At 44.0% G+C, this 288358-nt stretch overlaps 1 protein-coding gene and 1 long non-coding RNA gene across 2 annotated transcripts; both read right to left on the bottom strand.

Annotated features, from left to right (window-relative positions):
- Positions 1 to 236153: 236153 nt before the first annotated feature.
- On the bottom strand, positions 236154 to 237126 carry LOC308326947. Its single transcript, XR_013965145.1, has 3 exons — positions 237069 to 237126; positions 236757 to 236877; positions 236154 to 236412 (listed from the first exon to the last, which is right to left on the bottom strand). It is a non-coding gene; the product is annotated as an uncharacterized lncRNA (long non-coding RNA).
- Positions 237127 to 239769: 2643 nt separating this feature from the next.
- Positions 239770 to 242910, bottom strand: LOC308327475 (ubiquitin carboxyl-terminal hydrolase 48-like; the record flags this gene model as incomplete). The annotated part of the gene is made up of 1 exon (XM_080780996.1): positions 239770 to 242910. One exon carries the CDS (start codon positions 242908 to 242910, stop codon positions 239770 to 239772), a length of 3141 nt encoding a protein of 1046 aa, XP_080637122.1.
- Positions 242911 to 288358: the final 45448 nt, after the last annotated feature.

Here is a 288358-nt window from a genome sequence, read left to right as displayed (position 1 = left end):
AATGATGTACCTTGGAATGACGCAGAACAATCAAAGACTACACGAAGTTTGTGCTTCTTTGGGTGGCGTACACCATGGTGAGGCAAGTACCATGTTCTTCCTTCCTCAGGTTTTAACCGTCTTTGAGGTACAGCTTCAGCGTGTCCCTTTTGAATGACACTTTCAAGAAACTCAGTGTATTCTTTGTGGAATTCAGGATCTTTCTTGAACTTCCTCTTTAGCGACATGACACGCTGCTCTGCCAGATGGCGGTTGTTGGGCATTGCAACATCTTTCTGTTTGAAGGGAAGGTTTATTTGGTAATGACCATCTTTCATTTGAGTGGAGTCAGACATGATTTGCATGAATCTTTTATCTTCTATAGACATTTCTGCCTTCTCTTCGTAACCCTTTTCTGGAAAATCATAATTGAACTGTTGGATCATGAGGTCATTCAAATTTACTATAGATATGCGGTTACTGAAAATATGGGTTGGCTGCTTACAGCTCCTTGTGGGTTCGTTTAGTAGCCCATTAACCACCCATCCAAGTCTTGTCTTTACTGCATAGGGCCCATTACCCTTACTATTAATTACTGCCCAAGGTTCCATAAACTTAGCTGCATCATTACCAATCAGGAGTCCAATATCTGCATCAATATATGGTAACTTGACCTCTTTTAGGTAGTTCCATTCTTGCACATCAACCTGAGTGGGAATTTGCTTGTTGGTTACAGGAATTTCTTTTTGAGTGTAAAGTGGTGGCAGTTTTAGGAAATCTTTTCCTTCAAGACTTGACAGTTCCAGTCCATTGATTCTGTTGATATTTATGACCTTTTCTTGTCCTAGGGTTCGAAGTAGGATTCGAGTTGGTGTTGCTTTGGCATTCAGTTGCTTCCTTAAAGCTTCTGTACAAAAGGTTCCAGTGCTTCCTGGATCAAGGAAAGCATACGTTTTGAGAATTTGGTTGGAATTAGTTAATTTAACTTGCACAGGGACAATTGACAATTTTTGCTGGTCACCGGCCCCGGTATGGATGGGCCTTTCCATGGTGACTAATGCACTGCTTACTGACATGCTATCAGTGTGGCTTGCTTGACCTTTAACTGAGTCTTTCTTAAATTCAATGTGCAACACAGAAGGATGCTTTTTTGTGCAAATTTTACAACTTAGTCTTTTCGTACAAGATTTACTCAAGTGGCCTTGAGTTACACACCCGAAACATAGGCCATTTGCTTTAAAGAATTCAACCTTATCTTTGTGCATCTTTTTATCAAAATCTTTGCACAGATCTGTGCTGTGGTTGCCTTTACAAAAGAAACACGATTTCTGTGAGGTGGATGTAGAGTTGTTTGACTGAGACTTAGGTTCTTGTGATTCTGTTACTGTGGCAAAACTGCTTTTAGGGTGTGATGAAACGGGAATGGATTTCAAGTTTGGTTTCTTGTCTTTCTGTTTTGTATCTTGGATTTCTCCAAAGAGAGGATCTACAGCAATGTTTGCTTGTCTTTCAATGAAGTTGACGAGTTGTGGAAACTTGGCTCTTCTGTGTGTGCGTTCATGATAATCATATGCCACGGTTCTCCACCTCTCTCTGTGCCTGAATGGTAGCTTTGATAAGACTGATTTCAGGTGTGTTGGATTGTTCATGTCTTGTAGAATTTCGTTATTGCTCATAGCATTACAGCATGTTCTCAAGAAGAGTGAGAATTTGTGTAGGGCTTTGCTATCCTCTGAACGGATTACATCCCAATTCAGAATCTTTTCCTGATAGGCAGCAGCAATAAGCACCTCATTCCCAAAGTGTTTGCGTAGCAGACGTTTTGCTTTTACATAGCCTCTTTGGGAATCCATGTGGAGGCAGCTCCTCACAATTGCCTTTGGTTGCCCATCGGTGAACTGTTCTAGGAAGAGAAGTCTATCTCTGTCATTGCTTGTCTTGCTTTCTATACAGTGTTCAAACGTTCTAATGAAAGAAATGTAGCTCAAGGGGTCACCTCTAAAGACAGGAATTTCTCTAGATGGCAAGAGTGAGAACCTCTGTTCTTGAATTAACATTTCTGTGATTTCATTTTGTTTTCTCATAATTTCTAACATGCCTACACCTGCTTGTACATTAACCCGAGCACCATCTTGCAAGCCAATGTTTGGGTTAGGCTTCGGGGGTTGTTGGTGAGAAACAGGTAAGCGTGTCCTTGAACGCTGCTGAGACATTTTTTTTTGTGGCTGCCGTGATTGGCTACTAGGGGCATGCTGAGACCTTTGTCTCTGTGGGGGATGTGAAGTAGCTCCTTGCTCTTCATCATAGTCATCAATGTCATCATCGTCATCTTCACCATCATCATCATCTTCATCTTCACCATCATCATCACCATCATCTTCCTCTTCATCATCCAATCTATAATACTTATCAACCTTCTGGCTGTCTACTGGTAAAGATTGCATTGAGGCAAAATATTCATTGATGTGGATTAATGGGTTAATTACTTTAGTGTCTACATGTTTACTGACATCTAACAATTTCAATTTGGCATCAGCGGCTGCGAGTTCAACTTCCAATTCAAAGGCTTCTCTTTTGTCTTTGAGCTGTGCCTCCTGTAATTCAAATACTCGTCTTTGCTTAAGAGCAGCAGCACGTGCAACTAGGGCTGCCCTTTCAGCCTCTGCCTCCCTCAATACAGAGGAGCTTGTTGCTGTTTTCTTTCTGCTTATCATGCCAATTGAAACATTATCGATTGATTTTGACAATGATTTCACACTAATTGCTTGTGTCACTTGAACATCCGGTGTCACTTCTGGTGGCACTTGCGCCATAATAGCAGGGGCATTGTTCATCCATGATATGACTTTGTCCTGAAATTGACATATGCTTTGAAGTTTAGGCTTATACCACTGCTCATGATCCTCTAAGGCCTCTTCTTCTAATATCCAATGCTGTACAGAATTGTGAAGTGATTTGAAATCATTTGTTTTACTACTAAATTCATCGTACTCTTGTTTAACTAATGCAATGTTTTTGTAATCAACCATAAGTGCTAGTAACACATTTTTGTTGTTTGTGAGCTGTCCAAGTTTATTTTTTCTTGCATTGCATTGTTTTGTATAATTAGCTTCAAGTGCCTTTGGTGTAGGCTTCACTTGCCTTTTACCCTCAATTTCTGGCACACTTTTATCAGAAGCATGAACAACATCCTCTTGCGCTGTCACCGCAGCAGCTTCGGACAGGCATCTTTCATACCGGAGTAATTCATCCGCTCCATTTACAGACATTATTAAAACGTGACGTGACGTCCGTTTTTTAGAATACAACAGCAGCGCTTATTTTTCAGATCCAAACTTATAGCGTTGAACAAAGCTTGCTTACTAGCGACATCAATTCATTATGGTTAGATGATCCTTCCAATCGATCCATTTCAATACAATTGTGTCCGCATCAGAGTAGATTTTCAACTTAATTGTAGGGCCAAAATGCCTTTCTTTCTATAATTCACCAGAGATATACGGTTTTAACGTGCTCACACTTGGACTTGGGCGTCTTGTTGTTGTTTACTCACTTGTATAGTTGTTTGTCGATGGCGACTGATGACTGCAAGGTTGGTATTATTGGTTTGCGTTGTGTGAGTGTATGGTTCAAAATAAACGGGGGGAAAACAAAACAAGAACAGGCTCCAGACATAAACTAAATAAAGGTCTCAAAACAGACGAGCGCAGCCAGGGTGCGATAACAAATAATAAGTAGGCTACTTTTCTTTCTTTCTTTCTTTCTTTCTTTCTTTCTTTCTTTCCTTTCTTTCTTTCTATAACTGCGCTGTTTGTGCGTTGCGTGCAAGCTGTTGAAAATCTGTGTCTCCACTGGCGTCTTTTTTCTCACAGCTGTGGGCCTGTAGCTTAATTAAAGGGAACCATGGTGCCATTTCTCAAGGCAACCAGGGGGGCGCCATTTGGTCATGAATATGTCAAATCAAATAAGATGGCTCCTACAGTGACATTGTTGCAATGTTTACATTAAATTAATCCAAGTCTTCTTCTTCTGCTATTGGAAACAGGAAGCCGTTTCAGCATGTTCCTTTGTTATGATTCACCAGTGCCCCTTATGGAACATTAGCTTTAGGCGGACCGAAAATAAACACACTTTTTACAAAATACGATGGTTAATACTTCTCTCTCTGCTATTTCTGTTAGCCAGTTAGTAAAAGACTAGTATTATCTTCAAAAACGATTGTGTACAAAAGGCGGATTTTAGCGGAATTTGCATACTTTAGCAGGAAAGCTGTATTTTCTGGTTAGCATTGGTTAACCCAATGGTTATAACATTAGACATAGTGACATGTTTAAGCAATTACAACGACTTAATGACACTAAAACGACTTTCTGATGGAATAAAAACATTCTTTAACATTCCAACTGTGTTAATGTGGCTAAAAACGAAAACCACCAAAAAAAGAAATAAATTGTATTTTGGTCATTTGTACAGTTTCAATACTGCCGACTTGTGGTTGAAAATACTGGCACTGGTCACATATGGGTGGGTGACGTGACATGGTGTCCCTGGCTGTCCTCAGTGTCACTCATGTATAAATAAAACATATATTTGTCAAAAACCTTCTGAATATTGTGCAGGACATTATGCTCCATGTGAACATACTCAAGATTAAAACATTTCATTCCTCATTTCTTCAGAATTTTCAACCAAACACAGCAAAAATCATATGGTGCGACTGTCCCGGCCTTGTTTCTCAAAGTAGGAACTTAAATAAAACTAAGGAAAAAAATGCTAAAATTATTTTAAAAATTCCATAAATATAATATAGATGTCTATTTGTGAGCCTAATCTTTTCAAAGTCCAAGCATAATGTTTTCAGTCATTTCTGATCAAAAAGATTTTGTCCCCCAAACCAAAATCATATTGTGTGACACCATTTTGGGACATTTCAACAGGCAATTGTTTGGACACCCATTGGGATAGAGAGGTACTTCTTCAGTAAGGCTGTTCAGCACTTGCATTACAATAGCATGACAGGTGTCTGTGGTGAATTATCATTTTAACCTTTTCATGAAATACGATCTTGTTGGAACGCTGACCAATGCGACTCTTCCAAGTGTCTGTGGGTGTGACACCTTTTTCATTAAAAAAGCTAAAGGTATTAGATTTTTTGGTCATAATTACATGTAAATCTATGTTGCTTTGTTATAGCTAGCATGTTGTTAGCATGCTAATGTGTAGCTAGTAGCCTCAATGTTATGTTAAGTGCAGAAAACGTAATATGGTGTGACACTTTATCATAATGGTGTGACTGTTTTCCTGTCACGCCATATGAGTTTTTTGTCACACCATATGGTACAAACTGTATTTTCCTACAGATATAACAATAAATAACAAAGTCCCATGCTTCTTTTGTCCATTTAAACATTTGTTTTAAACATTTTCACCTAAAATCTGCAACTATCCACAATAAATTGTGTTTAATTTCGTTTTATTCAGTCATTGCCATGTTATTCAATGTTAAAGCAATTTTCCTGTTGCTGTTTTTCCTGAGTAATTGTTAAATCAATCTGTAAAGTTCAGTACTCACTAATAAGTAGGTTAAAACACAGTTTGCTTTGAAAAATGAAGATATGATCATACGGTGTGACACTAAATCATTTGGTGTGACGTTCCAAATAGTGACAAAAATCATACCTTTATTAATGATGAAACCATTAATGTTCATGGATTACATAGCAAATAGTCTAAGGAAGAGTCACAAATATTTGTGTAATTTTAGAGAAAGTTTTGTCACAATGAATACAAAATATATTGAAAGACCGATAACATGGGCCTCACATTGAGTGTTGATTACGGAAATAATATACAGATTTAATACATTTTCACAAAACTATAGTGGATTACAGGTTAGTTATGATAAAGGACTTTGATAAAGTGAGCAACTTAAGAAAGGTGTACTCCATTTTCATTTTATAAACAATTATTGTCATGTCACACCATATGACGATTTTAGGCACAAGTACAACAAAATGCTGAATAAACTCTGATTCCAATAAAATATCTAAAAACAAAATATGTTTCCATAAAGATGAGAGTGAGTAGAACAAAAGTAAATCATTTTTATTCCTGTTATTTAAAGGTTTTTAAAAAACACTTTTTTTGGGGTGTCACGTCACTGACCCATATACAGTAAGCGGGACAGAAAGCGGGACAGACACACACACACACACACACACACACATAGACAGACAGACAGACAGACAGACGTGATCTGCTAGGTCTCATAGTAAGTGCTCACTGCGTTCGCAATTACAGTATTAGTTTTTTTTCTTATGAAAGCAGAGAGTCTTGATGCACATATCTGATCATAAAACGGACTTGGAAACTTTCTTCTGCCTGCATCGTGGTCAGTCTCTCTCCTAAGTTGTTAGAAAATATACATCAGCCTCAATCGTAGCCCCATATGTGCCCTCTCCCTACGCTCATTCTGTGATTCGAGCTACAATCGCAGTAACAGGGGGGGGGGGCAACTAGGCTTTGAGGAAATTATCTTGCATAATCAACATTGTTGTTGATCGGGTGCTGCTCCAAACATGTCCAGACATACCACTACTAACCTCACCGATCCAGTCTCGCGTCTCTATAAGGTGAGACGCGAGACTGGATCGGTGATTATGTCTGGACATGTTTGGGCAAAGGACAATGATGTTCGGGGTAAAGAAGCAGGAGCACGTCAACAATTATGCTGCGAGTTGATCATGGCGGTCCCTCGATAATGTGCAATCTGTCCATGACTGACTCCATGTGTGTTGCAAACGTTATGAAATCAAATGCCGATCGTTGCAGGTTTATATACGGGCAGAGAGCAAATCGCGTTATATCTTTTTCCGAGAATGAGATAAGTGCAAGGCAAGCATATGCAGTTGAAAGCAGTGGGGACTGGGAGTCGGGGGGGAACTGCCAATGCGATCCAAGACGACGAGACCCCCCCCCCACAATTCTCCCTCGGGAGAAACCATGTAGAAACAGGAGGGGAGTGGGAATCGAGTGTATTCACACACACTAGAGCATGGACACATCCATTTTAGATCCCCTGACATCTGCGTTGGTCTATGCCGGACGGCCGTCTCCATTACGTCGTAATGGAGGGCTGCCTCCTCGCATAGACCAACCAATAGGCGGTGCCAGACGCTTCTCAGACCAACACCTCTTTTCAGCAGGGGGGGGGGTTTAACTCTTTGTAGAGCCGATCGGTGTTACATTATGAGTTGTCCGGGCGCGTATATAGTTGAACTACAGAAATCAATAAAAATACGTATTTCGGACCATAAGACGTATAGAAACGGTATGCGCATAGTGTGTTTGCGTATGATAAAGCGTACGGGTACGGGGAATCAGTCAGAATCGGTATCGTCAGATATGACCCTGCAGATAATCAGAGGTGGGCTAACGGTCATAATTTCATAATCGTGCCACCCCTACGATAAAGTAGTGGTACCGGCAGTGTTGTTTTTGTCGACTAAAACTAAGACAAAATTTTTTATTCACTATGTATTCTTCCGGTCATGACCCACAGCTTCCGAAACGTATAAAAGGTTAACCCATGTTGACCTGACCTAATTGGCCGCCGACCCCCATCTGAAAATAACAACAATCACACTGAAAGAATATATATTCAAAGATTTGCGCCACATTTTCACGATTAAAAACAAAATAGCAGACCTACAAGCTCGCTATGAGCTTGTAGATCTGCTATTTTTCAATGGCTAAAGTATAATATAATGCTTAAAACATTAAACGGGGTTCCCGCCCCAAGATGGGTTAATGTCTGAAACATCAGACGGAATAATTAAACAGTTACAATAGAGAAATAATCTACCAAAGACAACAACTTTTTGTGCCATGTGTATATAGGTTTTATATTGGTGGTCATGTTGATAGTGTCAGATTATGTGATTCCACGACTTTAGTATCTACCACTTGTCATTGTCATCCTGGAATAGAATGAATGATCATTCGATTGTATGTTATATTATGTGTCAACTCAAATGGGGAAAATGTGGATTTATTACTATTACAACTAACCACTTCTTCCCTGTATGATTCCTCCTCATTATCCTCAGATGTGCATTTTGACCCAAGCATTTGCCACTAACAGGAACTAAAGGGTTCCTCCCCTGTATGAGTCCTCATTCATCTACGGGCTTTTCCCCTGTATGAGTCCTCATGTGTGATTTTAGATTAAAACTGTGAGCAAAGCCTTTAGCACACACAATACAAGTAAAGGGCTTTTCCCCTGTATGAGTCAGCATGTGTATTTTTAGATGACTGTTTTGTGTACAGCCTTTACCACAGACGTTACAAGTAAAGGGCTTTTCCCCTGTATGAGTCCTCATGTGTGATTTTAGATGACTGTTTTGTGTACAGCCTTTACCACAGACGTTACAAGTAAAGGGCTTTTCCCCTGTATGAGTCCTCATGTGTGTTTTTTGTTCATCACTCCGAATATAGCCTTTACCACAAACTGTACAAGTGAAGGGCTTTTCCCCTGTATGAGTTATCATGTGTGATTTTAGACTACCGCTTTGAGCAAAGCCTTTACCACACAAGTTACAAGTAAAGGGTTTTTCCCCTGTATGATTTCTCATGTGTAATTTTAGATTACCACTGTGAGCAAAGCCTTTACCACAGACGTTACAAGTGAAGGGCTTTTCCCCTGTATGAATCCTCATGTGTGTTTGTAGTTCACCACGCTGAGTAAAGCCTTTACCACACACGTTACAAGTAAAGGGCTTTTCTCCTGTATGAGTCCTTGTGTGCGTTGTCAGATGATACTTCTGATTAAAACATTTGCCACAGTCTGTACAACTAAAGCGTTTCTTCCCTGTGTGGCTCCTCATGGAGTGAGTTTGTTTTGATGATTTCAGGTCCTTGGACAGCTTGCTGCTCAAAGACAATCTTTGTCCTTCCACATTTGTCTTGTGTGATTTCAGTGTGTTTAAAGTTGACTGACCTTCACTGGGCTCCTGCCACTCATCACTGTCTTCGGTGTCAGATTCAGAACAGTGTGAAGAGAGGAGCTGGTCGTCACCAGTTGGTTGTGATGTTCCACAGTCCTCTACATCATGCAGCTTGTGTTTTCATGTGTTGAGTTGAGGTGCCGGCTACAGGCTCTGTCTCTCTGTTTTCATCATCATGAACATCTTCACTTTTCACTGCTAGTAATGTCATTGTTGACCCATCAGCCTCAGTTGGTCTTTGAAGTATCTCCTCTTGTTCCTCTTTAATCTGTGGTGGTTGTGGTTCCTCCTGGACCAGACTGGAGCTCCTCTCCTGTTGTTCAGTAAAAACCTCCTCTTTACACACAGGGAGGTGTTCAGTAAAAACCTCCTCTTTACACACAGGGAGGTGCGGGGCGGCTAGAAAAAAAAGACACAAAGAGAGAGAAAACATTTAATGTTTGAACTTTGCATTTTTCCAACGTAGTGTTTCCTGTTTCATAGCTTTGGTTTCGAAATCAAAGGGCTTGACATTCCATTTTTGAGCCTCTTGTCCAAGAACATTTACTCAAATTCATGTACTTTTGTTTGTATTGTATTGAATATAATGTTGCATTTCAATAGTTACTAGAGCGGACGTAGAGGCATTTGAATAGTTACAGATAAGTATTAAGTGTTCAACAGAAGGTTATGACCCGGCCCGAACGCAATACTCGGCCACGGTGTTCCGATGAAAACTCAGCAGAATTACCGCGGAATTTGAACACGTTCATCTTGTAGTTTACTTTACCGGCCAGCGTGATTTATTTGGGTTAAGCTGCAGTGGACACACCCTGCCCCTACCCTCATTGCTGACTAATATGTTGTGAGCTGGTCTGATAATGAATCAATAATTGACACAAACACTCAAACAGGTTGTTGGAAGTTTCAACAAAGGTGATCCAATACTCCAGGTCTTAAAATGACACTATGTTTAGTTGATGATTTGCATAAATGCAATAATGTCAAACACGGGTTTAAGATTACAATTTCTCAAAAAATACAGTTTGTATTAGGACTCCCACCCGTGGGTTCTGGGACCCACTGCAGACCTAACAACAATCACTGGGGTACCTTCTGTTTCCTAGACGGGCTCTCTACCCATTCAGCTGTCCCTCTCTAAAGGCCACTGGAACAACTAGAATAATAAACATGTGAGTGAATAACGAGCGTGACAACAGCCCCCTTCATTGTATTTTTCCCACAAAATATATTACAAATAAATAAACACGTATTCAGAAGGACAATATCAGTCACAAGAACCAAGGATGGGTGTTTTCTGTGTATCTACGATGGTTAAAATGGAGTTTGAAGTTACAATGGGGTTGTATATAATAGGAAGGGAACTTGTCTGATAAAAATGAATATAAAATATCTAAATACTGAATGGAGCAGATTAAAAACTGTCCAGGTTATTCACAAAAGCCTGAGTAGACGATAACATTACCCACAATTATTTTGAAAGTGAAATATCCCTTTATGTAAGTAGGTAAACAAAACAGCACATACCTATACGGTACAACTTTACTACAGGTTGCATCTTCGCATCAAACAGTCCACGTCTCTGGTCCACCTCTGGCTGTTCCTCTGACAACGTTGAATGTCTTTTGGAGGCCATCTCTCTAGATACTGTAGACCTCTCCCTGTGGTGCTCTATGTGGAAATCACCAGTAGAAACAACTTGTACTTATCATTCAATAAGGGTTTACTGAACAACCAGGAGTAGTCTGGTGACCACCGGAGAGACGCATGACAGCCGGAATGTAGACGGCACCCGGGAGCAGTATGTTGGTTGGCGCCCCAGCCTGTGTCTTCCGTGAGGAGGAAGCCCAACAACCCCACGGTGAGGCCTTTAGGAGGGCCATTCAGGCTGCAAGAGGAGCCTGCAGCACCACCGTTGCCCAGGTGGAGCCTGCAGCACCACTGTTGTCCAGGTGGAGCCTGCAGCACCACCGTTGCCCAGGTGGAGCCTGCAGCACCACCGTTGTCCAGGTGGAGCCTGCAGCACCACCGTTGCCCAGGTGGAGCCTGCAGCACCACCGTTGCCCAGGTGGAGCCTGCAGCACCATTGTGGCTCAAGAATCCACCACTCCTGAATGAAGTGTCTGGTGCTGATTGATGACCATTTATGCTAAAAACCTTAATCGCTATACATGATTATGGGTTCAGACCTGTTGGGCTATACTGTCGTAGCGGCACGAGCACCAAAATGCTGTGTGTCTGTCTGTCTTTTGGGGGAACATGAGTTACCAAACTATATATTTATCGTTAGTTGCTGAATGACCCTTTAGTCTCGTTAGAATGAAAGAACGGAAATACATCACATAGACACACCTGGTATCCTCAGTGATGTATCCCAAGGTCTTCGGTGTTCAGGGTCTCGCGAACATCATACCCCTCACTCGGGTGACCCAGCCGAGTGATCAAGTCCCGACTTATGTCCCAGTAGCTACCCTCGATCTAGACTGGAACTCAGCTATGCTTTCTATGGCATAGAAAGCTTTCTATGGCAGTATCCGCCGGGAGAAACTAGACTGCAGGACATGATTAATTAGAGCGACAGACAGGAGAGTGTGTGTGTGTACGTGTCTGCGTCAATTTAACAAAGGTGCAGACGATCAGAAATCAGCAGAGAGAGACCGTCGTTTGCGCTACTGTATGCCGAATTGAAGTGGACTCTGCCCAAGACTTTTTTCTCTCCCTGGAAATAAAAACGTCTGGGTTTCCGAGGCTACTCTCGATCAGACCCACTAGGGAAAGACCAGGTGGAGGGACTAGGCTCTGTGGGTTGCCTCCAGTCCGGGACCCTCCTACGTCTCACCAGGTCCCCTCCTGCTCTCACCACGAGTACAGCCAGGACCTGTGCGTTGGACCAGACTCCCAGCACCAGACACTTCATTCAGGAGTAGTGGATTCTGAGAATAATACTAATACAAATATAAATTTGTTTTACCTGAGAGAGTATCGCACCACATCTTCCTACGTAGTAATGTTAAAGTTGACTCACCAGTCTCCTCTTCCTCTTTAATCTGTGGAGGGTGTGGTTCCTCCAGGACCAGACTGGATCTCCTCTCCTCATATTCAGATGAAACCTCTTTACACACAGACAGGAGGAGGGGAGAGAAGGTAGCATCAGCAGAGCAACTCAAAGATGATATTTATTCTCCCATTCGTTTTGTCAGGATAACCCTTGTTTCAAAAAATAAGAGTCACGCCTTGCTCTGTGAGAGCAAGGCGTTTCGAATAGAGCCACAATCCGTCATTTTAGGCGCCGATGCCCGATATCTGACATTATTTCACTGATGTGGCCGAAGTCTTTTTTTATCATCATTAATGTAACCTACACATGTAAAATGACGCACCCTTATGAAACACGCTCTTTTGGTTTGATAATAATTCATTTCTAACAGCTGCCTGTGACTCTGGAGCCTAGGCTGCAGCAGAAAATCTGCCCTGCGAGTGACTGTCATAAATGGAAGTCCAGCTGTCATTCCAGACCCCTCGCCCTCAGAAAATGTCGTTTGTGTACAGGCCCGTGAAAATATATGAGAGATGTTTGAAAAGATGAGACATATATTTTAATAAACAAGCGTTTTCTGCCAGAACTTTTACATGGATAACTAGAGGTCAATATCTCACTCCACGTCTTTGGAGGACTTAGGATTTATTGAGTACAAACGTTTTTATCTTTTCAATACATTTCAATACATTTTATTGAAATGTATTGAAAAGATTTCATGCACAGGATGAAATCCTCTACGCCAGACTCATAAACAGACATAATATACATCAATTGATATAAATCAAACAGCTGATCCTTCCTTCATTTCGTTCAGACTTTAATATATGTGACGGCTGAAATCTATCTGGCTATGAAATCAAGCCTCGCCCTCATTTTTGCGACATGAACAACTGCAATCCGACCTGGAAACCATGGTTACAGGGGGGAAAAGTGTCCTTACTGCCCGCCTCAACCCTCTCTCATACACACACAGGCACGCATGCACACGCAACTTGCAAGCCCAACTTTGTATCTTAAATAAATAAAGAACGAACACCTGCATGAATTAAATAAAGCTGTAGGCCTACCCTGTCTGTTTCCCTCTCACCTCGCTTGCCTTGCTGTCATGTCCACGCACACATGCACGCACGCACGCACCTCAAGGCTACATGACACATCGCATCGCCATGAAGTGAATACGTTTTTAGGCTAGGCCTATATTAATTTTACCCATTCGTGCACAGTGCACGGCAAAGGCGATCAGTGAGACTGCGCACTGCTGTGATAAGTGTTGTGGGTGAGTGATGCCTGCATGAGAGATAGGCTACTACTATGTCGTCAAGGCAGTCATAATCAACGTTTATGGAGTGATTTGATCATTGATGAACGAATCATAAACATATGGATGGAGGCTTGCATGTGTGCTGGTATGTGCTGGCGACGCACGCCGCGGTCCCGACCTCCCGACTCCCGCTTTTAAAGTGTCAAAGCACTTATTTAAATGGTGAATGATTAAGCCCTTAGTTTACACTTATAGCCTACAATTGCAAATAGGCAAGCTGTATGCTTGTCATTGTCACTTGGAAATAAAGGCGTGCAGTCCATTTATGCCTAAATATTTATTTTTAGGTATCTGATGTCACACTCATGCGCTCCCAAATCATCTCACCAGTGCGCTCGCATAACAAGGCCAGTAAAGCACTGTCTGATTAAGCACAAACTAATACATTGTAAACAATAAACATGTTATATTGTTTTTAATTATTGATGTATCTGTCATTTTAGGCGCCAATGATCGGACATTATTTCACTGATGTGGCCGAAGTCTTTTTTTATCATCATTAATGTAACCTACACTTGTCTTTTAGAATGTAATACGCCCTTATGAAACACGCTCTTCTACATCCTGACAGTTTTCTGAAAAAGCTGTTTCTATCTCAGTCGTTCTTCGATTTTTCAAAAATAGCAGATCTACAAGCTCGTAGATCTGCTATTTTTCAATGGCTAAAGCATGACATAATGCTAACACCAAAAGGGGATCCCGCCCAAAATGGGTTAAGCACAAACTAATACATTGTAAACATGTTATATTGTTTTTAATTATTGCGTGCTATGAATTGCTTGTAAAGTTAAATCTATATTTTTCTTTCTTTTTTACATGCAGTTTTATTTATTATTTATTTTAGGAGTGAATACATGCTTAGATGCCTGTGACAGCATGTCAGCAGTTCAGACAATGCTGCTCCGCTTGTGTACGACAGAAAAACAGGTGAGGACAAAGTGTACGACAGCTCCCGACCCAACATGATTTTTGTCCTGGCACACGTTCAAGTTAAAGGTTTTGCGGAAATGGTAAATGCCTGAGAGAGTATTGCACCACATCTTCCTACGTAGTAATGTCAAAGTTGACTCACCAGTCTCCTCTTCCTGTTCCTCTTTAATCTGTGGAGGTTGTGGTTCCTCCAGGACCAGACTGGATCTCCTCTCCTCATATTCAGATGAAACCTCTTTACACACAGACAGGAGGAGGAGAGAGAAGGTAGCATCAGCAGAGCAACTCAAAGTGCTTTTGTCAACTCAAAGATTATTCTCCTATTCGTTTTGTCAGGATAATCATCGTTTAAAAAATGAGTGTCTCGAGTCTCTTCTCAACGCCTCGCAGAGCACGGTGTTGAGTAGAGCCCGACATCGGTCTCACCGATGTATCCGTCATTTTTGGCGCCGAAGCCCGACATTATTTCCCTGATGTGGCGGAAGTATTTTTTTTTAATCGTCATTATTGTAATCTATACCATTCCCCACCCAACCACCCCTTCCCCCCTCACTGTATATTTCCCTTTTTACTTCCTTTATGATGAATTCCTGTTCTGAAAAATAGAAGTGTATATTTGTACGTCTCCAAATGTTTTGATGAATTGAACAAGGTGGACCCTCTTGTAAACAAGTGTAATGCTTTTAATTGGGTCGTCCACTCACAGTTAACAGTTTTTGTATTGAGTTGTGCTTGAAATGTACTGTAATTCTGTAAACAGTTAATAAATACTTAAATAAAAAAAATAATGTAATACGCCCTTATGAAACGCGCTCTTTCAGTTTGATAATTATCAATATCTTACAGCTGCGGAGAATGGATTTAAAAGGCACTGCACGCGCCTTGCCTGTGATTCTGACCATTTATGCCAAATATCTTCATAGCTAAACATGATTATGGGTTCAAACTTGTTGTGCTATACTTATGTAGCGGCACAAGCAGAAACAACATGCTGTGTGTCTGTCTGTCTTTTGGGGGACCATGAGTTACCAAACTATATTTTTATCGTTACAGTTTGCTGAATGACCCTTTAGTCTTGTTAGAATAATACTAATAAAATATGAATTTGTTTTACCTGAGAGAGTATTGCACCACATCTTCCTACGTAGTAATGTCAAAGTTGACTTAGCCTGGAACTCACCTATGCTATCTATGGCATAGGCAGCTCCCGGCAGGATCCGCCGGGAGAAACTGTGCAGAAATTGATCAGAAATCAGCAGAGAGTGATCAACGTTTGCGCTACTCTATGCCGAATTGAAGTGGACTCTGCCCCAGACTTTTTTTTCCTCCATGGAAATAAAAACGTCTGGGTTTCCGAGGCTAAAGTTGACTCACCACTAGTCTCCTCTGCCTGTTCATCTTTAATCTGTGGAGGTTGTGGTTCCTCCAGGACCAGACTGGATCTCCTCTCCTCATATTCAGATGAAACCTCTTTACACACAGACAGGAGGAGGGGAGAGAAGGTAGCATCAGCAGAGCAACTCATAGTGCTTTTGTCAACTCAAAGATGACGTTTATTCTCCTATTCGTTTTGTCAGCATAACCATCGTTTAAAAGATGCCTCGAGTCTCTTCACAACGCCTCACAGAGCAAGGTGTTGAACTTGTGAGTAGAGCCTGACATCGGTCTCACCGATGTATCCGTCATTTTTGGCACAGATGCAGACATTATTTCACCGATGTGTTTTTCATTAATGTAACCTACACTTTTAGAATGTAATACGCCCTTATGAAATGCGCTCTTTCGGTTTGATATTAATTAATGTATTACAGCTGCAGAGAATGGATTTAAAAAGGCTCTGCGCACCGTGCCTGTGACTCTGGAGCCTAGGCTGCAGCAGAAAACCCTGCCCTGCGAGTAACTGTCATAAATGGAAGTCCAGCTGTCATTCCGGACCCCTTGCCCTGAGAACTTTTACATGGATGTGAAACTAGAGGACAATATCTCACTCCACGTCTTTGGAATTATTCATTGGGTGAGTACAAACTGAGCACATTTATGCTGCCCATGTCTCCTTGCTCACTGGGAGCGGAGGCATCCGATCTATGGCTGTGTATACAGGAATATATGTAATTTATGTATGATCACAGACATTCTAGGGCTAGTACAACTACTGGGAGATGTACCCAGCTAGCAAGTCATGGCGCGCCGCCTGCGTGAGGCGGTCCCCGCGCGCCGCCGATCGTGTCCTCCGCCGGGCGCGCCGCACGATGTGGCCGCGTCGTTCTTGATCAGCGTGTGCCGTGCGCGCCGACGCGCGTGTAGCCGGCGCCCCGCTTCTCTGCCGCGACTCGAACGTCAGCTACCGAAGGCAGCAGCAGGACAGCGTGGAGCTGTCTTATGACACCCCCCCCCCCCCCCCCTCCATATATATTGCGACCCCGCACCCCTCCTCCCCCATGCTCACCTCCCTCCCACATATTTATAGAAACAAAATAAAGCAGCAAATGTATACTTAATTTTGTTTCTTTATTAGGAAAAAAAAAAGTTACAATGAAATCATTTAGGCACATAGACAAAATATGTAAACAACCAAGTTTAGAATACAAGTGGTTGATTTTTATGTCATTTTGCTGAGAATGCACTTTAAGACCACTCTTTGAGAACCACTGGCTTCTAAAATCTATAAAACACCAACTTTCCTGAAACCACCAGAACACGTTGGATAAGATTGTGTCCACATTTCCACAGTTTTCTGAGAGACCTATGTTTCTGTATTAGTGGTTCTCAAATTATGTTATGTCAAGGACCCCAGAAATATTATGAAATTGGCCGCAGACACCTACAGTATCTGAAAATATGTTGTTCCAGGGACTACCCAGAAGCAAAGATGAGTTTAAAAACGTTTGCTCTGAAACAATATATATTCAAAGATTTGCACATTTTCAGGATAAAACTAAATAGCAGACCTACAAGCTCGTAGCGCGGTCCCTGGAACAACATATTTTCAGATTGGAGTAAATCGTTTGAACACCAATGATACAGAAACATCTAGGCTTTTCAGAAAACAGTCATACCATTCAAACACTTTAACCATAATTTTAAAAGCTGTTGGATTGTTGGCAGATTTACAAGCTCACGAGCTTGTAGATTTGCTATTTTTGAAAAATCGTGAAAATGTGGCCCAAACACAGTGAACGTTTTAACTAAAATCTGCGAGGATTTAGAAGACATTTTGTGGAATCAGTTCTCAAGTTTAATTTCTATAAAACACCAAGTCTATTCTGTGTGGAGTTAGTTATGTAGGCCCAGTAATGTTGCAATAACAGTTACACAGCAATAAACAGAACACACAATCGAGATTCACCTTTTGAGCAAGAAATCGTGCAGCATACATTCAAGAGTCCATTTGGAAACCCCTATAGCGGTGGGTTTGAACCCTTTTCATGCCAAAGTTACTCAGCATTTGAGCCACGGACCACCATTTGATGAGCTGCCTGCCGTGCCTGTCCGTTTCCTTCCTTTATGAAGCCTGACTGGTGGTGGCCGCCAGCAGAAGTTCCAAAATGCACCCTGTCCAACGTCTCCGGCTCTCAGACCCCAGGTCCCTGTCACTGAAGTCCAAGATCCCCTGGTTTTAGCCACTTTAACCATTATTTAAAAAGCTGTAAGCTGTTGAAAACGAGTTTGTAGATTTGCTAATTTTGAAACATCGTGAAAATGTGGCACAAATCTGTAAATATATATTCTTTTGCAGCAAATGTTTTAACTAAAATCTGTGAGGATTTAGAAGACATATCAGTTCTCAAGTTTAAGTGCTTATGTCTTTAAAACACCAATTCTCTTCTGAGTGGAGTCAGGAGTTTCTGAGCGTAGCAATGTGTGTATGTCCCCGTGTCTGTATGTCCGAGCACGGAAAGTTGGGTGCGTTCCTTGAGGTCTGGATGTTGCGTATAGTAGAGGGTCAGGGAAACCCGACTGATGGTAGCCTTTCCAGCAGAGGTTGCATTTGAAGTCGATAGGTCTTCCTCCAGCGACAGTTCGTCTGAAATCACAGAATTAATTAAATAAATTATTTTCACCTTAATAATTTCTCTGGCTTGTGATCCATGACTTAACAGTTGCCCTGTGGGTAAAACCCAGCCATTTTCTATTCCTGTGCTAAAATGTGAAAATGTTCTTACCATTTTATTTATCCATCACCATCATCTCCACTTCCTCCATGTGAGCTCCTCATCTGTAATTTGAACAAAATCAAATACAAAATTGATATGGATTGCATTTGTATAGGGCTCACAACACGTGAGCTTGTAGATCGACTATTTTCACCATGCAACCAAGTGTAATTTCAGGCATTCTGAAATAGGCCTACCTTAACAAATTAACAATGGTACACAGTTACACATTGCAAACTTGAGGCAAGAGAGCTTGTAGATCGGCTATTTTCAGCAGGATCCAAAGGCCAATATATACAGAAGTTACACAAAATATATGGCTTAACCTTGTTATGTAGCTGCTGTTGTTGTTGCCATGATGTAACTGGAGTAGAAACCAGGTCAGGGTGGTAGAGAACGCAGGGTTCCAGTCCTGAGAAGTTTAGACAAAGACAAAGATACAAAATTGAAATTTGTTTTCAGTAAAAAAAACGTTCAGTTGTTTCAAAAAGTAATTACTTAATTTAGTGGTTCCCACCAAATAACTGTTCAGACAGAGCAGAGACAGGGCATTTTTTGTGAGACAAGAACAGAGAGAAGAGTAAAATAAATGGCTCAGAACGTACCCCCAGCCTCCACCGTCTGGGTCTTGGAACGTCATCTTGTTTGTCTGTAAAATTAAATAATATAAAACACCGTCCATAACGCTTAAGCTGCAGTAGCTTTATCTTTCTTTCCAACGGAGCTAGATGTTTTTAAGCCTGTTAAAATAGCATGAATTATACGTTTGCAAACCCCCGTCCAAACAATAGATTAGCTAGCTAGCTAGTGCTAATCTATTCCCTCTGCTAGCGTTATAGGGTTACGTGCAGTTGTGCACAGATATAGAATAGATCTAACACGTGCAATTACACTACACATAGTATATATCAGATATAAAAATACACTGACCTTTCAACTGAATTTCTCCGGAGAAAACGGCGAAATATAAGCCTTTGTTGTGGAGTCTTGTCTTCCTAGCTAAGCTCATAACAACAGACGGAGTCACGGAGAAGACGGAGAAGCCTGCAATTCTGCAATGCATGCCGGGTGAAATCTCGGTCCCATGCCGAACCCACCATAGAGGGGGGGGGGCTTCACGGGTACCACAGTAAAGCGTTACAATTACTATAGTCTGCAGGTACACATTATTAATAAAAATGAAAAATAAATATAGCTGCAAGAAGAAGTAGAAGAAGAATCCACTTAATTATATTCAATAATAGTTAAAAAAGAAGAAAAAAATCATAATAATCCTACAAAATATAATATTATTATTATTATTGAGAGAGAGAGAGAGAGAGAGAGAGAGAGAGAGAGAGAGAGAGAGAGAGAGAGAGAGAGAGAGAGAAGAGAGGGGCGGGGGGGGAAAGCCTCAGGACAGCGCCACGAGGGCTGTAAATGCACACTGTTGCGCAGAGGAATGAAAATCTAACTGATTCGCGATCGTTTGTCGCGGGGACAGCGGGGGGAAGTCCAAGCCAGCCCGGGCGTGCTACGCTGTGAAGGCGACAGCGGGAGGCGGTAGCTAGCGGGGAAATGTTAGCTGGGTAGTTCCGTTCAGCTAGCTTAATGATACTTGTAGCTAAGCTGATGTTGTTCAGAATCTACTAACCTGCAGTGTGTAGCTCGATGTCCATATCAAAATCATTGTACAGCAGTTTGTTTTGTGTCTCCATCTCTCTCTGGAAGAGGTTGACCATGAACTCTCCCACCGCGCTGAGGCGCTCCAACACAAACACTCTGACGCTAAGCTCCACACTACAAACATCAGCAGCGCCACGCTGCTGTTTGTCCACAACAAACAATATCTCCTCTCCCACCGACGCTAGCTGTTCATTTATCTTCAGCCGTACAGACTCCATTTGACGCTTTTCGCCTCCTTTAGGAGACATTTCCACCAAGCTTAAGCCCCATTCAGACCGAAGAAGCAGAAGCTAGCTTCTGCTTCTTCGTCCCATGTTATCTCTATGCTGAACAGCTTCTGCGTTTAAAAGCTGGAAGAATAGCTTTTTTTTGTTTTTGCTTTTTTTTTTTCTCACCGGACCTTAACTTTAAAGCAGCTTTTAAAAGCTGGAGCTTTAAAAATCTGCGTGTAGCCAATCAGAGCACAGCGTGGTTTGAGGAGGCGGAGTTGAGCTCATTTTACAAAACCGAAAACCCTCTGGAAAGCTGTCCGACCCAATTGTCCGCATTAAAAAATAAACCTTTTGAATATGGGCTGTATATGAAATATGAATGGATATTTGGCAAGACCATAGCATATTTTGTGATAGAAATTAAAGTTTATATGAGAAACAAGTTGTCGAAGCGGTGAAAACAGGTTGTGTTCCGTGTGCCGTCGCGAGTGTCACGTTTCTGGGGACAAGTCATCGTGCATTCACCCCCCCCTCCGGTTCTCATCGAAGCTATGGATGGACTACTGAACTGAACTCTCCGGAACGCTATCCGTCGCTGACGCTGATTGTGGACTAAACAGTGCACACACACACGGTTGATAAATTAGCAGATATAGATAGATAGACAAACAACTAAACAATAGTTGTGTCGGGAGTTTTCGCCAAAACCTTCCCCGAGAAGAGGGAAGCAGCAGCCCGCTCTCAGCGCGTTTCTGTGCCGATCCTCGTGTGTCTCTCGGTAGTATGTTGAAGCTTTTGCGCCGTCAATCAATACCTTTAAAATAAATAATTAATAGCCTTTATATCAGTTGTATGTACCCCCCCCCCCCCACACACACACACACACACACACACACACACACACACACACACACACACACACACAGTACACAGTACAGTAGTCCCCAGTACTGGAACGCCGAGGAGAGCTGTGCTCGGAGACGATTTGCGGGACGTTTCCTCGCACTAAAATTAATTGCCCTTGTCGCGGGACCTCGCCCTGAGCACAGGGCGTTGACCACTGGTGTACGCTCCTCGACACCCAGTCTCAACTTAGGGGGTCCTCCGCGGGCCGGGCCACAGGGTCCAGAAGTCGGTCCACTTTCGTGTGTGTGTGTGTGTGTGTGTGTCGCTGCATTGTATGTTGATTGTTGAAACGTGGGCACCGTGAATCATACCTTTAAAAAATAATTAATAGCCTTTATATCAGTTGTATGTACCCCCTCTATTTATGCAATATGTTGCCCATGTTTTGTGATTGGTTTGCTGCGTTCTGAATCGATAAACCAATCGCATATATTTATTTGAGGGAATCATTTCAGACAGCGCCGAGATAGGAGCTCCCTTCCACGGGAGACTTGGGACTGAATGTCCGGAAATCGCACGTAAACATAAGCTGTTTTAATTGCTTTTACGACGTGCTGGATACATACAATTGTATTTCTACGGTATGCTCTTTCTAAATCAACATTAACATTACATACAGAGCCGCCATTTAAAACAATGCCCGGAGTGTTTCGCTCGTGGCCTAGGGGGGAGAGGAGAGCGGAGTGTGGGGGGGAGACATGAACACTGAAGACGGGGAGGATTGAGATCCGGTCCGTTCGGTTATTTACAAACAAGTTTACCAAGATTATATTATTTATTCATCCATACATAGGTTATGATGTAACTAAATATATCATTATTTCTCCTCTACAGTCGCTATTTTACATTTTAGACTTTCAAATGCGCATCTGCTCAAACTGCCCGTCTCTCGTCTCAAAGCCAGACAGCCAGTCCAGGCAGCTTGAGTGACAGGTACCTTGTACACGCCCACTTTCTCAAAAAAAAGCTGCGTCTTTCTGAGTTCTGCTTTTGCTTTTTAAAGCAGCTTCTTCAATGTGAACGGAGCTTTACTGTTCCTACTGTAATATAGAATGTGTAATAAAGGCACAAACATCAACAATTCCCGAGAGACACGACAACATGTTTGACTTGTTCAACAGCGGCCATCGCCGTAATGGAAAACTAGACGCAGTCACGTGACGTGATGGCATCACGTGATGCAAACAAGCACTTCAGGGTCAAAGGTTTTCCACGCATGCGCAACAAAATAATCCAGGCACTGTTGCCTTAATGCCTTCCGCCCTCTGGTGGTGGAGGTGTGTAACTGTCACAGATAGATAGATAGATAGATAGATAGATAGATAGATAGATAGATAGATAGATAGATAGATAGATAGATATTTTTTTAAACTGCTTCGAATCTTAAAATATCTACAACCCTGTGTTGCGGTGTGACACGCGTTGAGCTTGTAGATCAGCTTTTTGCACATTTGACAATTTAAATCCATGATTCATTGATATTAATAGGAAAAGGTACTTTGCAATTTTTTCATTTTGAATACTTGAGTATGCGTAGGCTACTTTGTCCACCACTGATGACTGGAATCCAACATCAGGGACTCAGGGAGTCTAAATTAGTAGCCTACCTATATGTAATAGACAGTAATTACCTAGTAATTATTACTGGTGGTTCATAAGCTGGCAGTTCATGATCTATGCCTATTGTTCAATTGAGTGCTATAGCGCCACCCTTTGGCCAATGGTTGTGGTCTTTGTCTCTAAGCAGGGTGACATAGCCATATTGCCACATTTGGTGAAAAACAACTGCATGGTTTGACCTGGAGCGCTGTGTATGTATAATTCAACATAATGGGTGATCTTCACTGATATAATGCATTCACCATTCACATGGAATCAGGCAAGCGGTAGATGGCAAACAGCAAAACCTGCTGGACGGCACGGTAAAAAGATTTAATATTTTAACATCCGTCCTGTTCCGTTTACCGTCCTGCTCCCGTCCACTAAAATGACTTCCGGTTTGCCATCTACTGCTATAGCCAGGGTCAGAGGTCAAAAGGCAAAACACGAAAGTTGTTCGACATGAGGAGACGCATAATGTCTATCAATGTTTTATTGTTGACGTTCAAACGGAAACTGTTCAAAGTTTGCATTTTCGATTGAGTGCTATAGCGCCACCCTTTGGCCAATGGCCGTGGGCTTTGTGTTCTCACCATTTCACATACCTGTCTACCATTGCCAAGTTTCACAAAAACCGACTGCACATCTCATAATATTATTTTTATCAGGCACGTGCATAGGCTTCAGCCCATCCTTCAGCCCATCCTTGCATCCTACATCTGCAAAGGTGAGTGAGTGAACAATTGTTCAATAAAAATGTCTTTTATAATATTCTTGCCAAGTTTTATTAGCCTTTAGTCTTGAACTTAAATGAATAAATTAACTTTTTATTATACGTGAGAAAAGGATATCCTACAGATTGCTAAATTATTAACCAGTGGATCCATCGGACAGGGGCTTGCTTGCCAAAATAAGATTATCTACATCATCACGTTAGATTAAATGGGCGTGTATGTTCTACGCGAGGCGGAACCTACATGGTGGAAACGCTTGGTAAAGAGGGAGTCCGCTGACTGTCAGGTTCATGAGCCATTCCTTTTTTATATACTGTATATATTTAACTTGAGTGCTATAGCGCCACCCTTTGGCCAATGGTCGTGGGCTTCATGTCTTCATCGTTTGGCATAGCCCTCTATACCATGATACCAAGATCCGCGAAAACCGACCGGTTCAGCCAGAACTGCTATTTTTGGCTAAAGGAGAAGAAGAAGAAGAAGATGATGAGGAAGAAAATATAGATGCAAGCAGCGATAAGACGGGGTCAAGCAATATATGTGATCGGCCCCCGATTTTCGATCACGCTGACCGGTATGAACTTCAGCTGCAAGCCTACAAAGATATAAATGCACCGTGTAGCTTTGCATCTTCATTTAATTATTTTGTATCTTTTGCATCTGCCAATGTGAACGCAGCATTCTTTGTTATATATTTCTTATCCCACGATTTTGTAACCCATTTTTCACCCATGTGTCAATGATCTAATGTGATCCTGGACTCTACACACCCTCCGCCAACCTGGGGAGAGCAAGGACTTGAACTCATGCTTCCTTCATGCCTGAGTGTCCAAGTTGCTTACACCTTGACAGGTGGAAGTTTCCCCTGGTTGGACGTAGCGCGTGGAAGGAACACGTTATTCAAACCAGTTCCTTTCCCCTCCATCAGGCGCCCGGGCTGCCCAGGGGGAGGTAGTTTAGACCAGGATTACTGCATGTTTTTTGTGAGGGTACCTACCCTAGGGACACAGGGAGAAGATGTGAGGGTACCTACCCTAGGGGACAAGGGGAGAACATGTGAGGGTACCTACCCTAGGGGACACGGGGAGAACAAACTCCACACAGAAAGGCCCTTTTGCCAACCCCGCCTCGGGTATGGGCACTGATGATGTGGAGGAGGGAACACGCCCCCAGCACCCACAGCGTCCCCAGCGGGAATCGAACCCAGGACCTTCTAGCTGTCAGGCGACAGCACTACCAACTGTGTCATCATGCCCCGAACGCAGCATTTTTGTGGACAGCTATTTCTTATCACACCGTTTATGGTGTTTAAGTTTCCCCCAGGTGTGGTGGAGAAAAGTGTTGTTTTTGGCAGCAAATTTAGATTTTAGTTTTACTCAGTCACCTGGAATGTCTTAGTGTTAGTCTAGTTTTAGTCGACTAAATCTACAGTTGATTTAGTCGAACATGACTGTAATTATTGTATTTTAGTTACACTTGCTGAAAATAGCCGATCTACAAGCCCACAACGTGTCGCGCTTGAGCTTGTAGATTGTCTATTTTCAGCATGCAACTAATTGTAAAATGACTTATACTGGATATATATTGGCATATTTAGTCTTAGTTTTAGTCACCATAGCTTAGTTTTCCTTTAGTTTCCATTTAGTTTTCATCAGTGAAAAAAGGTAGTCAACGAACATTTTTCGTCTTAGTCGACGAAATCAACACTGGTGGAGACGACGCTGGTGTGCCTGCAGAGTACCTGACTGACTGAAACTCTTGTCACAATGTTAGCAGTGGTAAGGTTTTTCTCCAGTGTGGATACGCAGGTGTGTCCGTAAACAACATATGTCAATGAAACTCTTGTCACAATGTTTGCACTGGTAAGGTTTTTCTCCAGTGTGGATACGCAGGTGTGTCCGTAAACAACATATGTCAATGAAACTCTTGTCACAATGTTTGCAGTGGTAAGGTTTTTCTCCAGTGTGGATAAGCAGGCGTGTCCGTAAACAACATGTCAATGAAACTCTTGTCACAATGTTTGCAGTGGTAAGGTTTTTCTCCAGTGTGGATACGCAGGTGTGTCCGCAAACAATATGTCAATGAAAGCCTTGTCACAATGTTTGCAGTGGTAAGGTTTTTCTCCAGTGTGGATACGCATGTGTGTCCGTAAACAACATATGTCAATGAAACTCTTGTCACAATGTTTGCAGTGGTAAGGTTTTTCTCCAGTGTGGATACGCAGGTGTGTCCGTAAACAACATATGCCAATGAAATCTTGTCACAATGTTTGCAGTGGTAAGGTTTTTCTCCAGTGTGGATACGCAGGTGTTTCTGCAAACAACAAATGTCAATGAAACTCTTGTCACAATGTTTGCAGTGGTAAGGTTTTTCTCCAGTGTGGATACGCAGTTGTGTCCGTAAACAACATATATCAATGAGACTCTTGTCACAATGTTTGCAGTGGTAAGGTTTTTCTCCAGTGTGGATACGCAGGTGTGTCCGCAAACAACCTATATCAATTAAACTCTTTTAACACTGTTTACAGCAATAAGGTCTTTCTCCGGTGTGTAGACGCTGGTGTCTTGTCAGCGTAGCATCTGGGAGAAGCTCTTGTCACATTGTTCACAATGGAAAGGTTTTTCAGAATCATAGGTGTTGTATATATGGTCGTGATTCACCAGGATCTTAAATGGTTGGATTCTATAGGCTTAAAATAATGTATATCAATATTTCTTTTGTAAATCTCTATGGGGAAAGAATGGTAGATTTTTCAGTGGGTCCATAAAACCAAGCCCACTGTCCATCCATAGGGTTGAAGCGGTTCATTTTGAAGTGCTTCTGCACAAGACTTGTTTCAGCGTTATTTGGCATGACCCTCTACACCAGTGGTAACCAACCTTTTCAAGCCCAAGAGCCCATTTTATTCCCAATTGTAAGCCAAGATCTACCACTAATACGTGTACACTTGTTTTTTTGCTATTTCTGATAGGCTCAATGACTAAAGCTTAAATTAGAATAAATTCTTATAGTAAGTTATATTATCAATGTCAAATAATATTAAGACAAATGTATTAGAAATAAAAAATATTAGGACAGGAAATAAAAAAAAATATATTAGGACAGGAAATACAAATAAACTTCTTTGTTGAGTTTTTTTTAAATAAAACAAAATGCAAAGGACATGAATTGCTTTTACAGCACAATATTTTGTTTCTCATTTCAATGAATATTCACATTGGCAGATGTTCAAATGACAGGCATAACATGACCATATATATTTGCACAGATATGGTGACATACTCTCAGGGTCAGCCCACCTTTAATGAGACTGCTGTGACTCAGTGACTGCACTTTATCTGCAAGCGTTTTGAAATCTGGTTCATATTTAGTGATTGCCAGTCTGAGGGTGTCATTAAGATGCGAGTCAGTCATACGAGTTCTTCATGATAGCGTCCCAGACACGTTGAATACTAAACTTATTTGTAAAGTTCAAACGCCAACTTTTAACCAAACGTGGAAGAAACACTGCACGGCTGCACACAAATAAAGAGTGCACTCGCGCACACACATGACGGATTATTATCGATCAAAACAATCCTTAGCGTCGCTTACAAAAGCATGTGTTGCACACAGTTGCACAGCATGAATGATAAGTAATCACCGACCTGGCTGGATAAATATCAGTGGTCCATATCCATTGTGTGACCTGCTTAACGAGCAACGGTAGGCAGCCGAGTAAGTTACCAGCTTAGTAAATTAATAGTCTACTGTAGCTGTGTGTCAGATGTTCTGTCTGAAGTAGTCAAAGCCAAGGAGAATGTTACAATTTAATTCACAATCGAGCATCTTGCCCTGTATCGAATATCCCATGATAGAACAGCAGGATAAAAAAAACTGTGGCTTTTTGTGTCATGTTTTGACAGCGGCACTAAACATTTTGACACTTTGTCATAGTGATATTTATCCAGCCAGGTCGGTGATTAAACTGATTACGTATCATTCATGCTGTGCAACACATGTTTTTGTAAGCGACGCTAAGGATTGTTTTGATCGATAATAATCCGTCAGTGCACAGTGTTTCTCCCACGTTTGGTTAAAAGTTGGCGTTCGAACTTTACAAATAAGTTTAGTATTCAACGTGTCGGGGACGCTATCATACTGCGTTCACTCTGACGCTGTGTGCTGACTGCGAGGGAACAACAGACACACAGGACACAGCAGCACATGAGCACATAGTGCTAAAAGGGGGAGGGCCGAGGGCGGTGCGGTGGAAGCAAGGGGAACAGATCTTCAAGCTAAAATGCATCGAGCCTCTACACGTTGTTAGCTTGTAGATCTGCTCTTTTTTGCGTACGACATTCTGCTGTGTATTGGCAGTGATGGCTGGCTGCCCGTCACTTCGCGATCGACGTGAAACGTTCCCGCGAGCTACCGGTAGCTCGCGAACCCCAGGTTGGTCACCCCTGCTCTACACCATATACTGCAACATTTCATAAACACTTGACTCTGCATGGATGTTTTAGGGGCAGAAGAATAATTTTCATAAAACTGCAATTTGCATTGACTCAATTAACCTTCATTTTTTCACAAAAAAAAGTACTCCCAATGTTTTACTTTGACTTTATTTGTTTATTTGGACAGGACAATGCATATTAATGGCCGTAAATACACCGGATATAGCACAGTTGCTAATTTTCATCCGCAGTCCTCACAAGAATCACAAAACGGAAAACAGACAGGCAAACAGTGGAATACATTTACATAACATTACATAGGGAACACAGCATAAAAACAGGAATACACCCAAAATAATCACGAATGGTTGCAGCTTTGGTTTTCAAGCAACCATTTTTTCAGATTGAATTTAAAAGATGGAAATGTAGCAAAGTCCCTAATACGCAGAGGAAGGCCATTCCATGCTACACGACCCGGTACTGAGAGGACATTTTGGCACTAGCGCCTCCTATAGGAGACACAAGGGTTTAATGTTTGTCTTTAGTTTGTTTTGTAAACGCCTTTGACAATGAAGGGAAAATGTACGTCACGTTTGTTTTACATCACCATTACATCACCTAATCAACATGAGTTAGACTTTAATATGTTAGCGCCCCTCACTTCACATGGGTGTGATATTTTTGTCTATATAAGCTCATGTGTAGAATCTTTGAAGCAAATAGAAAATAGCAGATCTACCAGCTCACAATACGTCGCGATGCAACGCATTGTGAGCTTGTAGATCGGCTATTTTGTACACATTCCATACATGGGCCAACAACTTGTTGTGCCATGTGTATATTATAGGTTTTACATACAAAAGATACTTAAGAAACTAAACTGTGGTGGTCATGTTGATAGTGTCAGATTATGTGATTCCACGGCTTTAGTATCTACCACTTGTCATTGTCATCCTGGAATAGAATGAATGATCATTCGATTGTATGTTATATCATGTGTCAACTCAAATGGGGAAAATGTGCATTTATTACTATTACAACTAACCACTTCTTCCCTGTATGATTCCTCCTCATTATCCTCAGATGTGCATTTTGACCCAAGCATTTGCCACTAACAGGAACTAAAGGGTTCCTCCCCTGTATGAGTCCTCATTCATCTATGGGCTTTTCCCCTGTATGAGTCCTCATGTGTGATTTTAGATGTTCATTCCGAGCAAAGCCTTTACCACACACGTTACAAGTACAGGGCTTTTCCCCTGTATGAGTCCTCATGTGTTGTTTTAGATCACAACTCTGTGTACAGCCTTTACCACACACGTTACAAGTAAAGGGCTTTTCCCCTGTATGAGTCCTCATGTGTCTTTTTAGTTCACCACTCTGAGTAAAGCCTTTACCACACACGTTACAAGTAAAGGGCTTTTCCCCTGTATGAGTTCTCATGTGTAATTTTAGATTACCACTGACAGCAAAGCCTTTACCACATACATTACAAGTAAAGGGCTTTTCCCCTGTATGAGTCCTCATGTGTGATTTTAGATGAACACTCTGAGCAAAGCCTTTACCACAGACGTTACAAGTAAAGGGTTTTTCCCCTGTATGAGTCCTCATGTGTGTTTTAAGATCACCACTCCGTATACAGCCTTTACCACACACGTTACAAGTAAAGGGTTTTTCCGCTGTATGAATCCTTGTGTGCACCGTCAGTTTAGACGTCTGATTAAAACATTTTCCACAGTCTGTACAACTAAAGCGTTTCTTCCCTGTGTGGCGCCTCATGGAGTGAGTTTGTTTTGATGATTTCAGGTCCTTGGACAGCTTGCTGCTCAAAGACAATCTTTGTCCTTCCACATTTGTCTTGTGTGATTTCAGTGTGTTTAAAGTTGACTGACCTTCACTGGGCTCCTGCCACTCATCACTGTCTTCAGTGTCAGATTCAGAACAGTGTGAAGAGAGGAGCTGGTCGTCACTAGTTGGTTGTGATGTTCCACAGTCCTCTAGATTAGCTTGTGTTTTCATGTGTTGAGTTGAGGTGCCGGCTACAGGCTCTGTCTCTCCGTTTTCATCATCATGAACATCTTCAGCCTCCATTGGTCTTTGAAGTATCTCCTCTTGTTCCTCTTTAGTCTGTGGTGGATGTGGTTCCTCCTGGACCAGACTGGAGCTCCTCTCCTGTTGTTCAGTAAAAACCTCCTCTTTACACACAGGGAGGGGTTCAGTGAAAACCTCCTCTTTACACACAGGGAGGTGTTCAGTAAAAACCTCCTCTTTACACACAGGGAGGTGCGGGACGGCTAGAAAAAAAAGACACAAAGAGAGAGAAAACATTTAATGTTTGAACTGCATTTTCTGCATTTTCCCCACGCAGTGTTTCCCGTTTTATAGCTTTGGTAGTGTTGGAGGAAAGTCCTCTTTTCCATTTCTAAATCAAAAACAGTTTTCAGGGCTTTAATTACATTTTTGAGCCACTAAAATATTGAACATTAGACATGTACTTGTCTTGCATCTTTTGTTTGTATTTATATATATTATATATATTTACAAATACGTAGCAAGTGTTCAACAGAACGTTATTACAAAATAACAATTCTTTTGAAAGTGAAATATGTTTTGTTTTTACAGTAAATGGTGCTCTTGCTAACCTATGGTCGCACACCAGATCGTTGGTAATGAGACGTTCGTTGGGCATCCGTTAAAGAAAATATGTTTCAATACATCCAACTGAAGATTGCATGGTGATCGCGCCCAAAGTGGAATAATAATGCCATTTTTATTAGGAAGAAAACTCGGACTCAATCCGTGGATCCGGATCTTCAAATAGTAAAATCATTGGGAAGTAAACATTTTTATTAAAATAATTAAACGGTACGAGTTTTGGTGATGCTCTATATTGTCTGAATCAACTTTGTTTGTGTTTGGTTAAGGTGTTCATTTATCTCGGGTCTTGTTCCTGAGTGAGGGGAGGACGGAGGAGGAGATCAGCCGGAGAAACGGAGCGGCAGGGGGCGGTATTGCAGTCACTGTACCGCAATGTTGTGACGAAAAGAGAGTTGAGCCAGAAGGCAAAGCTCTCTGTCTACTGAGTAATCTTCACTCATTCTCTCACCTATGGTCATGAAGGTGTGGGTCATGACCGAAAAAATAAGGTCACGAATTCACGGGGCCAAAATGAGTTTTCTTCAACGGGTGGCTGGCATCTCCCTTAGAGATAGGGTGAGAAGTTCAGTCACACGAGAGAGACTCGGAGTAGAGTCGCTGCTTATTTGCCTGGAAAGGAGCCAGCTTAGGTGGTTCGGGCATCTAGTTAGGATGCCTCTCGGGCGTCTCCCTAGGGAGGTCCTCGAGGCACGTCCCACTGGGAGGAGACCCCGGGGCAGACCAAGACCAGACCCTTGGAACGTCTCGGGATCCCCCAGGAGGAAGTCACTAATGTTGCTCTGGAGAGGGAAGTCTGGAACACTCCGGTGGAGCTGTTGCGCCCACAACCCGACTACGGATAAGAATATGTTATGTAAGTAAGTAAACAAAACAGCACATACCTATACGGTACAACTTTACTACAGGTTGCATCTTCGCATCAAACTGTACACGTCTCTGGTCCACCTCTGGCTGTTCCTCTGACACCGTTGAATGTCTTTTGGAGGCCATCTCTATAGATATGGGAGACCTCTCCCTGTTGTGCTCTGTGGAAATCACCAGTAGAAACAATTCAGTAAGGGTGTGTGTGAGAGAGAGAGACTGAGATATATATATATATATCAAAAAAGAGAAAAACCTTCCAAGGAAGGGACTGCACACTCCAGGGAACAGAGACGGACAACTTACTGCATCAAACTTATTTATTAGCACGACGCGTTTCGCCGTGAGCTTCGTCAGGTGCTAGGACCTGACGAAGCTCACGGCTAACGGCTCACGGCTAACGGAGATTTGCACCTCCTACGGGTCTTTTTGGATGTGCAGGAGTCCCTTTTTTGTCTCATATATATATATATATATATATATTAGGGATGTTGAAAGTTGCCTCCCGCGACTCAAAACGTATGAGTCGAAAAATCGTTTTTATTTGTATTATTATTTTTTTGTAATGTAAAACGTTATAAACGTTTCTGTTTCAAATGTTTTCCAAATGGGAGAGGTACGTGTTTGTGCTGTGCTGCTGCACCTGTCAGTGCAGCGCTGTGGACCCCATCGTCCAAGGGTGTGTGTGTGTGGTGGGGGGTGGTATCTTAGCAACACTGAATGATCTGTCCCATTGGTCGTGTGCTCGTATCATGAGCCAATGGCTGCAGCTCTGAGCTTCCCAGACCCAGGTTCACATCTCATCTACAAATGCCGTAAAGTGAGCTGACAGCCAAAGGTCTGCTCTGTTCTGAGCGGTGAGCGCTCTTCTCTTCTCGTGAAGAAAGCAGGACAGAGTTGTCAAATAAATCGCGCCGTCATTCATACTGTATTTATTCTCCGACCAGACATTAAAATACAGAACAACGTGCGTCCCGTATCAGTTCATTACGGGGCTCGTGAGAGACACTTGAGAGTTGGGACTACTAGCCGATAGCGCCGCTGCTCCTTCAGTTTCGTCGTTTACAAAATAAAGTTTATTTTTTATTTTATTTGATCATTGATGCAAATTCTAAACATATGGATGCAGCTGCAGAGGTTGTGTTGCTTAAAGGAATGCATAGTTGCGTTCTCCTCAACTGCTGCGCAGCAACAAAAATATAAAGATAATGAAAAAAGGAAAAAAGTCGTTTGACACGTCGATTTTCGGCCTCGATTCGTCGATTGGCCAAATATGAGTCGTTTGGCATCCCTAATATATATAGACATACATACATACACACATACATATCTCCATGCTAAACCCCTTATTATTATTATTGTGCTTTGACAATGTGAAATATATTTTATTATATATATTATTTATTTGACAGAGACAGACTGACAGACATATTATGATGGACACAAATACATCACCTGGTTCAAAATATAAGATCTGTAAAGACGTGCGTGCGCACACACACAGATACACAAACACGTTGGCTGCACTGTTTAAAAGAAATGGCTTTAGGGTGAATCACAGACAGACAGACGTTATTTCTAGCCAGGGAAGTGTTTAGTTATCGAAATGGGGACGATTTCATACCTCAGCATTTATGCCAAATATCTTAAATAGCTATACTATATAAATGAATTAATGATTATGGGTTCAAACTTGCTCTGCTATATTTTTGTAGCATCACTAGTGGAAACAACATGGTGTGTGTGTGTGTGTGTGTGTGTGGGGGGGGGGGGGGGGGGGGGGGGGGCGTGCGTGTCTGTCTGTGGGAGGCACATAAGCTGCGCTTGAATGGCCCTTTAGTCTTGTTAGAATAATACTAATAAAAACATAATTGTTTTACCTGAGAGAGTATCGCAACACATCTTCCTACGTAGTAATGTTAAAGTTGACTCACCAGTCTCCTCTTCCTGTTCCTCTTTAATCTGTGGAGGGTGTGGTTCCTCCAGGACAACACTGGATCTCCTCTCCTCATATTCAGATGAAACCTCTTTACACACAGACAGGAGGAGGGGAGAGAAGGTAGCATCAGCAGAGCAACTCAAAGTGCTTTTGTCAACTCAAAGATTATTCTCCAAATTTGTTTTGTCAGGATAACCATCGTTTAAAAAATGAGTGTCTCGAGTCTCTTCTCAACGCCTCGCAGAGCACGGTGTTGAGTAGAGCCCGACATCGGTCTCACTAATTCGCCATTATTCGGCGAATAATGTCGCCGAAGCCCGACATTATTTCACCGATGTGGCGGAAGTTTTTTTTTTTATCGTCATTATTGTAATCTATACCCTTCCCCACCCAACCACCCCTTTTCCCCCTCACTGTATATTTCCCTTTTTACTTCCTTTATGATGAATTCCTGTTCTGAAAAATAGAAGTGTATATTTGTACGTCTCCAAATGTTTTGATGAATTGAACAAGGTGGACCCTCTTGTAAACAAGTGTAATGCTTTTAATTGGGTCGTCCACTCACAGTTAACAGTTTTTGTATTGAGTTGTGCTTGAAATGTACTGTAATTCTGTAAACAGTTAATAAATACTTAAATAAAAATAAAAAAAATGAATACGCCCTTATGAAACGCGCTCTTTCAGTTTGATAATTATCAATGTCTTACAGCTGCGGAGAATGGATTTAAAGGGCACTGCGCGCGCCTTGCCTGTGATTCTGACCATTTATGCCAAATATCTTCATAGCTAAACATGATTATGGGTTCAAACTTATTGTGCTATACTTATGTAGCGGCACAAGCAGAAAGAACATGCTGTGTGTCTGTCTGTCTTTTGGGGGACCATGAGTTACCAAACTATATTTTTATCGTTACAGTTGCTGAATGATCCTTTAGTCTTGTTAGAATAATACTAATAAAATATTAATTTGTTTTACCTGAGAGAGTATTGCACCACATCTTACTACGTAGTAATGTCAAAGTTGACTTAGCCTGGAACTCACCTATGCTATCTATGGCATAGGCAGCTCCCGGCAGAATCCGCCGGGAGAAACTGTGCGCAGCTGCTGGACATGAGACTAATTAATTCGAGCGACAGAGAGAGAGAGGAGTGTGTGTGTGTGTGTGTGTGTGTGTGTGTGTGTGTGTGTGTGCGTCAATTTAACAAAGGTGCAGACGATCAGAAATCAGCAGAGAGTGATCGACGTTTGCGCTACTCTATGCCGAATTGAAGTGGACTCTGCCCCAGACTTTTTTTTTTCTCCATGGAAATAAAAACGTCTGGGTTTCCGAGGCTAAAGTTGACTCACCAGTCTCCTCTTCCTGTTCATCTTTAATCTGTGGAGGGTGTGGTTCCTCCTGGACCAGACTGGATCTCCTCTCCTCATATTCAGATGAAACCTCTTTACACACAGACAGGAGGAGGGGAGAGAAGGTAGCATCAGCAGAGCAACTCAAAGTGCTTTTGTCAACTCAAAGATGACATTTATTCTCCCATTCGTTTTGTCAGCATAACCATCGTTTAAAAGATGTCTCGAGTCTCTTCACACCGATGGTACTCACCGCGAGTTAGCTGGTGTGTATTTTTATTTTAGAACAACTGATCTCAGATTTGGGCAGTAAGTCTTACACTGGCAGCCTAGAGCCATGTGCTGTCATCTCCACTGCCTGCTTTTTCAAATGAATGTAATTTATTCTCCAAACGACTTGAAAAGTACTTCCAGTCCTACCTTTACATGTGCCAAAACTGACCCACTAGGCATTGACATTAACTGGTATGTGCCAAATTTGACCCAGTTGTCCAAAAGGGGTTAGCATTGCTGCATCCCGAGTTGTGTAAAAAATGGCATTTTTATCCGAGCAGTTTTTTTGTGGCACTGGGTGTGTTCGATATAGGCACGCACTGTCCGTACTGCCAATACAGCCAAATAGCCTGGCGAGAGCGCTCTCGGTGTGCAACTGTGAATTTCCCAAACGAACCCCGTTTGAGAAAAGTAGTCGGGGTGCTCGGATACAAATGCTTTTTATTAAACAACGCGGGATGCAGCAATGCTAATCGCTGTCCCAGCAAATACCCATGACACATGTGGTGAGGACTTTATATTTGAAATCTGAATGTTTATGTACACGTTTTCCATGTAAATGTAGAGATTGTGTAAAACTGGCTTCAGTTGCGTCATGACAAATGTTGGAGCCAGTTTTGTTTCATTTGTGTTCACCTCTTTCACTTTCGTTTTCATTTTCATATACCGCCGGTATATCAAATATTGTTTTGGAAAAGTTATAATTTGGATTAATAGTAGCCCCCACCTTTAATTAGAAACTTAAGTAGGCCTATGTCATGCCAATTTAGTGAGCCTCTTTGCACTTCCTTTACAATGTATCCCCTTCAAAGTAAAACCTCCTCTGCAGTGATTCTGGAACAGTGAATTGTAACTTGTATTTTATTTTGAAAGGCTCAGTGGGGGAGGAAGTGGGGTAGCCTGAATAAGGGCTCTTGACATGCCTTTTGAGAACAATGGAAAATGTTTGGTGAGGCTGGGAAGGCATACAGTCTTTGATCTTATTTCATACCTTACTAGCATACTAATTTATTTCTTATTTATTTTGGAGCTATTCATTTGACCTTTTCAGTTTGATTATTCAAGTAGACTTTTGTGGAACATAATAAATAGCTTAATGCTACTTAAGCTAAGCTAGTGTTGTTCAGAGTCTACTAACCTGCAGTGTGTAGCTCGATGTCCATATCAAAATCAATGTCCAGCAGTTTGTTTTGTGTCTCCAGCAGAGTTTGTAGTGTCTCCATCTCTCTCTGGAAGAGGTTGACCATGAACTCTCCCACCGCGCTGAGGCGCTCCAACACAAACACTCTGACAAGCTCCACACTACAAACATCAGCAGCGCCACGCTGCTGTTTGTCCACAACAAACAATATCTCCTCTCCCACCGACGCTAGCTGTTCATTTATCTTCAGCCGTACAGACTCCATTTGACGCTTTTCACCTCCTTTAGGAGACATTTCCACCAAGCTTTCTGTTCCTACTGTAATATAGAATGTGTAATAAAGGCACAAACATCAACAATTCCCGAGAGACACGACAACATTCTTGACTTGTTCAACGGCCATCGCCGTAATGGAAAGACTAGACGCAGTCACGTGACGTGATGGCATCACGTGATGCAAACAAGCACTTCAGGGTCAAAGGTTTTCCACGCATGCGCAACAAAATAATGCAGGCACTGTTGCCTTAATGCCTTTCGCCCTCTGGTGGTGGAGGTGTGTAACTGTGATAGATAGATATTTTTTTAAACTGCCTTCGAATCTTAAAATATCTACAACCTCGTGTTTCCGTGTGACACGCTTTGAGCTTGTAGATCAGCTTTTTGCACATTTGACAATTTAAACCCATGATTCATTGATGTTATTAGGAAAGGGTACTTTGCAATTTTTCATTTTGAATAAATGAGTATGCGTAGGCTACTTTGTCCACCACTGATGACTGGAATCCAACATCAGGGACTCAGGGAGTCTAAATTAGTACCTATTTGTAATAGACAGTAATTACCTAGTAATTATTACTGGTGGTTCATAAGCTGGCAGTTCATGATCTATGCCTGTTTTTCAATTGAGTGCTATAGCGCCACCCTTTGGCCAATGGTTGTGGTCTTTGTCTCTAAGCAGGGTGACAGCCATATTGCCAAATTTGGTGAAAAACAACTGCATGGTTTGACCTGGAGCGCTGTGTTTGTATAATTCAACATAATGGGTGATCTTCACTGATATAATGCATTCACCATTCACATGGAATCAGGCAAGCGGTAGATGGCAAACAGCAAAACCTGCTGGACGGCACGGTAAAAAGATTTCATATTTTAACATCCGTCCTGTTCCGTTTACCCTCCTGCTCCCGTCCACTAAAAGGACTTCCGGTTTGCCATCAACTGCTAGCCAGGGTCAGAGGTCAAAAGGCAGAACACGAAAGTTGTTCGACATGAGGAGACGCATATGTCTATCCAAGTTTTATTGTTGACGGTCAAACGGAGCTATACCTGTTCAAAGTTAGCATTTTCGATTGAGTGCTATAGCGCCACCCTTTGGCCAATGGCCGTGGGCTTTGGGGACACCCCGCCCCCCTGCCAAGCAGTAGGATTTGAGTCATTACATTTAATTTCTAATCCTTTCTTAGATAGCTGACAATTTTGAATATTGTATATTTTCTGTAAAATTATACTTTTTTGAATTACATTTGACGCAGTGATGGTCTCATATTATTTCTATCAGGCACGTGCATAGGCTTCAGCCAATCCTTGCTACTTGCGAAACACTACATCTGCAAAGGTGAGTAAGAAATTGTTAAAAAAAATGGCTTTTATAATATTCTTGTCAAGTTTTATTAGCCTTTAGTCTTGAACTTAAATTAATAAATTAACTTTCTCATTATACGTGAGAAAAGGATATCCTACAGATTGCTACTTTATTAACCAGTGGATCCATCGGACAGGGGCTAGCTTGCCAGAATAAGCTGATCTACAAGTTGTAATGCGATGCGCTACAGACACATTGTTATCTTGTAGATCTGTCCATTTGAAACATGTTAGTAACGTTTCCCGATAGCGACAATAAACATCATCACGTTAGATTAAATGGGCGTGTATGTTCTACGCGAGGTGGAACCTACATGGTGGAAACGCTTGGTAAAGAGGGAGTCCGCTGACTGTCAGGTTCATGAGCTATTCCTTTTTTATACATATTTCACTTGAGTGCTATTGCGCCACCCTTTGGCCAATGGTTGTGGGCCTCACCTTTGAAAGTAGCATAGCCCTCTACCATATTGCCAAGTTTTGCAAAAATCGACCACAGTTAAGCCAGTCAGTGTAGAAACGTGTTTAAGAAGGTATGAAAAGGTCAATTGAGTGCTATAGCGCCACCCTTTGGCCAATGGTCGTGGGCTTCATGTCTTCACCGTTTGGCATAGCCCTCTATACCATAATGCCAAGTTTCACGAAAACCGACTGCACGGTTAAGCCAGAAATGCAATTTAGTTTTTAAGGGACCAGGGACTTCGGGCGTGGCCCCTTAAAAACTAAATTGCATTTATGGAAAACCTTTGCATTTCTTAAAAACAAACAGACAACTACAAAAAGGGACCATAGGCAAACAAAAAAAAAACGAACGGTTCAGCCAGAACTGCTATTTTTGGCTAAAGGAGAAGAAGAAGAAGATGAAGAAGAAAATATAGCTGCAAGCAACGATAAGACGGGGTCAAGCAATATATGTGATCGGTCCCCTATTTTCGATCACGTTGACCGGTATGAACTTCAGCTGCAAAGATATAAATGCACCGTGTAGCTTTGCATCTTCATTTAATCTTGTATCTTTTGCATCTGCCAATGTGAACGCAGCATTCTTTTTTATATCTTTTTCATCCTACGATTTTTGTAACCCATTTTTCACCTCTATGTTAATGATCCTGGACTCTACACACCCTCCACCAACCTGGGGAGAGCAAGGACTTGAACTCATGCTTCCTTCATGCCTGAGTATCCAAGTTGCTCCTGACAGGGGGGAGTTTCCCTGGTTGGACGTAGCGCATGGAAGGAACACGTTATTCCAACCAGTTCCTTTCCCCTCCATCAGGCGACCGGGCAGGCCAGGGGGAGGCAGTTTAGACCAGGATTACTGCATGTGTTTTGTCAGGGTACCTACCCTAGGGGACACAAGGAGAACATGTGAGGGTACCTACCCTATAGGGGACAAGGGGAGAACATGTGAGGGTACTTACCCTAGGGGACACGGGGAGAACATGTGAGGGTACCTACCCTATAGGGGACAAGGGGAGAACATGTGAGGGTAGGCGAGAGCCGCCACGGATGTAACGCTTCACGGTTGTAACATGGACGTTATCTCTTGATTGGTCAACGCCACCATGACGCCATCGCGTCAGTATGTGTACAGCAACGTACTCTACGTGCCCAGGAAGTTTGAAGTGTTTACCTTCATCCTGCGGGGAGCTATTGGCGAAAAACTGACTTTTTTCAAAATGCGTATAATTTTACACCTGGAGTATTTGTGTGCTACAATTTCTTTCTTTGGTGTTGAATAAAAATCCACATGGATGTCTTCATGCTTATGTTCTTCATTAGTTTGCATCGTGTTTAGACGGAATTCACGTTCATTCTGGTCTGTAAGCAACGGCAAAGAAAACTTGCAAAGGAGGGTCAATTGTAACATGTGTTACAAATGGTCCGCTTCCATTCAATGCCATTATATGTAATATTTACATATTTGACATATTGGCCAATATTATATGTTCTAAAATTGTATTGTATTGTGTATTCTAAAATTAGTTTAGGGTTGTATAACATTGTACAACTCAATCAATCAAACGTTTGTTTAATCAATGTATTTCCCCATTGAACTGAAAAAAAAAGCCCAAACTGGTACACCCGATACTATTTAATAGACAGCAGAGAATACACTGAATGTTCAAATTTCGTATTTTTTGGTGAAATTGATGTCAAGAAAAGCCAAAAAACACAAAATATCTACAAAAATGTGTTTTAAATGTCACAATCCCTTTAAAACTAAATTGCATTTCTGGAAAACCTTTGCATTTCTTAAAAACAAACAGACAACTACAAAAAGGGACCATAGGCAAACAAAAAAAACGACCGGTTCAGCCAGAACTGCTATTTTTGGCTAAAGGAGAAGAAGAAGAAGATGAAGAAGAAAATATAGCTGCAAGCAACGATAAGACGGGGTCAAGCAATATATGTGATCGGCCCCTGGACTCTACACACCCTCCGCCAACCTGGGGAGAGCAAGGACTTGAACTCATGGTTCCTTCATGCCTAAGTGTCCAAGTTGCTCCTGACAGGGGGGAGTTTCCCTGGTTGGACGTAGCGCATGGAAGGAACACGTTATTCCAACCAGTTCCTTTCCCCTCCATCAGGCGCCCCGGCTGGCCAGGGGGAGGCAGTTTAGACCAGGATTACTGCATGTTTTTTGTCAGGGTACCTACCCTAGGGGACACAGGGAGAACATGTGAGGGTACCTACCCTAGGGGACACGGGGAGAACATGTAAACTCCACACAGAAAGGCCCTTTCGCCAACCCCGCCTCGGGTATGGGCACTGATGACGTGGAGGAGGGAACACGCCCCCAGCACCCACAGCGTCCCCAGTGGGAATCGAACCCAGGACCTTCTAGCTGTCAGGCGACAGCACTACCAACTGTGCCACAATAACCCGAACGCAGCATTTTTGAGGACAGCTATTTCTTATCACACCGTTTATGGTGCTTAGGTTTCCCCCAGGTGTGGTGGAGAACAGTGTTGTTTTTGGCAGCAAATTTAGATTTTAGTTTTACTCAGTCTCTTGAATAGTTTATTTAGTTTGAGTCACATTTTAGTCACCTGGAATGTCTTAGTGTTAGTCTAGTTTTAGTCGACTAAATCTACTGTTGATTTAGTCGAACAAATTTTATTTTGTCGGGCCGTCGTTATTATTGTTTTTTACACTTGAAAATAGCCGATCTACAAGCCCACAACGCGTCGTGCTTGAGCTTGTAGATTGTCTATTTTCAGCATGCAACTTTGTAAAATGACTTATACTGGATATATATTGGTATATTTAGTCTTAGTTTTAGTCATCATAGCTTAGTTTTCCTTTAGTTTCCATTTAGTTTTCATCAGTGAAAAAAGGTAGTCAACGAACATTTTTCGTCTTAGTCGACGAAATCAACACTGGTGGAGACGACGCTGGTGTGCCTCCAGAGTACCTTTCTGTCTGAAACTCTTGTCACAATGTTTGCAGTGGTAAGGTTTTTCTCCAGTGTGGATACGCAGGTGTGTCCGTAAACAACATATGTCAATGAAACTCTTGTCACAATGTTAGCAGTGGTAAGGTTTTTCTCCAGTGTGGATACGCAGGTGTGTCCGTAAACAACATATGTCAATGAAACTCTTGTCACAATGTTAGCAGTGGTAAGGTTCTTCTCCAGTGTGGATACGCAGGTGTGTCCGTAAACAACACATATCAATGAAACTCTTGTCACAATGTTTGCAGTGGTAAGGTTTTTCTCCAGTGTGGATACGCAGGTGTGTCCGCAAACAACCTATATCAATGAAACTCTTGTAACACTGTTTACAGCAATAAGGTCTTTCTCCGGTGTGTAGACGCTGGCGTCTTGTCAGCGTAGCATCTGGGAGAAGCTCTAGTCACATTGTTCACAATGGAAAGGTTTTTCAGAATCATAGGCCCAATCCCAATTCGTTTTTTAACCCTACCCCTCAGCCCTTGCCCCTTCCCCTTGTCCCTACATAATGAGTGTCAAGGGGTAGGGAGATAAATCATCCCCCTAGGAATTGGAACGTCCCTAAATATTGAAGGTCCCTTGTAGATATTGATATACAACCTGTTCTCAGAAAATAGCTGATCTGCAAGCTCACTACCAGTACTCTGATGGCATTTCTGTCTCTAGGACCCCCAATTTATATTGTAATATCAATGTCAATTAACTCTGAGTGTACAAACTATCATTTAGCCCATAACCCACTTTGGAAACTGCTTTCCATTTGATTTAAGCTGTAGAGATCGAACGTAAATATAACATTGCTGTGGTTATGATGAAATAAATATATTGTAATTTTGTCTCATGTTGGTAGCCCACCATGCAGAATGTAATTCAGCTAGATATAGCTCATTCTGACACCTGCTCAACAGTTGTACCTGATTAATTGATTATTGTATTAACAGTTTGTATAGCATGGGTACAGATATAGGGTTAGAAAAAGGAAAAACAATTTACAGTATATAAAGAAGGGGCTGTGGTCACTGGTCATTGTTTTTAATATCATTAAGAACAGAGTAACTTTCTATCAATGAAAATGCCATCGTGATTCATCTCCATTCAATGTACAGTCTGCACAGCAGCTTGCAATCTGTTCCATAGCTGGTTTGCCTGGAAAAAACAACAAGCATTGCTAATTAGTTATGTAAGTTTTGCAACTTGTGGGGATTAGCTTAACATTGGTCATGATAAAACCATAGCTATCACTGCAGCGAGTAGCCAACGTTATGCAGCGTCAGCGTTATGTAGGTACAGTAGGCTATTTCACGGCCTTTAAGAGCTGAAAATGTTAACATATCGTGGTCTGGGGGGTCGGACTGATGCCTGCTAATAAGCTAGCTTGCATCCGAGTTGTATCACCGGCGCACCGGCGATAAATAAAAAAGAATAAAGCGCTGATGCGGTGCCAAATGGGTAACGTTGTATGAATGCAACGCTGTATCATATCGTTAGTTCACGTGAGGTAACGTTAACCTTTGCTAGAGATTGCGATATTTTTGGCGATGCAGATTGTTAATACATTCAAATAATATTGGTTGTTAATACATTCAAATAATATTGGTTATTATAATATTTTTCCATAATAAAGGACATAAAAGCCTTCTTACCTCGTCCGCCTTTCAGCCCTCAGTGATGTTGCTCCGTTTTAAGTCCCGTCGAGACATCCCTTCAAACGAAGGGGATTCTACCCCTCGCCCTCGGCCCTACCCCTCCATCCAAAGACAATTGAGATAACACTTCCCCCTCACGTGAACGCGCATAAGCAAGGGCTAAGGGCCAGGACGAAGGGAGGAATTGGGATTGGGCCATAGAGTGTTATATATATGGTCGTGATTCACCAGGATCTTAAATGGTTGGATTCTATAGGCTTAAAATAATGTATATCAATATTTCTTTTGTAAATCTCTATGGGGAAAAATGGCAGATTTTTCAGTGTGTCCATAAAACCAAGCCCACTGTCCATCCATAGGGTTGAAGCGGTTCATTTTGAAGTGCTTCTGGACAAGAAGCACTATTTGGCATGACCCTCTACACCATATACTGCAACGTTTCATAAACACTTGACTCTGCATGGATGGATTAGGGACAGAAGAAGAATTTTCATAAAACTGCAATTTTCATTGGCTCATAAAACTAATAATTTTTTTCAACAAAAAAAAAGTACTCCCAATGTTTTACTTTGACTTTATTTGTTTATTTGGACAGGACAATGCATATTAATGGACGTCACATGGACGTAAATACACGGGATATAGCACAGTTGCTAATTTTCATCCACAGTCCTCACAAGAAACACAAAACTAAGACAAAAAAAATGTATTCGCGACCTTATTCTTCCGGTCATCACCCACAGCTTCCCGAAACGTATAAAAGGTTAACCCATGTTGACCTGGTTAACCCGTGTTGACCTGGTTAACCCATGTTGACCCCATGTTGACCTGGTTAACCCATGTTGAGCTGGTTAACCCATGTTGACCTGGTTAACCCGTGTTGACCTGGTTAACCCATGTTGACCTGGTTAACCCGTTGACCTGGGAACGATTCTACAAAATGTTTTCTAAATCCTGACAGTAATCTGAAAAACCCGATGTTTCAAACATTTTCACGTTAAGGACCCCCAAGATTATATGTAATTGGCCGCCGTAGCTGCAGGGACCCCCCCCCCCCCCAGAAGCAAAGATTTGAGTTAAAAACATTCACTCTGAAAGAATATATATTCAAAAATTTGCGCCACATTTTCACGATTAAATACAAAATAGCAGACCTACAAGCTCGTAGCGCGGCACTTATGAGCTTGTAGATCTGCTATTTGTCAATGGCTAAAGTATAATATAATGCTTAAAAGACCAAACGGGGTTCCCACCCGATGATGGGTTAATGTCTGAAACATCCGACGGTATAATTAAACAGAGTTACAATAGAGAAAAAATCTACCAAAGACAACAACTTTTTGTGCCATGTGTATATAGGTTTTACATACAAAAGATACTTAAGAAACTAAACTGTGGTGGTCATGTTGATAGTGTCAGATTATGTGATTCCACGACTTTAATATCTACCACTTGTCATTGTCATCCTGGAATAGAATTAATGATCATTCGATTGTATGTTATATCATGTGTCAACTCAAATGGGGAAAATGTGGATTTATTACTATTACAACTAATCACTTCTTCCCTGTATGATTCCTCCTCATTATCTTCAGTTGTGCATTTTGACCCAAGCATTTGCCACTAACAGGAACTAAAGGGTTCCTCCCCTGTATGAGTCTTCATGTGTGATTTTAGATTAAAACTGTGAGCAAAGCCTTTACCACACACGTTACAAGTACAGGGCTTTTCCCCTGTATGAGTCATCATGTGTGATTTTAGATTAAAACTGTGAGCAAAGCCTTTACCACACACGTTACAAGTACAGGGCTTTTCCCCTGTATGAGTCATCATGTGTGATTTTAGACCACCACATTGAGCAAAGCCTTTACCACAGACGTTACAAGTAAAGGGCTTTTCCCCTGTATGAGTCATCATGTGTGATTTTAGACCACCACATTGAGCAAAGCCTTTACCACAGACGTTACAAGTAAAGGGCTTTTCCCCTGTATGAGTCCTCATGTGTGATTTTAGACCACCACTATGAGTAAAGCCTTTACCACACATGTTACAAGTAAAGGGCTTTTCCCCTGTATGAGTCATCATGTGTGGTTTTAGATGAACACTCTGAGCAAAGCCTTTACCACACACGTTACAAGTAAAGGGTTTTTCCCCTGTATGAGTCCTCATGTGTGTTTTCAGTTCACTACTGTGTGTACAGCCTTTACCACAGACCTTACAAGTAAAGGGCTTTTCCCCTGTATGAGTCCTCATGTGTGATTTTAGATGAACACTCTGAGCAAAGCCTTTACCACAGACGTTACAAGTAAAGGGTTTTTCCCCTGTATGAGTCCTCATGTGTGTTTTTAGTTGACCACTCTTAATAAAGCCTTTACCACAAACTGTACAAGTAAAGGGTTTTTCCCCTGTATGAGTCCTCATGTGTGTTTTAAGATCACCACTCTGTGTACAGCCTTTACCACAGACATTACAAGTAAAGGGCTTTTCCCCTGTATGAATCCTTTTGTGCTTCTTCATATTTGCCTTAAGATTAAAACATTTGCCACTCTCTGTGCAACTAAAGCGTTTCTTCCCCGTGTGGCTCCTCATGGAGTGAGTTTGTTTTGATGATTTCAGGTCCTTGGACAGCTTGCTGCTCAAAGACAATATTTGTCCTTCCACATTTCTCTTGTGTGATTTCAGTGTGTTTAAAGTTGACTGACCTTCACTGGGCTCCTGCCACTCATCACTGTCTTCAGTGTCAGATTCAGAACAGTGTGAAGAGAGGAGCTGGTCGTCACTAGTTGGTTGTGATGTTCCACAGTCCTCTACATCAGCTTGTGTTTTCATGTGTTGAGTTGAGGTGCCGGCTACAGGCTCTGTCTCTCTGTTTTCATCATCATGAACATCTTCAGCCTCCATTGGTCTTTCAAGTATCTCCTCTTGTTCATCTTTAATCTGTGGTGGTTGTGGTTCCTCCTGGACCAGACTGGAGCTCCTCTCCCGTTGTTCAGTAAAAACCTCCTCTTTACACACAGGGAGGTGTTCAGTAAAAACCTCCTCTTTACACACAGGGAGGTGTTCAGTAAAAACCTCCTCTTTACACACAGGGAGGTGTTCAGTGAAAACCTCCTCTTTACACACAGGGAGGTGTTCAGTAAAAACCTCCTCTTTACACACAGGGAGGTGTTCAGTAAAAACCTCCTCTTTACACACAGGGAGGTGTTCAGTAAAAACCTCCTCTTTACACATAGGGAGGAGCGGGACGGCTAGAAAAAAAAAGACACAAAGAGTGAAAAACCTTTAATTAACCTTTGCATTTTTGGAGGAACATCATCTTCTCCATTTCTAATCTAAGACAGTTTTCAGGGCTTGACATTACATTTTTGAGACAAGAACATTTACTTACTTGTCCAAGTAAAGCTTTTATAAGACATCTTGTGTTTGTATTGATTATAATGTTGCCGTTGAATAATGTTCAACAGAAGGTTATGACAAAATGACACTACAAGAAAAAATCACACCTGTGTGAACTGAGTGGTGCAATCTTAATCTTTAGTTGATGCATGATTTGTATAAATGCAATAATATCAAACAATTACAATTTCTAAAAAATATATAATTTTTATTAAGACTCCCACCCGTGGGTCCAGGGACCCACTGCAGACCTAACAACACTGTTGTACATTCTGTTTCCTAGACGGGCTCTCTACCCACTCAGCTATGGCTGTCCCTCTCTAAGGAAGGACAATAATCAGTCACTAGAACCAGATATGGGTTTTTTCTGTGTATCTACGATGGTTAAAATGAAGTTTGAAGTTGCAATGGGCTGGTCTGATATATTCACAAAAAGCCAGAGTAGACGATAACATTACCCACAATTATTTTGAAAGTGAAATATCCCTTTATGTAAGTAGGTAAACAAAACAGCACATACCTATACGGTACAACTTTACTACAGGTTGCATCTTCGCATCAAACAGTCCAGGTCTCTGGTCCACCTCTGGCTGTTCCTCTGACAACGTTGAATGTCTTTTGGAGACCATCTCTCTAGATACTGTAGACCTCTCCCTGTGGTGCTCTGTGGAAATCACCAGTAGAAACAACTTGTACTTATCATTCAATAAGGGTTTACTGAACAACCAGGAGTAGTCTGGTGACCACCGGAGAGACCTGTGACAGCCGGAATGTAGACGGCACCCGGGAGCAGTATGTTGGTTGGCGCCCCAGCCTGTGTCTTCCGTGAGGAGGAAGCCCAACAACCCCACGGTGACGCCTTTAGGAGGGCCATTCAGGCTGCAAGAGGAGCCTGCAGCACCACCGTTGCTCAGGTGCAGTTACTGCAGTTGAATCGATATATAACTTTAGGATCGAACCAATACAGACCGATACAGACAGTCTGCAGTACCACCGTTGCCCAGGTGGAGCCTGCAGCACCACCGTTGCCCAGGTGGAGCCTGCAGCACCACCGTTGCCCAGGTGGAGCCTGCAGCACCACCGTTGCCCAGGTGGAGCCTGCAGCACCATTGTGGCTCAAGAATCCACCACTCCTGAATGAAGTGTCTGGTGCTGATTGATGACCATTTATGCCAAAAATCTTAATCGCTATACATGATTATGGGTTCAAACCTGTTGGGCTATACTGTCGTAGCGGCACGAGCACCAGCATGCTGTGTGTCTGTCTGTCTTTTGGGGGAACATGAGTTACCAAACTATATATTTATCGTTAGTTGCTGAATGACCCTTTAGTCTCGTTAGAATGAAAGAACGGAAATACATCACATAGATGCACCTGGTATCCTCAGTGATGTATCCCAAGGTTAGTTAGTTAGTTAGTTTATTTAGGTCATCGGGGTTCAGGGTCTCGCGAACATCATACGCCTCACTCGGGTGACCCAGCCGAGTGATCAAGTCCCGACTCACGTCACAGTAGCTACCCTCGATCTAGACTGGAACTCAGCTATATGCTTTCTATGGCATAGAAAGCTTTCTATGGCAGTATCCGCCGGGAGAAACTAGACTGCAGGACATGAGACTAATTAATTAGAGCGACAGACAGGAGAGTGTGTGTGTGTACGTGTGTACGTGTCTGCGTCAATGTAACAAAGGTGCAGACGATCAGAAATCAGCAGAGAGAGACCGACGTTTGCGCTACTGTATGCCGAATTGAAGTGGACTCTGACTTTTTTTTCTCCCTGGAAATAAAAACGTCTGGGTTTCCGAGGCTACCCTCGATCAGACCCACTAGGGAAAGACCAGGTGGAGGGAATAGGCTCTGTGGGTTGCCTCCAGTCCGGGCCCCTCCTACGTCTCACCAGGTCCACTCCTGCTCTCACCACGTGTACAGCCAGGACCTGTGCGTTGGACCAGACTCCCAGCACCAGACACTTCATTCAGGAGTAGTGGATTCTGCGAATAATACTAATATACAAATATACATTCGTTTTACCTGAGAGAGTATCGCACCACATCTTCCTACGTAGTAATGTTAAAGTTGACTCACCAGTCTCCTCTTCCTGTTCATCTTTAATCTGTGGAGGGTGTGGTTCCTCCAGGACCAGACTGGATCTCCTCTCCTCATATTCAGATGAAACCTCTTTACACACAGACAGGAGGAGGGGAGAGAAGGTAGCATCAGCAGAGCAACTCAAAGATGACATTTATTCTCCTATTTGTTTTGTCAGGATAACCCTCGTTTCAAAAAATAAGTGTCTCGATTCACTTCACAACGCTTGGCAGAGCAAGGCGTAAAATCTGCCCCAAAATAGATTGTTGGTTTTGTAGTAGGCCTACACTCACGTCGCCACGGAATTTATAAAGTGATCGCAAGCAGCTGATCCTTCCTTAATTTTGTTGCCTTGCTGTCATGTCCACGCACACATGCACACACGCACGCACCTCAAGGCTACATGACACATCGCCATGAATGGAATACGTTTGTAGGCTAGGCCTATATTAATTTTACCCATTCGTGCGCAGTGCACGGCGAAAGCGATCAGTGATGTGTATCACTGCTGTGATAAGTGTTGTGGGTGAGTGATGCCTGCATGAGAGATAGGCTACTACAATGTCGTCAAGGCAGTCATAATCAACGTTTATGGAGTGATGAACGAATCATAAACATATGGATGAAGGCTTGCATGTGTGTTGGTATGTGCTTGTTACGACTCACCGAGTCTAGGACGGTTAAGAAGGCAAGGTGGTAAAATGCCAAAGTTGTTTTATTGCTTATTTCAGTGGCATACAAAATATGGTGAACCAATATATACAAATATTCAATATGAATTACAGTACATTTTCAAACATAAATGACACACGGAGCAACTAAGGGAAATAATCAAAAGCATACTAAAACTAACCTCTTAAGTTTTAGACACGCTAACCTAACAACCGAAAATAAAGTGACAACAGTGCCCTACCATTGCCTACTCTACTCTAATCTAACAAACTGTACAAAAAGCAGGTTTCCGTGGCCTGGTGCTCAGAACATATAAATACTACTGGTGACACAATAACCTCACGCATAGCAACTCTTGCTATGCGATGGTTCCATAAGATTACTCCGTGCGTTCTCTCGCTGCACGGAGGGCGCGCTGCCTCTAGCCTGCTCCACTCTGGAGACTGGCTGTTTGGACAGCGGCCGGGAATGATGCCTTCAGGACGCCTTTATGCCGTCAGGTGGGCACAGGTGAGATGCGGGTTGGAGGAGCGAGGTGCGGAGCGGGCGACCAACAGCGGAGCGGCGGTAATGCTCCCCACCAATGGCTGCGCTGGCGGAGCTACATGCAGGGAGGGGTTAGGCAAAGGGACGCGCACTGTGCGCACCACGCAGGCAAGGACATACCTATAGGCCTGCGGCCGTAACAGTGCTGGCGACGCACGCTGCGGTCCCGACCTCCCGACTCCCGCTTTTATCTGAACTGTCAAAGCACTTATTTAAATGGTGAATGATTAAGCCCTTAGTTTACACCTATAGCCTATAATTGCAAATAGGCAAGCTGTATGCTTGTCATTGTCACATGGAAATAAAGGTATGCAGTCCATTTATGCCTAAATATTTTTTTTATAACATCAGTGATTATATAGGCATCTGATGTCACACTCATGTGCTCCCAAATCATCTCACCAGTGCGCTCGCATAACAAGGCCAGTAAAGCACTGTTTGATTAAGCACAAACTAATACATTGTAAACATGTTATATTGTTTTTAATTATTGATGTATCTGTCACTTTAGGTGCCAAGGCCCGATATCGGACATTATTTCACTGATGTGGCCGAAGTCTTTTTTTATCATCATTAATGTAACCTACACTTGTCTTTTAGAATGTAATACGCCCTTATGAAACACGCTCTTCTACATCCTGACAGTTTTCTGAAAAAGCTCTTTCTATGTCAGTCGTTCTTCGATTTTTCAAAAATAGCAGATCAACAAGCTCGCCACTCGGTGGCGTGCTACGAGCTTGTAGATCTGCTATTTTTCAATAGCTAAAGAATAACATAATGCTAACACCAAAAGGGGTTCCCGCCCAAAATGGGTTAAGCACAAACTAATACATTGTAAACATGTTATATTGTTTTAAATTACTGCGTGATTTTATTTGCTTGTAAAGTTGGAAATCTACCTTTTTTCTCACATGCATATACATACAGTTTTATATTAACATTTTAGGAGAGAATACATATGCTTAGATGCCTGTGACAGCATGTCAGCAGTTCAGACAATGCTGCTCCGCTTGTGTACGACAGATGAACAGGTGAGGACAAAGCGTACGACAGCTCCCGACCCAACAAGAACATTTTGTCCTGGCACACGTTCAAGTTAAAGGTTTTGCGGAGAAGGTAAATGCCTGAGAGAGTATTGCACCACATCTTTCTACGTAGTAATGTCAAAGTTGACTCACCAGTCTCCTCTTCCTGTTCCTCTTTAATCTGTGGAGGGTGTGGTTCCTCCAGGACCAGACTGGATCTCCTCTCCTCATATTCAGATGAAACCTCTTTACACACAGACAGGAGGAGGGGAGAGAAGGTAGCATCAGCAGAGCAACTCAAAGTGCTTTAGTCAACTCTAAGATTATTCTCCTATTCGTTTTGTCAGGATAACCATCGTTTAAAAAATGAGTGTCTCGAGTCTCTTCTCAACGCCTCGCAGAGCACGGTGTTGAGTAGAGCCCGACATCGGTCTCACCGATGTATCCGTCATTTTTGGCGCCGAAGCCCGACATTATTTCACCGATGTGGCCGAAGTTTTTTTTTTATCATCATTATTGTTCCCCACCCAAACACCCCTTCCCCCCCCTCACTGTATATTTCCCTTTTTACTTCCTTTATGATGAATTCCTGTTCTGTTCTTTGGAAAAATAGAAGTGTATATTTGTACGTCTCCAAATGTTTTGATGAATTGTACAAGGTGGACCCCCTTGTAAACAAGTGTAATGCTTTTAATTGCGTCGTCCACTCACAGTTAACAGTTTTTGTATTGAGTTGTGCTTGAAATGTACTGTAATTCTGTAAACAGTTAATAAATACTTCAATAAAAAAATAATGTAATACAGCCTCATGAAACGCGCTCTTTCAGTTTGATAATTATCAATTTCTTACAGCTGCGGAGAATGGATTTAAAAGGCACTGCGCGCGCCGTGCCTGTGACTCTGACCATTTATGACAAATATCTTCATAGCTAAACATGATTATGGGTTCAAACTTGTTGTGCTATACTTATGTAGCGGCACAAGCAGAAACAACATGCTGTGTGTCTGTCTGTCTTTTGGGGGACCATGAGTTACCAAACTATATTTTTATCGTTACAGTTGCTGAATGACCCTTTAAGTCTTGTTAGAATAATACTAATAAAATATGAATTTGTTTTACCTGAGAGAGTATTGCACTACATCTTCCTACGTAGTAATGTCAAAGTTGACTTAGCCTGGAACTCACCTATGCTATCTATGGCATAGGCAGCTCCCGGCAGGATCCGCCGGGAGAAACTGTGCGCAGCTGCTGGACATGAGACTAATTAATTAGAGCGACAGAGAGAGAGAGGAGTGTGTGTGTGTGTGTGTGTGTGTGTGTGTGTGTGCATCAATTTAACAAAGGTGCAGACGATCAGAAGTCAGCAGAGAGTGATCAACGTTTGCGCTACTGTATGCCGAATTGAAGTGGACTCTGCCCCAGACTTTTTTTTTCTCCATGGAAATAAAAACGTCTGGGTTTCCGAGGCTAAAGTTGACTCACCAGTCTCCTCTTCCTGTTCATCTTTAATCTGTGGAGGGTGTGGTTCCTCCAGGACCAGACTGGATCTCCTCTCCTCATATTCAGATGAAACCTCTTTACACACAGACAGGAGGAGGGGAGAGAAGGTAGCATCAGCAGAGCAACTCAAAGTGCTTTTGTCAACTCAAAGATGACATTTATTCTCCTATTCGTTTTGTCAGCATAACCATCGTTTAAAAGATGTCTCGAGTCTCTTCACACCGCCTCGCAGAGCAAGGTGTTGTGAGTAGAGCCCGACATCGGTCTCACCGATGTATCCGTCATTTTTGGCACAGATGCAGACATTATTTCACCGATGCGTTTATCATTAATGTAACCTACACTTGTCTTTTAGAATGTAATACTTTCTTATGAAACGCACTCTTTCGGTTTGATATTAATGAATGTCTTACAGCTGCAGAGAATGGATTTAAAAAGGCTCTGCGCACCGTGCCTCTGACTCTGGAGCTTAGGCTGCAGCAGAAAACACAGCCCTGCGAGTGACTGTCATAAATAAATAAATGGAAGTCCAGCTGTCATTCCATAACCCCTCGCCCTGAGAACTTTTACATGGATGTGAAACTAGAGGACAATATCTCACTGACCACGTCTTTGGAATTATTTATTGGGCGAGTACAAACTGAGTGAGGAACACATTTATGCTGCCCATGTCTCCTTGCTCACTGGGAGCGGAGGCATCCGATCTATGGCTGTGTATACAGGAATATATGTAATTGATGTATGATCAGACATTCTAGGGCTAGTACAACTACTGGGAGATGTAGTTCCGTTCAGCTAGCTTAATGATACTTGTAGCTAAGCTGGTGTTGTTCAGAATCTACTAACCTGCAGTGTGTAGATCGATGTCCATATCAAAATCAATGTCCAGCAGTTTGTTTTGTGTCTCCAGTTGAGTTTGTAGTGTCTCCATCTCTCTCTGGAAGAGGTTGACCATGAACTCAACCACCGCGCTGAGGCGCTCAAACACAAACGCTCTGACGCTAAGCTCCACACTACAAACATCAGCGGCGCCACGCTGCTGTTTGTCCACAACAAACAATATCTCCTCTCCCACCGACGCTAGCTGTTCATTTATCTTCAGCCGTACAGACTCCATTTGACGCTTTTCACCTCCTTTAGGAGACATTTCCACCAAGCTTTCTGTTCCTACTGTAATATAGAATGTGTAATATAGGCACAATTTGCACCAAACATCAACAATTCCCGAGAGACACGACAACATGCTTGACTTGTTCAACAGCGGCCATCGCCGTAATGGAAAAACTAGACGCAGTCACGTGACGTGATGGCATCACGTGACGCAAACAAGCACTTCACGGTCAAAGGTTTTCCACGCATGCGCAACAAAATAATCCAGGCACTGTTGCCTTAATGCCTTTCGCCCTCTGGTGGTGGAGGTGTGTAACTGTCACAGATAGAGAGAGATAGAGATAGAGATAGAGATAGAGATAGAGATAGAGAGAGATAGAGATAGAGATAGAGATAGAGATAGAGATAGAGATAGAGATAGAGATAGAGATAGAGATAGAGATAGAGATAGAGATAGAGAGAGAGAGAGAGAGAGAGATAGATAGATAGATAGATAGATAGATAGATACTTTTTGAAATTGCCTTCGAATCTTAAAATATCTACAACCTTGTGTTGCGGTGTGACAGCTTTGAGCTTGTAGATCAGCTTTTTGCACATTTGACAATTTAAATCCATGATTCATTGATATTAATAGGAAAAGGTACTTTGCAAATTTTCATTTTGAATACTTGAGTATGCATAGGCTACTTTGTCCACCACTGATGACTGGAATCCAACATCAGGGACTCAGGGAGTCTAAATTAGTACCTATGTAATAGACAGTATTACCTAGTAATTATTACTGGTGGTTCATGAGCTGGCAGTTCATGATCCATGCCTGTTTTTCAATTGAGTGCTATAGCGCCACCCTTTGGCCAATGGTTGTGGTCTTTGTCTCTAAGCAGGGTGACATAGCCATATTGCCACATTTGGTGAAAAACAACTGCATGGTTTGACCTGGAGCGCTGTGTATGTATAATTCAACATAATGGGTGATCTTCACTGATATAATGCATTCACCATTCACATGGAATCAGGCAAGCGGTAGATGGCAAACAGCAAAACCTGCTGGACGGCACGGTAAAAAGATTTAATATTTTAACATCCGTCCTGTTCCGTTTACCGTCCTGCTCCAGTCCACTAAAATGACTTCCGGTTTTCCATCTACCGCTAGCCAGGGTCAGAGGTCAAAAGGCAGAACACAAAAGTTGTTCGACATGAGGAGACGCATATGTCTATCCAAGTTTTATTGTTGACGGTCAAACGGAGCTATACCTGTTCAAAGTTTTCAATTTCGATTGAGTGCTATAGCGCCACCCTTTGGCCAATGGCCGTGGGCTTTGCATTCTCACCGTTTCGCATACCTGTCTACCATTGCCAAGTTTCACGAAAACCGACTGCACGGTTAAGCCAGAAATGCTATTTAGTTTTAAAAACTAAATTGCAATTCTGGAAAACAGACAACTACAAGGATATATATATATATATATATATATATATATATATATATATATATATATATATATATATATAAATAATGGGGACACCCCCCCCCCCCTGCCAAGCAGTAGGATTTGAGTCATTACATTCATTTTGACACTGTTGCATATTGTGAATATTAATTTCTAATCCTTTCTTAGATATATTTTCTGTAAAATTATATATTTTTGAATTACATATGACGCAGTGATGGTCTCATAATATTATTTTTATCAGGCACGTGCATAGGCTTCAGCCAATCCTTGCTACTTGCGAAACACTACATCTGCAAAGGTGAGTGAACAATTGTTCAATAAAAATGTCTTTTATAATATTCTTGCCAAGTTTTATTAGCCTTTAGTCTTGAACTTAAATTAATGAATTAACTTTTTATTATACGTGAGAAAAGGATGTCCTACAGATTGCTAAATTATTAACCAGTGGATCCATCGGACAGGGGCTTGCTTGCCAAAATAAGATTATCTACATCATCACTTTAGATTAAATGGGCGTGTATGTTCTACGCGAGGCGGAACCTACATGGTGCAAACGCTTGGTAAAGAGGGAGTCCGCTGACTGTCAGGTTCTTGAGCCATTCCTTTTATATATATATCACTTGAGTGCTATAGCGCCACCCTTTGGCCAATGGTCGTGGGCTTCATGTCTTCACCGTTTGGCATAGCCCTCTATACCATAATGCCAAGACCCGCGAAAACCGACCGGTTCAGCCAGAACTGCTATTTTTGGCTAAAGGAGAAGAAGAAGAAGATGAAGAAGAAAATATAGCTGCAAGCAGCGATAAGACGGGGTCAAGCAATATATGTGACCGGTCCCCGATTTTCGATCACGCTGACCGGTATGAACTTCAGCTACAAAGAAATAAATGCACCGTGTAGCTTTGCATCTTTATTTAATCTTTGTATCTTTTGAATCTGCCAATGTGAACGCAGCATTATTTTTATATATTTTTTATCCCACGATTTTTGTAACCCATTTTGTGTCAATGATCTAATGTGATCCTGGACTCTACACACCCTCCGCCAACCTGGGGAGAGCAAGGACTTGAACTCATGCTTCCTTCATGCCTGAGTGTCCAAGTTGCTCCTGACAGGGGGGAGTTTCCCCTGGTTGGACGTAGCGCATGGAAGGAACACGTTATTCCAACCAGTTCCTTTCCCCTCCATCAGGCGACCCGGCTGGCCAGGGGGAGGCAGTTTATAGACCAGGATTACTGCATGTGTTTTGTCAGGGTACCTACCCTAGGGGACACAAGGAGAACATGTGAGGGTACCTACCCTAGGGGACACAGGGAGAACATGTGAGGGTACCTACCCTAGGGGACACGAGGAGAACATGTGAGGGTACCTACCCTAGGGGACACAGGGAGAACATGTGAGGTACCTACGCTAGGGGACACAAGGAGAACATGTGAGGGTACCTACCCTAGGGGACACGGGGAGAACATGTGAGGGTACCTACCCTAGGGTTCAAGGGGAGAAAATGTAAACTCCACAAAGAAAGGCCCTTTCGCCAACCCCGCCTCGGGTATGGGCACTGATGACGTGGAGGAGGGAACACGCCCCCAGCACCCACAGCGTCCCCAGCGGGAATCGAACCCAGGACCTTCTAGCTGTCAGGCGACAGCACTACCAACTGTGCCACCGTGCCCCAAACGCAGCATTTTTGTGGACAGCTATTTCTTATCACACCGTTTATAATGGTTAGGTTTCCCCCAGGTGTGGTGGAGAACAGTGTTGTTTTTGTTTTACTCAGTCTCTTGAATAGTTTTAGTTTTAGTCACATTTTAGTCACCTGGAATGTCTTATAGTGTTAGTCTAGTTTTAGTCGACTAAATCTACAGTTGCTTTAGTTGATTTAGTCGAACAAAATTTATTTTGGCGGGCCGTCGTAATCATTGTTTTTTACACTTTGTTTTTGAAAATAGCCGATCTACAAGCCAACAACGCGTCACGCTTGAGCTTGTAGATTGTCTATTTTCAGCATGCAACTAATTGTAAAATGACTTATACTGGATATATATTGGTATATTTAGTCTTAGTTTTAGTCATCATAGCTTAGTTTTCCTTTAGTTTTCATCAGTGAAAAAAGGAAATGTTTTCGTCTTAGTCGACTAAATCAACACTGGTGGAGACGACGCTGGTGTGCCTGCAGAGTACCTGACTGACTGAAACTCTTGTCACAATGTTAGCAGTGGTAAGGTTTTTCTCCAGTGTGGATACGCAGGTGTGTCCGTAAACAACATATGTCAATGAATCTCTTGTCACAATGTTTGCAGTGGTAAGGTTTTTCTCCAGTGTGGATACGCAGGTGTGTCCGCAAACAACCTATATCAATGAAACTCTTGTAACACTTTTTACAGCAATAAGGTCTTTCTCCGGTGTGTAGACGCTGGTGTCTTGTCAGTGTAGCATCTGGGAAATCAATATTTCTTTTGTAAATCTCTATGGGGAAAAATGGCAGATTTTTCAGTGGGTCCATAAAACCAAGCCCACTGTCCATTTATAGGGTTGAAGCGGTTCATTTTGAAGTGCTTCTGGACAAGACTTGTTTCAGCGTTATTTGGCATGACCCTCTACACCATATACTGCAACGTTTCTCTGCATGGATGTATTAGGGGCAGAAGAAGAATTTTCATAAAACTGCAATTTTCATTGGCTCATAAAACTAAAGTACTCCCAATGTTTTACTTTTACTTTATTTGTTTATTTGGACAGGACAATGCATATTAATGGACGTCACATGGACGTAAATACACGGGATATAGCACAGTTGCTAATTTTCATCCACAGTCCTCACAAAAAACACAAAACTAAGACAAAAAATATATATTCGCAACCTTATTCTTCCGGTCATCACCCACAGCTTCCCGAAACGTATAAAAGGTTAACCCATGTTGACCTGGTTAACCCATGTTGACCTGGGAACGATTCTACTAAATGTTTTCTAAATCCTGACAGTAATCTGAAAAACCCGATGTTTCAAACATTTTCACGTCAAGGACCCCCAAGATTATATGTAATTGGCCGCCGACCCCCATCTGAAAATAACAACAATCACACTGAAAGAATACATATCCAAAAATGTGCGCCACATTTTCACGATTAAAAACAAAATAGCAGACCTACAAGCTCGTAGCGCGGCACTTATGAGCTTGTAGATCTGCTATTTGTCAATGGCTAAAGTATAATATAATGCTTAAAAGACCAAACGGGGTTCCCGCCCCAAGATGGGTTAATGTCTGAAACATCCGACGGTATAATTAAACAGTTACAATAGAGAAATAATCTACCAAAGACAACTTTTTGTGCCATGTGTATATAGGTTTTACATACAAAAGATACTTAAGAAACTAAATTGTGGTGGTCATGTTGATAGTGTCAGGTGATGTGATTCCACGGCTTTAGTATCTTCCACTTGTCATTGTCATCCTGGAATAGAATGAATGATCATTCGATTGTATGTTATATCATGTGTCAACTCAAATGGGGAAAATGTGGATTTATTACTATTACAACTAACCACTTCTTCCCTGTATGATTCCTCCTCATTATCCTCAGATGTGCATTTTGACCCAAGCATTTGCCACTAACAGGAACTAAAGGGTTTTTCCCCTGTATGAGTCCTCATTCATCTATGGGCTTTTCCCCTGTATGAGTCCTCATGTGTGATTTTAGATTACTACTCTGAGCAAAGCCTTTGCCACAGACGTTACAAGTAAAGGGCTTTTCCCCTGTATGAGTCCTCATGTGTATTTTTAGAACGTCACTCCGAGCAAAGCCTTTACCGCAGACGTTACAAGTAAAGGGTTTTTCCCCTGTATGAGTCTCCATGTGGGATTCTAGACCACCTCTCTGTGTACAGCCTTTACCACACACGTTAATAGTGAAGGGTTTTTCCCCTGTATGAGTCCTCATGTGTATTTTTAGTGTAGCACTCTGAGCAAAGCCTTTACCACAGACGTTACAAGTAAAGGGCTTTTCCCCTGTATGAGTCATCATGTGTGATTTTAGTTCACTACTCTGAGCAAAGCCTTTACCACAGACATTACAAGTAAAGGGCTTTTCCCCTGTATGAGTCCTCATGTGTGATTTTAGATTACCACTGTGAGCAAAGCCTTTACCACATACATTACAAGTAAATGGCTTTTCCCCTGTATGAGTCCTCATGTGTGTTTTTAGTTCACTACTCTGTGTACAGCCTTTACCACAGACGTTACAAGTAAAGGGCTTTTCCCCTGTATGAGTCCTCATGTGTGATTTTAGATCACCACTCCGTATACAGCCTTTACCACACACGTTACAAGTAAAGGGCTTTTCCCCTGTATGAGTCCTCATGTGTGTTTTTAGTTCACTACTCTGAGCAAAGCCTTTACCACAGACGTTACAAGTAAAGGGCTTTTCCCCTGTATGAGTCCTCATGTGTGATTTTAGATCACCACTCCGTATACAGCCTTTACCACAAACTGTACAAGTAAAGGGTTTTTCCCCTGTATGAGTCCTCATGTGTGTTTTAAGATCATCACTCTTAATAAAGCCTTTACCACACACGTTACAAGTAAAGGGCTTTTCCCCTGTATGAGTCCTCATGTGTGATTTTAGATCACTACTCTGTGTACAGCCTTTACCACAGACGTTACAAGTAAAGGGCTTTTCCCCTGTATGAATCCTTGTGTGCATCGTCAAACTAGACGTCTGATTAAAACATTTGCCACAGTCTGTACAACTAAAGCGTTTCTTCCCTGTGTGGCGCCTCATGGAGTGAGTTTGTTTTGATGATTTCAGGTCCTTGGACAGCTTGCTGCTCAAAGACAATCTTTGTCCTTCCACATTTGTCTTGTGTGATTTCAGTGTGTTTAAAGTGGACTGACCTTCACTGGGCTCCTGCCACTCATCACTGTCTTCAGTGTAAGATTCAGAACAGTGTGAAGAGAGGAGCTGGTCGTCACCAGTTGGTTGTGATGTTCCACAGTCCTCTACATCAGCTTGTGTTTTCATGTGTTGAGTTGAGGTGCCACCTACAGGCTCTGTCTCTCCGTTTTCATCATCATGAACATCTTCACTTTTCACTGCTAGTAATGTCAATGTTGACCCATCAGCCTCAGTTGGTCTTTGAAGTAGCTCCTCTTGTTCCTCTTTACTCTGTGGTGGTTGTGGTTCCTCCTGGACCAGACTGGAGCTCCTCTCCTGTTGTTCAGTGAAAACCTCCTCTTTACACACAGGAAGGTGTTCTGTGAAAACCTCCTCTTTACACACAGGGAGGTGTTCAGTAAAAACCTCCTCTTTACACACAGGGAGGTGTTCAGTAAAAACCTCCTCTTTACACACAGGGAGGTGTTCAGTAAAAACCTCCTCTTTACACACAGGGAGGTGCGGGACGGCTAGAAAAAAAAGACACAAAGAGAGAAAAACATTTAATGTTTGAACTTTGCATTTTTGGAGGAACATCATCTTCTCCATTTCTAATCAAAGACAGTTTTCAGGGCTTGACATTACATTTTTGAGACACAAGAACATTTACTTACTTGTCCAAGTAAAGCTTTTATAAGACATCTTGTGTTTGTATTGATTATAATGTTGCCTTTGAATAATGTTCAACAGAAGGTTATGACAAAATGACACTACAAGAAAAAATCACACCTGTGTGAACTGAGTGGTGCAATCTCCCCCCCCCCCTCTCTCTCATTAGCAGGCAACAGAGCAGCCACTATCCATCTCTGTGTCTGGCGCCCCCTACTGGTACGAATAAGTCATATATTCGTGCTCACACATGAGACATAGGTAGACACATAGGTAAACACGGACATTGCTGGTTGTAGGAGTGGTTGCACCACTCAAAAAATAAAAGGAAAACTGTAAACAATTGACACAAACTCAAACTGGTTGTTGGAAGTTTCAACAAACATGTTCCAATAATACAATGATGTTTGAGTGTGTCATACATAGTGTGTAGTGGTGACTCCAGGTCTTAATCTTTAATTGATGCATGATTTGTATAAATGCAATAATATCAAACAATTACAATTTCTAAAAGAAAATACCATTTTTATTAGGACTCCCACCCGTGGGTCCTGGAGGCTGGGACCCATTGCAGACCTAACAACATCACTGTTGTACATTCCGTTTCCTAGACGGGCTCTCTACCCACTCAGCTATGTCTGTCCCTCTCTAAGGAAGGACAATATCAGTCACTAGAACCAGGGATGGGTGTTTTCTGTGTATCTACGATGGTTAAAATGGAGTTTGAAGTTACAATGGGCTGGTCTGATATATTCACAAAAAGTTAGAGTAGACGATAACATTACCCACAATTATTTTGAAAGTGAAATATCCCTTTATGTAAGTAGGTAAACAAAACAGCACATACCTATACGGTACAACTTTACTACAGGTTGCATCTTCGCATCAAACTGTCCACGTCTCTGGGCCACCTCTGGCTGTTCCTCTGACAACGTTGAATGTATTTTGGAGGCCATCTCTCTAGATACTGTAGACCTCTCCCTGTGGTGCTCTGTGGAAATCACCAGTAGAAACAACTTGTACTTATCATTCAATAAGGGTTTACTGAACAACCAGGAGTAGTCTGGTGACCACCGGAGAGACGCGTGACAGCCGGAATGTAGACGGCACCCGGGAGCAGTATGTTGGTTGGCGCCCCAGCCTGTGTCTTCCGTGAGGAGGAAGCCCAACATCCCACGGTGAGGCCTTTAGGAGGGCCATTCAAGCTGCAAGAGGAGCCTGCAGCACCACCATTGCTCAGGTGCAGTTACTGCAGTTGAATCGATATATAACTTTAGGATCGAACCAATACAGACCGATACAGACAGTCTGCAGAACCACCGTTGCCCAGGTGGAGCCTGCAGCACCACCGTTGCCCAGGTGGAGCCTGCAGCACCACCGTTGCCCAGGTGGAGCCTGCAGCACCACCGTTGCCCAGGTGGAGCCTGCAGCACCATTGTGGCTCAAGAATCCACCACTCCTGAATGAAGTGTCTGGTGCTGATTGATGACCATTTATGCCAAAAATCTTAATCACTATACATGATTATGGGTTCAAACCTGTTGGGCTATACTGTCGTAGCGGCACGAGCACCAACATGCTGTGTGTCTGTCTGTCTTTTGGGGGAACATGAGTTACCAAACTATATATTTATCGTTAGTTGCTGAATGACCCTTTAGTCTCGTTAGAATGAAAGAACGTAAATACATCACATAGATGCACCTGGTATCATCAGTGATGTATCCCAAGGTCATCGGGGTTCAGGGTCTCGCGAACATCATACCCCTCACTCGGGTGACCCAGCCGAGTGATCAAGTCCAGACTCACGTCACAGTAGCTACCCTCGATCTAAGCTGGAACTCAGCTATGCTTTCTATGCCATAGAAAGCTTTCTATGGCAGTATCCGCCGGGAGAAACTAGACTGCAGGACATGAGACTAATTAATTAGAGCGACAGACAGGAGAGTGTGTGTGTGTACGTGTGTACGTGTCTGCGTCAATTTAACAAAGGTGCAGACGATCAGAAATCAGCAGAGAGACCGTCGTTTGCGCTACTGTATGCCGAATTGAAGTGGACTCTGCCCCAGACTTTTTTCTGTCCCTGGAAATAAAAACGTCTGGGTTTCCGATGCTACTCTCGATCAGACCCACTAGGGAAAGACCAGGTGGAGGGACTAGGCTCTGTGGGTTGCCTCCAGTCTGGGCCCATCCTACGTCTCACCAGGTCCACTCCTGCTCTCACTACGAGTACAGCCAGGTCCTGTGCGTTGGACCAGACTCCCAGCACCAGAAACTTCATTCAGGAGTAGTGGATTCTGAGAATAATACTAATACAAATATACATTCGTTTTACCTGAGAGAGTATCGCACCACATCTTCCTACGTAGTAATGTTAAAGTTGACTCACCAGTCTCCTCTTCCTGTTCCTCTTTAATCTGTGGAGGGTGTGGTTCTTCCAGGACCAGACTGGATCTCCTCTCCTCATATTCAGATGAAACCTCTTTACACACAGACAGGAGGAGAGAGAAGGTAGCATCAGCAGAGCAACTCAAAGATGACATTTATTCTCCTATTTGTTTCGTCAGGATAACCCTTGTTTCAAAAAATAAGTGTCACGCCTTGCTCTGTGAGAGCAAGGCGTTTCGAATAGAGCCTGACATCGGTCTCACGATGTATCCGTCATTTTAGGCGCCGATGCCCGATATCGGACATTATTTCACTGATGTGGCCGAAGTCTTTTTTTTTTATATATATATAGATTTTGTAACCCATTTTTCACCCCTGTGTCAATCATCTAATGTGATCCTGGGCTCTACACACCCTCCACCAACCTAGTCCCCATATATGGGGGACAAGGGGAGAGCAACGGACTTGAACTCATGCTTCCTTCATGCCTGAGTGTCCAAGTTGCTCCTTTACACCTGACAGGGGGGAGTTTCCCTGGTTGGACGTAGCGCATGGAAGGAACACGTTATTCCAACCAGTTCCTTTCCCCTCCATCAGGCGCCCCGGCTGGCCAGGGGGAGGCAGTTTAGTGACCAGGATTACTGCATGTTTTTTGTGAGGGTACCTACCCTAGGGGACACGGGGAGAACATGCAAACTCCACACATAAAGGCCCTTTCGCCAACCCCGCCTTCGGGTATGGGCACTGATGACGTGGAGGAGGAAACACGCCGCCAGCACCCAGAGCGGGAATCGAACCCAGGACCTTCTAGCTGTGAGGCGACAGCACTACCAACTGTGCCACCGTGCCCCACCGAAGTCTTTCTTTAATCATCATTAATGTAACCTACACATGTAAAATGACGCACCCTTAGGAAACACTCTTTTGGTTTGATATTAATTAATTTCTTCAACAGCTGCAGAGAATGGAACGCACTGTGCGCGTCGTGCCTGTGACTCTGGAGCCTAGGCTGCAGCAGAAAACTCTGCCCTGCGAGTGACTGTCATAATTGGAAGTCCAGCTGTCATTCCGGACCCCTCGCCCTCAGAAAATGTCGTTTGTGTACAGGCCCGTGAAAAAAATATGAGAGATCTTTGAAAAGATGAGACATATTTGAATAAACAAGCGTTTTCTGCCAGAACTTTTACATGGATAACTAGAGGTCAATATCGTTTGTGCTCAATAAATCTTTTCAATACATTTCAATACAATTTATTGAAATGTATTGAAAAGATTTCCTGCACAGGATGAAATCCTCTACGCCAGACTCATAAACAGACATACTTACTCCTCTTCGTCCCCAATGGGACATAAGGCTTCAATGAGCAATCTCCATTTCATTCGGTCCCTGGCAGCATGTTGCGCCTCTCCCCAGGACAGATTCATCTGTTCCAGCTCCTGTGTCACAGTTCTGCGCCAGGTGGTCTTTGGCCTCCCAGGTTTTCTTTTGCCTGGTGGTGTCCATCTTAAGGCCACCTTTGTGATGCAGTCCTGCTCCATCCTCAATACATGGCCTAGCCATCTCAGTCGTCTGTGTGTAATGTCCTTTGTAATGTTCCGGCTCCCTGTTTGTTTGTACAGTTCATTGTTGGATATTTTATTTGGCCAAAAGATCTGACATATACGTCTTAGGCATCTGTTGTGGAACACTTCGATTTTCCTTGTGTCTGTCTTGACCACTCTCCAGCTCTCAGATCCATACAGCAGAACAGATTTGACATTGCTGTTGTATATGAGCATCTTCGTTTTGAGGCTATACTTTTTGGATTTCCAGATGGATCGGAGTTGGGAGAAGGCACCCTGAGCCTTTCCCAGCCTTGCTCTGATGTCTTTTGATGCCCCACTGTCCTTACTGATAAGGCTGCCCAGATAGGTGAAATCGTCCACAAACTCGAGTGGTTTTTCATCGACAAGAATGGGTTGTGTGGGGGTGGAGTTCACACACAACACTTGTGTTTTTGAGGTGTTAATACAGAGTCCGACCTGTCTGGCGAAGGTGCTAAGCCTGTCAGTTTTAGCCTGCATGTTGTTGTGGTTTGTGGATAGGAGAGCAAGATCATCAGCGAAGTCAAGGTCTTCCAACTGGGAGAATAGGGTCCACTGGATGCCTCTCGGTCTGTCAGCTGTGGTGTTGGTGGTGATCCAGTCAATGGCAACAAGGAAGAGGATAGGGGAGATGATGCACCCCTGTCTCACTCCGGACTGCACGGGAAACGCCTCAGAGAGATTATTCCCCATGATGATACTACACTCAAAATGTTCATAGAATGTTTTTATGATGGATACGAGCTTTGGTGGTATCCCATAGTAGTGCAGTATCTTCCAGAGGGTGTTCCGGTGGACACTATCGAAAGCCTTCCTGAAGTCCACGAAATTGATGTAGAGGGGTGTATTCCATTCTAGGCACTGCTCTATTATGTTCCGCAGTGCAAAGATCTGGTCTGTGCATCCTCTTCCCTTCCTGAAGCCTGCTTGCTCCTGTCTAAGCCTGGTGTCAATGGCTGTCTCCATCCTGTTGAGAAGGACTCTGCAGAACACTTTGCTTGGAATAGATAGCAGTGTGATTCCACGCCAGTTGTCGCAGTTCTTGAGGTTGCCTTTCTTTGGGATTTTGACAATAAGACCTTTGGACCAGTCTTCGGGGATGGTGTCACTATTCCAAATGTTTTGGAAGAGGTCAGTCAGCACTCGTGTTGATGTAGCAATGTCGGCCTTCAGCATCTCGGCATGGATGGTCATAAACAGACATAATATACATCAATTGATATAAATCAAACAGCTGATCCTTCCTTCATTTCGTTCAGACGTTAATATATGTGACGGCTGAAATCTATCTGGCTATGAAATCAAGCCTCGCCCTCATTTTTGCGACATGAACAACTGCAATCCGACCTGGAAACCATGGTTACAGGGGGGAAAAGTGTCCTTACTGCCCGCCTCAACCCTCTCTCATACACACACAGGCACGCATGCACACGCAACTTGCAAGCCCAACTTTGTATCTTAAATAAATAAAGAACGAACACCTGCATGAATTAAATAAAGCTGTAGGCCTACCCTGTCTGTTTCCCTCTCACCTCGCTTGCCTTGCTGTCATGTCCACGCACACATGCACGCACGCACGCACCTCAAGGCTACATGACACATCGCATCGCCATGAAGTGAATACGTTTTTAGGCTAGGCCTATATTCATTTTACCCATTCGTGCGCAGTGCACGGCAAAGGCGATCAGTGAGACTGCGCACTGCTGTGATAAGTGTTGTGGGTGAGTGATGCCTGCATGAGAGATAGGCTACTACTATGTCGTCAAGGCAGTCATAATCAACGTTTATGGAGTGATTTGATCATTGATGAACGAATCATAAACATATGGATGGAGGCTTGCATGTGTGCTGGTATGTGCTGGCGACGCACGCCGCGGTCCCGACCTCCCGACTCCCGCTTTTAAAGTGTCAAAGCACTTATTTAAATGGTGAATGATTAAGCCCTTAGTTTACACTTATAGCCTACAATTGCAAATAGGCAAGCTGTATGCTTGTCATTGTCACTTGGAAATAAAGGCGTGGAGTCCATTTATGCCTAAATATTTATTTTTAGGTATCTGATGTCACACTCATGCGCTCCCAAATCATCTCACCAGTGCGCTCGCATAACAAGGCCAGTAAAGCACTGTTTGATTAAGCACAAACTAATACATTGTAAACAATAAACATGTTATATTGTTTTTAATTATTGATGTATCTGTCATTTTAGGCGCCAATGATCGGACATTATTTCACTGATGTGGCCGAAGTCTTTTTTTATCATCATTAATGTAACCTACACTTGTCTTTTAGAATGTAATACGCCCTTATGAAACACGCTCTTCTACATCCTGACAGTTTTCTGAAAAAGCTGTTTCTATCTCAGTCGTTCTTCGATTTTTCAAAAATAGCAGATCTACAAGCTCGTAGATCTGCTATTTTTCAATGGCTAAAGCATGACATAATGCTAACACCAAAAGGGGATCCCGCCCAAAATGGGTTAAGCACAAACTAATACATTGTAAACATGTTATATTGTTTTTAATTATTGCGTGCTATGAATTGTTTGTGAAGTTAAATCTATATTTTTCTTTTTTTTTTACATGCAGTTTTATTTATTATTTATTTTAGGAGTGAATACATGCTTAGATGCCTGTGACAGCATGTCAGCAGTTCAGACAATGCTGCTCCGCTTGTGTACGACAGAAAAACAGGTGAGGACAAAGTGTACGACAGCTCCCGACCCAACATGATTTTTGTCCTGGCACACGTTCAAGTTAAAGGTTTTGCGGAAATGGTAAATGCCTGAGAGAGTATTGCACCACATCTTCCTACGTAGTAATGTCAAAGTTGACTCACCAGTCTCCTCTTCCTGTTCCTCTTTAATCTGTGGAGGTTGTGGTTCCTCCAGGACCAGACTGGATCTCCTCTCCTCATATTCAGATGAAACCTCTTTACACACAGACAGGAGGAGGAGAAGAGAGAAGGTAGCATCAGCAGAGCAACTCAAAGTGCTTTTGTCAACTCAAAGATTATTCTCCTATTCGTTTTGTCAGGATAACCATCGTTTAAAAAATGAGTGTCTCGAGTCTCTTCTCAACGCCTCGCAGAGCACGGTGTTGAGTAGAGCCCGACATCGGTCTCACCGATGTATCCGTCATTTTTGGCGCCGAAGCCCGACATTATTTCCCTGATGTGGCGGAAGTATTTATTTTTTATCGTCATTATTGTAATCTATACCCTTCCCCACCCAACCACCCCTTCCCCCCTCACTGGATATTTCCCTTTTTACTTCCTTTATGATGAATTCCTGTTCTGAAAAATAGAAGTGTATATTTGTACGTCTCCAAATGTTTTGATGAATTGTACAAGGTGGACCCTCTTGTAAACAAGTGTAATGCTTTTAATTGCGTCGTCCACTCACAGTTAACAGTTTTTGTATTGAGTTGTGCTTGAAATGTACTGTAATTCTGTAAACAGTTAATAAATACTTCAATAAAAAAATAATGTAATACGCCCTCATGAAACGCACTCTTTCAGTTTGATAATTATCAATTTCTTACAGCTGCGGAGAATGGATTTAAAAGGCACTGCACGCGCCGTGCCTGTGACTCTGACCATTTATGCCAAATATCTTCATAGCTAAACATGATTATGGGTTCAAACTTGTAGTGCTATACTTATGTAGCGGCACAAGCAGAAACAACATGCTGTGTGTCTGTCTGTCTTTTGGGGGACCATGAGTTACCAAACCATATTTTTATCGTTACAGTTGCTGAATGACCCTTTAGTCTTGTTAGAATAATACTAATAAAATATGAATTTGTTTTACCTGAGAGAGTATTGCACCACATCTTCCTACGTAGTAATGTCAAATTGACTTAGCCTGGAACTCACCTATGCTATCTATGGCATAGGCAGCTCCCGGCAGGATCCGCCGGGAGAAACTGTGCGCAGCTGCTGGACATGAGACTAATTAATTAGAGCGACAGAGAGAGAGAGGGGTGTGTGTGTGTGTGTGTGTGTGCGTGTGTACGGGTGTGCGTCGATTTAACAAAGGTGCAGACGATCAGAAATCAGCAGAGAGTGATCAACGTTTGCGCTACTCTATGCCGAATTGAAGTGGACTCTGCCCCAGACTTTTTTTTCCTCCATGGAAATAAAAACGTCTGGGTTTCCGAGGCTAAAGTTGACTCACCACTAGTCTCCTCTGCCTGTTCATCTTTAATCTGTGGAGGTTGTGGTTCCTCCAGGACCAGACTGGATCTCCTCTCCTCATATTCAGATGAAACCTCTTTACACACAGACAGGAGGAGGGGAGAGAAGGTAGCATCAGCAGAGCAACTCATAGTGCTTTTGTCAACTCAAAGATGACGTTTATTCTCCTATTCGTTTTGTCAGCATAACCATCGTTTAAAAGATGTCTCGAGTCTCTTCACAACGCCTCACCCCAGCTAGCAAGTCATGGCGCGCCGCCTGCGTGAGGCGGTCGCCGCGCGCCGCCGATCGTGTCCTCCGCCGGGCGCGCCGCACGATGTGGCCGCGTCGTTCTTGATCAGCGTGTGCCGTGCGCGCCGACGCGCGTGTAGCCGACGCCCCGCTTCTCTGCCGCGACTCGAACGTCAGCTACGACGGCAGCAGCAGGACAGCGTGGAGCTGTCTTATGACACCCCCCCCCATATATATTGCGACCCCGCACCCCTCCTCCCCCATGCTCACCTCCCTCCCACATATTTATAGAAACATAATAAAGCAGCAAATGTATACTTAATTTTGTTTCTTTATTAGGAAAAAAAAAAGTTACAATGAAATCATTTAGCCACATAGAAAAAATATGTAAACAACCAAGTTTAGAATACAAGTGGTTGATTTTTATGTCATTTTGCTGAGAATGCACTTTAAGACCACTCTTTGAGAACCACTGGCTTCTAAAATCTATAAAACACCAACTTTCCTGAAACCACCAGAACACGTTGGATAAGATTGTGTCCACATTTCCACAGTTTTCTGAAAAACCCATGTTTCTATATTAGTGGTTCTCAAATTATGTTATGTCAAGGACCCCAGAAATATTATGAAATTGGCCGCAGACACCTAGAGTATCTGAAAATATGTTGTTCCAGGGACTACCGAGAAGCAAAGATGAGTTAAAAACGTTTGCTCTGAAACAATATATATTCAAAGATTTGCACATTTTCAGGATAAAACTAAATAGCAGACCTACAAGCTCGTAGCGCGGTCCCTGGAACAACATATTTTCAGATTGGAGTAAATCGTTTGAACACCAATGATACAGAAACATCTAGGCTTTTCAGAAAACAGTCATACCATTCAAACACTTTAACCATAATTTTAAAAGCTGTTAGATTGTTGGCAGATTTACAAGCTCACGAGCTTGTAGATTTGCTATTTTTGAAAAATCGTGAAAATGTGGCCCAAACACAGTGAACGTTTTAACTAAAATCTGTGAGGATTTAGAAGACATTTTGTGGAATCAGTTCTCAAGTTTAATTTCTATAAAACACCAAGTCTATTCTGTGTGGAGTTAGTTATGTAGGCCCAGTAATGTTGCAATAACAGTTACACAGCAATAAACAGAACACACAATCGAGATTCACCTTTTGAGCAAGAAATCGTGCAGCATACATTCAAGAGTCCATTTGGAAACCCCTATAGCGGTGGGTTTGAACCTTTTCATGCCAAAGTTATTCAGCATTTGAGCCACGGACCACCATTTGATGAGCTAGCTGCCTGCCGTGCCTGTCCGTTTCCTTCCTTTATGAAGCCTGACTGGTGGTGGCCGCCAGCAGAAGTTCCAAAATGCACCCTGTCCAACATCTCCGGCTCTCAGACCCCAGGTCCCTGTCACTGAAGTCCAAGATCCCCTGGTTTTAGCCACTTTAACCATTATTTAAAAAGCTGTAAGCTGTTGAAAACGAGTTTGTAGATTTGCTCATTTTGAAACATCGTGAAAATGTGGCACAAATCTGTAAATATATATTCTTTTGCAGCAAACGTTTTAACTAAAATCTGTGATGATTTAGAAGACATATCAGTTCTCAAGTTTAAGTGCTTAAGTCTTTAAAACACCAATTCTCTTCCGAGTGGAGTCAGGAGTTTCTGAGCGTAGCAATGTGTGTATGTCCCCGTGTCTGTATGTCCGAGCACGGAAAGCTGGGTGCGTTCCTTGAGGTCTGGATGTTGCGTATAGTAGAGGGTCAGGGAAACCCGACTGGTGGTAGCCTTTCCAGCAGAGGTTGCATTTGAAGTCGATAGGTCTTCCTCCAGCGAAAGTTCGTCTGAAATCACAGAATTAATTAAATAAATTATTTTCACCTTAATCATTTCTCTGGCTTGTGATACATGACTTAACAGTTGCCCTGTGGGTAAAACCCAGCCATTTTCTAATTTCTATTCCTGTGCTAAAATGTGAAAATGTTCTTACCATTTATCCATTTTATTTATCCATCACCATCATCTCCACTTCCTCCATGTGACCTCCTCATCTGTAATTTGAACAAAGTCAAATACAAAATTGATATGGATTGCATTTGTATAGGGCTCACAACACGTGAGAATGACAAAATAATGTGATTTACAGCAAAAATGCTGTTTATGTAGTCTACGCAAGCAACGTATCAAATCTTATCTAATTCGAATAATTGTGGACTTTTATCAACATAAGAAGACGTTAGAAAAGAACATCATGATACATTATTATTGTTCGCTACTAAAGCCTACTTCTGAAATGAGGTTGCTCTGTTTCCCCCAGCCCCCACCGTCTGGGTCTCGGAACGTCATCTTGTTTGTCTGTAAAATGAAATAATATAAAACACCGTCCATAACGCTTAAGCTGCATTCTAAAACGGGTAGTCCCAATACTTCATTCTGATTGGCTGGTTACCATCACGTGACCGGTGTAAATTTCACCGATAACCCACTCCTTCAATCACTTTGTATCATCTTGCAGCCTTGTAGCTGAACTGGGGAAGGAGAGCGCTTGATTGAATTACAAACACATGCCGTGCGGGCGTCTAAGCACCGCCCGGCTCATAATGACTGTGAATGTGTGGCTCCAGGCAGCCCCGTAAAAACATCAAGCACTATTCTCCCGTCACATAGTCTACTTGCCGAGCACAACAAGGAAGTTATGTGGCTCGCTCTGATAGCGCAAAGCGTAGCTACTTTTGTGAATTAAATAGTTTTATTAGGTTAATATGGTACATATGTTTGTAACCGTTTTAGAAAAGCAATAAGCCACTCGAGGCCCCAGCTTACCGGGTATTTTACACTGGCTGCGGGGTAGAAGACCCTCGGCTGCGCCTCGGGTCTTCCTACGCCCCCAGCCAGTGTAAAATACCCGGTAACCTGAGACCTCTCGTGGCTTATTGCTTAAGTAGCTTTCTCTTTCTTTCCAACGGAGCTAGATGTTTTTAAGCCTGTTAAAATAGCATGAATTATACGTTTGCAAACCCCCGTCCAAACAATAGATTAGCTAGCTAGCTAGCTATAGCTAATCTATTCCCTCTGCTAGCGTTATAGGGTTACGTGCAGTCGTGCACAGATATAGATCGAAACGATTCTAACACGTGCAATTACACTACACACAGTATATATCAGATATAAAAATTACACTGACCTTTCAACTGAATTTCTCCGGAGAAAAACGGCGAAAAATATAAGCCTTTGTTAACTTGTGGAGTCTTGTCTTCCTAGCTCATAACAACATACAACAACAGACGGAGGAAGACGGAGAAGCCTGCAATTCTGCAATGCATGCCGGGTGATGCAGAACCCACCATAGAGGGGGGGGGGGGCTTCACGGGTGAATCACAGTAAAGTGTTAGAATTACTATAGTCTGCAGGTACATATTATTAATAAAAATAAATATAGCTGCAAGAAGAAGTAGAAGAAGAATCCACTTAATTATATTCAATAATAGTTAAAAAAAGAAGAAAAAAATCATAATAATAATAATAATCCTACAAAATATAATTTTATTATTATTGAGAGAGAGAGAGAGAGAGAGAGAGAGAGGAAGAGAGAGAGGAAGAGAGGAGCGGGGAGGGCAAGCCTCAGGACAGCGTCACGAGGGCTGTAAATGCACACTGTTGCGCAGAGGAATGAAAATCTAACTGAGGCACGAGGCGCGATCGCGAGGACAGCGGGGGGAAGTCCAAGCCAGCCCGGGCATGCTACGCTGTGAAGGCGACAGCGGGAGGCGGTAGCTAGCGGGGAAATGTTAGCTGGGACAGAGCAAGGTGTTGAACTTGTGAGTAGAGCCTGACATCGGTCTCACCGATGTATCCGTCATTTTTGGCACAGATGCAGACATTATTTCACCGATGTGTTTTTCATTAATGTAACCTACACTTTTAGAATGTAATACGCCCTTATGAAATGCGCTCTTTCGGTTTGATATTAATTAATGTATTACAGCTGCAGAGAATGGATTTAAAAAGGTTCTGCGCACCGTGCCTGTGACTCTGGAGCCTAGGCTGCAGCAGAAAACCCTGCCCTGCGAGTAACTGTCATAAATGGAAGTCCAGCTGTCATTCCGGACCCCTTGCCCTGAGAACTTTTACATGGATGTGAAACTAGAGGACAATATCTCACTCCACGTCTTTGGAATTATTTATTGGGTGAGTACAAACTGAGCACATTTATGCTTATCCTTGCTCACTGGGAGCGGAGGCATCCGATCTATGGCTGTGTATACAGGAATATATGTAATTTATGTATGATCACAGACATTCTAGGGCTAGTACAACTACTGGGAGATGTAGTTCCGTTCAGCTAGCTTAATGATACTTGTAGCTAAGCTGATGTTGTTCAGAATCTACTAACCTGCAGTGTGTAGCTCGATGTCCATATCAAAATCAATGTCCAGCAGTTTGTTTTGTGTCTCCATCTCTCTCTGGAAGAGGTTGACCATGAACTCTCCCACCGCGCTGAGGCGCTCCAACACAAACACTCTGAAGCTAAGCTCCACACTACAAACATCAGCAGCGCCACGCTGCTGTTTGTCCACAACAAACAATATCTCCTCTCCCACCGACGCTAGCTGTTCATTTATCTTCAGCCGTACAGACTCCATTTGACGCTTTTCGCCTCCTTTAGGAGACATTTCCACCAAGCTTACTGTTCCTACTGTAATATAGAATGTGTAATAAAGGCACAAACATCAACAATTCCCGAGAGACACGACAACATGTTTGACTTGTTCAACAGCGGCCATCGCCGTAATGGAAAACTAGACGCAGTCATGTGACGTGATGGCATCACGTGATGCAAACAAGCACTTCAGGGTCAAAGGTTTTCCACGCATGCGCAACAAAATAATCCAGGCACTGTTGCCTTAATGCCTTCCGCCCTCTGGTGGTGGAGGTGTGTAACTGTCACAGATAGATAGATAGATAGATAGATAGATAGATAGATAGATAGATAGATAGATAGATAGATAGATAGATAGATAGATAGATAGATAGATAGATAGATATTTTTTCTTAAATCTTAAAATATCTACAACCCTGTGTTGCGGTGTGACACGCGTTGAGCTTGTAGATCAGCTTTTTGCACATTTGACAATTTAAATCCATGATTCATTGATATTAATAGGAAAAGGTACTTTGCAATTTTTTCATTTTGAATACTTGAGTATGCGTAGGCTACTTTGTCCACCACTGATGACTGGAATCCAACATCAGGGACTCAGGGAGTCTAAATTAGTACCTATATGTAATAGACAGTAATTACCTAGTAATTATTACTGGTGGTTCATAAGCTGGCAGTTCATGATCTATGCCTGTTGTTCAATTGAGTGCTATAGCGCCACCCTTTGGCCAATGGTTGTGGTCTTTGTCTCTAAGCAGGGTGACAGCCATATTGCCAAATTTGGTGAAAAACAACTGCATGGTTTGACCTGGAGCGCTGTGTTTGTATAATTCAACATAATGGGTGATCTTCACTGATATAATGCATTCACCATTCACATGGAATCAGGCAAGCGGTAGATGGCAAACAGCAAAACCTGCTGGACGGCACGGTAAAAAGATTTAATATTTTAACATCCGTCCTGTTCCGTTTACCGTCCTGCTCCCGTCCACTAAAATGACTTCCGGTTTGCCATCTACTGCTATAGCCAGGGTCAGAGGTCAAAAGGCAGAACACGAAAGTTGTTCGACATGAGGAGACGCATAATGTCTATCAATGTTTTATTGTTGACGTTCAAACGGAAACTGTTCAAAGTTTGCATTTTCGATTGAGTGCTATAGCGCCACCCTTTGGCCAATGGCCGTGGGCTTTGTGTTCTCACCATTTCACATACCTGTCTACCATTGCCAAGTTTCACAAAAACCGACTGCACATCTCATAATATTATTTTTATCAGGCACGTGCATAGGCTTCAGCCCATCCTTCAGCCCATCCTTGCATCCTACATCTGCAAAGGTGAGTGAGTGAACAATTGTTCAATAAAAATGTCTTTTATAATATTCTTGCCAAGTTTTATTAGCCTTTAGTCTTGAACTTAAATTAATAAATTAACTTTTTATTATACGTGAGAAAAGGATATCCTACAGATTGCTAAATTATTAACCAGTGGATCCATCGGACAGGGGCTTGCTTGCCAAAATAAGATTATCTACATCATCATGTTAGATTAAATGGGCGTGTATGTTCTACGCGAGGCGGAACCTACATGGTGGAAACGCTTCGTAAAGAGGGAGTCCGCTGACTGTCAGGTTCATGAGCCATTCCTTTTTTATATACTGTATATATTTAACTTGAGTGCTATAGCGCCACCCTTTGGCCAATGGTCGTGGGCTTCATGTCTTCATCGTTTGGCATAGCCCTCTATACCATGATACCAAGATCCGCGAAAACCGACCGGTTCAGCCAGAACTGCTATTTTTGGCTAAAGGAGAAGAAGAAGAAGAAGATGATGAGGAAGAAAATATAGCTGCAAGCAGCGATAAGACGGGGTCAAGCAATATATGTGATCGGCCCCCGATTTTCGATCACGCTGACCGGTATGAACTTCAGCTGCAAGCCTACAAAGATATAAATGCACCGTGTAGCTTTGCATCTTCATTTAATTATTTTGTATCTTTTGCATCTGCCAATGTGAACGCAGCATTCTTTGTTATATATTTTTTATCCCACAATTTTGTAACCCATTTTTCACCCATGTGTCAATGATCTAATGTGATCCTGGACTCTACACACCCTCCGCCAACCTGGGGAGAGCAAGGACTTGAACTCATGCTTCCTTCATGCCTGAGTGTCCAAGTTGCTTACACCTTGAAAGGTGGAAGTTTCCCCTGGTTGGACGTAGCGCGTGGAAGGAACACGTTATTCAAACCAGTTCCTTTCCCCTCCATCAGGCGCCCGGGCTGCCCAGGGGGAGGTAGTTTAGACCAGGATTACTGCATGTTTTTTGTGAGGGTACCTACCCTAGGGGACACAGGGAGAAGATGTGAGGGTACCTACCCTAGGGGACAAGGGGAGAACATGTGAGGGTACCTACCCTAGGGGACACGGGGAGAACAAACTCCACACAGAAAGGCCCTTTTGCCAACCCCGCCTCGGGTATGGGCACTGATGACGTGGAGGAGGGACCACGCCCCCAGCACCCACAGCGTCCCCAGCGGGAATCGAACCCAGGACCTTCTAGCTGTCAGGCGACAGCACTACCAACTGTGTCATCATGCCCCGAACGCAGCATTTTTGTGGACAGCTATTTCTTATCACACCGTTTATGGTGTTTAAGTTTCCCCCAGGTGTCGTGGAGAAAAGTGTTGTTTTTGGCAGCAAATTTAGATTTTAGTTTTACTCAGTCACCTGGAATGTCTTAGTGTTAGTCTAGTTTTAGTCGACTAAATCTACAGTTGATTTAGTCGAACATGACTGTAATTATTGTATTTTAGTTACACTTGCTAAAAATAGCCGATCTACAAGCCCACAACGCGCTTGAGCTTGTAGATTGTCTATTTTCAGCATGCAACTAATTGTAAAATGACTTATACTGGATATATATTGGCATATTTAGTCTTAGTTTTAGTCACCATAGCTTAGTTTTCCTTTAGTTTCCATTTAGTTTTCATCAGTGAAAAAAGGTAGTCAACGAACATTTTTCGTCTTAGTCGACGAAATCAACACTGGTGGAGACGACGCTGGTGTGCCTGCAGAGTACCTGACTGACTGAAACTCTTGTCACAATGTTAGCAGTGGTAAGGTTTTTCTCCAGTGTGGATACGCAGGTGTGTCCGTAAACAACATATGTCAATGAAACTCTTGTCACAATGTTTGCAGTGGTAAGGTTTTCTCCAGTGTGGATACGCAGGTGTGTCCGTAAACAACATATATCAATGAAACTCTTGTCACAATGTTTGCAGTGGTAAGGTTTTTCTCCAGTGTGGATACGCAGGTGTGTCCGCAAACAACATATGTCAATGAAACTCTTGTCACAATGTTTGCAGTGGTAAGGTTTTTCTCCAGTGTGGATACGCAGGTGTGTCCATAAACAACATATGCCAATGAAATCTTGTCACAATGTTTGCAGTGGTAAGGTTTTTCTCCAGTGTGGATACGCAGGTGTTTCTGCAAACAACAAATGTCAATGAAACTCTTGTCACAATGTTTGCAGTGGTAAGGTTTTTCTCCAGTGTGGATACGCAGTTGTGTCCGTAAACAACATATATCAATGAAACTCTTGTCACAATGTTTGCAGTGGTAAGGTTTTTCTCCAGTGTGGATACGCAGGTGTGTCCGCAAACAACCTATATCAATGAAACTCTTGTAACACTGTTTACAGCAATAAGGTCTTTCTCCGGTGTGTAGACGCTGGTGTCTTGTCAGCGTAGCATCTGGGAGAAGCTCTTGTCACATTGTTCACAATGGAAAGGTTTTTCAGAATCATAGGTGTTGTATATATGGTCGTGATTCACCAGGATCTTAAATGGTTGGATTCTATAGGCTTAAAATAATTTATATCAATATTTCTTTTGTAAATCTCTATGGGGAAAGAATGGTAGATTTTTCAGTGGGTCCATAAAACCAAGCCCACTGTCCATCCATAGGGTTGAAGCGGTTCATTTTGAAGTGCTTCTGCACAAGACTTGTTTCAGCGTTATTTGGCATGACCCTCTACACCATATACTGCAACATTTCAATTTGCATTGACTCAATTAACCTTCATTTTTTCACAAAAAAAAGTACTCCCAATGTTTTACTTTGACTTTATTTGTTTATTTGGACAGGACAATGCATATTAATGGCCGTAAATACACCGGATATAGCACAGTTGCTAATTTTCATCCGCAGTCCTCACAAGAATCACAAAACGGAAAACAGACAGGCAAACAGTGGAATACATTTACATAACATTACATAGGGAACACAGCATAAAAACAGGAATACACCCAAAATAATCACGAATGGTTGCAGCTTTGGTTTTCAAGCAACCATTTTTTCAGATTGAATTTAAAAGATGGAAATGTAGCAAAGTCCCTAATACGCAGAGGAAGGCCATTCCATGCTACACAACCCGGTACTGAGAGGACATTTTGGCACTAGCGCCTCCTATAGGAGACACAAGGGTTTAATGTTTGTCTTTAGTTTGTTTTGTAAACGCCTTTGACAATGAAGGGAAAATGTACGTCACGTTTGTTTTACATCACCATTACATCACCTAATCAACATGAGTTAGACTTTAATATGTTAGCGCCCCTCACTTCACATGGGTGTGATATTTTTGTCTATATAAGCTCATGTGTAGAATCTTTGAAGCAAATAGAAAATAGCCGATCTACCAGCTCACAATACGTCGCGATGCAACGCATTGTGAGCTTGTAGATCGGCTATTTTGTACACATTCCATACATGGGCCAACAACTTGTTGTGCCATGTGTATATTATAGGTTTTACATACAAAAGATACTTAAGAAACTAAACTGTGGTGGTCATGTTGATAGTGTCAGATTATGTGATTCCACGGCTTTAGTATCTACCACTTGTCATTGTCATCCTGGAATAGAATGAATGATCATTCGATTGTATGTTATATCATGTGTCAACTCAAATGGGGAAAATGTGCATTTATTACTATTACAACTAACCACTTCTTCCCTGTATGATTCCTCCTCATTATCCTCAGATGTGCATTTTGACCCAAGCATTTTCCACTAACAGGAACTAAAGGGTTCCTCCCCTGTATCAGTCCTCATTTATCTATGGGCTTTTCCCCTGTATGAGTCCTCATGTGTGATTTTAGATGTTCATTCCGAGCAAAGCCTTTACCACACACGTTACAAGTACAGGGCTTTTCCCCTGTATGAGTCCTCATGTGTTTTTTTAGATCACAACTCTGTGTACAGCCTTTACCACACACGTTACAAGTAAAGGGCTTTTCCCCTGTATGAGTCCTCATGTGTCTTTTTAGTTCACCACTCTGAGTAAAGCATTTACCACACACGTTACAAGTAAAGGGCTTTTCCCCTGTATGAGTTCTCATGTGTAATTTTAGATTACCACTGTGAGCAAAGCCTTTACCACATACATTACAAGAAAAGGGCTTTTCCCCTGTATGAGTCCTCATGTGTGTTTTTAGTTGACCACAATGTGTACAGCCTTTACCACAGACGTTACAAGTAAAGGGTCTTTCCCCTGTATGAGTCCTCATGTGTGTTTTAAGATCACCACTCCGTATACAGCCTTTACCACACACGTCACAAGTAAAGGGTTTTTCCGCTGTATGAATCCTTGTGTGCACCGTCAGTATAGACGTCTGATTAAAACATTTTCCACAGTCTGTACAACTAAAGCGTTTCTTCCCTGTGTGGCGCCTCATGGAGTGAGTTTGTTTTGATGATTTCAGGTCCTTGGACAGCTTGCTGCTCAAAGACAATCTTTGTCCTTCCACATTTGTCTTGTGTGATTTCAGTGTGTTTAAAGTTGACTGACCTTCACTGGGCTCCTGCCACTCATCACTGTCTTCAGTGTCAGATTCAGAACAGTGTGAAGAGAGGAGCTGGTCGTCACTAGTTGGTTGTGATGTTCCACAGTCCTCTAGATCAGCTTGTGTTTTCATGTGTTGAGTTGAGGTGCCGGCTACAGGCTCTGTCTCTCCGTTTTCATCATCATGAACATCTTCAGCCTCCATTGGTCTTTGAAGTATCTCCTCTTGTTCCTCTTTAGTCTGTGGTGGATGTGGTTCCTCCTGGACCAGACTGGAGCTCCTCTCCTGTTGTTCAGTAAAAACCTCCTCTTTACACACAGGGAGGGGTTCAGTGAAAACCTCCTCTTTACACACAGGGAGGTGTTCAGTAAAAACCTCCTCTTTACACACAGGGAGGTGTTCAGTAAAAACCTCCTCTTTACACACAGGGAGGTGCGGGACGGCTAGAAAAAAAAGACACAAAGAGAGAGAAAACATTTAATGTTTGAACTTTGCATTTTCCCCACGCAGTGTTTCCCGTTTTATAGCTTTGGTAGTGTTGGAGGAAAGTCCTCTTTTCCATTTCTAAATCAAAAACAGTTTTCAGGGCTTTAATTACATTTTTGAGCCACTAAAATATTGAACATTAGACATGTACTTGTCTTGCATCTTTTGTTTGTATTTATATATATTATATATATTTACAAATACGTAGCAAGTGTTCAACAGAACGTTATTACAAAATAACAATTATTTTGAAAGTGAAATATGTTTTGTTTTTACAGTAAATGGTGCTCTTGCTAACCTATGGTCGCACACCAGATCGTTGGTAATGAGACGTTCGTTGGGCATCCGTTAAAGAAAATATGTTTCAATACATCCAACTGAAGATTGCATGGTGATCGCGCCCAAAGTGGAATAATAATGCCATTTTTATTAGGAAGAAAACTCGGACTCAATCCGTGGATCCGGATCTTCAAATAGTAAAATCATTGGGAAGTAAACATTTTTATTAAAATAATTAAACAGTACGAGTTTTGGTGATGCTCTATATTGTCTGAATCAACTTTGTTTGTGTTTGGTTAAGGTGTTCATTTATCTCGGGGTCTTGTTCCTGAGTGAGGGGAGGACGGAGGAGATCAGCCGGAGAAACGGAGCGGCAGGGGGCGGTATTGCAGTCACTGTACCGCACTGTTGTGACGAAAAGAGAGTTGAGCCAGAAGGCAAAGCTCTCTGTCTACCGAGTAATCTTCACTCATTCTCTCACCTATGGTCATGAAGGTGTGGGTCATGACCGAAAAAATAAGGTCACGAATTCAAGCGGCCAAAATGAGTTTTCTTCAACGGGTGGCTGGCATCTCCCTTAGAGATAGGGTGAGAAGTTCAGTCACACGAGAGAGACTCGGAGTAGAGTCGCTGCTTATTTGCCTGGAAAGGAGCCAGCTTAGGTGGTTCGGGCATCTAGTTAGGATGCCTCTCGGGCGTCTCCCTAGGGAGGTCCTCGAGGCACGTCCCACTGGGAGGAGACCCCGGGGCAGACCAAGACCAGACCCTTGGAACGTCTCGGGATCCCCCAGGAGGAAGTCACTAATGTTGCTCTGGAGAGGGAAGTCTGGAACACTCCGGTGGAGCTGTTGCCCCCGCAACCCGACTACGGATAAGAATATGTTATGTAAGTAAGTAAACAAAACAGCACATACCTATACGGTACAACTTTACTACAGGTTGCATCTTCGCATCAAACTGTACACGTCTCTGGTCCACCTCTGGCTGTTCCTCTGACACCGTTGAATGTCTTTTGGAGGCCATCTCTATAGATATGGGAGACCTCTCCCTGTTGTGCTCTGTGGAAATCATCAGTAGAAACAATTCAGTAAGGGTGTGTGTGAGAGAGAGAGACTGAGATATATATATATATATATATATATCAAAAAAGAGAAAAACCTTCCAAGGAAGGGACTGCACACTCCAGGGAACAGAGACGGACAACTTACTGCATCAAACTTATTTATTAGCACGACGCGTTTCGCCGTGAGCTTCGTCAGGTGCTAGGACCTGACGAAGCTCACGGCTAACTAGATTTGCACCTCCTATGGGTCTTTTTGGATGTGCAGGAGTCACTTTTTTGTCTCATATATATATATATTAGGGATGTTGAAAGTTGCCTCCCGCGACTCAAAACGTATGAGTCGAAAAATCGTTTTTATTTGTATTATTTTTTTTTTGTAATGTAAAACGTTATAAACATTTCTGTTTCAAATGTTTTCCAAATGGGAGAGGTACGTGTTTGTGCTGTGCTGCTGCGCCTGTCAGTGCAGCGCTGTGGACCCCATCGTCCAAGGGTGTGTGTGTGTGGTGGGGGGTGGTATCTTGGCAACAATGAATGATCTGTCCCATTGGTCGTGTGCTCGTATCATGAGCCAATGGCTGCAGCTCTGAGCTTCCCAGACCCAGGTTCACATCTCATCTACAAATGCCGTAAAGTGAGCTGACAGCCAAAGGTCTGCTCTGTTCTGAGCGGTGAGCGCTCTTCTCTTCTGGTGAAGAAAGCAGGACAGAGTTGTCAAATAAATCGCGCCGTCATTCATACTGTATTTATTCTCCGACCAGACATTAAAATACGGAACAACGTGCGTCCCGTATCAGTTCATTACGGGGCTCGTGAGAGACACTTGAGAGTTGGGACTACTAGCCGATAGCGCCGCTGCTCCTTCAGTTTCGTTGTTTACAAAATAAAGTTTATTTTTTATTATATTTGATCATTGATGCAAATTCTAAACATATGGATGCAGCTGCAGAGGTTGTGTTGCTTAAAGGAATGCATAGTTGCGTTCTCCTCAACTGCTGCGCAGCAACAAAAATATAAAGATAATGAAAAAAGGAAAAAAGTCGTTTGACACGTCGATTTTCGGCCTCGATTCGTCGATTGGCCAAATATGAGTCGTTTGGCATCCCTAATATATATAGACATACATACATACACACATACATATCTCCATGCTAAACCCCTTATTATTATTATTGTGCTTTGACAATGTGAAATATATTTTATTATATATATTATTTATTTGACAGAGACAGACTGAAAGACATATTATGATGGACACAAATACATCACCTGGTTCAAAATATAAGATCTGTAAAGACGTGCGCGCGCACACACACAGATACACAAACACGTTGGCTGCACTGTTTAAAAGAAATGGCTTTAGGGTGAATCACAGACAGACAGACGTTATTTCTAGCCAGGGAAGTGTTTAGTTCTCGAAATGGGGATGATTTCATACCTCAGCATTTATGCCAAATATCTTAAATAGCTATACTATATAAATGAAGTGCGTGTCTGTCTGTGGGAGGCACATAAGCTGCGCTTGAATGGCCCTTTAGTCTTGTTAGAATAATACTAATAAAAACATAATTGTTTTACCTGAGAGAGTATCGCAACACATCTTCCTACGTAGTAATGTTAAAGTTGACTCACCAGTCTCCTCTTCCTGTTCCTCTTTAATCTGTGGAGGGTGTGGTTCCTCCAGGACAAGACTGGATCTCCTCTCCTGTTGTTCCTCTTTAATCTGTGGAGGGTGTGGTTCCTCCAGGACCAGACTGGATCTCCTCTCCTCATATTCAGATGAAACCTCTTTACACACAGACAGGAGGAGGGGAGAGAAGGTAGCATTAGCAGAGCAACTCAAAGTGCTTTTTGTCAACTCAAAGATTATTCTCCAAATTTGTTTTGTCAGGATAACCATCGTTTAAAAAATGAGTGTCTCGAGTCTCTTCTCAACGCCTCGCAGAGCACGGTGTTGAGTAGAGCCCGACATCGGTCTCACTAATTCGCCATTATTCGGCGAACAATGTCGCCGAAGCCCGACATTATTTCACCGATGTGGCGGAAGTTTTTTTTTTTATCGTCATTATTGTAATCTATACCCTTCCCCACCCAACCACCCCTTTTCCCCCTCACTGTATATTTCCCTTTTTACTTCCTTTATGATGAATTCCTGTTCTGAAAAATAGAAGTGTATATTTGTACGTCTCCAAATGTTTTGATGAATTGAACAAGGTGGACCCTCTTGTAAACAAGTGTAATGCTTTTAATTGGGTCGTCCACTCACAGTTAACAGTTTTTGTATTGAGTTGTGCTTGAAATGTACTGTAATTCTGTAAACAGTTAATAAATACTTAAATAAATAAAAAAATGTAATACGCCCTTATGAAACGCGCTCTTTCAGTTTGATAATTATCAATGTCTTACAGCTGCGGAGAATGGATTTAAAGGGCACTGCGCGCGCCTTGCCTGTGATTCTGACCATTTATGCCAAATATCTTCATAGCTAAACATGATTATGGGTTCAAACTTATTGTGCTATACTTATGTAGCGGCACAAGCAGAAAGAACATGCTGTGTGTCTGTCTGTCTTTTGGGGGACCATGAGTTACCAAACTATATTTTTATCGTTACAGTTGCTGAATGACCCTTTAGTCTTGTTAGAATAATACTAATAAAATATGAATTTGTTTTACCTGAGAGAGTATTGCACCACATCTTCCTACGTAGTAATGTCAAAGTTGACTTAGCCTGGAACTCACCTATGCTATCTATGGCATAGGCAGCTCCCGGCAGGATCCGCCGGGGGAAACTGTGCGACAGAGAGAGAGAGGAGTGTGTGTGTGTGTGTGTGTGTGTGTGTGCGTCAATTTAACAAAGGTGCAGACGATCAGAAATCAGCAGAGAGTGATCGACGTTTGCGCTACTCTATGCCGAATTGAAGTGGACTCTGCCCCAGACTTTTTTTTTTCTCCATGGAAATAAAAACGTCTGGGTTTCCGAGGCTAAAGTTGACTCACCAGTCTCCTCTTCCTGTTCATCTTTAATCTGTGGAGGGTGTGGTTCCTCCTGGACCAGACTGGATCTCCTCTCCTCATATTCAGATGAAACCTCTTTACACACAGACAGGAGGAGGGGAGAGAAGGTAGCATCAGCAGAGCAACTCAAAGTGCTTTTGTCAACTCAAAGATGACATTTATTCTCCCATTCGTTTTGTCAGCATAACCATCGTTTAAAAGATGTCTCGAGTCTCTTCACACCGCCTCGCGGAGCAAGGTGTTGTGAGTAGAGCCCGACATCGGTCTCACCGATGGTACTCACCGCGAGTTAGCTGGTGTGTATTTTTATTTTAGAACAACTGATCTCAGATTTGGGCAGTAAGTCTTACACTGGCAGCCTAGAGCCATGAGCTGTCATCTCCACTTCCTGCTTTTTCAAATGAATGTAATTTATTCTCCAAACGACTTGAAAAGTACTTTCAGTCCTACCTTGGCATGTGCCAAAACTGACCCACTAGGCATTGACAGCCTCCTTTTTCTACATCGCCTATATTTGGCCATTAACTGGTATGTGCCAAATTTGACGCAGTTGTCCAAAAGGGGTTAGCATTACTGCATCCCGAGTTGTGTAATGTGGTGAGGACTTTATATTTGAAATCTGAATGTTTATGTACACGTTTTCCATGTAAATGTAGAGATTGTGTAAAACTGGCTTCAGTTGCGTCATGACAAATGTTGGAGCCAGTTTTGTTTCATTTGTGTTCACCTCTTTCACTTTCGTTTTCATTTTCATATACCGGTATATCAAATATTGTTTTGGAAAAGATAAAGTTATAATTTGCCTTTTGTCCTAATGTAGAGATTGTGTAAAACTGGCTTCAGTTGCGTCATGACAAGTGTTGGAGCCAGTTTTGTTTTATTTATTTGTTCACCTCTTTCACTTTCGTTTTCATTTTCATATACCGGTATATCAAATATTGTTTTGGAAAAGTGATAATTTGGATTAATAGTAGCCCCCACCTTTAATTAGAAACTTAAGTAGGCCTATGTCATGTCAATTTAGTGAGCCTCTTTGCACTTCCTTTACAATGTATCCCCTTCAAAGTAAAACCTCCTCTGCAGTGATTCTGGCACAGTGAATTGTAACTTGTATTTTATTTTGAAAGGCTCAGTGGGGGAGGAAGTGGGGTAGCCTGAATAAGGGCTCTTGACATGCCTTTTGAGAACAATGGAAAATGTTTGGTGAGGCTGGGAAGGCATACAGTCTTTGATCTTATTTCATACCTTACTAGCATACTAATTTATTTCTTATTTATTTTGGAGCTATTCATTTGACCTTTTCAGTTTGATTATTCAAGTAGACTTTTGTGGAACATAATAAGTAGCTTAATGCTACTTAAGCTAAGCTGGTGTTGTTCAGAGTCTACTAACCTGCAGTGTGTAGTTCGATGTCCATATCAAAATCAATGTCCAGCAGTTTGTTTTGTGTCTCCAGCAGAGTTTGTAGTGTCTCCATCTCTCTCTGGAAGAGGTTGACCATGAACTCTCCCACCGCGCTGAGGCGCTCCAACACAAACACTCTGAAGCTAAGCTCCACACTACAAACATCAGCAGCGCCACGCTGCTGTTTGTCCACAACAAACAATATCTCCTCTCCCACCGCCGCTAGCTGTTCATTTATCTTCAGCCGTACAGACTCCATTCGACGCTTTTCACCTCCGTTAGGAGACATTTCCACCAAGCTTACTGTTCCTACTGTAATATAGAATGTGTAATAAAGGCACAAACATCAACATTTCCCGAGAGACACGACAACATGTTTGACTTGTTCAACAGCGGCCATCGCCAAAATGGAAAAACTAGACGCAGTCATGTGACATGATGGCATCACGTGACGCAAACAAGCACTTCACGGTCAAAGGTTTTCCACGCATGTGCAACACAGAGAGAGAGAGAGAGAGAGAGAGAGAGAGAGAGAGAGAGAGAGAGAGAGAGAGAGAGAGAGAGAGAGAGAGAGAGAGAGAGAGAGAGAGAGAGAGAGAGAGAGAGAGAGAGAGAGAGAGAGAGAGAGATAGATAGATAGATAGATAGATAGATAGATAGATAGATAGATAGATAGATACTTTTTGAAACTGCCTTCGAATCTTAAAATATCTACAACCTCGTGTTGCGGTGTGACACGCTTTGAGCTTGTAGATCAGCTTTTTGCACATTTGACAATTTAAATCCATGATTCATTGATATTGTAACGATCCCAGGAACAGGAGGCAGAGACGTAGTTACCATGAACGATAAAGATCCCTCTTTATTCCTTTGTAGAACACTCATATAATAACAGCATTGATATTCCTCTTAGGTAAACGTGCACTCTCAACCAAACTACCCGGCACAGAGAGCCTCTACCTAGGACCCCCCTCACTCACTCTAGAAGTCCCACCCCCAAGACAGTCCCATTGGCTGCAGCCATAGCTGGCCGCTACACTACCCCTCCCTCACAAAAGTCCTCGACCCCGAGGACCGGGCCAACAGGCAGATAAACAGCCAACGTACACCACGGCAACAGCCTAGAAATCAAAGCAAGAAATCAAATACATCCCCCACATCCCAAATACAGTTCACAACTCTTGTTTTTTTTTTGTTTTTTTTTCCACAATTCACAACGTCCTTGTCAGACCAGTGCCCCAGAAGACACCACATAGTCTCCCAGACGGCCCGGAGGTCTTGTCCGCCTCCTCGGCCGAGACCTCGTGGGGGTCGGGGGTAGGGGGACAGGGGCAGGGGGGGAGGGAAGGGCGCCCGGGGGGGGGTCAGGGGGGGAACGGGACAAGGGTGTAGGAGCAGGGGAAACAGTTCCTCCTTGTGGCATGGGTGGAGACCCGGGGGGGAGTTGGGCTGCCGGAGGAGAGGGAGAGGTCGCCGGTGCGTTCGTGTCGGGGGAGGGGGGACCCCCCCTGTAGGGGGCCAGTCTGTCTCTGTGGAGGGCTACCTTCCTTCCCCGAGGAGGCATCTGCACCCGGTAAACAACCTCTCCCAGCCTCTCTAACACCTTGCAGGGTCCCGTCCACTTGCTATCCAGCTTGGGGCTCCGTCCCTTCTTCCGCAACGGGTTGTAGACCCAGACTAGCTCGTCTGGTGCGAAGTCTCGGCCCCGGGACTTCACGTCGTAGTAGCGCTTCTGCTTCACTGCGGCCCCCTGTAGCTGCACCCGGGCGAAGCTGTGGGCAGAGTCCAGGCGGTCCTGCAGTTTCCTGGCGTACTCCGGCCCTGCAGGAACGGCCGGGGCGTCCGGCGGAAGACCGAAGACCAGCTCAGCCGGGGTGCGTAGCTCTCGTCCCAGCATGAGGAGAGCCGGCGTGCACTCCGTCGACTCCTGTACTGCCGAGCGGCATGCCATGAGCACCAGGGGCAGGTGTTTGTCCCAGTCCCGCTGGTGTTGGGAGGTGACGATGGCAAGCTGATCTCCCATGTTCCGGTGAAACCTCTCTACCAACCCGTCGCTCTGGGGGTGCAACGGGGTAGTGCGAGTCTTGTGTATGCCCAGGCGCTCGCACATGGCAGCGAACACCCGGGATTCAAAGTTCGTCCCCCTATCGCTGTGTAGGGACTCCATGGCACCGAACCGGCTAATCATGCCCTCCACCAGGGCATCAGCGACCGTTACTGCCTCCTGGTTTGGGATGGCGTAGGCCTCTGGCCACTTAGTAAAGTAGTCTATGGCGGAGAGGACATAACAGTTGCCCCCCTCGGAGCGTGGGTACGGCCCCGTAATGTCTATCCCCACCCTCTCCATCGGGCACCCCACCGGGAACTGTTGGAGTGGCGCTTGCGAGCGCCCGGCAGGGCCTTTGCGGGCAACGCAGAGGTCACAGCGACGGCAGAAGTCAGCGACGTCCCTCTTCTGCCGCCCCCAGTAGAAGTTCTGTCGAAGGCGGCGGAGTGTTTTGGTGACTCCAAAGTGACCTGACCCACCTGCTCCGTGCATGGCTTTCAGTACAGTCTCCTGCAGGTCCTTAGGAACCACCACTTGCCACTGCTCCTCCCCGGTGGCCGCCGTCTTGAACGCCCGCTGTAGTACTCCTCCGGACAGCCGCAGTGAGTCGAACATAGTCAACAGACCCTTGGTCGCCTTGGAGAGGGGCGCCACCGCCTCCCATGGCACACGCTGCTGAGCCTCCACCCACCGCAAGACAGGCTGCAGGTCCGGGTCTTCTTCCTGTTTGTCTCTCCATTGAGTGTCCGTCACAGTTTGCAGCTCCTTGCAGACGACCTCCTCGATCCTTCTGACGGCTGCACACTCCTCCCCCTCCGTACGCCGTTCCAGCTCCCGTGCTTCTCTCCTCTCGCAGTAGCGGCAACCTTCCGTCGCACACGGCCGGCGTGATAGGGCATCCGCGTTGGTGTGACGAGCCCCTGGCCGGTGTTCTATCTTGAAGTCGTATTCCTGCAGCTCCTCCAACCACCTGGCAACCTGTCCCTCTGGCTCCTTGAAAGTCAATAACCACTGGAGAGCTGAGTGGTCCGTCCTCACCACGAAGGGAAGACCGCACAGGTAGTATTTGAAGTGTCTGGTAGAAAGTACTACTGCCAAGAGCTCCCGGCGGGTGACGCAGTAGTTCCGCTCAGCCTTGTTGAGCTTTTGGCTAAAGTACGCCACTGCTCTCTCTCCCTCCGGCCACAGCTGGGATAGGACTCCCCCCACCCCCACACCGCTAGCGTCAGTGTCTAGTATGAAGGGCAGTGTGGGGTCAGGTGGAGCGAGGACCGGAGCCTCGCACAGTGCCTGCTTCAGACCGAGGAACTCCTCCTCGCACCTCTCAGTCCACGTGAAGTCTCTGTCCTTTTCCAGCAGTCGGTACAAGGGTGATGCAATGGTGGCGAAGCCCTTCACATGTCTCCTGTAGTACGAGGCCAGACCGATGAAACTCTTCAACTGACTCTGGTCACGGGGGGTGGGCCACTCCTCCACCGCCCGCACCTTGTCATTCATGGTGCCGATGCCCTCCGCGTCCAACTCGTGCCCCAAGAAAGTTACCTCTCTGCGCATGAAGTGGCATTTCTCAGGGTGCAACGTCAGCCCCGCAGCTCTTATCCTCTCCATAACGCGCCTCAGGGACTCCAGGGCCACCTCGAAGGAGCGGCCGTGCACCAAAAAGTCATCGAGAAACACCAGGCACTCCTGGCGGGGGATACCAGCCAACACTTTGTCCATGAGCCGGGCGAAGGTGGCAGGGGCATTACAAAGACCGAAGCTAAGGACCTTGAACTGCCATAGCCCCCGCCCGGTGCAGAACGCAGACTTGGAGCGAGATTCAGGGGAGAGGACCTGATAGTAGCCGCTCTTGAGGTCCAGTGTGGTGAACCACGAGGACCCGGAGACTAGGTCCAAGGACTCGTCGATGCGGGGGAGGGGATACGAGTCCTTCGTGGTCACGTCGTTCAACCGCCTGTAGTCGACGCAGAACCGCCAGTCTCCGTTCTTCTTTGCGACCATAACCACGGGCGCCGCCCAGGGGCTTTCTGACGGCTCAACGAAGTCCGCCTGCAGTAGGTCTTCCAAGGCCTTGTCACATGCCTGCTGACGAGCGAGAGGGAGGCGGCGTGGCCGGCACTTTATGGGCGCCGCAAGTCCAGTGTCTATCACGTGCTCTGCCATGGTAGACCTCCCCACCTCGCTCTCACTCATCGCAAAACAGTCCTGGAACTCCACAAGCAGCTGTCTCAGCTGTCCCTGCTGCTGCTCCCCCAAGTCCCCGTACTCCTCTCTCCACACACCTGAAGGCAGCCTCCCCCCGCCCCCCTCGTCGGGCAGGGCCGTGGCTGCTGACTGGCACTGGAGGTGCCCAGCGTCGATCGACGTCTCCTCCCCCCCCTGGGGAGGCCACGCTGGGCACGGGGTAAAGCTGGTGGAGGGTGGCGGGATGAACACAGGGGCCAGCGGAGATAGAGACTGGACGATGGGCTGGGCAGGGGGCAGGGGGACGGTAGCTAGGGGGCCCATGGCAACTGTAGGACCCCCTGGGAAGCTAAGCGTACCCCTCCCCATGTCCAGCAGACACCCCGTGTCCTGGAGGAAGTCCAGTCCCAGGATGAAGCAGTCCTGCACATCCGCCACCCAAACCAGATGGCGAACACGTCTGCCTTCCACGCACAACCACATCAGCCCCTTCCCCAACATGGGAGCCAGCTGACCTGTGGCCGTGCGGAGGCGCACCGCTGTGGGCTGCAGTGTTGTCCCGCCGGGCAGGACGTCCGGCCTCACCAGCGTCACCGACGACCCGGTGTCCACCAGGCCAGCAGTAGGCACCCCTTGGACCGTGACAGCGACATGGCAGGAGCTCCCACCCCCGGAGCTCCCACGGATCCACCCCACCACGACCGGTGGAGCACCGCTGTCATCTACTTCTTGGGGGGATGGAGCCCCTCCCCCCTCGCTGCACCGTTGGGCTCCTCCTGCTGACGGGCAAGGCTGAGAAGGTGGCGGCGTGCTGTCATCTACTTCTTGGGGGGATGGAGCCCCTCCCCCCTCGCTGCACCGTTGGGCTCCCTCCGCTGGACAACAGGCCTGGGCTGACGATGTTGGGGCAGCGGTGGAAATGGGGGCCCGCATATCCCCGTCTATGCGGACCCCGAGGAGTTTCCCCGCTTCTGGAGAGCAGCAGGGCACCTCCGTAGTATGTGGCCGGGCTGGCCACACCCCCAGCAGACCTGCGGGCCACGCGGCGGCGGTATCTGTAGAGTCACCGCCCGTAGCAGCTCAGTCATCTCAGCCGCCCATGCTGGCACCTCCTCCCTGGCGGGGCATCCTGACGCAGCCCTCACCGCATGGGAGCTCACTTCCTGCCCACCGCTGGCAGCAGCACCCTGCAGGCTCTCTCTCTCTATAGCCGCCTCCAGTGCCTCTAGCAGAGACTTCGGGTGCTGGAGCTGTACTTGCACACGCAGATCAGGGGGGGAGATGGCCCCGACGAACAGATCAGTAGCCAATTCACTCCGTGCATCGGCGGGCATGTGACTGTATGCCCGCCGCACCTGGCCCTCAATGTCATTAGCCAGCCCCCGGAGCGACTCACCAGGCTTCCTGCATCTCCCCCTCAGTTCATTTTTCAAGAGCGCTGGCTGGGACCACGTTCCAAACCGCCTCTTGAGGGCCCCCACCAGGGCATCGTAGCACCGCCGCTGCACAGGGTCCAGAAGCAGGAGACATGACAGAGCGTCCCCCTCAAGGCACAAAGCCAACTGCAGTGCCTTGTCCCTTGATTCCCACCTTCTAGCGTCTGCCAGCAGTTCAAATTGAGCATGAAACGCCTCCCAGTCCGAGCCACCATTGTACTTGGGCGTCTTCACCGAGGCAGCAGACGCGGGAGAAAAGGCGGGAGGAGGAGGCGGCGGCGGCGGCTGTTTGCTGTCCGTGGCGTCCCCCGCGGCGCGACCTCCGCGGTGGTCAGCCTCCGTGGCCAACTCTAGCTGGGGCATGACGTCCGACGGTCCAGGCAGCCCATAATCTGCTCCGTTCCGCGGCTCTTTCTTTATTTTAACTCCACCGGAGCTTTCCATGCTAACGGCCGGTCTAGCTAACACGCTAACTGAAGCTAAGCTAGCTAGTAAACAATGCGCGCAACTTACGTCTCCGTACGACAATCCGTCTTTAGTTTTAGTTTTCTTCAGACACCAGTGTAACGATCCCAGGAACAGGAGGCAGAGACGTAGTTACCATGAACGATAAAGATCCCTCTTTATTCCTTTGTAGAACACTCATATAATAACAGCATTGATATTCCTCTTAGGTAAACGTGCACTCTCAACCAAACTACCCGGCACAGAGAGCCTCTACCTAGGACCCCGTCACTCACTCTAGAAGTCCCACCCCCAAGACAGTCCCATTGGCTGCAGCCATAGCTGGCCGCTACACTATTAACACTTTCTGTGCTACAGGTTCTAGTGGACCAAGGATTTCTGGTGCTAAGGGGATTAACATGGGATTTTTGAACTTTTTTGGGGGCCCACAGCGAGCCCACAGCGAGAATCACACCGCATAAATCAAAAGAAAGCCTAACTTGTCCACTAATAAAAAAAATATGATTCTACCATCTTCCATTCTGGAGATATTGACCTTTTTCTAACACCTGCTTTTGCCTGCACGCTGCTCGTGAAAAAAAACAACAGAGATATGGAGGCTTGAAGTTGACAGACATTTCAGTTCAGTTTTTTTAGTTCAAAAGACCGATATAAAATTGAGCACAAATAATATCCTATACAAACCATATACCGAATGAAAGCCCTGAATGTCTACTTTTAGGAGGAAAACAGTACACATTGTACACATATACAGTTTGTCACTAATTGGCTATTGAATGCAGCTTGCGCCCACCAGAGAACTTTAGAGAAGGCATGGACCCGAATAACTATTATTCACAAAATAAGGCCTATAGCGACATGTACATACTATATACCGTATGAAACAGTAGACTCTCTGCTTTCATAAGAAAAATACTAATACTGTAATAATAATAAAAATCACACCCCTGTGAAGTGAGCAGTGCAATTGCACTGCTCACTTCACAGGGGTGTGAATAATAGTTATTCGGGTCCATGCCTTCTCTAAAGGTCCAGAGAATTTTAGAGAAGGCATGGACCTAACAACTAAATATTCACAAAATAAGGCCTATAGCGACATGTACATACTATATACCGTATGAAACAGAATACTCTCTGCTTTCATAAGAAAAATACTAATACTGTAATAATAATAAAAATCACACCCCAGTGAAGTGAGCAGTGCAATGTTGCACTGCTCACTTCACAACATTGCACTGCTCACTTCACAGGGGTGTGATTTAATTAAATCACATGCAAAGGATGAATTTTGTTATTATACACAATAATATCAGTGCAACACTGTACAGAAAATATGAACATAGGCATTACTTCTCTTAACATGAGTAAACGAAAACGAAGTGCAGCATTACTTTTTTTTTTTTTTTACATAAATGAAACAAAGTGCAGGCCTGTGTGCTCACTGTGCTGTGCCTTCATTTGAGGCTAAATACCGTATAACGAAATAAAACGAATGGCATTCTTGAATGAACACAAATAAAAAGACAAAGTATAATTAAAAACTAAAGAAAACAATAAGTAGGCTTAATATAGGCTACTGAGCTTGCCTTTAGCTATAGGCCTTGATTGACACAATGACGACTGTCACTCTACTCACTGCTGTTGGTTTGTTTCCGATTTCCGTCCTTTGCCCCGCGAGCCGCATGCTTGCGCCTCGATCACAATTTCTGCTGTGAGTTTTGTTTTCGTTATGTTATAAGAGAAGTAATGCCTCTGTTCATATTTTCTGTATAGTGTTGCACTGATACTATTGTGTTTAATTCCTCCTTTGCTCCGCGAGCCGCATGCGTGCGCCTCGCAATTGCTGCTGTGAGTTTGATTGATTTAAATATGTATTGACAGTTTGCAGAATTACAGTAGGCTACATTTCAAGCACAAACTAAATACAAAGACTGTTAACTGTGAGTGGACGACCCAATTAAGCATTACACTGGTTTACAAGAGGGTCCCCTGCATGTTCAATTAATCAAAAGTAATAAGGCCTCGATTAAATGACGCTTTATTTACGGCAAGAGGAGAAGAAAAAATAAAGAGTTCATTCATGTTACGGTCGGGTGGTGCTTTTTTGGTGTTTTCACATCTGAGTTTCAATCGGAAGAGAAGCTAAATCCCTACATTTTCTGGATTATATATATTTTTTATTTGAGAGGTAATGCCTGTGTCAGGCAGTTGACTTGTTACAGTCGGATGTTTTATTAAGCCTAATTATCACTGCTTTCATGAAGGCTGCAACAGTTGTTGCTTATTGTTTAAAATAAATGAGACCAATCCAAGCATGCCTTTCTCTCCGCTATATAGTTGTTTAAGCCAAAGAGTCACAGATCGCATCGCGCACCTCACATCTCCCCCCCCCGTTGGTTTTCGAAGCGTCGACGATCAAAACAAATTTATCGATCATGTTCGATCATCAAATACGTGATCGAAGGTCAGCCCTACAGCGTGGCCAGCTGCATTGGTTCTGATTCTGCAGTGAGTGATTCACTGATTCAACTGATACACATCAGAGTCGCAAGTATTGAACTGAAATAGAAAGGATTCAAGGATTATCACACAGGATTCTCACAGAACACTCAACTCAACACTCAAGTGTTGAGATTCACTACCTGGGTATAACTATTTCTATTTCAAAAAAATTACAATTCAAAGGTCAATTCTTCCATTTTTTAGTTTACTGTTCATGTATGTTTTTGTTTATGTATGTTTGTGTAATAAATTAGCCTGCAGCTGTTCTATGTCACAGGTACAGAAGTCTCATTGTGAGTCTTTCATCCGATACTGCCCAGAACCTAGTAATATAAGTGAGCCAACCTCTACTATCCCTGAGTAGGTGTTTGCAGAGCTGCCATTACAGCAGTAAGGGTAGATATGCCTGGAGCTAGTCGGGCTAAACACTCATGATGGAGGAACGTAAATAAGTACTCAGGAGGCAGCAATACATTCAGCTCGTGACCATGATAACACGAGTGTCTTTATTAGTCATTATATACACATTTAGTTGATATAGTCCAGGCAATCTAGCCCATTTTAGACCCAAAAATCAGACTAATTAAAATAGATTTTTTTCAACATATATCATTTCTATGAGGTGTCTAGAATAACATACTAAAAGTCCTAACAAATCCTAGATGCGGAAATATGTTTAATTCTCACCAATTCAAGATGTGTGCTAATACCTCGAGAAAACTAAACACCCTAATGGGCTTTGTTTTTTCTTTTGTCCTATCACAATGAAACTTTCCGCAATGAATCTTAACATGAAAACTAAACTTTTTTGTTTTACAAGTTTCAATTTGAATATGCAAATTAGCTTAATATATATTGAATATGCCTACATTTGCATAACACGAAAATTACTTTTTCCCAAAATGTTTACAATATTTACATTGTTGTTTGTTAATGATATCAAACACACTGATCAGACTTTCATGAACCATTTCATCAAAAATATTGTGACTTCATAGAATAACATCAAAAACACCATTCATATGTATGACAAATGCATAAATCCGTCAAATCTTCCTCCAACCATCCTACTGCTAATGGTTGATGGCAATGCTGCTTTTGGACTGGCCTCTAACCTGAAACCTGCCAGGCTTGGTTGTACCTACCGGGGGCATAACCCCCACCGGTATAGTCCTCAGGGTCACAGAGGCACACAAGCCTCCCCACCACGACAAGGTAGCAACAACAGGGGAGGTTCTTTTTGTGTTTTTTTGTGTTTTTTATTTTTATTTTTTGTTTATTTTATTGTTCAAACGTGATCCTCAACTCCTTTTGTATGATTCTAGTCATCAGAAAAATCATGCAACTGGGAATTTGTACAGCTAGTACCACGACATTCTCCGCATATGGCAGTGCAAGGGAGTCCATGTTTTTTGCATGTGCATCTCTTCGTACTGCAGTCTTTCTTGCAGCTACAGCAGACCACATTAAGTAATTCTGGTGGTCCTGCAGGCTGATCAGTCATTATTGGCATGAATCTACCACCTATAACATGCCATCCCCAGTCTTCTGGACTCATGCTTTCACTTCTTCCTTTCCATTCATGGATCTGGTAGAACACACGGAGACTGTGGAACTTCACAGCTGATGATGTTGGTGGAAGAGTTTGAGGTTCCACTGGAGATGTGGTCTTCGATACTTTCTCACAGAATCGCCTGTGTCTCAGCATATCCAGCGATTCATCTTTGTCACCCCCATAGAGTGAGACTAGAGCCTTTTCACCTGCTGCAACGACCTTTTCCTCTGACAGGCTGAACACCTTAGCTTGTTTGAGAAAGCTAGTCAGTTTTTACTTTTTTCAGTGCCAATATTTTCGATTTTTCCATTCTAAAGCAGTTTTTATTTTATTTTATTAAAAACAATTAAATTTAATTTTAGCATGATCTACTCCGGTCTTCTGGCATGAAAGCAGAGTACATTTAGTAAAAAGCTTGTATAATTGTAAAGGTTTTATCAACTGAATGATTTAAACACACAAAGGTTAAATCCAAGAGTAAGAACATGTCTCATTTATTTAGCTTGCACAAATTTGAACCAGTACAAAAGTTACAAAATCTCTTCTCACTCAATACCAGAACAATACATTAGTATTAAAACAGGTGTAAAATAAATACAATTGGCAGGCTTAGCTTAGCTGGTATTTGCAGAAACCCAGGCCATAATGCATTGCATGCACAGGTACAATTGTGCAAGATTAATCTGATCTCATCTCTCTCTCACTCACTCACTCGCGCACACACACGCGCGCACGCACACACACACACACACACACACACACACACACACACACACACACACTCTCTCTCTCTCTCACACTCACACACAAAGTGCAAAGGGGTGTGTTGTGGACAATAAACTTCACATCACTTCTTTCAGCTTTGGTCACGGCTTCACTAACTTTTACCTTTGTCTCTCGGTAAAGTCGAGGTACAGCAGAGTCAGAAAAGTGCGTACGTGAAGGAATTTGGTACCGTGGCTCCATTGTTTTCACCATGCACCTAAAGCCTTCTCCCCCCACTGCACTGTATGGTCGCAGGTCTTTTCCAATGAAACAAGCGATGGATTTTGTTATCTTCTTTCCCCGTTCAGAATTGGATGGAATTTTTGCAAACTGCTGGAGTGTGCGCTGATTAGCTCGTGGTAGTGGTTGGTCCGAGTCTGAATCTTCCTTCCATTCAGGGTGGTGTCTGTCGAGGTGATCTATTTGATTTGAAGTGTTCCCGAAATACTTAACTTTACCGTGGCAAAGTTTGCAAATCGTATGAGACATGTCAAGCCCTTTCTTATTGCCCACGCCCGCGCCGGATTCACGGTAAAACCCAAAGTATTTCCAAAGTCTTGCTTTCAAAGACCGCCGAGGCGGTTGTATTTCTTTTCCCTCTTCCATTTTTAAGCAACACGAGCAACACGAGAGAACAACAACACAGCGCACGTTGCTATTGAGGAAACGGAAATGGTGCTTTGCTTACTACGGCGGCCGAGAAGGGGAAATAAATAAATAAATCGATTCTTGGAAAATGATAATCGATTCCGAATCGGACGGCATTAGAATCGCGATTCTAACTCGAATCGATTTTTTTTACAGGCCTAATGTTTAACCTATGTTAAACTATGTTCCACAGGTTCTATGTCCCCCCTTACCTCAGGGTTAGTGAAGGCAGGGAACATAGATACCGGCACGCCCCTGTTTAATCTGTATCCTGTGTGAGTTCTCTCACCTAAATTGACAAAATTGGTATCCCTTAATAAATGTATTTTCTGTCTAATCAAGAACTGAACAAACACTCTATACCAATGAGTACTATAACGACATTTTAACAATTACAACACATATTTTAACACCCAATAACATTTACCCTACCTTCAAACGAAAAAGAACAAATGTAATAATGTTAACATTTTAAAAAAATTAGCAGAACTTGGGTACAGTCAGTTGAATAAACACAAGACTGAGCAAGGTACATTACACAAGACTGAGCAAGGTACATTACAGTCAACTGACTGAACAAACACAGTAGGCCTACTGAGTTACAGTCTGAAGCACTTGAACAAGTTGGCTTTGGTTAGTCTGCTTCAATCCTCGGGCGTTATATGAGACAACACGCAAGTTCATAATGATCCATCAGTTTCCTGATCGCTTGTCAGGCTTTGGCTCCCAAGTGGAGACGCATGGGCGATCAGGTTCTTTAGGAGCTGTAGGTCTTTCCCCCTCCAGATCTGAGGGCTGTGCCATCATTGCTGTCTCTGGGTCTGCGTGGCTCAAAGTACCGACGTACATATACGCCAGCTGGCCAGAGTTTGAGGTCAAACTTGACTGCTATGTCTTCACATTCCGCAGTTATATGGAAGGAGCTATACCTGCTCTGAAGTGAGGCTATCTTGCGACATGTTACAGGCGTGCCTAAACTATCAGATAGAGGGTGTCAGCCTCAAGGCCAGGGGTAAATCTGGTAGCGAACACACTCACCAGTTTGGTTGTAACTGCTGTGATGTTGCTCTCGGTGCCCGTACCTACTACTCCTATTTTCCTCCTCTGCGCCTGTTTGGGACGTACAGTGCCGGTGTTGGGCTGCTTACTTATCCCCGTCTTGACGACTGTGCTCCACGCTGGGGACTGTGAGGGGCTCAGGGTCTCATCCCATGACTGGCGGTCGGGCATTGCCAGGTCTAATTCCCCCCTTTCCCGGGTCGTTGGCATCTTGCCAGCCCCATGGGCCCGGCTAGAGGATCCACGGAGCTCCGTCACTGTCGCTGAGGCTCCCCCAGCCCCACGGGCGTGGCCAGAGGGTCCACGTGGGGGTCTGTCACTGCCGCTGCTGTACCACAGGCTGGATGTACTCAATGTTTGTCGCTGCTTGGCGTCCTTTGGACTTACTATAGTACTGCCCTAACTCTGCAGGTGCTCTCTGCAGACCCCTGCTTGCTGGTCTGTCATTCAGCCCTCTCGTGCCGTGGGCACGTCTGCCCTGGGTGTATGTGCTGTTGACCGAGGTGAGGCGGAGTTGTGCCGTTGTAGTAGCGATTTCGATGTAGTCGGCTAGTTATTTAAATATATTAATTAATCTTTTCTTTTTGCCGACGCATCCAGAGCTAGGTGGCCCACGCCGGGTGTCCTCTGCCTAAATGTACATGTGTGTAACCTTCGATAGAGGTAAGGCAATGTTCAATCAAGTTATTCATTATATGTTTTTGTCTTGTTAGGTGAAGCCCTGGTTTCCCTTGCTGCTGCTGTTTTTGTCCTCTTTCATTTGGTTTTGTTTTGTTTAAGTTTACTTTGTTTTGGTGCAAACCAGCTCACTAGCAGTTTATGAATATAGAATTATATATATTATAGTATTAGGCTCTGGCTATACCAGCATTGCCCGTAGCTGGGAGGGCTAGGGTTGTAGTCCTGACAGGTGGTGGGTCACGTGGTACTAGAGGCTGTATGGGGATTTTACTTGCATGTTATACTTTTATACTGTGGCTTGCCTTTTATTGTGAAACCAGTGTTGTGTGTGTGTATATAATTCCTTTTCTGTTTTCTTGCAGTGCGAACGGTTTTGAAGTGTGTGCGTCCTTGGTGGCGGTGATTCTTTCCCCTCACTCCCTCACTCCCTGCCTTCCCCCTGTCAGTAAGGACACCCCTGGTACCCCCGTCTACTGGTATTTATTGTAGGCTATTGCCATTTTTAGACTCCTTTTCGATATTGACCTTGTGATTAAAGTCTCTTTTAATTAACCCTTTTGTATTCAACATAATAAAACTATATATATTTCAAACTGGAACTACACGTCTCTGCTCCCCTTCTCTTCCTTCACTTTGCCCAGTGGGCGTGTGTATTATATTCTCTGGGTGAAATTCCCATTGTGGCATAGTCTGGTTCTGTTTCCGGGCCTTAGTGCCCAGGTTACAAATGCATCACACTTTACATTGCTCTCAATGCTGTGTGTGTAAAGCACACTGCCTTCCTTGTTGAAATGTACAAATAAACATGCTTACTCTAATGGGCAAAGCAGTGCTGTAACTTCATTACACTTTTTAGTAAATCAATTAATAAATCTAAATATTAGACAATGAATCAATCTGTAGGCTATATTTAGTCAAGAGTACATTTGCCTTTTTTATCATTAGAATAAAATAGAATCAATCAATCATATCTCATCATACCATTCTGGCCAATCATAATGTTATGCGTCCTCACTTTTGTCTACAATGTTTGTTCTTACAGGTGGTCCCCAGCTAAATAATGGGGAGTTGTTAACCAAATGGACCCTTATTAGATTTAAATCTTTAACTCTCCATTTTATGCTAGAAGACCTGTTGTCCATTCAACTGTTAGATTTGATTCATAAATGGTTTATATAAGTTTATATTGAAGGCCACCTGCAAATAAATACTTAAATTGTGCGCAGATCTGAGTGTTCCCTTTATTTTTTTCATTATCCCGTGACCTCACTTATGTTTTTTCAGCAGATGATAGCGGTGGTTCTTTTTAGTTTGTTGTCAAATAAGTTTATATTTAAAATTATTTAGTTTAGACTTTGTGAGATCACAGTTTAGGCGTAATACACTGTGCCATGGCTCCCCCTAGTGGCCGTCTATGGTACGTGCACCGTGCAGCAGCAGTGCTATGTGCTCAATGTTTGTTGACAATTTAATTAATATACAAAGAAAACTAAAACTTTTGTTTGAAAATAGTGTCAATCGTTAAGCAGCTCAACCCTGAAACATGTGATCAGGTTATTGATGAAAAACGAATCCAAGGACAAAAGATAAGTGCTTTTTCTGGTTTTATCTAGCAGTAGGCCTATGCAGAATATGTACCCATTCTACATCATGTGAATACAATACATCAATGTTGTAAATTAAATGCATATATAAGTCCTATACAATGATGTGAAACCAATGTGTGAGAATGAACTATTTACATAACAGAAGTCCCATGAAAGAGAAAAAACGTAGTAAAAAGGATTAACGGATCGAGAGAAATATCAGTGAATCTGTGATCTACTTGTTAGGTCTTGTTTATTCAAATCAATTGGTCAGGCCCGCAGAGAGACGAGATGCGGTGAAATTGGTGACCTGGCAGAATGCGTGACCATCTTGTGGACTTCACATCATAAATAATCACTTTAAATACGAGCCTGCCTAAGGCCAAGGCTACGGTTAATAACCGCGGTGAAGTTGGTTTCAGGTTTTATATTCACCCAGTTGGATATTCGAAAATGTTAGGGACCGTCAATAAATTACAGATTGCAATTTATTTAAAAAATCAATATCTCCTAGACAAAACCACCTGGACACACCAAAACACATCACAATGTCCATTGGCCATGCCTACACTATGCACATTTTATATTGCAATATTTAGATTTCTTTCCTAAAAAAATATTTTTTATGAATTTCTGAAATCTAATAAATTGAATAACTTTTTGGTCACATGACCTTTTCAACAAAATCATTGTTTAAATTATTTGTCAGTAATTCCTACATCATGCACACCCTTTATTTTGAAAGTTTTCCTAATAATGTATTTTTTATGAATTTCTGAAATCGAAGAAATCAAATAACATTTTGGTCACATGACCTTTTCAATGAAATCATTGTTTAAATTATTTATCAGTAATTCCTACATCATGCACACCCTTTATTTTGAAAGTTTTCCTAATAATGTATTTTTTATGAATTTCTGAAATCTAAGAAATTGAATAACTTTTTGGTCACATGGCCTTTTCAATTGAATCATTGTTTAAATTATTTGTCAGTAATTCCTACATCATGCACACCCTTTATTTTGAAAGTTTTCCTAATAATGTATTTTTTATGAATTTCTGAAATCTAAGAGATTTAATAACTTAAATTTATTTTTTATGAATTTCTGAAATCTAACAAATTGAATAGGTTTTTGGTCACATGACCTTTTCAACAAAATCATTTTTTAAATTATTTGTCAGTAATTCCTACATCATGCACACCCTTTATTTTGAAAGTTTTCCTAATAATGTATTTTTTTATTAATTTCTGAAATCTAATAGATTGAATAACTTTTTGGTCACATGACCTTTTCAACAAAATCATTGTTTAAATTATTTGTCAGTAATTCCTACATCATGCACACCCTTTGTTTTGAAAGTTTTCCTAATAATGTATTTTTTATGAATTTCTGAAATCTAAGAAATTGAATAACTTTTTGGTCACATGACCTTTTCAACAAAATCATTGTTTAAATTATTTGTCAGTAATTCCTACATCATGCACACCCTTTATTTTGAAATTATTTCTCAAAATATATTTTTTATGAATTTCTGAAATCTAAGAAATTGAATAACTTTGGTCACATGCGGCCCAGAGGTTAATATCAACTGGTGTTTGCACTGCTGCGTGAGTGGCTGAATAGCATACTGCAGGACTTATTTTTCTTCAGTAAAAGCATATTGTTTTGAAGCCATTTTTGGACCAGATTGAAATCAGAGGTGTTGAATTTGGTGGGTGTTTTTGTCAGAAACGTAGATAACAGTGTCATCGGCATAGAGTTGGACTTGACAGTGGGAACAGATATCAGGTAGGTCATTTATAAATATAGAGAAGAGGAGTGGTCCCAGTATAGACCCCTGTGGAACACCTTTCTCTACTAGTGAGAAGTCTGATTTGGAGCCTTGTAGTGCTACACACTGACGCCTGTTGTGGAGATAGGAATTGAACCACAGGAGAGCGTTTCTATTTAAACCAACAGAGAAGAGTTTGTCAAGAAGGAGGTAGTGGTCAACCATGTCGAATGCTTTGGAAAGATCTATCAATGAACGAGGAAGTCGTGGATTGACAGTCCGTGAGGACTGACTGAGTCTGCACGAGATATGGCGCCAGTGTGTGTGGCATGCCGTTTCTCCCTCTCAGCTGTGTGTGTGTGTGTTTGTGCTGTCCCTGACATTTGTTTTTGGAAGCATCAACTCTTTACTAGTATATGACCGCCAAGGATTGCTGGACATCCGTGAAATCGCCGCTCTGGTGAGGTTCAACTTGGGGGGATCGAAACCACTCCCCCCGTTACTTTCAGGCATACCACCACATCTGCTTCGCACCGAGGCGTTGCTCCCCCGGAAAAAACGCTACAGGCGCCACGGAAAACAAAATGGCCGCCTGGTCAAACTAAAAGCCTACCTGGGATTATCCTCTGGATCGAGGTATCGTCATCGCGGCTCTGTGCCGGTCTGCTACCTGGCTTTCACTGGATCCTGCCCGCAGCCGGCTGCTACCTGTTGTGGGCACAGATGTGGAGCTGGTGTTCCCCCGCTCATATCCATCTCGCCTCCGCCGTTGTGGAATAAACCTCGCCAGCCTTCACCCACTGAAACGGGCACCCCCGACGCCGATAACGACAGCTAAGACCCCGGCCGCTACAAAGTGTGCCCTGGTCAATGCTAGGTCGCTCAGGAACAAGACTGCTTTCATGAAGGATTTCTTCACCACAAATGGACTCAAGCTGCTTTTCCTGACAGAAACCTGGCTACATGTTGGTGAGTCTTCCGCCTTCTCGGAGATACTACCGTATGACTGTTCTTATTTTAGCTCGCCTTGGTCAAACCGTGGAGGAGGTGGAGTAGTGATTGTAAAAACAGACTACTGTGTAAACAACTATCAGTGGCCTCTTACTCCTCGTTTGAACTGAACTTATTTGAGCTGGGTCGCTCAGACCCTGTATTGTTTGCACTCATCTACCGCCCGCCCCAGTACAATGGAAACTTTTTAAGGGATTTCTCTGATTTCCTGGCTGGATTTATGCCCAAATATGGGCGTGTGTGTCTGACGGGAGATCTAAATATCCACGTGGACTGCCCGTCTTATCCCCTGCCCAGAGACTTTCTGAACATTGTTGATGCTTTTAATCTTGTACTGCATGCTACGGGCCCCACCCACGAGCGTGGGCACACGCTCGATCTGGTGCTATCTTTCGGTCTACCTGATTTTAATGTGCGAGTTGGTGATACGATACACTGTTCTGGCCTTTGTTTTTCGACATCTCGCTCCGCTATCAGAGCGCTAAACCAACGATTGCGCCATATGATTAACCCCTCCACTGCTGCGCGGTTCTCGACTGCGTTTCGGAGTTGTAACTCTGACACTGGTGTTCCTTTGACCACAGAGGATTTGACCTCATCATTTTTGTCCACTTGCACCAGCGCTCTTAACACCGTAGCTCCACTCAAAGTCATGCGTCCTAAACAACACTGTGAACCATGGCTAAATTACATCACTCGCGCTGCCAGGCGAGAATGCAGGAGAGCAGAGCGCAATTGGAGAAAAGATAGGTTGCGCAGGTCTCATTTGAGATTTTGAGGGAAGCCTGGAAAGTTTATCAGAATACTGTAAAAGCCGAAAGGATGAAACATTTTTCTGATATAATTTCAAACAACTGCCACAAACCCCGTGTTCTGTATAAAACTATCAACTCCATCCTGGTAACTCCACAGTCCACCAGCCTGGATGCTTCACCAGAAATGTGTGAGAAATTTCTACACTTATTTGTTGACAGGGTTGCCTCTATTAGAGCCCAGATTGTTATGCCCTGCTATGATCCTTCCATAACTGTCACCTGCCCTGCTACCTTCAATGAGTTCGCGCCTGTGTCACTTACCTGCCTTGAAAAAAATATTTCTCAATTAAAACCTGCATCTTGTCCTACTGACATTGTCCCACCACGCCTATTCAAGGAAGTTTGGCCGACTATTGGACGGAATGTCCAACTGATAATAAATCATAGTTTGACTTCAGGTGTGGTTCCGACTTATTTTAAACAGGCGGTGGTGGAACCCCTGATTAAAAAATGAACCTTGACTCCTCTGTATTGTCAAATTTTAGGCCCATCTCTAAACTTCCGTTTATCTCCAAAATTTTAGAAAAAGTCTGTACTTTTGCAACTCCAGTCGTTAATTGCACATAATCTCCTTGAGGTCTTCCAATCTGGTTTTAAAGCACTTCACAGCACAGAGTCTGCACTTTTAATAGTTTTTAATTACCTTTAATGCCTGTGAGGAACTGTTGGGAGCCCTCCCCTTTCAGGAGCCGCCACATCCCCCCTTCAACGAGGAGGATGTCCGACAGCTGCTGGCCAGGTGTAAGCCTGGCAAGGCGCCAGGTCCGGATGGCATCTCGGCAAAGGTGCTTAAGCTCTGCGCCATGGAGCTCTCCCCCATCCTTCACTCCATCTTTTGGGAGTCCTACAGGACAGCATCCGTACCCACCCTCTGGAAAACATCCACCATCATACCAGTACCCAAGAAACCCCGCCCCTCAGAACCCAACCATTATAGACCCGTTGCACTAACTTCAATAATGATGAAATGCCTGGAAAGACTGATTCTGAACATCATTCTGCCAGCTGTCAGGTCACAGCTGGACCCTTTCCAGTTTGCCTATCGGGCCAAGAGGGGGACAGAGGACGCTGTGGCATGCCTCCTTCACTCCCTTCTCCAACACCTGGATTCATCTTCGGACAATTTTGCCACTATTCTTTTTGTTGACTTTAGTTCTGCCTTTAATACAATTCAACGGCATCATATGATCAAGAAACTGCATCAGCTCAACATCCCCCCACTTCTCATACACTGGACTCACAGCTTCCTGAGCAATAGACCACAAACAGTTAAAGTAGGTACATAATTTTCATCTACTGCCATCACCAACACAGGGGCCCCTCAAGGCTGTGTCCTCAGCCCCTTCCTCTACACTCTGTACACAAATGACTGTATTAGCCCCTCACCCACTAACATCACATACTTTAAATACTCTGATGACACTGCCATTCTCGGACTGCTCCATGACAATAACTCTATTACGGTCTATCAGAATACCATTTCTCATTTCACACAGTGGTGCACTGACAACTATCTAGAGTTGAATGTGGTCAAAACAAAAGAACTGGTCATTGAAACAACAACCCACACTGGACTTAACCCACTCCTCATTAATGGTAAAACAATAGAACAGGTAGACAGCTTCACATATCTTGGACTCACACTGGACAATAGACTCAGGTTTGATCAACACATTACATCTATCCAGTCACGCTTTCAGCAAAGACTCCATGTAATCCGTAAACTAAGATCATTATCTGTTGCTCCTCATCTTCTGCTATTATTGTACAAAAGCATTATTCAACCTGTTCTGTTGTACTGTTCTGCATGTTTCTACACCATACTGTCCATGCCTAACAGGAACAAACTTTTCAGTATCACCCGTATTGCTTCCAAAATCATCGGACTTCCTACACCCACACTTTCTGATATGAACAATAACGCCATCACATGACTAGCACTCGCGATATCAAATGACACTGACCATCCTCTGTATCGTTTCTTTAACCTCATGCCATCTGGACAAAGATACAGAACCTTGCCATGGAAAAAGGTCCGTTTTAGTAGGAGTTTTGTCGCCTCAGCCATCGCGGCATTAAACAAACTGCCCCGCCGATAGGATGGTTCTGTACACAGCTTGTGGGGACCTCATGTTTTTTTTTTTTTTTTTTGTACTGTCTTGGTGTTATGTGCTCTGTGTTGTTTTTGATGTGGGTGTTGAACTGTTGAACAGATTGTGAAGACAAATATCCTTCGGGAAATCGGGACAATAAAGATTATTATTATTATTATTTTAAAAACCACTAACTCTGGTGACCCTGCCATCCTTGTGCTTTTAGACCTCACAGCTGCATTCGACACTTTACAACACAACATTTTCCTCTCCCGACTAGAGTGTTGTGTGGGTATAGGAGGCACAGCGTTAAACTGGTTCCGATCCTATCTGTCAAACAGATCCTAGTAGATCGTAGCCCTAGGTGTCTCCACATCATCCTCTGCCCCTCTCCCATGTGGAGTCCCACAGGGCTCAATTTTGGGTCCCATCCTTTTTTCTCTTCATCTCCTCCCTCTGGGTTTGATTTTTTTAAAGCATGGCATCCCCTACCACTTTTACGCAGACGACTCACAAATCTACTTACCCCTGAATAAAAAGGATCCCACCACCTCCCTGAACACTCTGCTGGAATGTCTTAAGGACATAAAAGCATGGATGGCCCTGAACTTTCTTAACTTCAATGAAAGTAAAACAGATGTCATGGTGTTCAGACCATAGACTGTAAAAAATATGGACAAAGCGTTCCGCGGGTCTAACATGAACATAAAATGAAGCCTGTCAGTCCTTGCAATGGAAGTCGCCATCTTTCTAGATCCGTTTTGGCCCAGCTCAGGCCAGCTGGCCCATTCGCTGGCCCAGACAACGAGGCGGGACTTCCCCTTTCTTCTTCGTTGGTTTTTATTTTGACTCGAGTGGGTGGGGGATCCCGTTCATAGACTGTAACGGTAGCCACGCCCCTCAGAACATGCGCGACTTTATGGTAATTTTTTTAATAAATGGGACCATAATTTTCCAAAAAGAATATTATGACATTAGAAATGAGACTTTAAACTAGTGACTGGAAGAAGAAAGTATTCATGACCATGTTTATTAAGGTAATACAGTCTAGGTGAAGTTGGGCCAAAATACATGGACTTCTATGGGGCTATGGGTTTTTTTGAGCCCAATGACAGCGCCACAACAGGCCATTATATGAACTTTCAGGAAATCCCGATTTCCTTGTGGCTTCACAAAATATCCGTCTGACTGCCCCCCTGTATATAATACATATGATACATTGGTGAGTACCATAGCTATCACCCGTAATAAATCTAATCGATGACTGATGAACAGAGTCTAGGGATTTAAGAGTGGATGCTGCTGCATGTCTATAGATCCTCCTATGTCTCCATATTTTTTTTATTTCTTTTATTTCATTTCAGTTATGGTTTTACATGATTATATTCATTTTTTTCTTTTTACATATTCCATAGCAGAAAATAAAAGGAGCAGGAAGAAGATAAACCTTATTTATACCTGCCCCTATCATTAAAAAAAACACATCTAACCCTAACCCTAACCCAACCATAACCAACCTGTGAAGCCTGTACAACTAGGCTAAACAGCAGGGCAACTGGGTTGTACGGAGTTTGACACGTGCAGTGATTAAATCAATGTCCAGAGAGTTTTCTTACTTTGGGATATGTCAATCCATTTATTACTTTCTTTCAGCAGTAGTACAACGTAAATTAACTGTGTAAACTTTCAAACAAACAAACAAACTGAACCTATCAACCACGCACGGTCGAAAACTGTGTCGTCTTCCCCTGTGGCACCTGAGTGCCATCACAGTGACAAGTAAATGAGCGTTTCCATGACAACCTCCCACCGTTCTGACTGACTGAATCCCATGACGTCATCGTAAAGAAGGACATCATTAATTCGTTAATTAGTAAACAAAACTAAATAAACGCACTTTGGCTCCAACACAACCATACATTTTATATATCAATAAAAGAAAGAAAACAACAAAAAATAAAACAACAAAGACAAAAGAACACAGAGCTCAACAAGAGAACAAACAAAAACAACGCTGAGGGAACAAAATAACACTTATATCTACAGTAACCTTCTAATTCATATTTTATCATTTATCATCATTTATCAAATTCCAAGACAGACAGGAACACATAGTGGAAACTTTATTTTTTTTACCCCATGGTGTGAATGCAATGGTGTTTTAGCAAGTGACCCGAGTTAGTTACTTAGGTCACACCGCTTAGAGTGGACATATTTTTTATTGTTCTGTGAGAACTGTGGACACGAAGGTGGTTCTTCACATCACTTGAATGTTGAAACTCTTGTCACAATGTTTACATTGGAAAGGTTTTTCTCCTGTATTGATATGCTGGTGTTTCTTCAGGTGAGATGACAAAATTAGACTCTTGTCACAATGTTTACATTGGAAAGGTTTTTCTCCAGTGTGGACATGCTGGTGTTGCTTTAGGTTACCTGACTTACTGAAACTCTTGTCACAATGTTTACATTGGAAAGGTTTTTCTCAAGTGTGGACATACTGGTGTGTTTTCAGATGACTTGAATTTTTAAAACTCTTGTCACAATGTTTACATTGGAAAGGTTTTTCTCCTGTGTGGACACGAAGGTGTCTCTTCAAATCACTTGACTGACTGAACCTCTTGTAACAAAATTTACATTGGAAAGGTTTTTTTCCAGCGTGGATACGAAGGTGTGACTTCAGATGACTTGAATTTTTAAAACTCTTGTCACAATGTTCACATTGGAAAGGTTTTTCTCCTGTGTGGACACGAAGGTGTTTCTTCAAATCACTTGACTGACTGAACCTCTTGTAACAAAATTTACATTGGAAAGGTTTTTCTCCTGTGTGGACACGAAGGTGTTTCTTCAAATCACTTGACTGACTGAACCTCTTGTAACAAAATTTACATTGGAAAGGTTTTTTTCCAGTGTGGACACGACGGTGGTAACAAAGACTACTTGAATCCTTGAAAGTCTTGCCACAATGTTTACATTGGAAAGGTTTTTCTCCAGTGTGGACACGAAGGTGTGACTTCAGATTACTTGAAACACGGAAGCTCTTGTCACAATGTTTACATTGGAAAGGTTTTTCTCCAGTGTGGACATACTGGTGTCTGTTCAGTTCACCTGACAGAATGAAACTCCTGTCACAATGTTTACATTGGAAAGGTTTTTCTCCAGTGTGGACATGCTGGTGTTTCTTCAGTTCATCTGACCTACTGAAACTCTTGTTACAATGTTTACATTGGAAAGGTTTTTCTCCAGTGTGGACACGAAGTTGTGTTTTCAGGGAAGATGATGCTGTAAAACTCTTGTCACAATGTTTACATTGGAACTGTTTTTCTCCAGTGTGGACACGACGGTGGTAACAAAGACTACTTGAATCCTTGAAAGTCTTGTCACAATGTTTACATTGGAAAGGTTTTTCTCCAGTGTGGACACGAAGGTGTGACTTCAGATAACTTGAAACACGGAAACTCTTGTCACAATGTTTACATTGGAAAGGTTTTTCTCCAGTGTGGACACGAAGGTGTCTCTTCAGGTTACCTGACAACCTGAAACTCTTGTCACAGTTTTCACAGTTAAAAGGTTTTTCTCCAGTGTGGACACGCTGGTGCTTCTTCAGGGAACCTGAGTCACTGAAACTCCTGTCACGCCGTTCGTCATCGTCTTCACTGGTCTTTTGCCAATCATCACTGTCTTCAGTGACTTCAGTGTCAGATTCAAGTTCAACTTCAACCTCAGGGCAGTGGGAAGATATGTCGTCTTCATCATCATTTTCATCATCACCTTTCACTGCTAGTAATGTCAACGTTGACCCAACAGGTTCCTCTGGTCTTTGAAGTAGTTCCTCCTGTTCATCTTTAAGCTCCTCCTCTTCCTCTTTAATGTGTGGAGGCTCTGGTTCCTCCTGGAGCAGACTGGGGCTCTTCTCCTGTTCAGGAGAAACCTCCTCTTTACACACAACCATGTGCAGGATGTCTAGGAGCAGAAACATAACATGATCAACACTGGATTCCTAAAATGTAAATCCATTCTTCTTCCATGTACAAAATGAGCTATTACCTACCAAGATAAGATAAAAGGGGGGGGTGGTGTCATAAGACAGCTCCACGCTGTCCTGCTGCTGCCTTCGGTAGCTGACGTTCGAGGCGCGGCAGAGTAGCGGGGCGCCGGCTACACGCGCGTCGGCGCGCACGGCACACGCTGATCAAGAACGACGCGGCCACATCGTGCGACGCGCCCGGCGGAGGACACGATCGGCGGCGCGCGGCGACCGCCTCCCGCAGGCGGCGCGCCATGACTTGCTAGCTGGGTTGTTCCATGTTAAAAGACGAGTCAATAATATAAAAGATAAATGTAGTAAAAACAAGGTGAATCAGTTGATCTTACCTGCTGTGTTTCAGGGTTGAGCTGCTTAACGAACACACTGTTTTCAAACCGTTTACTATTGGTATTATTATCATTATTATTATTAAAGTGTTTTCTAACGACACTGCTAACAGGCTAACCACTAGCTGTGTGAGAACGCACATAGGGCTACTGTGCAATGGCTGTGCGCATGCGCACTAGTCCTGCTGCTGCCGAGCCATATTAGAAGTGAGACAGAGTTACGACAACTCTGTTCACGTCACTGGGCTTCAGTCCAATGGCGGCTCTTCTACATAGACTTCTATTGAAAAGGGACATCCGGGAGTTTACGGAATGCATTGGAGTCTATGGGCTCGCGCGAGAACATGAACCACGTGACCAGGCTTTTTCTGCCCCCTCAATGTCGTAACTCTCTCTGTGTCTCTGCCCTGCTGGAGCCTGGAGCGTGCACGGTGCACGTACCATAAACGGTCACTAGGGGGAGCCATAGTACAGTGTAACACAGTGGGGAGCAGCTATGGAACAGCTATAGAGCTGAAAACTCTCCCATAGAGATCTATTAAAATAATATTTTAATAGATCTCTATGAGAGATAAATATTATTTATATCAATTATTCTGAGCCTAGATCAATCAGTCATGACCATAACACCTCTGATTCTGAGAAAACAAACAAACAACAAGATTGCATATTTAATTATATGATTCACTACATTTAATAAATGCTCTTTGTTTAGCGTCTTTCATTTTCATTTATTCACAGAATCAGATGTTTTATGGTCATTATTCACCAGGATCCTGGAAGGCTTGATTCTAGTCTTAAAATAATTGATATAAATATTTGAATGCATTTAAATATAGGCCTACATATTTTTTTAAATAAATGTATAAAAAATGTTGGAATAACATGGTTGAGTCGCATGGAGGAGGGTGTCTGTTGTAAGACGCAGAAACACCCAACGATCCCAGGTTTACAACACTGATGATGTGTCCAAGTTCATGCATCAGTAGATGTATGTATCTGCTGCTGCTTTGTGTATCCTGACTCAGACTGTGTTTAATTAACTGTATCTGCTGCTGCTTTGTGTATCCTGACTCAGACTGTATGCCAACTGCAACATGGAGAGACGTCAAGGTATAGACGGGTCCAACTGCTTTGCCTGTTAGAGTAAGCATGTTTGTACAATTCAACAAGGAAGGCAGTGTGCTTTACACACACAACATCTGGACGGGAACCCCTTTTGGTGTTTTAAGCATTAGGTTATACTTAAGCTATTGAAAAACAGCAGATCTACAAGCTCGTACGAGTGCCGCGCTACAAGCTTGTAGATCTGCTATCTTTGAATGTATATTCTTTCACAGCGAACGTTTTTAACTCTAATCTTTGCTCCTGTGGGGTCCCTGGAACAACATATTTTCAGATGGGGGTCTAAGGGTTAAGAGCAATGTAAAGTGTGATGCATTCCCAATAAAAGGACATTTGATTTAGAATAGAAAAATAAGAATAAAATAAAAAGCAAACTGAATACAGACCCACAAACCTCAGTACAAAGCAGCTGTAAACAGAAACGTCTTGGGCTTTGACTTCAAACAAAGTGTTGTAGATGTGACAGGAGTTGGGTTAGGTAGAGGTTCAGACAGGCTGTTGAACACTCAACATTGTTTACTTACTAGTATTTTATCTAGGGATGGACAATATTTTATCAAATCAGTATGGGCCGATGTTGGCCTTAAAATGCAATATTGGTATTGGCCGATGATGCTAAAAGTGTTTAAACTAAATAAAGCAAAAAATGAAGGAGCATGTTGGTGTACTGTTTCGTGGATTTCATTAAAACAAATATATATTTTTATTTTATATTTGTATTTCAAAACACTCATCTTTTACTTTCGCTAATAACCTAAAACATGAACCTTGGTTGAAAAACCCAAAGTTGTCCTTTAAGGGTTTAACATCAGATCAGGAGAATGGAGGCCTCTATTGACAGGATTGATTGAATAGTTTATTAGACATGAATGTAAAACAGCATCAGAGTTCAGTCAAACACTGATTCCAAAAAGGGAGAACACAAAAACAGTCTTTGCGGTCTTGTTTCCATTCAGGTCCTATGCAATCAATTCATAATAGCAGAACAACAAATTCACACTTTGTGTCAAGTGAGGGGTGCTCTTATCACATCATACATCACATTCCATGCTCAGCCAATCAAATTATCACAAATGTCATTCCGGCCAATCACTTTTGGCGTCTTCACTTCTTCTGCCCTCACAATTATATCCTCAATATGTACATCAGCCAATGAAATCATCGATATGGGATGATGATCAGCCAATCAAATCATCGTGTTTGTGTTCACACAAAGACAAAGCCCAATAGGAGGAGCTAGCGCCCCTCAACAAAAAATCAATATCATCAAAAACAACAACTAAATATATCATTACAGGAAATAAAAAAAACACTAAATGTACAGAGTGCGAGAAAGTTAGGAGGGGGCGTGGTCACCTGTTTAAAGGAGAAGTGATCATTTCCTCTCCATTGGGCCTGCTGAAGGGTGGAATTTCAGGCCTGTTTTAAAATATGTAAGTGAACTGCATTTTTTGAGGGAAGGTCAGGGCATTCCATGTCTGGGTGGCCATGCTATAGAAGGAGAATTTACCAATATTTGTTTTGAAATATAGGAGCAGTATAATAATCCATAACATTGTCCTTGTCTATCGACCTCCCTATGAACATACAGCTGTTTAATTTGATCTTCCCAGTGAGCAACTTTTTCATTCATTCTCGAAATGACACTGAGTAATCAAACTCATTTTCAGTGTTGTCGAGTAATACAATATTATAGAAAAAACATCACAATACATCAGAAGATCAGGAAAAGAAAAACAAAAGATATACATGTGAATTACATAGGTTTACAAATAAATTAAAATACAAATTTCAAAACGATCTGAAAAGAGTTATATTGTCTGTATGCTCACCAAGGTTTAAAAACGACTTAAGGGTACCAATGTGGTCGTTTGCAGGTCAGTCCATGTATTAGGGCCACAGAAGCCAAAAGCAAGTTCAGAGCTAACTTTTGGTACCTTGACTTTGGTGGAACTACTTGACCAGGTGCGGGTGTACTTCAGAAAAGATTTAGGACAATCTCCAAGCATGGCTTTATACAAGAACAGGTGCCAATGGAGTTTCCGTCACTCTGTCAGGGAGGACCATCCAACCTTTTTATATTATATAAGATACAATGGTGAGTATCATAGCTATCACCCGTAATAAACAGTAGAGTCGATGAGTGATAAACAGAGTCTATGGATTTAAGAGTGGATGCTGCTGCATGCCTATAGATTATGTCTCCATTATCCAAGACAGACAGGAACACATAGTGGACACTTTTCTTTTTTACCCCATCGTGTGAATGCAATGGTGTCTTAGCAAGTGACCTGAGTTATTTAAACTTAGGTCACACCATTTAAAGTGGACATCTATTTTATTGTGGCAAAGGTGTGACTTCAGGGAACTTGAATGTGTGAAACATTTCCACACACTTCAGTGTGGAAATACTGGTGTCTGTTCAGGTCATGTGACCGTTTGAAACTCTTGTCACAATGCCGACAGTGGAAAGGTTTTTCTCCAGTGTGGACATGCTGGTGTTGCTTCAGTTCATCTGACCTCCTGAACCTCTTGTCACAATGTTTACATTGGAAAGGTTTTTCTCCAGTGTGGACATACTGGTGTCTGTTCAGTTCACCTGACCAAATGAAACTCTTGTCACAATGTTTACATTGGAAAGGTTTTTCTCCAGTGTGGACATACTGGTGTTTCTTCAGTTCATCTGACCTACTGAAACTCTTGTCACAATGTTTACATTGGAAAGGTTTTTCTCCAGTGTGGATACGAAGGTGTGACATCAGATTACTTGAAGCATTAAAACTCTTGTCACAATGTTTACATTGGAAAGGTTTTTCGCCAGTGTGGACACGAAGGTGTCGCTTCAGATTACTTGAACTGTTGAAACTCTTATCACAATGTTTACATTGTAAAGGTTTTTCTCCAGTGTGGACATGCTGGTGTTTCTTCAGTTCATCTGACCTACTGAAACTCTTGTCACAATGTTTACATTGGAAAGGTTTTTCTCCACTGTGGACACGAAGGTGTATTTTCAGGGAAGATGATGCTGTAAAACTCTTGTCACAATGTTTACATTGGAAAGGTTTTTCTCCAGTGTGGATACGAAGGTGTGACGTCAGATTACTTGAAACATTAAAACTCTTTTCACAATGTTTACATTGGAAAGGTTTTTCTCCAGTGTGGACACGAAGGTGTCGCTTCAGATTACTTGAACTGTTGAAACTCTTATCACAATGTTTACATTGTAAAGGTTTTTCTCCAGTGAGGACATGCTGGTGTTTCTTCAGTTCATCTGACCTACTGAAACTCTTGTCACAATGTTTACATTGGAAAGGTTTTTCTCCACTGTGGACACGAAGGTGTGTTTTCAGGGAAGATGATGCTGTAAAACTCTTGTCACAATGTTTACATTGGAAAGGTTTTTCTTCAGTGTGGAAATACTGATGTCTGTTCAGGTCATGTGACCGTTTGAAACTCTTGTCACAATGCCGACAGTGGAAAGGTTTTTCTCCAGTGTGGACAAGAAGGTGTCGCTTCAGTTCATCTGACCTCCTGAACCTCTTGTCACAATGTTTACATTGGAAAGGTTTTTCTCCAGTGTGGACACGAAGGTGTGACTTCAGATAACTTGAAACACGGAAACTCTTGTCACAATGTTTACAGTTAAAAGGCCTTTCTCTAGTGTGGGACTGGTGCTTCTTCTGGGAACCTGAGTAACTGAAACTCCTGTCACGCTGTTCGTCATCGTCTTCACTGGTCTTTTCCCAATCATCACTGTCTTCAGTGACTTCAGTGTCAGATTCAAGTTCAACTTCAACCTCAGAGCAGTGGGAAGATATGTCTTCATCATAATTTTCATCATCACCTTTCACTGCTAGTAATGTCAACGTTGACCCAACAGGTTCCTCTGGTCTTGGAAGTAGTTCCTCCTGTTCCTCTTTAAGCTCCTCCTGTTCTACTTTAATGTATGGAGGCTCTGGTTCCTCCTGGAGCAGACTGGGGCTCCTCTCCTGTTCAGGAGAAACCTCCTCTTTACACACAACCATGTGCAGGATGTCTAGGAGCAGAAACATAACATGATGGTCAACACTGGATTCCTAAAATGTAAATCCATTCTTCTTCCATGTTCCATGTACAAAATGAGCTATTACCTACCAAGATAAGATTGGCTACACCGTTACCAACTACAGGTTATTACTGTTTTGAAAGTTTTAGCAAAATACATTGTTTCTTCAGGAACAATATTTTCTAGTTTGCCATTGTTACTGTTCAGTGAAAATAAGACATTGTGGCAGCCCTACAGAACAGAACATATTAAAGAAAGGAAGAGAACATGAAACTTACTGAGGTGTGGCTGGTCTTTAGCTTCCTGTTCAATAGAAACGTCTTCAGCTTCCTGTTTAATAGAAACGTCTTCAGCTTCCTGTTTAATAGAAACGTCTTCAGCTTCCTGTTTAATAGAAACGTCTTCAGCTTCCTGTTCAATAGAAACGTCTTCAGCTTCCTGTTTAATAGAAACGTCTTCAGCTTCCTGTTTAATAGAAATGTCTTCAGCTTCCTGTTCAATAGAAACGTCTTCAGCTTCCTGTTTAATAGAAACGTCTTCAGCTTCCTGTTTAATAGAAACGTCTTCAGCTTCCTGTTTAATAGAAACGTCTTCAGCTTCGTGTTTAATAGAAACGTCCCTGGCTGAGTCTGGAGAGTTCATCTTCACCTGGGAGTGATGCATCATGGGTATTGTAGTTCTTATGAGTCTGGAGTGTTCGTCTTCACCTGCAGTCCAATAAGACATTGTGGCAGCCCTACAGAACAGAACATATTAAAGAAAGGAAGAGAACATGAAACTTACTGAGGTGTGGCTGGTCTTTAGCTTCCTGTTCAATAGAAACGTCTTCAGCTTCCTGTTTAATAGAAACGTCTTCAGCTTCCTGTTTAATAGAAACGTCTTCAGCTTCCTGTTTAATAGAAACGTCTTCAGCTTCCTGTTCAATAGAAACGTCTTCAGCTTCCTGTTTAATAGAAACGTATTCAGCTTCCTGTTTAATAGAAACGTCTTCAGCTTCCTGTTCAATAGAAACGTCTTCAGCTTCCTGTTTAATAGAAACGTCTTCAGCTTCCTGTTTAATAGAAACGTCTTCAGCTGCCTGTTTAATAGAAACGTCTTCAGCTTCGTGTTTAATAGAAACGTCCCTGGCTGAGTCTGGAGAGTTCATCTTCACCTGGGAGTGATGCATCATGGGTATTGTAGTTCTTATGAGTCTGGAGAGTTCGTCTTCACCTGCAGTCTGGACTCCGGTCTGAAATCAAGTGAATAAGGAAGGACTTTAATAACTGGAGACCTATAGTCGGGCAGCCAGGGGTGTGGAGTGGGAAATGTGTTTTTATTGGCCTAAAAGATTGCCTATATACTTAAAAATACTTAAATGAATGAGTCCACTTGCTGACCGGGTGTCGGTATTGAGCAATGTATTTTATAAGGTTTTATATGTGACCATACCATTACCTATATACGGCAAGATTCATTTTGCTCCTATGCCACTAAAATGTGGAACACCCACCAAAACAAAACAACACACGAAACACAGTACCACGAGTTAGCGTCTTAGCTAAAACATGGAGGACAAAGGGGAAGAAAATTAAGTGCAGTTAAAACAAGCACAGGGAAACTATTTATCCGTGGGTGAAGAAGCCATGCAGTGCAAGGCATATTGAAAGAGTCTTCTGTGGAATTTGTAATTAGAGTCGTTTCTCAGTGACACACGAAGGAGGTGAATAACGACATGAAGCAACGTGTTGATCAAAAAGAGGATTCACGGGGCATGGACACGTCTGTTCTAAAAACCAAAACAAGAACAAAAGGTAACAGCAGCTGAAATAACTAGTGTTTACCACACAGTACAACTGAGAGACTTTCAGACTTGTAATGGACAACATAAACACCTGAAAGGTGTATATCCTGGCTGTGCTTTTATGGTGGAGAAGTGTATTTACAGTTCCAATGCTGACCATTTGGTTTAATTTATTTTACCTGTATAATTTCAAAATAATTTGCAGTAGTTGGCTTTGTTAGGAGGAGGATACTTTGATAAAGTAAACATTTATTTATTGGTTCCTTATTGGTTGGTCTATTGTCCCGTTTGTCCAATAATAGTTAATTTAAATGCATTTCTGTTAAGTTTATTTTATTTGCATAGTAGTTCTATTATAGTTATTATCATCATAGTCCTATTATGTGCTACTGCATCAACCAGATGACAAAGCATAGATATGCTATGTGAGGGGCAGAATAGAAATGTCTAATTGAGGAATAGAAATGTTATTATTTTATTATTCACGCAAACGACAAAACCCTGCATGTATCCCACATTGTCCCACACAAACACACTCTTTGTCCCACATCTGGTTAGTTGGGATCTGGTCACCCTATGCGCCACCCTTAACCCTTATCCCTAAACGTATTCGCCATTTTTTACTATTTTGAAAAACATTTAATAATAGTGCACTAGCCGATCTACATCTACCACATTAGCCCATAGTGAGGGGAAAAGGGGACCAGTTTTGAATTGCAGCCGTGCGTAGGTGCTCTTAAAACAAGTTACAATATTATTATTGCTGCTAGTATTAACTACTGCTTGTTTATAACAAGTTAAAATATTATTACTGCTGCTAGTATTAACTACTGCTTGTTTATAACATGTTACAATATTATTACTGCTGATAGTATTAACTACTGCTTGTTTAGGATAATTTATAACCAGAGTTGGGTGTAACGAGTAACGGAAAATATCGTTACTGTAACGACACTACTTTGGTCGGTAGCGAGTAATATAACGACACTACTCCTCCAAAATTGATAATCACACTACAGTTACTGGTCGCTTTAGCGCTGCCGTTACTCGCTACTTGCGTCATGTGGCTGCTTTCAGCAGTGTTGCTTTAGAGAATAATGCACACAACGGAGATGAGTTGAACATGAACACTAATGGTGCGCTGGCAACGCAGTACGCAGTACGGACTAGAACATGTCAAACCGGTGTCAGATCATCAGCAGCACAGCATTTTTCGTTACTGTCGTGGACTCGTAGGGTGGCCAGACGTCCGGTTTTAGACCCACCTTTCCTCCTCCCAACTCAACCTCTGGCCGGACACATCATTGTCCGTTTTTTTGTGATATAGCCTACAGTGCTTGTGTCATAACTGTCATTTAAGTCGTCTCTGTATTAAAATCTCCGTAGCACTTTTCCGCTGCACAGAAAGCTCCCAGTCTCCCCACTGTCACAGAGACAGAGCAGGCGTTGGGGTGTTGCCATGTCCGCTTATTACAAGCGACTTTGGGCTTGTTTTATGATAGCCCAGTCAGGCTTCTTTTGGGCTGTTTTCATAGACATGGCTGCTTGTTTCTCTTCTAAAACCTGGCAACACTGCCAATGGGAGGGTCCGTTTGTTTGTTGTAGAACGTGTGCTCTCACAATCACTAGTTAGTTAATGTAGAGATAAATAAACCAAATATGCGAAATGAAAAACTACATTTAATGAGCAATGGAGCAGGGGACTCCACATCATAAAGAAAGGGATCCTAAAGCACTTTGAACATAATTATAGTCTATTCATTTATCTCAGTCTCATTATTTTATTTGAATATATATTGTTGGGAAAGTTAATATTTGCCTAGAACCACGTGGTACAGTGGTTTTCAACCATTTTCATATCAAGGTCCAGTATGTATTCTGCATTTTAGCCATGGACCACCATTTGATGAGATTTGGCCTCACAGACCCCAAACTAAATATTATATTGTTGTGTGGCAGTTCAGTGCAAATTATTTGACAATGCATCTCAGGCGATTTTATGGAGTAACGCAAAAGTAATGTAACGAGTAATGTAACTAGTTACTTTCTCCAGGGAGTAATAAAGTAATGTAAGGCATTACTTTTTTCAAAAGTAATATGTAATATGTAGTGCCTTACTTTTATGAGTAACGGACCCCAACTCTGTTTATAACTAACAGATATGAGAGAAATACTCGTCGTGTTGTTCCATGTTAAAAGATGAGTCAATAATATAAAAGTTAATGTAGTAAAAACAAGGTGAATCAGCTGATCTTACCTGCTGTGTTTCAGGGTTGAGCTGCTTAACGACCACACTGTTTTCAAACCGCTAACTATTGGTATTATTATTATTATTATTAAAGTGTTTTCTAACGACTAACAGGCTAACCGCTAGCTGTGTGAGAACGCACATAGGGCTACTGTGCAATGGCTGTGCGCATGCGCACTAGTCCTGCTGCTGCCGAGCCATATTAGAAGTGAGACAGAGTTACGACAACTCTGTTCACTTCACGTCACGGGGCTTCAGTCCAATGGCGGCTCTTCTACATAGACTTCTATTGAAAAGGGACATCCGGGAGTTTACGGAATGCATTGGAGTCTATGGGCTCGCGCGACAACATGAACCACGTGACCAGGCTGTTTTCTGCCCCCTCAATGTCGTAACTCTCTCTGTGGCTCTGCCCTGCTGGAGCCTGGAGCGTGCACGGTGCACGTACCATAAACGGTCACTAGGGGGAGCCATAGTACAGTGTAACACAGTGGGGAGCAGCTATGGAACAGCTATAGAGCTGAAAACTCTCCCATAGAGATCTATTAAAATAATATTTTAATAGATCTCTATGGGAGATAAATATTATTTATATCAATTATTCTGAGCCTAGAATCAATCAGTCATGACCATAACACCTCTGATTCTGAGAAAACAAACAAACAACAAGAATAATGAATATATGATTCACGACATTTAATAAATGCTCTTTGTTTAGCGTCTTTCATTTTCATTTATTCACAGAATCAGATGTTTTATGGTCATTATTCACCAGGATCCTGGAAGGCTTGATTCTAGGCTTAAAATAATTGATATACATATTTGAATGCATTTAAATATAGGCCTACATATTATTTTAAATAAATGTTGGAAAAACATGGTTGAGTCTGATGGAGGAGGGTGTCTGTTGTAAGACGCAGACACACCCAACGATCCCAGGTTTACAACACTGATGATGTGTCCAAGTTCATGCATCAGTAGATGTTTAATTAACTGTATCTGCTGCTGCTTTGTGTATGCTGACTCAGACTGTGTTTAATTGGCACTTATACAGGCCAGTCGAGGGGGAGTACATCATTTTTATATATAGTAAAACCTGCAGTAAGACGACCTGAGGTTGTGCTGTAATGTGTGCTAATTAGTAAGGCCGCAGGCGGGGCCTCGGGCCAGCCCAGGTAGGGCCCAGGTAGAGTTCGAACGGACAGGTATCAGTTAAAAGGGAGACATCGAAGAGGGGAAGGATTAACATAATATGGAATGTCAGAATATCTCCATATATGGAAATCTAAGGGTTTAAGGTTTGAGGTCCAACACGAGGTCAGATGTCGAGTTGCTTTCTGGCTCCATACTGTATATGCAGATAGGTGATGATCCAGTCTTCTCCATGAGAAGCCAGGCATGACAGACTGACACTTTTGATGCTTTTGTGTGACACCGTAGTATGATCATAGCCATGCATTCAGGGACAGGTCTTTTGGAGGCAGGGTTTTGTCCCAATGTAATACAACAGATCTGGTACATCTGGATCACATACAATGTATGAATGAATGGACCATTGTAAATCGCTTTGAGTAGGCACGTAGTGCATATATAAAAGCCCTATAAAAATGGAATCCATTATTATTATTATTATTATTATTATTATTATCCGTTACTGCAGCGATAATGTGTACGGATGTCTGTGAGTTTTGGGCAACATTTGTATAGGAGAAGTGCAAAAAACAAATGAATAATATGCAAAATGGACGATATACAAGCTCAAAATGTGCTGCTTTGCATTGTGATCTTTGTAGATAAAAACTGGTCAAACATTTGCCAAATAATATAACAAAGTAGCAGATCTACAAGCTCACTGTGCCTTGCGTTGGGAGTTTTTGTGAGCTTGTAGTTCTGCTATTTTCAGCAGGTCCCCACGCTTTGTAGATCTGCTATTTTCAGCAAAGAGATTTGGTGTATAGAGGGGGAAAAAATAACAATACCAGAAGGACAGAACATATGACCAGAAACACATACAGATGACCACAACAGGTCTGTAACTCTGAGAGTGTACAAATGGTTCCATTTATACACTTTAAGAGTTAATATAAGGAGGTCCTTGCAAATAAAACGTTTGAGAACCACTATATGAGCCATATAGTGTCGTAGTAAATCAGTGTCATACATATTCTGGAGAAAACCGGACTCTTGACATTCAGTAATTGGGTATGATGATCAAATTAAGAACTGTCAAGGAAATGTGGAATGCTTGTACATTTAAGGACGTCATAAACCAAGCCATGATAAGCTGTTTTCTGTGACCTGTGACATGTGTGGTCTGGAGGTCTCTGATGTCATGTGTACAAGACCCACCCACCCCTGGGGTGGGGGGTAATAATGTATTTAAGCTGAAACCTGACTGAGATGTGTTGAGTCAGTACGGTGTTCCATTGTAACGCTCCACTGCTGTCTCCGTATTCGAATACATTCTATTCCAATACTCTGAAACTCTGAATTGTGTCTGTCTCATTATTGATGTTTCAACTATGTTATGAGTGCTCACCGACAGATTTCTTTAACAGAACATTCTAAAGGTGTGTAAAACCTAAAATCTAAAAAGGTGCCTGCCTACAAGACCAAGTCTTTGCCACGTCGGACACATTTGTTCTAGTATACGGTCATATTGATGACCCCTTAGTTAACCCATTTGTAGAGCATCCACCCAATGCTCGCTCTGTATGTGCCTCGGCAGCCACGGTAGTAGTAAAGTATACCACACATGCGCAAGCCGGTTACTATCCTCATTATACACTGTGATATTGGGCTCTCGTCTTCGATGAGAACATCGCGGAGAACTGGCGAGTGTTTGAACAAGAATATGACATTTTCATTGCGGCGGTACACTATGATAAGCCGGCCCGCACGCAGGCCTACATTCTCCTCAATCTGGCAGGATCGGAGGCTATTGAAAGGGAGAGATCTTTTGTGTATGCTGCCGCGGTGAGAGGACCCGACGTTGACGGCCAACCGGGACCCGAAGTCACCCCAGCTGAGGCAAAGGAGGACCCCGACTGTTTGAAGAAGAAGTTTCGGGAGATTTGCAGTCCCCAGATAAACATCACAATGGAGAGACACAAGTTCAATGCAAGGACCCAGAAACAAGGTGAGCCAATTTAATCTTACGTGACAGACCTAAGGATTAAGGCAAAGACCTGCAATTTTGGGACGCTGCGTGAGGAGCTCATCAAGGATAGATTGGTCTATGGCATAAATGATGATAATCTGAGAAAAATCTTGCTGCGTGACGGAGGGCTGACTCTAGCCAAGGCTGTCTCTGTGTGTCAAATATACGAGCAGACGGAGCACCACGCGAGGACACTGTCATCACCACATGCTCCCACTAGTGTTGACAGTATGCAGTACAAATGTGGAAGGAAGCAGAGATATGAGCCACAGCAGAGATCTGAGCCACGGCAAAGACCACAGACAGGGAGAAATGTGCAGCCCATCGCTGGCTGTAGTAATTGTGGTGGCAGCCATGATGCCAGGAAAGACAGTTGCCCGGCTTTTGGTCAACAATGCCATATGTGCAAAAAGTGGAACCACTACAAGAAGTGCTGCGGATCAGCACAGAGGTACTCCAGGACACAGGGTTCCAGGGAATCCGTCCATCAACTTGAATTGAACCAGGCCACAGGTGGCGCTAGCGACGACGAGTCGTTCTGTATCGATGGAATTACACCAGTGGTCGTGGACACAATAGACTCTAACGCACGTGAGAAAAATGTGGCATTCACCGCTGTACACATCAATGGCAGGCCCATCGAGATGAAGGTCGACACAGGTGGCCAATGCAACATTTTATCCTACGATGCCTTCAAATATGTGGAGAGTGGGGAGCTGATTGACCGTTCAATAATCACCAACTTCGTTGCATATGGAGGGACTTTGATAAACACAGTGGGCTCAGTCTTCCTACAATGTCAACTGGCAGGTCAGCAACATTCACTTCAGTTCCACGTCGTTGAGAGGAATGTCCAGCCACTACTAGGCCTACAAGTGTGCCTGCGCATGAAGCTGGTGACACTGAGCAATGACGTTCACCAACTCAGTGTGAACACGGATGCCAACCTGCCACACAAGATCTTCACGGAGTACGCAGATCTATTCAAGGACGAACTTGGAAGGCTGCCGGTGACATACTCTATGAAACTAGACCCTGATGTGCACCCCGCCGTCCGCCCATCCCTGTAGCCATGCAGGACAGAGTGAAAGCAGAACTTGAGAGAATGGTGGGTCTGGGTGTCATCCTGTATCTGAGCCAACCGAATGGGTGTCAGCCATGGTGGCGACAAACAAGAAGCGGACGGAAGAAATAAGGATCTGCATCGACCCCAGAGACCTCAACACGGCTTTAAAGCGCCCCCATCATCCGATGCGCACGGTTGAGGAGGTTGCATCACAGATGGCGAATGCAACACTGTTTTCATTCTAGATGCCAAAAGTTCTTTCTGGCTAATCTCTTTGGACAGCAAGTCTTCCTTACTAACCACAGTCAGCACACCCTTTGGACGCTACAGGTTCCTCAGAATGCCGTTCGGAATAAATTCAGCCAGCGAAGTATTCCAGCGCACAATGGAACAGATATTCGCAGGATACCCCTGTGCTATAGTCGTCGACAACATTATAGTGGGGGGCCGCACTGAAGCCGAGCATGACGCAAACCTAAAAAGTGTGCTCGACCGTGCACGCAAAGTCAATCTGAGGCTCAACCCCCTCAAATGCAAGTTCCGGCTGACAGAGGTCACTTATGTCGGTCATGTGTTTACCAGCGAGGGCCTGAAAGCTGACCCTGACAAGACAACAGCGATCACCGAAATGCCGGTTCCTGAAGACGTCACAGCTCTACAGCGATTCCTAGGAATGATAAACTACCTGGGAAAGTTCGTGCCAAATCTGAGTGAGCTGTCTTCCCCTCTGAATCAGCTGACACGCAAAGACACAGCATGGTGCTGGCTGAAGCAGCACCAAGACGCCTATGACACACTAAAGAGACGCATCTCCCGTCCGCCCGTCCTGTCGTACTACAATGTCGCCCTACCAGTCACGCTCACATGCGACGCTTCACAACACGGCCTGGGAGCAGCGTGTTTACAAGGGGGCGGACCGATTGCATACGCATCACGGACAATGACTCAGCCCGAGACACGCTATGCCCAAATCGAGAAGGAACTCCTCGCAGTGGTTTTTGCGTGCTCACGATTCAACGACTACATCTACGGAAAACCGGTCACAGTGGAAACTGACCACCAACCCCTGGTCACGATCATCTGAAAGCCGATCTACACAGCACCTGCACGGCTCCAACGTATGATGTTGCAGCTCCAAAGGTACAACATCGACCTGGTCTACAAAAAAGGGAAGCAGATGTACCTGGCCGACACCCTGTCACGCGCTCCCAGGACATCTACACTTCAGCACGTGAACGAGCTCAACGACTTCGAGGTGATGTCAGTCAGCCGGGTCTCATCCAGCCGCCTAAGCGAACTACAGAGACACACGGCAGAAGACAGTCTACTACAGACCCTCTCCTCAGTCATCAGACACGGATGGCCTGTCAAGCAGCACGGTGCTCCACCGTCCGTCAGTCCTTTCTTCCCGTTCAGAGACGAGCTCACCGTCGAGGAAGGAGTCGTCATGAAAGGTCACAGACTGGTCATCCCCCAGTCTCTACAGAAGGTATACACAGACATTGTGCACAGAGGACACCCAGGAGCAGAATCCACTAAACGCAGAGCACGAGACATAGTGTTCTGGCCCACCATGAACAGGGACATCGACGGAGCAGTGCTATCATGCCCTGTTTGCAACAGCCAGAGGCCACATCAGCAGAAGGAGCCACTACAGTCACACCCAGTTCCTGACCTACCATGGTCTACAGTGGCAACCGACATCCTTGAATGGGACGGAAAGCACTTCCAGGTGCTTGTAGACTCCTACTCTGGTTGGTACGAGATTGACTTTCTGAAGGACATCACGTCGGCGACAGTCATCACAAAGCTGAAACGACACTTCTCTGTTCATGGCTCGCCACACCTTCTCCTCTCAGACAATGCCAGACAGTACACCAGTCAAAAGTTCAGAGATTTTGCTGCGCAGTGGGACTTCAGGCACGTAACCAGCAGCCCCGAGTTCCCACAGTGCAACGGTTTGGCTGAGAGGGCAGTGCAAAGTGCCAAGCAACTGATGGAGAAGTCAAAAAGGGATGGCACAGACGTGTTCCTCAACCTCTTAAACCTGAGGAACATCCCCCGCGACACACTGCTTGGTTCACCTGCGCAGAGACTTATGTCAAGGCAGATCCGCACTACCCTCCCCATCAGCGAACAGCTACTGCGGCCAGCCCCTCTCAACACCCAACAAGTTGCAGCTCAGCTCAAGAAGAAGAGGCTCGCCCAGAAGCTGAGCTATGACAAGTCCAGCCGCCCCCTACGACCACTGCTGGAGGGCGAAGTGGTCAGGATGCAGACCCCCCGGGGGTACGATCGCATGGGCACAGTGGGGAAGATCTGTGAGGAGCCACGGTCTTACGTCATACAGTCTGGAGGCAAAGACTACAGGAGGAACCGCAGACACCTCTTACCTGTTGCTGAACGACCTCCAGATCGGCCCGACAGTGACTTGCAGCCCTTCGACCCAGTCGTCGGTGAAGCACCTCCTCTCTACAGAGAGACTATGGACACTGAACCACCCCCAGTCCAGGTACCCGTAGCTCCACTGCCCGCACATGCTGGTAAGTGCCCATACACGACACGCTTTGGTCGTACGGTCAGGCCAAACCCCAAATATAAAGACTGAATGTCGGACTGCGGATAGCCTTTATGGGCCACACACCGTTTGGTGTATGTTACAATGTTAAAAAAAAAAAAAGAACACTGTTACTGGTCAATTATTGCATTTACGATTTGTTATGTTAACGACACAGGCAGTTTGAATACTGAAGTATCACTGTGGACTGTTCACATTTGAATACAGTTATTTGTTGTACACACTGTAAGCTAAAGAAGAGGGATGTAGAGCATCCACCCAATGCTCGCTCTGTATGTGCCTCGGCAGCCACGGTAGTAGTAAAGTATACCACGCATGCGCAAGCCGGTTACTATCATTATTATACACTGTGATATTGGGCTACACGGAGAGTCCATGACTGGAAGCTGTATTCTATACTGTTGTTAATAAATGGAACTTGACTGTATAAAGTTACCAGTATTCCTTGGTCATTCTACACCATTGAGACCCGAGGACGATTCTCCAAATTGTCTTCTAAATCATGACAGTATATAGTCATGATATGACAATATAAAAACCCATGTTTCTATATAAGTAGTTCTCAAACTATTTCATGTCAAGGAGCCCCAGAATTATCTGAAAATATGTTGTTCCAGGGAACCCCCCAGAAGCAAAGATTCGAGTTAAGAGAATGTATATTCAAAGATTTGCGCCACATTTTCACAATATTTAAAAAATAGCAGACCTATACAAGCTCGTAGTGCGGCAGTGGCGGCACTTGGTGCCGCGCTATGAGCTTGTAGATCTGCTATTTTTCAATAGCTAAAGCTGCATAAAGGCTCATAGATAGTCTGGATTTAGGGTGGTTAGGTGACCACCGAACTACAACATGACATCACGAGCCACGGTGAAGAGCAAACCACCGCCACCGCTCCAGCCCATCTCTCTGTTTTTACTCACCACCGCTCAGCTCCGGTGGTCAGCTCACCACCGGAGCGGTGGTCACCTCACCACCGAAAATCCAGACTATGAATTGGCCTTTAGACATCATCACATCACTACGTTTTGGCACTAAAGCTAAATAGAAATAGAAAATGTCACAGGACATGCATATATTATGTTCTAGTTTCTACATCAAATATATAGGCTACTATTTGTCTTACCTGTGAAGATGAGCAGGAAAATGAAACGAACAAGCATTGTAGCTTGTGTCAGTACGAGTGTGTGTGTGTGTGTGTGTGTGTGTGTGTGTGTGTCACACACACACACACACACACACACACACACACACACACACTGCGTGCGTTTCTTTCTCCCCTAAGCCACATAACAACGATATAACAAAGATACAGTCATGCAACTGTAGCCTGGAACTGGTCCCTGGGTTGAAAGGCATAGGGAGGCGGGGCATTAGCCTCCGGCGAAAACGGCCGGAGTTTTTTGGCGCGCCCCTATTGGTTCACCAAAATGTCAATCAACCCGCTCCCTGAGTCCGTCCTCCCCTTTCCTGCATGTGTAACTATGTTTATATGCCCGACTAGAACACACTAAAAGACGGGAGGATTAACAACAACATTGAACATTACCGAACGCTCGTTAAACAACTTTAAAAGTATACAATGGACACAGACCAAGAAGACGTTAACGATGCCATCATACAGGCTTGCAAAATACACGGTGTGGACTTTTTGAAGGAGCTACAGCAAGTTATTTTGGAAACGCTTTTGTCAAAGAAAGATGTACTCGGCTGTTTGCCTACAGCAAGTGGAAAATCTCTGATTTTTCAAGCATGGCCTACGGTATGCAGTCTGTTATCGAACAAATATCCAGACAAATGGCCCAACGAAGCAATGGTTTTGATTGTTTGTCCACTACAATCAATAATGGATGAACAGGTTAAAATGTTGAACGCTAAAGGACTGTCTGCTGCCTGTGCTGGTAAAGATGAGAAGACCGACGAAAGAATTTGCAAAGGAGACTTTTCTTATGTTTACGGCTCGCCCGAAACTTTTGTTGGCAACGACTTTTGGAGAACAGCCCTGCAAGCACCTTTGTTTCGAGACCGATTGATTGGTTTAGCTGTTGACGAGGTACACACGATCGTGCAATGGTGAGTCTAAAGTTGAGATTTATCTATACTATAACGTGTGGGTCCAATGCTGTTGTACAGTAATGTGTTCTATTAAGTGGATTGTGTTTTGACTGTCCCTTATTTGATTTTACCAAGCCTAGCCCTGGAATTGCTGAGATATTACATACATTTCAATTAATGTATTCCAACCTTTTTAATGTATGAAATCAAAGCCATTCTATGGCTATATTATGCCATGCCATTTTCGCGTTTAATCGCTACTCAGCAGTACATTTATATCTGAACTGCCAAAAGTTGCAAAAGAAAACTAAAGGGGATGTTTTGTATTTGTTGTCAACATACTAATGAAACAAACTGTATGTAAGCACACAGTTCTATTTAAAAGCATATCAAATAGACATAATACATGGCATATATTTATATATAACAGTATTTAAACACACTTTGACCGTTACATGTCCCCATTTGTGGTAGTCATGGTGTAATAAATATAACAATAATATATATATAAATAATAGGCCTATCTGATTTGATATTTACGTTGTTATTGACAACTTGGTTAAGTGTATGACTGATTGCAGCTGAAAGTAGGCCTGCAGCCTCGGAAACCCAGACGTTTTATTTAAGCCTGCATAAAACATTGCTGAAACCAGAGAACAATAGCCACACATTAGTCAACCGAAACTGCATATATTTGGCACATTAGCTATATAGATAATTAGATATAGATATTATGAGTGTGTGTAAAGCCTGTCTTCTGTTTAACAATATTCCATGTGTCTTTCTCTCAGGGGTGAGACAACTGGAACAGCAGAACCTTTCCGAAAGTGGTGTGGACTCGTCGGGGAACTAAGATCACTGCTACCAACGTCTGTACGTGTACCACTTGATTGATTGATTGAAATCTTTATTAACAGTTTGCAGAATTACAGTACATTTCAAGCACAAACTCAATACAAAGACTGTTAACTGTGAGTGGACGACCCAATTAAGCCTTACACTTGTTTACAACAGGGTCCACATTGTTCAATTCATCAAAACATTTAGAGACAAACAAATAGACACTTCTATGTAGTTAAAGAACAGAACACTGCTGGCCCTTACAGCAACAGCATCCAAAGACATGAGAAAGAAGGTTGTGAAGAACTTGGGTATGCATGAATATGTGGAAGTTGTTAAAAGCCCTGACCGGGTGAACATCAGGCTGGCTGTGAAGAAGATCTCTGCTGATCCATTAAAAACATTTGCATGGCTCATTCAGGAACTAGAGTCAAAGGCACAAAACACTGAGAAGCATGTAATATATGTTAAGAGCATTGCTGATTGTGTTCTATTGTACTGTGAAGTTTTTAAACTTAACCTAGGTAAGAAATCACGGTTTCCAGTTGGAGCTAAAGATCTGTCCGGGAGTAGACTTGTAGACATGTACCATTCTGAGACACCAAAGGATGTACAACAAGACATTCTAAACTCGCTTCAAGACCCTGCATCAATTCTTAGAGTTGTGATTGCCACATCAGCTCTGGGCATGGGCGTAGATTTCAGAGGGGTTAACCATGTTATTAATTACGGACCACCCAGGGACATTGCATCCTACATGCAAGCCTATGGTAGAGCAGGAAGAGATGGTTCAGCTGCACATTCTCTAATTCTATATCATGGAAGACAGTTAATGGCTTTATCTGACCAAATGAAGCAGTATCTCGCTGATGAAACAACATGTAGACGAGCTAAACTATTAAAGCTTTTTGATGGAGAAAGGTCTATCCCTTTGCTTGTCCCCCATAACTGCTGTAGCAACTGTGCAAAATCTTGTATGTGCACAGAGCAATGCAATGGGCAGATGAGTGCACTAGAGAAACACGCTGGGATTGAACCTGCTAGTAAAAAGAGAAATGTTACTCCAGAACAGAGAATCACAATGGAGGAAAAGTTGCAGGAAATTATACAGCATGCTACACACGAAGGCCTTTATGGAGCTGTGTCCGTGTATTGTACTGGACAGCCTGGCGACACCAGCAACCTGATTAAAGATGTTATTGATAAAAGCAGTGTACTCTTCACATTGAACGATATATTTTTTAATGTGCAGGTTAGCAATGTTGTATTGGCACGTGAAATACTGATAATTTTAATGCTTGTATTTGATGATGTTGACGAAATGGAGGTCAGCAGCTCTGATGAAGAAGTACTAGAAGCATTCGGTGAAATGGAACTGTGGGATTAGATGATTTATTGTGCATTATTGTAAGAAGTGTTCATTTGTCTAAATGTAATTTTTTGCCTGAAAGTTGACTGAAAATAAATGTGAAACATTCAAAGTGCCTACTGTGTCACCTACTCATTTGGACATGCTCATGTGGAATATGGAAATAAGGGAATAATTCTATACAATATCTCAGGTTTGAACAAATGTAAACTGTTGTAGCCTATTAAATAGGTCTGTCTGGCTTCCAAGGCCTGTGTTATGGTTTGTTTCCGGTTTGCTGTCTGTTCCTGCTGCAATTTGTATAACAATAGAATTGGTGTTGATAGCTGCAAGCATAATCAATGAGTCTTCAGAGGAACAGTGGACACGCCTACATTCTCACATCAGTTTGTGAAACTGTACTTAATACATATACTTGTGAGTAAGATGTACAAAGCCTCCAATGAGTGCTCACAATGTAACTGCCACTGTAATGGTGCACAATATAATCCTGATTCAAAATGTATAATTAGAACATGTCTGAATAGGTGCAATGTTTACATGGAACGAAAACATTTACTGATATAATGTATTGTTCACTATAACAATCTACGAGCAATGCAATGTAATGCACACATTGTCATTATATATCTATTTTCAAAAGATTATAAATTTGAAAATGGGACATTATGGGTTCTAAGGTAAATTACTTGTATTAGTGTTTATCACCAGCTTTAACTATGCTTATCTGAGAAGCTACAGCAGGGTTAAAGACACAGCAGGGTGTCTTACATCATGATGGTTGAACAAAGGAAGGCCCATTAGAGCTGCTATGAGTATGACAAACACAGCTGTATGGGTCATGGAGTTCACAACCTTTTAAAAAAAGTGATTTGTGAACAGAGATGCCACAAATAAGTCAACCAAGTATTAAATAAACTTGTTTAATAATCGAATGTACTTTGGTTGGCATTCTGTAGTAAAAGCACATTATGATCATTGATTGGGGTTGTAGAAAGAACAAAAAAATAACTTAGCCTAAAAACATCTGGGTTTCCTAGGCTAACTACAATGAAATAATGTATTCTCAAACTGCCATTGCACACTGGTATACTTTAAGATTCTGATTTCTGAATAATTACATATCTCAAATTATATTTAAAAGGTTCACAATAGTCCTGATACTAAATTTCCCAAATTTGTGTAATCAGTGGGACTGAACCAATAGGTGTCATAGCACCACCCCCCTCAGCTCAGCATATAAGGTAGCTGGACAGGCATAGGGAATAGGTGGTGTTTTACCCAGGATCTTTCCTGTTCCAGTCAGGCTGTGTGGCGTTTGTTTGTGCTCGTATGTAGCACCTGTATCACCGAGGTTAACCACTGGACTAGTTCTAGGTTCTAATGAGTGGGGAACAATAAAATATCAGACCAGAGACCACTTACTTTAAATGTAAAGCCGGCAAACTTCTTTTTACTCAATAAGACAAAGACAAAGACATACAATACATACAACATACAATAACATTGACCTTTGACCTAATAAAACAAAAACAAAATCCTGCAGGTATCCAAAGGTAAGTTTCCACTTTCCCTTTTTAATTCCTTTAATCCTAATTTAGAAGTAGCTAAGTTCTAAACTAAGTTCAGGTATTTTAGTCAACTATTTTAGTCAGCTAATTTAGACAGGTAACTAACTAATTTTAGGAACTAGTTTGAAAACCTATTTAATCTCTATTTGTTTCCTAATATCTCGAGTTAACTCTTTTCCTTTTCTCCACAGGTAAAATACTTTACAGGTAGAGGTAGGTATACATTTCCAAAAAAATCAAAATAGAATGAAAAACCTTAAATCACAACTTGAATCATGAAATAAAAGAATACAACAATTTGCTATACTTAGGTTATAGTTCAAATTAATTGTTCTGTTATCAAATTAAGTGTACGTGTCCGTGACACTGTAACTCAGTCCTTTTTTAGTTCAGTTGTTCAGTCCAAAACATCCAAAAATAAATAAAACGTGTGACACTGTAACTCAGTCCTTTTTCAGTTCACTTTGTGTCTTCAATGCAATTGGCACTGTTCAATCCAAAAATAAATGAAATAATTCAATTCAAGCTCCAACACTCCTACCGCTCTGGCAGTGAGTGGATCAAGTAGTCTGACCGTGCAAAGTGGACACTTGCATGTAGAATGGTTCCTCCTTGTATCAGTGGGCTCCTAGCTCGCCATCCAGATCTCCAACATAACACTGTGTTGTTCCAACAGGGACATAAAACCTGACCTGTACAACAGGTCATAAAGAAAACAAATCACTAAATTACACAGGTACTGTGGGTCAATTAGCACTAGCTGCAGTATGCACAACTAGACCCAAATAGATGCTGATTATTACTGCTAGCAGCTGGCTGCCCAGCTGAGCTACCTTAAGTGTACTCATGTTTTACCATGAACAAACCAACATTTTATCATCAAAAGCATACACAATATACTCTTACTCATGAAATAATACAAAACGTTTCCATGTAAAAGTTAAATCACAAAGTTTAGTGCAATGAATCAATGCATTGTTTTTAAACTCACCAAAACACTCGGTCTGCACAAACTCAAAACAAACCGAGCAGGTTGTGCTCCCAAGTCTGACCAACACTTAACACAAGTGTGTGTCACTGTTCTAATGTTTACATCAAACGTTTTTATCACAGGTTTCTTCCTTTTTTAATCGGTTTAGCAGCTTTCTGTTCAGACTGACGTTGTCTGCTTCTCTCTCTCCACACCGCAGCTTCAGCAGACCAGCCCACACACACTGTGTCATTAAAGGGGAAGTCACTTCACCTGCCTGTCCCTTAAAGGGATGTTGTTGTTTTTTGTTCATGTACAGTTTTACTGCTGACTCTAAACATTACCATTTTAACCCTTATTTATCAATGATGCTGTCATGAATTACTTGTGCATTTCAATGACTTATTTATTTAATATAGTACACCCTAATTTGACATGTGGGTTACATCCTCCCCTCTTTACCTAATGCACGTCCCTGTGCATTGTTTAAAGGCTTATACTGTAAACATATTGTGGGGCTCTAGGGAGTTAGGTTCTGTAAGGGAGTCTGTGATTACTTCACTCAAACTCTGAAATAGGGATTTAACTATTGTAACTAGTGGATTCCCTAGCTCAGGGTAAGTCAGTCGTTTACTGGCTTTTCTGTCTCTAGTGGACCTTCTGTGGCATCCTCCTTCATTGTCGGGTTCAGTTTCATCTATGAGACGGACGGTTTCACTCTGTTCAAGAGTCGTTTGAGTGGGAGAATTGACATCATCCACGCCATCATCAAGAGGTAAGTCTTCAAGTTCTTGTCCAGCAGGTAAGTTACCTTTTTCAGGATCAGTTAGGTCAATCTCTTCATGATCAGGTAGGTTACTTTCTCCAGGATCAGTTGAATCACGCTCTTCAGGATCAGGTAAGTCATTCTCTTCAGGATCAGGTACGTCATTCTCTTCAGGATCAGGTAAGTCATTCTCTTCAGTTTCAGGTGCGTCACTGTCACAACTCTCTACTGGAGCCTCTTCAGGTAAGTCTTCAGCCATGTCTGAAGGGTTTTGCTCAACATCAGTCAACGTTTTAGAAGGTTCTGGTGCAGTCCTTTCTGGACGGTGTTCCCTGGTTTCAGGGGTATGGTCGAAACCTAGGGTTTCTACTCTTAGGTTCCCATATCCGTCATAATGATATTCCTCAGAATCCGATTTGTCACTTCCATCTGCTTCATCCGAGTTATCACCCTTTGGATGTTGCCTAGTTCTTGGCCGTCTGGCTTTCTTTTTCGTGTCTGTGTCGCCTTCTACTGGAGTTATGGGTAGGAAACCACATGGCAGCAAAAGGTCACGATGAAGAGTTCTTGTTGGACCTTCTTTATTCTCAGGTCTTACAACATACACTGGAACATCACCAGCTTGTCTCAGGACAACGTATACATCTGATTCCCATCTGTCAGCTAGCTTATGTTTGCCCCTCAAGCGAACATTTCTGACCAGGATTCTGTCGCCTTCCCTCAGGGTTGACTCAACGACGTGCTTATCAAATCTTGCTTTGTTGCGATCTGCATTTTTCTTTGCATTTTCTGTGGCAACTCGATAGCTGGCTTCGAGGTGGGATTTCAAGTTCTGAACATACTGGGAATGTGATCCTGGCTTGTGTTGGACTGGTAAGCCAAAGGCAAGGTCGACTGGCAATCTTGGCTGTCGTCCAAACATTAACTCATAAGGGGTGAAGCCAGTCACCTCGTTCTTAGTACAGTTATAGGCGTGTACCAACGGTTTGACATAATCATGCCAGCGACTCTTCTGCTGATTCTCGAGGGTTCCCAGCATGTTAAGTAGGGTCCTGTTGAAGCGTTCAACGGGGTTCCCTCTTGGGTGGTAGGGGGTAGTTCTTACTTTCTTTGTTCCGATGAGTTCACAAAGCTCCTTTATTGTTCTTGATTGGAAGTCTGGGCCTTGGTCGCTGTGAAGACGTTCAGGTATTCCGTAGTGGACGAGAAAGTGGTCCCATAAGCACTTAGCCACTGTTCGGGCTTTTTGGTTCGGGGTAGGGATAGCCACTGCATACTTGGTAAAATGGTCTGTTATTACCAGGATATCTTTTGTGTTACTCGAGTCTGGCTCTACCGACAGAAAATCCATGCATACAAGTTCAAGTGGTCTTGTAGCTACGATGTTTACAAGCGGTGCAGCTTTCTCAGGTAAGGATTTGCGCCGTATGCAGCGGTTACAAGTCTTGACTTTGCTTTCTACGTCGACTGACATTTTTGGCCAATAGAACCGTGTTCTGACAAGGTCTAATGTACGCTCCACGCCCATGTGGCCAATGTCATCATGCAGGCTTTTCAAGACCATGGGTCTCAACTCTTCCGGTAGCACAAGTTGGTAGGACAACTGTGCACCATCTTGTCGTTTTCTGTATAGTATGTCGTCTAACAGCTCCAGCTTGTTCCATTCCCTTAACATTAAACCAAGTTCAGGGAGTTCGTTTCTCAAAGACGGTGGAGGTTTCTCTCCGGTTTCCATCTGGTGAATCACTTCTCGAGTACAGGTATCGGCTCTTTGCTTTTCCATCAATTCAGTAGCTGTGAAATTAGGTATGACGGGTAGACCGCCAAGCTGGTCTTCATCTCCGAAGCTTACTGGTATGGCCTTTGGGTTGCAGGTAAGTGACATGACTAAAGCCGTAACAGGCAATGCCTCCGCAGGCTCTCCATCAAGAATGGAATGGACCAGATGTCTTTCACAGATAGCTTTGACTGTGCTCTCAACCATCAGGTTTGAGTGTTCCGATTCAGGTAAGTGTCTTTGTGTGAACTGTGTAATCCGTTCCATCTCTTTCTGGGATGTGAAGTCATTGGTCAATCTATTATGTGGTCGTCTGGACAGTCCATCTGCATCCTGGTTCAGCTTTCCTGCTCTGTACTGCAGTTGAAAGTTGAATGTTGACAAAGCAGCAAGCCACCTGTAGCTTGTAGCGTCAAGCTTGGCAGACGTTAGTATGTAGGTTAACGGGTTACTGTCAGTGACCACGAGGAATGGACTCCCATACAAATAGTCTTGAAATTTCTCAGATACCGACCATTTAAGGGCGAGGAATTCCAATTTGTGAGCTGGGTATCTAGCTTCACACGGTGATAAGCCACGGCTTGCGTAAGCAATGACACGTCTCTGCCCCTGCTGTTCCTGGTATAGGGTGGCGCCTAATCCCACAGCGCTTGCATCTGTATGTAAGATATAGGGTGACGTGGGGTCAGCAAACCCAAGGATGGGGGCAGTTGTCAACTTGTCTATGATCGTCTCAAATGCTACTTGGCATTCTGTTGCCCATCTATCGCCAAAGTTGTCTTTAGGATTGTGGTATTTTCCTGCATTCACCTTGGAGTTACTGTGCTTCCGCAGAGGTGGGTATCCAGCGGTGAGTACATTGAGAGGTTTCACGATCTTTGAGTAATCTTTTACATAGCGGCGATAGTAACCGCAGAACCCTAAGAACGTTCTTAACTCCTTCAGGTTGTTTGGTTTTGGCCAGGTTTTGAGGGTGGAAATCTTTTCAGGGTCTGTTTCGATGCCTTTTTCGGACACAATGTGGCCGAGGTACTTGACGGACGTCTGGAAAAACATACATTTCTCAGGAGATAACTTCAAGCCATACTCCTTCAATCTGTTGAGCACGTTTAACAAACGTTCTTCATGTTCTTCCAGTGTCTGGGAGAAAACGATCAGGTCGTCAATGAAGACAAGGGCTTGTTTCAGATTTATTTCTCCCATGCAACGCTCCATGAGCCTCTGAAAGGTGCTTGGGGCATTGGTAATTCCTTGTGGCATTCTGTTAAATTCAAAGAATCCCAGAGGGCAGACAAAACCAGTTTTGTGCTTGTCTGACTCCTCCATCTCAATTTGGTAAAATCCAGACTTGAGGTCTAGTACCGAAAACCACTTTGATCCATTCAAAGCCGAGAAAGACTCCTCCAGGTTTGGTAAAGCATATGAATCCTTCACTGTTTGGAGGTTGAGCTTCCTATAATCTATACAGAGTCTGACGTCACCGTTCTTTTTTCTGACGACTACGATTGGCGAAGAAAAAGGGGACTCTGACTCCCGTATGATTTCAGCTTTAAGGAGTTCTTGGAGATGCTTACGCACAGCCTCGACATCCTGGGGGTGTATCGGTCTCGCTTTGTGCTTAAAAGTTGTTTCGTCACTGAGCTTTATGTGATGTTTCATCTTGTCAGTCCGCCCAAAGTCGAGGTTGTGCTGCGCGAACACCTCTGGCATGGAGTTCAGTTTCTTAGTTATTCGCTCCTTCCATTCATTGGGTATTCGGGAATTCCCAAAGTCGAAGTCTCTCTTTGAGTTTTGGTCAGGTTTAGTTGTAGTGTCTGGGTTGTCAGTGGTGATGGGCTCAACACTTTGAATGGCATTGACTTCAGCTATTACGCTCTTTGGAGAGATGGTGATATCATGGCTTGATTCATTTTTGAGAATCACTGCAATGCAGCGGGGCAGTTTGGATGGAAGCCTCGCAAGGCCACCGTTGACCATAATGCCACCTGGTAGGGATGAGATCTCTGGTGGTTCAACCACGACCCACTCTCCGGTGTCGGGTATTCGGCAAGTGACTGATCCTTCCACAACTTTTGTTTGACCAGGACCAATAGTTTCTGGGTCTTTGCTGAACAGTCTCACGACTCCGAGGCTGGAATGGGCTTTCTGTCTCATTTCAAGAGTTTGAAGGACAACTCTGTACCCATAGGGCAGTGTATGGTCGTTCCGAAGTGTGGCGTTTGAGTACTGCTCATAAAGAATGTCTAGGGTGTTAGTGCCTATTAAGACTGATGACAGGGTTGAGTGCATGTCAGGCACAATCAAGGCTAAGGTATATATTTCGATGTCTAGGCCAAGGGAAGACTTGGGGAATGTGATGTTCACTTCAATATACCCCAAGTAGGGGACATCTTGGCCGTTGGCGGCTTCCACTTCAAGTAAATTGTTCAGTGACTGGATAGGTACATGTGACAGGTTCTCCGTGTGGAATGAGTTTGGGATAGTTGTCACTTGTGAACCTGTGTCTAACAAACAATTACAGTCGTTTCCTGCTATTCTCACGTGTGCAGTGGTCTTAGCTCCAATTAGCCCTTTTGGCAGGGTTACTGCCCGTTGCTTTGGTTGTGAGCATGCTAACGAGGCACGCTGTTTCCTCTTGGGACACTTGGTTTGCGTCTCAGCCGCCATCCGTCCCTCAATGGTGACTGTTGCTAGTTTAAACCATCCGATTCTGTGGAGCCATGTTTCAATTCCCATTCCAGTTGTCTCTCTTTTAACAGTTTCCTTTTTGTGGCTACGAGAGAGGAGTTGGGCTCAGCTTCACATTGGGGCTTTATGTGCCCATCTTCACCACATCTGAAACAGTACCATGGCCTTGGCTTGTTACTGTGTTTGTCGTTTCCATCACGGTTGCTAGACTGTGATTTTTTGTCTCTGGCACCCTCATCTTGAGACTTGCTAGTGGTGGGTTTTTGAGGTGCTTTCTGGGAATGAGGTTTGTCTTTTTGTGTAATTCTTGTAAGCTGTGACTGCAGCTGGGCAATTTGCTTTTTCAGGTCTTGTATTTCAGGATTAGACTTGTGTTCTTGTGGTGATGTGTTGCACTCCTCAGCAAACTGACCATATGCACCCATGAAGTGTGAGGACACTTTCTGCTTTGAAGCACTGAAGTGCTGCTTAATGCGACACTCCTTGGAGTAACGCTTTTCCTCTTCAGTGCGGAGCACCAAAAGTAATTCTGCAAAAGTAGGTGGGTTGTCTTTCTTGTCTTTATCTTCGAGTTTTAGTTCGGATATCAGTGTGTTGACATAACAACCTCTGCAAAACTGTTTCAGAAGCTGTCTGTCCAGATCGGTTGCTTTTACACCGCCTCTTCTGAGGGCGGTGTTCAGCACTACTTGGAGTCGTTGAAGGTAAGTTGAGGGTTTCTCATTGTAGTCTTGTAGTGTGTTGAGGAACTTAAAATAGAGGTCATCCCCGTCTTCAACTGTTCCAAAGGCTGAGTCGAGAATCTCCAAATACATGGAGGGGGATGAGTGAGGTGTCAAATGTTTCACAATGTCAACTGCTGGTGACAAGAGGGCCTCTTGTATTCTTCTTGATTTGTGTAGATCTGATTGGTGTGCATCTCCAAGTAAGAAGTCTGCATTAGACCGCCATGTTTCATAATCGACTTCATTGTTTGGACGGGGAATGCGTCCAGAGAAGGGTCGGAGTCTCAAGGAAGCATGTGTTTGTGCTGTAGAGTCTTCACGTTTAACTATATGTTCGACAATTACTTTCTGCATTGCAGATGGATAGAGGTTAGTTAAGCTTAAAGTAGGCTGAGTCTTTCCTTTGGGCGGTTGTTGAGAAGGTGCTGGTTCATGGTCATGTTGTGGGGTACGTGAACTGGGCTGAGGGCTCACTTGTGCCATGTCACCCTCTTGCTCTTCACTATTATCTTGGTTTGTTTCGGGTTCTTCACCTTCTTGACCAACCGCTCCACTGATGCGAGAGAGCTCTTTTCTCAGCACATCCTCAAAGTTCTGGCCACTCTGCTTTGCAATCTGCTTCAGCTCTGTGAGGTATGTTTGCGTGGCTGACTGACTGAATGCAGGGGTGCATACACTTGCTAAGCTCTCAATGTGGTAAGTAACATTTGCATCAGTTTTGCTCCCTAGCCCGACTGGCAATTGGGGTATGATTGGATCTAAAGCTTCCTCATCTTTGTACTCTACAATGGCCTTTTTCAGCATGGGGTAATCTTATTTTTTGTGCAAAGGGGCCATACTGTTTTAGGAAGTCGTGGACTTCTTTGTCAGCATCTGTGTCTGTTAAACCACTAATTAGAAGTGACTTTTGAACCGCAACACCATGATCCTGAATTATCTTTTGAATGTCCTCCATCTTGAATCTGTAGTTAGTTATCTGGTCTCTGGTTACTAATTATATTCGTTTAAACCACTCCTGGCTGGCTCGCCAAATTTGTAGCACCTGTATCACCGAGGTTAACCACTGGACTAGTTCTAGGTTCTAATGAGTGGGGAACAATAAAATATCAGACCAGAGACCACTTACTTTAAATGTAAAGCCGGCAAACTTCTTTTTACTCAATAAGACAAAGACAAAGACATACAATACATACAACATACAATAACATTGACCTTTGACCTAATAAAACAAAAACAAAATCCTGCAGGTATCCAAAGGTAAGTTTCCACTTTCCCTTTTTAATTCCTTTAATCCTAATTTAGAAGTAGCTAAGTTCTAAACTAAGTTCAGGTATTTTAGTCAACTATTTTAGTCAGCTAATTTAGACAGGTAACTAACTAATTTTAGGAACTAGTTTGAAAACCTATTTAATCTCTATTTGTTTCCTAATATCTCGAGTTAACTCTTTTCCTTTTCTCCACAGGTAAAATACTTTACAGGTAGAGGTAGGTATACATTTCCAAAAAAATCAAAATAGAATGAAAAACCTTAAATCACAACTTGAATCATGAAATAAAAGAATACAACAATTTGCTATACTTAGGTTATAGTTCAAATTAATTGTTCTGTTATCAAATGAAGTGTACGTGTCCGTGACACTGTAACTCAGTCCTTTTTTAGTTCAGTTGTTCAGTCCAAAACATCCAAAAATAAATAAAACGTGTGACACTGTAACTCAGTCCTTTTTCAGTTCACTTTGTGTCTTCAATGCAATTGGCACTGTTCAATCCAAAAATAAATGAAATAATTCAATTCAAGCTCCAACACTCCTACCGCTCTGGCAGTGAGTGGATCAAGTAGTCTGACCGTGCAAAGTGGACACTTGCATGTAGAATGGTTCCTCCTTGTATCAGTGGGCTCCTAGCTCGCCATCCAGATCTCCAACATAACACTGTGTTGTTCCAACAGGGACATAAAACCTGACCTGTACAACAGGTCATAAAGAAAACAAATCACTAAATTACACAGGTACTGTGGGTCAATTAGCACTAGCTGCAGTATGCACAACTAGACCCAAATAGATGCTGATTATTACTGCTAGCAGCTGGCTGCCCAGCTGAGCTACCTTAAGTGTACTCATGTTTTACCATGAACAAACCAACATTTTATCATCAAAAGCATACACAATATACTCTTACTCATGAAATAATACAAAACGTTTCCATGTAAAAGTTAAATCACAAAGTTTAGTGCAATGAATCAATGCATTGTTTTTAAACTCACCAAAACACTCGGTCTGCACAAACTCAAAACAAACCGAGCAGGTTGTGCTCCCAAGTCTGACCAACACTTAACACAAGTGTGTGTCACTGTTCTAATGTTTACATCAAACGTTTTTATCACAGGTTTCTTCCTTTTTTAATCGGTTTAGCAGCTTTCTGTTCAGACTGACGTTGTCTGCTTCTCTCTCTCCACACCGCAGCTTCAGCAGACCAGCCCACACACACTGTGTCATTAAAGGGGAAGTCACTTCACCTGCCTGTCCCTTAAAGGGATGTTGTTGTTTTTTGTTCATGTACAGTTTTACTGCTGACTCTAAACATTACCATTTTAACCCTTATTTATCAATGATGCTGTCATGAATTACTTGTGCATTTCAATGACTTATTTATTTAATATAGTACACCCTAATTTGACATGTGGGTTACACGTAGCATCGAGGTAAGCTCTTGGTTTTACTACTATAGGGTTACCTGTCCCTAGGTTGATATGTCAACAACCTTTATTTATTTATTTATGTTTCTTTTTCTTCGTCAGAAACTGTGGAGCTCGCAGTTAGTGACAGCCCTGTCAGCCTGGGTGTATAATTCAGAGAAACCAAGGTAGGCTTGCTTCATATCGCAACAGCACAAACAAGCCTTTAATTCATGTTGAACTGCCTTCCCGTTTATTTATGCAAACCCTTGTCTCGTTGTTAGACGCAGTTAGACGCAGAGGCAAGCGGCGAACGAGAGCCTGGCTAATGTGTGTGTGTCCGTGTGTTTACACAACAGTCTTGAGGTAGGCTTGCGTCCGTATTGCAACAGTATAGCAGTTTCGCTGTTATGGTGCGAGTCCTCATGATGTTTGTGATGTGTTTGTTGCACAGACGGTGATCCGAAAGAAATACACTGACAGGAGCCTGCCTAACGTATGTGCGTGTGTAAGCCTGCACACTGAGTCTAGAGGTAGGCTTGCGCCCATATTGCGACAGTATAGCAGTCTTTGTCTTATGAATGAAACTGAGTCCTCATTATATGTTTATATTACACAGACGGTGTCCCGACCGAGCCAAACACACTGTTGTATCGACCACCTGGAGTCCCTGACCATCTTAACAGGGTATGGGCTAGTTTGCATAAGCAGCAGTGCAAAGTACATTTAATGCACTTTATTAATTACTGTATAACTGTTTGGCTACATCAGTGTTGTAGTCAGAATCTGAGTACAACCAGGAAAGCACTTTAGCTATATGGTCAATTGGAGGCTAATCAAGGTTTATGTTCCATTACAGATTGGGCCTCATACTGTGAACCGCTGTTCTTTTTATCTTTTTTTATACTTTGAATTCAAGTCTATGCTGCTATAGTTTTTATACTTTTGAATTCAAGTCTATGCTGCTATAGTTTTTATACTTTATTGGGATTGGATGATATCATATAGCCCAAGTGGCGTCTTACTCACTTTTACTACTTTAACCAAAGAGTTAACTAGTTAATCGCCAACGACGGATATATTGGTTTCAGGATTATATTGCATAGTTTCACTCATGGACTACTGTCCCTTTTACAGTGCAGTGTTCTTTTGGGCTTTTAGCCTTTCTTATTGATTTGCAGTGTTTTTAATGCCAACCATATTTGGCTCAGAGTGATAGTGTGCTTATGTTGCAGTTCTCAATCTTGTGTTTATGGACCTAGGAAATGAGTGTAAATTAGTGCAATCGATCCAATTCCTTATCTGTGTAGTGAACGACTTGATAACCCCCTATTGGTATCTCTGTAGATAGTGAATATACGTTTTTAAAGGAGATGTCAATACTGTGAATACATGTATGTTTTAAAGGAAATGTCAATACTTTGTACGTTCTAAGAATAAAGTTATACTCTATGAAGCAACCGACAGTTATTGTTCACTCAAACTGAACACTTACCTTGGTATTCCGGGTCTCCCACCCTGTAATTGGGAGTGGCGTAGTATTACTGTGACATTAGGAGTACTTAGCGACTCCACTTGGTTACAATTGGTTAATTTCTAAACTTGCACATTAACTATGGTGGTTGAAACCAATTATATTTTAATCTTCCTTTTTTTTTTTTCTCCATATGTAATATGAAGAGGTACTAAGTTTTCATGATTCATAATTTTTTAAGCCAGTAACACTCTTAGTTGTCAGATTTTTAAAAGAAGAAAACAAAAACAAGTACATCTTTAAATGTATAAAATTATAAACTTTATTTACAATAACAAATGATAAAGACATACAGTAAAGACATTAGTGACAAATGTATTATGTATTTTAAAAGGGGGACTATGGACAAAAGGATGTCATAATGATATAATAGGTTTTCCTTGAATTTAAAAAGGTGTACAGATTATGTTTTCCTCACCGCTCCAAATGAAGGCAAAGTTGGACTGAGGGAGTGCTTTGGCGATGCACTGCTATGCTGGAGCTCTTCCCATTGTGATGTCCTCATTGATACAGAAGATGGCTATAGGAACATGGCAACATATATATATATATATGAATACAGTATTATTTTTCCTCAACACCATAACTACTTCATGATAATGTATGCCAATGTACAAGCTCACAAGATGAGAAGCGCTGTGAGTTTGTGGATCTGTAATTTTCAGCGAGGGTTCATGCTACATTCAAGTGGTTAATAAGTCAAAGCACAATTATGTTAAAGAAAGCGTTTGGGGGAATGCAAATATTTAAGATAAAGCAGGGGTTTGGGATGAGGAAAGATTTGGAAGAGGTGAAATGCTAGCCTAGTTAATAATAAAAATTCAAACTTCACACCATATGAAGACAATCTGTTCACCAATCTGTAAATAAAAATATAAATTTATTATTTAATATAATTGAATGAATATTCATGTGCTTATGTACAACTTGATACAATGATATGATGATAATTGTAACGTTCTCTACATAGCCTAATACTCAAATGAAAACGAATATATTGTCATTAGGCTATATTAACATACTCACAATCAGCAAACTAGTTGTACACTTTGGTACATCTTTATCAACAAAAAGACTTCGTCTTGCAGGGCTTGCAGGATTTTCTTTGACGCTCACGGGACCCAGCCGACCCACAATCTGGGACCTGATTGAATAATATTAACATTACAAAGACAAGCACATTAAAGTATGCTAATGGTATTACACAAGAGAAAACACTGTGGCTTGGATTTCATCTTACTCACCTCTTTTTCTGGTGTGGGGTGGGCGCACCGTTTGACTGTTTTGTGCCTTCGATCCAATTCTTTTATCTCGTCGCCAAGTTTTGTAACCTCTTCTTTACATCGGCGATACTTTACTAATTTACTGCGGCACGTCTGGCATACAGCCTTTAACAGATCGTCGCTTGTCACTGATGTTCCCGTGAGTTCTTCTAATACAACTGTGTAGTCCTGCTTGACATTCTTAATAAATAAATTGTGTTTGTTTCTTTTATCGCTGTATTTATCTCCGCAGAGTCTGCACAAGTTCGTGATGGATTTTGATGGAGTGGTGGGTTCAGCCATGTCTCCAAATACCCAGCTAACATTTCCCCGCTAGCTACCGCCTCCCGCTGTCGCCTTCACAGCGTAGCACGCCCGGGCTGGCTTGGACTTCCCCCCGCTGTCCTCGCGTCAAACGATCGCGCTCAGTTACTTTTTAATGCCTCGTGAATTTACAGCGATTTACAGTCCCTCCTCACGCTGACGTAAGGTTTGCCTCCCCCGCCCGTCTCTCTCTCTCTCTCAGACAAGGATGTGCATTATATGTATAAAATACATAATTTTTTAACTATTGAATATAATTAAGTGGATTCTTCTTCTACTTCTTCTTCTTGCGGTTATATTTATTATTATTATTATTGTTGTTGTTATTAATAATAATAATATGTACCTGCAGACTAGTAATTGTAACTTTAGTTCAGGCTAGCCTCCCTAGCCTGGAGCCGAGGCTTTACCCGGCATGCATTGCAGTGTTGTTGTTTTTGTTGACTGTTGAATCGACGTACAGAGGCAGAATCGACGGAGGCAGAAGACAAGACTCTCCAACAAATGCTTATATTAGTTCTTACTAGTATAGGACCTGACTAAGATATGTATGCACTTAATTTAGGAGAGAATATCGCAACTGTTCTTGACTAATATGAACCCCGCGAACAACTTGGGAACTGTGAACAATTCTCTATCCGGGGCGAAATACCCGAAAATGACCACGCCCTTTTAAAAATGACCGCTACTTCAAACATGGCTCTATTTTCTAAACTGTTGGAGCTACAGATTTTCTGAGGTGCTCAAAATGTTCAGAATGCTCATGTTTGTTGAATCCATGCCCAAGCCAGCAACCCTTCGGGTCATCATAGTGGCCAAATCCAATATGGCTGCCAGTCCGCCACCTGAAAAAGGTTTTGTCCAGAACTTTTGGACCAGATCAGCTATGAATGCAAACTTGGTGTCTAAATCATGTTTTTTGACAATTAGAAACATTTTGGAATGATCATCTTTATGACTGGGTGTGGCTTAACGTCTATTTTGCATATTTCAAAGATGGCGACTATCTGACCATTTTTGAAAACTTGGTGTCTATTTTGTACTTTTTGAACATTAGAAACACATTGGAATGCTCATATTTATGATTAAATCCATCTAGAGCACTCTTATTTGCTTATTACAAATACTGTATGGCCTATATCAAAAATGTTGTGAGTGTAGAGTTGATCAAATTGGAGAAAAGAAACAACCTGTATACATAATGTAATTTTATAGAAACAATAGAATAGCATAATAATATCATGATAAATTATGCTGAACATTAGTCAAAGCCAAAGGTGTATCAAATTTAAAAACGGTAAACCTATGTTTACACACACACACGCTCCGTCCTTTTGATTTCTCATGGAAAAATATATACAACTTCTATATATCGAGGTGCACTGCAAATGATTCCAGCATTGCAGAATTTTATTTTTGTCCACTAGGCCTTTCATGACTGTTGCAGCCTCAGTGGAGGAGGATGGTGCAAGCTTTACTGGCATCTACAAAATTAGTCCAGTAAGGTTCCCTAGCCAGTGACCAGCCCAATGTACTGAAACGTTGGGATGTAGTGGCCTTTAGACAAGCTGAATCAAGTAGAATTGGGTAGGAAGAATGGACTTGCGAGTCGACCATTTGTTTGACCAACATCAGCCTTCCCTGACTATGGGAAAAGGAGTACAGGAATCTCACATAAACCCTGGTCACTCTCACCTTGGAGCCTGAAAAGATCAGCTCCGATTTCCATGTCCAAAGATTGGCCAGAATATGTAGGCAAGTGTGTTTGTCTTATTATGTAATGTCATTGCCGCTATTCTAAAGCCCTTTCAGGTACAAACACTGGGCACCCCTGTCATAGAGGGACTGAGAAAGCCACTGTAAGGCTTCATCTACTTTGCTATGGCTACGACTCTTGCTGTATATGACAATGACCATACGGCAATCTTTGGACATGGAAATCAGAGTTGATCTTTTCAGGCTCCAAGTCCAAGGTGAGAGTGACCAGGGTTTCTGTGAGATTCTGCACTCCTTTTCACATAGTCAGGGAAGGCTGATGTTGGTCAAACAAATTGTAGCAAGTCCCTTGAGAACCTTCCTCCTACCCAAGCTACATTGATCCTAGCCTGGCTAATAAGCCAGACCGAATCAGCCGTTGGCAAAAAAAATTATGCCTGCCGGCGGATTACGGTCTGGAGAGGCTCAATTGTACGCCTATTTCCTACACCAGAGAACTGGTGCGGCCAATCGGGACACGGTATGCAATAAAGGCGGGCTTTGGTACAGTGACTTTCAATGCTTGAGACCTTTGACTGACAGTAGCTCTGACCAATTGCGTCAAAGAGAAAATGTTTGAACCCGCCCCCTGGGAAACAAGATCCATACACAGCCTCTCCAGGTTCAAATACCACACGACCGTGTGATTTGAGTCTGGCTTATTAGCCAGGCTACATTGATCCAGCATCCAGCTTGTCAAAATGCCACTACATTCCAAATTTCAGTACATTGGGCTGGTCACTGACTCCATGACTAAGACTTGGGAACTTTACAGGACCCAGCCAGTAAAGCTCCTCCACTTAAGCTGCAACAGTTATGTACTGTAGGCCTATTGGAAACAGAAAATTATGCAAAGCTGGAATCCTTTGCACCTCGATATATAGAAGTTGTATGATCAGGACCAAAAAAAAGTCTTCTCTGTGAGGACTCTAAAGGGCGGAGTGCATGGTGTGACAGAGTGTGTGTGTGTGTGTGTGTGTGTGTGTGTGTGTGTGTGTGTTTGTGTCGCATTTCCAATTTAAACACTGTTAAAATGTGATACCTTTGACAAATGCTCAGCATAAATTATTAAGCTATTATTATTATGCTCTTATGCTATTATTCTATTGTCAATAAAAGTACATCTGTACGCACTGAGGAAAAGACAGGAAGCAGAGCTGGAGGTAGCATAGACTAAAATGTTGAGGTTCTCTCTGGGAGTAACGAGGATGGATAGGATCAGGAATGAGTACATCAGAGGGACAGGCAGCACATGTCAGATGTTTTGGAGATAAAGCCAAAGAGGTCAGACTGAGATGGTTTGGACTTTGGACACATAAAGAGGAGGGTAGTGTGCATATTGGTAGAGGGAGGCTAAGGTTAGAACTGCCAGGCAGGAGGTCTAGAGGAAGACCAAAGAGAAGATGTATGGATGTAGTGAAAGAGGACATGAAGTTAGTTGGTGTGAGAGAAGAGGAGGCAGGGGACAGCGTGAGATGGAGGCAGATGATTTGCTGTGGTGACCCCTGAAGGGAAAAGCCGAAAGGAAAAGAAGACACAGGTTGCTTCTTTTCTCCAGTTTGATCTTAACCTATTCCAAAAACTCTACACTCAAATCCGGATGAAACTTTATGTTATATACATGAAGTACATACATGTATATATTATTACGTATTTGTAATAAGCAAATCAGAGTGCTCTAGATGGATTTCATCATGAATATGAGCATTCCAATGTGTTTCTAATGCTCAAAAAGCACAAAATAGACGCCAAGTTTGCAAAAAATGACAAAGTAAAACTAATTGTCAGATAGTCGCCATCTTTGAAATATGCAAAATAGAGGTTCGGCCACACCCAGTCATACAGATAAGCATTCCAAAATGTTTCTAATTGTCAAAAAACATGATTTAGACACCAAGTTTGCATTCATAGCTGATCTGGTTCAAAAGTTCTGGACAAAACCTTTTTCAGGTGGCGGACTGGCGGCCATATTGGATTTGGCCACTATGATGACCCGGATGGTTGCTGGCTTGGGCACGGATTCAACAAACATGAGCATTCTGAACATTTTGAGCACCTCAGAAAAGCTGTAGCTCCAACGGTTTAGAAAATAGAGCCATGTTTGAAGTAGCGGTCATTTTTAAAAGGGCGTGGTCATTTTCGGGTATTTCGCCCCGGATAGAGAATTGTTCACAGTTCCCAAGTTGTTCACGGGGGTCATATTAGTCAAGAACAGTTGCGATATTCTCTCCTAAATTAAGTGCATACATATCTTAGTCAGGTCCTAGACTATACACAGTTTTTCTCCGGAGAAATTCAGTTGAAAGGTCAGTGTATTTTTATATCCGATATCTACCGTGTGTAGTGTAATTGCACGTGTTAGAATCGTTTCGATCTTTATCTGTGTATGTTTCCCTCTAGCTAGCTAGCCTAGCTACCTGGGCAATCTATTGTTTGGACGAGGGGATAGGGTTAGCATTAGCAAACGTATAACTCATGCTATTTTAACAGGCTCTGTTTTGTAACTTCTTATTGTGTTGATAAGTCCTTAAACACAATTATTCGAATTAGATAAGATTTGATACGTTGCTTGTGTAGACTACATAAACAGCATTTAGCTGTAAATCACATTTTTTGTCATTCTTTGTTTCAGAACTTCTCCTATGGTACCACATCAATACAGCATGGGGTCTGTGTGTATGTGGGGTCTGCAAGGCTAAATCTTCGTCAAATGTCTGTCTTGCAAATGTAAAAAATATCACATAGTAGGCTAATGTTTAAAACAGACTTTTTTTGTTATTCTATTATAGGTGCAGATGCAGTGACCAAAATGAGCATTGCCATGCAGGTACGTTCTGAGCCATTTCTTTTACTCTTCTCTCTGTTGTCTCCTCTAAACTCACAAAAACTGCTCTGTCTGAACAGTTATTTGGTGGGAACCACTGAATTAAGTAATTACTTTTTGAAACAACTGAATGTTTTTTTACTGAAAACAAATTTCAATTTTGTATCTTTGTCTTTTCCTGTCTCTAAACAGTCTAAAGTCTCTAAAGTAAGTAGGCCTACTTACAACTACAATGTGTTCTTTTATGTATATTAAAGCTCATAACGTGCAAAGCACGGAGTTAACTGTCAACTAAGCTGTAAAGAGGGATGTGTTGTGTGATTATTTTAGCCCAATTCATCCCCGCTCAAAAGGCTTTTGCTAGGCCACAATTGCAAATAAAGATTTGTCTAATTACAACACATTTTGATTTAATTTGTCATTTTAGTCATTTTGTTGTTTTATTCTAAGCCTGATTTTTACACTTGGTTGCATGCTGAATATAGCTGGTCTACAAGCTCGCAGCACATTGTGTGCTTGTAGATCTTCTGTTTTCATCAAATTGATTTTATGTACATACAATGTTTACCATTTTGTTGTTACTGTGATTTCAGACACAGGACTTGGATCTGTTGGGCGTACAAACGGTAAGAACATTTCTACCACTGAATTAAGGTTGCATGCTACAAGCTCTCTTGCCTCAAGTTTGCTGTTACATTTGAAAGAAATTTGACTTGAATTTGATTTCATTTTACAGACAAGGTGACATGCTGTACAGAGCTGAGACATCGTTCTTTAATTTAAGGTAATTGTTCATTTTACCAAGGACAGAAAATTGGCACCCAACAATGTGTAACTGTGTACCATTGTTACCATCATAACATTTTAAATGACTGAGGTGTATTATGATGAGTACTGTGGCACTCTGTGCCACACTATGAGCTTGTAGATCTGCTATTTTTCAACAGATAACAGCTTTTAAAATAATGTTTAAAACCTATGAGGCGACACAGATGCGTCCTCAGGTCTAAATGGGTTAAGGCAGTGGTTCTCACAGCCATCAAAACGTTATCCCACATTTCACAGCAGTGATGGTAGGTAGGCCTATGATTAAGGTGAAAATAATTTATTTAATTAATTCTGTGATTTCAGACGAACTTTCGCTGGAGGAAGACCTATCGACTTCAAATGCAACCTCTGCTGGAAAGGCTACCACCAGTCGGGTTTCCCTGACCCTCTACTATACGCAACATCCAGACCTCAAGGAACGCACCCAGCTTCCGTGCTCGGACATACAGACACAGGGACATACACACATTGCTACGCTCTGAAACTCCTGACTCCACTCAGAAGAGAATTGGTGTTTTAAAGACTTAAGCACTTAAACTTGAGAACTGATATGTCTTCTAAATCCTCACAGATTTTAGTTAAAACGTTTGCTGCAAAAGAATATATATTTACAGATTTGTGCCACATTTTCACGATGTTTCAAAATTAGCAAATCTACAAGCTCGTTTTCAACAGCTTACAGCTTTTTAAATAATGGTTAAAGTGGCTAAAACCAGGGGATCTTGGACTTCAGTGACAGGGACCTGGGGTCTGAGAGCCGGAGACGTTGGACAGGGTGCATTCTGGAACTTCTGCTGGCGGCCACCACCAGTCAGGCTTCATAAAGGAAGGAAACGGACAGGCACGGCAGGCAGCTCATCAAACGGTGGTCCGTGGCTCAAATGCTGAATAACTTTGGCATGAAAAGGGTTCAAACCTACCGCTATAGGGGTTTCCAAATGGACTCTTGAATGTATGCTGCACGATTTCTTGCTCAAAAGGTGAATCTCGATTGTGTGTTCTGTTTATTGCTGTGTAACTGTTATTGCAACATTACCGGGCTTACATAACTAACTCCACACAGAATAGACTTGGTGTTTATAAGAAATTAAACTTGAGAACTGATTCCATCCTAAATCCTCACAGATTTTAGTTAAAACGTTCACTGTGTTTGGGCCACATTTTCACGATTTTTCAAAAATAGCAAATCTGCAAGCTCGTGAGCTTGTAGATCTGCCAACAATCTAACGACTTTTAAAATTATGGTTAAAGTGTTAAAATGGTATGACTGTTTTCTGAAAAGCCTAGATGTTTCTGTATCATTGGTGTTCAAACGATTTACTCCAATCTGAAAATATGTCGTTCCAGGGACCGCACTACGAGCTTGTAGGTCTGCTATTTAGTTTTATCCTGAAAATGTGCAAATCTTTGAATATATATTGTTTCAGAGCAAACGTTTTTAACTCCTCTTTGCTTCTGGGTAGTCCCTGGAACAACATATTTTCAGATACTGTAGGTGTCAGCGGCCAATTTCATAATATTTCTGGGGTCCTTGACATAACATAATTTGAGAACCACTAATATAGAAACATAGGTTTTTCTGAAAACTGTGTGGAAATGTGGACACAATCTTATCCAACATGTTCTGGTGGTTTCAGTAAAGTTGGTGTTTTACTGTTTTATAGATTTTAGAAGCCAGTGGTTCTCAAAGAGTGGTCTTAAAGTGCATTCTCAGCAAAATTACATAAAAATCAACCACTTGTATTCTAAACTTGGTTGTTTACATATTTTTTCTATGTGCCTATGTTTAATGGCTGTCTAAATGATTTCATTGTAACTTTTTTTTTCCTAATAAAGAAACAAAATTAAGTATACATTTGCTGCTTTATTATGTTTCTATAAATATGTGGGAGGGAGGTGAGCATGGGGGAGGAGGGGTGCGGGGTCGCAATATATATGGGGGGGGGGGAGTGGTGTCATAAGACAGCTCCACGCTGTCCTGCTGCTGCCTTCGGTAGCTGACGTTCGAGGCGCGGCAGAGTAGCGGGGCGCCGGCTACACGCGCGTCGGCGCGCACGGCACACGCTGATCAAGAACGACGCGGCCACATCGTGCGACGCGCCCGGCGGAGGACACGATCGGCGGCGCGCGGGGACCGCCTCACGCAGGCGGCGCGCGATGACTTGCTAGCTGGGTAGTTGTCCTCGATAGTTGTAGACTTGTAGTTATCGTTCTCCAAAAAAATGACTAGGCTACTACTGTTAAAAACGAACGGCCTCAGTACTGCAGTAGCTTAGCTTCCCGTCGGAAGATATGCAGGAGCACACCAGGTAGAAGACTGACGTCACCCCAGTTGGAGCGACGCCCATCTGCACTCTAGGTTCACTCCCACCCGTATGCCGGTTGGAAGTGGACTGGGACCCAGACTTTTCTTTCTTCCAGGAAATAAAACGTCTGGGTTTCCGAGGCTAATGCAACTGTAACTGTGTGTGTTCATAAATCAACAGCATTGAGTCCCAGCCCTGGTGTCCTCAACAGAGGAGGGCCAGTGGTGAAATGTAACTGAGTACACTTACTCAAGTACTGTATTAAAGTACAAAGAGTATTTCCAATTGTCTATACTTTTACTTAGATCTCAGAGACAATATATCATACTTTAGTGGCTCTGTACGAGTATTAAAGGGCAGTTTGTTACACATGTACGTGCGTTGCATGGTGTCTGCCTGCCACGGGAGACATTTAGGTTCTCCCACACTGTTAGTCACAGGCAAGGCATTGAGTGTTGATGTTGGAGATGGCTCAGGTCATGAAGTGGAACTTATACCACCAAAAATAGACCAAAAGATAAACAGGAGCTAAAAGCCCCCAAAATGGGCTGCATCGTGCTACAGAGGGAGATACAACACAGGAAATTACACACAGGGGGAAAAGTGTGTGTGTTTCTCTATAATATGCAGCCTTATAGCGGGGTGGTCACTGGTATAGGCAGAAACCCGCCACCGTCACAAGACAGACAGTTGTGTGTGCCCTCTCTCTGTTCGATATCCCCCCCACTCTGTCCAGTATCTCTCTCTCTCTCACATGACATGAGTCAGATAGGGGATGGAGGCAGCATGCCGAGTTAAAACAGACACACAAGTATTACAACATAACAGGGCTGTGTGTGTGTGTGTGTGTGTGTGTGTGTGTGTGTGTGTGTGTGTGTGTGTGTGTGTGTGCGTGCATGCATTTGCATATCCTATACTCTATTTCTGTTATGTTAAAGAGTAGGTAACATTTTTGGCACTACTTTCCCCAATTTAATTGTGTAATAATTGTGAACACAATGGTCAATACAACTATAGTGTCATTGTGTGTACTTTGGGAGCTGTCAGAAGAAGGAGGTTACAACTCCCGAAGCACCGCCCATTCACCTCGGAAAGTGACGAGTCAATATGGCGCGTCATCACGGGGGGATCTGGTCGGGCCCCCATAGGATTACATTGAAAAGTGGCTGTGGGAATTACCATATTAAACACCCTACGAAGGGAGTAAATACATAACTTTGTTAACGACCATGACCGGCGATATTTCGGCCATCACACGTTATGTTTTCTTAATAATTGATAAGACCGTTTTTGCAATATCCATAGTGAAACAGAGCTAGCATAGGTGGCTATAGATCTCGGCAGCTGCAGTCGCGAGGGGCGTGTCTTCACTCCGCTCCAGGCTTAGAGCTAGAGCGGGACTCGGCACCAAGCCGACGGTTAGTTGCTATCTGCGGCTAGACAAGCTTGGAGACTCGGTGGATGGATTATGGAGGTCCCCCCTTCCCACACACACACACACACACACACACACAGCTCAATCCGCTGGTCATTTTTCTGTCTGTGTCCAGCTGTACACATTACAATAACATTTCAATAAACTTGAATTGGCTGGCAGCTAGTGTGTCTATTCTTTCATTACAACTGTTGTTTTCCGATATGGGATAATTTGAAATCTGGTGTAAATACTGTGTTCTTTCAAATGTGTCTGTAAGGGATGAGCTGTGTTGAGGCAGCCGGACACAATGAATGATTTATTAATTCATTATTCATCATATTCGGTACAAAGGCATGGTTGCATTGGTTGGTGCCACGGTGGAGAATACGATAATATAACGCACATCCTCCGGTCTTGGTGCTGAGCCAAACAGATCATAATCGAAAAAAAATGATATCTATCTAATATATCTATCATGTGCATGCGTACTGCGTAGTGTGTGCTGTGCTAAGAGCCAGGCGTAAAATCCGTCAAAGTAACGTGGAACTTGGAAGTAACTTCTGCAGTCCTTTTCCCCCGCGCTGCTAGGGCTGATAAGGAAGTGGGCGTATCTATCCGAGTTAGCATTGCAAAAAGACATCTCTCTGCCGTCCACTGTTGACGTCACACAACCGCGTCATCAACAGATTCCGAAGATTTTCCCCAAAATGGTGGATGTAATGATTTTATTTTATAAACCTAAAATGTCAAATGAGTATTTTACCCCCAGACATTTGTTATATATCGTTGGAAAACGTAAATGTTTTCTTAGAGACGTGTGTCAACAGTTTTGCAAATAAAAAACATGTTACCCTCTCTTTAAAGATATTTTCCATCATTGTTTATGTTTTTAACTCAAATGTTGCTATCACTCGCCTCTATTGCGTGCTTTCTCACAGTTATTAGTGTTTTTTCTTACCTGCACATTGTCCCATGTGAATGAATAGCACTTTTCTGTTTTCTGTCCTTTTGAGGGGTTTTTTTTCTCGAATATCCACTCCACAATTTGAATTTGCACATTACTGTCTGTCACTGGCAGACTTAGCTTAGCTGTAGACACAAGATCTTTGTTGTAACGACATCACACATGGCAGCAATGAGCCACCAACTGATCCTGGTGGAGACAACGACGACATTTCGGCCAAGAGAGTACAGATGACAGCACCTACAACACAGGTTAGTAGAATGCTGAATGTACAGTATTAGGGCCCTGCCCCCTGGGCTAGTAATTTTGAGGGTACCCACCCCCCTATAAGAGAGAGGCAGGAAGACATACAGACACAGAGTCGCTGTCTATGGCGGGCTTTAGACTGGATCAGCTACTGGATCAGCTACCCCACAACTCAGAAGGCACAGGTACTGTCTGCAGTGCCCACAGCAGAGCAAAACCTCTCAATGTTTTAACCAGAATACAACTAAATATACAATAACTAAAACAGAAATCTCAACTTTTTTTTGTTGTTTTAAATTTCAAATGTATTTAGCAACTTATGTTAACATTATGAACTTAAAAATACATTGGACATAAAAAAAGACAATACAAATATTAAATATTATAATTAAGCTACTATATAGACGTAGAAGTAATTAAAGCCGGTCATGTTTGCATTGTAACAACTGAAATCATTCAATGATAAATTAGTATTCTGATTTAACCTGCGGGCCGTATTAGGTGAAAGTGGGGGCCGCATGTGGCCTTTGGGCCACCAGTTGCCCATGTATGTGTTACAGTACGTTTTAAGTTACTCTGGGGGATAGAAATCTCCTAGTATAGGCGTTCCTGCTGTCATTACCGCATGTCCTCGCTTTGAAGCGCATGTAAAACTAGAAAGGTCACAATTTTGAAAAATTGCAAAGTGCGGTTGCCGCAGTTGCTTACATATGCCCCTCCCACTAATAATTATTGCCAGCCAATTACAATGTCACGTCACCCCTCTGATCATGCATAAGTAATTTTGGGGATTTAACCCCCAAAAATAGACCATTAAAGATCCTTAACTCTTGAGTGGAGAATTAAACTAAAAATGTTACACTCTGAAGAGTTAGATTAGTGTTAAACATCTGCATGTTACTTACTTTACAAGAAGTCTACACAATTAGAGAATGTAGAAGAATTGTTAATTTGATCGTTTGCCTGTTATCAATACAGCATGGAATTTTGGAATATTACATTCTGACAAGCTCAAACAGGAGGACAGGAGAGTAATTTAGACATTTAGACACAAGAGCACCAATCACAAACATTCAATCAAGAACTGACCAATCTAAACAAGGCAGTTAAAAGAGTACTCTGCTGCACATAATTACCATGAGATCAAACACTGCTGCATAGAATAGCAATTAAGGTAATCATGACATGACCTCATAAAATGGCTCTTACAACTTCAAAACAATTTGATAATTATTCATAACCAAAGTGATAAAACAAACTATATTTGACCCACGATACTTTGATACTTTATGTAAACTATACAGATATACCACATGCACATAACAGACATCAACCTGTCCACCACTATTTGGTTTGTATATCATTGCTGTTGGGCAGGGACTGTATCTACATATTTATTCAGCTATTGTTGCTATTGTTGAGTAAATTACAATCATTTTGAAGTTTTGCCAATACGGGTTGAAAGTAGTTAAGTATGTTTTTATAGATATTTAACCAATGACAATCAGTTTTCTGAAAAAACTTGTGTTGCTATATCAGTGGTTCTCAATATGTATTTATGTCAAGGACCCCCTAATTATATTTGTTTGCAGACCCCCATCGATTTAAATATATATATATAATCAAAGATTTGCACAAATCTTCACAATCTTTTTTTTTTTAAAGCAAATCTTGTGAGACCAAGGCACAAATGATTTACGATCGTCGGGATGTGCGACAGCTCACCATGTGGTTTATACAGGCCACAATATCATCAGAAATGGAACACTGCAAGCAACTTTGGATTGGACTTGGCAGCAGTGTTACTCACAATGTATAACATACTCCCCAATGATAACAGAAGCAACAATGCAGTACAGTACTTTTTTATTATTATACTTCCCTCCAGGTGTGCTCACTGAATAGGCTACAGTACGACAATAGTGTGCTATAAGGGCAGGCTATGAGATATTAAAACTCTTATCACAATCTTTACACTGAAACGGTTTTTCTCCAGTGTGGAGACGCTGGTGTGTCTTCAGATTACTTGACTGATTGAAACTCTTATTACAATCTTTACACTGAAAAGGTTTTTCTCCGGTGTGGAGACGCTGGTGTGTCTTCAGATCATTTGACTGAATAAAACTCTTGTCACAATCTTTACACTGGAAAGGTTTTTCTCCAGTGTGGCGACGCTGGTGTGTCTTCAGATTACTTGAAACTGTGAAACTCTTATCACAATCTTTACACTGAAAAGGTTTTTCTCCAGTGTGGAGACGCTGGTGTGTCTTCAGATTACTTGACTGATTGAAACTCTTATTACAATCTTTACACTGAAAAGGTTTTTCTCCGGTGTGGACAAGCTGGTGTGTCTTCAGATCACTTGACTGAATGAAACTCTTGTCACAATCTTTACACTGGAAAGGTTTTTCTCCAGTGTGGAGACGCTGGTGTGTCTTCAGAGTACTTGAATAGGTGAAACTCTTATCACAATCTTTACACTGAAACGGTTTTTCTCCAGTGTGGAGACGCTGGTGTGTCTTCAGATTACTTGACTGATTGAAACTCTTATTACAATCTTTACACTGAAAAGGTTTTTCTCCGGTGTGGAGACGCTGGTGTGTCTTCAGATCATTTGACTGAATAAAACTCTTGTTACAATCTTTACATTGGAAAGGTTTTACTCCAGTGTGGATATGCTGGTGCCTCTTCAGAGTACTTGACTGCCTGAAACTCTTATCACAATGTTTACACTGAAAAGGTTTTTCTCCAGTGTGGATATGCTGGTGTCTCTTCAGATTACTTGAATCAGTGAAACTCTTGTCACAATGAGTACAGTGGAAAGGTTTTTCTCCGGTGCTTGTCTCCCCCCAATCATCACTGTCTTCAGTGTCAGAATCAACTTCAACCTCAACTTCAGAGCAGTGTGAAGAGATCTCTTCTTCAACTTCACTTTTCACTGCTAGTAATGTCAACATTGACCCAACAGGTTCATCTGGTCTTTGAAGTTCATCTTTAACGTGTGAAGGCTCCGGTTGGTCCTGTAGCAGACTGGGGCTCCTCTCCTGTTCAGGAGAAACTTCCTCTTTACACACAACCATGTGCAGGATGTCTACGAGCAGAAACAAATAGCATGATAGTCAACACTGGATTCCTAAAATGTAAAACAAAACCAGGTTTCAAAGATTTAGAAAGATTTGAGCAAAACTATTCATTTTAAATGGTAACCCTAATTAGTTATATTACCAACTCAATGCTTACAATTCTCAAACAGCGTACACATGTGATTTAAAGTTTGCGATCCTAACACTTTGTGCTGCACACTACAACAAGGCAGGGCCCAATCAAGTAAGGCTGTTTTACTGTTTTTACCTTCAGCAGGGATTTTCGAGCACTCATCAGAATGCTTTTAACCAAGCTGCAATTAATTTAAGATCCTATTGGGGGCTACATTGCATAGTCTATCGGTGAAAAAAAAAAGGCTCTGCTCTGTCTTGGAAACAGTTGATTTGAAAGCTCACAGCATGTCGTGGTAGATGATGAAAACTAAACTGTACAGCGCAAAAACTGAAGCTTATGGCGAATTATAATATATATATATCCCATGCCTACAGTTATTTGGGGTAATTACTTACAGCTGCTGGATCATGGAAAGTGGATTTTGAGAGCATGTAGGCTAGTTTTGACATCAACTGCCTAATGTGCGCGCACATTCACGTGCGTTCAATGTGCTGTTTTCAATGGCTTGTAACTCCAAATCGGTGTCAGGAATGTAGTTTCTGGATAGGCATATCAACATTCTGATAGGCTATAGGCTATAAAAATGTATTATTAATTAAGATTCGAGTGGATATCATAACGAGCGATTGTTCAAGTGTATGTTACTGCATTGGCTATTTAACACATCAAATGTTTTTGGAAACATTTAATGTACTGTTTATAACATAATTAATAATGCACCATTCGACCATCCTCTTTGTTCAGGATAAACAGTGTGGCACTGCCCTCTGGTATCTAGCAGACGCTAACGAGTCACAGCTGTGTGAAAGACTACTTGATAAGTGCTTAACATAATGTTAAAATTGGTTTGAATTTCTGTTCTGAGATTTGGTGCAGATTTTATTTTTTATTGCATATTCAATTGATTGATTGAATACTCAAACATTGTAAATAGCACACAGGTACGGTGGAATATTTAGGCCAAAAGGATAACAAAAAAAGTCCTGGGGACTTCCATTTTGGTAGAATTTTCATTATATATAATGAAAAGCACCTGACGAAGCTCACGGCGAAACGCGTCGTGCTAATAAATACGTTTGATGCAGTAAGTTGTCCGTCTCTGTTCCCTGGAGTGTGCAGTCCCTTTCTTGGAAGGGTTTTCTCTTTTATATATATATATATATATATATATATATGTAGCCGGCTGGAAATGAGCCTTTGGGGCCACCGTCGCAGCAGCCTCACACACTGCGTCAATCGTCATCACGTATTTAAATGCCCAGCCGGCAACCAAATGTCAGCTTGTTGTGGTGGTTTCGGCTGTGGGTTTTGCGACCCAGGTTGTTTGTTTCTTTTCTCTTCCCTGACCGGGTTTTCGGTCACGGTTGACGAGTCCATGTACTTACCAGAAGGATAACATGACAGAACACAGACACTCGAAGATATAGCCACTGCTGTTTTGTTTTAGTTTGTTTTGTTTGGTTTAGTTTAAGTTTATTTTGAGCCATTTCTGTTATTTGAGCCATTTCGTTTGTTTTCGGTTATTGAGCTGTTTTCCTTTTGTTAATTTGTTGTTTTCCCCCCCCCCATGGTGGCGAGTGTTTCATGTGGACGCCGAGGAGAGCCGAGTGGCGGTTTGGCTGACTGGCCGTAGGGGTTGCTATACCACTGGGATCTCACGTTAGCCCACGATTAAGGTTTGGCTGTGCACCTCTTTCCACGGTGTCGCTCCTGTTGTTTCCATGTATGCTGTGTGCTGTGCTTTGCTGTGCCTGTGCGTGTGATTTGTTATTTTAGCTTCTTAGTCGTCGTATTGGTTAGTGTGTTTTTCTAGTTGGTTGGTTCACCCTTATAGCCTTTTAACTATTTTGCCTATTGGCCCCACTGGCCCCAAATGTAACCTCGCCTCCCCCTTTTATCATTAGTGTGTACCTGCTTTTAAGAGATTGTTTGCCTTATATATATATATATGATATTAAACGTTTTGTATACGCCTTATATATATATATGATAGATGTTTTGTATTCATACTCTTAACTGATTAATAAATTTCCGTTCTGTGGAACAAAGTCTCAAGTCATTATAACAAACTTGCATTTGTGGGGAACCCAGTTTACTGGTCTGTTTAATTCCTTGAATTATCTCAAGGTGGCGTAGTCATCCAAAAGTAAATCCTTTGATACACTTGGTTACAATCTGTCGCAGTCGGCAGGACTTAATAAGGCACTTGAGACATCTGTTCATTTTTACTTATTTTTTTTGTGTTGGAAATGGCTCAATTTTTTTTTCTTTTGTTGAAATGACTTTATTGTTTATATTTATATAACAAAACAGCAGTTGGTGCTACGGGGGACCAGCTGATTGCGTCCATTGCCCTGATTGACGTCAAGTGTCTGATTAGGCTGGTTTTGACTGGTGGCCATGGCCAATGAACTGGAACTGAGGGAGTTGGTGCGCCAACTACAGGCTGACAAGGACTCACTGATTGAACAGGCAGAGGCTACTGCTTCACGGGCAGGGGCTCCTGCTCCTCAGCCAGCACCGGGACGCAGCAGCGTCACTTGTGATGTTTCTAACACAGACATTTTACCTGCCGAGCGTCTGCTATATCATGTTCCCAGAGAAAGAAAGTGTCCTTCATTTAGGGGGACTTCAGGGATCCCGGTAGAGGATTGGGCAGAGGAAGTGAAGGCAACTGTTAGGGCTCGACACCTTAGGCCTATTGATCAGGCCTATTTCATCTACGATCATTTGGAGGGAGAGGCAAAGGATGAAATTAGGTATGGGCCCAAGGCAGACAGGGAAGACCCCGATAGGATATTGTCTGTTCTTCAAGACCTGTATGGCTGCTCTAAAACCTATGTTTCTCTTCAGGAGAGTTTCTTCTCTAGGAAGCAGCGGGAGGGAGAATCACTACAAGAGTTTTCTCATGCCCTGTATTGTCTCATGGAGAAAATAGAACGTTGTGCCCCAGATGGAATGCCCAATGCTACTACCTTGCTACGTGACCAGTTTGTAGAACATGTTTGTGACCCTGACCTCCGTAGAGAGTTAAAACGTGTTATACGCCAGTATCCCTATTATTCCCTACTACAGATAAGAGCTGAGGCCATTCGTTGGGAACGGGAGGGGCGTCCAGATGAGCCTAGAGGTAGGAGTTATTCTCTCCCGGCCTTGTGTGCTATTCAGAGGGTGGGTGATGGGCCTAGCAGCCCTGGTAGCTCAGAGATGGCAGAGATGAAAAACATGTTAAAAATGCAACAAGCGCAGCTAAATACACTTACTCAAAGCCTTCTAGCACAGCGGGTGGGTGAGGGGCCTAGCAGCCCTGGTAGTGTAGAGATGGCAGAGATGAGAAACATGTTAAAAATGCAACAAGAGCAGCTAAATACACTTACTCAAAGCCGTCTAGCACTACGGTCGCCCCCCAAACCAACTCAGCCAGCACCTAGACAATTCCAACCTTACTCAGGTCCTGTCATATGTAGGCGCTGCCAGAAACCAGGCCACTATGCCAGAGAATGTGATAATGTACGTGTTATTCCCGCTAACCAGCAACCACAGGGGTACCAGCCCAGAGCAGCAGTTTCCTCCGCTTCTCACCAGGCGGAAAACTAGCACCCACTGATGTACAGAGCCATACATCAGAGGGGGGCGACGTCGGCTCAAATACCCAAAGTGCCACCAACCAACCTGAGGCCTCTAGTTTGGTAGGTACATGTCCTAGAGTATCCATGAGCATGGGAGGGGTAACAGTGAACTGTCTACTAGACACGGGTTCAATGGTAACCACCATCAGGGAAAGTTTCTTTTTAGAACATTTTCAAGGGGCCCCTCGTTCTTGTCGCTGGTTGCAACTCCGGGCTGCCAATGGTTTAGAGATACCATATGTAGGCTACATAGAGCTAGATGTTGAGGTGTTGGGCAAGATAATACCACAGCGGGGTGTTTTGATTGTGAGGGACCCTCCCGGCCAGGTATCTCCTCCTGAGCTTCCCGGAGTGTTGGGTATGAACATCATTAGGGAATGTTATTATCAGCTCTTTAGCCAGCATGGACTGTCCCTTTTCAATCTACCTGCTGTTCAGTTTTCCCCTACCTCCTGGTTACAGGCCCTGCAGCATTGCCACGACGCCCACAATAGACCAGAGCAGACCAGATCAGGGGTGGCCCGAGTCCGAGGCAAAACTTCCGTTACCATACCTGGGGGTACCATGAAGTTAGTGGCAGCAACCTGCTCCTCTCATGTAAGTGGGAACCAGGGAGAAGCCTTGTTGGAACCGTTGGTAAACTGGGGGGGCCTCCCTGAAGGAGTGTTAGTTTCCCCAGCTATGGTAACGGTTATCCGAAACACTGTCTATGTCCCTGTGATAAACGTAGCTGAGAACTGTGTCACCTTACACCCCCGCCAACCCATAGGTGTGTTAATACAGGCCCAGATCGTCAGTCTGCCCCCAGGGGTATCTACTGAAGTACAGGAGCCAGTGGGGGTGACAGCTACATCCTTTTCACAAGTCAGCCAGCCCAGCCCCATGGTCAACCAGATAGAGAGTATGGACCTGTCTGACCTGCCTGACACAGACCAAGAGCCGGTAAGGTCACTATTACTCGACTACCAGTCTGTGTTTGCTACTTGTGAAAGTGATTTGGGCTGCACTAACCTCATAACACATGACATACCTTTAGTAGATGATGTTCCCATCAGACAGAGGTATAGGAGAATACCCCCCTGTGATTATGAGGAGGTCAAGGCTCATATCCGTCAGTTGTTGGATGGCCAGATTATCCGGGAGAGTTGTAGCCCCTATGCTTCCCCTATCGTCCTGGTTAGGAAGAAGGATCGAAGTCTCCGCCTCTGCGTTGACTACAGGCAGCTCAATGGAAAGACCCGGAAGGATGCCTTCCCCCTACCACGTATTGAGGAATCACTAGACGCCCTGTCGGGAGCGAAGTGGTTTTCCACCATGGATCTGGCTAGTGGTTACCACCAGGTCCCGGTGACAGAGCAGGACAAACAGAAGACTGCTTTTTGCACCCCTTTCGGCCTGTTTGAGTTCCAGCGAATGCCCTTTGGGTTGTGCAATGCCCCCAGTACCTTCCAACGTTTGATGGAGAGGATGTTTGGGGACCAACACTGTCAGTCACTCTTATTGTACATTGATGACATTGTTGTTTTCTCATCCACAGTAGATGAGCACATCAGCCGTTTGGACCTGGTCCTGAGTCGCCTGCAGAGGGAGGGTCTCAAGGTCAAGCTTGAAAAGTGCCATTTCTTTAAAAAGGAGGTACAGTACCTGGGACATGTAATATCCTCCGCAGGGGTGGCTACCGATCCAAAGAAGATAGCGGCTGTCGCGGCCTGGCCAACTCCGTCAAATGTCCCTGAACTAAGGTCTTTTCTAGGTTTCGGGAGCTACTATAGGAGGTATGTGGAGGGATTCGCAAAGCTGGCATCACCACTCCATCGACTGGTGGCTGACCTGACGGGGACGAAGAACAGAAGGGGTCGTGGGGTTTCCTTGCGGGGGGTGTGGACTGAACAGTGCCAGCAAAGTTTTGATGGCCTCAAGACAAAGCTTGTGTCCTCTCCTGTACTAGCTTATGCTAACTTCTCCCTCCCTTTCATCTTAGAGGTGGATGCGAGCCATGCAGGTTTGGGAGCCGTCCTCTCTCAGGAACAAGAAGGGAAAGTCAGGCCTATTGCCTATGCCAGTCGCAGCCTAGACCCTGCAGAAAAGAGGTACAGTTCCATGAAGTTAGAATTTCTGGGAATGAAATGGGCCATGACCAAAAAATTCAGAGAGTACCTGCTGAGCCAGAAATGTGTAGTCTGGACGGACAACAACCCACTGAGTCACCTGCAGACCGCAAATCTGGGCGCCATAGAGCAACGCTGGGAGTCGGAGTTGGCAGTGTTCGACTACACCATCCGCTATCGCCCCGGACGCACTAACCAGAACGCAGACGCCCTGTCGAGGCAATCCGACCCGTCTGCTACCCTGGAGCCTCAGCCCCGTCCTGGAACACCGTTACCTGCGACCGTCCAACGAGCCGCTGGGGGGAGACCGCTGATAGCCACCCAGGCAGCCATCTCTGCCCTACCGGAACGGACGAATGCCGACCTGGCTGTCCTACAGGCTGCGGATTCCGCCATCGGTGCCCTCATCCCATTCTGGCAAGAACGTCGTAGGCCGGGGTGCATGGAGAGACAAGGTCTCTCTGCAGAAACCCTGGGGCTATTAAGACAATGGGACCGTCTCACCCTGGAGGACGGCCTGCTATACAGGGTTTGCCGAAGGCCAGATGGAGGGAGTGAGGTCCACCAATTACTTCTGCCTGGGTGCCTGAGGGAGGAGGTGTTCCACCAGTTGCACCACAACCATGGCCACCAGGGTGCGGAACGGACGACTGAGTTGATCCGGGAGAGGTGCTACTGGCCAGGTATGTTCAAGATCATCAAACAGTGGTGCCAGCTGTGCGAGCGGTGCAGCCTCTCTAAGGACACCCAGCCTCGGGTAAGGGCCCCTATGGGCCACTTGTTGGCGTGTAAACCCAATCAAATCTTGGCTATTGACTTTACATGTTTGGAACCTGCCCGGGATGGTAGGGAACATGTGCTGGTCCTAACTGATGTATTTTCCAAGTTTACCCAGGCCATTCCAACCCGTGACCAGAGAGCATCAACAGTGGCAGATGTACTCGTCAAGGAATGGTTCTACAAGTACGGCGTGCCAGGCCGGATCCATTCCGATCAGGGAAGAAACTTTGAGAGTACCATTATCCAGCAACTATGTGCCATGTATGGCATAACCAAATCCCGTACCACTCCTTACCATCCACAAGGTAATGGACAATGCGAGCGTTTCAACCGCACTTTGCACGACCTACTCCGTACCTTGCCCGTGGAGCAGAAACACCGCTGGCCGGAGTACCTCCCACAACTGCTGTTCAACTACAACACCACGCCACACCAGTCCACTGGTGCATCCCCATTCCTTCTGATGTTTGGCCAGGAACCCCAGCTCCCGGTAGATTTCCTGCTGGGCCGGGTAGCGGAGCCGGCTGCCGGTGACGTCTGTGACTGGGTTCGAGAACATCAACGACGGCTCCGGATAGCCGCAGAGGCCGCCCGGGAAAGGCTGAAGGTGGCAGCAGCACAGAGGAAAGGCCGGGCAGACCAACGAGCCCAGGAAGAGGTGTTGCCAGTTGGCCAGCTGGTCTACCTACGGGACCACTCTAACAGAGGGAGAAATAAGATCCAGGACATTTGGGCTCCCGCCATCCATCAGGTCATCAAGCCCCCTAAGCCAGGTGGCTGCGTTTACACCGTAGCCCCACAGCAGGACTTGCCTCGAACACGGCAGGTAAATCGCTCCATGATTAAACCGTTACCAGGCAGCCATCCTGTTGCCCAACCCATGGTGAACCAAAAGTCCTGCGGCCGGAGGGACGAGGGAGACGAAGACGACGACGACGAGCTATACGTCATGGTGGGCCCTGCTCATCCCACGAGGCCAGGTCCAGTTGATGTCCCAGCCAGTGACATCCCCCCCACTGGTCCGTTGGTGGTGCCGAGCCCCCCAACTGCCCCCGTACATCAACCGGTGCCGAGCCCCCCAACTGCCCCCGTACATCAACCAGTGCTGAGCCCCCCAACTGCCCCTGTACATCAACCAGTGCTGAGCCCCCCAACTGCCCCCGTACATCAACCAGTGCTGAGCCCCCCAACTACCTCCGGGTATCCACCAGCCCCTCCTAGCGAAGCAGGTGCCATACGAAGGTCGACTCGGGAGACAGCTGGACAACACTCCAATCCTCATAATCTGCCAGTGGCGATGGGGGGTGCGGCTACACTCTCCCGGATACCTGGTGTGAGCAGCTCCACAGCAGTAGTTTTTAGCAGGCCTTGGTGTTAGACTAGGTTATTGTCGGGACGACAATAAAAGAAAAAATGGGGGTGAATGTAGCCGGCTGGAAATGAGCCTTTGGGGCCACCGTCGCAGCAGCCTCACACACTGCGTCAATCGTCATCACGTATTTAAATGCCCAGCCGGCAACCAAATGTCAGCTTGTTGTGGTGGTTTCGGCTGTGGGTTTTGCGACCCAGGTTGTTTGTTTCTTTTCTCTTCCCTGACCGGGTTTTCGGTCACGGTTGACGAGTCCATGTACTTACCAGAAGGATAACATGACAGAACACAGACACTCGAAGATATAGCCACTGCTGTTTTGTTTTAGTTTGTTTTGTTTGGTTTAGTTTAAGTTTATTTTGAGCCATTTCTGTTATTTGAGCCATTTCGTTTGTTTTCGGTTATTGAGCTGTTTTCCTTTTGTTAATTTGTTGTTTCCCCCCCCCCCATGGTGGCGAGTGTTTCATGTGGACGCCGAGGAGAGCCGAGTGGCGGTTTGGCTGACTGGCCGTAGGGGTTGCTATACCACTGGGATCTCACGTTAGCCCACGATTAAGGTTTGGCTGTGCACCTCTTTCCACGGTGTCGCTCCTGTTGTTTCCATGTATGCTGTGTGCTGTGCTTTGCTGTGCCTGTGCGTGTGATTTGTTATTTTAGCTTCTTAGTCGTCGTATTGGTTAGTGTGTTTTTCTAGTTGGTTGGTTCACCCTTATAGCCTTTTAACTATTTTGCCTATTGGCCCCACTGGCCCCAAATGTAACCTCGCCTCCCCCTTTTATCATTAGTGTGTACCTGCTTTTAAGAGATTGTTTGCCTTATATATATATATATGATATTAAACGTTTTGTATACGCCTTATATATATATATGATAGATGTTTTGTATTCATACTCTTAACTGATTAATAAATTTCCGTTCTGTGGAACAAAGTCTCAAGTCATTATAACAAACTTGCATTTGTGGGGAACCCAGTTTACTGGTCTGTTTAATTCCTTGAATTATCTCAAGGTGGCGTAGTCATCCAAAAGTAAATCCTTTGATACACTTGGTTACATATAGTTTTACCAAGATTATCCTATAGTGAAAATACCTACTGAGTTGTGGGTAGTCTTCAGGTTCCTCCTGTTTGATAGAAATGTCCATCGCTGAGTCTGGAGAGTTCATCTGCACCTGCAGTCTGGACTCCACACACTGGTCTGAAATGAAGCAAGTGAATAAGGACTTTAATAACTGGATACCTAGTGGAGAATATTAATAACGGTAATATTTGCACAACATATGAACCAGGGATGCAAAGATAAGGACATTGATATGTTATGGTACAAATCAGTGAGCCCACCTGGGGAGCCAGAGCCCCTGGTTGTCCCAGGTACGATTCCAGGCCAGAAATGTGTCGATGTGTGTCCCTGAGCAAGACTCTAAACCCCTAATTGCTCCCAGAGCACCACACAATGTTTGCTCCCTGCTCCTAGTTGTTATAGACAAATCCAGGAACGGGTCTCATGGTCGCAGCTTACGTATTTCCTGTAGGCGGACTCAACGTAGCTGCGGTGTTTAAACCCTCAACAGGCGCACCTCTTTGAGAGAACCAGCTCAGTGGCCTTGTGGTTAGAGTGTCCGCCCTGAAACTGGGAGGTCAAGGTTCGATCCCCAGCCGGGTCATACCAAAGACTGTAAAAATGGGACCCAATGCCTCCCTGCTTGGCACTCAGCATCAAGGGTTGGATTGGGGGGTCAAATCTACTAATCAAATGATTTCCGAGCACGGCACGGCAGCAGCTCACCACTCCAAGAGATGGGTCAAATGCGGAGAAAGAATGTCACTGCGGTAACGTGTGTGACAAATCGTACGACTTTGTATGTATGCCTGCCTAGCATCCTTCACTTCCCAGTACAGACAGGCTCCATTTTTGAAACGAGCTCCTCGCCACTCTCCCTGCCTACACACTTCCACTAGGTTTGAGCATAGATATATAAATAACAGACACAAGTACCGGTTGGGAGGGGAATTCCGGTGCCGTCTCTATTATTTATATATCTATCTATGCTCAAACCGAGTGGAAGTGTGTAGGGCGAGTGGCGAGGAGCTTGATCGTTTCAAAAAGGGAGTTTTGCTACAAGCAATAAGAAAAATCACACCCGTGTGAACTGAGAGGTGCAGGCTGCTCAACAACGCTGCTGGCTGGCTGCAGACCCGCTTAGCTGTCTGCAGAACCACTTATTGTACATATTGCATATAGTCTTACTTATTGCTGCATTCCTTGGCCCCTCTTATTGCCCTCATCCCTTCTGGCTCCAAAACTGTGGAATGCACTTCCCATTGCAGTCAGAACTGCAGCATCACTCCCAATCTTCCACCGTAGTCTGAAAACCCACCTTTTTCCCACCACTCCATCATGGCCCATAGCACTTACCCCACCCCCTTACATTTCTGTAGACTTAGATAGCATTTGATACAGACTTATAGCATGTTATGTAGACAGCACTATAATTGCATTGTATGTAGTCATAGCACGTCATAGTAAATATGTATAGCATAGTAGTATATATGTATAGTTTATATGTATAGTTTCATTATATAGATATTCCACTGTTACTTTCTTAGTTTACACATGTTTCATGATAAATGCTTTTTATGTGATGTATTCCCATGCTTTTTTGTTCTTGCTTAATGTAAATCGCTCTGGATTAAGAGCGTCTGCTAAATGCCTAAATTGTAAATTGTTGCTTGCAGTTTTTACAAATTTCTTCACATACAAAATGACAGATGTGTTCCACTTCCACATGAGTTTAGGCACAAGTTCCATGGCTTTTGGCAATGAGATTGCCCTGGGGCCTGTTTCAACGAAACTTGGATTAGGGATTAAACCGGGATTTAACAGATATCCTGGTTTATATATATCCTGGATCAACAATTAACCGGTTTCATGAAAGCCGGGTTAATCTTGCCAGATTAATTTAGCCAGTTAATCTGGATATGTTGAGGCTTGATTCGGTTTCATGAAAGCAATGCCACACTAGTTACCATGGAAACAAATGCTGTGGATTTAGCCTGCTCCGGACCAGGCTAACAGCCAGGTTTAACCTAATCCTGATGTCTTTAATATTCATTAAGCAGTCAATCTGATCACAAACCAATGGTTTTTTCCACACTTATTCAATTATGGGTTTAATGTATGTTGCCTTATTTTTATTAGTCTGCATTAAAACATCATATAATGTAGTGTAGGTACACATTGCCATTAAAGGACTAATCTAAGCCGTATATACAAAATCAAAGAACCAAAATATATAGGCTGCACAACCTTATCATGAAAGCTTGTGAGCTTGTAGATCAGCTACTTTTGGTGAATGTTCCCCCAGATTGGCTTGCTGTGGTGCAAGTTGTTAAGAAGAATCAGAATTAACATTAATATTATCCAATATTCTATTGGATATCGATACCGGCTGGAAGTTTCATATCGTCCACCAACCATAGTGCATCAAGCAACAACCGTCACAATGAATTACCATTTTGTTGTAGTTCTGGGTGCCTGCCATGCAATGGCAGAAACACAGGTTGAAATCCGAAACCAATACTTAATAATAATCGTAATCGTATATGTTCCGAAACTTTGACCGCTATGGCCGGCCGCACGGTTTACCAAAGCCCCGCAATATATACATCAAAACGTGCGGCTCTAAAACTGCCTCCCCCTGGCCAGCCGGGGCGCCTGATGGAGGGGAAAGGAACTGGTTGGAATAACGTGTTCCTTCCACGCGCTACGTCCAACCAGGGAAACTCCCCCCTGTCAGGTGTAAAGGAGCAACTTGGACACTCAAGCATGAAGGAAGCATGAGTTAAGTCCGTTGCTCTCCCCAGGTTGGCGGAGGGTGTGTAGAGCCCAGGATCACATTAGATGATTGACACAGGGGTGAAAAATGGGTTACAAAATCGTGGGATAAAAAATATATATAAAAAAAAACGTGCGGCTCGGCCGGGAATGGTGTGCTTGTGCTTTTCTTTCCGATTCGCGTTACCGTGCCGACGTAATTCGCAATAAACTACGCGAAAAATCCCCATTCAAAGTCAATGGGGAAACGCGGGTAAAAACAGAAAACGACGCGTTACTTTAGAGCCACATTGCTCTGGCATACTGTTACGTAGAAACACGATTTGAACGTCAAACAGCACACGAGGCAATCGACTTTGTTGTGGTTCAGACGGAATTCGAATACGTTGCACGGTTTGCCCGCTATCGCAGTTCAAAGTGTGTGTGGTCTGAGCAAAAATCTCGACTTAGAGTGTCGCACGCCCAGAGAGAGAGCGGGTCAGAGTGAGCGGCCAGTGTCAAAACTGTAGCGAAATTCTCAGAACAAATCGTCCTCACGGCCAAAATATTAACTTTACACGCATGGGTTTCGGTAATTTTGTAGCCACACTCGTCCTCTTTCACCCAATGTCACAACCACAGCGCAGATTCATATGGTACGTGAACTACAGCCCTGAAAGCGACAGGTGTACCATCATAATGTGTCATGAAACGCCATGTTAACTGCCTGAATGAGTCAGCATTTTTTTCATCACAAACACAATTTCTTAACTCGCTCTTATAACCACATTTTTTATCGTACCAATATCACGATCGCACACGGCGTACCTCAATGTCTCGGGTCACTCACGGCGAAAACAAAAATCGCATTCGACTTTTACTTTTTGCGCTAGAGCAATTTGTTCGGACCATATATCTGAACAAATTCTCTCATTGAGTCACTGTGCTGACTTTTTTTTTTTGACGTGTTTGCATTCGCATAGACTAGCCCTGCCCCAAGCTCAGGTGAAATTGATACTTTGTTAATGATTCAAGGTCAAGTTGACCACATCTCAAACACGCGCACACACGAACGCACATGCACGCACATGCACACATGTGCACGCACACACACACACATTGAAAGTCAATAGAGAAAATCGGGGAAACATGTAACTCTGTCATTTGTCAACCGTTTCAGACGCGGGGTGGCTCGCCGGAACCGGGCCGCCCCCCTGAGCGAAACCAAATGGACACACACACACACACACACACACACACACACACACACACAAACCCTCTCTTCCTATTGGCTGGCCTTTACACAGCTCTAACTTTTGCTTGCAGCATGCTACAGTCTTGAAACTTGCTCCATGGACTTGGACCACCAATAGGAGCACGCTGTAAATGTTTAATTGCTTAAGCCCCGCCCCTCTGTATTCCTATTGGCTGGCCTTTAAACAGCTATAACTTTTGTTTGCAACATGCTACAGTCTTGAAACTTGCTCCATGGACTTGGACCACCAATAGGAGCACGCTGTAAATGTTTAATTGCTTAAGCCTCGCCCCTCTGTCTTCCTATTGGCTGGCCTTTACACAGCTATAACTATTGTTTACAACATGCTACAGCCTCAAACTTTGGTACATGGACGTAGACCATCAAGAGGAACAAGCTGTAATGGCTTAATTGCTTAAGCCCCGCCCCTCTGTATTCCTATTGGCTGGCCTTTAAACAGCTATAACTTTTGTTTGCAAAATGCTACAGTCTTGAAACTTGCTCCATGGACTTGGACCACCAATAGGAGCACGCTGTAAATGTTTAATTGCTTAAGCCCCGCCCCTCTGTCTTCCTATTGGCTGGCCTTTACACAGCTCTAACTATTGTTTACAACATGCTACAGCCTCAAACTTTGGTACATGGACGTAGACCATCAAGAGGAACAAGCTGTAATGGCTTAATTGCTTAAGCCCCGCCCCTCCGTATTCCTATTGGCTGGCCTTTAAACAGCTATAACTTTTGTTTGCAACATGCTACAGTCTTGAAACTTGCTCCATGGACTTGGACCACCAATAGGAGCACGCTGTAAATGTTTAATTGCTTAAGCCCCGCCCCTCTGTCTTCCTATTGGCTGGCCTTTACACAGCTCTAACTATTGTTTACAACATGCTACAGCCTCAAAATTTGGTACATGGACGTAGACCATCAAGAGGAACAAGCTGTAATGGCTTAATTGCTTAAGCCCCGCCCCTCTGTATTCCTATTGGCTGGCCTTTACACAGCTATAACTTTTGTTTGCAACATGCTACAGTCTTGAAACTTGCTCCATGCACTTAAACCAAGTTGACCACCTCTCACACCCGCGCACACACGAACGCACATGCACGCACATGCACACATGTGCACACACACACACACACACACACTCATTGAAAGTCAATGGAGAAAATCGGGGAAACACGTAACTCTGTCATTTCTCGACCGTTTCAGAAGCAGGGCGGCTCGCCGGAACCGGTCCGCCCCTCTGAACGAAACCAAATGGACCCTTACAGCTCAGACATCTTAGCATTAGATGTTAGCATTAGCATGTTAGCATATTAGCATGTTAGGATTAGCATGTAGCATTAGCATGTTAGCATTAGCATGTTAGCATTAACATGTTAGCATTAACATGTTAGCATTAAAATGTTAGCATGATAGCATGTTAGCATTAGAATGTTGGTGGCAACGTAATGCGCAATAAACTAAGACAAAATACCCCATTGAAAGTCAATGGGGAGACCTGGCTCACATGTAACCAAATGGACCCTTCTTGAGGCTAAATGTCATCAAATGGTGGTCCGTGGCTCAAATGCTGCACAGACTTGGCAAGCTTCAGGCACCCAGTAAAATTTCTTGAAATTTTGTTTCTAGTTGGATATGGTTTTGTCCACAATTCCATGCTATAGGAATGAGATGACAGGCAAGAGCAAAATGACAATTCTTCTACATTTTCTAACACTTCTCTTGAGAGCGTAAAGTTTAATCTATCTCCACAGTTCTTTAAACGGCAAAAATAATCAAGTGAAGAAAAAAAAGGAATGTCCACATGATAAACTGCTGATAAATAAGGATTTATTGTAATGGTAACTGAATGTTCAAAAGGGAAGTTTTCCCCATGTAGGGTTCAGGAAGAAAACAAAGTTGACGGCCCTGTCCCCTCTGCCTCACTGTAGGCTAGCCGGCAGCCTCTGTGATGGCAGAGTGGAGCAAGCCGTCAGGCCAATTGTGCTCACCTGAGGTGGGCGGAGCTTAGGGCAGTATATAGGGAGCTCTCCTGGCTGAGCTCAGTCTCTCTCTGTCCTCCCTGCAAGCAGGACCTGCCACCTGGCTCAAGGGCCTAACCATCCTTTTGTCTAAGTTATGTTTTGCACCCTTTAATACAACATGCACACATCACTCTCCAAACATCCACACACTGCAGACATTACTGATAACTGATATCCTCACATCCCACACTTCATTACTTTGCAATTATTTCATTACTTTAATATAATAAATATCATTTAAACGTTTATACTCATGTGTGGACTCCCTGTTTTTGCCATGCATCCCCTAGTGCATGACAAATGGGGGCTCGTCCTTACATAATTGATTAATTGATTAATTAATTGATTAGGTTGTTTGGTTAAACTTTTTCCCAGATATTTTTGATATTTGTTTGTCTTGGTTGGGAGTTTCACACTTGAGTTTGTTTGTTTGGTTTTGGTTAGGAGCCGGATGGAGAGAGCATTTGGCCCCAGTTTACAGAGTTACAACAAAGGTAAGTGTTGGGATGTGTTTGCAAGTGTTAGTTGCATGTGAAATTGTGCATTTAGTTGGAACAAGTCCCTTAGCGACCGGCACCGTTAGGGTGTCAGTTGTTTGTTCCTTTCTTTGATTTACTCTTAGTGGAGTTTTGGTTAGCGGCGGATCTTGGGGGTCACACTAGGTGGCTGGAGGGGAGAAATCCTCATGCCCGGGTGCCGACGGTAGGTAAAGATAGGTAAGTTAGTTAGGAATAATAGGTAAGTTAGGGGGGGGTTTGTTCCATTTTGATTAAGGTTACTGTACTGCACTTTGTAATGCACAGCCCAACACTTGGTCTTAAGGTTTTTTTGTAGAAAATTTGCATACACAAAAAAAAGAAAAATGAGTTCAGCTACAGATAAGTTTATTAAGTCTCCGTCAGTGGGGTTACTCGATATTTGTGCGAAGGATCAGCTATTGTTAATTGCTAAACATTATGACATCACAGTGACAGATAAGCAGAAGGCAGCAATGAAGGCCAGTCTAATCAGTGCGCTGGTAGACAAGGGCATTTTGCAGCCTGTCGAAGACAATGGTGATGAGGTCAGTTCAGAGGGTGAGTTCAAATGGAAGAAAGAACTTTTGGTGTTAAAACAACAACATTTTATGGAAATTGAAAGAATGAAACAACGTACTGAATTGGCCAGATTAGATGTGGAAACCAAAAAGCTAGAGTTGATCGAACAGGGTAAATTATCAGCAGATGCATTGAATAATGGTAATACTGAAAGGGGAGGAGGTGTCAAAGCTATGGACATTGGCAGTAGTCTGAGGATACTTCCCAGGTTTAATGAGAATGATCCAGACACATTCTTTCTGTTATTCGAGAGAGTAGCAGATGCACGAAACTGGCCAGACGAAGACTGAGTTTTGTTGTTGCAGTCTGTTCTCTCAGGCAAAGCACAGGAGGCATTTGCTGCTTTGAGTCCTATTGATTGTAGGAGTTATGAAAAGGTTAAAGCAGCAGTGCTTAAAATGTACGAATTGGTGCCAGAGGCGTACAGGCAGCGTTTTCGTACATGGAGAAAACGGGACAAACAGTCTCATGTGGAGTTTGTACGAGAGTTGACTACACACTTTTCACGCTGGTGTTCATCTTCAGATGTTGAAAGCTTTGAACAACTGTTTAACCTTGTGGTCATGGAACAAGTCAAAAACACAGTGCCCTGTAATGTTGCCACGTACATCACAGAGAGTAAGGTAAAAACTCCAGCCGAGGCAGCAGTTCTGGCTGACGAGTATGCCTTAATTCACAAAGGCACATTCAGTGGTCAGGGTACAGAGAAGGTGTACAGGGATACACTTTCCCATGTAACACTTGGTTCAGAGGTCCATAGACACAAAGTTGACTGTGGGGTGGCACAAAGCATGCAGGACAACTCAGTGGGAGTTTGTCGTTACTGTAAGGGTAATGGGCACTGGAAAAATGAGTGTCCAGTCCTTAAGTCTAAAGAGGAGTTCACAGGCTCACAGATTCGACCCGCTGCACTGGCCAATAGACTCAGGCCAGTTGCATTGCCTCAGCAGAGGTCACTCTTGCAGCCGCAGATGGATGGTTATCTACCATTCATCTCGGAGGGGTCCTTGACGGTCAAAGGAAGTGAGACAAAAGTGCCAGTAAAGGTGCTACGAGACTGTGGTACACTGGACTCGTTTGTGCGTGCATCTGTGTTGCCATTTTCATCTGGAACGGACACAGGGGTGACCATGTTGATTCAGGGAATGGGTATGGAAGTATTTCCTGTTCCGGTGCATAAAATGTGTCTCAGTTCAGAGTTGGTTAATGGTGAAGTGCGCCTGGGGGTGCGGCCTGACTTGCCAGTTGCAGGCGTGGACATCATCCTGGGAAATGATCTCTGTGGGGAGCGAGTGTGGGCAGACCAGGTAACTAATGTGATCGCTAGGAAATGGCCTGGGTCAAGTCAGCGTGAAAGTGTACCTGAATATTGTGATGTTTCACATGCCAACGTCCCCAGTATCAGAAAGCGGAAAAAGAAACGTCACAAGGCAAAGCCAAAGCTCGGTCAAACTGTTGGAAAGGGTAGAAATGGGGGTGATGTTAAAGTCTGTACAGGTATAGTGACTGGGTCCTCATTTCCAAAACCAACACCAGGACGGGGGGAAACTCCTGAGGTCACCTTGCGAGAGTGGTTGAATGATTTTGAATCCTTGGACACAGTCCTACAATCCACTGACTCAGAAGTTGATGTGATGGACGGTTTTTGCAGCCTGATATTTTGAATTCTCATCACAGAATATAAAAGGTTACCCTAGGTTGTTGTGTTGAACTGTGTTGCTGATGTTTATGTTGCTTGTTTTCTCCATTATCCATTATAGACTGTCCTGTCTTCCGCTCTCTTAATTTGCTCCTGTGCACAAGGTTGCTGAGGCTGTAGGCAGGATGGTGTGGCAAAGTGGAGTAGCAGGTATTCAGTGGTATCAAGCATACAGTTGCACATTTGATTTTGGTATGTAGTGTACAGTTGCACAGACAAAACGTGTGTAAACGCAGACATTAACGTTGTTAGTTGTTTGATTGGAAATTTTGGTTTGGTGAACTGTAAACTGTTCTGTCCTGTAAAACCCTCCTATGTAGCTCTCCGGTCCCACCTGTCCCAAGTGTCCATACGCCAGAGATAATTCGGGGCGGATGCGAAGGGCAGTGGGGCCACAGCTGGACTACTGGGAGAATGAAACGGGTATAGAGCATCCAGGGGCATTGTTATACTTGTCAAAGATGACACGGTGGCTATTTGATTTGTTTAGTTTGGTCAAGTTGGTTGCTAATTTGTGGTTTGTTTTTTCCTTAGATAATGTGGTGAAACCTCATTCTTATGGAGGGGGGTGTGACGGCCCTGTCCCCTCTGCCTCACTGTAGGCTAGCCGGCAGCCTCTGTGATGGCAGAGTGGAGCAGGCCGTCAGGCCAATTGTGCTCACCTGAGGTGGGCGGAGCTTAGGGCAGTATATAGGGAGCTCTCCTGGCTGAGCTCAGTCTCTCTCTGTCCTCCCTGCAAGCAGGACCTGCCACCTGGCTCAAGGGCCTAACCATCCTTTTGTCTAAGTTATGTTTTGCACCCTTTAATACAACATGCACACATCACTCTCCAAACATCCACACACTGCAGACATTACTGATAACTGATATCCTCACATCCCACACTTCATTACTTTGCAATTCTTTAATTACTTTAATATAATAAATATCATTTAAACGTTTATACTCATGTGTGGACTCCCTGTTTTTGCCATGCATCCCCTAGTGCATGACAACAGGGCATCTCTGATGTCGTTGGCCTGTGTGTTTTCCTGAGGGGGATATCATTTGTCTTCCTCATCGTCTGCAGAATCTGCAGCACTAGCCTCCAAATCCCCCTCCTCATCATAGGGCTCATTGTGTACTTCACAGAAATGTTGCAGTATACAGCAGGCTGTGATGGTGGCGTTTAGGTTTTTGATGTTGCAATCATACCTGTAGAATGACCAAACAGAATACTTTATAAACAGTTTTATTTCACATTCCTGGTCCAGCTCTCAGTATATCCACTTCGATGGTATAGCATAGAAATAAAATGCACATAAACCTACAGAGTGAGCATTAGGTGATGAACGCTCTACAGTACCTCTTCATCAGGCATTGCCATCGTCCCTTAACGGCCAAATGCCCTCTTCACGGTGATCCGTGCCTTGCTGAGTCGGTAGTTGAAAGTTCTCTGGGCAGGAGTAGCACCGGTTTCAGGGTAGGGTTTCATCAACCAAGGGAGGAGTGGGTAGGCAGCATCACCCAACATCACCACTGGCACATCTACACCTGATTTGATTTGATTTAAAATGGTTATTTTGAACATGGCAATTTAAAAACAAATGTAAACAAATAAATCATAACGGGAGAAAAATGCATATTCAAAAAGGAGAAGAAGCATAACAATAAATACCTGCAATCCTGTCTGTGCGATTGGGGAACAGTGTGCCACTCTGACCCCTGTCAAAAACACTACAGTTTGCAAAAACTCTAGCATCATGGACTCTGCCTGGCCATCCCACATTTATGTCCCAGAATCTGAGCCGGTGGTCTACAACAGCTTGCAGAATGACAGAGTAAAAGCCCTTGCGGTTGTAGTAATCTGCAGGTGTGTTTGATGCTCATTCCAATATGTGATCCATCAATAACCCCTCCACAGTGTGAGAAACCAGTACATTCGCGGAAACCTTGGATGATGGTGCTAAATTCCGGTTCGGATGGTGTTTTGATGTACTGCGAGAGCATTGTTTCCACAATTACCTCTACGACCTCATTGGTGATCTCACACGCTGTTGAGATGGCAACACCAAATAAATGGGCTATGACTCTGTGTAATGTGTTGGTCGACAGTCTCACAATGCAGATGGCCACACGGTGTTCCACAGAAACAGGACACCTGAAATGGGTTGTATGATATCCCTCTCAAGATGTGGCCGAAGAATGTCACACAGCTCCATGAAGGTGGTCCTCTTCATCCGGAAATTTTGTTGCCACTGCCGATCTCCCCAGGATGTAAGGACAAGCTGCCACCATGCCCTAGACCTCTCTTCAACCCAAATTGTCCTGAAGTAGAAATAAACTATGTTAATATGTCATCAATACTTCATTTTTTGAATAGTGTAGAAAAAATCAAGGTGCTCAGTGGCGGACTGGCAGTACAAAAGTTAAAGTATGGTTTGTGCTTCAAGGATCAAAGGGGCAAGAAAGAGGGGTGATCAGAGCACTATTAATTAAAATAATGAGAGGGAGGATATAAAATCAGAGTAGGCCAACTTAATTATTACATGCCAACATTTTCCGAGTAGGCTAAAGAGTCTGCAGGCGCACACACACACACACACACACACACACACACACACACACAGCATTAGTGTGGAAAGTGTGTCTATTGTCAAATCAATCAATCAAATCAAATTAAATATGTTGATAGATTGTTTATCTGGTTTTCTTGTGTTATTACACATGTGCTATTACACAGATCTGTGTAATGTGTGTGTGTGTGTGTGTGTGTGTGTGTGTGTGTGTGTGTGTGTGTGTGTGCCCTGATGAAGAAATGCACTTTAGGAGTCGGAACATTGTCGTTTTTACATGTAATAAAGTAGGCCTACTCTGATTTTATATCCCCTCTTGTATTTTTTAAGCGCTCGGATATCCTCACAGCTGCTCTTCATGTGATATCGTTTTCTAGTTCCTAGTTTCTAGAGAATAGGGCTGGAATGATTCAGATGGTTGCAAGTTGCATCTGAAGGGATATTATTTATACCATACCATAACTTATTTACACTATTTCTAAAGCATTGTGGAAATGAACATGTATTTTCTGGTGAACAACTCGTATGTTTCTCACCTTGTTGTCGAGCACGAGTAGTAGTCAGCAAATAGTTTGGACACAAACGCGTTTTCTCAACGCCGCCTGCCTCCTGTTGAATCTGCGTATATGCGCAGTACGCGCCAATCTTATTCTGCGGACTACATGTAAATAGCTATAGGACGTTGGCTCTTGTTGGGCTTGGCGTAGTCTCCAAAGTAAAAATAATAATAATGCTAAAGTAGGATCCATAGCAAACAACTAACTGAACTAAGCAAAACGACACTGGCGCACAGAACTGACTGACTGACAAAGCGAATAACAGGCTGACAGTGAAGTAACGGCAAAGAGGCATTGCAATGCAATGTACACTGAATTTATTTGAGACGGGGATCAATAATGTTGCATAGTTGATGAGGTAGGTGTCCGTGCGTCAGCCATCAAGCACACAGACACCTGGAGGATCAAAGTGTGTTATGCAAGTGTACCCGGGATCGCTCACTGCGCAGTTGAATCTCGGGCAATGTGAATCATGGCCACCGGGGACCAGGCAACCGTATTCGGAAACGGTTCCAATTAAACGGATTCAGTCCGTCTCAGTGTGAATTCCCTATGAGACACACAACATGCTGACTTATCCTAAACACACCTGGAATTTCATTTCATCTCCCTGCTGCTCAGCAAAGGCAGTCTCGATCTTCTCAAGCAAGCCACCTGGCTTTGGCTTCGTCTTGAGTGTCTCCAGACTGGTTACAGTCTTTTTCAGGTGTGGTGGCTTAGGGGAGAATCAAATCATTCTTCTGTAGTGTGAGGCTGAGGGTGGCTAGCTCCTCAAACAGGTCACAAAGAAAGTGGGAAAATACACAGAAAGGTGTAGTCTCCATTTCCTTCTTTATCTGTTTTGTGTAGTGAGTAAAGAAGTAATACAATACAAATGTTAGTTCAAAATATACACCTTGGCCATCTGTTATTGATTATGAAAGTTATGGGCTGTGGCTATTGGCTAACAATCATCACCAGAAAACAAACCTTTTTTGCCCACCCTTGAACTTCAGCAGAATTGGACGCTGAGGCTGACAGATGCTCCATGTGTTGAAGAACCACAAAGTATTGATCATGGTCACTGGCGAGGTTCTTTCCCTCTCCATGTCGCAGGAACACCTTCAATGCTCGGTGTATGTGTGGGATCCAACGGGTTCCCTTGACGCCGCTGTTCAGCACATGTTCACTCCAAGTTCTTCTCCAAGAGCATAGAGCTCTCGTTTTGATAGGTGGTAGGTTTTCCAAATAAGATGAAGGAGATCATACACTACCGACACCTTAGCTTCCTTCTTCTGTAGGTTGAGGATTGCCAATTCCAATCTGTGCAAGAGGCAGACAACATTGATTCCACAGTTAAGTATCCTACAGAATAAATCAGCTCTCTCTCTACCCCAGTGTACACACACACACACACACACACACACACACACACACACACACACACACACACACACACACACACACACACACACGAGTGGTGTAAAAAGTGGAAACTGACAGTTAATCATAGTAAAACCCAAATCATGCATTTCAGACAAATCAGAACAAAGAGGAGTGATTTTCAGTTCCAGCTAGGAGAACACAAATTACAGTATTGTAGCGGCCAGCTATGGCTGCAGCCAATAGGACTGTCTTGGGGGTGGGACTTCGAGAGTGAGTGACGGGGGTCCTAGGGAGAGGCTCTCGGTGCCGGGTAGTTGGGTTGAGAGTGCACGTTGACCTAAGAGATATATCAATGCTGTTGTTGTTATATGAGTGTGCTACAAAGGAATAAAGAGGGATCTTTATCGTTCATGGTAACTACGTCTCTGCCTCCTGTTCCTGGGATCGTTACACTGGTGTCAGAAGAAAACTAAAACTAAAGACGGATTGTCGTACGGAGACGTAAGTTGCGCGCATTGTTTACTAGCTAGCTTAGCTTCAGTTAGCGTGTTAGCTAGACCGGCCGTTAGCATGGAAAGCTCCGGTGGAGTGAAAATAAAGAACGAGCCGCGGAACGGAGCAGATTATGGGCTGCCTGGACCGTCGGACGTCATGCCCCAGCTAGAGTTGGCCACGGAGGCTGACCACCGCGGAGGTTGCGCCGCGGGGGACGCCACGGACAGCAGACAGCCGCCGCCGCCGCCTCCTCCTCCCGCCTTTTCTCCCGCGTCTGCTGCCTCGGTGAAGACGCCCAAGTACAATGGTGGCTCGGACTGGGAGGCGTTTCATGCTCAATTTGAACTGCTGGCAGACGCTAGAAGGTGGGAATCAAGGGACAAGGCACTGCAGTTGGCTTTGTGCCTTGAGGGGGACGCTCTGTCATGTCTCCTGCTTCTGGACCCTGTGCAGCGGCGGTGCTACGATGCCCTGGTGGGGGCCCTCAAGAGGCGGTTTGGAACGTGGTCCCAGCCAGCGCTCTTGAAAAATGAACTGAGGGGGAGATGCAGGAAGCCTGGTGAGTCGCTCCGGGGGCTGGCTAATGACATTGAGGGCCAGGTGCGGCGGGCATACAGTCACATGCCCGCCGATGCACGGAGTGAATTGGCTACTGATCTGTTCGTCGGGGCCATCTTCCCCCCTGATCTGCGTGTGCAAGTACAGCTCCAGCACCCGAAGTCTCTGCTAGAGGCACTGGAGGCGGCTATAGAGAGAGAGAGCCTGCAGGGTGCTGCTGCCAGCGGTGGGCAGGAAGTGAGCTCCCATGCGGTGAGGGCTGCGTCAGGATGCCCCGCCAGGGAGGAGGTGCCAGCATGGGCGGCTGAGATGACTGAGCTGCTACGGGCGGTGACTCTACAGGTACCGCCGCCGCGTGGCCCGCAGGTCTGCTGGGGGTGTGGCCAGCCCGGCCACATACTACGGAGGTGCCCTGCTGCTCTCCAGAAGCGGGGAAACTCCTCGGGGTCCGCATAGACGGGGATATGCGGGCCCCCATTTCCACCGCTGCCCCAACATCGTCAGCCCAGGCCTGTTGTCCAGCGGAGGGAGCCCAACGGTGCAGCGAGGGGGGAGGGGCTCCATCCCCCCAAGAAGTAGATGACAGCACGCCGCCACCTTCTCAGCCTCGCCCGTCAGCAGGAGGAGCCCAACGGTGCAGCGAGGGGGGAGGGGCTCCATCCCCCCAAGAAGTAGATGACAGCATGCCACCACCTTCTCAGCCTCGCCCGTCAGCAGGAGGAGCCCAACGGTGCAGCGAGGGGGGAGGGGCTCCATCCCCCCAAGAAGTAGATGACAGCGGTGCTCCACCGGTCGTGGTGGGGTGGATCCGTGGGAGCTCCGGGGGTGGGAGCTCCTGCCATGTCGCTGTGACGGTCCAAGGGGTGCCTACTGCTGGCCTGGTGGACACCGGGTCGTCGGTGACGCTGGTGAGGCCGGACGTCCTGCCCGGCGGGACAACACTGCAGCCCACAGCGGTGCGCCTCCGCACGGCCACAGGTCAGCTGGAAGGGGAAGGGGCTGATGTGGTTGTGCGTGGGAGGCAGACGTGTTCGCCATCTGGTTTGGGTGGCGGACGTGCAGGACTGCTTCATCCTGGGACTGGACTTCCTCCAGGACACGGGGTGTCTGCTGGACATGGGGAGGGGTACGCTTAGCTTCCCAGGGGGTCCTACAGTTGCCATGGGCCCCCTAGCTACCGTCCCCCTGCCCCCTGCCCAGCCCATCGTCCAGTCTCTATCTCCGCTGGCCCCTGTGCTCATCCCGCCACCCTCCACCAGCTTTACCCCGTGCCCAGTGTGGCCTCCCCAGGGGGGGGAGGAGACGTCGATCGACGCTGGGCACCTCCAGTGCCAGTCAGCAGCCACGGCCCTGCCCGACGAGGGGGGCGGGGGGGGGCTGCCTTCAGGTGTGTGGAGAGAGGAGTACGGGGACTTGGAGGAGCAGCAGCAGGGACAGCTGAGACAGCTGCTTGTGGAGTTCCAGGACTGTTTCGCGATGAGTGAGAGCGAGGTGGGGAGGTCTACCATGGCAGAGCACGTGATAGACACTGGACTTGCGGCGCCCATAAAGTGCCGGCCACGCCGCCTCCCTCTCGCTCGTCAGCAGGCATGTGACAAGGCCTTGGAAGACCTACTGCAGGCGGACTTCGTTGAGCCGCCAGAAAGCCCCTGGGCGGCGCCCGTGGTTATGGTCGCAAAGAAGAACGGAGACTGGCGGTTCTGCGTCGACTACAGGCGGTTGAACGACGTGACCACGAAGGACTCGTATCCCCTCCCCCGCATCGACGAGTCCTTGGACCTAGTCTCCGGGTCCTCGTGGTTCACCACACTGGACCTTAAGAGCGGCTACTATCAGGTTCCCCTCTCCCCTGAATCTCGCTCCAAGTCTGCGTTCTGCACCGGGCGGGGGCTATGGCAGTTCAAGGCCCTTAGCTTCGGTCTTTGTAATGCCCCTGCCACCTTCGCCCGGCTCATGGACAAAGTGTTGGCTGGTATCCCCCGCCAGGAGTGCCTGGTGTTTCTCGATGACTTTTTGGTGCACGGCCGCTCCTTCGAGGTGGCCCTGGAGTCCCTGAGGCACGTTATGGAGAGGATAAGAGCTGCGGGGCTGACGTTGCACCCTGAGAAATGCCACTTCATGCGCAGAGAGGTAACTTTCTTGGGGCACGAGTTGGACGCGGAGGGCATCGGCACCATGAATGACAAGGTGCGGGCGGTGGAGGAGTGGCCCACCCCCCGTGACCAGAGTCAGTTGAAGAGTTTCATCGGTCTGGCCTCGTACTACAGGAGACATGTGAAGGGCTTCGCCACCATTGCATCACCCTTGTACCGCCTGCTGGAAAAGGACAGAGACTTCACGTGGACTGAGAGGTGCGAGGAGGCGTTCCTCGGTCTGAAGCAGGCACTGTGCGAGGCTCCGGTCCTCGCTCCACCTGACCCCACACTGCCCTTCATACTAGACACTGACGCTAGCGGTGTGGGGGTGGGGGGAGTCCTATCCCAGCTGTGGCCGGAGGGAGAGAGAGCAGTGGCGTACTTTAGCCAAAAGCTCAACAAGGCTGAGCGGAACTACTGCGTCACCCGCCGGGAGCTCTTGGCAGTAGTACTTTCTACCAGACACTTCAAATACTACCTGTGCGGTCTTCCCTTCGTGGTGAGGACGGACCACTCAGCTCTCCAGTGGTTATTGACTTTCAAGGAGCCAGAGGGGCAGGTTGCCAGGTTGTTGGAGGAGCTGCAGAAATACGACTTCAAGATAGAACACCGGCCAGGGGCTCGTCACACCAACGCGGATGCCCTATCACGCCGGCCGTGTGCGACGGAAGGTTGCCGCTACTGCGAGAGGAGAGAAGCACGGGAGCTGGAACGGCGTACGGAGGGGGAGGAGTGTGCAGCCGTCAGAAGGATCGAGGAGGTCGTCTGCAAGGAGCTGCAAACTGTGACGGACACCCAATGGAGAGACAAACAGGAAGAAGACCCGAACCTGCAGCCCGTCTTGCGGTGGGTGGAGGCTCAGCAGCGCGTGCCATGGGAGGCGGTGGCGCCCCTCTCCAAGGCGACCAAGGGTCTGTGGACTATGTTCGACTCACTGCGGCTGTCCGGAGGAGTACTACAGCGGGCGTTCAAGACGGCGGCCACCGGGGAGGAGCAGTGGCAAGTGGTGGTTCCTAAGGACCTGCAGGAGACTGTACTGAAAGCCATGCACGGAGCAGGTGGGTCAGGTCACTTTGGAGTCACCAAAACACTCCGCCGCCTTCGACAGAACTTCTACTGGGGGCGGCAGAAGAGGGACGTCGCTGACTTCTGCCGTCGCTGTGACCTCTGCGTTGCCCGCAAAGGCCCTGCCGGGCGCTCGCAAGCGCCACTCCAACAGTTCCCGGTGGGGTGCCCGATGGAGAGGGTGGGGATAGACATTACGGGGCCGTACCCACGCTCCGAGGGGGGCAACTGTTATGTCCTCTCCGCCATAGACTACTTTACTAAGTGGCCAGAGGCCTACGCCATCCCAAACCAGGAGGCAGTAACGGTCGCTGATGCCCTGGTGGAGGGCATGATTAGCCGGTTCGGTGCCATGGAGTCCCTACACAGCGATAGGGGGACGAACTTTGAATCCCGGGTGTTCGCTGCCATGTGCGAGCGCCTGGGCATACACAAGACTCGCACTACCCCGTTGCACCCCCAGAGCGACGGGTTGGTAGAGAGGTTTCACCGGAACATGGGAGATCAGCTTGCCATCGTCACCTCCCGACACCAGCGGGACTGGGACAAACACCTGCCCCTGGTGCTCATGGCATGCCGCTCGGCAGTACAGGAGTCGACGGAGTGCACGCCGGCTCTCCTCATGCTGGGACGGGAGCTACGCACCCCGGCTGAGCTGGTCTTCGGTCTTCCGCCGGACGCCCCGGCCGTCCCTGCAGGGCCGGAGTACGCCAGGAAACTGCAGGACCGCCTGGACTCTGCCCACAGCTTCGCCCGGGTGCAGCTACAGGGGGCCGCAGTGAAGCAGAAGCGCTACTACGACGTGAAGTCCCGGGGCCGAGACTTCGCACCAGACGAGCTAGTCTGGGTCTACAATCCGTTGCGGAAGAAGGGACGGAGCCCCAAGCTGGACAGCAAGTGGACGGGACCCTGCAAGGTGTTAGAGAGGCTGGGAGAGGTTGTTTACCGTGTGCAGATGCCTCCTCGGGGAAGGAAGGTAGCCCTCCACAGAGACAGACTGGCCCCCTACAGGGGGGGTCCCCCCTCCCCCGACACGAACGCACCGGCGACCTCTCCCTCTCCTCCGGCAGCCCAACTCCCCCCCGGGTCTCCACCCATGCCACAAGGAGAAACTGTTTCCCCTGCCCCTACACCCTTGTCCCGTTCCCCCCCTGACCCCCCCCCCCGGGCGCCCTTCCCTCCCCCCCTGGCCCTGTCCCCCTACCCCCGACCCCCACGAGGTCTCGGCCGAGGAGGCGGACAAGACCTCCGGGCCGTCTGGGAGACTATGTGGTGTCTTCTGGGGCACTGGTCTGACAAGGACGTTGTGAATTGTAAAAAAAAAAAAAAAAAAAAACAAGAGTTGTGAACTGTATTTGGGATGTGGGGGATGTATTTGATTTCTTGCTTTGATTTCTAGGCTGTTGCCGTGGTGTACGTTGGCTGTTTGTCTTGCCTGTTGGCCCGGTCCTCGGGGTCGAGGACTTTTGTGAGGGGGGGGTAGTGTAGCGGCCAGCTATGGCTGCAGCCAATAGGACTGTCTTGGGGGTGGGACTTCGAGAGTGAGTGACGGGGGTCCTAGGGAGAGGCTCTCGGTGCCGGGTAGTTGGGTTGAGAGTGCACGTTGACCTAAGAGATATATCAATGCTGTTGTTGTTATATGAGTGTGCTACAAAGGAATAAAGAGGGATCTTTATCGTTCATGGTAACTACGTCTCTGCCTCCTGTTCCTGGGATCGTTACAGTATGTTGAAAATTACAAATATTTGGGTCTTAACTTGGATGAACATTTACTTTATGAATATGGTACATCGGTATTGGCAGGATCTGCAGGTAGGGCCCTAGGTGGCATAATAGCCAAAACTAAACAGCTGGGTGATCTGGGATATGCTGCCTACTCCAAACTGTTTCACACGTGTGTCTTCCCTGTCATGGATTATATGGCGGGAATATGGGGCTCAAACATGAATACGAAGGGACAAATGGTTCAGAATAGAGCCATAAGGTACTTTTTAGGAGTGCACAAATTTGCGCCTGTATTAGCAATAACAGGAGACATGGGTTGGGAGCCGTGTGAGATAAGGTGGAGAGGCAGCATGATGGCCTTATGGAACCGACTAATCAGAATGCCAGAGTTATTTGGTGCTGGCTCAACAGTGAGAGGCTGCCCACACCAGCATGGGTTAAACTGGAAGAAAACATAATCCATTCTACTCTACTACAGGTAATCCCCTATATAGACACGCAAAAAAACCTTAATTCCATCACTAAAAACCAGATTATACATCATACCTTTGCATGTTGGAAAGAAACTATTAAACTAATGGGAAATCAAAATACCTTGTTAATGAGCATGCCTCTGTGGAACAACCCTTGTGTCCCCAAAATTATTAGTAATGGAATATCTGAAAACTGGAGAACCAAGGGAATCAGTGAAGTAAGAGACTTGTATAACCAAAGCATCTTTTCTGATTTTAATTCCCTGAGAGCGAAATATAATTTACCTTCATCCAACTTTTTTAAATACTGTGGGAGGTCGGGTGGGAAATACAACTCAGAGTGCAGTTTCAGGGGTTAGACACACGATGGCGCCCCTTGCTTTATTTCTCCAACAGGTTCAAACAAAGTCAGTTTTCACAAACAGAACTCAGACAGTAATATTCTTTGCATGAGGTCCCGGCTCCGAGGCGGGAGTCGTCACTGCAGAGGATGAGAGGGGATGTTAGCATACGGTCAGAGCACAAGGTAAGTACAAAGTTGGGGCCTGAGACACCCGGTCTAGGCAGTCTACCAACTGGACCTTTGTATAACTCTTTCTCTTCTTCTTTTCCAGGTTCCAGAGGAGGCCAGGAGGCTCCCCCGGAGGTAGGTAAGGGGGTGCGTATCTTTCTCTATCCACAAGGCACAGAAGAGTACTTTAGAGTAGAAGTACTCGGATACGGGGTGGTGAGTAATTAGAGTAAAAGTACTTGGTATGGTACCGGGCGGGGATGGTACGGAGGGCCCCTTAGGCTCGGCCAACAGGAAGATACACAAGCATTTATATTCTTATTTCTCTCTATCTACTGGGTGGCCGTGTCGGTACGACAACGGCAGTCAGGGGGTTAACACAAAGTAAGCGCTCTAGTTTCTAACGGTCTTCTTTCACCGGGCCTGGCGGCGCAAGCCAACTTAAAGTCTCTTCAAGGGTGAAATAAACATAACACGGGCCTGTCTTCTTTCACAGGGTGTACGTGACACTTTATCTAGAGCCTGCTAGCTTCCATTAGTCTCTACGGGGTTATCTTCATTCTACAATCTTCAGTGTACAACACCACGGTGACACTCTTCATTCACAGTCTTCATTTAGCATCGACAGGGTGACTTCCTTCATTCACAATCTTCGTTATTATCCTTAGCTGCTCATTTGCAGTCCGTTCCGATCAAGAGGGGGACGGGGAGTTCGGGGACCACTCCGGCGGCGACCAACGCGGAGCCACGGGGGGTCTGTACGGTCACGTGGGCGACGGGGTACCGCCGGACATCTCCGTGGACACACGTGACCGGGATGGTGGGTCCATCGGTGGCGGAGGCGAGGTCACCCCGGACCAGCGTCACCACGCTGCCTGAGTCCAGCAAGGCATGGGTGTCGGTCCCATCAACCCGGGCAGGGAGGGTGGTCTGTCGTCGGCTCTCACTTCCGGTGTGGAGGCAGGGGCGGGGCCCTCTCATGCTGTCCGCGGAGGGCATGGAGACATCGGGGCCGGGGGGCCGCTCTGGGCAGGCCCAGGACAGGTGGTCCTCCCGATTACAGACGTAGCACCTGCGGATCCGCGGGCTGCGGTCGGGGGGGCCGGAGGCACGGGGCCGGACCGGGGCCGGCGGGGTCGGCGGGGCTGGTCGGCGTCGGTCTCGGCGGTCGTCTGTCTTGGGGACGGCGTCGCTCTTGGTCTGGCGGAGCATATCCGAGCAGACGTGGTGGTTCTCCAGGAGGGCGATCAGGGCGTCCACGGATGTGGGGCTGACTCGGGCAACATATTTCTTGGCGTCGGATGGCAGGGCACGGACACACCGGTCTATGACTAATCTCTCAATCCACGGGGTCTCTCCGCCCGTGGTCAGCCAGCTCTGCGTCAGGCGGTAGAGGTCGGCGACCTGAGCGCGAGGGGGCTGGGCCTGCTGATAGGCCCACATGTGGTACCGCTGGGCCCGGGCGGGCAGGCTGTAGCCGAGGGTGGACAAGATGGCGGCCTTCAGCGTCTCGTAGTCTCGAGCGTCTCTGGCGGGAAGGTCCCGACATGCGCGTTGAGCCTCTCCCGAGAGGTAGGGCGCCAGTATGCCGGCCCAGTCGGCGGCGGGCCACTGCTCGCGGTCGGCGGTGCGTTCGAAGAGTTCGAGGTACGCCTCGATGTCATCCTCGGGGGTCTGCTTGGAGAGGACGGCGTTGGGGGTCCTAGGGACATCACCGTGTCGGTCTAGCCTGCGGACAACTTCACGCACAGCGTTCTGTAGTTCAGTCTGACTTCGGAGAAGGGCGGCCAATTCGGGGCTGGCCATGTTTAGGCGGTGGTTGAGATCAGATGAATACCCACATTCTCCACCATATGTGGGAGGTCGGGTGGGAAATACAACTCAGAGTGCAGTTTCAGGGGTTAGACACACGATGGCGCCCCTTGCTTTATTTCTCCAACAGGTTCAAACAAAGTCAGTTTTCACAAACAGAACTCAGACAGTAATATTCTTTGCATGAGGTCCCGGCTCCGAGGCGGGAGTCGTCACTGCAGAGGATGAGAGGGGATGTTAGCATACGGTCAGAGCACAAGGTAAGTACAAAGTTGGGGCCTGAGACACCCGGTCTAGGCAGTCTACCAACTGGACCTTTGTATAACTCTTTCTCTTCTTTTCCAGGTTCCAGAGGAGGCCAGGAGGCTCCCCCGGAGGTAGGTAAGGGGGTGCGTATCTTTCTCTATCCACAAGGCACAGAAGAGTACTTTAGAGTAGAAGTACTCGGATACGGGGTGGTGAGTAATTAGAGTAAAAGTACTTGGTATGGTACCGGGCGGGGATGGTACGGAGGGCCCCTTAGGCTCGGCCAACAGGAAGATACACAAGCATTTATATTCTTATTTCTCTCTATCTACTGGGTGGCCGTGTCGGTACGACAACGGCAGTCAGGGGGTTAACACAAAGTAAGCGCTCTAGTTTCTAACGGTCTTCTTTCACCGGGCCTGGCGGCGCAAGCCAACTTAAAGTCTCTTCAAGGGTGAAATAAACATAACACGGGCCTGTCTTCTTTCACAGGGTGTACGTGACACTTTATCTAGAGCCTGCTAGCTTCCATTAGTCTCTACGGGGTTATCTTCATTCTACAATCTTCAGTGTACAACACCACGGTGACACTCTTCATTCACAGTCTTCATTTAGCATCGACAGGGTGACTTCCTTCATTCACAATCTTCGTTATTATCCTTAGCTGCTCATTTGCCACTATGAGTGCCTCTTCTTAATAACACGGGTGATAGATAGTGAACGGTTTGTCTTACTGCGACCTTATGGAGCTGTGGGGCTGCCGTTTCCATACGGGGGTCCCGTCTTCCGCACTCGTCCCCGATACGAGCCAGGTGGGTCTCCAGTATGCATGCGGCTCTCCGTGTATACTTGTCTATGGGGGGCACACGCTCCTGCGTGTGCTTCCAGCCCCACTCCTACAAGCCTGGTGATGTGAGAATATAAGAGAGCAATTGAGTGGTGATACAAACAATCAAACAATAAACATAGTCCATACGTGAGAGTCCATAAGTGAGAGGAGTGTGGACTTACCATCCAACGCCGAGTGGACGGCATATGCTGCGCGAGCGTCTGTGTGTAGCAGGGATCTGATACTGCTAGGTGCGCAGGCTGTTTATAAAGGGCGCGGCTGACAGGCTGCGGCTGTCCTTAATTGCTAACCAGGGCGGCGGCCGGAATGAGGCGCAGCTGATTTAGAATTGCTCTGGGATAATACACTGAGTCTATGACCCGGCCATGGGCGTGCCTGGTTGTCATGGTAACTCGCCCCTCCCCCTGAGGTGAGACCTGACAGACTCCACAATACCTACAGATACGGAATTGGGTAAAAAATAACAGTTATAGCTATCCCCATATGTCTGAAACACCAATTGAGAAACTGTTTAACACTTCAAAATCATCAAAGGGCCTGGTATCTAAAATTTACACACTGATGAATACTGAACAGAAGGATGATAAGATGCTACAACAAAAAAATAAATGGGAAAAAGACATTAAACACAAATATACCATGAAAGAATGGCAGTCATTGCTCCTGAACTCCCAAACAACTTTAACAAATACCAACCATAGGTTAACCCAATTCAATATATTACACAGAATTTATTATACACCTCACAGATTATATCAATTTAGCCACGAGACATCACCCAATTGTCTTCGATGTCAACATGTTAAAGGGGACTTAATCCACACGTTCTGGAACTGCCGGAAGTTAAATTATTACTGGAAATTTATATTTGAACAACTCTCAAAAATTATTGGAAAAACGATTACTCCTGACGCACGAATAGCTATTTTGGGTGATGTCTCTATGCTGAGTAACCTTAACATCTTTGAGAAGAAATTTACCCTGTTAGCAATGTCGGCTGCAAAAAAATGTATTCTTTGTCATTGGAAATCTGAACCCCCTCCCCCGACTAAACAATGGTGGGCAGAACTCCTATCCTATTGCACACCTGAAAAAATCATGTATAATGTGAAAGGAAAAATATTACACTTTCAGAAGATCTGGGGTCGGGCAATGGATTACATACCAAATATGGGACGAGAACTGGAGAGAGCTAACTGAAGCATAACTTTGATTGTGGATGTTTAAATTGTTTAAATTATACATGTTCATTTATTTATTTATTTTATATACCTGTCTTTCTTTTTGTCATGTTTATTTTTATTTTTTATTTCTCATGTTGCAGAACAGACAATCATGGTCACAAAGTAAATCATGCACTTGATAGTTTTCTTGTACTAGGAAGGGTCGGGGAAGGGTTAGAAATTGTTCAGTTAGGAAATGTATTTATATATTTATAACTTGCATTCTACAACTGTATGTAAATGAAATGTCAAAAGCAAATAAAAGATAATAATTCAAAAAAAAAAAGAATGCCAGAGAACAGAGTTGCTAGGAAGATTTTCAACTGGGATGTATCAGTAAAAGGTGCATGGGCGAGTGCAATAGAGGACACTCTTGTACGTACTGGGTTACATGACAGTTTTCTAAATAACAGGGTTGTAAACATCTCAATGGTTAAAGACACACTTTATAGTTTATTTCAGAACAAATGGTCACAGGACATATTGTACAAACCAAAGTTGAGAACATTTGTTACGATAAAAAGCTGTTATGCTAGTGAAAAGTACGTCTGTGCTCCATTATCCAAAAGACAAAGATCCCTATGTGCCCAACTTCGTTCTGGGATCTTGCCCTTGCACCTTGAAACTGGGAGGTATAGAGGAGTTACAGAAGAAGAACGTATTTGCACCTACTGTGATATAAATGATATTGAGAATGAGTTCCATTTTCTTTTCTATTGCCCGTTGTATCATGAGCTACGTCAAAAGTTATTTAACAGATTTTCGAACAAAAGATATTTGCATTAGCAGAATATATAGAGAAAGCTTGGGACATAAGGACAAAGAAAACTTATATATGATGTATTATTTTATATTATTTTATTATATTATTTTATCTTATGATAATGTTTATTTCTGTTTTGATCAATTGTGTAACTTCTGTGTGGGAAGTGAACGTGAAATTGTTTATTTATGTTGTTGGTGTCTTATAATCCCGTAAGGGATGGGTCTTAAATGACAAGACACGAAAATAAAAATTCATTCATTCATTCATTCATTCATTCATTCACACACACACACTTTTTTTTTTAAACTAATTTGGTGAGAGAGGCATTCTAATTTCTAACTAATGCTAATAATAAAATCTAAAGACTTCAGCTATCCAGCTTGTGTTCCATTCAGTTAACTGAGCAGGAATGCTACATTTGAACGTAACTAGTTCTGAATACAAACCTGTGTGGCATGGGAAGCACCCTATGATCCGACGGACCATAGGTTTAGGTGTCTGCCCCGGGGGAGGTTAGGGTTAGGGTGAGGGTTTGAGGTAGGTTGTCGATCGGACGAATGGACCGTCGGCATATTGACACGGACCCTGTGGCATACAGTGGATGGGAATGACGTGGCTCCCTGCCTCGCTCTGCAGGTGGGCAATCACACCCCCACGGGGGAAGCACCCTATGATCCGACGGACCATTGCTCCGAAGGAGCATTGGTCCGAGGTGCGCTGGGGGTCGGGAGAGGGTGGGTGGTTAGGTTTAGGTGTCTGCCCCGGGGGAGGTTAGGGTTAGGGTGAGGTTTAGAGGTAGGTTGTCGATCGGACCAATGGACCGTCGGCATATTGACGCGGACCCCCCCCACGGATGCCCATGTTGACGCTGGCCCCATCAGCACCGAAAGCAACACATTTCTTCAGCCATTCCTCCTCTGGGCAGTCTACAGCATCAAATGCCGCCTTGGTGGCATTCAAGACACCTGGAAAACCATAATTAAAAAAGACACTAAATGTATAGCTTTCAAATTAAATGTCATTTGAAAATTGTAAAATATTTGAAGATATGCACATTTTAAATTATTTTTGCTAACCCACTTCTCTGGGCCTGTTACTATCTTAGAGGTTAGGTTATGGGGGTCCATCACGGACCCCACTCTCAGTACCTCTGAGTGTAAAAACGTATTAAATATTATGTCCCTTTCTGCTATGATGGGACACATTTGTGTTAAAAAGAGAAACAGCTTTTGACTTACCAAGAGCATGCGAATGTTCCAGTGTCTGTTGGCCAACCAGGATATTTGTTGGCTTGCCATTCTCTAAAATCCTCACATATACGATTTTGCACTCTGTTTGCGATGTCACTATGTCTCCGTCAATCAAAACGGCCAGGTATGACGCTGCTCTCAGCCTCACTGCAAGGCTTTGCTTCATCGTGTCAGCAATCTGTCCGATCATCTCTGCACACCTTTTGTCGTTATCATAGGTTGGATTGATGTCCACTCGTTTTTGTTTGTGTAGGACCATCAGTGGGTGAAATTTCACAAATGGCAGCTCTTCTTTGGCAATGTGATATGCTATATTAATTTTTATCTTCAGCTGTCTTCTTGTTTCAGCTTCAGACAGCACCACCTGTCTCCTCACAGCCACCTGCAATGGCTTGTTTTCAGCAGCAATGTGTGCATCTGCATGCCTATTGGATTTATTGTGTTTTAGCACAGTGTCTCTTCTAGGGCTTGGGTTGCCCGTGACAAAACCGGACTTCCCTTTGTCTCCCTTTGACTGCCCTTTGCAGTATTTGCAAAACATCAAATTATTCTCGAAAATGAGCCACGGGAAAGTTTTTTGCCACTCTGGATTAAATTTGTATCTCTTTACTGTTTTGTTAGCGTTAGCTTCTTCTTCCTCGACCTCATTTTCTTCGTCCACCATTTCCTCCTCGGCAGAACCAAAAGCGGACGCTTCTGGTGCTGCCGCCGTCACTTTAAATATTAGTTAATGCGCTTAATTTCATGTTATAATTTCATAAAAGTTCATGTATGTCTGTTCCATCGTCTTTCCATCACACGCTCTATGCCTCGCACTGCTAAAAGTTTGTGTTTCCACCCGGCTTCCGCTCACCGGTGAATCACGTGATTTGTTTTCAGCCGATGCCGAACCAATGGCATCGGCTGAAAACAAATCACGTGATCCACTGAGTGGAGCTGCATTCAATGGCAGCATTATATTAAGCAACACTGCAACACAACATTATGGGCGCGTTCGGAAACTGAGCGCACTGCAATGCAAACTAATAGGCAAGTGTGCTTCGGTGTGGTATTTCCGAACGTGCCCATGGTATAGTCTAATGTTTCATTTCACTGAGGCTGAAGTTTTTTGAAAGAGAAGGAACCATTATGGACGTTTGTGTTTGGGGAACCAGCTGTAACATAGGAGTCTGTGGGTTGGGAACTGCAGATTGAGGAAAAGTGATTATTGAAAGCTTGGGAGATGAAAAGAGGGTCAGAGATAATGTCATTATTGATTTGGATCTGCTTTATGGGTTTTTTATCTGTTTTATTGAGAAAAGTGTTCAGTTCATTCCAAAATTGTTTGGGGTTGTGGAAATCATGTCTAAAGCTGTCTTTGTAGTAGTTAGGGTTAGTGAGTATCCAATCGAGAAGCGACGAGGACCGGTGGTCCACTCTATAGGTTTCTTTATCAACTGAGTCAGATTTACGCTTTTAAGTAGGTTTCTGTCGTTGGTGCAGGAATGACTGGGCCAGCTTTTATTAAAATCTCCCAAAATTATGAGCTCGTTTTGTTTGTCAAAGGAGTTGATGGTAGACAGGATGCAATTTATAGAGTCAACCGGAGCAGATGGTGGCCTGTAGATATTACCAAATGTTAGGCGTTTGTTGTCGTGGAACATTCAAAGTTGACGGGCTCTATGGCAGGAGTGAGACGTTCAGAGACAAGATTTGAGTCAACCTATGTGGCCAGACCACCACCGTTACCATTCCTGCCGGCTCGGTACAGAACAAAGTTCTCAATTTTCATACTCTCGTCAGAAATTAGTTCGTACAACCATGTTTCAGATATAGTGATGACGTTCGGTTTATATAGAGTGGCCCATGTTCTGAGGGCGTCAATTTTGTATCTAATGCTCCTTATGTTAAGATGAACAACCCATTCATATGTATAGTAACATGGTTGCTCCAATTAGTTATATTATGCAAATTTATACTTTTCCGAAGTATATATATAATATATATATACTTCGGAAAAGTATGAATTTGCATATATTTGCATATATATTATATATAATGCTTAAAATGTATTTGGAGTATAAAAGTCATTAATTTGAAGTATACTTGTATTAGTTTCAAGTATACTATCAAATACTTAAAATTCATTTATTACATACTCAATTTATATAATTATGTTATACATTGATAGTATACTTGAAACTAATACAAGTATATTTACTATAGTATATTTTAAGCACATTAGTTTGTAATGTTATTATATTAACACATTGGTAGTATATTTTAATGTATTTATTTAATACTTGGTATACACTTATAATACACTATACAAAATATACTATAAATATAATGTAAGTATGCTTTTCACTCATCGGAAAAAGTATACTTTCAATTTAACACATTTTTTGGTCACAAAAGGGTTAAAAAGTATAGAAAAAATATATTTAAGATATGTTTAAGTAGATCTGATAGTGTATTCGAGATAACAAGTATATTTTAAGCACATTAGTTCATAATGTTATTCTATTAACACATTGGTAGTATATTTTAAATGCATTTATTTAATAATTGATATACACTCAATATATTCGAAAATACACTATAAATATAATCTAATTACGCTTTTCACTCATCGGAAAAAGTATACTTGGGATACTGGAAGTATATTTTCAAGTTAACACTTTTTTTTGGTCACAAAAGGGTTAAAAAGCATAGAAAAAATATATTTAAGATATGTTTTAGCAGATCTTAAGTGCAACTTAAGTATAAAAAGTACAACTTAAGTGATTTCAAAATAACAAGTACAAATAAGTACATTTAGTATACTTTAAAAAAGTATACTAAATATATTTATTTTTCGCCTGGGTAGCCATGGTGTCTTCTCACTGTCCCTGTACAGTTGACCGTCGACATATACTCTATCAACCGAGATGACAGCCTTCTTGTTTTCCGCCATGAATTATTTCCTTATGGGGAACAGAATTTTGCGCCTCTCCATTATTTCCCTCGGGAACTGGTCATTCATCCCGAAGTGTGTTCCTTTCAACTCCTTTCCCTTTTGCTTGACCTGCTCTTTGTTTTTAAACTGTTCAAATTTGCAGGTGGAGCGAGATCAATTCGTGGCGGCGACGACTCGCCACGACCTATTTTTTTACGCCATGACGTATTCTTCATTATCCGCCGTGGCGAGTACAGAATCCGCCATGGCGAGTACAGAATCCGCCATGGCGACGACTCGCCACGACCTATTTTTTTACGCCATGACGTATTCTTCATTATCCGCCGTGGCGAGTACAGAATCCGCCATTGTTTATTTATTTTTTGCGTGCCGTGGTGCAGGTTTTATTGTCCTACTAGTACTATTCTCGGAATTATTTCATCCTCTTGTAGCGTAACGGTTAGCGCTCTCGCCCCTATAGTCAAGGCACTGTGCCGGGCCAGGTTCGATTCTTGCAAAAAACAATTTTTTTTTTTTAAAGTTATTTTTTTACCCGTACATACAGTGTGTGTGCGTGCGTGCGTATACAGTGTGCGTGCGTGTATGCGTGCGTGCGTATACAGTGTGTGTGCGTGCGTGCTTCATCGTATTTATTATTATTATTATTATTATTAATATGCAGGTAATAATAATAAATACGATGAAGCACGCACGCACGCACACACACACTGTATACGCACGCATACACGCACGCACACTGTATACGCACGCACGCACACACACTGTATATGCGTGCGTGCGTGCTTCATCGTATTTATTATTATTACCTGCATATTAATAATAATAATAATAATAATAAATACGATGAAGCACGCACGCACACACACACACACACACACTGTATACGCACGCACGCATACACACGCACACTGTATACGCACGCACGCACACACACTGTATGTACGGGTAAAAAAATAACTTTAAAAAAAAAAAGTTTGTTTTTTGCAAGAATCGAACCTGGCCCGGCACAGTGCCTTGACTATAGGGGCGAGAGCGCTAACCGTTACGCTACAAGAGGATGAAATAATTCCGAGAATAGTACTAGTAGGACAATAAAACCTGCACCACGGCACGCAAAAAAAAAATAAACAATGGCGGATTCTGTACTCGCCACGGCGGATAATGAAGAATACGTCATGGCGTAAAAAAATAGGTCGTGGCGAGTCGTCGCCATGGCGGATTCTGTACTCGCCATGGCGGATTCTGTACTCGCCACGGCGGATAATGAAGAATACGTCATGGCGTAAAAAAATAGGTCGTGGCGAGTCGCCACCGCCACGAATTGATCTCGCTGTCTCTCCAAATTTGACAATAATAGATCGGGGTCGAACAGGATTCTTTTTTAACGCACAGAGGCGATGAGCTCGGTGGAATATGATCACGTTTACGGTTTCGGACGGCATTTTAAGCTGGGTAGTCATAAAGTCCCTAACAGCCTGTTCAGGGTCGGGAGTATCGCCACTGGGCTGCTCGGGGATTCCGGAGAAAATCAGGTTGTCCCGCATAGAGCGTGACTGCAAGTCTAACATAGTTTCTTTCATGGATTTATTGTCGTTTGAGACGGATACCATTTGAAGTGTGTGGGTGTCGACGGACATTTTGAGCTGTGTGTTTTCCTGTGTTAAGGTGAGAATTTGGGCTTGGCTGAACTCCAGACTTTTTTGTATACAGTCGAGCTCAATGAGAGCGATCCGTGCGTCGAGAGAAGAGAGTTTATCATCGATTGCTATGAGTGTATCACTGACCTCGGAGAATGAGCAGTTGGTTTGTGCAGGAGACTGTGGAGAGTCCTGGGATCCTGGTCGTTGACGTTTATTTGCATTTGAGGGTGTGATTGTTGCCTTGGAAACAAAGCAGCCGCTGGTGATGTCTCCCCTTTTTGATGCCATTTCCCGTTGTTGTTGGTGGCTGTAGTGATGGTCTATGAACTATTTCAAGTCCTCCAGTTTTCCGGTTTGATGTTGTACGATTGATGAGTTGAAATGTAGTTGTAAAGTTTGTTTAGATTAGTTTGTGTAAAGCTAGCAGCAGGGTGCCGCCATGTTTCAGTCTCACACCGAGTCTTGTCAAACGGGAATCACGTCGCCATCCCACGATACCCAGCAGTGATGGGTATCGCTGATGGGTATCTTTATATTCAGGTTTGACGTGGAACTGATGGAACATTCGTTCCACGTCACACTTGAGGGCTATCGGGCCTTTGCGGAATGGACAAAGGACTCCCACCAAGGAGTTAGTAAGCGCTGGACCAGTGAGAAGGTGGTCATTCATTCAAGGAGGTGTCTCTGTATCTTGCCGAGCAATCAAAGACCACACATATTTTACCAGGCTTTTTAGGATGATATACGCCGTGGTGTGGTATATACCAGGATGGTTGATTGTCGATCTGCTCCTCAGGGACCTTCTCTGCATCGCCATGAGCTATAATGTTCTCCATGAATTTCACATAGTCATCGTAGTACTTCTGATTTCTTTTGAATTTCCTTTCCAGGCTAGTGAGACGTTGAACAGCACATACTTTGTTATTAGGAAGATTGGGACGCTCCTTTTTGAACGGCAAAGGCATTTCATAATGACCATCTGGTTTCTGCTTTATCTCACTCTTCAACTCAGACCATCACATCCTCGTTACCCCTTTCATTAAAGTCAAGGACCTTGAGTATGTCATCTGGAGCAATCTGTTACGGTGCGTGTCAAAGTAGAACCCAAATGCAGGCAACACAGGCAGAGTACTTTGCAAGTGTTTAATGATGACGAAACATAAGGCGAAGGCTTACATAAAGTGAAGCAGGCAGGCAAAAACCATAAATCCAAATAGGCAGGTCAAAAGGTAAACAAGGAGTAACAAATAACAAAGTCCAAAACAACGCAGAGGGTCAAACCTGAGGAACACCCAGGAAAAATGTACTGAATAGCAGGAGTCCGGAAAACACACTAACAAATGGTTATACTCTAGCAAAGAATGAGCAGAATGAGTCCAGTCTTATGGGTGGAGGCTTGATAGGGGAAGTTGGCACAGGTGAGTAGTGAGAGGGGAACAATTGGGCTGATGAGGCAGTTGGGGACAGGTGTGTGTAGCAACAAAGGGAGGGGGGAGTGGCCAAAGTGGAAAGATGGACAGGCAGGGAGCCAGACCATAACACAATCATTTCTTTGATTTGTTTTTTACAAAGATAATGGAATCTTGAGGTTTGCTGTTGTGTGTGTGTCAGGGATTACTTCCTTTATGCATATGCAATGACTTATGCCAATAGCGTCACTGTAGTATTCACCTGGTTCTCCATAACTGATCACACTTCACCCCAAGTCTGTTCTTTGTGCATAGGGACAATTGTCATCACCCCACACCTCTTTAGGCATGAGGGCTTGTGGGCAATAGAGCGTCACAGTCCCTCCCCCTTTCAGAACAACGAGTGGCCCAGGAAATAAATCCCAATGCATTTTTCCCATAGGCATTTCTTAAAGTATTTATTTAAAGACGGTTACGCCGCGGACAAAGCCAACTCGGATCGTGACAAATCATGACAATGAACACAATGTTTTGGGCCGATCAAATAATTTATAAGAAGAAAAACAAAACAAATAGTGTTGTCTCCTGCCTTTATTTTCTTCTTTCTGTAACCTGGGCACTAAGGCCCGGAAACAGAGCCAGTCTACGCCACTATGGGAATTTCACCCAGAGAATATATGTACAATACAGGTTGCAAGCCCACTGGGCAAAGATAAGCCCATAGCTCAATACTTGTTTCTCATCTATAGTTCAATCTCATCTCTTGAGACAAACTATAGTAGTCCGGGAGCTAGACCCAGCCCTCATATCAATTTTTGCTACCTTTTTTTCACTATTATTTCCTGTTAGCATATACCTTGGGCCATCTCAAAATGAAGGGACCACTCCCAACTCGGGGCCGTTTGGTTTCAGGGGCCCAAAAACCCCTTTTTTGGTATATGTCTCTGGCGAAATTGTGTAAAGGCAAAGAAAAATTCACTAAAATTACATAAATACACATGGAAGTGTGGAATTTGGCATGGAGTATCCTGACACATAGGGGTAAGTATCAGAATAGGATTTTGGGGCTATCTACCATTGTATTCTTAACACATCGAACGCTATTGGCGTATCAATACGCTTTTTTAATCTCGGTCATGGTACGCTAATCGCGTATCTATACGTCTTTATGTTTTTTTTTATTGATTACTGTACTTCAACTTCATATGCGCCCGGACAACTCATAATGTAACACCGATCGGCTCTACAAAGAGTTAACCCCCCCCCCTCCTGAAAAGAGGTGTTGGTCTGAGAAGCGTCTGGCATTATTGGTTGGTCTATGCGAGGAGGCAGCCCTCCATTACGACGTAATGGAGACGGCCGCCCGGCATAGACCAACGCAGATGTCAGGGGATCTAAAATGGATGTGTCCATGCTCTAATGTGTGTGAATACACTCGATTCCCCCTCCCCTCCTGTTTCTACATGGTTTCTCCCGAGGGAGAATTGTGGGGGGGGTCTCTTCGTCTTGGATCGCATTGGCAGTTTGAGATCCCCCCCCCCCCCAGTCCCCACTGCCACTGTGCTTTCAACTGCATAGGCTTGCCTTGCACTTCTCTCATTCTCGGAAAAAGATATAACGCAATTTGCTCTCTGCCCGTATATAAACCTGCAACGATCGGCATTTGATTTCATAACGTTTGCAACACGTCATGGAGTCAGTCATGGACAGATTGCACGAAACGACTCACATTATCGAGGGACCGCCATGATCAACTCGCCGCTTTACATGTACTTTGCTGGAGATCGCCACTCATAGCGTCTTCGCCAGCCAATGCAGCCGACACTATCGGTTGTGATTGTAACCGTTGTATTCATTATAATTGCAGTGATAAGACCGCAATGAAGGCGTCTGGGTTAGGGTATATTGACGCCGACCCGAGGGAACATAGGGCTGAGGGAACATAGGTACGGTCCCGTCTCATCCTAAACTGCGGAAGCCATCGAGTTGTCATTTTGTCGATATCACAGCCGGGCTTGGCGTCTCTCTCGATGCCGTGGGTGGTGGATGAAGCTACCCCCATTGTTGATCGCTCCTACGTGCTTGTTCTTCTTTGCCCAAACATGTCCAGACATGATCACCACTAACCTCACCGATCCAGTAACGCGTCTCACCTTATACTATCGTTCTGAAACGATAGTTGCCCCCCCCCCCCCCCCCGTTACTGTGATTGAGGCATATGGCACATATGCCTCAATCGCAGTAACAGGGGGGGGCATTATACGCTACGCTCATTATGTAGCTCCGAGATGACAGAATGAGCGTAGGGAGAGGGCACATATGGGACTACGATTGAGGCGATGATCATGAAAGGCCTATAGCGACATGTACATACTATATACCGTATGAAACAGAAGACTCTCTGCTTTCATAAGAAAAAAACTAATACTGTAATAATAATAAAAATCACACCCCTGTGAAGTGAGCAGTGCAATTGCACTGATCACTTCACAGGGGTGTGATTTTTATTTATTATATTATCTAGCATGCAAAGTGTTAAGTCTGTTCCAGTTTTCCCAGAAGCTGTTTGTCTGTATGGAATCCTCAATATCTTGCAGTTGGTTTCTAACGTGTTGATCTCTTTTTTCTCTTACTGTGTTCTTGTATTGTTTCAGTGTTTCCCCATATTGGAGACGTGTGTTGTGGTTGTCTGGGTCTCTGTGTTTTTGGTTTGATAGTTTCCTTAATTTTTTTCTGAGATTCTTGCAGTCATTATCGTACCATTTGTCATTCTCAACATTTTTTCTGGCTTTCTTGTTTGATACTTTTAGGTTTGCTAGTGAGGCTGTAAGTTTGAAAATATAATTGAGGCCTTCTACTGCCCTGTTTACACTTTCACTGTTTTCTTCAAAGGTTTTTTCTAGGAACTGGTCCAGTTGTGATTGGACTTGTTTTTGTCTAATAGCATTTTGGAAGGCTTCTGCGCTATGTTCTTTCCATTTGTAACGTTTTCGTATATTGTGTAGTTTGTTTGGCGTTTGTTCTTTGTGTCTGTGTGTTGATCTGTTTAGATAGGCTGTGGTTCTGTTGTGGTCTGACAGGGGTGTTTGCGGGCTGACTGTGAAAGCTCTGAGAGATGCCAGGTTCATGTCAGTGATGAAGTAATCTACCGTGCTGTTTCCCAGGGATGAGCTGCATGTATATCTACCTGATGGGGGAAAGTAGACCCTTTAAGCAGTTACTATTACTTTAAGAGTGTGCAGCCGAGCTGTGCCCAATGCAAGGTCACATAGTGACAGAGCGATTTCTATATAGCTCTGAGTAAAAGGAGTGACACGTTAGAATTCTCCAGGACCGACCAACCTCGGGACTGCGCTTCGAGGGCCCCCCCCGATCTGCGGACTGATATGATTGAATCTGATTCGTGATGTAACAGGTCGTATCTGCTTTTATGTGTCTTTGCTGTTCATATGTATATCACATGACCATTCAATTTGGGATAATTATGGGCAATCAATAAATGCCAGATTGTGTGAATCCATGATTTTAAGCCTGTTTATTGGACTATTAGATAACCCTCTCACAGAATGGCGCATCATACCGAATGAGTCCCCTCGGAGTCTACCGTTAACGATGGACAGACCCAGTGAGCGACAGAGCTGTAGTATAGTTGTGACCCATGTTTGTTTGTTGTTTTGTCGTCGTTGAATATCGGGGGACATGTTGGGGAGCTGATGTTTTCCCCTCCTGGTAAGTGTTTGTTTCCCTGTGTGTTGAGGGTGTCAGGCCCATGTCCTGTTCTGGCATTTAGGTCTCCACAAACTACAATGTGACCTTGTGCCTGGAAACGGCTGATATCCTCTTCTAATGTGGGGAAAAGGTCCTCCGTAAAGTAAGGGGATTCAATTGGGGGGATGTAGGTGGCACACAGGTAGACATTCTTTTCGGTTGTGGTAAGTTCCTTGTTTATTTCTAGCCATATGGAAGAAGTTCCAGTTTTGACTAGCTTAATGGAGTGGATTTAGTTCAGATTTGTACCATATTAGCATACCTCCAGAGTCCCTTCCCTGGGTGACTCCTGCCAGCTTTGTAGATGGTACCACGAGTTCTCTGTAGCCAGTAGGACAGCCAGTGGGGCCATCCCCTCTGTGCCATGTCTCTTGTAGAATAATGATGTATATGTTTGCAATCTCTTTGACAAAGTCTAGGGTTCTGCTCTTGATGCCAAGGGCAGTTGACCTCAAACCTTGGATATTCCAGGATGATACAGTGAGTGATTTGTACTCCATTGTTCACAATGTTGTTACATTCCAGGGGTTCTGCCCTGGGCCATGCTGTGTAGAAATCCATGAACATCTGCTCGATGCTGTGGGTGCTGGGGATGGCTCTGGTCAACACCTGTGCGTATGTGTATGGTTGAAGAGGGAGGGGGAGAGTGGGCGGTGGTGCGACTGATGCAAGAGTGTATGGGATGGACATCAGTGGTATGGGTGAGCTGTGTATGTCATGAGGTCTGGGTGGAGCGGTGGGGGTGGGCATCAGGGGTGTGGATGGGCTACCCTGGAGTGTGGTATGAGGTCTGGTTGGAGCGGAGGGGTGTCTAAGAGAGGGTCTGCCTGGTGGATAGGGGTGATGTCTAGTAGAGTGTCATGTGTATTCAGTGCGTTTGTGGCAATTCACCCTGTCACTAACAGCACATCACACTCATAACACTCAGGGGCCTTGTTCATTAGTTTGGTGAGTGCACACACTAAAACTGGTATTAACATTGTTCCTGTGCTGTTTTCCAAATGTATTGTTATTTTTTATTTATTGTTTACCATTGTATGTATCAAGGTTATGACTTTTGTTTCTTGTTTACCACAGTATATTCCCTGACTTCTGGGCAGAGGCAAAGCACCAGAGGAGTGGCTCAGGCGGCCTTATATGGAGGGGGAGATCATGATTGGTCCATGAGTGGACCATACCATCTGTGGGTTTTGTTTAGAGAGAAGAGTTATTCTATGAATACTTGTTTGAGTAATATGGTCAATAGACCAGGTGTTAGACTGCATGGTGTTTGTACCATTATGGTAATTATATATTGTCTTTGGACATGGGCTAAACTGGGTTGTAACTTGTAAGTTTCAGACAGGGATGGTTTGGTCCTGTGGGAGGGGCCTGGCCTTTATAAGCAGGAAACCTGCCACTGCCCAGGAGTCATTGTAGGGCTGTACCTGGAGCTGAGAGGACCTGTAGCCACAGAGCAGATTGCAGATAGACAGAGATTGCCGACATTATGGCCACTTCTTTATATTCGCCCACTAAAATGGCTAAAGCAAAATCCACCGTAGGGGATGATTTGCGCCAGCAAATGATGTTGATCCATGTAATTATCATTTAACTGATCTACAGAGAATGGTCAGATGAGGAAATCTTAAATGATTCACCATATGCTACATGTGTTAACCTTTCAATCACATGAACACAGTAAGATTTGAATAATATGCATCAAGCTTATTTTCATAATTAAGAAAATGCAATGTACCCATTTTACATATTGTTAATACACACTTCAATCGATCAATCATACATACAGACAGACGTGAAGTTAATTATGTTTTATTTTTTTAGTATCGTTGCCTCGGAGACCGAGCTGATCCGGAGCTGCCCGGGTACATTGCAAAGGTGGCTAGCAATGTCACCACCTCATACAAGGCGATGGAGGAAGAGCGAGTGGGGCTTCACGAACAGCTCGCTGCCTTAGAGCGGCAAAATAAGGAGCTCCGGTTGGAGAAGCTGAAATTGGAGAACCCCCATTGCCCAATGTGTGGTTTTGGTGAGTCAAAATAGCATGCGTACTAAACATGTTTGAATGGAGTTTGTTTAAATATAATGAATGTATGTCTGAAAACTTAATACAATAAGTAATCTATTCTGTCTCTTTTACTTTTACAGATCCAATGGAGAACCTGGCTGGGAACATTTAAATTAAAAAAAGAGCCAAAAAAGATTATGTTCTGGTCTGTTATTTATTATACACCTAATACAGAATGTATTAGAATGTATGAAATGTTTTTAGTTTTTAGTGACTTCGCTCTGCAGGAATTAGTCTACTCTTATTTTGAAGAGATCGTCCACCGGAAGTCTTATATTCGCTAGTTTAGATTTGCTAACACAACACTGGTCACTGGGTTAATCTGAGACTTAATTCACCACATTCAACACTGCTGTAGGCCGAAAGATTTATTGTATCTAATCTCTCGTCAAGATCATTATCATCATTGTTATGATAAGCTGTATTCTACGTATTGGACCCTCGTCTGGTTCTGGTGTGTGATGACCCGGTTGGCATTTCCATGGTTCGGCGGCGGACAGACAGACAGGCCGGCCCGGGAGAAGATTAACATGACACGAGACTTGGTCACATCAAAACGTTCACAAGGTTTATTCCACTTACAGCAGCATATATATCTTGGATACTTCATGTCCTAATGACGTCACAGACTAGACATCACAATCATTGCCTGCCAGCAGCTCGGCCTTCAGCTCTAACACAGCTCCACTCATATGTTACCATTCAGGCAGGCAGTACACCATACATACAAGTACATATCCGAACACAGTACCAAGTATCAGAACACTATAATACAACAGCCCACTCTTTTGTCCTATAAGGACAACGTCATCTGATACTGTATTTATAATGCGGAAAAGTGTACAATCACGCATGGATACCGAAAAACCTGGACTCCGCCAGGGAAATTGTATCCAGCCTCTCGTTTATGTGATCTCTTTGCTTAATCAATAATCATTGATCAATCTCTGAGCAAGCACGCGCACGCCACCTGATTGTACACTTGAAACACAGACATAGGTGTAGAGAGAGAGAGAGAGATATAAAATAGGAAACACAGAAAGAAAAGAGGAGAAGAAATCAACAATAAATACAATATATAATATATACTATATAATATACAACATATACACATGGGGATAGGAGATGGTACATTAAAATATACACTTGACATTACTTTGTGTCTAATTCAACACTCCAAGATCAGCCTCTTCTGATCTGATTCCTACAGGGGAATGTGTGGGTGTCATGTATAGGGACAGTGTGTAATGACAGCAAATAAACACATATTTGACATTGAGACACAAGAAACCAGTCATTAATCTAATAAAAAGAAAATGTTCCAAAATGTTCCATCCGTTCAAGAACCGAAAATGTTCCCGAACTGGCTTACTCAACAGAAAATGTTCAAGACTTACTCCACCAGTCCAACACTTACTCCAACAGTCCACTCTTACGACCCTACTCCACTGGAACCGATATGGCACAGAGCCCAAGCAACAGTTCTCCATACCGGCGACCGCGCGCAATTGTCCTGTACCGAATCCATCAGATAGTGCGCAGATGCATATGGCCCTGGACGCACCAGCATGCGTCATATAGACCTGGCCGTGCATTGTTGATGATATAGCATCCCGCTTACTCCATAAACATCGCGCGCGAACAAATCTCGGGCACATTCTGCTCCAGGATGCTTGTCTCATATAGTCTGAGCAAAATAGGTCTTCGTCACAATGTGACTACTTCCTATTTCCTTCATGAGTTCAAGACCTGGAAAATGGTCATAGGACGTTGTTCAAATGGCACACTTGCGTCACTGTGGTCTGGGCCGACACAGACCCTCCTGGCCCGTGACCCGAGTCACCCGTCAGATGCAGACCATTGCAGGACGCGGTCTGCGTCCGGTGTCTGGTCTGGCCCCCTTGCAGACCTACCGGGGGTCTGCAGTACCGTCATGCTGGTCTGCTGTAGGCCGTAGTGGCGATGTGATGGTCCTGCTGTAGGCCGTGGTCTGGCCCTGCTGTAGGCCGTGCGCAGGCCCTGCTGTAGGCCGTGCGCAGGCCCTGCTGTACTATGCCCGAGGCGATCTCCCTTCCCCGGCTGAACGCTTAGGCCTTCTGGACCTGGTGATACACCAGTACTGGGGCCGGAAACCCACTCAATTTCTGTATTTTCCCGTCTGCTGTCCGTCTCCTGTGGACAAAACTGAAAAGCACTGGGTTCCCCCCCCCCAAACAGAACAAAGATACACACGCATACTGTGTGTGTGTGCGTGGGAGCTTCATATCCCATCCTCATACTATATTGATTTTACTTCATCAATATTCCGCCAATCAATCAATCACCCATCCAAGGGGAATAATAATACAATTAAAATTTCTGAATGTGTATTTTTGAGCATGTGACGTGTCTACTACTTACATGAATGACCCCTGACACTGGTGCTTCCTGCACCTCCGCCTCGTGTCTGCCCACCTGCTCTGTGTAAACAATTCCTACAGAGCTCTGTGTTCCCACAACAAGATAAGCCACTGGGCCTTGCTTTACCACAACAAGACACCAAGCACAGACACTCAATTGTTATGGGTTAATTGTTAATTCTTTCAGACCATTGCGTCACACTTGCACATGCAAATAAAATTTGTATTTGCCCTCTTGCAACACAATTAACCAGACACATTTCATGAAAAATGGCGTTTGGGGAGATAGAAACATGAATGATAGTTATTCAGCCGACTCAGGTCCTGATTCAGCATGACTGCATTCCTGTGTGTTTCTGTGAAAAATAGAAATATATTAGGGTTAGAATTGTCCACTCTTAACCACGCTTGCTAAACCATGGTGGAGCCCCCTAATATTACTAATGCCCAATTCACTCACACTAGTCAGACTCTTGACCATTATTTTTCCTCTCTGGTCCTTTATACCTTGACTGACCTGACACTCTGTCGATTTTCTATCCTGAATAACATTCATTTACACTTCTTGTTTCGCTGCTATCAACACTGTAGCTATTTATCACTGCTATTTATTTATTTGAACTGCACGTGGCTTCTCCCCACTTCACAACCATGCGTCCATGTGTGAAATGCAAAGAAGCACCCGCCCAGCCAAAATCAAAAGACTTCTCTCAACTGAACTCTTCTTCTCTCACTCAACTGGGGTTTCCCTACTAATTTAGTGTCTAATACAAATTATTTCAGGCCTGTTGCCTAAATCAGTGCACTGACTATATTACTACACAAAACTTGCACCCCTATTTTGTCTAAACTTAATAACCTTGTCCCAAAACACCAAAACAAAATCGTCTGTCTCAAGATCGATTTATTCGTGAGCATCTCTGCTCCTTAACAGGTGTATCTACTGACTGGGACCTACCGGTATCTGTTATATATATAGGGTGTGTGCTGTGCTGCAGCACTGCATTACATTTTAAAACACTGTCTATTGTCCACATGTTGTGGTCATAATTTAAACTTTTCTATTGTCCTTAGTGTTCACATTTGCCCTTACTTATTCAGACTTTATAGGACTAAAGTTGGTCTAACCCAATGAGACACCCTTACTTGTAATTCACTATTGACTGGGCCTAGGATCTATGCAGTATTGGTTTTATATTTTATTTTATTATTGGAGTTCCCTTCCAAATGGATTACAGCTGAGCTTATAAATTGCACCAACTTCTTCTGGGCTAAAGAATGAATTAGCCCTTCCTTACTTGAGTCATAATATACTTGATTCATTGACTTTTAATACTGAAAATGTCAATTCTACCCTGATGCACACACGTACGCGCGTACCTCCCTTTGAACAGGCACTTCTTCCTAGACCAAACACACCCTGTTGTCTATCTTTCTGTGTGTGTGCGTGCGTGTGTGTGTGTGTGCACATTAGTATGTGCCCCTGAGCTGTTCCACCTCTAAATGTGAAAAATAACTTGCCACACTTTGCCTAATTCCATCATAAAACTGGTAAAATAAATATTTAGGATTCCCATTCCACATCGTACTCCGCTGTTGCTGTAGATATGACCCCAACACTTCCTGTAGTCACGTGATGGAAGTGACATGCAGAAGTGAGATGCAAAAACCCCAAATGTTCATTGTTCAATTTAGTGTGGTCTCAACACACAAAACGCATGACCTCAATGTGTCCCCCCGACACAAAACACTCCAAAGTTCAGTGCAAAAACAAATGTTCAGTGGTAAAACTCCACAAAATGTCTTTCGGCATCCACTCTTAGGACAAAAAGTCATTGTATTGTCTTTCTGGTTGAAGTTCACCCCCCCTTCGGCTGGGTGGGTGCTGGCTGGGTGGGCAGATGACGATTCAGCTTTTAGATGTGACAAAAAATGGGAATTATAAATATTTTTAATACACTGGGTATATATATATATATATATAATGTGGCAGTTTTACTAAAAATGTTTTTGAACATAAATGTCGACCAATCTTATACTTCCTTTTAGTGTGTGTGTGTGTGTGTGTGTGTGTGTGTGTGTGTGTGTGTGTGTGTGTGTGTGTGTGTGTGTAGTTGTATGAGAAAACTACACACATATGGTGCCTCCTGACTGCACCTACAATATGAACTGACCTCAGGCAGACACATCTTGAATCTGACCTGGCCTCCCAGGCTGACTCGTTTAAAATATCCTGTCCTACCTGAGTCATTTCCATTATGGCACTTACTAGTTTGATAAAATACCTATATCTGTTTCAGGCCTGTCTGCTTCATATTCAACACACCCCCCCTCCATAATTGGGACTCTAAATTTGGGATCATGGATTTGGTGCAACCTAAAAAGCTGTTTAATGATTGTATGTTGACTGGAACTCCACCAAATTACTGCATTAATTTTACTTTACATGTTGCTTACATTAAGGTAAATTACTTAAACTTGAAGTAAATGTACTTAACCTGGCCAATTTTGAGCTATGACACTTAGTGAACGAGGCCCTACGGCCATTATCGAGCTTGTAGATCTGTTATTTTTAGTTCTCTACTGATACCTCAGTTGGGTCCCTAATATGTTACGGCCATTATCGAGCTTGTAGATCTGTTATTTTTAGTTCTCTACTGATACCTCAGTTGGGTCCCTAATATGTTCTATCTACCGTGACTTTGTAATACAAATGATCAGAGTGTAACTGTTTGCTGTGAGAAAACACACCACAGGCTTAGTACGCACTCTGTGAATATCCCTGTATTACAGACGTACCCCGTTAGAAACATCTAACAGATTAAATGAACCAAACACAGCAGGGACAACTTTCAGCTGCTGTGCTATACCATATTGCTGCGTCAAACACAACGCAGTCTTCTTCCAAACTCTGTCAAGTCACAAGAACTACCAGTCCAACTTTATTTAACTTTCACTGCAGATCTATTTCACTCCAGATAAATACACTTAGTTTATTTGTTTACTTCACTTATGTCCAGTGGTCAATGTCTCATCACCACGTTGTTCCTTATGCTCCTAAATGTCATGGCATTATGTTTATGGCTATAATATGTTTTCATTTGTCCCATTTAATATCTTGACTGAATTCCATTCAGTCTCCTAACTTGGCATAATGAAGGGTCTATTCCTCTCTGAGCATACATGTATATGACCTTGGCTTAATGAGATAAGAGATAACACACTCCGTGAAGGGACTCTTTTGCTGTGTGGGGAAGTTATCTGCGCCAACGCTCTCCCGGCTTTTCTCTTGGCCCATTGAGAATTTCTCTTCTCAACTGTGGGTCAGAGAGTGCTTGTCTCTGCTGATAAGGTCTCGACAAGTTACCATGGCTACGCCATCTTGAGCGCCCGAGGTGCGGAACAGAAAAGATGAGTTCTATGTCTCCGCTTCTATGCTACAGCGTGCATACTGAGTTGCAAACCTTTTCTCCAAAAAAAAACTTTATAGCACTTCTAATCCTTATTTTAAGGATATCTTTTTAATATTATATTATTTCTCTATACGCACAATACATGTGCCCAATCATACCAGGCCTATATTTGCTTTTTTAGTGATTATTAGCTCTCATACTGAGAGCTACATATTGACCTTGGGCTTCGTGAGGGAGTGATTCTTACTAGCTGACTGCTGTGGGGGAGGTTTATAAACAAGTTCACAACACTGCTCTTTCGGCTTTCCTCCCTTGGCCCAGTGAGAAAAGAGATAGCTTCTCCTCTTCTGATAAGGCCAGTGTGCTGGTGAAAGAAATCACCAAGTTGCTATGGTTACGCAAGCCTCTGCGCTCTCCCGTCGCGAGAGTATGGCCCGTTGATCAGAAAAGATGAATACTCGTCTCTAACGGGCTCTACCAACCAAAAACGCTTACAGCTTTCTCAGAACTTTCTATGCGCTTCTGGTCCTTACCTTAAGGCCTTCCTTTTCTTTCGAGTACGTTTGGTGTACTGACTTTTCCAGCTCCCAGGGCAGGCTAAATAGACACTTTACACTAATCAAACATTAGATTACTATATTTCTGATCTTTCTTCCCACACAGATTTTGGCTATTTACATCTTGTAGATTGGCTATTTTGCACACTCATATAAGTGAAATGAAACAGAAACTACTCATTGTCTCACTGAATACTGATTAATATTTCACTTATTCAATCCATCAGCCCCCTTAGGTTAGGGGTTGTTTTAACTTTGTAATCGCTTAACATTCAACTCAATACACAGAGTGTAGCTCAGCAGCATGCCAGTGTTATATGAAAACCCCAGGGATAACACGTTAAACCACTCTTATATGCCCATTTCCTTGGCATATTTGGATGAATGTAGCAACTACTGTGTATTCTTAAAGCGTGACAGGGAAACACAACGTCACTTTACTTGCACATGTCCACCCCTCTTTCTGGGGGTATATTAACTTTGACTGTCCATTTGCGACAAGACACAAAACACAAAAGAATTGACAACCACATGGAATGCACAACGATCACTGTTCACACACCAGCCCTTATCTCTGCTACCTTGGAATTGGTAGCTAAATCTAGCAGTGACTTTTGACTATGACCAGAGTGTAACTAAAGTTTGCTGTGGGAAACACACCACAGGCTTAGTACGCTTATCTCACAGACGTACCCTGTTAGACAACATCTAACAGATTTATAAAAACAACAGACTGCAGCATATACTCACAGCTGTTGTGCGGACAAAGTAGGCTCTATTCATCCGGCTTATAACCTCAGCTGCGATGCAACACTGATGGCCACTGACCTCTACAAGGAAAGTGTAATAATCACTGCTGGCGTACCAAACGTCAGACTAAATATGGACTCTAACCATATTGCTGCGCGTAACTAACTACGCAGTCTTTTGCTAATGAACCTCATTAGGCTTATATATGGACTCTAACCATATTGCTGCTTGAACCCAAACAGTCTTATCTCTTAACTCTGTCACGTCACTAAAAAAACAAAAACTGTATAAGTCACTTAAATGTTAAATTACCACTTAGGGTCTATACCAATGAAATTTGGAAGCATGTAATCTTGTGGGAACGAAAAAAAAAAAGACAAGGTTTAACTAAGGTAAACCTTGCATCATAACCTATATATTACCAGGTAAGAGGAGAGACACTTTTCTCTAATGAAGAGTAAAATATGAAGTGACTCACCTCTTATCTGTCCCGTTTCTGACACCATTTGTTATGATAAGCTGTATTCTACGTATTGGACCCTCGTCTGGTTCTGGTGTGTGATGACCCGGTTGGCATTTCCATGGTTCGGCGGCGGACAGACAGACAGGCCGGCCCGGGAGAAGATTAACATGACACGAGACTTGGTCACATCAAAACGTTCACAAGGTTTATTCCACTTACAGCAGCATATATATCTTGGATACTTCATGTCCTAATGACGTCACAGACTAGACATCACAATCATTGCCTGCCAGCAGCTCGGCCTTCAGCTCTAACACAGCTCCACTCATATGTTACCATTCAGGCAGGCAGTACACCATACATACAAGTACATATCCGAACACAGTACCAAGTATCAGAACACTATAATACAACAATCATCATCTATTATTCATCTTGTTATCCTATAGCCTACTTAGAAATAGTAAGACGTGCATGATATGTTAGAACCGTAGACCATTCATCATCAATGGGTTTACTTTCACGAATTATACATAATAATGTACGTGACATGTTTATTCATTCATACTCCAATGGTGAATAGTTGCAGACAGTCGCAGTACAACCCGGTCTCACAAAGACGGCGAATTACCATGGAGTAGAAGGGGTTGAATTGAATACTAACTTTTTTGTTTGAATTTTACACATGAAAGAATGCGCACGTAGTATACCATGGTTGATTATAGTAAACTATAATCAACCATGGGTTCAACCCAATGTTGCGTGCGCATTCTTTCATGTGTGCCATGTGACACAAACAACTGTTGAGTTGAACTCATAAAATGGAGCATGGATCTGCTACAAGACACCTCAGACCTCAGACAACTACATCTCCCAGAGTGCACCAGCTGCAAGATGGCTGCTGGTGCTCATTTGGGTGATTAAACACCTGTTAAAGGCTGGTGGTGGTGACTCTCACACTACAAACAAACAAGCAAGCTGAAGGTCTACCCTGGAGCTCTACCCCAAAGACGCCAATGGTCTGTTATATTATATTATTATGTTATATTATTCAACTGCTTATTCTACTTCTGCTTAATATGGTTAAAATCAGGCTAATTGTGTGTTTAGTAGCTTCAACTGCTTCAGTCTGAAGTGGGGAAGGAGGAACACATTAACTTGCTTGAGAGTTGGATTTAATTTATGTTTAAAAGTATCTCTTTACAAAATAAGACCAAGTTATAAATGTTAAAATGATTTAAGATTTTGAAAGACTACTAAAAATATGGACAATTCATGTTAAAGGTTTAAAATGCCTTGTTCAATTAGAGCTGCTCTACAAGCTTAAAGTTCAGCTATTTTTTCTTCACTTATTCAAGTTAAAATGCTAGATGTTTACTTAACTTTAATAATTTATCCAAGCTTAAAGGGTAAAGTAGTTTGAAATGTTTAATTTGTTTAAAATGTTGACTTTAATATGTTAATTTAAAATACTTAATTCAGACATTCATTGTTTAAGAATACTAATTGTTTAAAGGACATGATTATTTAAGAATACTATAGTTAAAACACTTTGTTTAAAAAATGTTTGATTATTTAAAAAATATATTTAATGTTTAAAATCAACCATGTTCAAAAAGAGAACTTGTTTTGAAAAGATGTTTATTGTTTTGCGTTGTTGTTAAAACCTGTTTCTTTGTTTTCGAAGGTTTTCAACCTTATTGAAGAACCAACCGAGTGAAGCCAACATGCATGAAAAAGTTGGACAATAAAAAAGTTGACTTGAGTTGGAAAAACGGAGTTGTTTCCTTTGGAGTGGAAAAGAGTTGACTTTACAACAACCAAAAACATTATTTGACACACCCATCAGCACTTTGGTTTGAACAGAAAGCACCGATGTACACTATTCATTCCAGGATTTGACAAGTAGTCATGGCAAGTTTTGCAGGAACAAGTCCAACGGCGCGGGCCAAATCGGCGATTTTTTCCGACAAATTTGAGCTTCTCATCGTAAGTTTAAACATTTATCCTGTAAATGTCGATTTAAATATGTATGTTAGTAATTCAAATGAGACTGTTGACCATGCTTATACGGTATTAGCCATGGTTCATGACTGAGTCAAGGCTTAACTGCACCCTGTTTTTGGCGTTCGCTATATTTACGTACAGTATATATACACATTCGGATTTATTTATTTTTTCTTTGTTTCTTGTATAGTATCAGGTTGAAGATCCCCAGGTTGGAAAAGGACGAACTCCTGTCCAACCTGGCATCTGAGTTCAGCGGCGGTAATGGGACACAACGCCCTGTCATCTGAGGGGGAAAACGACAACAACACCAACAAAAATCTTGCCTGGCAGATGAGGAGGGGGTCTCGACAGCCGAGGGCGTGTCAGGCTTGCTCTGATATGTTTCGTAAGCTATATTTCAAATTACTAGAATAGGTTAGTTGTTAATTAATCATTTTGAATCAACCTTAACACTATTCTATTTTATTATTATTAATAACTTTAGCATTGGATGATGACATGGAGGAGGCATCCTTGCAGCAAGAAGGTAAACTATATTACATCCAGCATAGAATAGGCTCTCTGAAATTTTCATTCCATGCCACCATCTGGCTTCTATTTGCTGTTATTGCCAAGCATTTTTGTCATAGCTTGAGGTGACACATGGTAGCATCCGGGTGGCACATTGTGTCCTTTCTTGTCTTCCAAACTGTCATAATAGACCTTATTAATTTTAAATAAACCCAATTGACATGATTCTATTTTATGACTATTTAGCTGGCCTTGAAAATCCAGATGGTGGTGGGGCGGCAGCAGCAGCAGCAACTTTAGGATTTGAAGAAGGTATTTGTATTAAATTATTACTGATAGACATAATCTAGACATTTTTAACGCATTTGACATGATTCTATATATTTTACTATATAGCCTTGGACAATCCTAGTGGTGCCCTGGACGCCTCGTCAGACTTGGAAGAAGGTATTAGCAGAGGCTCTACTTATATCATTTTTTTTTTTTTTAATGCTGTATTTTAACCGTAGTCTTTTCTATTTTGTATTCATTTAGTGCTGGATATGGAGATGCTGGAGGAGGTTTCAAATTAATAAAAATGTATACACTATGAAGTTGTTTGTCCAATTATTGGTGTCTTAATCAAACATTTGTTCATGTACTAATGATTTATCTTGACGTAATATTGGGAAATATGTAAACGTATGGACAATGGGCAGATCCTTCATGGATTTGCGTTTTCAATGTCAAGTCATGATGTATAAATAATGTGTTGCTGCAACCTAATGCTGGTGTTAAGTACTGCACCGTAAATGTAACGAAGCCTAGTTTAAAAACAATATATATGTGTAATGGGTTGAATTTCACCCGGTTTAAAAAAAGGAGTCCCACATAAGTACAGTAGACTACAAATATAATATGCATCTGAGTTTGTATTGTATATACACACACGGATGTGTTTTTCTGTATTTATTTTCTAGTAGCGTTATTCATTAGATTGTAATTGTTCGTGGGCACTGGTACACTTAGACGACCCTTGACGTCAATCACGGCATCTCTGTTGCCGTGATTGATGGGCAGTCAATCCGGTCTTTATGTGCATTGCATCGTTGCGTAAATTGCGATATTTTGGGCTTTATTATGACAAATACGATGATAGCTTAGCATCCCGGACAGCTAATAGTGTGACTCGGGGTGAAGCTAGTCCTGGATGTTTATGCTGTTGAATCGGAAGTGATATCGTCAGAGTCGATCTATTGATGAAATGGCTTCCTATTTTCAGCAGAAGAAGACTGCATGAAAACATTGTAACATTATGTCACCATAACGTGGTTATTAGTTGCTTTGGAATGTATTTGCCATGAAAATTAAGGTCATAATAATGCAGATCGCATCTATATGTAATATAGTGCCATAATGTACTTGTTTTAGCTACAGATTGACGATTGATATCAATATAATGCAAAATTTAGCCGCTATCGTTGCGGGGTTGCCAGGTTCTGCGAAATAAGCAACCCGGTATATGAAAACAAGCCCAAAATAAGCTAAAATAGTCGATCTACAAGCATTAAACCAAACCATTGCAGACAAATAATAACAGGCTAATATAGCTATTCTATTTCTAGTTCTAACATTCTAGTTTCAAATGGTCATATCTTCTTCATTTTCCCCCCAATTTCATTGAGCATCATATGAAAGGTTACTACAGATGCAGTGGCGGAACAACTCACTGACGGGCCGGGGGGTGAGCGCATGGGTCCGGGCCCCAACAACTATTATACAGTTTATACTGCGTAGTGTACATGCACAATAGACCGTCACCGACATCCCGTCACTGCACTGCAGTGAATCTATAGTCAGTCAAAAAGCAATACTGTTTCATTATGGAGATAGGCAAAGGCAAAGCATATAATGAAGTTACAATTCAGTTATATTTTATTATAACTTCAGCACCAAGGACAGTGACAAAGTGACCATGGCACTTTGAAAGCCAACAAAATAAACAATATAGTATACGCCGCGGCATATATATGGGCTGAAAGTAGCCTGAAACAAATGCAAGTAGGCTACAAGCCTACAACAAAAAGTACACAACGTTCATAATAACGTTACGAAACAAATCAAAATACACCAGCCTCTAGTTCACTGGCCCGCGGCATATATATGGGCTGAAAGTAGCCTGAAACAAATGCAAGTAGGCTACAAGCCTACAACAAAAAGTACACAACGTTCATAATAACGTTACGAAACAAATCAAAATAAACCAGCCTCTAGTTCACTCACCAATTAAAAGGGGACTCGACGTGCTTTCCGCTCTGCGAACTCGTTCACTATAGCCTTTATGTCCAGTTTCTTTGCGCGATCATTTTCAATCGACAACATGGCCAGTCCAGTCAGTCTATCCTGTCCCATTGTGCTTCTCAAGTAGTTTTTAATTAGTTTCAATTTTGAGAATGAGCGCTCCGCGGTTGTGACAGTGACAGGAATAGTCAGAAATAATAGGAGGGCTGTGCAAACCTCACTGAATGTAGAGGTCACTGCTGGGTGGTTTACAATGAGCATTTTAGCTAGATCAACAACAGACATTTGTTTTTTAATCTGGTCCCTGAAACATGTTCTGAAAGAAAGCAGCTGGCCAGGGAAGCTGTGGTCTATGTCACGACTGTAGTGGTCACTAAGCCGTTGGGCAGCTTGGTATAACTCCTCATCCTGAGCTCCCATCAGTGTGTTGGGGTGAATTGCCTCGAACCTATTCACAGTCCCATGTAAGCTGGTGAATCGTTGGGAAAGTTGTTGAATGACTATGTCGAGACAGGCATAGAAAACGGTGACCCGAAAGTTGCTTTCTCCGTCAGCAAGGCGACTGTCTTCAGCAAGCTCGTCAAAGTGACGCTTAACCTTTTTCGCCCTGGTCATTTCAAACTGTGTTTGACTGCCCCATTTAGTAGCTATAGAAAGAGTTGTGGATTTTGCCTCATCAAATTTTTCCCTGTACTCCTTCATAACATCGAGTGCACTTTTCAATAGAGTAGATGCTTTGAGGAGATCTGTCCGTTTCGCCTGCATTAACTGCGAGACAGCGTTTATACATTCCAAAATCTTGGTCTGCATGTTCACCAAAAATATAAAGCTAAATTTGCTGATTGCATTCTTTAATGCATTCGCTTCCCTGCGCTCCAGATCTTTCCCGGTAAGGCTTATTTTGGTAAGGGCTTTTATAATGTCGCTATATCTGTGCCTCAGCGCAACAAGCGCATCATGGCGAGAGGACCAGCGAGTTGGACATAATCGCTTTATTGTGATATTTCTGCTCTCTTGTGTCATTATCCCACTAAGCAAAGCCCATCTTTTGATGCTATGACCAAAATAGTTGTAGAGCTCCTCTACAGTGTCATAAAACTTCTTTACTCCAGGGACGTTTTTAACAGAGTCGTTAAGGGCAAGGTTAAGATTATGGGCGGCACAATGAACATATTGGGCAAGGGGTTCTTTCTCTAATATTCTTGCTTGTACACCTGAATATATACCACTCATATTAGCAGCGCCATCATATCCCTGCCCACGGCATTTAGACAGATCTAACCTGTTGTTCTCTATAGAGCCCAGGATTTTCTCTTCAAGCTCTGCAGCTGATGAGCCTACAGTCACCTCAAACCCCAAAAACACTTCGTTGACTTGTATATCTGTAGCTATATCCATGTCATTTTTAATAACCTTCACGAAACGGTAAACCTGGCTCAACTGGTCTATCTTGGACACATCTTGCGTTGTGTCCATGATGACTGAATAAAACGGGGATTCATTTATTTCATCAATGATGTTAGCTTTCACACGTTGAGATAATATGTATATAATCTCATTTTGAATCTGGTGACTTAGGTATTTCACTGACCCTTCTGGTCGGCTAATTAGCTCTTTCAAAATGGGATCATATCGAGACAATAATTCTATTATTGACAAAAAGTTTCCAGCATTTCCCTCACTTATAATCTCCCTATGGCCCCTGAACGCCAAGTTGCATGCAGCTAGAGTGAGTGTTACATTCACAATGCGCTCCAAGACCTGTCTCCAAAACATGGCAGCATTACGCACACCCTTATCCATTTCAGCATCTACTGTACTGTTGCATTTCCATTGCTCATATACTATGCATGCATCAATATGTATTTGAGAACGTTGATGCTTTTCAATTTTGGGGGTAAGATGCTTCCAATCATTTATTCCATTTACCCATGCATTATTATAGAAGGGTGCATTTCGCTTGGCAAAAAGCCAGCAAGGCTCACAGTAACAGCGGTCCAATTTTGGTGAATAGCACAACCAGCTGCGTGGCAATCTCATCCTAACTTTATTGGTGAGACTGTAATGATGTTCGGTGAAACGAGTATGACTGTTATCAAAGGGAAATGGACCTTTTGGTTTGCATGGGCCCATTTTAAGGATATATCTTTTGGTATTGGCATCCTCGATGTTTTCACAGAAATTGGCCCGAACTGTTGGAAAGCGCTCTAGCGGATTTACCCCAGTTTCACCGGTAGCATGAGCCGGAGAACTGCTGCGCCTTTCACCATCATGGCTTTCACCGACACTCCCAGTGTCTGCTACTTCCACAAGTTCGATTTGAGGCTCGGCGGCCGGTGGGGGTAGACTGGGTAGCTGCTGCTGCTGCTGCTGGTCAAACGCTGGTTCCTGTCCACCTCCTGGCTCTGTGTCCGGCAGCGGCTCTCCTCCTATGGAGCAGCTAGCAGCTGCAGCTGAGTCGGAGTCATCACTACAGCCAAGATAGACAGAGAGACAGTCAGAGATAATTTGAGGCTAGGCGGGCAGGCCGCAGGAGGCTATATAAAGAATAACCATATTAATTATCGATTTAACTTGACGCAGTGACTGACAGTCAGTAGCAATGTAGCATGCATAGTGCATACCTGTTAAGATGGGTTAGCTGGCTCAGTCTGTGTTCCTCTGACCCCGGTGGGAGTGGGCCAGTGGCCAGCGAGTGGGCCAGCGGCTCTCCTCCTATGGAGCAGCTAGTAGCTGCAGCTGAGTCGGAGTCATCACTACAGCCAAGATAGACAGAGAGACAGAGATAATTTGAGGCTAGGCGGGCAGGCCGCAGGAGGCTATATAAAGAATAACCATATTAATTATTGATTTAACTTGACGCAGTGACTGACAGTCAGTAGCAATGTAGCATGCATAGTGCATACCTGTTAAGATGGGTTAGCTGGCTCAGTCTGTGTTCCTCTGACCCCGGTGGGAGTGGGCCAGTGGCCAGCGAGTGGGCCAGCGGCTCTCCTCCTATGGAGCAGCTAGTAGCTGCAGCTGAGTCGGAGTCATCACTACAGCCAAGATAGACAGAGAGACAGAGATAATTTGAGGCTAGGCGGGCAGGCCGCAGGAGGCTATATAAAGAATAACCATATTAATTATTGATTTAACTTGACGCAGTGACTGACAGTCAGTAGCATGCATAGTGCATACCTGTTAAGATGGGTTAGCTGGCTCAGTCTGTGTTCCTCTGACCCCGGTGGGAGTGGGCCAGTCTCGGGTGAATCGCTGTCGCTGGTGTCTTTCTCTACAACAGGTGGAGGTGGACGAGGCGGGACCGGGCGAACAAAATAGCTATCTAATTTGGGAAGTTTAGCTTTTTCTAGTTCCCTTTCCTCCTTTGCTTTGCGCTTTTCATTTCCACTTTTGTGTTTATATCCGCTCATGATTAGCACTAGTAGGCATGCAGGCTCTGCTGTTTGTACCTGGGAGTGGGATGGGCCTGGCTGCGGCTTGTTGTGTTGTTGACAAGCAGACAGACAAGACAAGCGATTGATGATGACGTTCTGCCCTCAGTGCCCCATGACCTTTTGGGGCAGGTGTTGATGACGAATCGATTTTACCCAAAATAAATTCACCAATGTATTTTGGGTATGAGACAAATCAGACAATGCAATGCTGCTGCATCATGCAATGTTAACTTTGAATCCGTGTGAAATAAAATAAACCAACCAACACACACACACACACACACACAACACAATATTTATTGCAAAATTATTTAATGGCTTTTACGGTTGAAGAACGGGCCGGCTCAAAATCACAACAAGTTCCAGCCCTGCAGCGCAGTACATTCTCATCAGACAGACATGATATTTTGTTAAAGTGTAGGCTATTATAGGCTATATAAGCTCTGTATCTGGTTAATTCAAGATTCAAGATTGCTTTATTTGTCATTCTTTAATTCCAACTGCAGCAGCAGAAAAAAACGAAATTGCGTTGTGCTGAGCCAGAGTGCACGGGCCGCAGCAGCACCATGGGTCGCGCAGCTCGCGCTGCAACAAACTTCTCTTTACATCAGAGAAAAAAAGAAAAAGAAGAAAGCGACCGGGCCCGGCGACTTCTTCAGAAGCAAGAGGAGTTAGTTAGTTAATTGCGGGATTCGCGGGGGGGGCCCGCTGGTTTTATCAGTCGTGACTCGTGAGTGACTGTGTAAAAAATCGTCCATCGATCATCTGACAGCCCGGGCCCCCAGGAGGTCCGGGCCGGGGTGTGACCACCCCCCTCACCCCCCCGGTAGCTCCGCCCCTGTACAGATGTAATCTTGCACATAACCGGGGACAATAGTTTGATATACAAGAGGACATTTTTCAGTTCTTTACATATTATGAAACTGCACACTTTCTTCTGTTCAGAGTTTGTTGTTTTTGTATTGTAAAATAAATTAAACTAGTCCTTAAGGTTACATTACATTAAGAATAGACAATTTCTTGAATTTTAGTAGCCATTTATTTTTTAATTGCAGGACTGAAGTCCCATTTTCAAATTGTTTATGAATAGGTCATTCCTTTATTTGTGAAATGAACACCGTCTGCAAGAAAGTGGCTCTCATGAGGGAATGTGGAAATGTTTTTGTTCAGAATTATCTCCCCATGGAGCTCTGGCAGGAATTTCAGGATGCACTGGTTAACAGAGATCCGGGCTTTATTGAGCTGTGTAGGCTTCAACCCTCTCCATTGTTTTCTTGGTGCCAGGCCTGAGAAGATGATCTTGGTCGCTGGGCATGTTTCCTGGATGAACCTCAGGTCCTTTTTTATGACCTGGATCAGATCCCATTTTGGGGTCTTTCCCAGGTCATTGGCTCCTGCGTGGACTATGAGGATTTGTGGAGGGTGCTGGGTCAGTAGTTCTTTTTTCAGTTTTGGAACAACATCCAACCAGGACATGCCTCCTTTCCCCATCCATGTTATTTTTGTTCCTGCCAGGCCCAAGTTGCTATCAAATATTTCCTGGGCTCTACGCTGAACCTACGATCCAAACAGATCAATAACATTATTGAAAATAATATATTCAATCTATAATTCAATATACATTTATTCTTCACAAAATGTTAAATTGATTTTAATGAACATTAACTACTGTTTTTTGTAGTGTATATATTTATTTTATGTTCATGTTTTGGCAGATATTTTAATTATTTAAATAATGTACATTTCAAACATTTTCATTTCACCAAACTTACTATTTTCTGGACAAACATCTTGTGTTGTTGGTGTAGTTGCATCCATCATGGTATCTGGGAAATAGAAGTATATTGAGGTTACTTTGCCAGCACTTTTTTAGAATCATTTAGATGGTTATTATTTAGCCTATACCAAGTAAAGTGTAATCTGTTTAGGTATGTTTTTTGCAGCCTCTAAATAGTGGCATTTGCTAAACTAAACCTGGATATTTCACCAATCAGATTGAAAGAATTATGTTTGTAGCTGCTGCAGATCAAGTCTTTGCATCTGTCCATGTGAATGCAGCATTAGGCTAGCATTAGGCAGCTATTGTGTCGCAAAGGTGGTGCTCAAAGTTTTTGTTTTATTATTGAGTGAACATTTCATATTGCCTATGTTTATGCATCATTTAATCAAGTCTACTTACGTTTTAAGATGAACGAAGGCTTCTGAAGAGCGAGAGAGACTGAAGTTTGGTTCTGCAATGCACTGGTGTTGGTAGTGACGGGAGAATGCAGGAGATTTAGAGGAAGTTAATGGGAGTGTTCAAATCTGGCGCAATACTCATGGTTGGCTTTGTCATTGGTTGGTCACATTTTTATCGCGATGTCACAACATATAGGCTTATCACATCCTCCTTGTACTTCCGGGGAGAACTACAGTTGTAGTTCATTCATAGAGGAATATTATGGACGTTTGCTATACGGACTGGATACCATGTGTAGTATCTACAAGGATTGTGCTTGGCTATACTTGTGTATAATGGCATCATGCTTGTTTAATTCTACCTGAAAAGTTCATGTCATGTCTGTAAAAGAAAGTCATATTAAGTATTGTGTTCACAGTATACCTGGCTGTGATATATTAGTCCCATAGGTGTTTCCACCACCTGCCAATAGGTGGCAGACTGCCACCTATTAGTAGCACTGCCACTGGCAGTGCTAGTTCACAGTTGAATGCCGTGTGTGGAGTCACAACCATAGAGGTCACGACACAGCCGGAAAGAGAGAGTTGAGAGGAAACCACGTTATCTATTGTTGACCTGTATGTCTCTCCTGCTGTGAATTAATTAAACGTGAACTATCATTTTATACACAACGATCATGTGCAAGACTGCAATTGGATCCTAGTGTAATACATGCGACACTTTTTCGACGCATATTTACGGTGAAGTCTAGCCCCTCTCGGAACCCCCCTGGGTCAGCCCAATCCGAACCGGGCTGACTCACCATTGGGTTCTGACTTGTGGTCGCGTCCGACTCCATATCGAGGCAACATTCCCTGAGAAGGTATTTTCTTTTGTTTCACACTAAGTAAAAAACAATCGTTAATTTCAGTGTTTTCTATTTGTACGGCTGTATTGATTTGCAGACGATTGTTAAGGGATTCCATTTGTTATGCTAACTCCATGTTGAATACACCATAATGTAAAAAATGCCGTATGCATATGTTGAGCTGTTTTTATCTGTTTTATGAGACCATACGATTAACAACATATATAGAAAGTATAATCGTCAAATAAAAGTCTAACTCATGTTGCTATGATTAGGTGATTTAGTGGTGATTTATATAAATAAATTATCTTTATTGTTAACCCCCTTACTGACCAACCTAATTTAACATTGGATTGATCCTTATGCCAGCACTATTCATATTTGTAATTCTGTGTAAATCTGTGATATAGTATACACTTCTCATTCACTCACAGCAATCATATTGTAATATATATACAAGTTTCTACATTTTGTTATTATGCTCCCGATTTCTGGGGAGAGTGTCATACGTCAGTTGGCCATGATTTATGGCTTTCACTACGTCATCCACGTCACTGGCCACAAGAGGGTTTTAATGGCATTCAATGTTTACGTTAGGGACAAGATGATGTAAAATGTACCTTCATTTTTAGTAGCGTTTTAAAACAAACATTAAACCTATACATTTCACCATGCTTTAAGTAGAATGTGATGTTTCAAACTAGAGGGGTTTTATGATGCTGAATCCATTCCAAACATTACTTTTGCACAATGTCACATGACATGTCATGCTATTTTCTTGCATTCTGTTAATGATATGTAGACTCGGATGGTGGAGGGAAGCATGGCCCGTGATGAATGGCAGTGGCTGATGTAGGAGGTGAGGGTGATGAGGTCCAGAGAAGGAAAATGTAGGCCGAAGGTAGAGTGGAATGACTGGAAAGTGCACCAGGCTGTCCAGTAGGAAGAGAGTGTGGATGGGGAAATACCTTGGAGTATGAGGTTTCTGGAGATGGTCCGGAGGTTGTGGAGTGGATGGTCTAGGGGAAGGTCATCTGCGAAAACGGAGGAGCTGGAGTCGGGTGGAGGTCTGCGGATGGGGCCAATAGCCTGAATTTCTGGAAGGAGAAGCGTGAAAGTGAATCTGCTATTGCGTTGTGATGACCGGGGACGTGGGCTGCTTGAATGAGGAAATTGTGGGTGACTGAGATCCATGTGAGGCGTCTGAGGAGAGCCATGAGGGGTAGTGAGGGAGAGCGACCTTTGTTTATGATTTGGACGGTGGCTTGGTTGTCGGAGTGGATGAGGACTGAGCGGCTGGTCCATTCGTGACCCCAAAGAGAGCCGCGACTATGACCGGGTACATCTCGAAGAGGGCTGAGGAGTGGGCAGAGGAAAAGGGGGGTGAAAATAGCTCTTCTGGCCACTTCTCTGCAAACCACCTCCCTCTGTGGTACCCTCCGTCGGTGTATAGGTCCAGGTCTTCGGGAGAGGAGTGGAAGTCGTTGAAGAAAAATGTTACGCCGTTCCAGTTGGACAGCAGGAGGTGCCAGAGCCTGAGCTCTATGCGGCATGGTAGGTCTAGGCTGACGTGGTGGTGGAGTGACGGGGCGGATGCGGCGAGGTGGAGGAGGTGGGAAATGAATGAACGGCCTTGTGGGATGATTCTGGTGGCGTAGTTGAGATGGCCTAGAGCTGTAGGAGTTGTTGTTTGGTGCATGACGGGATTTCGAGGAAGTTGGAGATGAGGAGTGAGACGCGGTTTAATTTTTCTGGGGGTAGTGAGGCTTTAGAATGTGACAGAATCGAGATCGATGCCCAGGAACTCTATTTTGATCAGGGGACCCATTGTTTTTTCGTCGGCGAGGGGGATGCCGAGCGCCGCAAACGTAGTTTTTAGGCACGTTAGGCTGCGGGCGGGGGGGGCTGATGGGGGGTCGATGGTGAGGAAATCATCCAGGAGGTGGACTAGGTGGGGGATGTGGTTTATTGAGCATTATCCAGCAGAGGAGTTCAGAAAGGTTGTTAAATAGTCTGGGGGAGCTTTTGCATCCAAAGGTTAATCTTTCTTTTTTCTTTTTCTTTTTTTTGGGGGGGGAAAAAAGTAATTTTTATTTTTTAACTTTTGAAACAAGCCCAAATCTACAGTTCAAAATGATAATTGTAAAGACAGTAGACATTTTAGTTGGGTTCAGAATCAGATTTGTAATAAGCATTTACCATACTGTTTACCATATCTATATCATATTAAAATAAAATTGAGTTAGTTGTAATGGAGTTGACGAATTTTCATGCAGCCCTGTTTTGGGTGGTTTAAAAGTCACGTGACAGGATGCCATCAGAACATACACAGTGACATCACCTAGCCTTAGTATTTGTCACCAACGAAAGTAAAATGGTTTACCAGACGTACTCTCGACGAGATCTGACAATCTCCTCAAGTTCCTCTTCGAGTTTCTCTTTCTCTCTTCTCTTATTCTCGAGTTTCTCTTCGAGTTTCTCTTTTTCTCTTCTCTTATTCTCGAGTTTCTCTTCGAGTTTCTCTTTTCCTCTTCTCTTATTCTCGACGTCCTCTTCCAGCTTTTTGATGCGCTTTTGATTCATTTTGACTAACTTCCTCGCTTTCTCGACGAGCTTTTTGGCCTGCAGACGTTTGGAGAGCAGTTTGGCATACTCGGAGGCCATCCGAAGGTTAATCTGACTGAAAAATAAAATGTATTGTTCCAGTGTACGCCAAAAAGGTGCCATGAGTCTGGGTGTAGTGGGAGGACTTTGAAGGCCGACGTGATGTCGGCTTATGACAGCCAGGCACCACGCCCGGCGAGTCGGATGAGGGCGATGGCGTGGTCTATGGTTGAGTATTTGAGGGAGTAGTCGGCGCTGGGGATGAGGCTGTTAATGCTGGGGATGGATGAACCGTGTGGGGCGGATAGGTCAATGATTAGTCGTTTCTTGCCTGAGTATTTCCTGGTTGCCACGCCCAGGGGGCTGATTCGGTATGAGGGGAACGGGGGGGAATCGAATGGTCCTATCATGAATCCTTGTATTTATTTTTCTAGTAGGGAGGTGACGATGTCGGGTTCTGATAGGGCGGACTGGAGGTTCTTGCAGGAATGGGATAGACCGGGGAGTGAAAAAAGACCTGGTGAAAATCCGTTGATGAGTCCGTCGATGAAAAACAGGATGAATGGGGTGTCGGGATGGTGAGTTAGAGCTTTGGCTAGGGCAGGAATGTTGACGGGTGTGGCCAGGTGCTTGATCAGTCAGCTGCTGGCTGGTTTGGTGGGGTTGTGGGGGCAGCTGGGCCGGGCGTGTGCTCCGCCGCAGTAGGAGCATACGTGGAGCATTCTGCAGGAGTTTACTAGGCACCCCTTGTCATTGAAATTATTGCACAGCATTTTTGAGCCGATGAACATAATTTTTCTGCCCCGCTTGTCCAAGGCGTGAGAGGAGGAGGGGAAGGCGGTCGGGCCAGTGGGACGGGGTTTTGGCTGCCTGTCGGGGGCTGGCTGGGAGTGCGATGAGTGAGTGGGGGCTGGGGCGGGTCTGGATGATGGTCTGGAGGCTGAGAGGACGCACTCGGTGGTGGGGTGGGAGGGGCAGCCGCAGACGGAGCAGGTGAGAGCGGCGCTGCCGGCGAAGAGCCGGCAGTATAGCTCGACATCGAGGGCGCCCCAGTATGTTGTGTGGTTCCATTGCTGGAGGCGGGCTGCTGCTCTGGCTGCAAATTGCCTGTGCTACTCATAGAATAGTGAGCCGCCGAAGCGCGCTGTGAGGTCCGTAATGATATATAATAGTGGTCTAGTTCTAACCTCCTGTTTGGGAACTGAGAGCAAATTACCTCACGGAATATAGAAAATGCCAGGGTGAATACTGTGTGAGTGAGGGGGGAGTGGGTTGATGAGTAGGATGTGAGGTCGCGGAGGGTTATTGAGAACCCCCCGCAGTCTACTGCTCGTGGCTGAAAGGTGTGAGCGGAGGGTTTAAGGATGGTGGCGAGATCGAGAAAAGGGGTGGGGGAGAGACATGAGGGAGGGGGGGGGGGGAGGGAGGAAGGGGGGAAGGGGGTGCTCGAGGGAAACTAGGCACCCGGAGGTGGAGGAGGTGGGGTCGGTGGCCCTGTGTGCATGGGGCTGGCTAGCGGCCTGAGAGACTGAGGAGGGGAGGGAGAGGGCTGGGGGGGGGGAGGTGGGATGAATGTGCAGGGGGGTGGGATGACAGTGCAGCCTGCAGAGACTGGGAAGGAGGGAGGAGGGATGGAGGGATTCCGAGGGAGGCTTGGGGGGGGGAGAGGGGAATTGTTTGGAATGGTTTGCTCACCTCGGCGGTTCTGGACAGGCAGCGATGAGTCCTCTCTCCGGTCGTCGCGTCGGGAAGGACCCTGTATGACGTCATCGGGCAGCGACGCGGATGTTGCCGGAAGGGCTGGAGGCGAGCACTGGGCTAACAGATTAAACAGTTGGCCCTTGTTGAGGGTTCTGTGAAAAGCGACATTTTTGTCGCGGAGCGCTCTTTTGAGCCCGGCGACGGTCCACTCGTTAGGCGGTGGCATTGCGGAGGACTGCGGTCCTGAGGCGGCACGCGTTCGCATGGACTCACAACGTGGAGGAGGTGGAGGTGGGAGATCGCTGGGTGTCCGGCGTGGGTGAGGCGGAGAGAGCGGGGGGAGTTGGCGGAGCCGTTGGCCGGTTCTGGAGCCGTGGTTGCTGGACGCGGAGGCGGCTACCCGCCGGGTTGCCTGCGGTACCCGGGTTGCCGTCGATACGCTGATGTGACCGGGAGCTGATCGAGGCAACACGCCGGTCGCCAGAAGCCTCTGGAGGAGCGGCGTTTCAGGCGAGTCCGGGATGGGGAAGTCATCATCAGAGGGAAAGAAATCAATACTATCCATGGTGAGTTTTGCTAGAATTTGCTTTAGAAGCGTGTGCTGTGTAGTACGAGACGTACGAGATACGATGCACGAATGGCTGGCGAAGCAGGCTGAATTATTATATACTCTTCCCTTGGTGCAGCGAGGGCGGCGATAGGGTGGAGAGCTGGCGGTTGCCATGACAGTGAGGTCTCGGTGAGTAGTGAGGGTGAAGCTGGCATTGGTAACCATGGCAGGTAAATGGTGGCAGAGGAGGCCAACGATCTTAGCTTGTAAGCGTGGTCTCCTTCCTGAACATATGTTGTACCAACTTCAATAACGTATTAAATCAATGAATCAATAGATATTCCCCACTGTATTTTACTGTACTATGGCTCCCCCTAATGGCCATTTTGTACCCTGTACGCTGTAGCAGAGGTAGTGCAATCTGTGCATGCTCACAACTGTCACTGTGTGCCTCCATGTTGACACTTGACACTAGTTCACACTTATAGTACATATGGAAATATGGAATATATCTGGCTGTCTTTCAGCAACACTAACTCAAAGGTAGGAAGCAACTTTTCAATCTACTGCAGCTGTGTGGTGAAAATAAATGTTTTACCTTTACCTAGTGTGCGAGTGGAGTTGCTTTGCATATGCGCAGCATGCGCCGCCCACCGACGCTGTATTAAAATACCGTATGCTCGGAAATCTCACGGTATCAACACCGCGGCTGTTCCTGTCGCGGTATTACCGAAATTCGGTAAACCGCGGCATGCCTACAGTACACACACCGACCCCGCCTCCCCCCTCAGTCACTCACACGTGAGATTGATTGATGCAGAACAAGAAAACCACCACCACACTAAATCAAAATGGAGAAATCAGCATGGAACAAGCCAAAGAAGAGAAAGAGTTCCTTGTGGAACTACTTCACACAAATAAGCGATGTGCAGGTAAAATGTAAGCTCTGTGAAAAGACTTTAGCCTACCACAACTCTACTTCAGCAATGAACTCGCATTTGAGCAGTAGCCATGCCGCTGAGACTATGCAAAGAAAGACACGGCACACTCACAGCCGCCCATAACCACCTACACTACAATGCCTCGGCACTGCAGTGAGATGCGTGCAGCTCTCATAACTAATCTAATCACCGCAATGATAGTGAAGGACATGCTGCCAATATGTTTTGTGGATGGAAAGGGTTTCCGTGACCTTATGGCATGTGTGGAACCTGAGTACACAGTCCTGGGCCGTACTACGATGACAAAACATATTGAAAAGCTGTATGAAGAAAAGGCACTGGATCTGCGCACACGCTTAACAGATGCTCTAAAGGTGTCCATAACCACCGACGGGTGGACAGCACTAACAACTGAATCGTATGTCACCATAACATAGATTTGAGATGTAAAGTGCAGTATTGCAGACCCGTGCAAGGACCGAAAGACACACGGCAGAGAATCTCGCGGAGGGCCTCCACAGTGCTACCGAGTCCTGGGGGATATTGGACAAAGTGACGACTGCATGTGTGCATGATAACGCCAGCAATGTGACACTCGCAAATCAGTACCTGGATTGGGATTCCAGTCCGTGCTATGCCCATACACTCCAACTTGCCATTAATGATGGATTCAAGCTCAATGATATACATAAAGTCGTCGCTGGTGCCAGCCGTCTTGTGTCTCATTTCCATCACAGCACTACAGCAACACATGTAATGCGTCCGTTGAGAAGCAGGTTTGTATTTTAATATGTTAATCCCCCCCCCCTTTTTATGAACATATCAAACAATATAACGTTTGCTTTTATTTGTACTTACTGTATTATAAACCGTGATTTGACAATAAAGCTAATTATTATTATTATTATTATTATTAACATAAATGTTGTCCAGTGTATATATGTTCACATTGCAGACACATTTATAAACTACTATTTATAAACGTTGGTTCACCAATACAATAATAAACTATATTAACATATTGTTCGGTGTACATGCAGATGTTGAGAACTTCACACGTCCTGCCATTGGCAATTCAGTATATTGTCCGTGCATTGTCAGAAACAGAACAATTCAGTAGATTGTCAGTGGAGGTGTGACTTGTAGTCCAGGAAGGAAGTGAGACCACATTTCCATGACAAATTTTGGTCGCCATGACTAAAATATCCAAAAACGCATAAAACCCCAGGAAAGTGTTTCTTGTGCCCTAAACATCATTAAAATAAGATCTGATTTCAAAAGGGGTTAAGTGGCCCTTTAACATTGCTGGACCCTGCACTGTGTGTGTGTGTGTGTGTGTGTGTGTGTGTGTGTGTGCGCGTGCGTGCGTGCACATGCGTCCATGTGTGTAAATGGTACATGGTTTATTTTATATAGCGCATTTATCCAAGATGCTTTACAGATATTGTGCATTACTTTCACGCACACATTCACATACCGATGCTGGAGGAAACCATGCAAGGCATCAACCTGCACTTAGGCAGCAATTTGGGGTTCAGAGTCTGGGAACTGCCCATAGATCCGAAGTCCCGTTAGTCCGAACATGCACTGCTCCCGTGCTTGCGGTTAGGTTTAGGTTTGCTCCCGTGCTTGCGGTTAGGTTTAGGTTAGGGTTAGAGATAGGGATAGTAATGACCAATGGGAGGTCGGACAAACGGGAGGTCGGAGGTCATGTTACCCAGAGTCTTGCTCAAGGACACTTCGACACTAGGGACTTTAATCAACGACGGCTAAGGCAGTCGGCTACGGCAGTCTGCTCTGGAACCAGAAATGGATCAGTGCTCGATAGATGAACCTGCTTTCTGTCGCAGCGATTCCTACTACGGCAGAAACTACACTCCCATGTAATGTCTACAAAGCCATGTGTCATAAACATGTCAATCTGAGAATCCCATCGTCAAATATTCGGGAAAACAGCGCCTCCCCTGACGCGAGGCAACAGTCTGTCTTGAGAGACTATAACCATGTTTATTGAAATAAACTGTCATACATTTACACTGATTGCTCCATCACCTCTCTCTTATGCTGTGTGAGGTGTTGGCATTCTCTGAATGAAGAAATAACACTAATGCCATATGTCATAATAAGTGGCCATGTTTATTAAAACTTTTTAGAACAACACAAAGCACCTTCCTCTTTCCACTGATTATCATGTCCAGCGCATGTAAGAAGCAAGTTACCGGCAAGTTAGCTGAGTTCTGAGCAAGTTAGTGCTTCTCGGATGATCTTTCAAAATGAGTTTCATCCAACATAGTGAACATACTGTGGTTATCAGGGATGGATGAACTCATTCAAACCAGGAAAGCATCTGTGTCATTTTAGATGAGCTAAAAAGCATTATTGTATACTTAATCAAAATATCAGATATAGCGTTATTGTCAGGCACCAGAAAGGATTGGAAACAAAAGCAGGCAGAAAAAACCTTTAACAGGTTTTATTAAAGTCAAGGGAAAAGGCAGAGGCGTAGTAGGTAGTCATAGCGTGGGTCAGGGTTCCTGGAAGGCTGTATGTGGGGCGTCGGTTCCGATAGGGATTAGGCAAGTCGTAAATCAGAGTTCGGTCCGGGTCCATACACAGTGGTTCTGGGAACAGGCAGAAGTACAAGGCGTCAGGCAAGGGATAACCAGGGACAGGCTAAGGTCAGATACAATAACAGGCAGGATAACAGGTTCAAGAATAACGGCGTGCTAACCTAGGGTAAACTGGGCAAGAGTGTCTGACTGCAGGGCAGGATTGATTGATCAGGAAGTCTCTGCGAGGGGGGAGGGCATTGATCAGGAAGTAGCTGCAAGGGGGGGAGGCGCCCTACTCTATGGGGAGGCGGGGCAAGTCAACATCAACCAGAGTAGAGGAAACACAAAAACGGAAACGGAAACAGATAAACGGAAACAGAAAAGGGCGTTCCCTTGTTCCCTCCTCAGGGACTCGGCCCCGTGGGTCTCGTGCCCGGGTGGGGGTCCGCGGGGGTCCCCGGCGTATCTCGGCCGTCTCTGGTCCGTTTTGGACGGGAAGAATATCGTTGCGACCGGGCCGCCCTCAGGGACTCGGCCCCGTGGGTCTCGTGCCCGGGTGGGGGTCCGCGGGGGTCCGCGGGGGTCCCCGGCGTATCTCGGCCGTCTCTGGTCCGTTTTGGACAGGGGGAATCTCGTTGCGACCGGGCCGCCCTCAGGGACTCGGCCCCGTGCCCGGGTGGGGGTCCGCGGGGGTCCCCGGCGTATCTCGGCCGTCTCTGGGCCGTTTTGGACGGGGGGAATCGTGGGCCCTATTGTAAACAAGTGTAATGCTTATGGCAGCAGTTCCCAAAGTGGGGTCCGCGGGCTAGGGGTACGCGACGCATAGCCAGGGGGTACCCAAGCTGACAAAAAAAAAAGATCATGTGTGTGTGTGTCTGCCCAGTGTCTGCCCAGTGCCTCCCCAGTGTCCGCCATGGTGCCTCCCCAGTGTCTGCCCAGTGGCTCCCCAGTACCTCCCCAGTGTCCCCTGAGTGCCTCCTCAGTGTCCCCTTGAGTGCCTCCCCGCAGTGTCTCCCCAGTGCCTCCCCAATGTCTCCCCAGTGGCTGCAGTTTCTCCCCAGTGTCTGCCCAGTGCCTCGCCAGTGTCTCCCCAGTGCCTCCCCAGTGTCTGCCCAGTGCCTCCCCAGTGTCCCCCTAATCACAGACTGCTGGACATTCACTGGAGAGCACTCCAGGCATAAGGTTGAGCAACCCTTTTTTGGTCCCACCTGGTTTCTTAGGAGGCACTATCAATAAAGTCTCTTCAATAGTTTGTTCCACAGTAATTCAACAATCTGGATGGATAATAAATAGGTTGTTTGGTCATAGTAGTAACTTAGTAAGGACTAAGGAGTAGTAACATATAGCCTACACTTACTGCAGTAGGTGTAAAAGATATGCAGTCACCTTCACTCTGCGCTCCAACAATATCACTACCATGTGAGGTATGACAGCAGTTGAGCCAAATAAGTCCATACTAATTATCCATAATGTATAAATATGGATAAGAGTTCAGGACAGACAGGCCTTTTCGGGGAGGTTAGATGGTTAACATAGATGTTTAACTGCTCTTCTGGGGTCATGTCAAAATTGGTTTCTACGTCCTCCTAAACTCAGTAGGCCTATGGGGACCAGGACAATTCCGGCTGTCTGTTGGTGTATTATGTTGGTCATGTCCATCTATGGTACATGGTGGTACAGTATATTATAACATTTTTTTCTTTTCAATAATTGTTACCTATTTAAACCCGGCTATAACCCACTAACCCTACGACACTGTGGTATTGTGGTTTTGCATATTCAGACTATTACCCCAAAACAGTATGTATACTCACTCTGCTTCTCTTCTGAAACTGGCAACTGCTATCACATTTGATCACTCCTGGATGTCAGACTATAACACTTGTATAAACCAATGAATAGTGTGACAGTGCTTTAATCTGTGGGCACAATTATGGAAACTCTGTATACAATACATATTTTGTGATTCAAAGTAACGTCTAAATGGTTTCTACATCTTCATAAACACTTACTACACCGTTACACTACACTATACTATTGCACTTATCATAGTTCATGGTATCATATTACACGTGTCATAGCAGCATCCACCCACCTGGGAGGTACCAACATGGACTTCCAGAGCAGTACATGGACCTGGGAGAAGTGGCAATTCAATAAAACAAGCAGAAAGCCTGCAACACTGCATGTGTTTGGAAACAACAATAGAGCCACAACATAGTGAAAACCTTTTATCCTTTTCTTTATTGCTTAAAGAATACAACTTTGTAATCAAATTAATGTGTATCAATTACAACCACGTTATCTATGTTTATATTAAGGGTTTACCACACAGTCGCATTGCAAATGTTTGATAAAAAGAACAAATTCAGCCCAGATAACAAAGCATTTTACAAAGTAAACATCCTTAACATTGTGTACATTTGCTTGGATGCACTCTGCAGCCAAGCATCACATAGCTCCTACACCTCAGAAAATCACTACCCCAGGGTGTTATGCCTCATTCATACTTTACTACTACAATAGCGAACCTACAAGCTCACAACACCTCCATTTGATATGCATTGTGAGTTTGAAGGTCTGTTATTTTTGCGTGCGACGGAGCATACATTAGGCACTAGTCTGTCCTATGTCTTTGGTTCTATAAGTCAAAAATAGTCAGATTCTGTAAGGTGTAGCTAGCTAGTTGTCTGTCCCGCTATCCAAATATGGAGTGTGTTGCATCAGCAATCACTCAGCTCCATATATGGGCACAAAAGGGGCCAGGTCCACTCAGCTCCATATATGGGCACAAAAGGGGCCAGTGATTTGTTTGTTGTGGACCTGGCCCCTTTTGTGCCCATATATGGAGCTATACGTCCAAAACCAGCAACCATTTTGTCCAGGATTGACATGTCCAGAGGTTCCTCAGTAACTATGCGATCACAGTAATCTAGTGAACGGATGTGTTCACACTGATCATAAGGAAGACCACTCCGTTGTGCCAACTGCAGGTAGCTCAGGCATTCATCCAATTCACACCGTGTTCTCTGTTTTTCTCCCCAGCATTTCCGTTGGACATGTATCGGTGTAGAAAAGCCATGGCCAGTTCTCTGGACAGCTGAAATGCCATTCTTAGCATCTACACATACACCTGCAAGGTGGCTTATGGCAGTTATGTCCTTGTTCGTTTCTGAATGTGCGCGTGCAATGTGAAGACGGAGATTCTTCCGGTACATGACTTCAGAGCAGTGCGGGCATCTGGAATGGGTAGAGGGCTCAGAAGGGCTGGGCGCCTGAACACTGTGCATCGCGGGGCTGGCAGACTGACCACTGTGCATCGCAGGGCTGGCAGACTGAGGAGGGCTGGACAGCTGACCTGAATAGAGTTTGCACTTCGGCAGGTGTTTTCTCATCGCATCAGCCCTTAAAAGGGTGTTCTTACACCGCAGGGACAATGATAGTGTGCCTGAGATGTGTCTGATCTGCAGTTAAGACAGCATCTAATGATGCGCAGATCTAGAGGGAGGGGAGACATACAATATGACAAATTAATATACAGTATATAATATACACACACAGCACCAACTCATGAAGCGTTCTTACATTTCAAATGTACTTAAGGGGAAATCCATCCTTCATAGACCACTGGCAGTCACTAGACTGACTCACTGAACACACAAATTGCATGCGTTGCAGAGATGGAACCTGGGTGAAATGAGTGCATGAATAACACACCCTGCCTGGCCAAGGCCAACAGTCTGAATAAGTCCCAATGTCAATTTGAAAGATAATGAAAATGCCTCCTCTCTACAGTACATCCAGACATACATCCTAAAAATAAAAAACAAGCTTATACATACCTTCAAAAGCGATTGCAGTTTTAATATGAGCAGTGGTACAGTGTACAGCAGGTTGTACATTGTTTGAGCTGTACAGACTCATTGGTGGTCAATATGGAACGATGCATCTGCAACGATGCATCTGCAAGAAACAAGACAATTTAAACAATTACACTGAATTTGCAGAGGCTAAGCTACTCGAGCAGGCAAGAAAGAAAATAAAAACGAACTCATTAACTCCTGTTCATAAGGCTATAGTTTGCACTGCAGAACGTTTACATTTATATTAAGTTATACTTATAATATTAATATTGTCTTGCTGGTTTTACGTACCTTGCTTCGATGAGAGAGGAGAAAGAACAAGAAGCGTCTGGAAAGTGGAAAGAACTGCAGCAAACAGGCTGTAAGTGGTGCCAGATTTTGCAACAGAAATGTTGAAAAGAAGCCACTCAACAAATTGCAACAGATTAGCTAATTTAAATCTAATGTTCATCAACTGTTTGAAAATAGCAGAGCTAGAAGCATAGCAGCATATTAAATTAATAATAATATTAATAATAATACAAATAACGATAATAATACAAGTCGCTTATAATAAGCGGACATGGCATGCGGACAACAACAAGCTCCCATGGACCGCCCCCACCCTTGCAAATACTTCCTGATCAATGCCCTCCCCCCTCGCAGAGACTTCCTGATCAATCAATCCTGCCCTGCAGTCAGACGCTTCTCAAACTGGGTTGATCTGCAGGCAGAGAACAATGGGTAGCGGCAGATAATAAGTAATCTTGGCTACTCAGCGTAGAACCTGGTGCAGGTGCGCTCACACTGGTGTGGGCGTGACAGTTATATCAATTATGAGCAATACAGGTCATAGCGTGTCACTTTTTGCCGAGATTCGAGCTTGTATTTTGAAAAATCGTGAAAATGTGTGCAAAGCATTACTGTATACTTTGGCTAATCAAGAATAGCAGATATACAAGCTCATAGCGCGTTTTATTTTAACTGAAATCTTTGCTTCTGGGGGTCCCTGGATCTCAATATGTTTAGATGGAGGGGTTGGCGGCCAAATTCATGTCATATTGTGTTGGCCCTTGACATGGAAAACGTTTGAGAACCACTTCCATAGAAACATGGGTTTTTCACAAGTTTTTAGATTCCGCAGACATTTGTAGAATCTTAATGGCCCCTGGGCCAATTATCTTTTAGAGGCCTTCACTACATGGGCAGTTGGGTGGGCATACAAACAAACCACCAGGGTTGAAAGGAGTGTGTGTGTGTGTGTGTGTGTGTGTGTGTGTGTGTGTGCGTGCGTGCATGTGCGCGTGTTCCCAACGTACGTCCTCTTCAAGCATAGCATTAGTGTCGGGCAGAAACCTTGCATCTCCACACTGCCCAACTTAATCTCACAAAGGTTGTGAAAATAGCAGATTTGCAAGCCTAGATCATATTTTTTCACTATTTGAAATCATTTTTGGAATCATAATAAAAAGGAGCAGTTTAATCTGAAGACTCCATATTTGCCCGTAGCACTTGACCTAGTCTTGATAACCACGCAGTCTCCCAGCTCAAATTGTAAATTAGATAGCACTAGCCCTTACCCGTTGTGAGATATTTGCCCCCCTCTTGTGGCCGTGGGGGGTACTGCACCCGGGCGCATTGCCCATCGTGTGGTGATGTAAAAACAATATTTGTACAGGAAATATGACAGTTGCGTCTGTAAAAAGTAGCCTAGCCGGTTTCTGGGAGCGTGCAGGGTTTTTTTGGCATGGAGAGATGTGTGCTAATAGTGTGGCTCGGTCGGAGATAGACCACGGATAAAGATCACTAATAAATGCATTATTAATCATTAATGTGTCAAATTGAAAAAAGGGCTCTGTTAGGACCTCCATATTCATATGGTCAATGCCTGTGTGAAAAGTGGGAGTGATTCGTGCAGTCAATGAGATAACGCGCTGTCAGTGACATTCAGACAGACATTCAGACATTCGCTGAATTATAGTATGATGATGATGTTATGCTATTTAGGCATCATATAGTTTGTATATAGTTTAAATGTACAGATTCTTATTTTTTCTTATACTGCTTAGACTGGTTCTTGGTTGGACTACTGAGTTTACCTTTCTTATTGCAAGTAACTCTGGATAAAGGGGGAGAGCGAGTGCATTTCCGGCAGCGGCGTTAGCCGCAGAACACCCACGGCAGGCGGTAGTGTTTCTCGGCGGCATCAGTCCGACACTCGACCCCAAACCCTAACCGCAAGCACGAAGCACACACGTCAGACACACGCACAGCGAGCGGCAGTCGAGCGTCATAATCCCCCCAGCATCACCGGCAGATGCCGCCCCTTCTCCCGGCGGCGCTGCGGCTGTTATTCGGCAGTTACCGGTAGTTAACCAGACCGAGATGGAGCGGCAGTGGAGTGACACAATCCCCCGGCAGATGCCGACCCTCCTCCCGGCAGCGCCGTGGCTGGTAAAACACCCCAAACGCCCGGTGGTTATATAGGACCATTATATCAGGGCGCCCAGCGATTTGCAGCTACGGAGCGCATCTTGCATGTAGCTGAAGTAGCTAGATGTAGCCAAAACACCCCAAGGCGATCGACAACGGGAGGTATGATTACTTCTAACGCGACTAGCGAAGGGACTGCGATGGCCCGTCAAAAAAATAATCTTTGGTTAGAATTGGACGGATTTATTTAGATCAAGAGTTATTCTCATTTTAAGATTATCGATGTCATCCACTAAAATGGGGGGGGGGGGGACACACATTTTGGATGATGTCCCAACCGGAAATGACATCGAATGTTGCCCAACCGTTGCGATCGGTTATGATATCAATAAAGGTCTGTCCTGATATGAGCGTCGACCGTCACAGCTGCCGGCCCACCCCCGGGCAGCGCCGCGTCTCATTGCCGATGCCGGAGAATGCACTCGCTGCTTCTGGGCTGAAGACCTTCTGCTGAATGCATGTCTCAATTGGTAATAGTATAAAAATATTTAGAAGAGTTCCACCCGACAGCTGTTTTCCCTCAATATCCCAGAAGACCCGTTCCTTTAAACCCCTTTTCGGGCATTCGCGCCCGATAAAGACGGTCCGTCTCGTAGTGGTATCCGTCAATGGGCTCGTCCGCCGTTAGAACGACGGTGCTGCTGGGCGTGACCCCCAGGCCGCCCAAAGTGGCCGAGTCGTCCGTCAGACGCTGCCCGTCGACGGACAGGTTTTGGTCATACGGTGCCACTTTGAACGCGCTCATGATCTGGACTTTGAGCTCCCTCAGTGTCTGATTGGCCGAGACGGTGAGCGCCTTGTCGCCCGCGCGTTTCCTGTTCCTCGTGATTCTTCTCCGGGCGGCTTCCGTCGTCTTGACGCCGTTGTCGCTGCTATCGTTGTTGTTGCTGTTGTTGTTGGCCTCAAAGTGGGGGACGGCACCCGGCGCGATGCCGGTAGCGCCATTGTCAAGTTTCAGGCGCTTGACCATGTCCGCTGACTCACTGAAATCTGCACCTCTGGTGTCTCCGTCGACCTTCGTTGGGGCTCGGTCCCTCTCCTCCTCTACGTCTGAGTTGCTACCGTTCTGCTCTGTGGTGTTGGCTTCCTGCTTCACCATCTTCATCTTTCGGATGTAGATGGTCGCCCACGCGAACTCCCTCAGGTCTCTCTTCTGCCTCTGGACCGGGAGGCCCTCGCGACACTCGCGGCACGGCTCGGGGTGCGTGTTGTACCGCGGCGGGGCGCGGTCTTCGGGTGTGGCCCGGGGGGAGCGTTGGATGGAGATCGGTCTGTCCACCGTGAAGAGTCTGTTGACCGTTTCCCACTCGTCGGGCCAGAGTAGGGCGATGCGTCGTGCCCCTCCGTCGACCAGGGAGTCGTAGGTGAACGTGACGCCGCCGTGAGGACACAGCAGCTGGCTGTTGTCCACACTCGACACCGCAGGGGACTTTGTGGGACTTCGAATGAATTTCCGCCACTCGTCCACGAAACACGCGGGGACCATGTAAAGGACTTCCGTGCCCCGAGGCCAGCGGGTGAGCCTGGGCCGGTTCCTCTCCGCAAACAGGTTGCTCAGTTGGTCCTCCTGATCGGAGGCCGTCGCCTTCTCCTCTTGCTCCCGGCTAAAGCAGCGGGAGCACGGCTGGTGCCACCGGCCGAACTCTGGAGCTCTGGGGAAGTACGCGCTCAGCCTGGACCACGCCTCCGACGGGACCAGCCTTCGTTCATCGGTCAGGGTGCTCAGAGTCCCGTGACTGCAGAGGACGTCGTCGTTGAATGTCCTCGTCTCTTCCTCGTCGCCGTTGCATTCTGGGAGGCTGCCGCCATGCACTCCGTGTCCATCGGTCTGTCCGTCGCCGTGCTTCGTCTCCTGCTCGCCCTCCTCCAGCTGCCTCAAAGCCATTCGCTGCCAGGTGCGCAGGGACGCTCTCCCTACCCAGAAACCCTCACCGCTGTGTGTGCTTTTGACCAGGCTGGACACTTCCTTGAAGTCCTCTGCAATCTGTTTCTTCAGTCGGAGCACCCTGCACCGCTCCGCCACACACTCCTTACACAAGGACGAGGCGTCCAGACGGGTCCCTCCGCCGTAGTGCTCGTAAAGGAACTGGGCCGCTGGCAGGGAGATCCTCTTCACCTCCCCCACCTTGCCGGGGTGCATCTTGCCGTGCGAGCACAGACAGAGGGAGTTGTTGATCTCTGTCGTGACGGCAGATTTGTTCAGCCACGTCGTCAACCAGTCCAGAGGAACAAACTCGTACGGCTGGCCGTCTGCCGCCGGCAACAGCTCGTAGAGCTCCTTCACCTCCTTCCACTTGTCCATGCGCTGCTTCCTCTTGTCGGTCATCTTGATGGACTGCTCCTCAAACTTGAGGTTGTCTCGCTCCACCAGCCGCTGCAGGAAAGCCGGCACCTCGGCGTCGGTCCGAGACGGGCCAGTGTCCCGCTGCTCCTCCAGCACCTTGTAGACCAACATGTAGGCGTCCCTGGAGCAGTGGTTATTACACCTGGGTTTCTGTGACTGGTTGGACGCGATGTCCTCCTCGACACCCAGGTGGAGCGCCTTGCCCTCCATCCTTTCCGTTTCGTCGTCGTTGAACTCGTACCAGTCGCCGGTGCGTGCGTCCTTGACGTGGGCGATATAGTGGCCCGAGTAGGCGGTCACCCCGCGGTGTTTCAGCACGGCACTCAGCTCGTACAAGCACCTCTGGCCTTCTGTCCCCTCCAGGAAAGGCCCCATGTCCAGCAGCTCCGGGAAGCTGACGTACGCGTTGAGCTTCTTCTTGTGGCCCGTCTGTCTGTCAAAGACGAAGCGCATGAGCTGCAGGTTGAGCGTGGGAGGCAGGCTGTGGAGCTGTATGCGCCTGGTGGCGCTCTGCTTGCTCCGACAGCCCCCGCAGAAGTAGCGGTTGTCCCCATCCAGCTTCTCCTCCTCGAGGAACTTGCTCACACATTCGGCGAGGTCCTTGTGGCCCCGGATGTTCAGCTCCAGCTCGTAAAACGTGGACGGCAGCGGCGAGACGCGGCCACACCGGCCGCACGTGGTGACATAAGAGAACTCTCCGCAGAACTGCTTCTGGATGACCTTCTGCAGGCCGGGGTCCGTCTGCTTGGCCAGCGAGTCCTCCAGCAGCGTCAGGAAGAGCTTGGAGAACTCTTGGGCGTCCTGCTGCAGCCCTGTGTCCAGTCCCAGCGCCGTGACCAGCCCGGACGGGTCGACGTGACGCCGGTTGCTGTTCTGCAGCAGCGCAAACAGACACTGGAGGTGTTCCGAGATGGACCGCGGCTCGTAGGCCGCCTCGTCGTCGTTCGGCTCCTGCGCCGGAGCGACGTGGCACCGGTAGAGGCTCCTGCGCAACTCCAGGTTGTGGAACCACACCTGCAGGAAGGCGTTGACATAGCACGTCGCGCCCAGATTCGCCAGACCCACAAATGCGTTCTCATCGCGGCGCTCCGAATTTGGGGCGTCGGTGTAACCGTCAATCTCTCCCAGCCACGCCTTCTCGCCGATCCCCACCAGGCAGTTGGGGTTTCCCTTGCAGTTCCTCCTGCAGATTCCTCTCCTGCATGCTGGGGTGTTGATGCGATATGCTAACTCAACGTGTTCCTCACTGACGTCCTCTGGCGTCACACCTTCAGCCCAACTCCACGCCGCTTTGTCCAGCTGTGCGCGCGGCGCCATTGATCCCCTAGACAAATCCTAAATATGGGGTGCGGTCGGTTGATTTTCTGTTGCCCCGCTTTCACTTTGACTGAACGATGAACGATCACAAACAAACATCAGATAAACTGACTGCCAATCTGCGTATTCGTAACTTGCAACTTGTAAATTGTTGGATAAGAGCATCTGCTAAATTGCAATGGTAATTCTAATCAAATGTGCACAATTATGGACTTCTTTATCGATGTGAAACGGGCCAACTATTGATTTAGATGCTATGGATGTAGTGGCTATCAGTGCAGTCTGTACAGTTCAGGCATATAAGCCTTTTGTGGTCATAACGTTTCACAGGTCTGGTTTTAAAGCTGTGTTTTTCCAACGCTCACTTTGCACTATGATGTCACCATGACATCGATGTTTATCACAAACGTACTGCAGCTGCTATCAATTCACATGATGCAGCTGATGAATGAACCTTATTTAATCAATGAAGTCAAGAAGTAATCAATGAAGTCAGCATCATATCTCAAGTCTGGGTTTTAAGCTGTGCCATTAAGGCCATGGCTAGACCTATATAGATCTTTGCCAAAACGGATATTTTCGTCCTCTGCCCATACAATATCTGTGTCCACACAAAAACGCATCAACGCATTGAACACAGGAGAAAATCACTGCAGTAGAAGGTTTCAATTGTAGGACCAAGCAGTCCTGTTATTGTTGAAATATGGTAGAGGGCCATGCCAAACGGTGAGGATGCGAAGCCCACAACCATTGGCCAAATGAAAATCAGTTAAAATCTCCTCCCAGGATCTTTGATCAAAATACATGAAAAGTTATACACATTAACTTTTGACCTATACAGACAAGGGAAAGTATAGTACTTTTAAGTGAAAAAATGAAGGTTTTATGAGCCATTGGAAATTGCCGTTTTGTGAAAATTCTTCTTTTGCCCCTAATACATATGCAGCGTCATATGCTTATGCAACTTTACAGTATGGTAGATCAGTGTTTCCCAACCTGTGTGTCGCGGAGCTTTGGTGTGCTGTTTGATGTGTCCAGATGTGCCGCCTGATTTGACCGAAATTAACACTATCACTCCCCCGAAAGCAATAGCTACTGAGCTGCAGGCTTCCTATTGTTGCGTTGTTGTGGTTGTAACACGTCTAATTAGACGTGCGACAACAACAACAACGGCGGAACAATAGACTCTAACGACCATAGGATAATGTTAAAGGAATGTTAATGCTAATCGCCATCACCTGTTCTCGCCTGGCAACTTTACTGACAGCTTGGCACTCATTGTACAGCTACTACAAGATGGGACCAGTAGCCAAAAAGAGATGCATCCAGAAGACGCTACATCCAGAATGTATTTTTACATTGACTGTTACTTGTTACTTCTTAAACAAACAAACTGATACTGAGCCATGGTTAAATGACACCACGCGTTCTCTCAGGCGCACGTGTAGGCGCGCAGATAGGAAATGGTGCAAAGACCGGCTCCATGTTTCCTTGGACATTTTACGTAATAGTCTGTCTGACTATCTGAGAGCAGTAAAAACAGCAAAAATACAATACATCTCCGACCTAGTTAACAAAAACAGAAATAAACCCCAGGTGCTCTTTAATATCTTCAATTCCCTTACGAACCCCCGTGATGAACCCGCTATTACCCCTTCTTTAAACCTTTGTATAGATTTTCATTTCAAAAGTTGACGACCTCAGATCACTACATATTTACACTGTTTCTGACCCAGCCGTATCGACTTTCCCTGCTTATTTCTCCCATTTCAAACCCATATCACTCTCATCACTCGCAGAGGTAGTTACACATTTACGACCCACCTTCTGACAGCATCCCCTCCCGGCTCCTTACTGAGGTCTTTGATGCAGTCGGCCCAACAATTTTATTATTAATTAACACCTGTCTTGCCTCAGGATGTGTTCCCACTGCCTTCAAACACGCTGTTGTAACTCCCCTGCTTAAAAAGAATAATCTTGACCCCTCAATTCTCTCAAATTTCAGGCCCATTTCCCAATTACCATTTCTATCAAAAGCTCTGGAAAAAATAGTATACAATCAATTACAGTCCTTTCTTACCCTAAATAACATCCACGAGACATTTCAATCCGGTTTCAAACCAGGCCACAGCACTGAAACGGCTCTACTCAAGGTCTTTATTGACCTGATTTTAATCTCAGACTCTGGTCAACCTGCGGTCCTGGTACTACTCGATCTATCGGCGGCTTTCGACACGGTCGATCATAGGATCCTCCTGTCAAGGCTTGAGCACCATGTCGGAGTCAGGGGTATCGCACTAGCATGGTTCAAATCATACCTAGAAAATAGGAGCTTCTCTGTTCAATTAGGCCAATTCTCCTCCCCCCCAGCCCCTCTCAGCTGCGGGGTGCCCCAGGGGTCAATACTATACATGCTTCCCCTCGGTCCCATCCTGTCTAAACACAATATTTCCTTCCATTGCTATGCAGACGATATCCAACTTTATTTACCCCTCATACCCAACTCCCTCAATTCTTTTCAACCATTACTCAACTGCATACAGGACATCAAAACCTGGATGAACACTAATTTCCTCAACCTCAACGAAAATAAAACCGAAATAGTAATCTTCGACCCTCACTTGGCCCCTCCCCTCAGTACCCCGGATACCCTTACACCCAATATTCGCACATCTGCTAAAAACCTTGGCATTATCTTGGACAGCTCCTTTAAATTTCACAAACAGATCAGCTCCGTAGTCAAGACCAGCTTCTTCCAACTCCGTCTTCTGGCTAAAGTCAAACCATACCTCCCCCCAAAACAACTAGAAACTGCAATCCATGCTTTTATTTCCTCCAGGTTAGACTATTGTAATTCTCTATACATTGGTATCGAACAGTCTGCAATCAGACGACTGCAACTGGTCCAGAATGCTGCTGCTCGCCTTTTAACCGGCACTAAAAAGAGAGAACATATAACCCCCGTGCTGGCCTCCCTTCACTGGCTCCCGGTTTCTTTTAGAATTGATTTTAAAGTCCTTTTATTTACTTTTAAATGTTTAAATGGGCTGGCCCCCGAATACCTCTCCGGGCTCGTAAAACCCTACACCCCGGCTAGAGCTCTGCGCTCTGCGGATCAGGTAATGCTAGAAGGCCGAACAACTAACAAAAGCACTAGGGGCGCACGCTCTTTCGCGGCTGCAGCTCCCAGACTATGGAAGAGCTTGCCCCTTCACATTCGCTCTGCCCCCCTCCATTGGTGTTTTTAAGTCTCACCTTAAGACTCATCTTTTCTCCCTGGCTTTTAATCCCTCCTGAGTCCATTTTATGCTTTCATGCTTACATTTTTGTATTTTTGTATATTATTGTGTTTCTCGTTTATAGTCTGTGTTCTCCTGCCTGTTCTCTGTTTTTGCCACTGATGTACAGCACTTTGGTCAACCTTGGTTGTTTTACGTGCTCTATAAATAAAGTTTGATTTGATTTGATACAGTTTTCCCCCCAGTGAGATCAGCCCGGGATAGAACCAGGGACATTTAGATCTTCAGTCTAACGCTCTCCCAACTGAGCTTTTTCGGCTTTCAAGTGTCACATCCAGAATGTATTTTAACATTGACTGTTACTTGTTAAACAAATAAACTCATACAGCTTTTCCCCCAGTGAGATTAATCTTGACTGATTCTTCTGATGACACTGCAAAAGAAAGAAATAAGGGAAAGAGTAGAGAAAGAAAAGTCAGTTATCAGTCTTTATTCTTCGGTCTGTTGCCTTTTCCTGCATCCTCTCTTTTCAAAACTTTCTTTTCAGGCTACCAATATGCTGCTCTCCTATGCAGCAGTTGTTTGACAAGATGGGAGTTTCATTCCTGAAAGCTAAGTCAGAGGAATAATGACCACACACAGAGGGATAAACCACAGCGGGATAAACCATTAAGAACCCATCCCACGTTGGTCCTTACTGCATAGGGACCGTCTTCCTGGCTGTTAATGACTTCCCATGGTTCTATGACCTTGGGAGCGTTGGTTCCAATGAGCAGATCTATGTCAGAGTCATTTTGGTGTAGTTTGATGGCACTCAAATGTGGCCATTGATCAACATCCTCCTGCCTGGGAATGTTGCTCTCACTCACCGGCATGCTGCTATGGGTGAAAACCTCAGGTAAATCAACAAAATCATCATTGTCCAGTGCAGACACTTCCAATCCATACACTGCATATGTAGAAATAGTCTTTGACTGCCCCATAGTTTGCAGCATAATGTTGGTCCTTCGTTTTCTGACATTCAATCTTTGGGCTAGGCTCTCTGTGCAGAATGTTCCTGAGATGCCAGGATCCAGAAAGGCATAGGTTTGTATGATTGTGTCAATTTTTTTTAACTTTACCTGGACTGGCACAATTGAAAAGGTACAATCATCGTTTCCGGCCCCAATATGACCACATAATGTTGGTGCAGTGGTTGCATCGCTAACTGCTGGTTCAGCCTCCTTAGATGGCTCAGCTTGTTCAGGGAATTCTCTTTTGTCCTCTTTTTCAATGTGGAGAATTTCTGGGTGTTGTTGGCTGCACACATTGTAAAGTCAGTCTATTGACACATGTTTTGCTAATGTGGCCCTCCCTTTTTAGGCAGCCGAAACATATCCCCTTCTCCTTAATGAAGTAGATATTTTCCTTGTGAAATTTTCTTTTGAACTGGTAGCACTTTTCCAATGAGTGATTGCTCATTTTGCAATACAAACAGCCTTGGGGTGGGGGAGAGTGTACCTTTTCCTCCACTTTTCCTCTGTGGCTCTTCAAACCCTGACTTCTACTTGAGGAAGTGAGTGGGGTGTCCTGTATGTTGCCAAACAATGGATCTGTGGCTATTCTGACCTGCTTTTCAATGAACTGGACCAGATCATTAAACATGGCCCTTCTTCTTCTTTCGTGTATCTTCGTCAAATGTCCAGCTCAGTGTCCGAAAGCCACACCATTGTCTCTGGTCCCACTTGGAAGAGGCCTCTGAAGGAGGTCTGTACAGAGGACAGGTGGTAATGATGTGGTCCGCAGTCTGCTCGGGCTCGCCACACTCGCATTCTGCGCTGTCTGCCAGGCCCCACTCCTTCATAGACGATCCGAAGCGTCCGACCCCGGTACGGAGGCGGTTTAGCAGGGTCCAGTGCCGGCGTGGTAGATGTTCTCCTTCGTCTCCGTCTCCCGGGTCTTGGATGTAGCGGTGCAGACGTGTGGGCTCAGCCGACTCCCATTCCCGCTTCCAGGTGGTTGCCAGCCATGCCCTTGTAGACAGGTCCTCAGGGATGGAACCAAGCAGGTCTTGTGCTCTCCTGTTATAGGGGTGACGGGACTTAAGTCTGTATGGGGGCGCTGCCTTGGTTGTTGTTTCGTGCAGGATATGCCAGTCGTTTGACCCCTTCACTCTTGTAGGTCACAGGCAGTGCATTTTTCCCGAAACTTATATGGCAATTTTAGAACAATGTTCCTCATGTTGCATGGTATGTCCAATTCTCTCATATACATGATTTGTTCTGTTGCATTGCAACAACCACGTAAAAAGAGAGATAAAGCTTGTAGTGCCTTGACATCATCACTTTTAATGGGTGCCCAACTGAAAGCCATTTCCTCACGGGATGACGCCGTGATTCACGTTCGACAAGACTCGGCAAGAATCGTCCCAAAATATTGTGTTCATTGTCATGATTCGTCACGATCCGAATTGGCTTTGTCCGCGGCGTAACCGTCTTAAAAAAAATTATATTAAAAGTGCCGATGGGAGAATGCATGGGGCTTCCACTTCCTGGGCCACTCGCTTTTCTGAAAGGGGGGCGGGGACTGCGGCGCTCTATACACATTAATTCTGAATATAGGTTTTGAAACTCATTTGCCCCAATACAGCAGCTGTGTTTTTTATGGATCTATCAATGATCATCATTTAAATTTTAAGGACCCAGCAATTTGTATCTCTGGGACCCCAAATTAATATTTTGTATTTGTTTATATTGTAAAATCAATGTCAATTTAGAGTGTACAAATGGAACCTATCATTTGGCTAGGAGTGGGGACCCCTGATCCCCAAACCGTGCACTGTCCTACAGCTACACAGCACACTGTCTGTCCGTGACAATGTAACTAGTGACGTCCGTTTATTTAAGCATTGGTTAGCACTTAAGCAGTTATTAGCATCATAGCATGGTCTGTCACATTATTGACAAACAGCGGTTATATTTGTCAAGCAAAACTGTTTGGGGACTGTGGGGAGATATCATTTTAAGAACATGAGCATGTCGTCATGCTCAGCTCAGCTGTCAGTATGTTGCGCTGTTCCGTCTCTCTCGTCTAAGATGTTGACGCTAATCAATCAATCATAATCAAACTAAAGATTAGCTTGCATGGAGCTAAGGCTGAAACTTTGCTGCTGTAGTTGCCACGGTGGCGAATCCATTTTTGCACTCGGCTGTTGGGTCTTTTTTGTTTTATAATATATAATACTCCCATAAGGGAGCGGCAGTGCTGCTTTCTCCACACTGAGTAGCAGCGCGCAGTAATGGCTAGTGGCTAGCCTAGCAGCCTGCACTGTGCAGCATTGCCACTGTGAAGTGTGACTGCGGCTGCCAATGCCTCTGTAGCGCAACACTGCTGGAGGAATAATGGACTGGAGTGGAGTGCTTGCAGTGCTTTTCGCTGTAGTCCGATCCGATCCAGATCACGTTTTTTGGCTGATATCGACCAGATATCCGATCCGCGGCATCCCTTTATATACCAATACCAAACCATTTTACATGTCATACAAAAGATAATCAGATGCTGTATGGTATTAAGTGACTTGAAAATGTTCAAGTCAAGAGGGCTCAAGTCAGATTTCAGATTTCAGATTTTTATTGAAGGGACAGCCCCTTGAGATGCAGCATCTCATTTTCAAGAGGGACCCATAAAAAACAAAATACAGAAAAGCATACTGTACACACAGGGCCGCTTTTAGGGTAGATCGAATGGTGCCGCCGCACTAGGCCTCGCGCATGCGAGGCCTCGCGCTAGGCAGCGTTTTTTTCTTTTTTTTTTTTAGAAACACTTTCCATCTCAGAGTCAGAGCTAAAATAAAGGCAGCTACGCACGGCGGCTAGAGGCCCCGAGAGTTCTCCCTGCATCGCAGTTCGCAGCCCGTTCCGTCGCAGTTGATTTTTCACCTATTTAATCTGCGGTCGGTTGGGGGGCCTCCGACGGCCGCGCGTCGCCTCCTCCATTCAACCGCCGTCACTTCTTCATCCTACCGTTAAGCGACACCCGGCTGTCCGGTCGTGGGCCCCCCTGTTGTCCCCCTCTGCGCTGCGCTGCGCTGTGCCGGCTTGCGCTGCAGAAGTAGAGCAGATCTACAAGCTCACAATGCGTTGAAGCGCGACGCGTTGTGAGCTTGTAGATCGGCCGCACCACCGCGCAACGCATGCAGTCGAATTATACACACAATGGAATCGAAACAAAAACAACTGAACACATGTAGGCTAATTGAGTGTACAACGGCTCCGCTCACAATCAAAACGACTCGTCACTCGAGTGAAGTGAAAAGGTATGCTGTCATGTCATGTAGGACTGTGTGTGGACAAAAAAAAGTTTTATTTCAAATAATTTGTCACGCATGGACCGACGACCTCTTTCTCTCTCTCTCTCTCTCTCTCTCTCTCTCTCTCTCACTCTCTCTGTCAGTCCAGTCAGTCAGTGTCATGATTTCACAATTTTCAAATTGAATTTTGATCGATCACAAACTGTCTGCAGGCAATCAAGCAAATGTGATACTTAATATTTATAACAAATAACAGCAACACAAGCAAGCAGCTGTTCATTTTACTTGTATAACCAGTAAGTTGAGCTGCATTGCAGGGCAGACTGGTTGGGTGGTGGTTTTATATCAGTTTATGATCAGGGCAACAGGTTTGTGTTCCATTGGTATTCGTTGTAGAGTAGAGTAATACATAGACAAGTTAAACAGCCCCAGAGACCCCTCCTGTGACAGCTTGCTTGACATGACTCATGTCATGTTAATTGTTAACTATAGCTTCCTTACAACAAATAAAATAACATAATGTGGAGGACCACAATCTCTGCATTCACACTGTTAAGCTGCTAAATTAGGCAGTGCATGTCAATTTCTTACTCATTGGAGATGAGAACCTGGCATATAATATCTGTAGGAAAGTGAAGGCAAAAGTAAGTATTAATTAATTAATTCAAAACATTTGCGCGTGCTTTCCCCCGACATCTCGCACAGGGCCTCGCATTTCTCCCAGACGCCCCTGTGTACACAAATACACAAAATATGCAGTACACAGATACAAACAGATAAACAAATACATACATATATACACAAATAGCTTGCTCACCATCTTCCACCTAAATCACCAACCACCACATAATACACAGTGTAGATAAGGTCACAGCGCAAATATTTCAGGGTCATAAAAGGTTACAGTCAGGTTAGAAGCAAAGACAAGTTGAGTCTAGATGTGAATGTAAGGAGGTCCTGAAGCTACTATATGATGAGATGGATCTAAGATCTAGAGGGAGGTTGTTCCAATCGAATGGGGCTTTGTAGGAGAAAGACCTCCGCCCAACCACATTGGAGATTTTGGGGATTTTAAAGTAAGGGTATTGAAGATGTCTTAGTGGATAGGATGAGGTAGACTGATCCAGGTACTGTTTTAAGTAATCAGGGCACCTAAAATAAATGCATTTATAAGTGAAGAGATACCAGTGTAGTTGCCGTCTTGATTTAGGCTGCAGCCAATTGAGTGATTTGTACATGAGGCAGTGGTGGGTATCATATGGGCATCTCAATACAAACCTGCACAGGGAGTTGTATAAAACATTTAGAGGTTTAAGATGAGAGTCAGTTGTGTTCTGATACACAACATCTGCGTAGTCAATAATGGGAAGAATCACTTGAGCAATAATTATTTTCCTAACATCAAAGGAGAAGCAATTAATAGAACGGTAAAGTGAGCTAAGGCAACCATAGGTTTTTTTAGTAACGTAATCTATGTGTGGTTTGAAGGTAAGCTCTGGGTCGAGCCACACTCCAAGATATTTAAAGGAGTCAACTTTCTCAAGTTGGGAGCCATTTGAAAAATGAATGTCTATTCCAAGTGTGCTTGCTTGACTGCGACGTGTGCCAAACACCATGCTGCAGGACTTCCTCTTATTCAACAGTAATTTATTATTGTGGAGCCAGTTCTGAACAAGGTTGAAATCGGATTGTAAGGATGATTGAATATGAGTTATGTCAGAGCCAGAATAATATATAACCGTGTCATCAGCATGAGCTGAACTTGACTGTGTGAGCAAATGTCAGGTAAATCATTAATAAAAATAGAAAAAAGGAGTGGACCCAAGGTGGTACCTTGTGGGACACCTTTATCAATAATAGTATAATCGGATTGGGTACCTTGTGAAACAACATACTGGCGCCTATTATGGAGATAAGCATTGAACCAGAGGATGGCATTTCGCTGTAAGCCAATGGCATGGAGCTTGTCAAGAAGTAGATAATGGTCGACCACATCTAAGGCTTTGGATAAATCTATAAATATTGCTCCAGTAAGAAGGCCTTTACTGGAGGATAGGAGTACGTCATTGGTGAATTTTAGCAGGGCTGTAGTGGTGGAAAAATGTGGTCTGAAACCTGATTGGACTGGGGACAGGATGTTGTGTAGACTCAGATAATGTGAGAGCTGATTATAGATCAAATATTTTTGCAGTGGTACAGATAATGGAGATGGGACGATAGTTATTGGGATCAGATGTGTCCCCACTCTTAAAGATGGGGGTGACTTTCGCACATTTCCATATTGATGGAAATGAGGAGGTTGACAGAGAGAGGTTAAATAAAACCGCAAGGGGATACATGAGAATGTGAGCAGCAAGTTTGATGAATTTGGATTCAAGGCCATCCGGACCAGCCCCACAGCTTTCCTTCAGTTCACTGATGACACGATGTACATCTACAGGTGTGATGTTTTTAAATGAAAAGCATCCATTGTGTGTATTAATTGTAGATGGGCCTGCTGTGATATACGAGTTTGCATCTGGGGTGTTGGCACAGATAGAGGAAAAGTGATTGTTGAGGGCTTGGGAAATATGCAGTGGGTCAGATATTATATTATTATTAATTCGGAGGTGTTTTATGGAGCTTTTATTGTTTTTGTTAAGAAAGTGATTCAATTTATTCCAAAACTGTTTGGGGTTATGGAAGTCATGTCTGAAGCTATTTTTATAGTGATCTGATTGTGCATTCCTTGTTTGAGTTTTGCATTGGTTTCTCAGAAGTCTGTAATTTTCCCAGTCAATAGGATTATTGGATGTGCGGTGTTTGAGCCAGGCTTTATCACGTTGTTTGAATAGGTTGAGTAGTTGTGGGTTGATCCAGGGTAGACGTCTGCCTTTTACTCTGAGTGTTTTGAAGGGTGCATGTCTGTCAATTATACTGGTAACCTCGGAATGGAAGAAGTTCCATGCATCCTCAGCAGAGGGAATTATTTGAAACCTATCCCAGTTGATGGCAATTAGATCGTTGATAAAGCTGTCTACATTGATATTTCTGGCTTGTCTTACTGTAATATATTTCGGGGGAGACTTTGGGATTTTTATTTTCCATATACAGTAAACGATGGAATGGTCACTTAGAGCATCAGACAAGTCAAGTCTCAAGTCCTTGGCGTTCAAGTCAAGTCAAGTCTCAAGTCTTTGGCATTCAAGTCCCAAGCAAGTCCAAGTCTATTTTTGATTTGATCAAGCAAGTCTAAAGTCATCAAAATCGGGACTCGAGTCCAAGTCGAGTCTCGAGTCCAAGTCCCCACCTCTGGATGGAGGGGAGTCAAGAAAGGATTCCAGATCCAGATTGAATATCCAATTATTTCTAGGACATTATTTCTCTCAACCATTGGGTGGCTACCCAATGTTTGAGAGAAGTAATGTCCTAGAAATAATACTAGGGTGGTTTAGGTAGACTTCCACTGGAGAGATAGATGGTAAAAGCCCCAAAAACCACAAAGTTTGGGAGTGAACCTTGCATAGTCTTCTGGAACTCCAAAGATGGCATCAGTGCTCAGTATGTGGGGAAATATTTGAGATTGTAAATATTTTGGACATTGTGTCAAAGTAATTATTCCAGAACGGACACGACTAAAACATGTGGGTTAAATTCCAGTGTGAAGAATAACGTTTCTCACAATCAGTCACATTAGGATATATTAACAGTTAAGCTTGAATCTAATGTAATCACACGGAAATAGTAGGTTTTAAGATGCAGTTGCAGCATCTGCAAAGGCATTAAGGCAACAACATGTTCACTTAGCCTACATAGACTTAACAGTTCAGGACGGCACTAAATAAAATCTCTCTCAGATACTCTGAACAACATGGCACCCTCAAGGGGAAACCCCCACACCATTTACACAAGAGCGAAGAGGCATGGTAAATCAGCCAACACCTGTATGATTCAAAAGTCGTGTTTTAATTTTTCACATCCCATACACGGTACACAAGAGCACAATTCTTGCCATTTTTCTACAGTGTAAACATGTCAGATTGCTAATGATCACCTCAGGACAGTGATTACAGTCTGCTCAATGCTGATGGAGCATGTGACATCGATTGGCAGTGTAGAAATGCACCATCAATTGACTTTGGTAGGGTTGAACTTACAAACTACTACACAATTAGGGATAAATGCATCAAATCAAGAGACAAATATTGCCTCAGTAAACTAGGAACACAGGTAAAGCAAAGACAGTCTACTCTAAACAATATAGCCTACTATCCAAATTAGAATTTGTACTTTGAAAACCATAGGATAATGTAAACAATGAACTCAGCATCTGTCTAAATAACATTGCATTTAAATTCAAATGTAACCTTTGCAGAAGTCTGCATGTCCAGACTAGGTCAAGAGCCACAAGACGGGTTATGTTTTTTGGGCCCTAAAAAAAAGTGTAAAGTGAGGAGCACTATCATACATTTTCACGTCCTCACTTTTCTGTCATCACTTTATCCTCACATTCCATGCTCAGCCAATCAAATAATCGCTATGGGGGTACACAAACACAAAATTGAGCATATGAGGGGCTAGCACACCTAAAAAATACACAACAAATTATATAGTCCATTGACTTGGCTGCCACAGCATCAGAATCAGAATCAGAATCATGCAGAAGTCTTTATTGCCATACATGTAAAACATAGGAATTACTACAGTTACAAATGCAGTTACCACAGGTGCCATGGACGGAACGGTGCTATATTGGATAGCACCCCTAAAAAAAAAGGAATGGATATATGCTCAACATGTGCATTGTGATTCCACTGGGTTATGGCTGGGCACAACCACAAGTGGTCACTTGTGGTTGTAATTCCTACACACACCCAGTGGAACCACAATGCACATGTATCGCATTGAATCTGAAAGAAGATGGATATATTGTCATTGTTTTGGTTAAAGAAAGCATGTGCTCTCCATGTAAAGAACTGTAATGGTTTCCTACCGAATTATCCATAGCTGCTGTCCCCGTGTGGACTTCCCCACAAAAACGACACAGATGTGTCAGATCATCTATTCAAAAATATTTAAATTGCACATTCAGTTAATTTAAGTAAAATATTTTGGTTTGATGAAGATGAAATACATTTGATTTAACCCTACCAGAATTCTCCATGAGAATTATGCCCATGCTGCATCTGACTGTATTGATGTCCAGCAGGTCCTCCTCCACCCTGGTGCCCAACACCAACATCTCTGCAAGCTTAAATAATAATAAAGTTAGTGTTAGCCGTGTTCTTTAAGAATGCATTACATTGTTATAGGATATATAATCTTACTTTGCACACAAACACCCCACATGCTGTGGGATCCCTTTGGCGGGGATGGGGGATTGTTTCACAGCGCCACCGCCGTGAAATGGTTCCCCCTCTCATCCGGCGCATATAAGCTCTGAAGAAGAAAAAGTTTGTTACTTGCATATCAGAAAACATTGAACATTACAATGAATCTTGATTTACTTGCCTTGTTGCGTTTGTAGCCTGTTGAAGCCCTTCTTCTTGTGCACCCATTGGGTCAATCATGACCACACGGTCCTCTTTGGGATACAGGACCTTCAGCAGATAGGATACTTTATGCAACTATATTTACAACTAAGCCTTTGAAGTTTTAATTTGAATTGATTAAAGGTCACTAACTAGCAGAGTATAGTGGCCATTTTCGCACACCACCCCCACAATGACCTCCCAGTCCAGGGCATAAATCTGCAAGTGATCATTTAATTTGTTAACATCGTGTGATTGTAAGCAACACTTTTAAAAGAAACAATTATTACTTACTTTTTTGACTCCCTTGGTGGAACTCTGCCACATTTTTGTGGTCTCCTCCACGGAGAGAACCTTTATTGGCCTGTTGGCCATTCGGGCCACCCACTGAAGATAGGCATTCACAATCTACAAAAAACAAACAATCACTTTAATATTACTTTCATATCAAAGAGAGCACTTTGCAAAACAAGACTTAAGGTCATTACACACTGCCGAATTAGCGACGCGATGCGAATAAGCGATCTGAAAATGCGAAATATTTGCCCGGCGAATTTATTCGCGTTTGCCTATACACTGTACACATCTATGCGACGCGTATTGTGCGATTATAGCTCCTCTCCCTCCTCCTCTCCTCTCCTCTCCTCCCCCTCCCGCTTTGCTTTGGTATCCTTTCTTTAATAACCCCGTATCCAGTACTTCACAGACGGAGGGGTCCAATTCGTACCGGCCCACATATGGTACAATTGGTACCGGCCGCGCCCGTGCATGTGGGCATATATTCCGGTTATAAAGTCTTTATTTTCGGGTCAAAAACGGGTCTGCACAGCAGAAATAGCCTAGTGCAAATCTTACCTTTTTGATGAGCCTGTTAGGCTCACGGCCCGGTCGCGAACCGGTCATGGTCATTTTAACTTTTTTCAATATTGGCATATTGCCTATGGTAAATACCATAATAACATCAACACGTCAATTTAACTTGAACAACCAATGTCAATTTGAAGCTATGATTCCCTGCTGAGAGAGAGCGAGAGAGAGAGAGAGCACGTTAAAGAGAGAGAGAGAGAGAGAGAGGGGGGGGGGGGGGGTCCAATTCCGGTTATAAAGTAATTTTTTTCGGGTCAAAAACGGGTCTGCACAGCAGAAATAGGTTAGAATAGCCTAGTGCAAATCTTAGCTTTTTGATGAGCCTGTTCACTGGTCATTTTAACTTTTGGCATATTGCTCATGGTAAATACCATAATAACATCAACACATCAGTTTAACTTGAACAACCAATGTAAATTTGAAGCTATGATTCCCTGCTGAGAGAGAGAGAGAGAGACGTTAAAGAGAGAAAGGGGGTGCGTTTGCATCAAGCTAAGCGTACGTTCGTTCAATATAAATGACTAGCCCTGGACGGGCTTACAGCGAGAGACACATTAGCCACATATGGGTCCAGGGCTAATGTGACAGAGCCACATCGCTCATGGGCGGCCGCATGGTCCAAGTGCCTGCCCCATTTGAGGCTTTTATTCATTTTCTCTTCCCCGTGGCCGGCGGCCCAACGGACGGTTCGCGACCGGGCCGTGAGCCGCTCTGCGGAACCACGGGGGACTAGTGTCCCGGGACCCCCGTGTCTCACTCTCCTCTGCAAGTGCCTGAATGCAACGTTGGTCTTTAATAAATCATAAATGTGTTTTGTATCGTGAATACAAGCTGCCCTTTACAAGTTTTGTCTCCCGTGGTCAACACGCAGCACCTCCCCACTATTTATATAGAAACGGGAATTAATAAATACATTGTTTCGTGGCATCACTGGCGTGGCGGGAGTTGCGTGGCGGGAGTTAATTGTTTCGTCACTGGCGCGGCGGGAATTGTTTCGCGCCACAGCCACTGGGAACAATGGAGTCTAGTCAGTCTACCTCGAGTGATGAAGAGCTAGTTTTGATGATTTTAAACAAAAAAAGAAAGAAGAGAAGTGTTTGGGTACACCCAATATTACTTTTGCGAAAGGACATGGGTGAGTTCCATGCAACAATTCAGGAGCTCAAGAAGTACCCTAGGAAATTCCATACTTATTTCCGAATGTCCCTCGGACAATTCGAAGAGCTTCTTCGTCAGCTAACTCCACGTCTCCAGAGGGAGACAACGAACTTCAGGGAGCCTATTGATCCCGAACAGAGGCTAGCCACATGTCTGAGGTAAGAAACCGTATTAATATAATATATATAGGCTATAGTATATTCTATATGAGGAATGAGACAAAGTCCCGTTTATTCATTATGTCCATATGCAGGCTGCGTCGACCGCCTCCTATGTGTGCATTCAGGAATTGAATGGGATGGCCTATTGCGTGTTTAATAAAATGATAAACAGGCCTACATACATCTGTTCTATTCAATTGGCCTCTCTGTGCGCTCCAAAGAAAGACAGCTATCAGCTATGCCATGTAGCCTACTTATATTTTAACTTTGAGATTAATAATTTGTAGGGGTGTTATATTTTATGTTATATTTAGCCTACTTTTAGGGATACGATTAAGCATAATAATTCATAAACCATTCTAAATAATAACATCTGCATCACTGCATGTTTTAATAGTGTACCACGACTACAACACTGTTCATGTTGCCCAACAATACCTATAGCTATACCTAGTATAGGCTACAGCCTGTTTTTCAAATCCCTTTTTATATATTGACAGGCTATAGGCTATTTTACTCCCAGCCAAGAAGGGCAGGGCAGGATATAAAGATTTCCTCACTAGCCTATAGTAGTCACTCACTAACCTGTGAAGACAAATAACTTTGAGCATTGAATAGACAAATAATACAATTAAAATACACCTTATAACCTGTGACGGTCAAACTTCCTCACCTTACTCAAAGGCACAGCCTGCTGGGGGAAACCGTGCACCACACCCACAAAAACAATACTAATTATAGGCTATTAATCAGGGGTCTGCAACCTTTTTTACATGAAGTGCCGTGTCTTTATTTTCTTGATAGTCGGCGTGCCATATCGACATTACGTTTAATTATGACACCACATCCAAATTATATATTTCCATCCGATTTTGATTTGTAGCCTACATCTTGTGATATAAACATTACCTGTATAGAAAATAAATACATATTATAAGCAAGCCAATTTGTGTGTGTGACCATAAGGATAGATAAGTAAGAAAAGCTAATACTCCTTCTCATGTCTTTGCAGATTCCTAGCCACCGGTGACACCTTCACCACGATCGCCACCAGTTTTCACCTAGGGGTAGCTACTGTGGCACAGATTGTGCACGAAACCTGTGATGCAATCTGGGATGTGCTTAAAGACACCCTCATGCCTGTTCCAGACAGGGAGAGGTGGCTGAGCATTGCCAGGAGGTTCGAGGAGCGCTGGAACTTCCCACATTGTATCGGGGCTTTGGATGGGAAACATGCCGTTATCCAGGCCCCTCCCAACTCCGGATCCCTGTACTACAATTACAAGGGCACCTTCTCTGTTGTGTTTATGGCCATGGTCGATGCAGACTATAAGTTAATCTGTGTCGACATCGGGGGATATGGTGGCAACAGCGACGGGGGGATTTTTGCCAACTCAAAGCTGGGCAGAGACCTCCAGGCAGACCAGCTGGACATCCCTCCACCATCTCTCCTACCATCAGCAGCAGAGTTGGGACCTGTGCCATATGTGGCGGTGGGTGACGAGGCCTTCCCCATGAAGCCGTACCTCCTCCGGCCTTATTCGGGGCGCCGTCTTCCTGAAGACTCACGGCTCTTCAATTACCGTCTCTCTAGAGCCCGGCGGATTGTGGAGAACACCTTTGGGATCCTCACCCAACGCTGGAGGGTCTACACTGGCAGACTGCAAGTCGGCCCAGAAACAGCCGACAGTGTGGTGAGGGCAACCTGCATCCTCCACAATTTCCTCCAGTCTGCAAAGACTGTGGGCCAGAGTGAGGAGCCAGATGAGGACGACTCTGAGGATGGCGAGAGCATCCTCAGACCACTGAGGAACCTGCAGGGGAACAGGGCATCGGAGGAGTCCAAGAGAACCAGGGACACATTTCGCCAGTATTTTAATTCGCCAGCTGGAGAAGTGCCTTGGCAATATGCCCATGTTCGGCGTGGTTCTCGTGTCGTGTGAGGAGACACGAGAATGTTAATGTTAGGTCTCTAACATTACACCTATAGCTACATGTTTAAGCATGTATTTCATATTTACATGTCCTCTGTGGTCTCTAACATTACACCTATAGCTACATGTTTAAGCATTTATTTCATTATTATTATATTCTTTTTACATTATTATATTATGCCTATTTTTGGCATTTTGAAAGGATCTGATGTGGAGAACAGCAACATCTCCTTTGGTCAGAGTAACTAACGGGCCCTGAGAGAGTTAGTGTGTCAGACAACATTAGACACAGTCCTCCTTATGCTGTCTCACATGGTCACACCTAGTGGTACATACTTTGGATGACACTTAAAAATGTATTTCAAAATATTCTCATGTTGAGTGTACATAAACACACACACACACACACACACACACACACGACACACAGATCCTCAGTGGACCTTTTCAAAAAACTTTTAAAGACCCACCTTTTTAGACAGGCCTTTTGATTTCTTGATTATCATTATTTTTTAATGTTTTTTTTTACCAGTGCCGTTTGTTGTTTTCTCTTTCTTTGCTTTACTTTTCATTATTCTTATTCTTATTATTAATATTACTATTGTTACTATTAATATGTTTTGCTTTTATTGTTGTGAAGACATGTGCTTGACCCACACACACACACACACACACACACACATTTTTACATTATTATTATTATATTCATCATTATTATTTCTGGAACCCCCCCCCAATTGTTTATTTTCTTTGAATGTCATTATGCTGTTTATTCTGTTTGAAAAGTTCAATATATCTTTAAATTCAAACTGCTGCCTCTGTCTCATGCCAGTTTGAACATTTTGTTAAAAAAATACCTCACTTCCTGTTATAACGCTGACGAAGGCCACACAGACCGAAACAACGTCAGAGGTAAATAAATTCATATAAAAAGGACATACAATGAGTGCTGGCATTTTCTTCATTTCAACTTGTATATTCGAGCCTTGCACCGTAATGACTTTATTCTAACCTGGAGTGCTGGGTTGTCTGCTTCGGCACTACTTTCTTACTCAGATTTTGTTTTTTAACACATACCATAAATAAAAAATGCCATGTTTCTTGACTTTGTTTATGTAATAAACAGTTACATATAAAAAAATATTGAAACAATTAAATGTAACAAAAACTAAAAGTGCTTAAAAAAGTGCTTCAACAATGGTATAGCAGCGAACAAGAACTACTTCACAACGAATACTACTACTACTGCTGTGGGCAGTTCAGAAACCCGTCTACCAGTGACATCATCGATGGGGAATCGAAGCTAATAGAAACTGCAGGCTTTCTATTCCTTAAAAGTTGCAATGCGAAAATGGAAGCCATCGTTCTCACGATGATACAAATCTAAATATCGTTTTAAAAAAAATCTGCCTAATGATGATGTCACTGGTGGACGGGTTTCTGATTGAGGTATTTTAACATGGACATTAGTAAGGACTTATATGAAGATAAGTTGAAAAGTGGTCCATTAAGAACAATACAGAGAACGGTCGAATGGGGTGACACATTACAGACAGGCAAAATCCCTGTACTGCTGCTGATGCTGCTGCTCAGAATAGGCCGGTCCAAATTCGGCCTCATGGAACAGCCCTGTAATCTTGTGCTTCAGCCAGGATTGCCTTTCTGGGGGCAATCGCCTCATTGCAGGTGCTAAACTGAGCACAAACAGAGAAACATCGTCTCTCTGCTGTTCTCTGGCATGCTGCTCTGCCCTGGCTTCCTTCCTCAGAAGGTACTCCTCCAAGACATTGGTGTCGTCACTTGCCTTTCTTTTTGGCCTGGCTTGTCTGGGAGTAGAGCTAGAGGGGTGCAACAGGTATACTAATCTGTTTTGATCGATAAACTCATAAAGCAACTAATAAACTGTAAGTAATTGATCAAAGAATTCCTAAAAAGATAATAGATAGTTGCAGTTCTACCTGGAGGCTACAGCAGAACCACTCCTGGGCACAGCATGGTCTGATGGCCCTGCAGCACCATCCTCACCGTCCTCACCCTCCTCACCATCCTCCACCATCCTCAAATTGCTCTCTGTCCTATTTAGGGAGAACTAATTAGAACTGTGCCACCATGTGGTAATGAGACATTTAGGGAGTGCTTTGTTTTAAATAAATAACATTGAGTGACAGAATGACAGTGACAATTTACAAAAGACAATTGTGTCTTTAATGTTATGACTTTTATATTATCCCCTTTTATTACAGTAGGTTGATGACATTACGAGTTGCAACATGGCTATATCCTACAGCAGTGGTTCAAGGATCATGTTTGAACTGGTTTTTAACATAGCTCATTCAAGTAGGAAATATTCCATGATGTGGAGTCAGTTCAAACTCAGTCTCAGTCATTCATTCCAAATGTATAGCTGATACTGACTGACCGATTTGAGGACTATGGGGACCCCACCATGATAAGCACTTTGAATTATAGGAGTTGAGGCATTCAATTTAGTTTGACTCAGCTCAACAGGTAATTATTGTGAAAATAGCAGATCTACAAGCTCACAATACCTCACAACTTTTATTATTTGACAATGTGGCCAATCAATGCTACTGACCAGTTTGTTGATGATTGCTTTTGATGTACTAATAGTACTATTTTTCATTTATTAAAATTATGTGGGGAGTGACCCATGGGTGTCCCGACCCACAGGTTGAGAACCATGGTCTTACAGTACCTCCTGCATGCAGTGGGCGCCTCTAACAAGGCATGCATGGCATCCCAGTGTGCCCATTTCTTTTTTGGCTTGCCTGCAGCTGATCCACTCCTCTCCTCATCTTTATTCTCCTTGTTTTTACGGATGTAGGTGTCCCGCAGGTTCTTCCACCACTTCTTTGCCTCACCAACTATGAAGTAGAGGCATAGTAGCTTTCAATGAATTGAGTACAAAGGACCACAAGGTCTCAATGAATAAGGACCCCAATGTAAACAAGCCATAGTACTTTCTTGGGTTTAAATCAGAATCATCTGTATTGTCACATCACAAAAGTAGACCTTGTATGAGAACAGTACTGCCCTGACAGCCCTTTGCTTTTCCTATGTGAACTGCTAATAAAATATTACCTCAATATATCACTCAATAAATTGCTTAGCCCCTTTCGGAACCCTGTATAAATTGTAAAGTGAATCATTTATTTGTATTTGGGATGACGGTATCCCATTCACTCACTAGTATTACATACAGCCAACTCAACACCAGAGTCCAGACACAATATATTACATGCCAATAATAAAATAGCACAATTGACATCGTTAAACAACTACCTATGAAACCATAAACAAACTTTTAGTTGACTCGTTGAAAAGGTTACAGGGGCAGCCGAGCAGGTTAGTTTAGCTACTTAGCTTCATATGCTAGCTACGTTACATACGTTTGAGCTGAGGATATATATTATATATATATATTTATACTCACCACTGAGTTGGAGATCCTTCTCGATCTCTATCCAGCTGTTTTCTTTTAGGTGAATGTCCCTAAAGTCGTTATGGGACTTGTCCCATAACGCCCGGTGCTCCTGCACACATAAAATAAAAGCTTCCACCATGATGAATGCGGGACTTGCTGGTTGTTGTTGTGACGTCAATCACCCACATGTCAACATGACAACAACATGCGTTGTGATTGGTCAGAGGTGTTGCAGTTCGCCTGCGAATATCTGCAAAATTCGACACCAGAGCGAACAAATAAAGAGCGAAAACTGTCGCATTTCCGCACATTCGCCACTGATGTGGAAGCTTTCATTGACTTCAACTGGTTTAAAAAAAATGCGAATTATTCGCACGAATAAACCGCGTCGCTAATTCGCCAGTGTGTAATGACCTTTACTTCACTTTGTAATCTCTCCCCTGGGGCCAGGCTGTGGAGATCCATGGTCAGGACTTTGAAGCTGGCAAATTTGGCCCACAGTATATGGCCCTTTGTCCTCCCTGTCCATATCGCTGTGAGAACTGGAAATATAGAACATTTCAGTCATTCAAAGTTGTACATTGGGCATCATTATTCTTGATGTTGCATTATTAAATGGGATTTACCATCCAAAGTTGAAGGAGGGGGGTCAGTGGAGGGGCCTGCGGATGGTGGGTGGTGGAGGGCTGGAGGGACTGGGTGACAGTTGGGGAAGGTGAGGACCAGGAGGAGGAGATAAAGGACAAAGTGGTGGAGGGGGGGCGAGCCAGAGGAAAGGTTTCAGCTAGCTTTAGAAGCTTTGCTGGAATCCTCTCCTCTGGCTCTATGTAGCGTGAAAGCTGGTCCAAATTAGCAAATTGCTTCTCTCCTTTGTTCCCAACCAAGTACACCGCTTTCCCCTTTATCTCAGTGATGGTGTATGGCCCCAGCATCTCTGGGGCCATTTTCCCACCCTTCCTCTGATCCTCCCTAATGTTCTTTTTTACTTCCATCTTTCATCCCAGCCCTGCGCGAGCTTCCTCTTCCTGACCTTGTCCTGTTGCACTTGGACATTGCCCTGCACAGCCTCATAAATGGCAGGTTGCTTTTTCAGCCCCTCAGAGACCTCCTCTCTCATCATGAGGCCCTCCACTTCTTCTGGACTCACCTATAGTACAAAAACACCAGGTGGGGTTATTGACAGTATGTTCAACATATTTTCATTTAAGTTCATAAAGTTAAGTATAACTAAATGCATTTGAAAAAAAATAAGTTACTTTTCAGGATTCCAATTAAATAGCAAAACAATAATTCAGGATTTAAATTCAAATATAGCAAAATAGCTGATCTATAAGCTTAAAGCTTGTGGAAATATAGTGGCCCGCTCCATGGTCAAAGTTGCCCACCGCTGAAAATCTGGCTCCCAGAACACCATTTCACAATGCGTTGAGAGACTGTAGATTGTACATTTGTATAAAGGAGGTTAAACTGAGTTGGTGCAATTGAGCCACTTACATTATAGTCCTCCAGGACCTCAGAGGGATATCTGGCCTCCCTGCCAAACATGAGGTAGTATGGGGAGTATTTCGTTGTCAACTGTTTCTTTGTCCTCAGGGCGAACATTATCGGTTGGAGGTGTTTGTCCCACAGTGTGGGGTGCTTATTACAGAGTGCTGTAAGAGACCTGAAAATAGCCACATAACATAAGAGCAGACATTCAGACGCTTTTAATGTACACCAGTCATGTTGTAGAGGTGTATCTGACAAGTTGACAGTATGCAACGTACCTCTGGATGGTGCCGTTCATTTTTTCTACCAGCCCATTGGTTTGGGGGTGGTATGGGGCAGAAAAGCTCCGCTTGATGCCCAGAGCTTGGCACAGCCCATAATTCACCTTAAATTACATTTTCCATTAAGAATAAATGGGGATTTGTAACATTTGACACAATATTTAAATACATAACACTACAATTAACATTCCGATCAACGGTTTGAGTCCCTCCCCAACTATACACAGAAATAAATGATAGTTTACCAATACAAATGTAAAGTAGCTATAAACATTTTGATGCCATTTTATTTTTAGTATTCAGACAGCGAGCAATGGATTTTACACAGGCACTAGGATGCCATCACAATAATAGAAACTGTAATAGTGGCATAGTGAAATAGTGTAATAAGTGCAATAGCCCTAATAGCGTAATGTGCAAATTTGGCACATACCTAAATGTATATCTATTGTTTGTGCTAAATTGCTTTAATGCTTTGAGTGTTGTACCTGGTTCCGGAACTCGGTCCCCTGGTCTGTCAACAGACGCTGGGGGGCCCCGAACTTGTAGACCCAGTCCAGGACGCAGTCTGTCACCACCTGATTGATTGAAAATTGGATTAAAAAATAAATAAAAATTGGATTAACTTTTTCTTTTTTCTTTTTTTTTGTAGAATGGGTGAAATTCATCAGGAAATTTAAAGACATACAGAAAGAAATTACCTCTGCCTTTTTGTTTGGCAGTGGGTATGCCTCTGACCACTTGGTAAAATAATCCACCATGACACAGATGTAGGTGTTGCCACTGGTTGTGGTCTTTAACTTCATTAGGTCCATACCGACCAGCTCAAATGGCTCCTTAACCTGAACAATAAAGAAATTAGACATATGTTGGTAGCCCATCTCAGCAAATGTAGATGCATGCTATATTCAGTTGAACACTCACAGTGATTGGCTGGTATTGGACCTTCTCCTTGAGGTTGCCTCTCTTGACCTGGCACTCAGGACACTCCTTGATCTTAAATCAAATGATATGAACATTAATGTATATCACAGGCCTTATTGGTCAAGCACAAACAGTAAGTGAAGGTGATCTACAAGCACATGAATTTAAATTGATGCTTCAATTTGACATTGTTTTCCTAAATTGGCCAGCATGTACATATTCATTTGGATGAAACTTGACCCTTCCAACTTACCCATTTGCGGATGTCATTCTGCATTCCAGGCCAGTAATATCGGCGGATCACTGCGTCATGGGTCTTCTCCACACCGCAGTGACCACCGATATCACTGGCATGGAATTCCCTAAAGAGGGCAGAGGCCTCAGCAGCCGATGACACCACCTGCATAGGTAAATAGCATATAGAGATGAGATTGACAGATACTGAAAGGACCACTTCACCACTTTTCAACCCATCTTCATATGATTTATATATAGCCTAATTGCATTCATCCTCACTATATGAAGACAGGTTTAAAAGTGGTGAAGTGGTCCTTTAAGATTCCTCTTTTGATCAATTCAATTGTTTGAGTACTAAAAGTAACCATGAAACACATTTACCTTTGCATAATGGTTCTCCTCATTCTTGCGGTGCTGGCAGAGGTAATGAAGGACTCCATCTAGTACAGATGAATGAGAAATGTAAAGCAGAGCTTTCCAAGATACTTTAAGACATTTGATCATCTACTCAGGCGTATGTGAACACCACAGTTTTAGAGTTGATCAATTCTGTATTTATATATTTGATATTCTAATCATTACATTTCTAATTTTATAAGACAAATATATTATGTAGAATTGATAGTGTAACAGAATACATACCCTTAAGGGACTGATCGTTATTTATCAAAGGTTGGTATGGTGCAAAAAAGGGGGGGGGGGGGTCATTAAACTATTTTTTGAGCCTTAGGGGGGGATATGTTTATTTTTATTTTGGCTTGGGGGAGGTTGTACAACTTTATTTTGCTGAATTTTGTATTTAAAAAATGTTTTGATTATTTTGTTTTTCATAGTGTTTTACTCATATCTATCTATATAAAGTTTACCCTGTGTGGCGAGTGTACTTGGTATCTTCCATGTGTGCGCAACTGCGCATGCAAATAGAACAGATCTACAAGCTAACAACGTGTTGCTTGGTGACACGTTGTTAGCTTGTAGATCTGATTCTGTTCTACCAGCAAAGGTCCCTCCCCCGGCCGCTGATGTAGTTTGCTACGTCTGACGTGTACCCACTTCAAAACAGCGCGGGACAGATTCTGCGTTCATAACATTTCCAGTAGAAAAAGCGAAAAATGTTTCAAGCTATGAACCGCGATGTTTGAATTGTGGGCCAGCAGCAGCAGGCCGCTGAAAAGAGCGAGTGTTGTCGGTCAGAGTCAGAGAGGAGGAAGGCGAGGAGCTGCTTAGCCAGCAGGTTGACAGCACCGCTGCTGAGGTTGCGGTGGTGGTGTGAGGTGTCTCGGTGGAACCCAGCGCCGCATCACTGAGTTAGGAAAATGTCAGACTGAGATGATAATAACAACAATAATAATAATGTTGGGGCTGAGGTCGTGGATGATGTTACAATATAAACTTCTCACAAGTTACTGTTTGTGACTGAAGTTGCTTGTGAACGAAGCTCCTCTAGAAAGTAACATCACAGGAACACCTTGAGGCCTTTATGTTGATGGACATGGACCAAGTGAGCAGGCAACGTCTGTGGACGTCTAAATCTAGTTGATATCACGTCCGCCCGTCCAGGCCTTAATCTGGACGTCCATTAACTACCAGATTTAGTTGATGAATGACTTTGGGCAAACAGTCGCGACAGGCCTTAATCTGGACGTCCATTGACAACCAGATTTAGTTTACAAAAGACGTTGCTGCTATGCCGTAATATGGACCTCCATTGGCGTCCAGATTTAGTTGATAAATGACGTTGAGCACACACGTCAGGACAGGCCTTAATCTGGACGTCCATTGACAACCAGATTTAGTTTACAAAGGACGTTGCTGCATGCCTTAATCTGAATGTCCATTGACGACCAGATTTAGTTGATGAATGACGTTGGGCAAGCGGTCGCGACAGGCCTTAATCTGGACGTCCATTAACGACCAGATTTAGTTGATGAATGTCTTTGGGCAAACAGTCGCGACAGGCCTTAATCTGGACGTCCATTGAAAACCAGATTTAGTTTAGAAAAGACGTTGCTGCTATCCCGTAATATGGACGTCCAAGAAGATTTTGTTCTTAAATGACATTGAGCAAATGTGTCCTGACAGGCCATAATCATGATGTCCATTGACTGACCAGTTATAGATCATAAATTCATAAGTATAGTTTATTCTATTCTGACTTTCCATATGTTGATCTGACCTCATCAAACCCTGTACACTTGAAAAATGCTCTATATATGGCCAGTACAGAATTCATTCCATATGTTGATCTGACCCCTCATGCCAAAGTGCCAACACTCGCCCAGCAGTCTGCAGTCTGCCATCACCCAGGCAGGTGGATGCATGCATGCCTTCTGGCCCTGAGTCAAGGCTTCTTACTGGTATAGAATAATACAACAACAAAATAATAACGGGTTTTACTCAAGGTGGCCACTATAGAGCGTAGCAGTCCCTCCCCCATTCATGACGACACCAGGCCCAGGAAATGATTCCCAATGCATTTTACCCATAGACATTTAAAAAATGTTTAAATGCTTGTATGAGCACATATCAGAGTATACATGACTATAAAACAATTGTAAAATAATTGTGAAATTGTCTCTTTCTGTAGCATGTTTGTTCACTCAGGCTTTTGGCAATTAGTTTCTGGCTGTGTAGTGTGTAATTTATTGGAGTCCTGTATTGGACTGGAAACAAAAGTGGATTTGCACAAATAATTCACTTCAAAATGCTCCTCACCACACACTGCACTACACAACGTCTCCCCCTACCTCGACCTCCTAGCCACTTATCCCATCCCATTCCCTCAGGTACAGTGTTGCCGGCCTACTCAGGGTCCCCATGGCCATGCGTTGAACCTGGGGTGACAGGGCCTTCTCTGTGGCTGCCCCCTCCCTCGAATGCACTCCCCAAATGCATCAGAGATGCTCACCCCCTCCCTGCCTTCAAAACTGCCCTGATCAAGGACAAATAAAGTTAATCTCTCCCCCCGGCCCTCCCAACACACTTTGACTTTGGGCAAAAAAAAAATGCTATATAAATCCCAGGTATTATTATTATTATGAAGTCCTCCCAGTGGCCTTTATTGACTCTCATCAGGGGCCCTTTAGTTGGGAACTGGACAGAGAGACCATGCATATCGACAATTTACAAAAAATGAAATGTTGAATCAATATGTGGGCCCCTCTTTGTATTTAATAGGCTACAGCAGTGGTTATACACATATGCACAAATATATACACTCTCAGAAATGTTGGTTTAGTTTTGCTGGGTCAAGCCTGTTGGTTTATTAAATTGGTTTATTTTCATAGAAATGGGTAATCTGAGAACCCAATTCGCTAGGTTGGTTCTGTTGGGCATTTGGTTATTATACTGTTGAGTTATGGACTGCTGTGGGTTTAACCAACAAATTGGGTAACCGCCCGTATCGTTCGCGCATGCGCAACCAACCACAACCCGCGGCACTTCTCTTCTCTTCATCCAGCAGCAGCCTCGGAAAGCGGAAAACGTTTTTATTAATAATAGTTACATGTTCCGAACTTCCGACACACCACTCCACTGCAAAGCAAGGTTTGTACATATCCACTATTGTTTTACCATATAGTTGACTTGGTGTTATTATATAAAGTTCATATTTTAGCAAGCTAACATTGCATTACATCAAAGTGGAGGGAGATGGGGCTAGTAGCAAGCTAACATGGCTTGTAGAAAGTTAGCTGTGTATTACGTTAGCTGCTAACGTAATGTATCCGCCGACGCTCGCCCTCCCCGCGAGACGGTCCTCCACGGGCACACGACGTGGCCCCACCGCCAGGAACACGCCGCGCAAACCCGGCTCCGACCGCCGGTGAGAAAGAGCCTGGTACATTACGTTAGCAGCTAACGTAATGTATCCGCCGACGCTCGCCCTCCCACATAACGTTAGCTGTAACTACATAGCTAACCAGCTAACCGTTAGCTGTGTAGTTAACCAGCTAACGTTATGTATCCGCCGATATGTTTTCGCAATGACTCGATAAATGCGCTGTTTTATAGGTGTTATGATCAACTGTATTCTACGTATTGGACCCTCGTCTGGTTATGGTGTGTGACGACCCGGTTGGCATTTCCATGGTTCGGCGGCGGACAGACAGACAGACCGGCACGGGAGAAGATTAACATGACACGAGACTTGGGCACATCAAAACGTTCACAAGGTTTATTCCACTTACAGCAGCATATATATCTTGGATACTTCATGTCCTAATGACGTCACAGACTAGACATCACAATCATTGCCTGCCAGCAGCGGCCTTCAGCTCTAACACAGCTCCACTCTTATGTTACCATTCAGGCAGGCAGTACACCATACATACAAGTACATATCCGAACACAGTACCAAGTATCAGAACACTATAATACAACAATAGGTAGGAGGACAACGATGGTTGCTAGCTGTTTATGCAATATCAAACTGTATCGAGTTATCTGGGCGCGATGGTGAATCATTTGTTTAGTTTTTTAGCTAGCCAGCTGCATGGTAGAAGGCCTCAGCTATCAGCTAACGTCCACATTGTTGTAAGTCTCAGTCGCATACAGTTTAACCGCAGACCTATTTTAAACTTTTATAACGAACATTAGGCCAAACCGTTATGTTAAAACAGTGATAAGACGTTTGGACTACTGAATATTATTTACTTATTTCACTTTATTGCATGTTTGTTCTTATTGACTGTGTTTCAGGTTGATGCTAACCATTGCCAATGGACGATTTTGTGACTGCAAAATTGATTGAGTGGCAGCTTCCGGGCCTCATAGAAAGGTTCAGAGGTAATCTAATTTATAAATCATCTCTCCATGCCTTCATTTTATGGGTACTGTGGCAGCCAGCCTGTCAATCTTGTGATTCAAATATCTTTGCTATAGTTCAACTGCACTCCTGAAAGTATTTGTGCTTCAATATTTGCTGGTTCAATAGGGTGCTAAAGGGCTGCATAACCAACTTGAACCTCAGGGCACATCAACAGTCACCGATGGTCACATTTACATATAGGACAGGCACTGTAGACAATAGACAACTTCAGTCACTAAAAGTTCACTACAACTGCAAATGTCATAGGCTTCAACACTGCTTAATCAATAAGAGTACAAACATAATAAGAGTCACATAAACAGTCAAACTAAAGAAATTATTGCAGAACAGTGTTTAACTGAATCTTCTCAGGTTCTTCTGGGAGTTTCTCCAGTCAGAAATGCGTTGCTCTTCTGAGAGACTTGCACTTATATTTTTCTATCTTTATTTCCAGAGTACCAGAAGGTGGTCCTTGCGAAACTTGTGACGATCCAGGACTCCATAGACAGACTGCAGAGAAACGAGCCATCACACGCTGCAAGCAACATCCATAGACTAGGATAGAAGAGTCCTTGGATGAGTTCCAACAAAAGGAGGATGCTCTGAGTGACCCAAACACTTTTGATACAAACAAAATTCGGTCACTAATGAAGTCCAACCGAGCCAACTGCATTGACCACAAAGCTACTAGCAGGCTGCTGTGTAATGCTCAGCTTAACTGTTAAATCAGAGATTGATATCAGAAGTTGATATTAGAAATCTTAAAGCCTATGTTAATCCGTAGTAGGATAGATAAACACAGCTCTATATGCTTTGTTACATTTTAGAGCTGTAGATTTGGTGTCATATCTCTTGTCTGACAGTGTGAGCGGAGCCCTACAGTTTGGCAGTACAGCCTTAACAGACAGAACACACGTTCTGTTTCGAATGTGTGAGGCCTGAGACAAACGAGACGCTTATTGAAACATAAACAAATCAGTGTCATAATGGTTACATTTTCCATATTTCTCTAACTAGATCCCTACTTGTGCTCACAGCTCATGCCTGTAGTGGTAATACAAGAAAATGCTTTTATTTTTAGGTTTCTCAACTGTCCAAAGTAGGTGGTAAGGATGTCAAGGACCGCACGTACAAAGCAATCGACAGGTAAAGTAATTATTTACTTGTAATTATATTAAAATAAAATGTCTAAAGATCTTTTAAGGCATTTAGATTTGGTTCTCTTACTAATTTTAGTTTAGTTCTCCATGTGACTTGAAATAAACTCCCAGTATATGCATGGATGGCAAAAATGATTATTTCTGATGATGATTTGATTTCTCTTGGATTAGGCTCTTCACCAACCACCTGATGTCCAAATTCAATCTGAAGGGGAAGGGGAAGCAGAATAAAATCGCCATCGAGGGGGCCAAGATATTTTCAGCAATTCTAGGTAATCCACTTTATTTATAAAGCCCATTTAAAATGGGGTTGAAGCAAAGTGCTGTACACAAAATATACTAAAATTCCAAGGGCAAAAACGCATAATAACAGGGCAACATAAAAGTCAGTGCAGTGGAAACGGCAACTCTTAATCTGCATGTTCAAACGCCAGGGAGTAAAAGATGTGATTTAAAGACGGGCAAGGTTTGAGAAGCTCTAACATTAGGTGTAAGTTTAGTCCACAGTGTGGGCGATATCAGCTTTGATTTAGGGATCTTGAGAAATTACTTATATCAGTCGACCTCAGGGCCCTTGTCGATTCTTTGTGTGCTACAAGTTCCAATATGTAGGCTGGTGCCAACTCATTTGCAGACTTAAAAACAAGCATTACAATCTTGAACTGGATCCTGTAGCGCACAGGGAGCCAGTGTAGGGAGCTGAGACTCAGGGAGATGTGGCCATACTTCTGTGCCCCTGAGAGATGAGCGGCTGGTGCAACCACTCCTACAACCAGGCAGCAATGTCCGTGTACCTGTATCATGTTGTCATGAGCACGAGTATGTGACTTAATAATACCAGTAGGGGGCGCCAGAAACAGAGAGGGGTATTGCTGTGCTGAGAGAGAGGTGGGGGGAAGGGGGGGGATTGCACCACTCAGTTCACACAGGTGTGATTTTTGACTAACTAATCGGTTCAGGCAGGCTTTGGTAACGCCAAATTAAATTGCAATATAGTAGTCAATTTGAAATGAATGTTGATTAGTATTATACTTGATGCAATGTAACTTGATTTATATCTAACTGTAGATGTCAGTGGCAACTGCATTCATTTGCCCAAATATGTTTCTCAGTAAAAGGTTTGAAATTTGAATTATTGTCTTGCCTAATGTCTTATGTTTTTGGTTTTTTTACATTCCATCTCTGTAGACATAGCCAGAACGTCTTTAGTACGTTTTATAATGTCGTCTATCTAACGTCTTGAAAAGACGTCTTAAAAACTTTCATTCTGGCTCTTCTGGGTACGTCTTCTGAACGTTGGGGAATCACGTCTATATGACGTTATATAATGGCGTCTATATAACGTCCGGAAAAGACGTCTTAAAAACTTTCATTCTGGCTCTTCTGGGTACGTCTTCTGAACGTTGGGGAATCACGTCTATATGACGTTATATAATGGCGTCTATATAACGTCCGGAAAAGACGTCTTAAAAACTTTCATTCTGGCTCTTCTGGGTACGTCTTCTGAACGTTGGGGAATCACGTCTATATGACGTTATATAATGGCGTCTATATAACGTCCGGAAAAGACGTCTTAAAAACTTTCATTCTGGCTCTTCTGGGTACGTCTTCTGAACGTTGGGGAATCACGTCTAATCGTCTATACCCAGCTAGCAAGTCATGGCGCGCCGCCTGCGGGAGGCGGTCGCCGCGCGCCGCCGATCGTGTCCTCCGCCGGGCGCGCCGCACGATGTGGCCGCGTCGTTCTTGATCAGCGTGTGCCGTGCGCGCCAACGCGCGTGTAGCCGGCGCCCCGCTACTCTGCCGCGCCTCGAACGTCAGCTACCGAAGGCAGCAGCAGGACAGCGTGGAGCTGTCTTATGACACCACCCCCCCCCCCCATATATATTGCGACCCCGCACCCCTCCTCCCGCATGCTCACCTCCCTCCCACATATTTATAGAAACATAATAAAGCAGCAAATGTATACTTAATTTTGTTTCTTTATTAGGAAAAAAAAAAGTTACAATGAAATAATTTAGGCACAATATGTCATTTTGCTGAGAATGCACTTTAAGACCACTCTTTGAGAACCACTGGCTTCTAAAATCTATAAAACAGTAAAACACCAACTTTCCTGAAACCACCAGAACATGTTGGATAAGATTGTGTCCACATTTCCACAGTTTTCTGAAAAACCTATGTTTCTATATTAGTGTTCTCAAATTATGTTATGTCAAGGACCGCAGAAATATTATGAAATTGGCCGCAGACACCTACAGTATCTGAAAATATGTTGTTCCAGGGACTACCCAGAAGCAAAGAAGAGTTAAAAACGTTTGCTCTGAAACAATATATATTCAAAGATTTGCACATTTTCAGGATACAACTAAATAGCAGACCTACAAGCTCGTATCGCGGTCCCTGGAACAACATATTTTCAGATTGGAGTAAATCGTTTGAACACCAATGATACAGAAACATCTAGGCTTTTCAGAAAACAGTCATACCATTCAAACACTTTAACCATCATTGTTGGCTCACGAGCTTGTAGATTTGCTATTTTTGAAAAATCGTGAAAATGTGGCCCAAACACAGTGAACGTTTTAACTAAAAACTGCAAGGATTTAGAAGACATTTTGTGGAATCAGTTCTCAAGTTTAATTTCTATAAAACACCAAGTCTATTCTGTGTGGAGTTAGTTATGTAGGCCCAGTAATGTTGCAATAACAGTTACACAGCAATAAACAGAACACACAATCGAGATTCACCTTTTGAGCAAGAAATAGTGCAGCATACATTCAAGAGTCCATTTGGAAACCCCTATAGCGGTGGGTTTGAACCCTTTTCATGCCAAAGTTATTCAGCATTTGAGCCACGGACCACCGTTTGATGAGCTGCCTGCCATGCCTGTCCGTTTCCTTCCTTTATGAAGCCTGACTGGTGGTGGCCGCCAGCAGAAGTTCCAAAATGCACCCTGTCCAACGTCTCCGGCTCTCAGACCCCAGGTCCCTGTCACTGAAGTCCAAGATCCAGTGGTTTTAGCCACTTTAACCATTATTTAAAAAGCTGTAAGCTGTTGAAAACGAGTTTGCTAATTTTGAAACATCGTGAAAATGTGGCACAAATCTGTAAATATATATTCTTTTGCTGCAAACGTTTTAACTAAAATCTGTGAGGATTTAGAAGACATATCAGTTCTCAAGTTTAAGTGCTTAAGTCTTTAAAACACCAATTCTCTTCTGAGTGGAGTCAGGAGTTTCTGAGCGTAGCAATGTGTGTATGTCCCCGTGTCTGTATGTCCGAGCACGGAAAGCTGGGTGCGTTCCTTGAGGTCTGGATGTTGCGTATAGTAGAGGGTCAGGGAAACCCGACTGGTGGTAGAGCAGAGGTTGCATTTGAAGTCGATAGGTCTTCCTCCAGCGAAAGTTCGTCTGAAATCACAGAATTAATTAAATAAATTATTTTCACCTTAATCATTTCTCTGGCTTGTGATCCATGACTTAACAGTTGCCCTGTGGGTAAAACCCAGCCATTTCTAATTTCTATTCCTGTGCTAAAATGTGACAAAATGTGAAAATGTTCTTACCATTTTTATTATCCATTTTATTTATCCATCACCATCATCTCCACGTGACCTCCTCATCTGTAATTTGAACAAAATCAAATACAAAATTGATATGGATTGCATTTGTATAGGGCTCACAACACGTGAGCTTGTAGATCGACTATTTTCACCATGCAACCAAGTGTAAATTCAGGCATTCTGAAATAGGCCTACCTACCATCACTGCTGTGAAATGTGGGATAACGTTTTGATGGCTGTGAGAACCACTGCCTTAACCTATTTAGACCTGAGGACGCATCTGTGTCGCCTCATAGGTTTTAAACATTATTTTAAAAGCTGTTAGCTGTTGAAAAATAGCAGATCTACAAGCTCATCTCCCTTCTACACCTCAGTCATTTAAAATGTCATGATGGTAACAAATTAACAATGGTACACAGTTACACATTTCAAACTTGAGGCAAGAGAGCTTGTAGATCGGCTATTTTCAGCAGGATCCAAAGGCCAATATAATTATACATAAGTTACACAAAATATATGGCTTAACCTTGTTATGTAGCTGCTGTTGTTGTTGCCATGATGTAACTGGAGTAGAAACCAGGTCAGGGTGGTAGAGAATGCAGGGTTCCAGTCCTGAGAAGTTTAGAGACAGGAAAAGACAAAGATACAAAATTGAAATTTGTTTTCAGTAAAAAACTGTTCAGACAGAGCAGAGACAGGGCAGTTTAATAAAGATTAAAATTAGCATTGATATTTAAGTCCACAGTCATCACAGTAGGCCTATACTTACTTTAGAAAATGCGTTTCATGGTGCAAGTTCTGGAACAAAGAATGACAAAAATGTGATTTACAGCAAAAATGCTGTTTATGTAGCCTATACACAAGCAACGTATCAAATCTTATCCAATTCGAATAATTGTGGACTTTTATCAACATAAGAAGACGTTATACATTATTATTGTTCGCTACTAAACCATTTTACTTAGCCTACTTCTGATGAGGTTGCTTTGTTTCCCCAGGCTCCACCGTCTGGGTCTTGGAACGTCATCTTGTTTGTCTGTAAAATGAAATAATATAAAACACCGTCCATAACGCTTAAGCTGCAGTAGCTTTCTCTTTCTTTCCAACGGAGCTGTTTTTAAGCCTGTTAAAATAGCATGAATTATACGTTTGCTAACCCCCGTCCAGACAATAGATTAGCTAGCTAGCTAGCTATAGCTACCGGTAATCTATTCCCTCTGCTAGCGTTAGGAAACGAAACGATTCTAACACGTGCAATTACACTACACACAGTATATATCAGATATAAAAATACACTGACCTTTCAACTGAATTTCTCCGGAGAAAAACGGCGAAATATAAGCCTTTGTTGTGGAGTCTTGTCTTCCTAGCTCATTTCTCAATTCTCAACAACACAACAACAACAAGTCAACAACAGACTCAGAGAAGCCGCAATGCATGCCGGGTGAAGCCTCGGTCCCAGGCTTGAGGCTTCACGAGTGAATTTACTGCACGACCACAGTAAAGTGTTACAATTACTATAGTCTGCAGGTACATATTATTATTAATAAAAATTAAAACTAAATATAGCTGCAAGAAGAATCCACTTAATTATATTCAATAATAGTTAAAAAAAGAAAAAACATAATAATCCTACAAAATATAATATTATTATTATTGATTTATTTCATACATAAGATGCACATCCTTGTCTGAGAGAGAGAGAGAGAGAGAGAGAGAGAGAGAGCAAAAGAAAGAGAGAAGAGAGGAAGAGAGGGGCGGGGGGGCAAGCCTCAGGACAGCGTCACGAGGGCTGTAAATGCACACTGTTGCGCAGAGGAATGAAAATCTAACTGAGGCGCGATCGTTTGACGCGAGGACAGCGGGGGGAAGTCCAAGCCAGCCCGGGCGTGCTACGCTGTGAAGGCGACAGCGGGAGGCGGTAGCTAGCGGGGAAATGTTAGCTGGGTATGACCCATAAAGACTACTTTTTGCTCACTGGGGAACATTTTGATGGAAGAGACTACCGTCTTTGGACAACGCATCGTCGACATGGTGGCAGGCGAGACAGATTCTCATTCAGAATACGGTAGGGCTGGTCTAAAAGCATGCAGCTATCATGTGCATCTTTGCGCACTCTGCAATGGTGGATTGTTGGTGTGTGCGTCACAGTAGCCAGGCCTGCCATGTCTCATGTGTGACAGTCACGCAATTTAACCCTTTACCACGCACCACGCCACACATGCCATTTCACACGCATTATAAATAAAAAAAATCTCCGCGGCTCCGCCGCGTAATAACGCGCGCTCATGTGTGCGTCCTCACAAACGGAAAAATAGCCGATCTGCATGCAGCGCTGATATATGCAGTAGGAGGGTAAACAGTGGACCAAATCCTCAGCAGGGTCCCTGACTGTGTGACGCATGGAAATGAGCCATGCGGATTTAGTAGCCTACTTGTGTTTTGTCCGCGGTGCCATGTACTTTTGTCTGCGTATGTGGTTGTAATAGATTAAATAAAGAGTTACACTATAGTGGTGCCTGGCTGGCTAAATGAGCCGAGCAGGCATTTTAACGTTGGTGTTGCGCAAATTGTGCTGTTCTCTGTGGAGTATGACGCTGTAGTATTATGGTATGCGACTGCGTGACATTTATTTAGCATTCATTCATTTTCATCATCCTGGGCTTGGGCACAGAGGCGAGGGGTGCCCACTGCCTTGGCAGCTTGGCTAGAATGACTTTACGCACGAGGCTTACCTTAAAAATAGCCAATCTAAGCTCACAAATTTGCGTCGCGTCATCAGCGTGTTGTTGTGAGCTTGTAGGTCTGCATATGCTATTTTCGAAGCTGCCAGATTCATATTTAAATCTTTAGTTGGAAGAATGCAATGGCATATCATCAGTGTTGAGTGTTGACCATAATGTAATGACGGATATGGAACCAAATGAACCGGCCGCCGCCTAATAAACGATCAGCGTTTACTTTATGCTGCTATACTGTTGGTGTGAATATAAAATAAATATGGTCTATGGTGTTTGGGGGTGGGGGGTCATATATATTCTTCCAGTCCCTGAGGGGGGGTCCCGAAAATATATTTGGGGGCTGGGGGGGGGATGAGGTAAAATAAAAAAATGAAATCACATCTGCACCACCCCCCCCTGGTGGATAAATAACGATCAGTCCCTAAGCATATAGTGCTCAGCCGTCCTCTTGAAATTAAATTTCCCCTGCGGGGTTATTGCACTGGCAGGAGGGATGATACCATGGAGTTTATACTCCATGATGTTCTTATACCTTTCTGGGTCCATATCTACACTATATACTCTATGCTCTTCTAGTCTATACTATGCTTTATACTATACTCTATACAGGGCCGGATTTAGCAAACAGGGGGCTGTAAGCAAACCTTTTTTAGGGGCCCCTCATTGCCACGCCGGGGGGGGTCTGGGGGGGAGCGCTAGCCCCCCCTGGGTCCAGAAAAATCTGTAAATTTGCCATGAAAATGCTTCAATCTGGTGCACTTTGAGATCAAAATTTTGATCTAGTAGATGTGCTATTTTTGCTCTTTTTTTAAATTGGAATTCTGAATTATTTTTTTATTTTTAACACAGCATCAGTACTGGTTGAGTACACAAGCCATTTCCGGGGTACACTTTCTCCATTTTCCATTTTCTTTTCATACTGTGTTGTTGTGAATTTTCTTGGGGGTTTTTCTTTGTTTTGGGGGAAAACAAAATCTTTCACCTGGACAGGACCTTTAATGACAATGTCACACCGCTCCCTATCACTCAGCTGTCCTGGCCAAAGAGCTGGGTCATCAGTTATGTCATTCACTGGCACTGCAGGTGCTTCAGAATCAGATTGCTCCTCCTCTGGCTCCTCATCATCATCATCATCATCAGCAGCAGCATCATCATCATCATCATCATCATCATCATCATCACTAGTAGCAGCCCTAGTAGCAGAAAACTCACTTGTTGTAGTCAATCGACTAGTAGTTGCAGCAGCCTCAGAACCAACCTCATTGTTATTGTTGTTAGCATCCTGGTGCAACACTTCCTCTTGCTCTCTCTCCTCTAAAATTGGGTTGGGTAAGGGTTCTTCTGCTGGCTTGAAATAATTTGTTAGCTTGGGTAAAGAAGCCCGGAACATTTAATCTTTTTTCTTTTTTTTGTCTTTTTGAGATCCACTGGGGTAAACTCGTTTCATGATTCAACTAAACTAGTAGGCTACAAACGCAAATGAACAAACTGTTGATGCAGCAGCAAATGCAACCAGAGAACATATGCATGACACACTCACTGAACACCTTATTGGTAGAGGAAGCCCATTTGTTGTAATTTCAATTGGTATTAACACCCAACCAATCATTTTCGACAGGAGAATGATCTGCAATTTACGTCACTGAAAACTTTCATATTAAATTAATTTACTCACCTAGAGTTTAATGGAGGATTAATGTAAGAACACACTTTTGTTATTGAAGAGCAGGGTAAATATGACGTTTTGCGCCAAGGTCCTATTCCTTTCCTGACAGTCTAGGTTGTATGATTGTTGTTGTTTTGTTTTGCAACATTATTTCCACGTTGAAACGGCCGGGTTTGAGGCGCAGTATAGGGGGACAAAGACCAACAGGGGAGCCCACGACGGGGCGGACGGCCGCGACCGGGCGTCGCTTAACGGGGGAGGATCATGAAGAAGTGACGCCGAGGAAGCGACGCCATGGGCCGTCGTAGCCCCCCCTGGGGGGGCCCCCCTAACCGACCGCAATAGGCAAAATATCAACTGCGAGTCTGCGACGGAACGGGCTGGCGGGGCTGCGATATTAAACATTTTTCAGGAAGAACTCTCGGGGCCTCTAGCCGTCGGGGCTCTACGCAGCTGCGTAGTTTGCGTAGCGGTAAAAACCGCCCCTGACTCTATACTATACTCTATATACTCTTTACTCAATACTATATGCTCTATACTAACTATACTCTATACTATAGTATACTCTTTACTCTATACTATGCTCTAAACTATGATCTATACGCTATCTATATATGCTATCTTTACTTTACTTGCTCGCTCTTTGTCTCTTGTCGCTTGTCTCTTTGTGTTATAGTGCAGAACAATTGTTTGTTCTGCACCACCTTATATCTGTTTGTTAATCACACCCCAATTACTCAGGTGTAAGTCAAGTGATCTCTGATCGGGCAGCAATGGCTCAGGGGTAGAGTAAACGCATGGTGAATGCAGGGTTGCCAGTTCAATCCCAGCTTCCCCCAGAGTTGGTGTCAAAGTGTCTTTGAGCAAGACACTGAACCCCCAATGTGCAGGTTGGTCCCTTGCGGCCCTTGCCTGTCATCGGTGTAGTGAATGTGTGTGAAATTGAGAATGTAATAAACAATCAATGTAAAATTCACCATTTACTAGTACTGATTACTGCCTCCCCTTAAGCCAGGTGCCAGTCAGTCATTCCTGTTTGGCTATCTATTGCTATGCACTGACTTCTGTGGGAACAACGTGCCCTCCCCATAGGCCTCAGTGTTGAGCACCAAATTAAGTTTGTTTGTAAGCCATTTTAGGACTAAAACCGCACTTAACTGAAGGCTGGTGTACTGTCATGTAATGTTCAGTGTGTGTAGGCCTACTCTTTCAATGTGTCTTGAGTAACAATGTACCAGACCTTGACTGTTGAGGCTTAGCTCCTTGCTGTGCTTCTAGATTATTTTGAATTATTAGATCATTTTTTGTATTGCATTTTACTTTTTGATAACCCAACTGCCAATTAGCTGTTAACTCATAGAATGCTGAAAGCGTTTTTAAACGTTTTATTATAGCCAAGCGCAAGAAGCGCATAACGTTTTTATACGTTTTATGGTCCAAAAAACGTTTTTTTATTGATTACTATAGTTCAACTATATTTGCGCCCGGACAACTCATAATGTAACACCGATCGGCTCTAAAAAGAGTTAAAACCCCCCCCTGCTGAAAAGAGGTGTTGGTCTGAGAAGCGTCTGGCACCGCCTATTGGTTGGTCTATGCGAGGACGTACGACGTAATGGATACGGCCGTCCGGCATAGACCAACGCAGATGTCAGGGGATCTAAAATGGATGGGACAATGCTCTTGTTTGTGTGAATACACTCGATTCCCCCTCCCCTCCTGTTTCTACATGGTTTCTCCCGAGGGAGAATGGTGGGGGGGGGGGGGTCTCTTCCTCTTGGATCGCATTGGCAGTTCCCCCCCCACTCCCGAGTCCCCCTGCACTCTCATTCTCGGAACAAGATACAACGCGATTTGCTCTCTGCCCGTATATAAACCTGCAACGATCGGCATTTGATTTCATAACGTAACGTTTGCCAGACACATGTGGAGTTAGTCATGGACAGATTGCACATCATTATCGAGGGCCCGCCATGATACGTTGGTCGCTGATCGCAAGCCGTACTGCTGCTGCGCTGCTGGCATCCAACCATCCAATCCATCCCCCTTTCTCGTTACAACAGGCTATTATAAACTCACCGTCGAGCAGCCTGCCCTGCACCTAATGTGATAAAATGAACGGCAGGACAAAATCGGATCGATTATTATCTGTCTATCAGCAACATACGGGTGTTTGTCTTGCAACGACAGGTGGTGCTTTCTCGTTTTTTTTCTTCCAAATACGTTGACGTGCTGCTTCTGCTGACTGCTGCTGCCGCATCCATCTCGTTGTTTTTCTTGTTTTTTTCCCAAACATGTCCAGACACAATCCGATCCAGTCTCGCGTCTCACCTTATAGATACGCGAGACTGGATCGATGAGGTTAGTGGTATGTCTGGACATGTTTGGAGCGGCACACGACAATCGACAATAATGTTGATTATGCAAGATCATTTCCTCAAAGCCTAGTTGCCCCCCCCCCCCCCCGTTACTGCGATTGTTTGTAGCTCGAATCACAGAATGAGTTCAATGAGCGTAGGGAGAGGGCACATATGGGGCTACGATTGAAGAAAGTTTCCAAGTCCGTTTTATGATCAGATAATGTGCATCAAGACTCTCTGCTTTCATAAGAAAAAAACTAATACTGTAATTGCGAATGCAATGAGCACTTACTATGAGACCTAGCAGATCACGTCTGTCTGTCTGTCTGTCTGTCTGTCTGTCTGTCTGTCTGTCTGTGTGTGTGTGTGTGTGTGTGTGTGTGTGTGTGTCTGTCTGTCCCGCTTACTGTATATGTGGACCTGGCCCTTTTGTGCCCATATATGGAGCTGAGTGATTTGTGAGTCATGGTGACATGAGTGTGATGGCGTGGTCCTGCTTTGGGGACTCCTTATATGGTTATGGCTGAGTCATGGTGACATGAGTGTGATGGCGTCTTTTGTGACCATATATGGAGCTGGCGTGGTCCAAGCACTAACTATGACACCCTGCAGATCATGTCTGTAATTTATTCTAATTGTTATTGCAATTTACGATCTGCGTTCGCCTTCCGCGTTCGCGCGTCTTACTCGTAATAATAAAAATCACACCCCTGTGAAGTGAGCAGTGCAATGTTGTGAAGTGAGCAGTGCAACATTGCACTGCTCACTTCACTGGGGTGTGATTTCTATTATTATTACAGTATTAGTATTTTTCTTATGAAAGCAGAGAGTATTCTGTTTCATACGGTATATAGTATGTACATGTCGCTATAGGCCTTATTTTGTGAATATTTAGTTGTTAGGTCCATGCTCTCTAAAATTATCTTTTTCAGAGAACTTTAGAGATGGCATGGGCCTGAATAACTATTATTCACAAAATAAGGCCTATAGCGACATGTACATACTATATACCGTATGAAACAGTCGACTCTCTGCTTTAATAAGAAAAATACTAATACTGTAATAATAATAAAAATCACACCCCTGTGAAGTGAGCAGTGCAATTGCACTGCTCACTTCACAGGGGTGTGATTTTTCTGGGTGGTATTTTTCTTATGAAAGCAGAGAGTCTACTGTTTCATACGGTATATAGTATGTACATGTCGCTATAGGCCTTATTTTGTGAATAATAGTTCTTCGGGTCCATGCCTTCTCTAAAGTTCTCTGGTGGGCGCAAGCTGCATTCAATAGCCAATTAGTGACAAACTGTATATGTGTACAATGTGTACTGTTTTCCTCCTAAAAGTAGACATTCAGGGCTTTCATTCGGTATATGGTTTGTATAGGATATTATTTGTGCTCAATTTTATATCGGTCTTTTGAACTAAAAAAACTGAACTGAAATGTCTGTCAACTTCAGGCCTCCATATCTCTGTTGTTTTTTTTCACAAGCAGCGTGCAGGCAAAAGCAGGTGTTAGAAAAAGGTCAATATCTCCAGAATGGAAGATGGTAGAATCATAATTTTTTTTTTTAAATTGAAGTGGACAAGTTGGGCTTTCTTTTTATTTATGCGATTGTGATTCTCGCTATAAGAGGCCCCTCGCTGTGGGCCCCCCAAAAAGTTCAAAAAGCCCATGTTAAGCCTTCAGCACCAGTAAGCCTTGGTCCGCTAGAACCTGTAGCAGTCTATGTGTTAATTGTTACTAATTGACTTGTTATTTCTGGTGTACTCAGAGAAGAGCGGACAGTTGTACTGTGGGGGAGGACTATCTTGAGGGCTCTTTACCCATCTTCCTAATCACCAGTGTGTCTGGTTGTGTAGTGCAAGTGTGGTTTGCTGTGGATGGTAGTTTCAACCTTCACCCCTCTTTTTATCTCCTTCCCTAGTCAATTGTGTTCAACTTTTTTAATATGTTGTACTATGTTGTATATGTTGATTAATGAAATAAAAAATATATATTTTATGCTTTGTTACAATAGTTACAATGAACCTGTGTTGCACTTTAAATTCCCATGGTGGCAAACATGGGTTTGTTGCACATGTCGTATGTGTGATTATCACATATTGGCTCTATTCCAATTAAGGTCCTGATCATGCACATATTCTTGATTATAGGCTGATAACATTCAAACCGGGGTGACAAAATTACATATAGGACTTAATGGTCACATTGTCAATGCTAGGATAGAGAAGACCCCACTAAAGAGTACAACAGTACACTATAACATGCAATGAAAAACATTAGAGAAATTGTAGCCTACAGAGTTATTTAGTTAGGAGATCAGCGGATCTCTGTTCACTAGTAGGAATAAACACGCCATTGGGAAGGTTTAAGGAATTTATTGACAATGAAGAAATGGAAGGATGAAGGTGGGATGGATGAATGCGGGCGAGTAGGTTCCGGGGGGGGTCGCCGACCCTGGAGTCTTTGGGGAGGAGGTCGAATGGCACTCGTCGTGTGGCGTTCGTCGTAAGGCGTTCGTCTTACGGTGCGCATGGACGATATCCCCCCGCAGGAACCTGATAAGGAGGGGAGAGAGTTTTGTTTTAATCGTTTGATCCACTTTTGGCAAGGTGGATGTAGTAGCTCCTTTGGGGGGAGCGGGGAGAGGAGCTGCTATGGAGGTGAAGGGGTGGGGGTGGGTTGCGAGAGCCTGTGGAGGCGGCTAGTGTGCGACGCAGCGAGGCGGGCGAAGCAAGGAGGATTCTGGCTGGTACTGGGCAGGTATAAAAGGGGACGGGTAGATTGACGTGGAGGGAGGAGAGTGGCATGAAGGGCAGGGCCAATGCGCGTTTCTCCTCCTCCTGAACATCAGCTGTTCCAACTCCATTTCACTAGTAGGAATAAACACGCCATTGGGAAGGTTTAAGGAATTTATTGACAATGAAGAAATGGAAGGATGAAGGTGGGATGGATGAATGCGGGCGAGTAGGTTCCGGGGGGGGTCGCCGACCCTGGAGTCTTTGGGGAGGAGGTCGAATGGCACTCGTCGTGTGGCGTTCGTCGTAAGGCGTTCGTCTTACGGTGCGCATGGACGATATCCCCAAAAGGAACAACGGGTCGCGACTACTTATTGAGGGAAGCCAGGGAGGTTCGTACGGGTGGAACTGGTGGGCTTGGGAGGCCCAGCTGCCGAGCAGGTGGGCGGCAAGGTCTTGGGGGCCTCGGCTGGCAGCAGTGGATGCGGCGCCGATGTGGGGGGAGTGCTGTGGAAGTTGTGACTAGAGGAGGCGGAGAGCGTGGCGAGGTCTAGGGAAGGGAGAGTTGTAAGGGTGGAGGAACGAGGTGGCCGTGGCTAGTGGAAGTGACTAGAGGAGGTTGGAGAGCGTGGCTAGGTCTAGGGAAGGGAGAGTAGTAGGGGCAGAGGAGCGAGGTGGTCGTAGCTAGTGAGCTTGGAGAGGTCTAGGGAAGGGAGAGTTGTAGGGGCGGAGGAGCGAGGTGGTCGTAGCTAGCGAAAGTGACTAGAGGAGGTTGGAGAGCATGGCTAGGTCTAGGGAAGGGAGAGTTGTAGGGGCGGAGGAGCGAGGTGGTCGTAGCTAGTGAAAGTGACTAGAGGAGGTTGGAGAGCGTGGCGAGGTCTAGGGAAGGGAGAGTTGTAGGGGTGGAGGAGCGAGGTGGTCGTAGCTAGTGAAAGTAACTAGAGGAGGTTGGAGAGCGTGGCGAGGTCTAGGGAAGGGAGAGTTGTAGGGGTGGAGGAGCGAGGTGGTCGTAGCTAGTGAAAGTAACTAGAGGAGGTTGGAGGGCGTGGCGAGGTCTAGGGAAGGGAGAGTTGTAAGGGCGGAGGAGCGAGGTGGCCGTGGCTGGTGAGGGCCGAGGGCGTAGCGAGGTCTGGGGAAGGGAGGACGGTCCGGGCCGACTGCCTAGGAGGGTGGAGGGCCACTACGGAGAGGTGTCGAAGGGAAGTTCCGGGGGAGAATGGTGACCTGGGCATGCACGTCACGGACGAAGTCGCAAAGTCTTAACGCTTAATGCCAAATAATTTTCATTGTATTTATACTCTGTATCTGTACACGTGACGAATGGACCTGAACCTGAACCTAAACCTGAAATGGAGGGTCTGGGGCAGGATACGGGTCTGAGAGAGGAACCCGTGTCTGCGCGTAGTTTGTATTCTAGGTCCCCAAAAAGCAAGGTCTAGAACTGGGGGTGGAAGTGGGTCGGGAGGAAGGTGGATCGAGCGTGGGGGAAGTGTTCTAGCTGGATCTCCTGGGGCAGGCACTCTCGGGGCGGCCCTGGTCTGGCCTTGGAGAGAGGGAGGGGGGCATGGGGAGGGTAGGAGGACAGGAGAGAGAGAGGAGTGAGACGGCAGGCAGCAGATCGTCTGTAAATGACAAATGACAAATGATGCAAAAATGGACTAATGACAAGGCACATTTGTCCTAGCAAGGTGACCAAAACATTTGACGTGGAAAATTGCAAATATGGACTGATAACGTGGCACATTTGTCCTAGCACGGTGACCAAAACATTTGACATGGAATATTACGAATATGGACTATTATGAAAAGGGATACCACGGGGCTGGGAGGGGATGGGGGGACGGGAGAGGTGGGATAGAAGAGAGGGAGGGGGATAGGAGAGAGGGAGGACAGACGGGAGAGGGGGGGTAGGAGGGGTCGGAAAGGACGCTGGGGGGTAGCAGTGTGGAGTGAACGCTGGGGAGATCCGGCGTAGGGTGGTAGGTGGCCGGGAGGAGAGGGTAGGCGGGTGAAGCCTGTGGGAAGGCGAAGAGGCCCGAGGGAGGGTGGGCGGAACCTCGGCAGGAGAAGCCATGAGGAGGGCGGGGGGAACCTCGGCAGGAGAAGCCATGAGGAGGGCGGGGGGAACCTCGGCAGGAGAAGCCATGAGGAGGGCGGGGGGAACCTCGGCAGGAGAAGCCATGAGGAGGGCGGGGGGAACCTCGGCAGGAGAAGCCATGAGGAGGGCGGGGGGAACCTCGGCAGGAGAAGCCATGAGGAGGGCGGGGGGAACCTCGGCAGGAGAAGCCATGAGGAGGGCGGGGGGAACCTCGGCAGGAGAAGCCATGAGGAAGGTGGGCGGAACCTCGGCGTAGGCGGGCAGAGAGTGGGGGGACTGGACGGGGGGGGGGAATGGGAGAGAGGGGAGGGGGGATAGGAGAGAGGGAGGGGGGATAGGAGAGAGGGGAGGGGGGATAGGAGATAGGGAGGGGGAATAGGAGAGAGGGAGGGGGAATAGGAGAGAGGGAGGGGGGACGTGTAAGCAGGAATGAGGAAGGTGGGCTGGACCTCGGCGGAGGCGGGCAGAGAGTGGGGGGAGTGGACAGGGGGGGGATGGGAGAGAGGGGAGGGGGGATAGGAGAGAGGGAGGGGGGGTAGGAGAGAGGGAGGGGGGGATGGGAGAGAGGGGAGGGGGGATAGGAGAGAGGGAGGGGGGATAGGAGGGAGGGAGGGGGGGGTAGGAGAGAGGGAGGGGGGACATGTACGCGGGAACGAAAACATGTCATAGGTCACAAATGTAAAAGTAGTTATCGTGAATCATGTATAAACTAAGAACGTAACAGTGGAGTATCTATGTCAACTAGCGTACTATACTATATTATATCATACGATATACA

The sequence above is a fragment of the Protomyctophum bolini genome (assembly GCF_963924005.1).
Source record: "Protomyctophum bolini genome assembly, chromosome: 13".
In the NCBI taxonomy this organism is placed as follows: Eukaryota; Metazoa; Chordata; class Actinopteri; order Myctophiformes; family Myctophidae; genus Protomyctophum; species Protomyctophum bolini.
This window is presented reverse-complemented; position numbering and strand designations above follow the sequence as displayed.